This window comes from Lytechinus pictus, chromosome 3 (assembly GCF_037042905.1).
Source record: "Lytechinus pictus isolate F3 Inbred chromosome 3, Lp3.0, whole genome shotgun sequence".
NCBI classification, from domain to species: domain Eukaryota; kingdom Metazoa; phylum Echinodermata; class Echinoidea; order Temnopleuroida; family Toxopneustidae; genus Lytechinus; species Lytechinus pictus.
In genome coordinates, this window is record NC_087247.1 from 53460510 (window position 1) to 53748867 (window position 288358).

The window sequence follows — 288358 nt, forward strand, 5'->3', positions numbered from 1 at the left end:
TATGGAGGTTAAGGTACGTTTTTTTTTTCTAGGATTTAACCCTGTAAGAGAAACTGAATTCTCTGAGAATTCTCACACTCATGGTTAGGATCTAAATGTCAGATTCTTTACTACAAAATATTTTACATTTAAAAACTTGAAGAGAAATGAGACCTTGGTGTACTTTTGAACAACTCACCTGCTCTTGTCCAGAGCCGAATCAGGTGGTAGACCGAGGCCCAGCACACCGCCATAATTCCACTTTAATTTTCCAACTAGGTATGAGGTGCCCTGTCGTCGGTACATGACCAGGCTCTTAGTACCTTAGACTTTTGGAATGTCCACTTAGGCAGTGCACTTGTTTAAGATCACACACTGTAAAGAATGTCATGCACCCATCTGATGTTAGCCTCTGCAGAAATGACCAAGTTGAAGATTTTGAAGGAACAAGATATGCTACATCACTGGACATCCAGTCTGATGTTCAGTATGTCCTTGGTAAAAGTATGCGGTAGTCTTCCATTTGTTTCTTTAGTTTTTATTAAAAGAAAATCCTGGCAAAAGTGGATGTATTGTAGGAAGAGAAAGCCAAAAATAGATGATATCATATGGTGTTTGTTCAGGATAGCATGGGTGAGTAGCAAATGAGCTCTGGTGAAAACCCACTCGGTGATTCACTCCCTCGTTGAAGCTTTACTTCAGCCAGAGAAGCTTGAGTTCCCGAGTTCACACGTCTGTGTACACTCAGGAGCAGGGGGATGGCTCCTCGATGCCTGCTACTCAATACGTCTTTCTTCGATGGACAGCTTTTCATTGTCACGTTGTCTTGTGTGATGATGTAATGGCTGTACCTTCCTTTCCCCCAACAACATGGAATGATTTTGGCGTTGCTGTGAAGTGCAGGGGAAGTCCACCATTTATTTTCCTGGCAAGTAGCTGAGAGAACAGTATGGTAAGGTTTGAGTCTTGCAGGGTCCTCTGTGGTCACACCCCCTCCATTACAGTTCTTGTTGCCATGGAGATGCTTTGACATGGTGTAGGACTATCAAGCAAGTTTATGGTGGGATATTAATTTGTCGCTTCATGTATATCACCTGCGTGCTAAGCAAATGATTGTACCAACAGCTGCATGACCTTTCATATTGGGGGCTAGTCAAGTACAATTTAGGTGAACAACTTCCATGAGATGATTTAAGAAGGATTTATCATCGGTAGTCAAATGACTTTTCTGCAGCGTACGTTTTCAAAGTCCCAAATACCTTAGCAGAAAGGAAAAGATTATTCATGAAATGGATTTCATCCAAATAATCCTATATATTCATAGTAATAAAAGACTATTCAGAGAAGCAGCAATCGATGGATGTAAACTTGGTTAAGATAGTAATTTCTTCAAACCATACTTAAAATGGTATGATGTTGCCTGATTTCATTGTATGATTTTCAAACATTTTACATTCCCTTGACTTTCCTGAGTGATTTTTTATCAATCTATGATTCTAATGAAAAAAAAAGAATATTTGACCAAAAAATGAGTGAAAAATGTGAAAACCTTACTTCTCAAATCTTCACCTTGACTAGTCTTAATGACTAGAAAATCTGTCAGGTGATATATTGTTTGGATCATAGCTATATTTAGATCACATAAAAGGAAATCACTGTGCAATGTTTAAGATATAAGTAAGTAGAAGTAATAGTAGAAGTAATAATACTAATAAATAACAAGTTCTTCATGTTTCTCCAACAATACCACAAGGGTAACACAGCTACTGTTGCATGTTGCCTGCCTATGAAAAAAACATAGGCAGACCCGGGGGGGGGGGGGGGGGGCACTTTCATTGACGAGTGGATACCATGCGTGACCATGGGGTCTCGAAACGCACCCTAAACACGTATTTTCCATATTCTGAAAATACACCCCTTAACAAGTATTGGCGTGTGAAACCCTACCCTTAACAAGTATTGGTAACAAAACGATACCCTTGGCAAGTATTCTCTGAATCGAACTCCTAAACAAGTACATGTACAGTGATATTCTAATTGTTATATTTCTTGATATATGACTTCAGTCGTTGGTTTTACCTTAAATTTACCTACATCATTGGGTTTAGTACGGCCCCACCTCCCACACCTCGCGCAAATCGGACTCTTAACATGTAATGTAGTGTTGACTGTTTGGCAAAAAGTACATCCTTTATAAAACATTTTAGTCTTTTTTATACCCTCGCAAATTTGACCCTAAACACATAGCTTTCTTAGTGAAATGGATATCCTTTTTTCATTATTTTAGTGATTTTGAGACCCTTATTACGTTATGTATGTAACATGCCCTATCTTGATAAAGACATCCTTTTTGCGTGCTTTTGGGTTGCGCATGGTATCCACTCATCAATGGAAGTGCCCCCCGGGGGTCTGCCTATGATTTTTTTTCATAGGCAGGCATCATGCAACAGTAGCTGTGTTACCATTGTGGTATTGTTGGAGAAACATGAAAAACTTATTATTCATCTTTATCACCCAACAAATGAATCCTTTGATTTAATAATACTAATGATAATAATAATGATATAAAGTATACAGTGTTAAATATCAGCTATCATTGTTTCACTCTTCTGAATCAAACAGTGGATTTGCTTCCCAAGCAATGATGTCTTTTCAAATCAGCATACTAAGCTACTTTTCATGAAATTTACTTTTTTTACATTTTCACATTTGTAAGTCCTCAGCCTCTGCAACATGATAGATTGAGTGAATTGTAGCACAGCATGGAGGAGGCATGTAGATCTTCAGGACAAAATGGTTACATTTGCCCAGAACTAGAACCAAGCATACATGTATGTCTGAAAGGAGACTTACAATTAGGACTCACTGTAAATTAAATCAGGGATGATCAGCAAATGTAAATATATACAGATAATTTCAAACTATTGAATGATTTGAATCTATTGGTTTCTTATTACGACGATTCCCAAATAGCTGTTATACTTTCCTTGCTACCAAGATTGTTTGTTCTGTAGACAGTGATAATAACAGGTAAGAAAGGCCAATGACTTTATTGGCAGTTTGCCACTCTGCGAAAAAGAAAACTCATGGCTCCACCCATGTTTGGGGGAGTAAATATTGCCTGTAGCATGGACTGTTGACTTCCTGTGTCCAGTCGGTCAAACCCATTTTTCAAGCAGCTGATCGATAAAAGTCAATGAGAGTTTCATCAAACTTGTAGAATGGATTAACCCTATGTTGGCTTTGATTAAGCATTCAAGTTCATTTGAAAGCAATTATAACAAGTAAAATGCACTATTCGGCAATAGCCTTATACATGTTGTTCAATTGGCTATCAATTGATTTCTATCTCTCTCTCTCTCTCTCAATTTTCTTTCAAGTAAATATACACAACTTCTTTCTTTTCACCAACTCCACCTGGGTGAAGAGTAGCAAGTGGTTAAATGATATCTTCTTGAATTATTGTACAGGTTATTAAAAGAGTTCAAAAATTTTAAAGAAGGTCAGATATTAAATATTCTATATACATTGATTATTAATGCTTTGAGAGATTGATCAGACATCTTAAACTGAAGTAATAACAAAAACATTAGCAATATGCTATTTGGATATTAATAAATATTTGAAGGCAAAATTGAAAGTAAGATTTTGAGATTTTATTTCTAAGACTGAAATACAATGTATGAAGATTTCTTTCTTAAAGATCTTTCAAGATTTAAATAATTTCCAATACTTTCATTCATTTCTTTCAAGAAACAGAGAATTACAAAGGAGTAATAGTTTATTTTTAATGTTTTCTTTCCCCAAAACGACAGTAGATTGAATTTTGATGTCATAAGGATAAAAATGTTATAAAAATAGAGAGGTCAATTACTAAAATACTGCATACATGTTATAAAAAAATTATTTTCTTTTCATAATGAAGAAATTATGAAAATTATGTTTTTCATAGCAAATATATGATTAATACAAGTATTTGCACTGATTAGCTTTACTTAAGGGAAATTAACCCAACATTTTTATTCTTGAGTACAAATGTAGCTCTTATTTTATCCACATAAGAATCAACACCTCAAATAACAATCGTTATGTCAGAAATTAAAAGTAAACTCATTACTAGGAGCTAGAAAGAAGTAATAATTTCATATGTACTTGAATGATGCCAAGTAGGGTACATATCAACCCAAATGATTGACTAATTTGCCTCATCAACTATACTTAATATCATGATTAATTGGAACATTAATTAGGTTAACAGACAATATGGCAGATGGGTTCCTATTATATTTGATAATGGGGTTTGAATTTGACACAGTGGCCCGTATTCTGAAGTCAAGTTTAACTGAGACCATGGTCTAACTCTGCTAAAATTATGGGAAGCCAAAAGTGTCAAAAATCTTATTATTCTATTATTTTTATTGTATTATTCCTATGTTTACTGTGCTCTTTCCTGATTCTTCAATGGTGAAGACAATCATCTATTTATACTTCCTAGACAATTATGAACGATTTGAGAGCCAAATGAGATGAAATATAATATCTCTACTGTTAGTGATTTATGTAACTATTGGCTATCCACACTTAAACCACAACTTTAAACCTGAGTTTAAGTTAAACCCGACTTCAGAATACGGGCCACTGTGTTTCTGATGTGGTTTGATATCCTGTGAATATTGATATTAAAGTATCTGAAAAAACCCCAAATACTTTCACATATGTATACACACATAATGCATTAGCACCCTCTCATAGCAAGTCAATCAGTCAAAAACATGGAAGAGATAAAGAGAGGGGGGGGGGGCTGGTTGGGTAAGAAACATACCTACACCAGACTATATACTCTACTTAAGTAGCATAATATTAGATTAATATTATTGATATATATATAAGACAAATTCCACAAATTTTGTGCATGTTTTTATGCTCTTGCATATATACCATAAAGCATCCCTTTATTCTTACCACAAGTTTCTTCAAACTGGGCCCTCATGGCAGCCGCAGTTCCTGCTCTTGGAAATGTTGCAGATTTTCTTCCCCGCTCTATGTTTTTCTTAAAGGCTTCCATGACAGAATTCCAGATTTATCCAGGGGAAAAAATATTCCAAGCAATCTGGTGAAAAATAAGTTTGTCAAGTAGAAATGTTTGTTGGGTGCAGAGATGTGATCGGTGAGAAAAGTTTAATAGTCCACAGTATAGTTCCAGTAAAGTATTCCTTACACAGGAGATATGTTAGTGTCCTCAGGCACACCTGCACCAAACCTTCCTGACTGCCTCAGATACTCAACAATACCAGACAACTCCTCAAAAACACAGAGGAAGGTGACTTGGCAATGTTTACCGACAAAGTGCCAGAAATGTGTGCTTAATTCATTTCATAATAGCTGATTCGAAGTCAAAGGATAATTACAGAGGAAGCAAATGATGATGTGCGGATAATACAAACAAGTGTTGAAAGAAAGTGACAATGCATGCATTACTATGCCTCCTTTAGTTGAGAAATCCCAGATATGGATCTATACTGCAGAGAATTTAGCTCTCTATCACTTGTTTTTGCAAAGGTTTTAATATCTAACTTGTCAAGCGTTGCTAGACATACTAGTTGTGTTCACACACAGAGCCTGGTATAGGAAGGGAGTCAGGAAATGATCATCTCACTTGTTTACCTTTGAATTGGTAATGGGCCGTTCAGTATTAACGCAGCCACCTATGTGCTAAAAACCAAGGTTTTTGTACAGACTTTAATAAAGCAATAAAAAGTCATAAAAGGTTCATGTTGAGTAGACCGATTAGTATTAAGCTAACTTTTCAGTACATGGTGTGGTGTTTTTCAATCAATACAAAAGAATGTTTATTCCATGATTGTGTTACTCTTTTGTTCATGGATAGAAATTAATTAAATTTCAATGGTGAATTACAAAGATCTTAAATAGCATATGATTACTGTAAGCAGCACCTATATTTTATCCATAAACTTATTATGCTGATTATCACAAAAACTATTTATTTATTTTAAAAAACATTGTTTTGTTTTTTTATTTTCTAATTTCAAAACGCTCTGTTATTTTTCATGCTTTAGCAATTATTTATGATTGTAAGGAATATGGAATACTGCAAAACAATTCAATTTTTGTAATAATATTTATTTTATTTGTAATTAAGACAACAGTGGTAGATTAAATAGAATATAATCATAAACCTTTGTTTGAAAAAAGACTGCCAAAGTATACAGAATTTCGAGTATTTTAGAATGGTGTTATTGATACAAAATAACCCCCAAACCAAACCAAAATATTTGAACATCAATTTCAATAGTACAGTTGAATAAGTCCATAAGCAAATGGCTATCTAATATTATGTTGGTGAAATGGAAACATAGATATCTTTATGAGTTTTGAACAAGTAATAAGCTAATTCTGACTTGTAACTTGTAATGCATGTACGTCTGCATTAATAATAGTTATTATTTGACACATTATTGATATAATTATTCTATTCAAAGATCACTATCGATAAGTACCCTAAAATAAGTGGATCCTTAATATTTGTTGTACGGCTTAAAAAATAAGGCTGAACATACTCTAACAAAAAAAGGCATTTGCATAATCAGTTAACAAATAACCCTACTTAAATTCAGATTTGAAATTTGAGTTCACCTCAAAACATGAATAAAAAAGAACAGAATGTGAACAGTGCCATAAAGTGAGTTTTATATTCAGGAAGGAGGAAGTACAGGATTGGAGAGCTTTGTTTAGTTTTTGGCCTTTATCCTCCAACAAACCTAATGAACTATCTCTTCTCTCTATCAACTTTACTAAAACCAAATCTCATTTTCTGTCTCATTTGATTTGTGTATAACTGTATGAGTATATAGGCTTATCATTGCAACCATCTTTCTTCTGCTTTTTTCTATTGTACTATCTTGCTATGTATTCATTCTTTCTCCAATATTTATTTGTATTAATCTCATATCAGTGAATGTGCTAAGCAGTATATGTAAAGTAATAACTGCAACACCTGATTTTCAAAAGTGCATTCACCTGGATGTTTGATAGTGATAATTTTTCAACCCCAAGGTCAATTCGGTTTACTGCAGAATGAATGTAAAAAGGTTTTTTCATACTGTTTATTGCATTGGTAGCAATAAATCTTAGAGAATATAAACTTGGGAGTGAATTCTCATCTCAGTGAATACTATTCTTTTTTCCATGCCAAAAACTTTTGATATTTTGAGCTGGAGTTTAATTTTCAAAATTTATGCCATGTTTTGTTTGATACTTTTACATTATAACTTCAGTACTTTCAGTTTGGTGTGTAAGCCAATTGTGAGCCTACTGATAATGATGCAACACCACATCAATGTAAAATTATATAAAATTAAGCTACCAAATATCTAATAATGATATGATCCTGCACAGTTAAAACTTAAACTATAAATTAACTTAACACATACAAGGTGGTTTCAAACCGCCTTGATCACAAAAATCCCCGTTAAATTACGAGAACATTTTTAGGCTAAAAAATACCCATTAATTATTCCTGCATTCACACCGCCCCGAAACATACCCTTCGGGATAAATTCCTGAAGTTAGGAGCATGCGCAGTATGGTCTAATAAGCAGGCAAGGCGCGAGATTCAAAACCACTAGCCCAGCAGCCACCCACGGCGCCCGCGCCCAACTACACACTGGGTGATTTCAAGTTCGGTGTTCGGTGTTGGTGTTGGTGTTGAGAGCGTAAAAAGGCCGCTGAACCGAGCTCCAACACCGAGCTGGGTTCAGAGGAATGATACCGATTGCGTTATCGATAGCACATGACATCACGCCTCTGTGCTGCGCTGCTAAATCATCTCAACTTTACGCGAGAAGTCTCGACGACGGAAATGAAATCGGAGAGAAATGCATTAAATTCTCATCGTACAGAATACCAATGTTTTAATTAATTCAAGAATTTGAAAGAGTGAACATTATTCTTCATCAAAATATATACAGCTCAAATGAATTGTACTCATCTTAACTGTAAAAGCTAATTTTACGGGGATGTTTCACCGTGTTCGCCTCCTGTTCACGAGCTTGAGATTGCCAACACCAACACCGAACTTGAAATCATGATTTTCTTAATCCCTGGGGGTTGGTGTTGGTGAATGGGGAAATTGCACGTAGATCGTCAACACCAGCCGCAGTGCGGGGTTCAGCAGACGACATTCAACACCAGCATTCAACACGAACTGCCGGAAATACGTCATATTTTCCGAGGTCAATCCCAACACCAGCCTGATTTCAAGTACGGTGTTGTGGCTGGTGTTGGTGTTGTCACAACACCAACACCAGATTTCAACACCGTACTTGAAATCACCCACTGGGCTAAAAGTTCCCGTAAATTGCTTTCACATTGCCAAAATACCTGCAACCTTGGAAAAATCCCCGCGAAATTTCTCGTAATTTCGCCAAGTACCTACTATTTAGCGGGTATTTTCTTTCGGGGAAATTACGCGTAGTTTGCTTTCACATTACCAAAATACCTGGTATTTTCTGATCGGGGTATATTTCCCGATCAGAGAATACCTGGAACTGACGAACTTCGAGGCGGTCTGAAACCACCTACAGTGGTGCTCCTAAGTTAGTGCACCCCACCAGGTCATGAACATATTTAAAGTGTTCAAGTTCTGCCATGTTTTAGATATTTGATTGTAAGTCAGGTGATGAAATATTACATTCAATAAAGTTTGTTTCTCTGGGCTTGTCAGACATTGTAGAGTTGTTGTATGAATTAAACACTCAGTGTGAATGATTGCATTTTGTGGTGGGGTTCACTAACTTTTGAGCACAACTGTTTATAGGGCATCTGTTTTTGAGAACTTGCAATCAGAATCATTGTACCATATATATGATCATTCCTACAATTAACTTTGTAATCATTAAAAAATTCTCTTTTGTGTCTGTCTTTTACTTGTAGAGGTCAAGCCTTTCTACAAAAACATGTCCCAGCTGTGGGCAACCTACAGATGAAAGATGCCAGTGGGGCTACTAGCCAAGGGAGACGTTGGTACAGGGCTGCACAATGCACGGAGCTGGGCAAGCCACTAACCATAGCAACACTACCCTCGGTTGAAAAGGTTGGCCCAGGAGAGGTACGCTTTTGTCTCTGTATCCTTGTAGTCCTAGGATTGGATTTTTAGCTTTCATTGTTAGAGGGGGTATTATGTCTCAAAATTCACACATGAATTTGTCTTTGTAAATCTATCCCCCATAGTGTTACATCTTCAAAACAATACCATGTCTTAAATTACAACCTGGTGAAACAGATCAAACAGCTATAGTGAAATTATGAGAAGAGAAGATAATATAAATAATATGAATTGACGTAGCCTTTGTTGCGGGGCATCATCGACTTGCAATATATTACAGGCCTTGCATGCCCCCTTGATGGTTTTAATCCCTCTGTCATTGGCTATAAATAATTTTTGTGTCCTTTCTAATTGTTTCAATTTGTCCTTTGGTGCAGGAATATGCTTGAAAGACCAGTGGCCTCAGCAAATAAAAAAATCACAGTTTAAGGAATTTAAAGATGAGACCCCTTTGCAGGATGTTGCATATATCTGTAGAGACCTCATGGCCGAAAAGACATTTTTCTGTTCAAAATTTATAGTGATGAGAGACTACTTTGAATGATTCTGAATGATGTGCAGAATCTTATTAAACTGCTTGATCTAGCCTAACCTTCATTTGAGTAGCATTACAAATTATATCAGTTAGAAATTAAAATATGCTTACTTTTATCTCCATGTATATCTTTGAAAACAACTTGCCATGTATTTAGGTCAAGGTCGCAGTCCATAGTGTTGGGGTCAACTTTGCTGACCTTTTGATGGTGATTGGTCAATATCAAGAGAAGCCACCCCTACCATTCTCACCAGGGGCAGAGAGTGCTGGTGTTGTCATGGAAGTAGGAGAGGGTGTTGAATCGGTTAAAAAGGTTTGTAACTTCTCTCCTATTACTACTAGTACTCTAATATTGAACCAGCATCCTGCAAGCCTTATTATTTCACGGCAAGCCACATTACACTTTTACATGTCAATTACTTTAGTGGAGTGAGTTTTACAAGAGCAAATCTTTCTCCAAGTTTATATTTGTATTTAACTCGACAACCAAAGCTGTAACAAATGACTTGGTAAAGGACACAGATATGGTTTGTTGAATTTCTTAGTTTCTTGACCGAGAAAAACAGTAAGAATGACCTTAAAGGTTGGCCTCTGAAACAAGTTATACTTTGGAATTACATACCTATACATGAGAGGAGGGAGTTCACTATGGTCTTCACTGCACCGCTGTCAAACATATAGAACAGAGCTCCATGATTCATCTTGGTCACTTGATGGGCAGATGACTTGTCCACACTAGATTCTCTTCTGTGACTTGTAGCTTCTGAGTTCCATGTCAGATATCTTGTGTTTTCTCATGGAACTTTTCTCACATTAACACTTTTACAATGAAAGTTTGTTCACTGCAAGTGTATGAAAATAACAGAGTTCAGTTGTCCATGGGGTAGTGAATATCTGAATGAAAAATAGATAGCTACCCCTTAGCTACAAAACTTGTGCTTTAGGGTTGCAAGATCAACATGAGAGGTGGGATATGGTCAGCTGAATTTGAATATTTGCTTCTTACACACAACAGAATCCCCTTATACAGATATCAGGGTAAAATACCTTTCCATCATCATATTCATCATGTTCGCTACCATTATCCATCAGCTCATCATTGAGTAAGATCCATGGAGATTGAGTTAGCACAAAATATAAAATATATTGTAGATTAGATCAGTTGATGGTGCCTACATGTATTTCAAATATTTTGATATGGTCAGATGGTGTTCACCTTTCATTTGATAAGATGTTAAAAACACTTGGCAATATACCAGATGATCTACTTAGAATCAATGCAGAAGTTGAAGTAGAAATAGAAGATCTGTGTTGTTTCCAAATCTTATAAAGAACTTTTCTGTAAGGTAAAAAAGTTTGAATAGCTATCAACAAGTGACTCATAGCTGTCAAGAAACATTTCCAGGATTGAACAAAGTTGCAATACCTAGAAACCAATCAAGTATTCAAGATGTCCAGGATCGATCCTCAAAGAAAAAAGTAAGGTGCTTTAAAAAGAGATGACTTAGATCCAAGTGCAGTTAGTCAGGACAAATTTTATCGATGTCATAATAAAATGATGTAATCAAATGCATCAGGATGAAATTGAATAGTAGTCTGTTTTCTCTCATGCTACTGGTTTTGATGGTCCATTTCATTTGCTATAAAAATGCTCCTGAAATAGCATCTACAGATGGTTGAATTGTGAAATGATTTGTCAAGAGGCCCAGAAGGAATGAAGTGATCAGTGCTTGATATGTGTTTCACCAACATATTGCAATTTGGGGGTGCATAGAGCTCAAGAGATCAAACATGGGTGTCACACTTTCTACTTCAAAGAGAGGATTATACAACGAAGCTTAGCTGGATTTTTAGCGTAGGAAGGTTCAACTCAGTCATTAAATCTGGGCAAACTTTCAAATATTCTGGTATGTGTCCAATGAATCAGCTGGAGTTTGGATGTAATCTGATCCTTGGGTATCTGTAAAAAATTGGATAATGGGGGGATAAATGGAATTTAGGCTATCATCTTGCCTGAGAGAGGAGTTTTACCTGTTCAAGGATTTTTTTTTTTTACATTTTCACAAAATTTTTCTTTAAACATCTTTGGAGAATATTTTCTCATTTTAAATAAGGGTGGTATCTTTTGCTGGTTGTGGTTGCAATGAATTCAAATGGTTCTCACTGAACTTATCCTTTTAAATATTTAGTTGATTGATTTGATTTTGGGATGGATGAATAGAATGTTTTATTATGCACAGTCAATTCTCTGTGAAGCAGAGTATTCTTCATATCACAAAGGAAATGTTTGCATTATAATACAATGGTCACACACATAAAGTGAGTGCACACATAACATTGAGATAATTTGAAAGTGTGATTAATAACTTTAATAAATTAATTTCTTTCAAAAAGGAGGCCCTGTTATACAGAATTATACAAACAGCCAATTTGCTTTGTTGTATTACTTTCCTGCAAAGTTTTCCTGAAAATCATTTAGTCCATATGTCCTTGTTTTCTGTTATTTAAAACAGGGTCGTCAACAGCAACTCTGATGAATAGTCACTCCTGTAATTCTATTTATAGAATCCTTCTTAGACCCTGTAGTGTGTTAACATAGTGTTGCGTGGTCGTCCATGCCCCTGCTAGGTCAGTGATGTGGGTGCAAGGTATCAGGGGCTCAACGATGATGTCATCAAGTAAATCCTCTTTAATCTAAACAAGGACTAGGGCCAGAGAACTTTATTTCAACCTCATGGCCAAGTTCTAGTTTCCTTGCAAATTTTGTTATGAGCTGAAAACTGTCTTTTGATAAGAAGATAGTTTCTGAGAGTCAGAAGGAATTTAACATTTGTGATGATTGGGGAAAGAAGCAAGATCTTTTTGTTGGTTTGCTTGACTTTTGATGAGCATGAGTGCCCATTATTAAGAATCAGGGGACCAATGACTAATTCCTCTCCTAAGGACCTGGAAATGAGGATTATTTTTAACCTCATAAATAAATGGCACTAGTGCCTTGATTTTGTTTCAGCCTTTGCTTACCCAACTAGGTTATTGTTTTTCAGCAATTCTTATTGACCCCTGCCTATCTTGTTCTGGACAAGTTGTACCCAATACTATCTTCCAGTATTCAGAGCTTCATATTATCTTTTCAGAAAATGGGTTACACTTTCCCCCTTTTTACTCTGTCCTTAGTATTTGGTACGTATGAGCTGCATGTTTAGAGATATCTGTTCATTTCAAGGGTGAGGGGGGGGGGGCTGATGTCTTTGTGGGATCACTGCCCATGGAGCCGATCATGGATTTAGATATTTCTTAACAAGTTAATATTGTACAATGCCCACAATACTACTTGGTTTTGTTTTGTATTTTTCCTTAATTAAATTCCTCTGTTTTTGTCTCAGGGTGATCATGTGGTAGCGATGTCTTCAAGAGGTGGAGCAATGGCTGAAGAACTTATTACACATGAAGGAGTAGGTATCCTAGCTTAACTCTTTCTCCTGGGTACCCATGGCTGATATATTATATTTAATGATGTTGTACGCAACCTTAAATAATGGCTATTTACTGTCAAAATTGAATGAAAGCTGGTTTAAAATTCAATCAGGCTCAGTCTGTGTTTGAAGAATACATGGTTTAGGATTGGATTGTCAATTGCAAACATTCCAATGAAAAAGTCATTATGAGGAGTCAGAATCGAGCCAGTGTTTATGGTCAATAGGTAAAGGAATTCAAATTACAGAATAACCCAACCCCCCCCCCCAAAAAAAAGAAGATAAATAAGAATAAGCAGAAACAATTCCCAAACAGAAAATATCTTCACAATGAATAACAAACTGATCCTACTGATTTGTGTTTGCTCAGTTTGCAACATCAGTGTAAAAACATCGTTAGCACTACATTTTTGCATATTGCATCCAAACATGGAAGACTCACAAAATCTGATAAAAAGTTTTTTTTATGTAACAATTAAAAAATGAAAACCAATAGCTCTTTGTGCATTCTGATCTCTTGTCCATGTTCTATTTCTAAGTCCCAACATGGGACTGTGTCCCCTGGGGGGGGGGGGGGGCACTTTCATTGACGAGTGGATACCATGCGCGACCAAAAAAACATGTAAAAATATGTTTTTTTTCAAGATAGGGCACGTTACGTACGTAACGTAATAAGGGTGTCAAAAACCCTAAAATAATGAAAAAAGGGTATCTATTTCGCTAGGAAATCTACGTGTTTAGGGTCAAATTTGCGAGAGTATAAAAAAGACTAAAATATTTTATAAAGTATGTACTTTTTGCCCCAGTCAACACTACGTGTTTAGAGTCCGATTTGCGCGAGGTGTGGGAGGTGGGGCTGTACTAAACCCAATGATGTAACTAAGTAAAAGTAAAACAGAATTAAAATATCGCTGTACTTGTTTAGGGGTTCAATTCAGGGAATACTTGTCATGGGTATCATTTTGTTTCCAATTCTTGTTAAGGGTAGGGTTTCACACGCCAATACTTGTTAAGGGGTGCATTTTCAGAATATGGAAAATACTTGTTTAGGGTGCTTTTCGAGACCCCATGGTCGCGCATGGTATCCACTCGTCAATGGAAGTGGCCCCCCCCCCCCCCCCGGGTGTGTCACCCTTTACGATCCCATCAAGGTCACATGTCTTTTGTTCATGCAGACATTACTATCATATATATTGGCATGGTTCCCTCTTTCTGATGAGGTTCAATGTGAATATCTAATAAAAAAATCTAGCTAAGATAATGAACAGGTTTCTTTAAAGTATGATTATGCACAATTTTCCAAGGCAGATAAGGCGTTTTAAAACAGCCCAACTAAAAATGAGTTCCTGATCAATTGTCCAGGCTTTAAAAAAAATTTGTTGGCTTGTAATGATGTCAGGTAATGGGTATGAGGATAAGATGTGTAATACATAAAATTGCAAAGCACTGGAGAGTTTAGAATGCATTCATTGCTTAATATTTGTAAGTAGTGAGTGCACACTTTACTGGAACTTGCGATGGCATGTAAACATTTTTCAGGTGATGCAGATTAAAGCATTCCTTTAATTAAAACTTATTACTGTCTTCTGTATATTTTAGTTATTTAGTAATCTGTTTATTTATTCATTTATTTATCTGTTTATCTAATGATTTTTTTGAATTATTTATTTCATATTTACTTATTGTGGCTGTATTAAGTATGCTATTTTTACTACCATGTCTGAATCAATACTCTCTCTCTCTATCACCTTTTTTTCCTATTCCCTCTCCTCTTTCCTTTTCTCTTCATTTTCCTTTTTTCCCCTTCTTTCTTCTTTTTCAATTACTGTTGTTCTCTCTGTTTCCATCCTCTTTCTCCCTCTTTCTTTCTCCCTCTTTCTTTCTCACTCTTCTTTCTTTTTTCTCTCTTGAACCATGTATCTCACATGCAGGAAGTATGGCGTATTCCCAGCAGCCTAGATTTCAATGATGCAGCAGCTATTCCTTGCTGCTTTGGCACAGCTTGGCTGGCTCTCACCCGGAAAGCCAACCTTCAGCCGGGGTGAGTGAGAGCAGTTGCCAGTATTGTCACAAACAAAAATAAAAGTTTCCGCAATCCCCTCTAATTAATGTTCATCTCCCTGCCGACTCAATCAATTTTCTGTTCTTAGCTCAGAATTGCAAGGGTTTGGAATGGACAAGGTGATCCCTCAATATCCCTGGTTATTTACCTTATCAGTCAGAAAGCATTATTTTAGAGGTACACGCAAGTGTTTGTAAACATGTATGAAATGCTTTGACGAGTCAAGGTTTATGTGCATCACCAATTGTTCATAATGTGCTGGTAAAAGGTTCAAACTCGAAAACTATCAAGATTTACGTTCAGAATAGGGGAATAAATTTTCAAAGTGTCATTGACATAGTATCAGGAGGTCCATGCTAAGCAGTTTGTTTGATTGTTGCATGGATACTAGAATACCACACCTTTTACTTGTAGATGGGGGAAAGGTATTATTAAATATTAATTTTTATTTCAGTTTTAAAAGAGATAAGGCCATTATTGGTTAATTTTAGGATTAATTCCCTCATTTGACATCGATCATTTTTATCTTGCTATAAATTTGATTGGAGAATAGCCAGAAAGGATGATCAAGGCCTCCTTTGTGGTGTATTCTTAGACAACATCTTTGGATATCAGTAGTTTTATTCTAGAAACATGTTTTGTAGATGTTAATTGGAGTAGGGGGTAATCGTTTCATTTGTAATTATTGGATTTTGGTGAAAGATATTGAGTAGGTTTAGAATCATTTTAAATAGATTATAATAAAATCAGATTGATGTATTTTAAGTCCACCAATCTGGGTGCAAACCTTTTCTGTCTAAAAGTGATTGATGTTATACCATTCAAGATGGTATGTTCTAACTTTTCAGTGTGTTTTCTAAACCAGAGAGATGCCCTAAAAAGTAAAAATAAAACCACAGATATGACATATGATACTAAATAAGAGAGAGAGGGGACCAAAAAATGTGAGGAGGGGAATGTTTGATCACTAGAGCAGGTATAGAATGATTAATGAGAGTATTAGTTATACAATATCTGTCCAGGTGTTTTGAATATTTGGATAAGTCTCATGACTGTGTACAATGTGGTCCGGAATTTAAATCCTGCTGCCACGCTAATGTCCTATTGAAGGATGAATACTGATATAATTTAAAAGTAAAGAGAAAGGGAGGTAATCCCTAAATCTTTTACAACAAGCTGAAGGGATTGTATTCATGTTTGATCTGGGAATGAAAAAAAAAAGAGAGGGGTGGAGGGAAGAATGGTAGCTCATGCTGGCTCATGAAAGGTAACGAATGAGAGGGGGGGAAGAAAGGCACAGAGAAAGAGACAGTCATAGAGATGAAGAGGCAAAGAAAAATGAAGAGAGGAGGTACAAAGACAGAGAGAGGGAGAGAGAGAGAGAGAGAGAGAGAAAGGAGATGGAAGAGAAAGATAAAAGAGATGTGGATTACTGTCTGTGGGCAGTACTTGATCAGGGAGGAAGTTATTTATTAGCCATACTCTGATATGTGATGACAGTGTGTTTTCAGATCTGTCTGTCTCTTTTCAACTACACACGCAAACTTGATACAACTGTTGCCAAGAAAGAGTACCCCCCTACTTGTTTGCTTTCCGAAGTAATTAGTCACCTTTTTTTGTCTTGGAAGGAAACAATCTGTGTTGCAATATCCACCTCCTTACCCCCATGAATTCATTCCACTTACCTTCTATTTGAATTCATTCCACTTACCTTCTATTTATTAGATGGTGTTAGTTGCTAGGTAGTTGATTTATTCAGTGTCACTGTGGTTTTCTATTTCTTTCATTTAGCTTTTTTTTCTGAGAACTGAATAATCTATTTTTAACCTCAAGATCTCTTCATCCTTGCCCTTTGATAAGAAGTTTGCTTAATTGTTAGTTTGGCCGGTAGAGGGGGTTTAATATTATAAAGTGATCTGATGAGTTCAAAGGCATTGCACAGATTTAACACAAATTAAAAAAAAAAAATCCTCATTCTTAAAAAAAAGAGAAAATCTCTCTCTTTCTTTTAAATTTGATTCAAATTTTCCTTAACCCACAGTCTACCAGTCACATTAGAAGATAATATGTGTAATTCCAAAGAGTATGAAATGGCTGCCAGATAGTGAAACTGTTATATATAGGTCTGTACTTCAGGAACATGATGGAAAGTAAAACAATAACTCTGAAAAATCATACAGAACCAAGCTTCTACTTGGGTTCTGTGCAATCCCATGTATTGACGGGCATGTACACTAAAATTAATCATTTAGATTTTTTAAAGTTTCCATGAATGAGAATTGCACTAAAATTGTGGTATGGATCCATGTCTTCATTTATTTTTGTGAAATGTCTTCATAAAGATTCATAGTTCAATCATAATCAAATTATCATGGTACAAAATATGAATAATTTGCGAACAATAATATTTGAATGGTTTTAAATTGAAAACATCCATGAAATTATATAAATTGAATGTTGAAAATGGAGGGGCATTTTTGAAAGGTTCGACTTTTTTTTTTTACATTCCCTTTGTATCAATAGATTATAAAGTAATTTTCTAGTTATGATGCAGTATGTTGACTGGAAGAGTCATCTTAGAAACAGGGTAAGCTAAGTACAAATTTGATCTTGATTTACACCATTTTTTAGCAACCATGTCAATTATGAACTGGAATATCATAAGACTTTCAAGAAATAAATATTAGAACATTTTTCTTGGATTATTTCAGAGAAACCCTATTAGTAACAGCTGCTGCTGGAGGTGTTGGCTTAGCTGCTGTGGAGTTAGGTGTCAATGCTCTTGGTGCTAAGGTAAGGGTTGTATAAGGAAATGTATAGTCCAAGTTTGCAGACATCCTACAGATGCTTATATCAGTTTTCAGGTTTGTATGGGTCGTTAAAGGGTCACACGACATATGCTCCTGCGACGCTTAGAGTTTGGATTGTAAGAGAGTTTTGGGTTCAGAATAAGCATTGGGGTTTATTTAGTTTTGGAGGTAAGATTTTTATGTTCGGTTTAAAGTGTAGTTTTTCATCGGAGCAATTGTTTCCGGAGCAAATGTCATGAAACTCATTAAAGAACATAAACTTGTGACGGATTAACGAAACAAGACCTAAGTTATTTGAGATTGCATAGGATTAAAGGTAAAATGAAGATGAAGCTGTATATTAATTTGTTTCTTTCTCTTCATTATTGTAGGTTAATAATTTGATATGTCCAGTAATTTTTCAATTTCAATTTCAATTTATTCACCATCTTTAAAAATCAGTGTACATAAAAATATGACATAAAATACCGATACATAGTTTAAAAATGGAGGGATACCCTTAATAAGCACAGTGCTTGTAAGCAGGGTCCCAACATAAACATTTAGGGTAAACATTATAATACAGATTATACATTATAACATAATACAAATTATACATTAAAAATACATATATAACAATAAAACACACACACATATGCATACACATAAATTAGAGAGAGAGAAACAGAAAGAGAGGGGAGACAGAGAAGGTGGAAGAGGTAGAAAGGAAAGAGTCATGATAAAAACCATTCACAATAAAAGAAAAGAGAATGAGAATTTAACATCATATAGATAATACATTGTAACTCAGTATGAATTCATTTTAGTAAAGTACAGTCTTTTAAAGAGAGTTTGAATTTGGAAAGTGTTGAACTTTGTTGAGTAGAGTGGTCAAGGCTATTCCACAATTTGATATATTGCACACGGAATGAATTTAAGACCATGGAAGAGGAGACCTTGGGTTGATAAAATAATTTACATTGACGCGTGTTATAATCATATACTGTTGAGTTAAGAGTAAACATATTATCAAAATATCTTTGGCAAAATTCCAGATTTGTATTTATACATGAAAATAAGGGAATCCATAGAAATGAGATCAGATAAAGATAAAATATTCATTTTGATGAACAATGGCATACTTGGACAGTTATATGGAGATGATGAAATAAGTCTTATTGAAATATTAGTCAGATTTGAATTTTTTTACTGGAAATAGTAAAAATTGCAATTTTCACCATTTGCAGTAAAAGATTAAAAACTGACTAATATTACTGTAGGTATTAAATACTGCCAAGCTCAAAACTTGCTGAAAACTTAATTTGTCCAAGCTAAAAATTTAAGATCATATAAACTATAAATGGTATAGGCTGTTAAATTGATTCAGCGACAATAATTTCAGTGAGTATTTTATGTAATAGGGAAATTGTAGAAGCTGAATGTTCACTCAGTTACGGTTTACTTACTGTGCAAGATCTACTCAAGCTCTCAGAGTTAGAGAAAACTTTCTTTAAAATGCTTGCAACCCAATTTTGTTGAATTTCAGCATTCATAATTAGGTAGAAGACAGTCACTTTACAGGTTTTCTAGATTGTGATTGCTGTATGCCTTGGGGGGGGGGGGCTACTTAGCATAAATGTATGATACATATGTGCTGTGGTCGAGACCCCCATTTTCAGCATAAATTTCCATAAATCACCAATTTAGAAAGCCGAAGAAATTCCTATTTTTCCCCATTCCAGAGACCTCAAATTTGTGGTTTCTCGTTCCAGTGTGCGCCCATCATGAACTACTAACTCGTCCTGTCGGGATGGCGAGCTCAATCAAGGAGTCATATGAGTTCCAGAGACCCCAATTTGTGATGTGGTCAGTTTCAGAGCAATGCATTTTTAGCAATCTTTGATTCAAGGGCCGTTCTGGAGACACCCCCATTTTAAAGACCAATATTTAGTTCCAGAGCCCCCTATTTTTGACTGTGGTGTGGCACATACGTATCATGTTATAATTCGAGTAGCTCCCCTCCCCCCCCCCCCCCCCCCCCCCGGGCTGTATGCTGATTTGGTCAATTACAGAAAATCTTGTCACCTGACTTATTGTGATTTTTCCCTTCAGAAAATATGTATTTTCTGGAAATATTTCAGGATCAGTCAATTGGCATATTAGATTGTATCCTGTTCTTCACTGTTTTTTATTGAACATAAGCCTTTTTTAACAGACATACAATTATATTTTACTGAATTCATTACCAATGTCAGAGTTTAGAACATGGATCCCATTCATCCTCACCTTCCTTCATTTCAAAGGTTATAGGAGCAGCAGGTGGTCCTGAAAAGTGTGACGTGGTCCGATCCAAGGGAGCCATTGACTGTATTGACTACAAGACAGAAAACATTAGGGATAGGACTAAGGAGTTGACTGGTGGGGATGGAGTCAATGTAGTGATGGATGCTGTTGGAGGGGATGTCTGGACACAGTGCTTGCGCAGGTGAGTCATGAAATTATAATTAGAGGAAAGATATGAGTGATTGCAGACTTACTTTATTTTGGTTGCATAATCTTCATGGCAATATCATTTTTGACCAGCATAAAAGACTACAATAACTTGCAAGGTGAGATAGTGATTAATTGTCCTTAACGGATCTTTGAAATGAAGAGATAGTGATTAATTTGTCTTTATGATATCAAAATTTAGAGAAACTTGTCTGAAAGATTAACTCTTACAATTCATCTTTACTATAATATGGCTTAAAATTGTGTGTGATCTCTTTCTTCATGTCAGGCCAATAAATCACAGTGAAATTTAGGTTATTTCCAGTTTTTATACCAATTTTGTGTTACTATGTATAATATCGTCGCCTGAGAAGCATAGTGACGTTAACTGATTTCACGCGCGCAAAAACGATTTCAAGAAAATCGCATTTAAAGTTTGTACACAATGTTTGAAGATGGATTTCGCAATGTTATCTTTAATTATTTCCTTTAATATTTCACACAAGAAAACTTAAAGATGTCTTCAAACTCATATCGAGGAATTACGAGAAAATATAAGCAATTCCAGATAATACAGTCGATTGAAAAGTTAGCGCCCTTATGCTTCTTGAATCTCTGTGGATCGGTGGGCGCGCGTCGGGGCATAAACTACTTAGCGCCCTTATGCTTTTCAGTGATTATTCGCTTCATGAGAAATTTTAGGGCGGAAACCCCCACAGCGCATGCGCATTTTGAATCGAGTGGTGTATACCACATGATTATGATTGTTCCGTTCTCCCTTTTTAATTTTTTAGAACCTTTACACATGTCAGTTGTATTTTTCTGCTTTCTGTCTTGTCTTCATCTCCCTCTTTTTATCTTTCTTTCTTTCTTGTTTCTATTCTTCATTTTATTTCTAACATGTTCGTCTTCTCTTCTTCTCATTAGTGGTAAACTTTTTTCTACTTGTATTCTTCTCTTCATTTTGTGGCTTCGCCATATTCCCATTTATATTATTTCCCTCTCATCTTTTTTGCTTTGTTTTTCATTCTCTGATTTATGACCTTATTTTCTATTTGTATGCTTGTTATTACTCTGTTTCATTTTCTTCCTATCTTTTCGCTCTCCTTCATACTTAATATTTTTTCTTTATCAAGTCAGTTTCTTTCTCTTCTCACATTCCTTTTGATGTAATGTTCTTTTTTTTCTTGATTTCAATATCGTTTCTCTTACATTTCCCCTCTTTCTGAAACATTTCTTCAAAATAATCTGAAAGACTGATTATTCTCATTGTAATTGATAACATCTCTTAATATAATGCACATATTTCGTAAATTTTTTTTGTGTGTTCTTTCATAAAATACATTCAATAAATGAAAATAAGCTAGCTGAAATAAATACATAATTTCAGCTATTTTAAAGACAAAGTCCAGGCTATCCAAAACTAGGCGTCCTGTAAACTCTAGTGTCATGTATACCTGCACATAGTATTCAGAAATGTGAAAGGGCACCAATCAACTAGTGTATATACATGTAATGTCTTGTTATTTATTCCTGAAATACAAATTTTTCAAATTTTTCTTGCTATTTGATAAATTCTTATTCTTAATCCCACTGTTTTCTTGTTCTCATACATATCAATTTTACAATGATATATATAATTTTTTTTTTAATATCAAGTTTATGTATAAAATTTGATTATGTTTTTATTCTTGTGAATGTTGCCTTACAAGTCAAGGTCAGGGGTGAAATCCCGGGGGCTATAGTAATTTAATCAAATTTTCTATCCACAGATAACTTGGACTTGTACTAAAAAAGATCCCCAGGTTTATTTTGAAAACAAACCATAAATGAATGGAACTGAGTATTTTTTGTTAGAAAAGTGATATTTGAAAGACCTTTTTTATTTGTATTGTGTGTTGGCTGTTACATGAACTCACCACAGACAGGTTGGGTGCAGAGAGCTTGTGAGTAGCCTAAGTTGGGCCTTAAACTTTAGGCCTAACTGTATTTGGCAATTAATTAAATGTTAAAACAATGATCTAAATGACTAGACATACTAGATAATTTTATTATATCTTCTCTTTGACTTTAGAATGAAATAGACTAAGTTAGATCAATTTAGATCCTAACTTAGATCTAGATATATTCTTGCACACCCGACATTAAGAATTGGCTAAAATCTGTTCAAATTATTGTCGTATGCATTAACTACCACAAATTTTTACAGGGTAATTCTTGACTGATTAATTATGATCATAGATAAATCGACAATACGTACCAATTTATAGTTTTTTTTTTTTTTTGTAAGTATGTGTGCATTATGATAATAATAATAGCAGGGTAATAATAATAGCAGGGTCCGCTGGGAGTGGCTTCCCTGTGTAAATATACCTATATTATTATTATTATATTTAAATTTTGCACAGTTTCTTTAGCTGCGGACTATTTCATATATTATGCAAAAATTGATATGGGTTGATGAGCTTGATTTTTTGCTATTGAGCTTTTATTTCTACCCAGTTGAAACTTCTCAATAAATTTTTTTACTGCGCATTCAAATGAATTTGGCATTTTATCAAATGTGAAGAAATATTCCAAACCACTCCACCATTTATTCGAATACGAGTTCATAATCGTCATGCTATACAGCACTTAAGATCAGAGTAAAGTATTCAGAAATTGTATTTAAAAGCATTGGTCTGTGGATTATTTTCAGCTAATTAACTAGAACGGATCTGCAGTTAGATTGCAAAACATGTGAAAAATCAGCTGATACCTAGCAATAGCTGATTACTAGTAATCGCGTGTTCATCCATTATGACGTCAGTGTGAATAGCGTAGCATTGTTTGTGACGTCAGTGCGCGTAGCGTAAAATATGCGCACAAACATAATACGAGTTAACGTCAGTATGCTTGTCAGGAATTGTGCGAAAAAGAGTTAACGTCAATATGTTTTTGAGATATCTTTAAAAATATTTGAATTCGTGATTTCTCGATTTGACCAAACAAAAGAGAATGAAAAACTCTAAAAAGATGATATGTAAAACAAAAAATCAACCTGGGGACAAAATTTTTGAGTTAACGTCACTATGCTTGTCAGGCGACGATATGCAAAAAGTATATATACACATACTCCATCATGTTATGTATCTCTCCACTGCCACAAATAAATCATGCGCAATTCATTTGTTACTTGTCAAAAGCAACATGCAGCCAGATCATAAAATATAGCAGGATCTAGGCACTGAATATCTTAATTTGGGAGCAATGATGAAAATGGTATGGACAATATTGAATCCACATATTGCTCCACTTTTGACAGAAGAGAGATATGTAATGATGTTTTAACTTATTTTGTTTTCCAGCTTGGCGTGGGAGGGTCGAGCTGTCGTGATCGGATTTACGAGTGGAGAGATCCCCAAAATACCTGCCAACCATCTCTTGTTGAAGAGTATAACCACCACTGGGTTATACTGGGGCCGCTATGGTCTCATGAACCATACTGTCTTCAAGAAATCTGTTAGTGATTGCTTCGATCTCTATACTGAGGGAAAGATCAAGCCTCATGTCTGTCAAACATTCCCACTTGAAAAGGTAAATTGAGTTCACAATAGTGTTCATTTTTACCTTAACTATCTTGTATATCAACAGATGTGGAAAATCTATTTATTTTGTATTAAAGTGATGTTTAGATAATTAATTTCACTTATAAAGGCACCTTTAAACTTGTTTTACATGTACATAATAAAATTTGTGAATTACAATGCATTCAATCAGTTTATTGCACCAACAAGATGGCTATTCTCCAGCCCTCTCTGTTGATAATCTCCTGTGCTTAACAAGTCATTTCTTAAAAAAAAAGTTATTTGAAATGATAAGGTGCCAGATTAGAAAGGGAGTTGAATATTGTATTTTTACAATTTGTTTCCAATTCATATTGAATTTTGCTTTATTTCTTCCTCTTTCTCCAGGTAAATGAAGCTTTCATGTTCTTGAAGAACAGAAAATCAACTGGCAAGATCATCATCAAGATTCGATGAGAATTCCAAAATCTTGATTTTTTTAGAAAGTTTCTTCATCAGAATATATCATATCTACTGAGATATATGAATACATCATTTCAAGTATATAAATGCATCTGTAGCAAATGCTAGTAATTTGCTGATTTACCATTCAATATGTAAGATTGGTATAAAAACAGCGGAAGCTATTTTTTAAAGAAATTATAATCAGAGATCATGGTTTGAATTTGTGGCTCTAAATATGCCCTTAAAAGTTTGGCATATGTAAAAGCTGATTTTCATCAGGAACTTATTTTTGGATGCACAGAGAATGGTGAAAGATTAAGAACAAATTACATTTTGATATGATTTTTGTTATATGTCATTCATAGAAAAGATGATAAAGAGATATGTATGTGGATGTATATTTTCATTAATCACCTCCACTCTGCTTTTCTTAGAGGAATTGACATGAAAAAAAAAACACAATTCTATTAAAATATAATTGATTCAAAGAAAATGAGTTGTGGTCTTCACCATGATTATGTACCCTACAACTCTAAGTAACCAATGAGATGTAATAAAGTCTTAATGATGATCATCATCATGATAAAGTTTTAAATGTTGATGAGTATGATGACAACAATGGTGGTTTTAGGTAAATTATGACGACGATGTTGACAATGATTATGATGATGGTGATAGTACTGATGTTGGTGATGGATTTTGATGATGACAATATAAGGTTTAACAACAAAAATAACCCTCTCCTTCCCTCATCCAAAAGAAAAATCCTTGACAATTCATTGAAATATATTGGTTTACTCTACTATGTGTTAGTTATGCCACAGAGCTCCCTACAATGCATTGGAAGAATTTAAAAACAAACTTTGGTAATACATGAACTACTAGTTCTTGAAACAGTCAAGTTCTCAATAAAACTGTTACAATGCCAACAGATGGCGCTTTTAACGTTTTCAGTAGCAGTTCACTTTGATTATTTAGAGCAGCAAATCTTTATGTTTTTCCAGGTTTTGCTCACCGAACTATGACACATGTGTCTTATAGTTAAGTGGTTTTACCTCCTGTAATAGTTTTAGAAGCAGCTTGCCTTATGAACTTTGCTGATTATATGTTAGACATTCTTTTTTAAAGATAAACCACCATTCATGTTTGCCAAATGTGTATCTTGAAAGAAATTTGAAAGGTCAGAACATCAATCGATCAATTTTGTGTACACCCCTAAGTGGTCAAATTAAGAATATTCAGAGATGATAGAGGAGGAGTGATACACAGGGTTATCTTTATTACTCAGGTTTTTGTGAAATATAAGAAATTATGAAAATTGTCTCTTTCAACCATATTATGTGATTTTTGTTTGTCAAACAAACTCACATATTACCCTGATTCTAAATTTGCTGCACTGTCTTCCTATCAAGGATCGGATAACTTTCAAGATTTTGTTGCTTGCCTTTCATTGCATTCATGGATCTGCTCCCCAATACAATCTTTCTTTTATTCTTCAAAATCTTGTTTGCTTGTGGTTTCAAAAGTTTCAAAAACTTGTGGGGAAAGATCCTTTGCTCATGCGTGCCCCATACTATGGAACAGACTTCCTGAAGACATCAAAAAATTGTATCTCTGTTGAGTCTTTTAATATGTTCTTAAAACCTCCCTTTTTACTTCGTAATTTTTTATGTGCCTTCAGCACTCTACAGAGTGGATCCAACATCTTGTAATTCATTGTAATATGTATTTTCATAATATTTATTGAGATATCTTAAATGTCTTTTTTTTTCATAGAGAAATTTAATTGAAATTAAAAGATTTATTTTGAATAAAATGAGTCATATGCTACCATTCATAATTTTTAGGTTTGGATTCTGCGTTTATTTTATTTTTTACTTAAAATGTTAAAGGTCATGTCCTTCGAAAAAAAACAAGCTTATTTGAACTAAAAGAGAAAGATCAAGAAAGATTTCAGACGTAAAATAAGAAATTTATGGTAATTTTTAATTTCACTCATTTTCACAGAACAGTTATATTTACATTCTGATCAATATTGAAAATATAGTATTTGATTATGTCTTAGTATTTGTAACTTATTACACGATATATTACAATTGTATTTTTTATATAGATTTGATGATAAAGACAATCGCAACCAAATCATAATAAGCCTAGCATTTTCCATTAGGAATTGAACCCAGTTTTACTTTATAAGAGGAAATATTTAAACATTTCACAAGTGCATTTAATACGATATATAAATGTAACTTTTATAAAATACGAAGGAAATAGTTAGTGTTTGACATCAGCAGTTCTCTCATTTGCATGAGGTCTGTGATGTGCATAATCTGCCACAAGCAAAATTTCCTGTCTTGCATCTGATTTTAATGAAATTGTCAGTTTTCTGTTTGATTGATTTGTGTTCATTCAAATATATTTAAGAGGGTGGACTTGATCTGTAAGAGAGGGGAATATAGTTGTAAAAAAAAAGGATAGAGGAAAAAATAGGGTTTGATAGTACTGATATAAGAAGTTTGGTTAAAAGAAACAGTTTGTGCTTAAAAGGAAAGTGAAGAGTTAGGGGGTTACAAGGGAAATGAAGAAGTAGTGGGAGAAAGAGAGAGAGGGGATAGAGACAGACAGACACGGGTGTCGATACTGACATTTTTTTCAATGAGAGTGATTTTTAGGGAGATGGAGGAGGGGGCGATTCTGTGGCTTGACAAGTCTAAAGATCTGAGGGGCCGTAAATGGCAAGTTATCATAAAATGCTGCAAATGAGCGAGTGAGAGAGCCAACAACACATGACCTGAAAGTTTTCCTTAATTCGAGCGCAAAGCACGAGCTGAAATTTTTGAAAAAAAATACCTGAAAATTAGCAATTTTGAGGACTCTTGACAGGGGCGGATCTAGCATTTTTTCCAAGGGCGGGGTAGACCGGGAGAAGATCACCCGCAAAGCAGCGAGCCGATTTTCTGTCCTATTTTGAACCCATTTCAGTGGTGTTTTTCTGGCACCTACTAACGCAATGGAGACCATAAAAGGCAGTTCATGATAACGTCTTTTTCAAATCAAGGGACAGTTTTATACACAGTTGTATCCAGAGCTATCATGCGTTGGTTATTAACTTAATAAATTAATATATATATATTATTATTTTATTTTACTTGGCACCCCCCTTAACCCCCTCCCCGTAGATCATTCACTGCTTGATAGTTTTAATGTTTATTTTCCTTATACAATATTTCATTTCATTTTTCTTTCGTATGTTCTCTACTTATTTTTCATCCTAAACTGAACAGAATACTATACCAAAAATGAAACGATACTCAAAAGGGTGGTGATTAAACAGGGTTCACCCCATGCGCTATACAGGTTGTCATGTCATGTATAACGACACAACATGAACACGTTATTCTATTTCTAACTTTATCACGAATTATCCCCGTTGGCTACATATAACAATACCTGCTATAAACTGACCTAGGAATGAGAACACGGTAGGCATACATTAATCAGGCTTATTCTCAGTAAGTTATTTTTCTATAGCGCAAATTGGTATTTACAAATATAATATGATACCAGAGTATGGTACACCAACGTATTATCAACTTTCTGTCATCGATTTTGTATTTATGATTCATTCATTTTCTTTATTTATTATCAAAGCATCATTATACAGGATGACATGTTCAGATACATCTTTTTCAACATGGTCCTGTTAACATAACAGACCGATAACATAAAACAATTTTCAAATGCAATAATGAAAGCAAAAAACTAATCAAGTGTGTATCATTGGACATTTAAAAAATATTGTAAAAATTTTTCATAATTGAAATATAATTTAATAATATAAAATAATTGGAGATATATATTGGAGAATTAAACTGCAGTAGAGTAGAAAACAAGTAATGAGCATCATTGAGTGGAGAAAAATTGAATAACTATATTATGAAATAAGGAACACAAAGAAAATTGAGATATTAAATGATTTATAAAATGGACCCAACATTTGTTGAAGTTGAGATTCCTTCAGAATTCCGTGATTTGAACGCCGGGAAAATAGATCTGCTGTTTTGCACCATATACAGTGCACCCTCCCAATACCCTTCTAACAAAGAAACTGATTTTCAGATATAAAGATCATTATCGGGTTCAAATTTGGCACTGATAGAATGAGAGGAACACCCCCACCCCCTTCGATTGGAGATCAAATACACTTGTATATACTTTTGTTATTGGAATGTGGAAAAAAAAGAAAAAAAAATTGTCGGTCACTTATGGCAGATTAAATCCAAAAAATAAATAAGAATTGACAAATGATACTCAGAAATTCGCGTCTGCATCTGCATTTTTAAAAATCACCCGAAAATCCATCTGTCTTCACTCAGTCGCTGTGCTCACTCGCGTTAGCCCTTCCAACGGACTGTTTTATGGGATCTAGTGTGCTCATCACCATATTTGCGTCTTTGAATATCGTGACGTCATATTCCTACACCCTTGGATATGATACATGTATAAGGATTGCTGTTTTCACATTTCATGACAGCCCATATGCCCGGGGGGGGGGGGCACTTCCAATGACGAGTGGATACCATGCGCGACCAGGGGGTCTCGAAAAGCACCCTAAACAAGTATTTTCCATATTCTAGAAATGCACCCCTTATACCTTGGTCACATTTGCACTACGGCGCCCGTACGGCGAGTCGAAAATAGCCTTTTTATTGATTTTAAGTCAAACCACCTATATATAGTTGGACAAAAAAAATGTTAAAACGGCTGTTCTCGACTCGCCGTACGGCCGCCGTAGAACAAATGCTACCAAGGTATAAACAAGTATTCGCGTGTGAAACCCTACCCTTAATAAGTATTGGAAACAAATTATACCCTTGGGAAGTATTCGATGAATTCAACGCCTAAACAAGTACAGCGATATTCTAATTGTTATGTCACGGACGTCGGTCGTAGGTTTTACCTTTACCTTCATCATTTTTAGGTTTAGTACGACCCCACCTCCCACACTTCGCGCAAATCGTACTCTAAACACGTAGTGTTGACTGTTGGGACAAAAAGTACATCCTTTATAAACCATTTTAGTCTTAATTTTTCAAACCCTCGCAAATTTGACCCTGTTTGTTTGTTTGTATTTATTTCCATAAAAAGATAAAATATATACATGCTCAATTTAACATAACATACAGATCATATGGAGGATGGCCCATTTCAGCGGTATTAATAAAATACCGCTGTTCTTCCATGGGGTCCTTTAAAACATAAATACATGCATATAAAGCAAATATACAAAAATATACACAAAACTTCAAAACTTAATTTAGTGCATGAAAAGAAAGAAACTTCACTACAAAGAAAGCAACAGGCAAAATGATTATGGAAAACCGAGATACAATTGAAGATTTGATTTAAAGGACTGAATCGTTGAACTAGACGATAAATTAATTGGTAATTTGTTATAAAGTGTAGCCCCCCTATACAAAAAAGTCCGTTTACAGCTGTTTGACTTTGGTTTTGGGAGACTGAGATGATTTTCAGTACGCAGAGAGTAAGGGTATGTTTTACGAGAAAATTGTGTTTTCATATAATCAGGTGCAAAATTATTCAAAACTTTAAACATCATTACGTACATATGTTCCTTTTGCCGGGTATTTAAAGTCTTCCATTTCAAGATATCATGGATGTATGAGGATGAAGTATGCAAATATGGATCGATTTTTAGAATAATTCTTCCTGCACGATTTTGTAGCTTTTGCAATAAATCCAAATACTTTTTCGATGCAGATTGCCAAACAATATCAGCATAATCAAAGTGTGGAAGGATAACCGAAGAATATATTAAATTTAAACTAGATTCATTAACAAATCGCCTAAGTCTGCCAAGGAAACCAATCATTTTACCGATTTTTGAACACATGTGATCAAAATGAACATTCCATTTAAGTTCCCTATCTATAAAAACTCCAAGATATTTAACACTTTCTACCATTTGAATATCTGTTTCGCGAATGCGTAAGTGAAGATTTTTATGTTTTGCCAACATATGCCGAGTACCTAAAAACATACTTACGGTTTTATTACAGTTAAGTTTTAATCGATTTTTGCTCATCCAATTTGCAACATTTTTCAGTTCATTATTAAGTGTTCTTTCAACTACAAATGGATTTTTGTCCGAGAAATATAAAACAGAGTCATCGGCATATAAATGAAAAGAACATTTATGAAGAGAGCATGACAAATCATTTATGAATATGACAAAAAGAAGCGGACCCAATATAGACCCCTGGGGTACACCATTTGAAATTACATATTCATAAGAAAAGACATTATTCAAACAAGTTTTAATTTTGCGATCGGAAAGATAGCTTAAGAACCAATCGAGTGATTTACCAGTAACTCCAAGAAGAGAGAGTTTAGATAAAAGAATTTGGTGATTGACTAGGTCAAAGGCTTTTTGTAAGTCTAAAAAGACGGCTCCCGTATAATCCCCATTATCCATGGCAAGAAGCCATTCATCAGTAACCTTTGATAGTGCTGTCGTAGTTGAGTGTTTAGGTCTGAATCCTGATTGTTCAGAAATGAGGATTTGGTTTTTATTCAGATAATGCAATAGCTGTTTTTGAATGACCCTTTCAAGTAACTTAGAAACACATGGGAGTAATGAAATTGGTCTAAAATTATCAGGATTCGATTTGTCCCCCTTTTTGTGTAAAGGTATTATCTTGGCAACTTTCCATTTACCTGGTACTTTTCCTTCTACAATAGATTTATTTATTAAATAGGTTATTGAGGGGACTAATTCATTTGCACAAGTCTTTAGAATAAATGTAGATATACCATCAACTCCAACAGACTTTTTGTTTTTAAGTGTATTGATTTCTTTCAAAATATCACTTTCTTGTATCTTGTTTAAAGTAAATATATCATCAATATCAAGTACTTGAGGAAAATCTGTTAAACCTTGCGTTTCATCAATAGATACGTTGTTAGCAACACTTGCAAAATGTAGATTAAATTTGTTAGCAGTATCGAAAGCGTCACCAGTGCATGAATGGTTAGCAGATGATACATTACGATTTGATATAAATGATTTTAATACTTTCCAAGACTCATTTCTAGTTTGATTTTGACATAATTTTTCATAATAATATTTTTTTTTTTCTTTTTTAATTTCATAGGTGACTTTATTTCTTAAGCGCCTATACTCTACCCATAACCTTTCCTCTTGTTTAGATTTAGCTTTACGTTTAATTCGATCTCTCTGTTTCATTAAGTTGAAGAGATGTTCATTAAGCCAGGGAGAGTGTTTATTCTTTACACGTTTAGTTTTAAATGGCATATGTTTATCCACAACCTCTAGCAAAAGTTCTTCCCACCTTTTTACCGCATCATTTATATCATCAAAATTTTCTATCTCATTCCAATTTTGGTTTTTAACATCAGACTTAAAACGATTGATATCAATATTTCTACACTTCCTGAAGGTAATATATTTTTCATGGGTACCTATTGAATGGGATTTCCAAATGAGAAAACTCATAGCATGATCACTAAGCCCATTATCGATTACACCAAAAGACCTCACTTTATTTATAGAATTTGTAAGCATATGATCAATTAGTGTTGCGGAACCGCCCACTATTCGTGTATATTTAGAAGTATTAATTTGTTCTAGCGAATAAATACTATTGATTTGATTGTATTTCAAAGTCTGTGAATTACTCGGGCGTTTTAGATCAAAATTTGCATCTCCCATTATTATTATTGAATAGTTAAATCCACTAACAAAAGATAACATTTGTTCATAGTAATCGAGAACCGCACTATGGGAATTAGGAGGTCTGTACCAATTAACAAATATAATAGGTTGAGTGTTTTTTAAATGAGTAACAATCGCTATTGCTTCTATCGAGGACAAAGAATCATGCTCTAATAGCGTAAATTTCAAAGTTTCGTGGATGTAAATTGCAACTCCACCTCCTACTCTATTTCTATCTTTACGGATTATTTCATAATTTGGTATAAGTACCTCACCATCATTGATGCTATCATCTAATCTCGTTTCATTAAGTGCAAATATAAACACGTATAGCTTTCCTAACGAAATATAAATTTTTTTTCATTATTTTAGTGTTTTTTGACACCCTTATTATGTTACGTACGTAACGTGCCCTATCTTGAAAAAGACATCCCTTTTACTTGGTTTTTTTTTTGGTCGCGCATGGTATCCACTCGGCAATGTAAGTGCCCCCCCCCCGGGCCCATATGGTTAGTTTCCTTCAAGTTTCGTTCAGATAATGTAGAGAGAGTTTGGGCTTCTCATTATATAGGAATGACAAAAAGCAAGACAGCTCACGGAGAAAAGGTACTCTACAATCTAATACAATCGGATCGCCTATTTTGTCCGGAAATCTAGTAACAATATATTCTTTAACTTGTTAGCGATGAATAAACTACAATACTTGGAATTCAACGTGCAAATATTTCTTGTTGCTGTGTCTGGCAAGCTTTCGCGTTGTTAAGAACATAAAAAGTACGCATAAAATTTGAATATCTAGGTAAAAATGTCTATCCATTCTGCTTATATTGCCTGTAATTGTAATGCTTGACAAACTCCGAACAAGCTTTAAGATTGCCAGGAATTCAAAATGTTCAGTGAGTATGCAAAACATTTGAATATTTTGTGCGGAGTTTCGTTTACGCGCAGCATTTGCGGGATCTTTTATAATTATTCTCGAAATAGATCTTCAAGGAAATAATCGTATTCAAATGCATAGCAAGGAGAGGACTTTGTATGGTCGTCTTGGGTGAAATCTATAACCGAGCTCCTACACGATGAAAACCATGGCTGGTAAGTAAAACGTGTTGCAATTATATATCATTAAAATTTTACGGAATAATATATATTTAAGAAGTTTCCAATATATTATGGAAAAGATTTCAAGAACAATTAGAATATACGATTGTTAATGGGCAAGGCAGTGACCAGAGTTGTGGCCCTTCATATGACTAGTATATAACTAGTACGTCTATATCACATTGCTAATATATAATATCTTCAAATAAGTGCGAACGGTTTGCTTTCAAAATGAAAGGCCCCAATTTATTAAATTTGTTGAAAAACACAAATTTTTCATTTAGACTGAATGGAATTTGTGCAGTATACCTTTGTGAAGTTTGATCAATTTCTTTTAGAACCCAGTTTAAATTATTTACGCCTCGATGAACTCCCATTTCGAAAATGTAAAGCTCGTTTTCATTTTATAAATTTAGTACGCCTAGGCCCACTCATTTATTTACACCACTTCTCAAACAGAATTAGTAAATTACAGAAGCCCAATCTAAGTGAGAAGCCAAGATAAATATGAAAGATCTAGGATTAAAATCCATAAACTTTTGATTTAAGATTGCAGAAAGAACAAGATTGTGGTTATCGTCATCGCTCTGCTGATGTTGCAGTGGACGGGTAAAGGAGTTGAGGCAGTGTCACAATTCTTGAACGATGCCGCATTCAGCATCGTTGACCCCGAATTGTCTGTGGTGTCGAGACTGATTTCTTCGTCGTCGAGTTATCTGTTTCCTTCGTCGTCATTTGGACTCTTTTCTCAGCCGTCCATGGGTTCTGTTCCAGCGATGACCCCGGTACCAACGATGACCTATACTCTACAGACCCCAGGCCCACCCAATACTCAGAATGTTGTCTCGTCCACCCAGCTGCTCTTTCCAACTCCTACACCTTCCCCGACGCCAGTGAGCACTTCTCCCGCTCCTCCACAGGTAAAATTTGATTCTTTTCTTTCTTTTTTCCTTCCTTCCTTCCTTCCTTCCTTCCTTCCTTCCCTCCCTCCCTCCCTCCCTCCCTCCTTTCCTTCCTTCCTTCCTTCCTTCCTTCCTTCTCCCGTCCGTCCTTAATTCTTTTCTCTCTTTTTTCTTCTCTTTCTCTTCTTTTTTTGTCTTTTTCTTTCTCTTTCTCTTTTTCTTTACTCTTTCTCCTTTTTTTTTCCCTTCTCGTCCTTTTTTCCAGACGGCAGCGCTGTGATTTACCGACGATATCCAAAATTTGGAGGGGGATATGTCGCACCCTCCAACCCCCCCCCCCTTAGCGACGGCCCTGTTTGCTTCACAGATTTTCGACAAAGGACAAAGGCTGTTTTGTCATTGAAAGACTTTTGACAAAAGATTCTTTGCGTTATAGAAAGCATCTGCGTAGTGATTCCGCAAATTCTGTGACGTGTGATCAGCAATCTTTTGAATAAGAAACGTATCGACATTATTTTGCGATATATCGGCCTTCTTTTTTTGAACAAGGATAACGTCTTAAGTAGGACTGCGTACATAACAGAGTTTAGACATTTAGAACAATCGCAATCAAATACTTGCCCTGACATGCTGGAAATGTTCATTTTTAGAATTTCTTTGAACTCGGCTGAATTACAACTAATTGGCAGTCAGTAAATGAGCGACTCTTAAAAAGAATTATTATTTTAGAAAATACAATTGTTTGGTTTTGGGGGCAACTTTTGCATATTGTTTATGTGACCCATAAAAACGGCATCATTATGGTTAATGATTATCGAAAGGTTAATTAGCGACGTCGGTGACAAGTTTTATGATATACTAATGTAAATGAATCCGTTGATAAATATTCCTATCCATCACAATTCCATTCCCTCCTCTTCTGTATGGCAATGTCCGAGAATTTGTTTGAATGACATGCATCATTTCTATTCAAATACTGAATGAATCATATGTTTGTCTTTTTTTCAGAACTTCAATGCTATATCTGGATTTATTAGCCCCGTGTTGCTCCGTGATGACAATTCATTCGATACATCCACAGGGATATTCACAGTCGATGATGACGGCGTTTACGTTTTCGTTATCCACCGACCAGGTGTACTCTTCCTCAATCCCGATCTTACTTTGACCGTGATCCCTAGTGCCAATCCGACATCGAACCAAACTCTCGTCACCCTCGATGACACTGGCGATGGAAGCGTCACCACGACACACGTCGTCGCAGATCTGCGACGCGGTGATCGTGTATTCATCGACAATCCAGGACAAGCTGACGTCTTTGGCACCGCAGATAATCCATTTATCTATAATGGTTTCCTACTTTATCGTAAGTAATCCTCCCGAGGGTGAAGGAAGGGATCATTTCTACTTAAAATAATTTTTCGCCAGGCGACACGCAATATGATTATCATTAATTCTGTGCGAATTTTACAAGATAATGTTTCATTTTACTTTGCAGATTTGGATGCGTGTAAATCAAGTCATGGGTATTCAATAAAGCTTGAAATGTATTTTGTTAATTTAAAACTAATTTAAGTTGACTGATATTGAACTAAGTAATGTGTTATGATTATTAAAAAATAATATTAAATATGTTCTTTTCTCAGATACACCCATCTCACCAGCACCAAAAGTTCGTCAGAGTGCATTCTCGGTCTCCCTTGCCGGAAACCTAAGCAGAGAAGAAGGTTCTATTTTCAGCAATTACAATCCACCAGCCTTGAATATCAATGATGACTTCGACGTCGAGAGGGGCACCTTCCTTACTTCCCTAAAGGGCCTTTACATCTTTCATCTCTCGGCAACTTTCACGACTACGGTGTCTGACGCTAGACCAGCGATTACCGTTAATGTTAATAACGTTGAAAGAGCGAGGGGGTCTGTGAAAGTAAACCCGATACAAATAAGCAACAGCGTCGGTGTAACAATTGCACTGCCAATGGTTCGAGGCGATATCGTTGAGCTCTTCAATGTCTTAGACGACTCAAACATAGATTTCTTTCTCACATTTTCTGGATATCTCCTAGCTTAAACTTTCACACGATAAATGTATTGGTATTTAAACCACGTGACACTATACAATCAACTATAGTCCCTGGCTAATCATTGATTACTAAAGCTTATTTGCCAACCTGATGACGAGATAAAAAACGAGACGGCGAGTTAAATGACGAAAAATCGAGTTGTTGGAATTTGGCAAGTCGATTAGTTTGGGACGAGAAGACAAGATGACGAGTAGGTGGAACCTGGCAAGATGACTTGTTTGGGACGAGAAGACAAGATGACGAGTTGGTGGAACCCCGCAAGTCGACTTGTTTGCGCCAAGAAGGCAACATGACAGGTTCTTGGTAGTCGGCAAGTTGACTTGTTTGGGATCAGAAGATAAGATGACGAGCAAGAAAATCCAACAAATCGTTGTCTTGTCCGAAACAACTTGCCAAGATCCAAAAACGCGCAATCTTTTGTTGTCCCAAACAAGCCGACTTTTCAAGTTCCAACAACTTGCCTTCAGGCTTCTCATCATTTCCGCCTTTTCGTCTTCTAATCTCGTCATCTGGTTAGCACTTATAAGCTTCCGTATCTTTGAAACAAGGAGACAAGATAGCGAGTTGTCGGAACTCGTAAACGAGACTTGTTTGAAACAAGGAGACGAGATTAACGAAATGTTGGAACTCATATCGACTTATTTTTTACATATTCTATTCCCAAATAAGTCGATATGTCCAACAAATGGTCATCTTTTTTTACTTGTCCCGAACAAGTCGACAAGCCAAGTTTAAAAGATTTGCGGCCATCTTGCCTTTTAGTCCTACACAAATCAACTTGTCATGTTTTAACAACTCGTCATCTTTTCTTATCCCAAAAAAGTCCACTTGACGAATTTCAACAACTCGGTCGTCTTCAAGTCATTTAACCCGCCTTACTATTGTTTTATCGTTCTCCTCTCAAATCAAATTCACAAATTAACAATTACAAAAATAATTCGAACCTATTGCTTAAACCAATTATTCAAATCATGCAATATTATTCAAAGAAACCGTATCGTACAAAATGGAATATTACAATTTAATTAATTACAAAATAAGAGAGAAACCAGATAAATAGAACAAACGCTGTTATACCTGCCTCCTCCTTACCTAATTAGTTGAAAGTACGATCGAGTGTATATTATCCTTTTGAATGCCAGTGTATTTGTCGCTACTTGGTCAGTCAGCGGAAGATCATTACTCAAACAACTCTGACTACTAAGGTGTGTAACTGACATATCATATCATGAAAACATCGAGAGACTGTTTCACTTCTGGTAGCCGACATGAAAGCTATTTTCCCCCTATAAAATACATTATATAAAGGATGTCTTTGATGCTTTAATTGTTCATGTTTCACAAGTTAGATTAATGATAGGGTTTCTTTATTTTGTCAAGGATCTGAACAATGTTTTATATCTTTATATAAAATAGGAAAGATAATTATTCGGAATTTTATAAGGGATTAGATCTTTCAGATAAAAATGAGTTTGCGACATATACAGCCAGTATTGTACATTATGAAAAGAGGCATATAATGCTAAAACACATTTGTTGTATGCAATTTCTTATTTTTAAGATAATTTATTTTGATATTTTACTACATTAAGTTTTCTTTATTTTTATCACCCGACGACTCCTTTTAGAGGAATGAATGATTTTATATAGAGTAAAAATACTAAAATTTAAGGAATTTATTAATTACCCATGTTATCCATGCATGTTAAATATTAAGTAGGGTTCATTGATAAACGTGAAACATTGGTATCATTTTAACCCTGCTTCACCAGGTTCTATCATAATGATTATGATCTCTGACAAAATGTAATTCAACCCAAGCTATGATGTTTCTATGTAATTCTTCATTCAAAAGTTTACAAAATCGACGTTCATTCAGTATCATTTTATCGGTGGTTTATAAGAATACTTATTATTGTATATCCACTTATAGTTCAGTTATGATTAAATGGATTTGTAAATTGAAACCATGTGAATTGTAAATTTTCTTATACATTTTGTATCGTATATTTATTTGTTAGCCACCTATCAAATTCCATTCTGGAGTGCAGTGGCGTATCGGTGGGGGGTGGAGAAATGACGAAGGAAAAATGCACAGAAAGGAAACAGGTAAGGAAAAGGAACGGGTAAAAAAATCAACTAAAATAGAAATCAATCTGCCTAAATGTCTTGTAAACTTAGATTCAATTTGCACTTTGAATTCAGTCCTCCAAAGTCTGCTACTTGCAAAACTTAATTTTGCAAGAAATATGTTTTTATTCATTGTATGCTGCTGCAAACTACTTGCCTTAAAAACTATTCGTTCTCAAGAGGTCGCTTACTTTAATGCGTAATTTATTGCACAAATCAAAATTTCAGCTCCCGCTTCGCGCTCGCATTAATTGTTTTAGTGAGATTACAAAGAAAGCTCAAAATGTCAAGTATAAAATACGAGCGCTCTTCGCGCTCGTATTTTATGATTTAGATATTCTCGTCGCCTATTATCTATATGGGGATTAAAATTCCGTGATTTGTCCACATATTTTAGTGGTTTTTCACCTTAGCCGTATGCCAAATGACAATATGGGGGCACATCGCTGCCAAAGAAAATATTGGAAATAGGGCCTATCGGTGGTGATACACATCCGCCGAAAGTGGACTGACGATCGGAGTCGGCTCGACTCCTTTTTTGTTTACACTTTTTTTTGACAGCCGGACTGATGCAGGCTCGGACTGGACCCTCCTTTGAATGTGGATTGAAGGCGGCGTCAGTTCTGCAATTGGTATGTGTATCATCTCCAAGTGGTTTCAGGCTAGCTGGTGCTACCAAAATTTCATAACACGAGCAAATTATGATTTTAACGATTTTGAGTAACCTATTCGGAAAACAAATCCACCTTTTTCTCTTCTATATGAAACCTTATTCGTAAAATATAAATGACGCATCGTCGATAAAAAGTTGCATGAAACAAGCCTCATTTCATACCCAGTCGACGATCCGCCGAAAAGTCATTAATTTCGTTTTTCCAACAAAGCAGCAGACAATAGACGAACGATGGATGCTGTTCGGGCCGCGGGGAAGGAAAGTCCTTTATTGTTGCGGACTGGGAACATGTTTCCATGGTAAATAGGCCTAATGATTTTGATATTTTTTTACCTCAAACTTTTCTTAGTCGTTTCGTTCGTTGCTATGTGCCACAAGGGCTGCGGAACATGTTTAAAGGGGAGGGTGAAGCAGAAAAGGGATTCATCACTTTTTTACAAGTGTATAGACTAGAAAGCCATTTTGGCTGAGAAAGTTGCTTATTTTTTTAGTGGGTCATAATTTCAAGCAATTTTACAAATAAGAAAGAATTCAAACATATCATTAATTTCAAGCCAACCACAAAATCACACCGCGCATTCACCGGTTGCCCATTATCTGCCGTTTGCAGGTAGAAATCAAGCAGTTTTAACGCTATTTCTTCTCGACCATGCATACTTCAATCATAATCACGCACAAGATCGCATATAAAAGAGGAAAAGGTGGATGTTCAATTAGTTATGAACTTTGTTTTTCGAATAGATAGCAGTAAAAGCCATAAAAACTCACTTAAATTCGTGATTTTCTCTTAAAAATTGATATTTGGTAGCACCAATTTCCATTGTTCTCCCATGCATGCATTATGAACGTTGAGATTGGCTCAGGTGCACGAAAGTGACGAAAGAGTGGAATCATAGGCTTATATCTTTTCATCTCATAAAGCAAATTTAATTATGATGGCACAAACTAACACCGTAATACGGTTCCCTTTTCCTGGGACACACTGTACAGGCCTATATAGGCAATTTTGTTTTCTATTTGTCGGAGAAATCTGCATTTAAATGACATCCCGGCACAACATATGGGGACCTCTTGCTTGTATGCTGTCACAAATCTAAAATTGAAAAATCAAAATATAACTTGGTTATTCTTTGATGAATTTCACCAAATCTGCACAATATATATTAGTCTGCTTCTGTTTAGAGATAATAGATATCGACTTCGGACAACGTCCCCCTCGACAATTACCCCGGACAACCACCCCGGAGGAAAAAAATCCCTGGATGACTAACCCTCGGACAACTACCCCCAGGAGAATTACCTTCCAGGATCACCTCTAGGACAACTACTCGATCTCTATTCATCCCATCATAGGACAACTACCATCCAGGACAACTACCCCAGGGCAATCACCACTAGAGGACAACTATTCCCAGGAAAATCACCCCTATATACCCTCCAGTACAACTGCACCTGGACAATATTACCCTTTACAACTATCTCCAGGACAATCGCCTCTATAGAACTAAGGTCGAGTACATCCAAGGACGATGACCCCGTCACTCGAGGTAAATTTATAAACACAACATCAAAAGTAAGTTCTCTATTTATTCAAATCAACATTTGTCTGGGGTTGTCTAGGGCATGATCACTTAGTGCAATGGAAGTGCTGTGCTTGGTGTAAAAGACTGTATGTTGGTCAATAATTTTATTGGTTGTATAGGCCTACAATTCATTGCTGCACATTATTGTTATGAATGTGTGTTTAATTATCCATATAATATTAGGAATGACTCCTAATTGTAATGTCCCATGAATGGAATCCTGACTAAGCATGACTTTGAATGTGAAAAGATGGCACATGGTGCAACCTTGGCATGCTTTTATTAAACTGCTTTCCACTTCATGATTGATCACATTAAAAATGAACTGAAATGAATTTAGATCACTCTTGCGAATTTGAAAATTACTGTCTTTAATTTGTGATTCTTAAGCCGCGAAAGCAAGCATTACTGCAATTTTCACAAAACAAATCATTTAAACGCAGATTTGCTGTTTTTGAAAAGTGTCATTTATTATTATGTTGTGCTCATTCAGCTGTTAAGTCACTGATGTCGCTTATTTTCGAAAAAACACTTCCTAACAACCCTAGCTATATCCCATGCTTGGTTTCAACTTGAATTATTTTGTTATGTACTGGACGATTTGATGGGGTTCTTAGGGGGGAACTTACTTTTGATGTTGTGTTTAGTTCATTATAAGAGGAAGAAGGAGATGATCGATGCCAAGGAAAGAAAGAATTAACGAAATAATAAATAAAGTGAAAGAAAAGAAAGAAAATAAAGAACGAAAAAAAAAAAACCGAAAGTAATTGATGAACGAAAGATGTACAGAACTGATACTGTTATCTATTGTGAATAACTATAATTATTTATAACATTATATAGATAAAAGAAAGATTATGAATATTGACGGTTATATTAATACGGTTACAGGGGCGGATCCAGCTCCCGCCAATCTGGGGGGCCCGAATTTTTTCACCCATATACTCCCCGATCGGCCGCTCAAAGTTGATTTTTGTTTGTTTCTTTGAATGGGTTGTCCCAGTGGCGTATAATGAGCCAAAATTTTTGAAGGGGCTCGATACGGCGTATCGTGTAAAATTAATAGCTAGAAGTTGCGAGCGAGTGAGCAAAGATTTTGAAATTTTACCACAAAAATCAAAGTTTGTGATAGATTTTGGCATAACATTTGGAAAATAATAGGCCTATATTTCACCCCTATCCCTGTCCTTTTTTCTCTTTTATCTGGGGGGGGGGGGGGCAAAACGCTGATATCCTAACAGTCATTTCTAAGCTTTATTCTTATAAAACAACATAAAAAAGTGATATAATCTCATAAGCCCTATTTTAACAGTGCGACCGCGAAGTGCGAGCTGAAATTTTTTGGAATTTAATGTATTTTGCCATTTTATCTTGAAAAATTGAATATTCTGGGCAATGTTTGTGTACCTCAACAAGATGCAGATGTAACTAGATAATTACTGCGAGCGCGGAGCGCGAGCAGAAATTGTTAAAGGTCAAGTCCACCCCAGAAAAATATTGATTTGAATAAACAGAGAAAAATCAAACTAGCATAACTTCATCAAAATCGGATGGAAAATAAGAAAATTATGGAATTTTACAGTTTCGCTTATTTTTCACTAAACAGTGACATGCAAAAACTAGGTGAGTCAGTCGATGATATCCGTCACTCACTATTTATTTTGTTTTTTATTGTTTGAATTATACAATTTTTCATTTTTTACAGATTTGACAATAAGGACCAACTTGACTGAACGATATAGTATAAAACAATGCTATCTACACAAGTCATGTTCAGGGAGGAATTAATCATTGTTTCACTTGACAATGAGGAGAAAATTAGAATATTTCATATTTCATATAATAACATACAAAAGAAATAGTGAGTGGATGACGTCATCAGTCTCCTCATTTGCATACCGACCAGGATGTGAATAGAACTGTTTTGTGAAATTAAGCGAAACTTTAAAATTTCATAACTTTTTTATTTTACATCCGATTTTATTGATGCATTTTCAGTGTTATGCTTTTTGGATTTTTCTCTTTTTATTCAAATAAAATTTTTGTTGGGGTGGACTTGTCCTTTAATATGGGTTCTGGCTTGATCGGAAAGGGACCTGTTAAGGACGTTTTGCAGTTAGCCATTAAGACGATACATATTTCAACTATGAAATAATGCGAGCGCGAAGCTCGCATTATTTAATAGGGGTACGTAGTTTATCATGTTCATGGCCAGCTGGAAAGCGAGGGTGCTGTTTAAAGCACCCCCACGATTTTCTGCAGGTGATACAAATAGCACCCCCTCGATTGATATCCGGTACAGAGACCGCGAACGGCCCCTGTATACCAGGTGGTTTTGGAAGTGTGTGGGGGAGGGGGGGGGGGGGTGTACATGCAAAAATTATAATTATTTTTGTACTCTTTTTTTGAAAAAATGTGAAGCCCCCTTAGCCCCTCCTCCCGTTTCCGCGGCCCATGTGGTACATTGGTGTGCTGAAATGTAGATATTTGACCAAATCCATCTGGTAAATTAATTCAAATTTGGCTTATTTTTTTTCCCCAAACCATTTAGCTGCCCCCCCCTGGCCCCTTCAGACATCATTCCCCCATATCCATGCCGGCCCCTCCTGGGCCTGGGTGCAGTGGCGTAGCTAGGATTTTTTTCCTAGGGGGGGGGGGCACTGGGGGGTCCTTGCTTTTTCAGGGGGGGGGGCACATTTTTTAATGTATGTGTGTGTATGTGTCACAAGGGCGGATCCGACTTTCGCCAATAGGGGATGGGGCCCAAAATTATCTTCACCTATATTTTCCCTGATCAGTCGCTTCTTAGCTTTATTCTTATAAAACAACATAAATATGAAATAATCTCATAAGCCCAATATAAAAAAGTGCGAGCGCGAAGCGCGAGCGATTTTTTTTAAAATCTTTCATGTATTTTGTCCTGAAAATTTAACATTCTGGGCAATGTTTGTGACCCTGAACAAGATGCGTATGTAACTTGATAATTACTGCGAACGCCAAGCGCTATATAGCAGAAATTTTTAATAAATGTTCTAGCATGATCGGAAAGGGACTTGTTAAAGGTCAAGTCCACCCCAGAAAAATGCTGACTTGAATAAATAGAGAAAAATTAAACTAGCATAGTGCTGAAAATTTCATCAAAATCGGATGTAAAATAAGAAAGTTATGACATTTTAAAATTTCGCTTATTTTTCACAAAACAGTGATATGCACAACTAGGTGACTCAGTCGATGATGTCCATCACTCACTATTTCTTTTGTTTTTTATTGTTTGAATTATACAATATTTCATTTTTTATAGATTTGACAATAAAGACCAACTTGACTGAACCATATAGTATTAAATAATGCTAATTCCACATGTTCAGGGAGTAATCAATCGTTGTATCACTTGACAATGGGGAGAAAATGAGAATATTTCATATTTCAAATAATAAAATACAAAAGAAATAGTGAGTGGATGACATCATCAGTCTCCTCATTTGCATACCAGCCAGGATGTGCATATAACTGTTTTGCGAAATTAAGCGAAACTTTAAAATGTCATAACTTTCTTATTTTACATCCGATTTTGATGACATTTTCAGTGTTATGCTTGTTGGATTTTTCTCTTTTTATTCAAATGAACTTTTTGTTGGGGTGGACTTGTCCTTTAAGGACTGTTTACAGCTACCCACAAATACGGTACATATTTCAATAATGGGAGCGCGAAGCTCGAAACTAAAACTTTTTGTCATTCCAACCAAAAAAAGGACATTCTAAGCACTTTCTGTAATCATAAATTGGATAGGTATGCAATTAAACAATTAATGCGAGCGCCTGAAGAAAATTGAGATACTATAGTAGACCTAAAAGCGGGACATATTTTGTAAGATATGGTTAATTGGGTATCATTAATAATGCGAGCGTGAAGCGCGAGCTGACAATTATTGATATTCTGATCTGCAACTGGATAATTTAAGCATATTTTAAATAAAGAACATGCAGGCTGTCTCAATAAACATGCGTGCGCGCGTTTTATTTCTAGATTTAGACCTAGAATCTGGGCATTCTGAATACATCTTTTTAATCATGAAGATCAATAATGCAAGAGGAGCTGAAAACATTTGATATTACAATCTGAAAAAGGTTAATTTAAACACTATTTCAAGTACTGTGTAGGAAAATTGAGAAGTGGATGCGGATCACACATTCACACTTAATGAATGATGCGAGCGCGAAGCGCAAGCTGATATTTTTGTTATTGTTTTAACAAAGGACCGGGACATTCTAAGGAGATTTTGTCATATGAAAATGATGACTATCTTCCTATTATTCCTAAGCTTGTCGATATTCCATTCTGAAAAGACCCAAATTAGTTAATAGGAATTTCATGAAAATGATATTTTCTTATTTGTTAATCTATAATATGCGTATGACAGTGTGGAAGTTGTTGGTTTTAAGGCTTGAAAACTAGAAATTTTAAGCATTTTAAAATTATGATTACGCATTACAATGGTTAATACATTTTTGTATTGCGAGCGCAAATCGCGAGCTGATTTTTTTAAAAATAAAATGTAATGAAAAGGCCTGGGGGTTTTGTTTGCTTATATAGAATTGATATAGAGTACTCACCAATCAAAATGCGAGCGCGCAGCGCTAAATAGGCATAAGTTTTGACAGTCACATCTGAAAATTGATATTTTGAAAACTTTATGGAATACACAAAGACAATAGGAACTTGGCAAATCAAATAATGCGACCACGCATGCAGCGTGAGCTAAAAATGTTGATATGTAGACCATATTAACATACTTTTTACAGAGTGCATTAAATTTGTAAATGAAAAAAATGCTGAAAGCTCGATGTCTGAGCTGAAATATGTTTTGTACATTGACTTCAAAACTTGATATTTTTTAAGCTCCATATCAGCCTATTGAGCAAAATATGAATCATATCGAGCGCGAAGCGTGAGAGAAAATTTTATTTAGTAACATGAAAGATTTTTTTTACAAGTCTTCCCCAAAAATTATTTTATTCACTCGTCTTCCTCTTATTTCTTTTTCTTTTCTTCTTTCTCCCTTTTTTTGGCCCGCCAATTTTTTTCAGGGGGGGCACACCAAATCTCAGGGGGGGGGCACGTGCCCCCCCCCCCCCCGTAGCTACGCCACTGCCTGGGTGTTTTCTTGGAGGGTAGTTGTCTAACGTTAGGCCTTAGGGGGGGGGTACACTGGACTATCAACGAGTACGAGTACGACTGTGATCCCCCACCGTACCCGGGCTCCGGCGCGCGCTCCGGCGCGCCGGCACGCGACCCGGGTGGGGGATCAGGGATCACAGTCGTGCTCGGCGCGGCGCGCGCCCAGGGGCCGATTGCACGAAAGGGTCTTTCCAAGGACCGTCTTTCGTGTCGCCCATGTTTTATGATGCGCTATAAGCGGGGTGTTTCTGAAATTTATGATAAACAAATAAAATTCGTAAGCTTGCTTTTAAATCAAATTTTATACAATTTCATGAAATATCACATCATTTTATAAACAAATATTATGTTTATTTTAACGGAAAAATAAAATATATTTGCAGATAATTTATTTGAAATGCGTTTCACATGGCGTATCATAAAAGATGGGCGACACGAAAGACGGTCCTTGCAAAGACCCTTTCGTGCAATCGACCCCAGTAGTTTGCTGCAGCAGTGTTAGCTGGCGTGCACCTTGGACTGTCAACAATGTCGGATTGTTTAGAGAACACAGACGGCTCAAGTTTAAATGTCACTAAGATGAACCGTCTTCAAGCTTTCCAAAGTAATTTGGATCGCATTTGGATCTCGTGTATAGTATATCCGAATGAGGATGAAGAGGGAGGAAGAAGTCCAAACAGCATATTTTGCGACTTGATATCCGAGGTGAGCTGAGCTGAGAAGGGGCTGAGAAGCGGTCGTCGATCGTGGGTTTGAAATGCGTGCTATGTGATGTGGCCATAATGGCACATTCCGATTACCAGCGCATTCAATTCTTGTATACATATATTCAATGGGGCTATCACATTTTTGTGATAAATGTATTTAAATTACATACAAGCTAAATCCCCGTATGTAATTATAACACTTCATAAGTCTTGTGTCATGTGCTAGAGCCTAGGCCTAGGATTAGGAATAATTATGAATATGATTATGATTGTGAATGTGAGTAGTGATTGTGAACGTAAACTAAGTAAGAAGTGTGACTGTGGCATTCAAACTAAGAAAGTCAAACGTGCCCACTTAATACTGACTTAGTCTTAGATCCCGGGTTGGGGGAGGGGGGCACTCAGTATATAATGATATTGATAATGAGTGGTGGGTATGTGCCGTGGAGAGGACCCCCATTTTTACACTCAAATTTCCGTTCCAAGGCAAAGCATTTTTATCTTATTGAGAAAAAGAACGAAACTAAAGCTGCTCCAATTCCAAGGCATAGCATTTTCTTATCGAGAAAAAAAGAAGAAAGAAATTTGTTCCGAAGCTTCGCATATTTTTCGTTACGCCGTTCTAGCTGTATTGATCCACTAAATTGAGCTGCATTTGTGGTGAAAAGCGGCCGCAGAGCGCTGTACGACCATCGCCTCTGAGCTGCGTGAGCGCACCCGGCGCCCGTGCCGCCGGTCTAGCTGCATGCACGTATGCCTGTTCCACAATGTCAAACGACATTTAAAAACATACCTTTTTGTAAGTTTACGATCGGCGTTCTGAAACGTTTAAATGAAAGTAAGCATGGATACATCCATGTTTTGGACTAATCATGTATGAAAACACTGATTCTGGCCTGAAAAGTGTAAGCATAGACATGCCTTATGGGTACCAATGAGTGGGGATGATTTTTCAGAGCATTTTAAAGTTGCAATTGACTGTGGGTCATGATGAAGACAAAGAAAAATCACACTATTAAATTGAGCTCCTTTTTAGAATCTCAGGAGAGCGATTTATTGAGCTCCACAAAATTATTAATGTGAAGGACTTCTCAACTTTCCCCAGAGCACTCATCCTACGAACGAGGTTATATAGAGGGTGGCTCAACTTAACCCATGGGTGGGGCAAGTTGAGCCATTTGCAGGGTTGGGCTCAATTACAAAGTAAATGATCAAGTACATAATTAATTACATTTTTTTTTTTGCATAATTGTAATTGTAATTGAAAAAATGTAATTGACTTCAATTGCTGTCAATTACTTTTACTTTACAATAAACTTGAAGGACAAGTTCACCCCAACAAAAGTTGATTTGAATAAAAAAAGAAAAATCCAAGCATAACACTGAAAATTTCATCAAAATCGGATGTGAAATAAGAAAGTTATGACATTTTAAAGTTTCACATAATTTCACAAAATAGTTATATTGACATCCGGGTCAGTATGCAAATGAGGAGACTGATGACATCATCCACTCACTATTTCTTTTGTATTTTATTATATGAAATATTCTAATTTTCTCCTCATTGTCAAGTGAAACAACAGGTATTTCCTCCATGAACATGTGGAATTAGCATTGTTTAAAACTATATGGTTTAGTCAAGTTGGTCCTTATTGTCAAATCTGTAAAAAAGGAAATATTGTATAATTCAAACAATAGAAAACAAAAAAATAGTGAGTGAGGGACATCATTGACCGTCTCATTTGCATGTCACCGAGTTGTGTTTTGTGAAAATAAGCGAAACTTTGAAATGTCATAACTTATTTTACATACGATTTTGATGAAATTTTCAGCATTATTCTAGTTTGATTTTTCTCTATTCAAATCAACATTTTACTGGGGTGGACTTAACCTTTAACTAATTCATGATTTAATTTCATGACCCTTTTCATGTCAACTGCTTCAGCATCAAAGAGAGTTAAGGCAGAATCTGCGTTCTTTAACCCAAACCTTCATCTCATCAGCTTCTCTGTAACTTAGAATTATGTGGAAATAGGTGGTACTATGTACATTGTACAAAATAAAAATTGGTTTCATTTATGACTTTTCTAGAAAGTAATTGAAATTGTAATTGTACATGTACATGTAAATGACAAAAGTAATTGGTCATTATAATTGAGAAAAATGTAATTTGATTGAAAAGTAATTGTAATTGAACATTTGTTCAATTACGTAATTTTAATTGTAATCAAAGAAAGTAATTGAGCCCAACCCTGGCCATTTGACATCTTTTTTTTTTCGAAGGTGACAGTGACGTTCAGTGTGGGGATAGAATGTTATATATAGGTAAAAATGTTTATAAAGAATTGAATTTTAAGACTAGTTAGTTATTTCTACAAGATTATGAATCATAAAAGTTTTAACATCAAAAAAGCAAAAAATGGCTCAACTTACGCTGCCTTCCCCTACAATGTGTACCATCCTGTACCTGCACTTTTGCTCATGATTTTATTCATTGCATGCCCAGCCAATGCATAATGTATTTTTTTTGTGATATGCTACATGATTATTAATGGCATGCATAATCTTAAATTAACTTTGTGTTCAGTTGTTGAAAATCAGAGTTGCATGGCTCTAAAAACTTCATTTCAAAATGTAGCCAAATGCTATTCTCTCCATTGTGTTTTGTGCTAAAATTGTGGAAGTATACTAGGCCTGTTTTGAAAGTCCATTTTTGATGCACGTGTACACGGCCTGTTTTGCGGTCGTGTACACGTAAACACTGAGAGCCAGTTATGTTACATAATATAACTTGCGTTAGGCCTAAGCCATATCGATTATTTTGTAAACAGCTTTCATTCGATGCATCAACATTTGAAGGCGGGAAAATCAAATCATTTTTTTTGCTCCGTCATGACCGCGCTGAAATGCGCTGAGGGCCGGGTTAAGCGTTGCACAAGCGGACGGATGCAGAGCAATAAAGATCGTCTGTTTTTTCCATGATCACAAAACAACAACTGAAAAAAAAGGTATCCAAGCAGAATTCTTCCCCATATATCTAAAACAATGATATTTGCAGATGACGACACATAGGCCTTACGTTTGAAACAAAATAATATGAAAGGCAGAATCATGGACCTATTACAAATGGACATTCAACGAATCCCCTTCTTTCGGCCGAAGACCGTCACAGCTAATTCTTTGATAAATAGAGCGCTGGCAGCTGACGCCCATCAAGCAGGTCGTAAAACACGTCACTGATGGACAGCGGAAATCAATTGTGCGCTGCTCCTACACATTGTGATGTTGCTCGTTCACTTTATCAAAAGCAACATACAGCAGCGAACGTTAGCGCTGTGAAAATGATTGCAGAAACAAGAAAACAGGCGTGCATAAACATATTTTTTACGTACATCGCGAACAACCACTCGCAAAATGCATTGACATCACCGTGCAGATCAGTATATCTACAGCAAAAAGCAGTTAAATTCAACGGAGAAATGGGCGATAAACGTTTAAAATCATCTTTTTCGGACAGTCTTGATGTCGATAGTCGCGCTCACCTTCCGTCAGAAGTTGATTTTCATTTGGGCGTAAAATTCCAGAGGATTGGCGAAATTTAATAGGATTTTTTAATGATGATCAGACGACATTTGGACAGTATTGACAGCGTGAAATAATGTATTGAAAACCGGAAATAAATTGCGCATTTCATTATAGGTAATGCAGGGACTTTCCCTGATGGCAGCAATCGAGCTTACATGACCGCATCTGGTCGAAAGAGGGCCAGAGATCGAGCGGTGACTGTCATCGTCCGAGAAGGGATTGAGTAAACAATCGCCCCGGGCACTCGTAAAAAAAGCGCAAAGAGAAAGTTAACTGTGTGACAGCAATTTTGACAGCTGGAAACAGGTGGTGGCCATAGAATGCTCTCGTTGAATGTCCATTTGTAATAGGTCCATGGCAGAATCAAGTCGATCCGAACAATTCTCGGTCAACTCAAAGTCACACTCCAGACTCACAGTCACACTCCAGACTCGCACACACACTACAGCCGCGCCCCTATACTACACTCACTCTCCCACCCGAAACGACAGGCGTATGTGCTTGCCGCCCAACAAGTTAGCCTAGCGGAGACCAACTTGGCCGAGATGTATTTGGATCCAAAATGAGGTTTAAATTGATATTAATAAATATCATACGTAATTGTATTCTATGGTAATATTACGATCGTGAGAAAAGTTTCTGCAATGACGATGTTTGAAAATCAATCCTGTCATGATATAATTTTTTAGACAAGTGCACCCATCACTCGTTACGGAATTCGTGATGTCCGTCATTAAAAATGGAAATAAAATACAAATTAAATTGAATTGAATAACGTCAAGTTCTAAATCCATATTAATGATTATCATTTGCAATGATTGTTAAAATATAACGATTAAATAATGTTCTTTGGTCATAATAAGAAATATTGTTAATGAAAGCAAGATTTATTTTACGCTGATCGCGTCATGATTTTCCTTTCAGATCAATTTCTATCTGGTTTGATGAAATTACAATGCGCATGCGCGATCGATGACGATAAATTCCGTTCATGAATTCATCGTGCATAAATTATCTCAGCACGAACAGGCGAGTGAGACTCGAATTAGGATAAAAATAAACTTTAAATTAATGGCGAATGTGCATAATTACACATGGTTTCATTTTGGGGAAATAGAAATCAAGTAATTAGTAGTTATTACGGTGCGGCAAAAATCTCCTAGCTAGTTTTATCAATCATAACTTCACTGCATCGTATGTAAACTTCATGAACGCTGCCCGTGCCCCAGGCTGGCCCAAGACAGATTACATTCATTAAAAAATGTGAGTGAGCGCCGTGGCTTCTTGCGCAAATATGGAACTTCAAGGGTGGGTATGAAAGTGGAATTTTAGTGATTAAAACTCGTGCAGTGTCTGAGAACTTAGAATTAATGTGAGGCTGTGAGCATGGTAATAGAATTGTTTTCAATTAAATAATTGTTCACTTGTTAAAAACTCCGACGCAAGTTTTATATAGATGCTACCGTGTACACGGTCATGGAATTCAGTACACATGCACTGACTTGACCGGGCGTGTACACGTGTACCCGAAACGGGCCTAAAGTATACCACCTAAAATACAAAATTCAAGAATACAAGTACCTGGACATTGAGTGCATTACATTCTTTATATTTTTCCTTGCTGGTTTGATCAATCGGAATATAATTAACTTGATGCTGGCCTGCTCAACCATAGTATTACCTAGTGTTTGTAACTGAAATTTATTGTCAGGACTTTATAACACCGACCGCATGTTTATTATAAAAGAAACATCGTTGCAAGAGCATTTTACAAAGAAAAATACTGAAACGGAAAATCCTTTTTTTTTTTACCTAAATTTTTTTTTCAAGCTGAAAATTACTTTTTTTTAAAGTGACAGGTTGGCAGCTCTGCAAGAGACAAGTTTTTAGCTCTTGACTCAAGGTTAAACTACATGTAGCTCTCAAGGTTGAATTTGCTTTCAAGGTTGATTTGACTTGTATGGTTAATTTTGTTAAAATCTCTCTAAGGCCGTGTTTATGCTTCCACTTTTCAGGCCAGAATCAGCGTTTCCAAACGTGATTAGTCCAAAACACGGTTGCGTCCATGCTTACTTTCATTTAAACGTTGTTTCAAAACGCTGATCGTAAACTCACTAAAAGGTGCGTTTGTAAACGTCGTTTGACCAGAATCAGGCTTTCTGGGGAAGTATAAACAGAACCACGATCGTAAACGTGTTTAAATGACGTCATTTGGAACATGCTTCCGGTAAGATGAAAATCCGCGGGCAAATACAGTCGCATTGCTCCATGGTCGCATGTTACCTCCACGGAATTACCTCTCATCTCCTTTGTTTTGCATGTGTAGTACTATTACTAGTATTACTCTTCCAATTTGTCATCACGATGAACGTTGAGGGATTTACACACAAAAAAACCCAGAACATGAGTTATAATGAGGAGACATTGCCAGATGCCCCAGTAGCATAAACAAATTGATATTTTATTATTTTGTATACTTAATATTCTTTATTTTTTCTTACTATTATCACCAGAAATGCTTATTGATGATGTTCTTTTTTTGTTGATAGTTATCGATATTGGTTAGATATTTTTAGCGAGATATCAACAGAGAATTTTCTTACCGATAATACCACTAGTTTTATGTAGATGATTGCAATGCACAAAAAGGGAAAAAAAACTTGGGGCATCCAGAGCTGCCAACCATTACGTTTTTGCCGTAATCATTACGTTTTTTCATTAAAATTACGGCATTACGGTTTTTCTTTTCAAATTACGTTTTTTGATAATTTTGATAACGTGTGTACATAATTGTATCTATCGTAGTGCGTGTTGAGCCCATTTGAGCCCGAGATGAGCCTGGTACTTTCGTGTGCGTAGTCGCCCGCGCCGGCCGGTTTTCCAACGCACTTTAATAATTTAATAGCGCGCGCGTTCATATACGTTAGTTGAATATGCGGGCGGCATGCATGGCACGAATCGTGGTATATAGCGACTGGTAAATACGTCTGTAAGGATGATGACGTCATCCAAGACGGCAACTTACGATGACCCACGAAAGGATTGAGGATGATTATGTTTTGATCATCATTTGAAAGGAAATAGCAGTAACTGCGGTCTAAGGTACGATATTTCTGAATTTCATATATTTTATCTTAAATTTGCATGTGATTTCTTTCCCATAAAGTGATGTTTTATGTACAAAAAACGATCTGAAAATCGGATTTCCGCCGAATGTTAGATCTATCGTTACTGCTAATACGTAGTCTTTACGCTAGGGCCAACGCTCTTCAGGTGAGTGGAGCCAACGTTCGTTCTGCAGCGCAGAGCGAGGAGTACGATGAATTGGGTAGGGTAATTCCCCAAATGTAGTAAGAGAAGAGTCCATTTATAATGGAGGGGGATTTGGAGGTTTGAGGGAAATTATTATTCTATTTGCAAAATTTTACAAAAATACTCATCATATATTATTAAAGATGGAATCTTCAAAAGATATTTTCATATACTTTAAAATTAATTGTGGTGATAAAGAAATAAAATTTGGAGGCTATTTTCTTGAATTTATATATATGAATTCCCTTCGGATAATGGTACTGTCTGGTTAATTTTCATCAACTCGTATCAAACAAATACGATGAATTCGGCTTTGAAAAGACAGGGAAAGCTCTTCCTTGTCCCCTGAAGTAATAATTCTGGGTGATATTTAACATTTATTGATAGTTTCACATGATTTATACTAGAGAGATGTCCTACTGCTTTTGGAATTCATTAAAAAAGTTGGCACTGTAGCATTCAGTTTAGCAGGAATGGGAAGATTTGTTCCCCGGTTCTGGCGGCCTAGATGTCTGCTCTATAGTGCTGTCACTGCTGGTGATGATTGAGTGTGCGTGCAGTGTGATTGAAGCTGAGCTGTGCACATCGTGAAGTGATCTACGATGGGACTTTTGTGGAATGATTTCAACTTCTTATCTATAGATCTATTTGAATTTTAGATTTTATTGATTTATGAATCATTTTTTGTATATTTTTGGAATGTTACATGTACTTCCATTTTATGACACTTTAATTTTAAAGCGTACTGTTTGGCAAAAACAATGTTACTTGGGAAGAGAAGTCTGAATTGATGTGAACTTTTTTTTATTTCTCTAGTCTACAATTTGGTAGTTTTGTCAGGAAACTCAACATAATTAAATGAATTATTTTAGAAGTGGAAAGGAAGCCCCAGAAAAATTGAGCCCTAAAAATGTTCACCAGAACTGATTTTGGTGCCTCTGAAAGAATTTTTCTCGACAGATCTTCTTTCTGATAAGGAAGTGCCGAAGTAGGTTGCACTACAAAATTAAAGGCCTACTTGTCATTTTTAGAAAAATTTGCCTTGGTGCCCTTTTGACTAGAATAAAAGTGGCCTTCATGCCCTTTAGAATGGCCTTGATACCCCTTGAAATATTTGGGCATCCAAGGCCACTTTGCCGGTTGCCCCAAGCTGAAAGTGCCCTTTTAAAAATGGCCTTGCCCCTCTCAATTCATAATTCAAGCCCTGCTACTGACTGAATTAAAGTTGGTAGATTAAATCAAATAGGCCCAAGACTAAGGGTCCAATTTGTAACACTCAGTTATTTAGCCCAGACTAGGCCTAGAGATTATTTTTTTTAGTTCACTGCATACATACTTTTTGCATTGGATGTTTGTCGCATGTGGTTTTAAGGTTCGTTTTAACACATTCGTTTTTTTTTGTTGGAAATTCCTTTTTTTTGCCATAATGATTCCTTTTTTTGCTTGCACAAGGTTGGCAGCTCTGGGCATCAAGTACAAGTAATATAGAGAGAGTGCTTCCAATAAATGATAGCATTAATTGTTTTATTTTTCCTATTTCAAATGAGTGGAGAAGAGCAAAATCTTCTTTGTCTGAGGTATCCATTTTGATGGTGCCAAAAGTACCGGTATATGAAGGTATAGAACACGTGTGCTACCTCATGTGACCCGCCATGCCCGTATAGTGAATAGCGAATACTGTATACTCCTTTGTGAACTCGGCCTTAGCCGTGTAAAATGGTGTTAGTATACAGTTTACTGTGCTTCCTGCTCAAAGCATCTCATGAAACTTCAGATATTTCTATTTGAATATGCAGCTTAAAATCAAGAAGCAAAAACTGAATTTGAAAAAAAAGGGTTAACTTTTCGAAGAATGGCCCTTTACCATCATATCTATGAAAAAGATCTGAGACATAGAGAGGTGCCTCTAAGCAACTAAGATAGAAGAAATTGATGAGAATAAGCTACTAGTATCAATTAATTCTGTATTTTTTGTCTTCCATCAGGCAGTAGATGAATTCTTCAGCGGTCGTTTCAGCCACCCTCCACATGAAGTACTAACAGGTTTGCACAGTGCCCTGAGGATTATTGCTACTTCTTCTCACAGCTTCTATGAGGAAGATGAGCAACTCACTAGTGTCTGTAAGAAGATATATATGTAAGTACTGTATGTAGGGTCAAAGCACTGAGCCACCTTGAATTTCTTTCCTTTTAACACATTGGTTTATTTTCAATTGCTCTAATGCCAGTTCGTCCAAACACCAACTCATCTACTATCAATTGCTCTCCCATCAGTTAATCCACTATCCACATGGTCTAATTGCCATTTCGTCCACTCACCATTTCATCTAATAACCAGTTCCAATAGCCATTTAGTCCATATACCATTTGGTTTAATTGGACTAAGTGTTAATTGTGCCGAAAATGAAATGGATATTAGACCAACTTGTTATGAGACGAAATGGTCAGCGATGAACTGGTGATTAGACAAAGTGATGATTGGACCAAATGGTTGTTAGACGAAATGTTGATGGACAGAATGGCATTAGACTAAATGAAGGTAGACCGTGTGATGAGTGGATGAGTTGGCAGTAGATGAATTGGCATTTTACCAACACATTGAGCTCTATGCCTGAAAAACTTTGGGACAAGGGTGTATAGAAATATTTGCATAATTCAAAGTTTATTTGATGTCAACAAATTTTGTATTTTTTTAAATTGTCATTTTAATGTTTTTTCCTCTCATTTTATTAAGAAATTGTTCATCTTACATTTAGTTTCTCTAAGTCAGCAATGCTGTATTGTATTCCGTAATATATATGCAAGACTGTAGAGGTGTTCCACTTGTCAGAGAATTTCAGTTGTAGTTTATAAACAGAGATTCATGTAAAATGTATCCATGGTTGATGGAATTTTGACTAATTAAATGTATTTTTATACAATAATTTGAAGACACATTGTGGGAAAGTTAATGTACTTTCTTTGGAACCATTGATTTAACTGTATTCATTGTGTGATTACATTGAATATTTGCAGCTACTGTGTAGAGATACTTCTTGACAAATCTTGGATGAGTGTGCAAGATGAAAGCAGAGCATCAGCAACCAAAGACTTTTATAAATTCTTCTGCTGTCTTTGGAACTGGTCTCAAGATCGATTCCTGGTTTTGGCCATTCTTAGCCAGAAGCCATGGGGCCATGAGATAATGAATCAGGTGCTTGCAGGAGAGGAAAATACAGACAAGCCAGAAGGTATTTTTATTATTATTATTAAGTCCTGTTTTGAGATGATAAATACGAAAGCCAATATAGGTTTGCCTTTTTTTTAGGCAAAGCCGCAAAGGTTTTTTTTTCAGCTTTACACTTGATCAGGTACATTTATTCCCAGCTAAGAAATATTTTTGCAAATCACAGTTCCAGTTATTTTAGGTATGTCAATTTTTTTTTAAAGTTACCTTTATATTTCAAGTCAATCTACTCCCATTCATATCTTTATAGACTTGTCAAGGTAGGTTTAAATGTTGTCAAATGCATGAAACCATTTCATGCATTATTATGCAGGGAATAATTTTCCTGGTATTGCATTGCAATTTTCTCTAGTTCACGAGAATTGGACATAAGAGTAATCAAGTATCACTAAACATCCTGTGCAAGTTTCAGGTCACATGACCAAGATCAAAGGTCACTTTTAGGGCCAATAAACTTTGGCTATGTTGGGGGTATTTGTTGAATTGCCATCATAACTTTGAAAGTATAAGGATCCAGTTTATGAAACACGGACAAGGTAATCAAGTACATGTATCACTGATCATCTTGCACAAGTCTTACGCCACATGATCGAGATCAAATGTCATTTATAGTCAATGAACATAGTATTTTATTATCATATGCATGGTGTTGATTGTGAATAATTATTCAATGATTTCAAAGTCAGCACTACTGCTGCTACATGTATATTGAATCGCGTAATGCAGGTGAGATTGCCAGAGGCGTTTCACTTGTTTATGTCCTTGCCCACTGTAGGTAGATTCCGGAGGTATAATGATTTCACTCTTGCAACATCTAAAGAATTGCTTGACAGATTAATTTCAAACTTGGTCAAAGTATACATTTAGGAGTAACAGAGATCTGATTAAATTTGTGGTAAAAAAGACAGGGGTCAAATGCAGAGTTGCCAACCTTAAATAATATTAATGAGATGTATTCTGATGTAATTCAGTGTTTACTTCCCGATTGAATGATTGAGTGAAAAACCATTGTTAACATATTTTTTCTCATAAGAAAAGATTTGGTTCAGCCGTTTGGTAATTCACATTGTAATTTCTCATCTGATAAATATTTAGTAAGTGTTGGCATCTCTGCAAATGTTGCAGAGGTCATCTTATTCTGACAATGATAATATAAATGTTTGAGGGATCATTTTCATTCTGTGTTCATGTATGCATATTAGAAGGATGATAATTTGATTAGATTTGGAGGTCATGAGATAAATGTGAAAAGGTCACAATCCTTGCATAGCTGAAAATGTATCTTTGAGGAGTCAAATTCAAACTTGGATCATGTATGCATATGTGAGATGAATTGATTAGATTTTGGGGTCAAAAGGTCAGAAGTCATTATTTGAAAATTTTAGAAGTTGGCTATATACTGAATTTTTGATATGGCAATGACAGAGGCATGAATATGAACTATCTGCATTAGAGAATCTACATGTATCTAGTTTTGTTTTCATTCTACCTATTTATGGAAAAAAATGTATTGAATGTAATTATGAACCATTGTATATAAAAGTTGGTGATTGATTTGTATGGAATGTATCTGATTTAGTTGATAGATACCTGACCTTAGAAGGAAAGTACCTCCTTGAACATCGTCTGCAAGTCTTGATCCAGGAAGGCAACCCCCTGCATGCCTTGAACTTAGCCAGAGCCTGCACTGATCACCCTGTTCTCGGACAAGAACCTATCTTCCTAGAGACTCTCTTTCTACTCTACTTCAATCTTGGTCTGACCCAAGAACTTGAGTCACAGGTAGGGTCAATCTACATGTATCTCTAATCAGTTAGGAAATATTCCTAGTCATGTGATATGTGATCTAATTCATTAATTTTACATATTTATTGAAGCTTTGTAAGTAAAGCAAATATTTAACAAGTGTGTGTATATGTTTTCACCTGAAAATAACATCAAGCTTCAGGCCTTTGAATTTCAAATTTCAAATTTTTATGGCAAGGCCTCTATGCCGTAGGGCCTATTTCTTGATTCAAGCACAAAGAGGGGATATTAAAAAGGGCACCAAAAATGTCAAAAGCCTTGACCTTGAGGGGATATGAAATATGTTCCCCAAAACAGAATTAAATAGTTTTGAGTCAGAGTGGTTAAATGAGGGCAATATGGTTCTTTTTAATTGTTACTGTGTACAAGCATACAGAATCGTGGGCTTGGATGAAATCAGTTGGGAATACAGATACGGATATTATGGAGAAATGATTTTGCACGAGCACAAAAAGAAAATAGCAAGTTTTGCAGAGGAAGGGGTCTGAATATTATAGTCACTAGCCATACAACTGAGACGTAGCTGAGCCATTGTGACTTATTTTGTGTGGAGTAATCAACAGATTAATTACATGTTTATTTATATCTTGTCTCCAGAATACATTTTTCAGATAGTAATTATATAATATTGACTGGCCTGAGGGGAACATCAAATACATTGCCTGCACTAGAATCATATTGGCCAGAGTCTTTAGATGAGGGCAATAGGGTGCTTTTAAGGGCAGTATATTTTATGTTCCCAAAAGAAATGCCAGTCAATATTTTTATTTTTATCAAAATGAGACATCTAGAGCAAAAATTGTGAAAATTTAGATATGTTACCCTTTAAGAATGGGAATCTATTTAGTCATGTTGAGCAGACAAGGCCTCTGAACTTTACCATTGTGACATAATTGAAATGATGCGTTCCTTGCCTGGGGACGCAGTATCCAGCGTTGTCTCATCTTGATTAACATTATGACGTATGGCACTGCGCGGTTCAATAGGACGCGTATGCGGATGCGTAGAATACACGGATATAAGCTCTGCCTTTTGCCAGCTACATTTCCACAAATTTTCTCATAGATTTTCCTGAGTGGGCAAGTAAGCAGGCAATAATGTATTTAAGTTGCCCTGCTCAGATGTCTGATGCGGTTAATAATATAGATATATGGACTGCTTTGAGAGGCATGGTTGTTTCTAGAGGCTCAAGGGGACCGCAACGCGACTATGCACGAGGGCTTTGCCCGAGGGCATGGTCTGGCCGATGCGGTACCCGCGAGCCGAATTGAAACAACCATGTCTCGAATATAAAAGCAGTCCATATATGTTTTATGAACCGAATTATTAAACATTTGATCTAACGTTAGGGGCTAGTCTATAAAGTCTAGATCTAAAAGCCCTGGCCCCAAGCTAACGTTAGGACTTAGGTCTAGGCCCTTACTTAGCCCTGACCCTGAAGTTAGGTCTCAAAGTCGAATATCATAAGCAGTTCCCGAGCAGTTCATACCGATAGGCCCTAGATCTAGATATTTTTAGGAACCAAATTACTAATTAGGTTCTGATTCTGAATAGGGTCTAGGCTAGATCTAACGTTCAGAAATAAATCCCTATTAGAGTGTAATCTAACGTTAGATCTATAGTCGACTAAACCTACGTCCTAACGTTAGATCTAACGTTAGATCTAATAACTTCTAAGCTAACTAACGACAATTAACATTAGATCTACCCGTCATAACGTTGTCGTTTGTCATACCTAAGGCTAAGTAACGAGTAACGTTATGTTAACCTTAGAAAGTACAGTGACCGTCTAACTTTAATCTTTTCACCCGACTCACCTTTTGCGACTGCGAGCATGCATTTGAGCGGTCTGCGACAAGACTTGATGATTGATACATCCGTTATGTCCTTAATAAGTTAGTTTTCTTTTTAATAAATGCCATATATTTTTAACTGGAATTAACAAGCAAAAGTCAAAGATCGGCATCGTTCCATCGATATGTCATATCCGTTGCGCGCACTTGCGCAATAAGCGCGTAAATGTGCGAATTGTCTAAAACTTTCGATCAAATCGCGCGGATATTTATGGTATCCGCAATCACCGCAGAAAGCAACATTTTGCATGCAATCAAATGAGGATCTCAGCCAAATTTTGCTATGCCCGTCGTTAAGGGGCGGGTCAGGGGGCAACGGGCAGAAATCTTGTTAACTATGCCCGTTGCCCTTGGTTACCACCTTAGTTTGTTGTTTTGAAGGCATGGTCGTTTACATGACCTCAGTTTTGACCAATCAGAGGAACGGATTATTCGACATTCTTAACGAGAGGTTTATAATAATAAATATTATTATTATTCATTTCAGGTTGAAGATCATCCAACACTGGAAGATGTCATGAAAGTAGCAGAAAGAATGAGCAGTTACTGTCCAGGAAATGCATCACATATATTCAGATTAATCATAAAACAGCTTTGGGATGAAGATAATCATAGCAGTCTTCTGATAAGAGTGTCTGTAGGTTTGTGGCTTGATGCAGAGTTGAAGGTTTGCTCACCCCGATCTGATAAGTTTGCTGAAGACCTAGAAGGCCTCTCAGATCTGACAAATGATCCCCTCCATTTATACAACCTTGCTGACATAGTGTACAAGAAGGTAAGCGGTCAATATAATTTCAGTTCTTTATGGCTAAAAATGACATATTGGATAAAAGGCATCATTTACTTAGAATTTTTAATGAGGATTACACAATCACAGTTGACTGTGTGTCATTTTGATTCTGTAAAAAATGAATAGAATACCAAATAGAATAAGGCATGAGCATAAATTAAAGTAGCCTTTAAAAAAATCAGGACCAGTTCTGTTTTCTAGGCTATATTTTCGTTTTAGCAGAGCGAGACTATAGGCGCCGCTTTTGGCGCCACTTTTCCGGCGGCGGCATCGTCAACTTGAAATCTAAACCTAAGGTTAAGTTTTGAAATGTCATCATTACTTAAGAAGTATGTGGGCCTAATTCATGAAACTTCTACATAAGTGTAATCAAGTATTACTGAACATCCTGCCCGAGTTTCAAGTCACATGAACAAGGTCAAAGATCATTTAGAGTCAATGAACTTAGATTGTGTGGGGGGATCAGAACAAAATCTTAACTGAGGTTATTTTTTTTTAAATGTCAACACTTTGAAGGCATAAGGATTTAGTTCATGAAATTTGGATATAAGTGTAATTAAGTATCAGTGAATATCCTGCATGAGTTTATGTCACATGACCAAGGAAAAAGGTCTATTAAGGTCAATTAACTTTGGCCATCATAATTTGAAAGTTTATGGATCTAGGTCATGAAACTTGGATATGAGAGTAATGAATTATCATTGCACATCATGTGCATGTTTTAGGTCACATGATCAAGGTCAGTTGTCATTTAGCATCAATGAACATAGTATTTTATTATCATATGAATGGTGTTTTTTGTGATTAATTATTCAATAGTGGCTTTTAAAGTCAGCACTGCTGCTATATTGAATCATGTAATGCAGGCGAGACTGCCAGAGGCGCTCCACTTGTTGCTCTTATTTATGCCTACTGTGATATTGTTATATTTTTATAGTGTTGTATTTCTAAGACAATTGAGTGAGGGGAGGTTTCTCACTAGGAATAACTGATTTTTTCTACATGGCCAATATCTGACCCCCCCATGATTAAGACATTAAAATAAAAAGGAAATTTCCATCTCTTTTTAATTTAGATAGTTTAGATACACTTTTGTTACTTGGAACATAACTTTAAGACAATACTTTTCACAATGTAACAGAATTTATCAACTGCATCAGATATGTAGCTTACAAATTGATGAAAGATGTGTTATAGGATTCTTTTTGGTGTTTGTTTTTATATGTAGTAGACAATTATAATATATGTTTTAAATTATTTTTCTAAACCATAGAAGGGATTGATTGAGTTATACTTATTTGCATTTATTCTTTCTTTAGGTTGGTGAACCTGCTATTCCACCCCTGGTTTCCCTTTGTCTCAAGGCTTTGCTGGTACCAAGTGTCTCTGTTTCTGAGGATATCATCCAAGCAGCACAGATAGATTATGGAAATGCAGCTGTCTGTCTGCTGTTGTCTGAGATTTTGAAAAATGATGAGAGGATACAGCGGATGTGCCTCCTTGCTGCGTTTTTCATTGCTCCTTCACTCGATAGACTATCTGCTCTTCAGGACAGTTACCAAGACTCAAAGGAATCAAATTTTCCAAAGCTAACCTCCTATCAACAGCATGATCTTATCAGGTGCATGGACTTCTTCATACCTGTGCACGTATCGTTATCTGAAGATTGGTCATCAGTTTCAAGCACCTTAACAGGATATCTTCGGAAGAGCAAGGTAATGTGCATCTCATTGAGCAAACCATTTGGTGATGTAAGAATGCTGAAGTTTTATGATAAATCTTGGCATCCTGTTCATCAAGACTTCAAGCCATTGGGGGTGGTTAGGGTAAAGGAGGCATTCCATTCTTCAGTAAGATGCCATGAAAACATAGTGCTCTTGTCCTGCAAGCATGAACGCCAAATTGAACCCAAATCAAAGAAGAAGCGTCTTGTTGAAACAAGGAGTCTACAAGAATGTTCAGAACCTCCAAATGCTATTCCTGTGTTGGATGCTCAAACTGATCAGAAATGGTTACCCTGCTATGTGTTGGATCTCTCCCAAGAAACATTAACAGAACAGGAATTCATTGATGATGCCAGTGATGAACCAGTGGAAGATGGGGCTTTTAGCAGAGAATCACCTGCCTCGCATAGTCCCCAACCAGTGCTAGAAATGCCATCAGTATTACCACCGGGAGGAACATCAGATATGTGTGCTCATACTGAAGAAAGGACAGATCTGCAAGAAAAGTCACAAGAATTGTTGGAAAATAATGACACAGTGTGTGTTTCAATTAACAAACAGTCCAGATCATCTGATCAAGAATCAACACTTCTAATGCATTCAAGTGTCAATGAAAGAGAAAGAAAATTGATGTTTATAAATGAGGAGGAACAATTCAACCCCCAACAGGGAGTAGAATATGGGAGATTGCATTTGAACAGAAATGACCTTGAAAATGTTGATGATGGTATGACATTGCTTAATGATGAACTTCATGTAGATAGCCCCATACCTGTTGATAGAAGTGATAGCAGTGAGGCAGAGACTTTGAATTATGCAGATGAACCAAAGTACATTTCTAATAGCAATGAGACTGTGAGTTTTGTTGATGAACAGGATTGTAGTTCTAATAATTTAGATGAGGAAGATGTATCATGCTATGATGAGGAGGAGGATGAAGGTCCCCTTGATCTGAGGAAAGTAAAAACAGTTTGTATGTTGAATGGAAAAGTGGAAGAAATCAAAGATCCAAACATAATTTCTGATGAATTTGAGAACCAAGACTCATTGAATTTAAATGCCAATGATGTACATCCATGTTGTACACAGACAGAACCATTGGACCTTACCAAATCTGTAGTTCAAAGTGCTCTTACTGATAAAGCTAAGGTTGTTCTTGTGAAAGATAAGAAAGCTGAAGAACTGTTGTTAAGGAGACATTCACAGGATTTCAATGAAGAGCATGATGATTCTTATTACTTAAGACCACCAAAAGAAAGGGACAAGAATGATGAATTTCAAATGTGTAGTTTGTCATCAGATCAAGGGTTTGACCTCAGACAAAGAAAATCACATATGAAGACTTCTGTGTGTAGTGTAAAGCTGACATGTTTCATGAAACAAAGAGCCAAGAATCAGAATCCACATAATCTACAGTTATGGAAATTCGTGGTTAAAGAGAGAGCCAAGGTTCAAGGAGATGAGAGCTATCCACATGAAGTAGATATTGATGTAAAGTCACCAGAAGAAAGTCTGACTGGTTTCTCAGGTGAAAGAGTGCTCCATATTGAAAAGTCCTCATCTGCAATGCAGGATGAACAAGATGATGTGGAGGACATACAGATTCTTCATTCAGAAACAAATAGAGAATCAGGAGAAAACTGGACAGATGTGTTCAGTGAGAACAGCATCCCATGGATAGATGGACAGTTAGAACAAGATGAAGGAGAAAAAGAGCCAGAAAGTCCAGCCTGGACTGCAATAACAAGTGTCAATCTAGACAAATCTCCAGAGGATGTTTCATGTGAAGACATGACTAATATCAGAGAGCATGTTACAGAAGAAATACCTATGCTGGATTATGAACCTCAACCTTATCCTTTGAATAGGTTAAGAAATTCAGAGTTGCCAATCTTGACCCCAGAACATGGACTTGATTTAACAGTGTTACCTTCAACAGAGGGCTCTTTGCAGACCTGTGAAAATGCAGGCATTCCTCTACTTCTTGATTGCTATGAGGAAAATCCCCATGTAAATGTGACCACTTACCAGTATGTTGACAATGAGCAAGAAGAATATCAAGATATTGAATACCCTCAAGGTATAAATGATCTTCCTGGGAGTGCCTTTTGTGAGATTGATGATCAAAGTTCTGCAGATCACATAGAAACAATAGAAGAAGCAGCATTTAGCAATGAGATAGAAACTTTGGTTTATATACCAGTTGAACCGCTCAATTTCCATCAGGAAGGGCTGCCTGATAGGGAATCTGTTCATTGCACGTGTCTTCAAGGGAAAATGGAGAAGATGGCTTCCAAAGAAGATGAACATTTTAATGCCAAAGAATGGCATTGCATACAACAGAGAAAAAATGAAGATATTACAGGGAGTATTACCAATGGTATAGACATTGGCCTTGATATGCGGGACAAATCATTAGATCACATAGCACACGGTGAAGTCTGTTTCAAGGATACCCTTGAAGGTCACTTAGATAGTCAGGATGACCATGTCGTCTTAGTGAGTACAGGAAACAAGATAGGAGATGATGAAAGAGAACATGTTGGTGCATTGTTAGACTATTCATTTGCTTCAGAAGAGCGGATAGAGATGAATAGACAGACAGAGAGTGAATCAAGCCCAGTTAATGAGATTAACTTGAGATCATTGGCTGCTTCATCAAATCTAGGAGAAAATTTAGTTGTAGATGCCAACTTGTCACTTCCTGATTTAAAAGGGATGTCCATGGAGAGACATCGCTATGACAGGCAAGATCCTAATTTGGTAGGGATAACTCGTCTTGAGGAAGGTAAACGTGTAGGGATTGTGACTAACAATGCATTGTCAGAATCAACAGAGTACAAGACCATTGCTAATCCTTCACATCAAATTGCAGCACAACCGTTTCCTGTGGTTGAAGCTAAAGAAGTTAAATCGCCATTGCTGATACTTGAAACTAAAGCCAAAAATGATTCGTCGTCATCAAAGAAAAGAAAAGCTAGTCAAAGTAGAAATGTCTGGTCTGCATTTTCTGCTACACAGGAGTCTCCAAAGATAATGGATAATTCAAACGCTCTTAATACATCAGATCCTCTAGACCTCAGAGATGAAAAAACACAAAATGGTAATGACTGCATATTCATCGCAGATGACTTTGAGCTTAAGAAGAAGTCCATCATTGCTGGAATCAAACTTAGGATTATGAGTCAGAAGGATAAACCTTCGGTGCCAGAAAGTGATTCAAGTACAAAAATGGAATATTTGGTTTCTTCCTCAAAGGAAGATGTCTCTTGTCAACACAGAAAGGCTCAATTTAAGAGGTCAGTCTGTTGTGTCAACATTCCATGTAGAATGGATAGGAAAAATGTCAAAGATAATCCATTTGCTCAATCTGAACAATGGAACTGCATATCAAAGACTTCGGAAAGCAAAGTGGATTCAGTGGATCACATGCAAAATACAGACCTTGAGCCTAATTCTCTTGATGAAACTAATACATCATTACATGAGAGATTATCAGACCCAAGTGCAACTGAAGGACTATCAGAAAGTACGTTTCCTAATGGATGCAGTGAATTTAGAATCCCATGGGTAGATGGACAAGTTTCTCATGAAAATCAACCAGAATTAGACAGTCAAGCTTTACTTCCTTTGGAAAATGAAACAATACCAGATCATGAGAATATCATCACAGAAGCATATGATGTTTCATCAGATATTACAGGAGATCCTGATGTAAATGTAACCCAGCCATGTTTGGAAACGCAAGAGATATCTATGGATTATCCAGGCACAAAGGGTGTAGATTCAAGCATGCAAGGGATTACAAGTTTTCATCTGGATCAATATGGGTGTGTTCCCTTTGATGACATGAGAGAAGTAGAAAATCAAACAGAACACATAATGGTACAGAATTCCTTACAACTCAATGAAGTACAATCCAACTATATGGATGAAGATGCAGTAGTCCAGGTTTTGAATGAGGAACAAGCTGCAGGAGCAGAAAATTGTTATACACCTCTGAGCATGGTGATCAGTGACAAGTCATTTAGTAACTCTTCATGCAGAGATAAAGACACCCCTCAACCAGTGGATTCTTGTGAAAAAGAGTTTTGTAGTGATGAAATAACTTGTCAGGAGGTAAGATGTGAGCATCCTAGGAGTAAAGACGTGATCTGTTACAAAGATGATATGGATTATTCAATGGAAACCACTGATTTCAGCATTGAAAATTCATGCTCTGAAGAGAGGGAAACAGTCCTAGAAGGTAAGATGGGAAATGTGGAAGACAGTCACCTATCAAGAAAGAGACACTTCAAGCAGTCTGTTTCCTGTATCAGTATCCCATGTAACATAGATAGAAATAATGCCACAGTGAGTCCTCGAGCTGAAGCATGGTTCAGAAATATAGAAAGCAGAGATTCAAAGAAGTGTGAATACATTGCAGAAGACATCATTCCTGTTGTAGAAGTTAATGCAGCTGATTGCGTCAATGTATCAACAAGTGATACATTTTCAACTGAAGCCAATGGAAGTGCTTCAACCCACCAGGTGAAAGGGCTATATCTTGAAGCACCTGAGTTATCAATTCAACATCTCTGTTCCACAACAGATAGTCTTTTGTTGCCAGGAGAAGATGTAACCAGCATAGCAAGAAATGTTATGAAAAATGTGACAGCTGAATCTCAGGAGGAAGATTGCGACACTGAAAGCCACTCTGTTGAAAACAAGGAGTCAAAGTTTCAAACTCAGATCAAAGAAGCTGAAGCAGAAGCCAGTACAATGTTAGAGTTAATAGCGATTGGAGAAAGTAGTGATAATGCAGGAAATATCGCTCAAGGTATTGACAACTTCTGTTATTCCGATAAATTCTATAATGGTGTAGGGGAAAAGGAGTTGACCGTTCACAACAACAAAGCCTTTGAAATTACAGAGAAGAGAAACAAGGAAACAAAAGTTAGCAATTCAATTACAGGAATTGTTGATCAGAATAATGAAGATCAAATTAAGAAACTTTCAGGATCAAAAGAGAACATCATCTGTGATCAGGGGTCCCAAGTTTGTTCCGAAGCAGAAGTTCTTTATCAATCTGAAGGAAATGTGTGTGCGAAAAATGACCAAGTTGTTGAGCAGTATAATGTTGCCTGTAACAAGGATGCTGTGTGCATAATGGGGAATGACCAGAATGACCAGTTGGATGTTGACTCTGAGAGTAGTGTATGTGATGGAAATGTTGATAAACATCTACAAAAATGCACAAATGACTTACATGTATCCACTGAGGAATGCTCTGCTCTTAAAGAGATTGCATCTGGTAGTGACATAGGGCAACTGGATGAAATTAAGACTGAGAAACAGTGCCAAAGAGAGAAAGGTGAATATTCAGTTAGTGAAATTGCCAAGTCACATGATGATGAAGATACAGTTCCAGGTACAGGTGGACAATCCTCTCAGTTTCAAGATGAAGTGAATCCATATAATGTGCATCCAGGTGCCAACCAGACAAGTGAGACACTTCTGAAACAAGAATTAGAAGACATTGATTTTTGCCGAATAAATGCAGAACAGTCAGGTGTGAAGGAGCAGAATGGAGAAAATAGTGGAGCTCTTGAAGTTGTGGAAAAACCAAGTTTCAAAACATCAGTCCACAACTCTGACCATCACATAGGGAGGGATCTGAAAAGTGAATTGAATGTGTTTGAACCAGTAAGAAGAAAGACAGAGGTAATGAGCAATGAACAAGAACCTATTGGGAAGGTAGAAAAATGTAAGAGACCTTGCAAAACATTTATCTCAGGAAACCGTAAAAATGAGTTATCAAATAACTCACCATTGTTTAAGAAGAGAGATGCCATGTATGGTTTGACATATAGTAAGACAAAATCGTCTGCTGGCCAGACTAGAAGTCAGTCACCATCCATACAATATTTCAATTCCAAGAAAACAGGAAAGGAATCCTCAAAAGTGGACATTCAGGTGTGTCCTAACACCTCCAATAAATTCATCTCAAAGAAATCAATGAAACCATCTAGTAGACAACAACCTTGTGATAAAGACAAAATAATAAACAAACTACTTCCTATCAGACGCTTTGCATCTAGGAAAGCTGGCACAGAAACTCCACCTCATAGAGAGTCATCAAGTAAATGTCCTGTACAGGTTTCCAACAAATTCATCTCAAAGAAACCATGTGAAGCTGCTTCAAAGCCGGTGATGTGTGACAGGGTTACTCGGAATACAGTTAAAACCTCAAATGCACCAGTACGTCAAACTGTGAAACAGACAAGCTCAGATTCACATGCATGCAACAAACTATCTCACCTACCTCTTCCATTAAGATCAACAGCAAACGAGGGAAGATCCTCTTCTTTGAGAATGTCTGTAAAGTCTTCCTCCTGTAAACCCCAGAAACGTTCATGTTCTGAAACTTCTCCCCCACCGAAAGTCATGAAACTCTCTTCCACTTGTCCTTCACTTGTAACTTCAACCAAAAATCCTACACAAAAGCATTTATCCACTTCTAGGAAGTCAGTAAGGCAGGGGTCAAAAAAGGCCTGCTTAGCATCATGTGGTGTGACTACCAGAAAACGGATGAAAATGGAGGGCAACAAACGGAGGAAATGATATTGTGACAATCACTAATCTATTTTTTTCTCTTTTCTTTTGCTAGAATTTGTACGTTTTGATATGGGTTTTTATGCAATATATTTATGTGTCAAAGTTTTCCTTACATAAGAACCAAGTAGATATGTGCATCCCTTTCAGCTTGCATTAAGAGTAAAAAGAATACTGAGAGAACATGCTAAATGCAAGTTATCACTGTTTATTATCATCATCAACCAACATCATCATCATCCAACATAATCATCATCATCCAACATCATCATCATCGTCGTCGTAAGTTCTTTATGTATTTGAAGTCATGTCAGAGGTATTTTTTTCAGTACTTTTCCAATATTCATACTGAATATTCCTTATTTATTTTCTACAGGCTGACAGACAAGTCAATGAAACAAACTATTATAGTTTTTTTTTCAGAGAGGCTGAGTGATGTATTGTGAATTGTAATAACAGTAATACTAAAACTATATTTATGCCAACTCATTAATTGAAAACTCATGTTTATTTAAGGTTATGTAATGTGTTAATTTATCCTCCATAAAGAGTGCAAAAAATCCTTTTATTACCTCAAAGTTATAACCAGTTGAAAGCTCAACTCAGTCTTTTAAGATTTTGGCATGTGCAGGTATTTACTATTCCTTCAAACAGAATTCAGGAACAACTCCCAGTTATGATTCAGAAACAACTCCTTTATTGGGGTGTATCATATCTCTGATTATTCAAAGTAGCCCATTATGCATCACAAATTGTCATTTTTTTAAATTTTAAATGTGCATTGATATTTGAATAATCTTTTTACTACATTTTTCTTTCCTTTTTTGTGTTCAGATTTCATGATACTCTAACTTTGCCTGAATATTTATAATTTCAAAGACAATTGGTAATTTTGGTTTATGATTTAGTGGTATAGTAATATCACAAACTTAAGTTTGGAGTTGACAGTTATAATCCATAATTCTATGGAGTGTTTGGTTTCTGCCATTTTTTCAATATTCATGAAAAAGTGTAATGTGATATACCAAAGAATCACATTCCTTTTTTCTAATTCATACCAGTAATTCAATAATTTGGGAAACATCGATCACTGCAGAAATAAATCTGTACTTTGTGAATTGATTGGCAACAGGCAATTTTATAAAAAGTTTGGTCAGTTTACCTAGGGTTAAATCAATGATAGCAGTTTTAGCCCAATATGCAAAAATTTGGTACCTACATGTAAGAAATATGCTTTGGTTATCCTTGTAGTTGCCTCAGCTGTGATGTTACCTTTCTCTTATTTCCTATTCATACATTGATTTTATTCATATTTTTGTACATTTGATATTTGGCATATTCATTGTTTGTTTTTATAATGCTGACAAAAAAATTATTGATCAAATTTATATTCATTGCTGAAATTGTTTGCTCATTGATCTTAGCAACATGAGAGGGACTATATGAAAACAAGATGTACATGTATGTAAAATGGGCTATTTGACATGTGTGTTAATGGGATACTTCTAGGAGAAAAACAGTGATGACATCTACAGACACAGTAGATGTGCAATTTATACATGAAGATAAATTGAAAGGCCAAAGGGGGGATCTTTATCTTTGTGTACTCTTTCCCGGGGGGGGGGGGGGGGGGCCACTTGCATTGACGAGTGGATACTATGCGCCACCCCAAAATAAGGATTTTTTTTTCAAGACGGCACGTTACGTATGTAACGTAATAAGGGTGTTAAAAACAAACACTAAAATAATGAAAAAAGGTATCTCTTTCGATCGGAAAGCTACGTTTTCAGGGTCAAATTTGCGAGAGTATAAAAAAGACTAACATGTTTTATAAAGGATGTACTTTTTGCCCCAACAGTCAACACTACGTGTTTAGAGTCCGATTTGCGCGAGGTGGGGCCGTACTAAACCCAATGATGTAGGTAAAGGTAAAACCGACGACCAAAGTCTGTGACATATAACAATTAAAATATCACTGTTCTTGTTTAGGGGTTCAATTCAGAGAATACTTGCCAAGGGTATCGTTTTGCTGCAATACTTGTTAAGGGTAGGGTTTCACATGCCAATACTTGTTAAGGGGTGCATTTTCAATTTGAGACCCCATGGTCGCGCATGGTATCCACTCGTCAATGGAAGTGGCCCCCCGGGACTCTTTTGCATTTATAATGAGCTCATGACTGTTTAAAGTGATGTTCAAGCTCTAGATATACATAAGCATGTAAAAAAACTTGCAATCAAATGATAAAAGTATGGAGATTATACAATGTTGAAGTATGAAAAAAAGTTCAGGATATAACCCTGCTGTTAGTTTTTGTATGGTCCTTTATGGTTGAAATAAGTAGAAAAAATTGACAATATTTAGAGCGGTTTCAAAAGTGTTGACTCTCATTTTCATTGGGCATAGAAGCATCAGTTTTAAGTGGAGTGTAGGTTTAGAGGATTAGTTAGTATCATTGTAATTGAAAAAAGGTGTGCTCTTTGGGCTAAACAGAGTATGGACAATTTTATCTCTAGCCTCTTTTCAAGTGGGGTCTGTGTTTAGTGTTTGAATTTCCCTAATGTCAACATCAGCTTTTGACTCCGAACTTGAAGTCACCCAATGTGCTGATTTTTTTTGAAAATATAATATCACTTGCATTAAGACAATGGAAATCTAAAGTTTTAAGTCAGCATTTCCAAATGATAAATTAAAGGCGAATGAAACCTTTGGAACAAGTAGGCTTGTGTCAAAACAGAAAAATCAAAGAATAAGAACAAAGAAAGTTTGAGAAAAATCGGACAAATAATGAGAAAGTAATATGAGCATTTGAATATTGCAATCATTAATGCCATGGAGATCCTCCCATTGGCAATGCAACAAGGATGTGTGATGTCACATGTGAACAACTTTCCCTTTGATGGACTATGAAATACCCTCAAAATGTCTCTTTTTGCTTTTTCTTATGGTGATACAAACTCTTTATCCATGATGTATTCTTTAAAATATGTATTACAAGCCTTCCTATAGAAAGAACACTTGATCTACTGTTAGATGTGATAAAAGAGGCATTTTAAGTGAAATATATACTAAAGTAATGGGGAGAGTTGTTCACAAGTTACATCACACATCTTTGTCGCATTGCCAATGTGAGGATCTCCATTGCGTTAGTGATCACAATATTCAAATGCTCATAACTTTCTCATTATTTGTCCGATTTTTCTCAAACTTTCATTGATCTGTTTCTTTGATTTTTCTGTTTTCACACAAGCCTACTTGTTCCAAAGGTTTCATTCTCCTTTAAGTTTGATTCCTGTTTATTAACAGATTTAGTGTTTGATTTATCAATTTCAATTTTGAGCAGATTCATGAAAATCGCATTTTAATTACAGTAAGAATATATATAATCACAAATAGTTAAGTAAATGCCATGAATAAAATCGTAGATTTTAAAAGGAGCGTACCTCTAAAAAATGAGAGGTTTATTCACACTCTTCATCAGTGCCCATGATGTGACCCCAAAAAAGAGAATTAAACAGTCGTGAAAAACATGTCTGTTCATGGACGAAGAGTGTGACTTAACCTTTTATTTTTGAGAGCTACCCTCTTAAAATCTATGATTTTATTTCTATGGCATTTATAAACCATTTTTGATTATTTTATTCCATAATGTAGAGCATGTCCAAGAGGGATTTTTTTAATGAGGAGTTTACAGATTTCTTAGATAATTGTACCTTTTTATATGCAAGTTGCTGTAAGGTACGCCTGTACTGAAATTTCCGTTCCTCTTCAATTTTCTTGTAAGATCTTAATTTCTTTGTCTGGTAATTTGATACTTAAAACAATGCCAAAGAAGTCAAAGCATTTGGAAGATAAATTCAAATTACAATTATATTACCTTGGTATGATGAATATTTATTTGACTGTTATTTTTCCATTATTTCTTTTCTTCAAATGTTCTACCAGTTCTACCAACTGAACTCTGAAACCTGTTAAGGTGTTCCTACCTTAAGTGATAAACATTGGTGATTGTATTCATGTGACTTGATTTTGTAATTTGTATAAACTTTGAAATGTAACGTACATATAGTTCCTTGCCAGTGCATTCCAGGTTTTTGGAAAAGATTTTCTTGCAATAAATTCATGTACAAAACGCACCGTAACTGTAAATGATACCTCTCATTCATGTCTCACCTGAACAAAGTTCAGTAGAGACCTAGTGATCACATTTCCTGTAACTGATCTGTTGGTTTCATGGGAGGGGTTACTTATATAAATGTATGATACATATGTGCCACGGTCGAGACCTCCCATTTTCAGCCTAAATTTCCCTTCCACAGCATATCCAATTTAGAAAGCCACAGAAATTCCTATCTTTTCCCCGTTCCGGAGACCCACAAATTTGTGACTTCTCATTCCAGTGACCGCTCAGACTGGATGAAGTACAATGGCAAATTGCCATTGACTGCGTGACCTAGCTCAGCACAGCGATTTGAAGACCGCTGATTGGTTCATCGCGCAGAAACGTCATTAGTCCGGGTTATAATTGAGCAAGGTGCCACAAGAAAAAGGAGAAATTTTCATATAGTGCTTCTAGACCAGTTTTTTACGCTGAATATGAATATATGAGGTAACCAGGCTGTATCCTGAAAATTAACCCGTGAGGGCGCTTTTTTCAAAATGGCCGCCAAATTTTCAGAACATTTGAATTTTCGTACATAGATTTTGACATAAATATTCCATTGCCACAAAATTAGTGTCATATGAAAGACAAATAAATTTTCTACAATTTGGTACTATTTATAGAGGATAAGTAGGTCATTTGGCTGAGATTTTAAGTAGAAAACTGCATTTTTTGTCATTTTTTCCCAAAAATTGAAAATTTAGCAAATACATGATTTTACATAATTCTGAGAAAAATGAATGAATTACCTTGAAATGTTCCAGAAAACTTTATTGACATACTATTATCATGTGGATGAAATTCCAACTCTGTATCATTCTTCTTAGCAAATTTATAAGGTATCAAACTTGAATACTTCAATTTCAGAAATGTCGCTTTTTGTATGCATTTCCATAGACTAATACGTATAACATGTACATGTATAATATGTATAATGTATAGTTTAATAAAATTTAAAGGCAATTATCTCCGCTTTTTAACCACTTGGAGAGTTAAGAGTAGGCTTTTCTCTATCAGCTACATAAAACAAAATGTTGGCACATCGAGGCCTAACACTCTCGTGGGGTGGGGGTGTCGAAGCCCCCCCCCCCCCCCACCCCCTTTGGCTATATCATGTTGTTGTATATTGCCTATTGGAAAATCACTATTTTTTTAAGCACCCATTGAGGCAAAAGGCATTTCTGCTATACAGTACATGCAGCCACTTTAATTACTTTGAAACCACTTGGAGAGGAAAAGAGTAAGCTTTGTCATGTTTGTTCTACCAGCTATATCAAAAGAAGTGGCACGTACATCGAAGCCAACCCCTCTCGGGGGGGAGGGCGCTGGGGAAGTCACCCCTCCCCCTTTTGCTTATTGGCAATGTATTTGGAAATTCACCATTTTGGACCCAACATTGAGGCAAAAAAGCGTTTGTGCTTTATAATATTTTATCAATTTGAGAGAGTAGAGTTTGTTCTACCAGCTACATAAATAAGCGCTAGCACATCGAACCCTAGCCCTCTCAGGGGCTGTCTAAGTCACCCCCTCCTCTATATCATGTATGTTGCCTATTTATTGGAAATTTCACCATTTTGGATCACCCATTGAGGCATAAGGGCGTTTCTATATCATACAGCCAATTTTATTTTCTTGCAATTACTTTGAGAGAAAAGCGTAGGCTTTGCTCTATCAGCTACAAATTATTAAGAAGCGCTGGCACATCGAAAAATATCCCTCTCAGGCGCTGTCTAAGTCAACCCCTCCCCCTCTATATCATGTATATTGCCTATTTATTGGAAATTACACCATTTTGAATCACCCGTTGAGGCAAAAGTGCGTTTCTACTATATAGCCAATTTCATTTTCTTGCAATGACTTGTAGAGGAAAGAGTAGGCTTTGCTCTATCAGCTGCATATAAACAAGTGCTGGCAAAGAAAAGCCTACTCCTTCCGGGATGCTGTTGAAATCACCCCATCCCTTTTGCATTATAGCATATTTATTGAAAAATTCACCATTTTGGAGCCCCCATTTAGGCAAAAAGGCGTTTCTGATATAGTTCTGCCACTTTTACTGCCTTGAAACCACTTAGGGAGGAAAGAATAGGATTTGCTTTATCAGAGCCACATATAAAGAAGTGCTGGCAAATAAAAACCTACCCCCTCCGGGAGGCTGTTGAAATCACCCCACCCCTTTTGCATTATTGCCTATTTATTGGAAAATTCACCATTTTGGAGCCCCCATTTAGGCAAAAAGGCATTTCTGATATAGTTCTGCCACTATTACTGCCTTGAAACCACTTAGGGAGTAAAGAATAGGTTTTGCTTTATCAGCTACATAAAAAGATGTGCTGGCAAATAAAAGCCTACTCCCTTTAGGGGACTGTCGAAATTACCCCCCCCCCCCTTGAAATTCACCATTTTGGAGCCTCCATTGAGGAAAAAAGGCGTTTATGATATATAGTTCTGCCACTTTTAAATCCTTGAAACCACTTAGGGAGGAAAGAATAAGTTTTGCTTTATCAGCCACATATAAAAAAAGTGCAGGCAAACAGCAGGAGGCTGTCGAAATCACCCATCCCTTTTGCATTATTGCCTATTTATTGAAAAAATCACCACTTTGGAGCCCCCATTGGGGCAGAAAGTCATTTCTGATTATGTTTCTGCCTTGTTTCACCCTTGAAAACTCTTGGAGAGAAAAAATAGGCTTTGCTTTAACAGCTACATATAAAGACATGCTCGCAAATAAAAGCCTATCCCCATCAGAGGGCTGTTGAAATCACCCCACCCTTTTTCATTATTGCTTATTTATTGGAAAATTCACCATTTTGGAGCCCCCATTGAGGCAAAAAGGCGGTTCTGATATATAGTTCTACCACTATTACCGCCTTGAAACTACTTGGAGAGGAAAGAGTAGGCTTTCCTCTAACAGCTACATATAAAGAATTGGCTCTACTATATACCAGAAACACTTTTTTGCCTCAATGGGGCTCCAAAATGGCGAGTTTTCCAATGAATTGGAAAAAATCGTAAAAAAGGTGGGGTAACATCTATATAGTCCCCTGAAGTGGGTCAGGCTTCGATATGGCAGCAATTCGTTATATATAGCTGAAAGATGGGAACCTACTCTTTCCTCTCCAAGTGGTTTCAAGAAAATGAAATTGGGTGTTTTATACAGCAGAAGTGCATATCGCCTCAATGGGGGCTCAAAAATTGTGAATTTTCAAATAATTAGGCAATAATGCAAGAGGGGTGGGGTGATTTGACAGCCGCCAAGATAGGTAAGCTTCAATGTGCCAGCACTTCTTTGTAGAGCAAAGCATATTCTTTCCTCCTTAATTGGTTTCAAGGCAATAAAAGTGGCAGAACTTTATATCAGAGATGTCTTTTTACCTCAATGGGGGCTCCAAAATGGTGACTTTTCAACAAATAGCCCAAAACCGAAAATTAGTGGGGTAACTTCTACAGCCGCTTGAAGGAGATACGCTTTGATTTGCCAACACTTCTTTATATGTAGCTGATAGAGCAAAGCCTACTCTTTCCTCTCCAAGTCATTGCTAGAAAAGAAATTTGCTGTACTATATAGTAGAAACGCCCTTTGCCTCAATGGGTGATGCAAATTGTGACTGTCCAATAGATAGTCAATTACCGAAAATTGGTGGGGTAAATTCTACAGCCCCCTGAACATTCTGAAGGGGATAGGCTTTGATTTGCCAACACTTCTTGATATGTAGCTGATAGAGCAAAGCCTAATCTTTCCTCTCCAAGTCATTGCAAGAAAATAAAATTGGCTGTACTATATAGTAGGAACGCGCTTTTGCCTGAATGGGTGATCCAAAATGGTGAAATATCCAATAAATCGGCAATATACATGATATAGAGGGGGAGGGGGTGACTTAGACAGCCCATGAGAGGGCTAGGGTTCAATGTGCCAGTGCTTATTTATATGTAGCTGGTAGAACAAACTCTACTCTTTCCTCTCTAAGTGGTTTCAAATCAATAAAATGGGGTGTACAACAAAGCACAAACGATTTTTGGCCTCAATGTTGGGTCCAAAATTGTGAATTTTCAAATAAATTGGCAATATTAAGCAACCCCCCCCCCCCCGAGAGGGGTAGGCTTCGATGTGCCACTTTGTATGTAGCTGGTAGAACAAAGCCTATATACTCTTTCCTCTCCAAGTGGTTTCAAAGCAATCAAAGTGACTGTACTGTATAGCAGAAATGCCTGTTTTTGCTTCAATGGGTGCTCCAAAAAAACAGAGATTTTTCCAACAAATAGGCAATATACAACAACATGATATAGCCAAGGGCAAGGGGGGGGGGGGGGGTGACTTCGACACCCCCACCCCATGAGAGGGTCAGGCCTTGATGTGCCAACATTTTGTTTTATGTAGCTGATAGAGAAAAGCCTACTCTTAACTCTCCAAGTGGTTAAAAAGCGGAGATAATTGCATTTAAATTTTATTAAACTATACATTATACATATTATACATGTACAGTACATGTTATACGTATTAGTCTATGGAAATGCATACAAAAAGCGACATTTCTGAAATTGAAGTATTCAAGTTTGATACCTTATAAATTTGCTAAGAAGAATGATACAGAGTTGGAATTTCATCCACATGATAATAGTATGTCAATAAAGTTTTCTGGAACATTTCAAGGTAATTCATTCATTTTTCTCAGAATTATGTAAAATCATGTATTTGCTAAATTTTCAATTTTTGGGAAAAAATGACAAAAAATGCAGTTTTCTACTTAAAATCTCAGCCAAATGACCTACTTATCCTCTATAAATAGTACCAAATTGTAGAAAATTTATTTGTCTTTCATATGACACTAATTTTGTGGCAATGGAATATTTATGTCAAAATCTATGTACGAAAATTCAAATGTTCTGAAAATTTGGCGGCCATTTTGAAAAAAGCGCCCTCACGGGTTAATTTTCAGGATACAGCCTGGTTACCTCATATATTCATATTCAGCGTAAAAAACTGGTCTAGAAGCACTATATGAAAATTTCTCCTTTTTCTTGTGGCACCTTGCTCAATTATAACCCGGACTACATGACAAATTTCATGCAACGCTCCGAAACATATAACTTATCCCGATGCAGCACATAGGTATCATTTTATAATTCGAGTACCCCCCCACATGCGTGTAGATGAGGATGATGTTGTTGATCTAGGGGTCAAAAGGTCGAATGATATGAGGTCATCATAAGATGCAGCTTTGAATTTTATTGAAGGCTTGGTCCCACTGCACCTACTGATGCAGAGAGGATGTTAAACGAAAAAAATCTTGCCATCCGTCGTGTACTCGTTGCATACATGTTTCATACGCTTTATATCCATCGAGCATCCGTCCACTGTGATTTCATTGTTCGTCCACTTTGTCCATTGTCTGGAGTAAATGGAGCCATCCCCAAAATTTTGCTTGTCTGCTGTATCCGTTATGAATACGCTTTGTGGCTGTTGGCCAGTGGGACCAGGCCTTAAGGTACCTTACAAAGGAGTGTAAGTGATCAAAACGATATCAACTATGCAGAAATATGTATATTCATATTTAGAGGACATGATTTGAAAGGGCATATGGATTTTCAATGACAGTGCTGTTGCTTTCTATGCTTATACAGCCTATTTCTTGTAGGCTCATGATGAAAAATCTTGGTACATTTGCCCCAGCCCCCCCAAAAAAACAAATGAGTTTTTAGAGCATATCATATGTCATTTCCAGTACAATTGCATCATAGTTTCCTTCTGCAAAATAATGGGGAAGTTTGTTTGGAGTCGAGAGATAACACTTTATCACCAGCAAATTCGGGACAAATACAAGATTCATTTATTGACTTTCAGAGGCATGATAATGATAGTATGTAATAAATGTATAAAAAACAACCAAGAAAAATGAAGCAAACTTCAAGAATTTGACTATTTCTGAATTAAATACATGTATGTCATTTCAACATTTACATAACTTATGTGTACATAGGTTTTATAACAGCTTTATGTGGCATAATTCCACTTAAATATAATGCCTATTACTTTGCTTAAGTAAATCAGAAGTGTGCAACAATCTTTTCTTAAAGCACGATATCAGAAAGCAATTCAAAATATTCAATTCATGTGTTACATAATACATGCACCACCATAATCATAACGATGAGGCCTGTGGGTTGGCCAAATATTTTAGGCTAAGGGCACAGATATCTGAATGGTGAGTCTCAAGCGCAGGAATAATAGTGATAATAGTAAACCTAAGTGTTAAGCACTTACAAAGAGTGACACAAGTATTATGAAATGCACAGATTGTTTGTAAAAACAACTTTATTTCAATTACATAAATAATAGCGGATAGTTAGGCCTTTTCTACTAAAAAGTTACGACATCTGTAGGAAAGAATACCTATTTACAGTTAAATATGCTTTCCATGAAGTTTGCCCATATTCTTTAAAGAGAAAATGCCATTAATGATTTAAGTATTGTTAAATTGAATGGATATTTATAGACTAAGATTCACAACTACTGATGTAAAATCACTACATTGACCCAATACTTGAAAGCTTTGATGATCTAAGAGAAAAAAAACAACTCTGTTGGTACAGCTAGGAAGCTTAAATGCCAATGATGTGCATCTGTTTTTCAACTTTTCAAGCAATACAGAATAAATGTGACCCAAACAATTATACAAAAGTATTTTAATATTTCAGATATTCCTGCAAAATTTCTCAGAAACATGTACTTGCAATCCACCTTTTATGAATACCACTTGCACACCATGGAAAGAGGTGGTCAATCAAATATATTTCTACTTGAATAGTTGCTGCTGCAAAATGTTTTAAAACAATTTCATTAACATTCAGTGACATCAATTTCTTGAGAAATTAAAACTTCGTGAAATACACCTGTATATCCATACAGACATGACAGTGTCCACTTTCATTTGTTTTATTAATTTAATCAAATGTGAATTCTAGACCTTGTCTACCTTATGGAGATTGATTGATTCCATTAAATCTCAACTATGGAATTTCACTAATGCAATTCAGCTTCTTGAAGGTGTACACATTGGCTTAAAAAAAATAAAGACCCCCCCCCCCCAGAGAAAATGATGAAAACACAAGTATGTCATCTCTTAAAGATCATTTTGCTATTAGATTTATAGCCAAACCTGGAGAGCTGCAATGAGTAATCATTTTTGAGAGAAAATTTTGAAATGAAGGCAACTTGTTTATTCTGGTGAAATAAAAATTATCACTGATACTGTATAACAAGTAAACAAGGGCATATTAAATATTTGAAAAATTCCTGTCTAATAACAGTGTCTTGCATCTTCTGCCATTTCTGAGTAATTGCTCATTTCTATCAGAATCATTTGGCACATGTTTACTAACACATTCTGGTAAATTTCTTGAATTAGTCAGTTCTGTGAATACCTCAAATGGAATTTATCTTTAAAATATAAAAAATTCATGCAGACTAATCGAGCTCACTGAAATGACGCAAAGAGCAAGAAAAATAAGTATCAAAATGCACATGTATTCTTTTAGAAAGGCAAGTCTTGGGGTGTTTTTTTTTCAATTTACAGAATTTCTCAATTTTCTTTCAAAATGCAAGGTCTCTTTGTGAACTTGATGTGTATTGAGCCTAACAAAATGTACCTCGATAAAACAATCCTGATAATTTTGTTGTAATTGTACAAAGATTTGCCCCCAAAACCTGCCATTTTGGCATCAAAAGTAAACTGACACTTTGAAACTTCCACAATTCCTTTTTAATTTGATTTCGATAATCGATATTGCTCCTCTTCCCCTTCACCAAAAATTGATTTAATGTACCTTTTTTGATTTTTTTAAATGTTAATGGCATTACATAGTTGAGATTATAAATCAAACCAACTCCTTTTAAAGGCAGGGAGGATGGTGAAATCTACAAATGCATCTGAATAACTGTGCATTGTTGTAGTGCAAAAAAACTTGTAAAAGCATGAAAGAAATACTTTTGTTGTATTGAATTCCTTGTTGCCAAAAGTGGAAGATACTTATCAGTTCTTGGTCCAAAGGAAATATATTGCAAGAAATATAAATAAAATGATACACAACATACTCCTTTCCACTGATATTTTCTTATCAATGCAGATCCGAAGTAATTAAATACATATCATACTCAATTTCATCATTAAATAACACCTCTCAGAATATATGTAGCATTAACATTGAATTTATGAAATGGAGAAATGTGTTATTACTATAAGCAATACATAAGAGGATAGGGTATTTGACAATCTCAGAAAAAATGCAATTGATTTAAAACCAATTTTCAACTAATTCTAATATTTCTACTTTCATGAAAGTATACCGAGAGGTGAAATGGATATATTTCAAATTGACTATGTGATAACACTGCTGATGCACAATATTTCATAGGTTTTCTTGATAAATTAGCATCATACTCTTGATGCCATCTTAATAAAATTATAGACTGATAATAAGAATGATTGGTAATGTGATGTAAAGATCTTGTATCATAGATTACAGGGAAATCACTTGTTTTATTCAAAGGCCACGCCCACCCTAACCAAAGTTTTTTTAATGATATAGAGTGAAATCAAACGATCATAGTTGGTGCTATAATTTCAATCTAAAATGGATATAAAAATGAAATCACTGTTTTTCCTATTTGCCAATCATGGGCAGTATTAAACTGATGGCATCTCTATTTCTCTTGTATACATGTGTATCTTAATTTACTGCCAATAATGTAAAACTCTGTTTCATCTCTAAAGAATTGAAAATCATTGTAATAAATTCATTACTGTGATGTGATGAGCATCCTCTGTATTATCAAACCAGTAAACATTTATAATTTTTGAGATGTCATATAATAGAATAAAAGTAAATTCAGAGTATGTGATATCATTGTTTCCCAAGATGTTTATAACAGTTTTGTGAAAATGAATAAAACTTTAAAATGCCCTAACTGTCTTATTGTACAGTGACTTCAATCAATAATTGTTCAGTGTTGGGCTTGTTTTTCACTATTTATTCAGATCAACATTGACCTATAAAGTGATGCCCTCACCAAATCATTTTTTTTATCTTGAAGAAGAAAAAAGGTAACAACCCAGAAGCCACTTACACAGTATTAAAGGGAAGACCTTTCTAATAAATAGTGATATGGTGGCCAAGTTTTTATTCTTTACTTTGCAGAACACTTATAGTATTAAACAATGCTAATTCCACATGTTCAGGGAGGAATCAATAATTGTTTCACTTGACAATGAGAAAAATAGAATATTTCATATAGTGAAATACAATAGATATAGTGAGTGAGTGATGTCATCATCCTCCTCATTTGCATACCGAACAGGATGTACATATAACTGTTTGTAAAGTTAAGCGAAATTTTAAAATGTCATAACTTTCTTATTTTACATCCGATGTTGATGAAATTTTCAGTGTTACACTTGATGGATTTTCCTCTTTTTATTAAAATCAACTTTTGGTTGGGGTGGACTTGTCCTTTGAATAAATAAAGGTTAGGACTATATGCGACTATTTAGAAAAATACATGGTTAGAAAGACCAAGACAATTGCTTGACATTGGTATCTTTATTTTTACACAAAAACAATAATCAGAGAAGACATCGCAAAAGAGCTGCATGCTTGTAATTTTAGTTTGAGCGGTTTAGATTTTCCCTGTCCAAAAACGTCTTAGGGGAAAAAACCAACCCTGACCACGATTTCAATGCATGTGATCAAGCAAAACGTCTCGCTCTTTCACGTGCAAAGTCGATGCAGTGCAGATACAACGGTTTGGCTGACTGCGCATTTGCATATTAAGTGCCCACAACTGTTGTTTGCTTTGCTACAGTACCTGTTAACAATGGGATTTGTGTATTTTATCAAAAGTTAGTATGGCATTGCAGAGAAAATCCCTACATATCTCAGAAACTAAAATAAATTGCTGCCTAGAAATTTAATGTATAGGACTTGCACTTTTATTTTCTGCAAAAATCTCAAAATCAAGTTTTTGACCAAAATTGACTGATACGATATGCAAGTATAATTTAAGTGAACATTAACAATTTTTTTTTAATTGATAACTGAGTGTTAATCATATGGATTTGAAGAAAAAAAAGAGGAATATTCTGAAATAATGTAAAAAAACCTAAAATCATATGAAATAAAAGGATTAATTAGCACTATAAGCACATTGATCCAAAGACAGCTCATTGGTCTTCTTTATCAATACTTTAAACAATATAATCTGATAAATTTTATCATAACAAAAAAAAAGATAAAAGGTTATCACCTGTACCGAGTCAACAGAGCACCTGTTGTAATAAACACAACTAGTATACAAATATAACAAGGATACAGAAATTTCTTCATATTGACATAATGTGGAAGAAAACTTCAAGAATTGGTCGTTAGTGGCAACAGAATTTGAAAATTGCCAAAGGCAAATTTGTTGGTCTCAAATCAATGCAATAATTCTAATATAAAATCCTTTTTAAGTAAATATAAAGACAAGATAAGAATAAATATGACTTTGACTCCTTGAATAATTACAATTTTCTATTCTAAATAAGATTTGGTAAACCCTTATTTTTGATGTATCAAGAACTCTATATGTATACAACAAAACAAATCAATTGTATTCTGGACATTTCTATCCAATGTGAATAAAAAAAAAAAGTTTTTAGCTTACCCAAAGCAAACAAGTAAACAGGGCAGGTATTCTGTGAATAATATATTGATTATCAATCTTGAAATTAGAATAGCAATTCTAAATAGATGGTGTGCAAATGCTGGCATCATATTAATTTGCACATTGCATGCTGTTCCATAAGATATATTTTTTTCATTTCTATGTGAAAATTACAGATACAACAATCAAAATCAGAATAGAATTTCCCGAATATTAGCCTTGGCTTCTGAGTGGCATTTTTTCAGACAAACATTGCAGGCAATTTCTTATAATATGATATTCTTACCTTGGTTATTGACATTCTGCTTCCTAGTAAAGTGGTTATTAATAAATGATTTTTATATTTCAACAGTTACTTATTGAATGATTAGGTTTGACCTCAATGTCAGCAGTGCACATAAAATATGTGCCAAGTTTAGTAGTTAAAATTCAGCCAACTTTTTTTCAACATTTATAACCCTCCCAAATGTTTTTTTTTTTTTTCATTTGTAGGTTTTACCTGAACTTCAATTTGAAACACTTATTTGCATGGATGATCTTCATTCCAAAGGAATATAATCTTTTAAAACTATTTTTGCCAGACACAAGACTTGATACCGCATACAATAGTACCCTGTGATTGTATGAACCAAAATAGACCTGACATAGCAACAAATTCAACTAGACAAACACCACACACTAACACATGAGGCACATTGACTTTCACATTGTCATCTCAGATGAGAGCCAATAAAACACTTGAGGCAGGAAAGACATTTAGTCGCCAACAATCTTTTTACTGGTAACTTGAATGATCAGCAAACAGTTCAGTTTACACAGGCAGTCATTGAGCACTTCTTACATGAAATTTATCAACATAAACCACTGACAAAGGTGGGTTGAATATACAATGTTTGCGATTTGTAAATTTGAATGAAAATTGCAATCATATTGCAAATATTACATTTACATTGACAAATATTTTATACTTTGAAAATTGAAATAAAATATTCTGAATATTAATGTAAACATCTGATTATTTGCTTTGAGAAAAGCTGTTTCTATAGAGATATGTGAAATCTTATTCAAAGCAAAAGAGAGATGCTATTAACTGCACACACTTGCTATTTCCTTGTGGAACATGTTAAATTCATTATAAAAGCACTAAAATGAATAAAGTGACAATGCAAAAGTTAAATATTAAGATTGCTATTCTGGTTATTTTTGCAGTGTTATATATTTCCACCAATCTATTTATGTATTCATTTTCCAAGATATTGCAAGACTACCACATGTAGCTCTAGTCTTAGAGGAAAAAAATAATGATTTAAATTGAAAAGAAATAATGTAAGAACTATAGAAAAGGAAATGAAAAAAGCATGGAGAGGGGATGTAAGAAAGAATCTGTGAAAGAGAAAGGGGGAGATAAAGAAGTAAAGAGAATAAGGGGAAGGATATAAATAAACTTTTTAAATTGTCAAAAATATAATTCATGACATCTTGGCTTCCAGACATGGCTTATATTTTGTTTTGTTTTAAATTAACCCACCTCACCCACATTGCACGGCCATCAGGTGACTTCAAGTACGGTGTTTGTTCTTGGTGTTAAGAGCATGAAAAGGCTGCTGACAAGCTCAAATACAGAGCAGGATTAAGAAGAATGATACAGATCATGTTATTGATAGCTGATGACATCATGCTTCTGCGGTACTTGTGCTCCTGATCATCTCAACTTTGCACGAGAAATCTTGATGACGAAAGTGAAATCTGGGAGATTTTGCAGTAAAATCTCCTCATAGAGAAGGCAAAGTCTAAAGTCACTTCACTTCAAGAATTTCATAGAATAAATATTATTTCTCATTAAAACAAAGCTTTACTGATTTGCACTCATTTTCTGTAAAAGTTGCCTGTTGGTGAGCTTCAGATCACCAACTGAGTCAATAAAACACCAGCATCATTTCATGTACGGTGAGGTGGCTGGTGTTGTCACATCACCAACATTGCCGTATTTCAAATCATCCATTGTATTGTTAGCAAGCTAATTGGAAAAATCCATTCACAATTTTTATAATGCCTGCTTGGTCTTATCTCAAATATCTAATCCAATTTAAACTTCTACCAGATTGTCTAAAAGACTAAATGGTCATGAATTCAAACATAGGAAATTTAGATAAAGTGCCGAAAAGACTTTAAATGAATATTAGTACACCAGGGATCAATGGACTATTAATTGGCATTAGACCAAAGTAACTGAAGATCTAATGGCCCAATTTCACATGTGGTTTTGAATTCATAATCTAAAACATACTTTGTCATGCATTAATTACACACATTGCAGCGTGTATTAAAAAAAGCCAACAAAAGTGTGCGTTTGTTAAAACATGCTTAATTTACGCTTGTTCCTAAGGTTACAGCATTAATAAGCCCACTGTTGATGTTAATCAACTTATGTGAATAGTTGGCTCGATAACGCACAACCTTAATAATAAACAAGACAAAAAGCACATTCATAATTGGATAGCCATATGCCGAGTAATCAATGCATGAAATCTGCATAAAATGGTTTCAGACCATGGATTCAAAGTCACATTTATGAATTGGCTTCAAAGGGTTTAGTTACATAGACAATTAGACAAAGTGGTAGTAAGCCAGATGACATCCTTCAAACCTTGTGATAGCACAAAGTACAGAGTGTTTCTCAAGTGTCTTGTTAGTGAAAATTCACTAATATCCTTTCGGTTCAATCAGATGTAATGATTTCAGTAGCCTATAACGGTCCTAAGTAAAAATCACTGATGAATTACTTCATAAAATGCTCTCCTTGTATCCGACAGCACTTGTAGATCAAGCTTTACATTCAATAAGGTCAGGTTATCCAAAGCTATCCCCTTACCATCTTTTAAGACTCCCGGACAGACTTATCACAACTCCGACTTTTACATTGTCTGAAGATGTCGCTTGTTGACTCAAAAAGCTATCAGCCATGAAAACAAATATTCTGCAGTATGAATGGTGGATGGTGCTCAACAGTATCTAAATGAATTCAGTCTTTAGATGGACTGGCTCATGCTAGAACAATCCCTATGCTTCCTAGAACATGTTTTTCTGCGTCGTTAACATGGGCAGCAAAGTCTCGATGACACTCATGCTTGGAGAACTCTACCAAGAAGTCTGTTAAGAATGTCTGGAAGGGAAAAATCAAGGATAAAGATAATCCATTATTGCAATACAAATTAAGAGTTGATCAGATTGAGAAGAAATAAGAACAAAGGACTAGCTTTTTAATTCAGGTTGACATTGGTATGTGATTAAAGGTTATCACATGCAACAAGGAACTAAAATACAGGGTTTTTTTTAAATTGAAAATGATGGCCACTATTTTCTGTTTATTATCACTCGGAAAGTTTTTAACTGCAACATAGCATATATACCCCATTTGCATCAATATACTTTCTGCTATCCACATGATGATATTCAAATCTTTCAGATCTTACCTGTAAATCTACTTGATTAAGAGGATCTTGTAATGCATCAGGATCATCCTCATCATCTGGATCATCATCATCAAAACAATCATAACCTAACAAAGAGAAGGATAAATCATAGAATTTTCAGAGCATTAATCTATGGCCCTATTGCATAAAAGTTTGTGTTTAAATGTAACCTGGTGAAACTCAAAGACAACTTGATTTTCAGCCAAACAGAAGCACACATAAAGGACTTGAGCAGACTTTTTAATTTTTTTTTCAAATGCCAAATTTATGCAAAAGTCTCAAGAAAGGACTGCCCAATTACTTTTGAAAACGAGGTTACCTGTTATCCTATAACTTATTTAAAGTTGGCAAAGATATTCTTGAAAATTCTCTTTGTAAAAGAGGAACAGATTGTGTTAAGCATACAAGCAATAAGATCAAAGTTGCAGGTAATATACAGTATAATGAATGGCTCTTCTATAGAGTGCATATTGAAAATGTTAATCCAGATAAAGAAAGTTTGAAGTTAAATCCTTGGCATATTAAGCAATCAATGTTAGTGAGAGTTACCTGGGTAGGCATCAGCAAACTCTGAAAGCTGTCCAGCTAGACCATGTTCATTGATCATCACATCATCATCCTCTTCATCATCTTCTTCATCTTCCCAACCATCATCCTTGTCAAAAAGAGAAAGTAATTTGATGCTTTATTACAATCAATGATTACATCCTAACATCTGAACTAAGTTTTAATTTCAAGGAGCTAAGAATTCCTCAACATCTGGCATGAACCAAAGATAATGATTGCATCTGGCATGAACCAAAGATAATGATTGCACCTATACACAGATTGGCAACATTACTCTGCCCTCAAATCACATGACTTGATGAAATGTCCAGGATAAGACATGAACCATTCTTCTTTGGATCAATACAAAGTTCTTCCATGAGAGTGTATAATTAACATTTGTTGTCTGATGAGTTTTTAGATCTTGACTAATTCCTAGATTTTGATTGGCTGAGTAACCCAGGTGTCTGATTGTTACTATAGTAACTGTCATTTAAAACAGACATTGTCAGATAAAATATATCACATGTCCTTGCACAACATGGTTCCCAGATGTCAAAATTAGTTTTTAAGCATAAAAACTTATATATTCAATTTAATATCAAGTTTAATTTACTGATAAATTAAAATAAATAAAGTAATTTATTTGCAAGATAAGTCTTATCTCTAAAGCTACATGTGATGTTACTGAAGAATGACATTTGAATGGTTGGGAGTAGAACTGTCAAAAAGACTAAATATTTGAAGATTTTATAAAACAGAGCCCAGAAAATGTCAATTTCAAGACAATCTCATATAACAAGGGAAAAATCGTAGAAAAGTATCTGTGTTGGTCATATGATAACCAAAGTACTAATAGTATCAGTTGACTGCTTACATTTCAGCTGGTGATAAAGCTTACAATGACATATATAAACATCTGTGCTTAAAACTGTTTACCAAGCAATTACTAGCCAAATTCTTCATCTTTATTTGCAAATCTAAGAAAATTTAATGTGGAACAGTCTCACAACCAATTATCATGTAAAACTTATTAAGTATATTGAAATACGATAGAAAAATAAATTACCTCTAGATCCTCTCCTCCTGCCGATGCTTGTCTGGATGTTGTTGTTTCCATGGCATTAGATAACTCATTGATCAACAGCTTGTAGATTTTGACATGGATTGGTATAGAAGTCCACTGCTCAGGCACTAAAAGCAATTACCAATCAAATGTGTGATCTATATCTTAAACCTCTGGCAATATATTATTGATATAATTTACAATATGTATTTTGTTGGTATATTGGTATTTCACAAAAGGTGCCATTTTAATCATTGAACAATTAAAAATACATCTTGGTTGACAGTGAATGGTTTCTCTTAGCATTGATTAAATTAACATTACTTGACTAAGACTGCACTTATACCAAGTGCCCAACTGCCAGTTGTCAACTCGTTCATCAAGTAACAAAACTGTTCTAAATGCTGCTTTGATGATTTGCTCAAGATTGTGAAATCATATGAATAAACAAGATGAAACATAGAATTCCATAAAAGAATGGACTAAAATACCTGATAAGTCTGAAGAATACCTGGATTATTATTATTGAATTCATAAAGCTTTGGTAAATCAGATGAGGAAATTCTGGCATTCTCATCCAATAGAAAAAAAAAAACTTTGAAATAAACTACCTTCAAATTATGTTGAATGTCAACAGAATATTACACTTATATCTCATATCTTTTTTCAAATTATATTTTATCCTCTTTTTACGTCTAATAATTCCCTCTTAGATGTTTGTTTGTTGCCCATTCTTTTCTTTAAGCAACATTACAGGAACTGTGCCTTACTATGCCTTATACTAGTAGCTACTTCTTTTACAAAAAAGAAGAAATGATTGCTTACTCTGAGCAGCTTTTGATCTAGTCCTGATACCCTCGCCAGGTGTGAAGACTTGATCACCTCGAACCATGATACCATGTAGTCTTGAATCATTAGTATTAATTGCATGGTCTAAGAGCTTAGCTAATGCCATTATACTGAAAGAAAAGACAATTATCATTTTAGATCCTTTGATTCATTGCGTTATGGACCATATGGATCACAATTCGAAGATAATTTCTGTCCATGATGCAAAAGATAGTAAGCAATTGAACCTTGTCAATCTTATTAAAGAAAATAGAGTTCAAACATTGAAGAATAGGTGTATTACATATAAACATCGTAGTTTGCAGGGAATCTGGATACCATTGTCATTTCATAAGCTTGGCAGAAAAATACTACAAAATGGAGAATACAGGAACATGTAGCATCCCTGCATCAAACATAATTTAAAAATATAAAAATCTCTAAAAAAGCAAAAATCTGTTATTACATTGGTACTTCATGCCTTTTTTTAATGTAAGAGGAGATTACCTGATTTTGCTATCATAGGCCCCATAGAACATGTTCTGCCTGGCAACCCAATCTGTTAGTACATAATGTAGTGCTGGTTTGCCCGTTGGTCCAGGAACTGTGAATAAGAATTCTAGAACATCATGTAGTCTGGTATGCATCAAGTGGGCAAAGACCATGATCAATGACTGAGGATGGAAGATGGAAAGAGATGGGAAAACAATGTGAATGTAATTAACAATTCTAGAACATCACATAGTATGGACAAAGACCATGAATAAAGACACAGAGTCAAGTAAATAATAGGCAGAAAACAAACACAACAACAGTGGGAAGATGAGGCCTTTGGTACAAAAGGACAGAAAAAACCGAGAGAGGAAATGGAAATAAAAGAAAGATGGAAATAATGGTGGCAAACGGGAGAGCATAGAATGCTATGATTATTACAGCTAGTATATAGGCCTACTTTTGGTTAAGGTATACATCCCCAAATGTCATTGAATCTACAGTCACATTACAATTTGGCTGACTGGTACGTCAAATTTTTTATTGTCAATTATCATTTTGAAAATTTTAATATAACAATTTGATGTACAGGTGTCCACTGCTTAAGTATTTAAGAGTCTAAATCCCTTCAAAATGAAAAGTGGACAGAATATGTGTTATGAAAGAAAGCTTGGTAGTCAATGACTAAATAATATGGTAACATGAAAAGAGTATCTAGCCATACCTGCATAACACTTAATGTCTCTGTAACCTGCATCTTGCTAAGGACAGCTCTAAGTATCAAATCTTGGTCGTTCCCTAACGTGTTCCCTGCTTTTGATATCAACATGGCTACCAGACGACCTACATACGAGGCTGTGTACTCCGACGTCTGAGGACTAAGCAATCTAGAAATGACCTCACAGACATAGTAGGTTCCGCTATTACCACCTTCATCATGCCAAGCTTGAACCTGCTCCAACGATACAGAGATGTACCCCCTCATGCACTCACCACCACTCTGCGAATAAGGAAAAAATATTAAATAATAACATATTTACCTTATCAAGATTTCAAGTTTGATGTTGAAACTGGTAGCTCATTCTTGCTCCAACACCAAATGTCGGACCGATCACATAATAACTAGATAAAAAGAAAAAAAATTACCAGGGTAAAGCATTCATTCACAGAACTAGTTGAATTAAATATAACATATATTTTAATACCTGCATGACAGCACTATCATCTGATCTGCGTGTACAATGAGCAACAGCTGGGAAACCTTGATTCATCAAAAGGTCTGATAGAGGAACAGGAGAGCTCCGAACTATTGTACATAAGATATCCATAGCAGCCTACAAAGCAATAACAAATATGACAAGATATTTAGAAAATTTGGTACTACAAAATATAAAACAATGCTCAAAAGTTTTTTTTTTACTAGTAACAAAATATATATTCAATCTCATTGAACATTTCATTTTATCTTCAAATATAATATTCGTTGGAATGTTTTTTTAATGAATTAACCTTTAAATTAATGAGATTTCTTTTCGAATACTCCTTGTCTTGATATCAACATTCATCTGCTCACATGCCTAAGAAGACCTATGGTTTTATATGGAATATCTTTCTACCTCCTTCTACAAAACCAATATTTTTGCCTTGCGAGTATGGTTTCGTGTCTATGCACCAGCAAATATAATTGTCTAGGAATTGCAAATTATAATCAAATTTTTAACATCCATCATGGATCAAAATCCACAACACACATTCTATACATTACTTAATATGTAGGTCTATTTCTACTCTAACCCCTAACATTTGATAATGTATATGCGCTGCTGAATAAAACCTGCATTTCAATGCCCAGGAGCAACTCTGCTCAAAATATGAGACCCAATTAGAATTATTAATTGAAAATTGAAACTAGTAAAATATTATCATCACATCCTACACATTGATTTTACATAGGAGAGGAAAAGATAACCTACTGACTGAATACCCATTGGAACTTTGTCAGAGGCGGCATTGAAGATACTTATGAGCGTTGGTATTAAGCGTTCTTGAAGCTGCTGCGAACATGCTGGATTGCGACACAACTCTTTGTAGATGTCTTGCACTAAGGATATTAATAAGGGGTCTGAAATCCAAAACAAAATAAAAACACTAAATCAGCAAAGGCTCTATTCATAAAATATTGAAGTTTTGTTATATTACATGCTAGAAATGAAGGCTACAAATTAACAGCAAATTAGAACTTGCACTCGTAGAAAACATTTCAATAGCATTGAGCATATCTGCATGGTCTATTAATATATCAGTTGTTCTGTAGGAAAATTCTAATACACTTAATCTTTTATAATATATATTTTTTCTTCAGTGGTAGTTTAAAGAATTACTTACCTTGACTATATTTAAGGAAGACTGCATTTGCTAGAGGAGTGACCCGACTCTCACACTGTGCTGTGAAATTGTCATCTATCTGTAATGAAATACATCGGAATTGAATGATTGTTAGTACTGCATTTATAAATATTATCATTATCATGATCAATGTGAATATAATTTTATCATGATTTAGCTAATAGCTCTTTGCACTGAAAGAATATCCAGTCAACAACTCCCAAATTTCCTAAATCAAATTGGTTTTGACCATTTACTTAAACTTTTAAAATATTTGAAATACAACCTAACTTGTATGAAAAAGACCCTGTTGGACTCTATTGGTGACAAATCAAACAGGATTTAATAGACAGTGATCAATATTGGCAGGGACTTAGAGGGCTAGTGGCTCATTTCTGGTGGATTCAGTATTTGTATCTCTTCTGCCATCTTCATGGGTAGTAATATTATTTAGACTCTATGATTACTTCCTATTTTCCTCTTATCTCATTAACATTTTTCCAAAATATCCTAGGACACAAGAAAGACCTTCATTCATCTTCATTTTTCAATGCTCCTAATCTCAGACTGCTCCCCATATAAGAAAGTAATATAAAAAAAAAGGAAACGGTTATAAACATAACTTCTATCAAGTACTCACGGTAAGTACAATGCTAACTGTCTCCAAGACTAGAGAGAGGATATCTGAGCCGAACTGGGCGCATGTGGCAAGCTGAACTAAACCTTCCATGATGGGTAATAAGAATGGGGTCAGGATAGTAGTACTATTGGCACCCTTCAGGTGCTCACAGAAGCCATAGATGGCACGCACGGCAGATATCCGAACAGAAGGAGGGTGGGGTTCGTGGAGACCCGTCACAGTGAATTGTAAAAAACTAGGCGAAAAGAAACAAAACATTTATATTATAACGTTCTTGTACTTTGTTTCGCATGAACTGATTCGATGTGATCAGGCATGGCAAAACCCCAAAAAAGTCAAACAAACCCAAAAGGCTGTTTCAACAGTTTTTAATTAGACTAATAATTTGTAATTTTGGATTATGTTGCAATTTGTTCATCTACCTGAAAACCAAAGTATTCCCCCTATTTTCAACTCCTATAAACTTGATAAACTCTCGTATTAACATTTCTCTGAAATCATGAACAGGGTGTGCCTAATTAAATGGTGTAACAACTTTAGAGTTAATAAGATGGACCCTTTTGCCAAAGTCTGAATGAATTCTAATACGGCACTTTGACAGAGAAGGGGAGATCGGGGTTAGTTGGAACGCCGGGTAAGTTGAAACATTGTAATTTTCTTTAATGCCTGTAAAATAAATTTATACAATACTGCCCTCAATTTATTGCTATTAATAATACAACAGTGTTGTCTTATTAATAGCAATAACTTGAGGGCAGTATTGCATAAATTTATTTTACAGGCGTTAAAGAAAATTATAATGTTTCAACTTACCCGTTCTCCCCTATATAAGGCCTGCTTTTACAACTTTGCTCATTCTCCTGAAAACGACAAGAACACACTTGTCTAAACATCGAGTTTGGGTGGTCCTTTTCAGGACCAACACTTGCCCAAGAGAGATACGTGGTGTATCGTGAAACCTACTACACTATTCTTCTTTGCCATGGAAACCTCCAGAAATTACATAATTCTAATCCTCTTTTGTCATCTTTGCACAATAGTGTGAGGGTAATTGTGCTCGAAGACTTGTCAACTTTAATTCCTCTGTTTTTCTCAATGGTAAAGTTCTATGATAGTGAACATTCTTCTCTTTGCAAGGAGGGCTCAGATCATCAAATAGTAAGCTACGTATGATCTTAAAGCTGAGAATCTCCTCTTTCAGTGGGGAGGTTAAACTGAAATTATTTTCTGGCAAGTCTTGGTGGATTTTACCATGCCTGGTCACATATTTACATGATTCTATATATGTATGTAGAGATCTTTTTTTCATTGAGTTGCTTGGTCACTTTTAAAATCAGTTCAATAAATTTTGATACCCATGTCTCGCCTTCACCTCCAGTGGGTGAGACAGAAATGGGAAATAGGAAAAGCTGGTTGTCTTCCTTCATTCTTTATCAAAATTGTTCATTGTTTACAATGTCTCCCATAAAAGGAGGGGCATTATTAAGCACCATTTGTATCGAAAATGGCGCTTTGAAATCTCAAGGTTTGAAAAAAAATATGCATGGGCGATCACCATAGACATCACAAACATAAATGAATTTGGAATTTTTTTTTTTTTTAAATGACAAGATAATCTTCTAATATCACTAGTATAACGTTTGAATTTGTATTTCAATTAGGGCAGAGTAATGTCGAAAATGTTCCTTTTTGGATTTTGACGGTGTTGTACTGGTCTGAAACAAGTTATCCAATAGATGGATAACAGAAATCTGAACACAGCATTTGAAATGATTAAAATTCATTTTCAATATACATGTATAGAAAAAGGTGTCCCAAAAAGCCTCAAAGGCTTGAAAAAAGGGAAACCAAGAGTAAAATATAAGAATGATTATAGAAAATGATTCACAAATTGAGCAGAGTACCGGAATGTGTCGCCGCAACAGTAACATTAACCACCATGATTTTACGAACTATATACTAGGCCTAAGAAGGATAAGCATGCCATGCCTTCTTACTTTCCTAACAGTAACTTTCATTTCATGACAGGTATATTGTTGTTTTAAGGGGGAAAAAATGAGTTGTTGCAAGGTAGATTTACTTTACTCTTACAGAAATACCCTGATGAATTCATGCCTGAAATATCTTATTTCATCTATCAATTTGTCCCTCAATAGTTTTGATCTGATATGTGCAACTCTTGCCATATTCCAATAAAATATACAATACATTTATATTTTTACAACTAGTAGAAACTCACCTTTCTACTAACTCTGGTGTCATTGCTTGTGAATATCTACTTGCCATCCATAATGCTCTGCCTAATAAAAATGGTGATACTACAGGAGGGGGATACAAGAAAAAGAAAGGGAAAATGCATTAAAATTATTTATACCATATATTTCAAATTCTGTTGTTTTTTGTTTTTATAACAGGCATATATTTCAAATTCTGTTTTTTATGACAGGCATATATTTCAAATCCTGTGTTTTTTTAATGACAGTTACAAAAGATTTAACAGGAAATTGGAGTAAATGTGTTTAACTTGCCCTTATTTCATACTCCTTTCTTCCCATATTTCGACGCTAATTAAAAACAAAATTAGTATGATATTGTTTGAGAGTATTGTCAGAGCTGGTACCCAGGTAAGTATGAAAATGGCAAATAAATTCAAATACTAGACTTCTTACCAGTTTGTTGAAGATCTTCTAGAACTGTTGTTGTAAGGAATCCTGATAAGTTGAATGTCAGCTTTCCTTTACCTACTTTGTCAATAATGAGTGATTTGATAGAACCTAACCCTAATAAACAAGATTCATGCACCTTCCACCTTCAATAAAAAGAGAGAGAAATGAGAATAAATATTAATGAAAATGAAAACAAAAACTGAAAAGTCATCTAACTAAATAAACAAGATTGGTCTTAAGATCAGGTTAAGTTTGATTATTGAGATTCAAATTTGTAACAAGTTATATGTAGCACTCACAATAGTAGAATGATGTCATGTAACAATATTTGGAGAGGGTATTTCATTAAGCTATTTTTTTTTAAATATTTGAACTTTTTGTAAGTTTAAAATATAAAACCAAAATTGGTTTCTCAATTACCTATAGCCATCTTAACAGAACATTCAATAAATAACAAATGATATTGGATTGATCACTGCATCTTTTTTTCAATACCATTATCAATTTTCTTTCTCAAGGCCAAATTCTACAGATAACAATTTCAATGTCAAATTTATTTTTCTTTAGAGGAATTGACTACAGATTATGCAGCTATGCCTTTAAAATTTTTGAATTATTCTAGCAAGAATGGTTTGATGATCAAACGCTTGGCTTACCAATGATTATGTCCTTGAGTTTTAGCATGTTGAGCCTCTTGTAGATGTCTGTCTAAGGCTGCCATTAAACCATGTGATGTCTCCTGGGGAAACTCACTACCTAATGACTATATTAAGATAAACATAGAGGTAAGCCAATGGTGACAATCTCTTTTGCTTTATCTTCACATTTATTGGACTTATATTGGTTGTTGCACATAGAATTTAATAGGTGATCTTGACTTGTTGATGCAACAGTAGCATGATGCCTTATATACCACACCGATCGGGGGTTAAATGCAATTTCAGACTTTCCATTTGGTCAGATATCCACTGAAGAACTTCATACTGATAATCATTTATAACAAGCAGTTCAGTTATACATGAACATATAATAACTATGGTTCATAAAGATATTTCCCATTGAAGTCCAGGGGCTGTTTAAAAAAGCTGTTAGTTACCTATAACTTTACTCATGACCCATGGCTGTGCACTATCCTGCACTCTGACATCACACTTAATGTACTATCCTGCACTCTGACGTCATACCAAATGCACTCTCCTGCAATCTGACGTCGCGTACATAATGATCAGCTCGGCAGTGCGGACGATCGAAAGTCGAAGTTCACGCCAACGAATTCGCAACAGAAATTCCAGTTGCACTGCGTGTACATTGTAGACCAATACACAGGCAATAAAGCATGTCATACGCGCTTGTGATTTCAGTCAGCTACTCGTACGTCAACGTAGCGCAATCACGACTTTTGTTGAATAGCACCTAAGAACATGTTCCGGTCATAACTGGTGACCCTTCCTTGTGCTAAATGATCCGTATGTAGCTGACTTAGCACCTAAGAGTAAGTTCTGGTCATAACTGGTAACCCTTCCTTGTGCTAAATGATCCCTATGTAGCTGAATTAGCACCTAAGAATAAGTTCCGGTCATAACTGGTAACCCTTCCTTGTGCTAAATGATCCCTATGTAGCTGACTTAGCACCTAAGAATAAGTTCCGGTCATAACTGGTAACCCTTCCTTGTGCTTAATGATCTCTATGCAGCTGACTTAGCACCTAAGAATAAGTTCCGGTCATAACTGGTAACCCTTCCTTGTGCTAAATGATCCCTATGTAGCTGACTTAGCACCTAAGAACATCTTCTGGTCATAACTGGTAACCCTTCCTTGTGCTAAATGATCCCTATGTAGCTGACTTAGCACCTAAGAATAAGTTCCGGTCATACGGGTAACCCTTCCTTGTGCTTAATGATCCCTATGTAGCTGACTTAGCACCTAAGAACATGTTCCAGTCGTATGTAGAATCATGTGTAACTTAATGTACAGCTTTATGAAACACCACCCAGGAATTGCTTGATGTTTCAAACTCACCAATAGTAGATCTTGGGCTGAGATCCGTACACTGTATGAGAAAGTATCATCATCTTCATCTTCAACAAACTGATTTGGATCAGCAGTCCACTGGTAAACCTAAATATCATTATTAAAGCAAAATGTGTTCATACAAATAACATGCAAACACACACTTTATAGAGTAGAAAGGAAAATGCTACTCTGTTTTATACAAAGGAGATAATTAAAGTGACAGGTAAAACTATTGGGAAAAATTAACTAATTACAATCCCTCCAAATTCTTGAAATACTTGAAATATCTGGGAAAATTGGTATAAAAATAGGATATCATCTACTTAAGTGTCCTTAGTGGATACAAAGACTTTAAAAAAAAAATCATATCTTTCATGATCATATAAAAATCATGGATAAGAGTTTTTTAGCACACTTATAATTAAAAGCAGGTCAGCTATTATATCAGAATAAAAGAACAATATTGTATTGTCTTATTTTGTTGATAAACTATGCTTGACTAATGTTGTATTCTTTTGATGAGAACCTCAAATTGTTCATATTTAGTGAAATGGGAGTGAATTACCTATAACCCTTATCAACTTTGACAAATTATACAAATTGCATTCAGATATTCAGATGCTTGTTGATACAAAATTTTAATCTACAAAAATTGGATTCTAACTATAGCTGATGGGAGTTTAAGTAATTGGCACCTGTAAATTGTGCATAACTTACAAAGAGATTTATGAAACAGTGCCCCATATAACTTCTAATTATTCAATAGTCTTATCCCATCCCCTCATACCTGCTCTTCTGTGATCTGCATGTAAAGAATCACATAGTATAGAAGATCATCACACAATTTGCGTACAGTTCCTCTGAACTTGGGTGAATCTATCATAGCTGATACAAAGTCAAATATACTGAATACAAGGTTCTCAAAGCCCAACACTTCACCTGCAAATGAATAGATAAAAAAATGCATGAATAAAAAGAAACAGATGGAAAATGAATTTAAAGTGGGGCATAAGGTAAAGTAAATCCATTATAAAATGAATAAAAACAAATAAATGTTTGCATAACTACAAAAAATGAATATTATCAAATCTCTTCATGTCGGAGGAAGAATGCCTGTAACACCACACTTTCGCATCGCATGCGCGCAAATTCGCCCTTTGCAGCATACATAAGAGCATTGCATAAGGGCCCTTCTGCACCAATGCAGTGTAAAAAAATGTTTTGCTGAGGTGTTCTTGCACCGATATGACAATCTTTTTCAATCAAACCTGAATTTCCAACAACATACTTTTTAATAAAAAAATATAAACAACCTGACAACTTGACATAGACAACAGCCGATAGTTAGTGAGTAGATGAAACAGAAATGGGACAACTTTCTTCTGCAACAGTTCTTAATGTTTAGGCATATACTTGCAACAGAATACAAGTGTAATGATTATGAGGTGAAATATTGTATCATGTGTAGAAAAATTACAATTATGGGGGGAAAAAATACAAACTCTTTAAGTACAATAAGCTTGACAAATTTTTACCATCTGAATCAACTGGATCATCAGCTTCTTCAGTATCATTGATGACAGTCCTGACATAGATGTCTGCACTGTCTGTGAGAGTCTTCCATGTAGCCTGAAGTACAGCTGGCATGGACTTGGTAATTTGACCAGGGAAACACTTCACTATCACTGTCAGTGCCTGAACAGCAAATGAATCATTTATTAAAAAAAAAAAGTGTCATATATGAGAGGTATGCATATGATTGACGAAACCAATTTCAATGTATTCCTGAGAACTTACATAAATGACGAGATGAAAAACTGTAAAACAAAAGAAGAGGATTTGAATTGATTGAGTGGATAATTGCAGGTACCTGTATGAAGAGAAGTTCTAACCATAACAACCATTCCATTACTTGTATATTTGTCTATTTCTTGCAAAAATGAATTAGCTGAGATTTAGCTCCTATCTAGAATTACTTACAAAAAAGGGAGGTGTGGAAACAAAGTAAACAATGATAGTGTCATTGTACCTTACTTTCTCCTTTCGTATGTTATGTCACTATCATCTTATTTTATCCTATCTTATCTTATTCTATTTCCTTCCCTTTTTTTGTTGCTAACTTGGTATTTATCCTCCACTTTAATTTCTTAAATTACTCATTTACCAGGGGTTGTTTCATGAAGCTGTTTGGAAGTTAAACACAACTTAATAAATGACTTGAACATTTTCTTGGACAACTGTTCAGATTCTAAATCGTTTGTACTCCTATCGGCTAAAGTTAAAATCTGATCTCTTTAGATTAACCCTTATTAAACTGGGGGGGGGGGGGGGGGGTCAATTTGGCCCCCCCTCAACAAATTTCGTCACTATGCCGTCACACAAAATTCTTTGACCAGGCCGCTCACAGACTTTTTACCTTCAAGTCTTGCGCATCTTTTGAGATCAAAATTGCGATGCCCGGGTACACGGTTCCAAAATTACGCAACATTTTGTAAGTCAGACCCAAAATTGATCAAAAACGTGATTCTGTGAACAAAGACAATGCAAATTGTGTTTTTCAACCAAAAATCATAAATGTATGATTATTTTTACTTTTGTTGGTTTAAATAGATTCATTTTATGCTATTGATGATCGCAAAATGGTCCCCGACAAAGTTCATTGGAAAAAACAATAAAAAACCAAGGTTAAAAAAAAAAGATATATATAAGAATTTAAAAAACAATAAATACATAAGAAATTAATAATATTTTTTTTGGATGTTTGTTAGAAATGTAATAATTGATACTCCCACCAAAAATTAGCATTCTACTAGCTATATAAATTGAGTTAAAGGCAAAAACATACAAAAAAAACAAATTTAGGGCAAATTTCATACGCTTATTTGCATAATTAATTAATTAAAATATAAACACTAAATTTTTTGAAAATTTTACCCTACAGTCTTGTAGTTTACATCCGACTCTATGCGTGTGCAAATTTTCGCGGCGATCGCATGATCAGCAGCCGAGATCTTAGGGGTCAATTTGACCCCCCCCCCAGTATACACTGGTCTGAAATAGCCCAGTTAAGATAGGGTTAAAATTATTTTTGACAAGCATCTGAATGCAAAAGTTATTATTGATCAAATCTGATTAGGGTTATAGGAAATTTTGTCACATTTACTGAAACATCAGTGAATTTCAGAAAAAACATAGTGTTTGTATCTTTAAATGTCTGTATACATTTGCATATTTTCAATGAAATCATTGAATGATAAACCTCAACCAAAATTTAAATTTTATTTCATCTTACCTTTATGATTTCTTTCTTGAGACCACTATCCGACACTGAGCTATCAGTGATAGTCAAAGCCTTGACAAATTCCTCCATAAATCCATTCAGTACTGGATACAATAACTTCTTGGCTGCTCCCTATCAACATGAAAGAAATGCCATTATGCAATGAATTACCTGAGGAAAAGAGAGGACTCTCATTCATAAACAGCAGTGTCTTACAAACAGCTGTGATAGATTCAAATTAAATTTGATTGATATCAAATTGTGTAATTAGACATAGTAATTCAAATCAATCTCAATTTGACCAACTATCAGAAAGATTATGTACTTTCTCAAGGAATTTTGAATACATTTAAAATGGAAGAAAAAATCCCCAGATGTTAGTCTTGCTAAAATTAATCAGAAGCACAAAATTACATTCCAAGCCTCTATGAGGATTTCGAGGCATCCATCCAATAGAGACGAGTTCCTCAATCTTGTATGGTTGTACTCTCACACCAAATTGTCCTTTTTTTTGCCTTGGCTTTGTCATCTCTTCACCATTGATAATTAACTAAAGTCTTTAAGATCAGTCATATTACCTTAGCAATGGAGGCAATGTTATAGATGAGAGTTGCACAAGTATTAAAGATTTCTACAGCCCTGGCTCTGGTTCTTATCGTATATGTGCCACTTTGAACAAAGATGCGATGCATTTCAGGTAATATGACAGGTGCTACATGCTCCATCTGGGTGTCAGACACTTCTCTTGTGAATTCTAGAGAGAAAAGTGTCAAAGGAATTACAGATGTATCCCTTAATGGAAGGAAATAATGTAATTTTGGTAGAACAATTTAGATCTTTCGTTATTGAAGACCATTCTATTATCCATGAGTATATCACCATCACTTTATCCACTAATCAATTTGGAATGGGTGAAGGGTGACTACAGAGTAAAGTAACAAGGAATCACATCAAGGTCAATTGACTATTCATAAGTCATCTGGGGGTGATTCACAAACATTTAATTGTGACTTACAGTTGCACTTAGTTGCATGCGGTGCATCACTGCATTGGTCAAATCAGGCTAAGAGGACGTGTTACATATCACATGCACATCGGCATTTAAGCATGACTCTATCAAGTCATAGTTAACCCTTTGTGAAACACTCCCATGGTCTCTGATAAGAGACATCATCTTTCCCAGTCCATTAATTTTCCATTTTATAATAATAACAATGCTTTATTGTTATGTGTTTTATTGCTATTCAAATTTTAAAAGTCCAAATTCAAGTTGAAATTGAAATTTATTCATTCCAAGACATACCTGTAAGAACTCTCATGGCTCCATGGACTTCATTACTATCTCCTTTGGTAATCATCATCATTAGAAGACCGAAGAGGTCCGGCCAGGCATCAGGCCAATCCCAGTGAGCAATAGCTGAGATGGCGTAAGCAACACTGGAACGTACCTTACTGATGGACTCTCCCAGCCCTGCAGGAAGGCGGTTGCGGATGTGTGCCTTTGCCTGACAACAAATGGATGAGAATAATAATAATAATAAGAATAATAATAATAATAATAAGAATAATAATAATATGCAACATTACTACACATTTTTTTCTAAGCACTAGATACATGAAAAAAAATATATGGTAAAGAGTTGCTGAAGAAGACTGCTGTGGGAATGGTGAGAAATAAGGAATGAGAATTACAAAATACAAAACAACATGAACGTAAGCCTACAGAAAGTAACTAAAACAAGATTATGTGCAAGATGGAACTCTACCAAGAAATGAATGAAACTGTTTGGAGGAATATTCTAGCAAATTACAGAAGTAATAATCAAGCAAGGTAAAGTTGGACAACTTGACCTTCAAGAAGACAAGAGGAAGAAAACGAAGATAGATGGAACACAAGAATGACCCTAAAATCACAATAAGCAATCCACTATTTCATTAATTTTATCCAGTCTGATTGATTTCATTTAGGATAGCGATTGTATGAAAATAAAGGTGAAAATTATCATTTTTCACTGCTTTGATATTTGATTTGCCAAGGTAATATTTTGATTGAAAAATGGTTGGTCTCAGGATGATCGTGATGATTATGCAACAAAGGAGAAGACAATTTCATTTGTGGTGTTTGAGACTATTTCAATACCGGTATTCGGCAAACATCTGCTCAAGTCCCTTTTCTGATATCCCCAGTAGTCTGATAACATGATGACATTATTTGGATACAAAATACCCTTTGATTGCAATTTAGATTTAAAATTTAATGACATTTGAAGTTATACGAAAATAGGACTGAATAGCAGGCCAGATACAATCATTTTGTAACACTATAACAAACCAAGATCCCTGATCATATGAGAGATAATCAAGTTCATGAAGTCCATGAGAGAGGGGAAAAAGATCACCGATGCTGCATAGAATTAGGAAACTCACCGCATCTGTAGCCACCGGTGGTCTAAATTTCTCAGAATGCTGAGACCAGTGTGCCTCAACATATTGTTTCAGGATGAGTGAGGACAACTGCATTTTAAATACAAAAATAAATTACACAAACAGTTAGAATTATGTTCTAGGATTACATCTCTATACACATTCAGAGACTGCTTGTATCTGCAGGTTTCTTCAGATACATGTAGGTGCTGATATGGTTGACATACAACTGCTTACATTACCCATTCTATTTTACTCAAGTAATACTTTTTTTATCTATTGGAAAAATATTTCTGTTCATAATTAGAGGGGTTTGAAAGCAAGAATAAAGAAAACATCTAATAAAAGATGTCTCCTTTGCTAATGTATCACATTTTATTTACCTGACGAATGGCAAGAGCCCCATTCTTATCCAAGGTTAGTTCAGCGAGGAATACACCAAATTCTGTAAAAAAAAAACAATAAAAAATAATATAGCAAAGACCAGCTTATTTATAACTCAAATAATATATTAAGTGAAATGCATCAGATAGCATTTCCCATACTGAAGAGTCTTCAATATTGGCTAATAAACATGCCAATGCAATGGTGGAGTGTCAACTGGCTTCCTGAGTGGAAATAAGGCGGCATACGTTGCTTATGTTCCATGTTACTTTAAGGTACAGGGTGGGACTGATCTGAGACCAGTGCCGCTTCCAGTCTATTTTTTCAGTAGGAACGCGCGAAGTAAAAGAGTATGACTTACCAATTCTTGTGTTGACCCAAACGTAGATTTTGGTTCTACTTAAGGACGTTCCACAGTTAAAGTGAAATCCATGTCATTTTCGCCAAACCTTACACATAGATACTTTAGAACCTTAATATTCGAAATATGCAAAAATTAACATAGGTCCATGTGCTTGATTTTTTGCTATAGAGCTTCAAAGTTCACCCAAATTGATGTTGTTAAGAATTGCGCATTCAAAAGAATTTGGCATTTTTAGACCTCGCAAGATTACTACAATGAGTTTAAACCTCTATTACTCAGTCAAAATACATGAAAAAGTCATCAAATTTCGCAAGAGAGTTAATACTTGTATCGTTAGAATGGAGAATCTATTTATAGTGCTATTTGTTTGGAGTTTTAAGTCTAACAGCACTGTCAGTTCTTAAAATGGCGTAAAAGATAACAAAAACCCAATCTAAACAAATGTGAAATTTCAATAACATGCTACAAAAGTACAATAAATGCTGCACTTTATTCAAAATCCATGTCATTTTCACCAAAATTTGCAAAGTTGTAGAGGAAGGTATACCTAAGAGGTACAAACATTAAAAAATGGGGGTTCATGTGCTTGTTTTTAAACTATCAGCATTTTTATTAGAGCAAATGTGCTTTTTAAAACACAAAAAATGTGCCGAATGCTTTGTATCTATGTGAAGAAAAAATCAAAACCACTCTACCATTTATTCAAACTCGGGGACTTATTCGTGATTCTTGGCAGCACTGCAGAGTAAAGTATTTTGAAATTGTAGAGATGTTTTTTTAAATGGTCCATGGAATAATTCAATTTTTTAGCTTCATAAGATAATGCATCGGATCTGCAGTTAGAGTGCAGATGATGAGAAAAATCAGCTCATATCCAGAGCTAATTAATCACCCGTTCATCCATTGTGACGTCAGCGCGCAGAGTGTAAACTATGCGCAGATCATAATGCGCACAAACATAACTGTGGAACGTCCTTAAACAGGATTCCAATGTCCAATGAGTGAAATATCGTCCTTGATTGTAAGATTGATTTAAAAATCATGTAAAATCATCCCAAATTTTTCATTATTCTCGTCTGGCCCATAGTCTCCTACGTAAGTACGTCAACACGCCCTCTTGTGCTGAATAAAAGAAAGCTACCCACTGAACAGATATTAGGAAGCTCCGTAATATGATCCAGCAACACGATTGTAGTCTTCGTCTTTTTCTCACCTGACACTCAATATTTTGTTCACTATCTTTTTTTACACTAGAATCATTGTTGTCACAGGCAGCGGAGGGGCGGGGGGACACATACAATACCCCTTAAATTTCAGGAGGAGGGGAGAGAGTTCCCCCTAAAGAAATAAATAAAAGAAATAAAGAACAAAGACTGAGAAAAAAGGAAGAAATAAAAAAATCAAAAGAAACTCAATTATGCCAAGAAGAAAAAAGAAAGAGAAAGGGTAAGGGAAGAGGAAAGCAGACAAATGATGCATACTAGAAATATAGATAAGCAAAAAAAAATAGCCAGTTGGACTTTTTTATTCTTTAAACACGTTTATCTAGACGAAACAAAATTGCCAATCTGTCGAGGCTATCGAGACATGTAATACCAGAATGCATCACGAGTAGTGTTCCGTCCATCCGGGTGGATGAACCTCTATGGCAGCCATTCTCAATTAATTTTGTTGAAGCTCCAAATTTCTTGTTGAGAATCTGGACTGCTCCACTATCCAACACGCGAACGAGCGAAATATTGTGGTGTGTGGGGGGGATGCATGACCCCCTGAAGAGCTTAAGTAGGAAGCCTTTTAAATGGCCGAGAGGGGTTCTAAATCAACAGAAGATATAAAAATACCTACATTCTACACAATTTATTTAAAAAAAATGATAAGTGACTTGCTCAAATTAATGTTTATTATTATGTTTCTGTATCAAACTTTGTTCTTGATGAGGTTCATGTTTGAAAAGCAAACCAGGTATGGTGATCAGTGGTAGAGCGTCAGTCTCATGAATGGGATGCCGTGGGTTCGATCCCCAACAGAGTCATAAAATATATATACAGTGCGTATCAAAAAAAAGTTTACACTTAAAAAAAAACCTTTAAAATTATACATTTGTAATATCCTGAAGATTTTTCCACATTTTAACATCGGTACAGATCCAATTAAGCAAATGACGATATAACTGTCGAAAAATATTTCCGCTTGAGTGAGCACCTCTTACTTTTGAAAAGTTCATGAAAAATGATTTGCGCAGAACTTTGAAATAGTTATGCGAATAAAAGTAGACCTTAATCATGAAGAACACGTGGAATTTAGCTAATAAAATTGATTTGAAGATATCTTTTACCCTTTTTAAGAGTGCATTGCGCCCCACCCCACTCCCCCACACAGCGAGGCCATCTTGACAATATTTGCTTTACACTGAGCTGTCATTTACATGAAATTGCTTAGGCTTAATTTTCATTTTGTTAATCATTGTCAAGCTTGGAAAAAGTGTGGAGAAACAAGAATTAAAGGAAAAATGAAATGTAAACCCACTTTAAATGATAAAAACTTAGTGAAAACAATGCTGGAGATGTCTGATATAAACTTTTATTCAGATTTAGTTATGTCCTCAGATCCAGCTGGAACAAAAAGGGTAAAGGTTGTGCTTACTAAGTGTTGAAATTTCAATTTGGGTGGCAAAATTGTTGCAAAATGCTTGAATGTATCCATTTTAATTCTGTTGACTAAAAGTGCAAGGGAAATGTATGAGAAATTTTTCGCAGGGTAAGTTTGATTTCGCCCTTTCCCCTTGACACAGCGTGAAAACGAGCATCTCTGCGCAAACAGATTTCTGCGAGTTTTACAAAAATTGACAGTGCTCACTCAAGTGTAACATTCTGTTAAAACTTTTACTTTTATTGGATAGATGAGACCCAATCCCAACATAATATGTGAAAAAATTACCCACATCTTGTATATTTTTTAATTCCCAGGGTTTTTTCAAAGTGTAAACTTTTTTTTGATACGCACTGTATAGGAATGGAACCTTCTGCCTCAGCATTTAGATTGGAGAAGGGTAGTAATAACATACATGGAAATGCAGGGCCCACTGCAGTTCCCTAACCGAAATGGCTACCCTAAATAAATAAAACGTAATTATGATTATTATTATTATTAAAAGCACTGTTCACAAATCTATGTTCACATACAAGTCTTTTTACCAATCGTTTATGAATACATCAAGAATAGAATAAATAGGGGTTATCGATTGCTAGATTACACAAAATCAGAGAAAATCAATAGGCATTTAGATTTAAAAAAGAGCTGAGTTTTTATTTTTCCTTTGTAATATAATGATCTAACCTCAATTTCAGATTAATAGTAGATCAAACTTTTATTTTTTGATGTTTTATTCTTTTTCCATACGGGCTCCCACGCGCCACTCCGCGCAAGGCTCAGTGCGCCACAAGTGGCACGCACGCCACCATTTGAGAATCCCTGGTCTATGTCTTCGTGATATTTTTTTTTTGATTTGTCACGATCAAACACCATTGAATGAACCAAAGGAGTGACAGTCACCGGAGGTGGAAAAATCGATGAGTTTTTATTCATTTTTCATATGATTTTCAGCACTTATTTTATCTTTCTAATATAAATTTATGTTAAGCAGTAGAGGCGCATAGCCAATATGGGAGACTGTCTCCCATGAGAGAGATTATCTCCAATATCAGAGACTTTTGTAAAGAATTTGGGTATCCAATTTCAGAGACAGTCTCCAGTTTGGGAGACCAATTTCCTTTGTTTACGTTTGCTGCAAAAGGATTACCTTGGCGGCAAATAAAAATGTGATAAGCAGATTCCTCATGAAAAATTACCCCTTTTCACCGTCTACTTTAAAAATTCCCCGTCTACTTTTGTTTTGATAAGGATTTTTATTGTCATCAACACACAAAACAAATGGGCTTCTGACTAGCCAGGCGGCTTCTTGAGAGTAAAAATCATTTACTAACATAGGCTTACTCTAAATGAAGCCAGGGAGTCCTTCCTATTCACCTACACGAAGGACCCCAAAACCTGAAACTTTTGCCCCCGAGATTTCTATTTTCCTTCTAAAACATCTAGCCATAAATCATGTATATGGGATAAAACTTCATTTCCGACATTTCTACGCTCTCGTTGTTATTTTTAAACAAGAATTCATCAAAAAAATTAGAAAAATATTGTGAAAAGACGGAAGAGACTTGCCCGATGTTTACGCCGCCATCTTGTTTCTTATTGTACTTTTCTAACGTTACGGACGGACAAAATACGCTTTTGTTGGTGCTGTTTCTTTTATTCTTTTGTAAAGCAAGTATCCAATATGGGAGATTGTCTCACTTATTGGATAGAGTCTCCCATATTGGCCGTGCGCCTCTACTGTTAAGTATCACACTTGATCTAGTTCGATAAGGTCATGATATTTGAGGGCAAGGGATGGGGACGAAAATAGACGATGTTTTTTTTTGTCCATGCTACGGTATAATGCCCAGAACGAGGTTATATTGGCTATATAACCTCGTTCGTAGGATGAGTGTGCCATATAACTGGGCATTGTGGCGTGCGCCTGTAGGGTGTAATCCAAGCTTTAGTTTAGCCTAGGCCCTAGCCTAGGCTTAGACTAGCCTTAGTTTGGGGTACTCTAGGCAACACCGCAATACTTACCCGTGTTAATAAACTGGGACTCCACTCACGCGCATTTGGGCCGCCCTAGCTTAGAACTAAAGTTTATTATCTAGAAATTGTTAAACTATACTGATAAAATATATTTCATTAAATAGCTTGATACTGTTTGATCGGTACTCACCGGTTCTTTTGTTGCATTTTCAGCCCAATTCTCACAATTCTTGGGAAATATTCGCGACAAATCTTGTCGCCATAGACAGCTACATGTCCATCTTTATTTATAAATGGAGCGCCCTTTACGATAGTTGTTAATGCCGCGGAGAAATTGTTAGGCATTTTGGCCTGTGTTCAAGGCGTAGCTGTTCTATTTTTTTTTATAGGTATGAGATCGAAATCACAGTATTTACACTCTTCCATAATGATTCCGAAAGGGAGGCGCAACACCCCCCACCCACATGGGCGCAAATTCCAGGGGGACATGTCCCCCTCACCTAGAATAGTAGGGGGGCACATTATGAAATGTCATCCCCGGCCCTACTATTTTTGGTCTTTTCATTCAAAATCGAAATAAAATATGTATTTTGGTCAAGATGACCTTCTTTTTGGGGTGATAAACCTTCTTTTTTGTTTTTGTTAGTTTGTTTTTTTCTAGTCAAATTTTCCAGCCCCTGGTCCCGGCTACCTTTGGGGAGAGATTTCCGCCCTTGCCTAACAGTACACTTGATATTGTTTGCGAATCTGCGTGGGCGTCGGGGGCTGGGGGATGAGGAAAAGCGGTGAGACGAGAAAAAAAAATAGAAGGAAAAAGAGGACAGAAAAAAAGTGAACGAAAGAAAAATTAATGGAAAATAAAAGGGAGGAGAAGATAGTGAGAAAAGTGATGGGTAGGTCGAGATTTTATGTGTCCGTGCAAAAAGAAATGAGCAGAGGTTGAGATGTTGTCTGTTTGGGCAAATGTCTGTCTGTTTGTTGGACTGGCGCCTGTTGCAAAAATTATTAAGCTGATGGAATCAGAAAGTTCCAACTGCTTCATGTCATACCGACAGTGACAGGATTAAGCGGTTGTAGGTATAAATCACGCTCTAAAACTGTGTTCTTTATTAAAAAGTTGTCCTTCATATTCATTTTCGCAAAAGAATATCAAGTTTTCAATTAATTGTCTATAGTTATCCTGTTTATGATAAAAATACTTAGAAATTGGGTTAGGTTAGGGTTATCAAATTATTGGGGCAGAAAATATATTTTTTCAGTTCGCGCGTCGAGCTGGCATTAGTGATCAGTGAGATTATGTTTTTAATGACATTCATTCTATTCACAGCAATATATTATTAAACATAGCCGCATGAATTATAGATAGGTCTATAGTTATCAGGTGAATAATTTACCGCTACACACTGATCATGCGAATACTGTTTTGTAAAGGGGAATTTCACCTTGATAAAAAGATTGTGAAAATATAGGCCAAAGAAAAATTATTTCAAAACATCGGTGAAGGTGTTATTTAAAAAAAATGGAGTTAGTAGAATTTCGAATGCTTGATTTGTGACGTCATAAACGAGCAGTTGCTCAATATTCTATGTAATATAAAATGCCAAAATTTCCCATTTTTAATGGTCCGTAATGACCCACTTCTTTCTTTTTGGAGAAAGTATGAAGTTATCTATTGATATACTGAATGTACAATAAAAGTCATTATCACGTATTTCTTGACATTTCATTTACTTTTTACCATAATTATATCCGATATAGCTGCTCGCAAAGGCCTACGCCGTCACAAATAATTATTTTAAAAATCTCACCTTTAATCTTTTTTTGGTGGGGGATGGATTTTTTCTGAACGCATGCCAATTTTTCAAATTATTTTTTCTGCTATTTTCATAATTAACTTTAAATAAATTCACCTATGCACTACTTAATTTTTTCAAAGACAAAATAACAAAATTACATCTAGTCTTCATCATCACCATCATCACCAACTTCATTCTCATCATCATCACCACTACCACCATCATTATCATCATCATCATCATCATCATCATCATCATCATCATCATCATCACTGCCACCATCACCACCACCATCATCATCACCAAGATAATTTTCATCATCATCGTCTTTCTTTTTTTTTCTTCTTTTTTCCCCTTCCCTTCTTCTTTTTTTCCTTCCTATTTTCCTCCCTTTTTAGAGGGGCATACCACCAAATCAATATGTTTGTTGTTGTTGTATATAAGTTGGCGGATGCCTCATGAAATGAAATAAAAGAGAAAATAAGGAAATGGAAAAAGTAAGAAGAAGGATAAGAAGAAAAAAAGAAAGCCAAACAAACAAGACAAAATAATATCAAAATTTCGTAATAAAGTCAGTAAGTTTAATAATTAAGTTTTCAATGAAATGAGACATAAAAGAATTGAAACAAGTGAAAAGGGCTACATCATAGTTAAAAGAAATAGAGGGAAGCTCCGAGACAATAAAAAGTGTAAAAAAAATCAGAAAAGACTTTGAAACACTCTGAACACGAGTATAATACAAAAACAAGTGGAATGCCTCTGGCCGTCTCACCTGCATCACGCGATTCAATATAGCAGCAGTGCTGATTTTGAAAACTACTATAACTCGCACAAGATGTTCAGTGATACTTGGTTACTCTTATTTCCACGTTTTATGAACTAGACCAATACACTTATAGAGATATGATGGCAATTCAACAAATACCCCCAACGTGGCCAAAGTTCTTTGACCTTACATGACCTTTGACCTTGATCATGTGACCTGAAACTCGCACAGGATGTTCAGTGATACTTGATTACTATTATGTCCAAGTTTTATGAACTAGACCAACACACTTTCAAATTTATGGCTGTAATTCAACAAATACCCCAATTTGGCCAAAGTTCATTGACCCTAAATGACCTTTGACCTTGATCATGTGACCTGAAACTTGCACAGGATGTTCAGTAATACTTGATTACTATTATGTCCAAGTTTCATGAATCAGATCCATAAACTTTCAAAGTTATGATGGTAATTCAACAGATACCCCCAATTCGGCCAAAGTTCATTGACCCTAAATGACCTTTGACCTTGGTCATGTGACGTGAAACTCATGCAGGACAGTCAGTCCGCAAGCCCTGAAAAAGTAGCTTCTTTTATCCAAGTGATATTCATGACTAGAGGGTTTTTGCATAGTTAATGAGCTTGGTGCGAACCAAAACACCTCTTTTTATTCGGCCATTGCTGCTCTAAATATTGACCAAATTTCATGTTTTTGGTATCTTTGTAAAGAAGAAGAATCATTCTTTCAGGTCATGTGTTTGGAATTTTAAAAGAATGTTGTAATATAGGAAAAACTTTTGATCTAAAACATGAAACAAAATATTTTTTTCATGCAACAAAGGTTGTTGTTTTCACACTTAATTTTTGTTTGGGCACAAATGATATTTAAATCATGATAAAGCTGAAGATCTAAGCTTTAATATGATATAATTTTTATAAGAAGATGTATTTTAGATGGGTCAGCAGCCAGCTTTTCATAGGCCAAGTACATTTTGCAGCTAAAAAACAAGAATACTGCGCTCTGATTGGTCATAGAGACCACGCACCCACGCAAATTCCAATGTTCCCCACACTGGGCCTCTGCAAGGTCACACTCACCATGTGGTAATCTCTTCAAATTACCCGCGCCTGTTTGTTTTGAAAACAGTATTCAGCCAATCAGAACTCTGGATTTTATGTTACTCAGAAATTTCAGAAATCTCGTCTTGCATCTTGATGGACAAAGCTGGCTGCTGACCCATCTAAAAGATGCCACATATCAAGAGTGACATTGTAAGAAAGTATAGAGTTTGAGCTTTCTGATGATATAAATAATGTTGGTGCCTAAAACGCAAAATGTTGCACAATTTGCAAATGAAAACAGAGGAAGAAAATTCTGTTTGATGCATCTTTTCAGGTTAAAAATTCACTTATTTATCAAAATATTTCATTCAAAAGAAATGACCAATATAAAAGAGTAACATTTACTCTTGCCCATGGTACAAAAATAATCAATATTACTCAAGGAAAAAGTGGTTAAATTCTTTGAGAAAGAAAGTCTCACAATTCACGAGATTTTGCAGGGACATGCATTCAGCCACGAGAGGACTTGGATAAATCTTGCTCATTTGCTCATTAACACAGGGGCTTGCGGACTGACTATGGATGTTCAGTGATACTTGATTAACCTTATGTATAAGTTTCATGAACTAGGTCCATATATTTTCTAAGTTATGATGACATTTCAAAAACTTAACCTTAGGTTAAGATTTTGATGTTGATTCCCCCAACATGGTCTAAGTTCATTGACCCTAAATGACCTTTGACCTTGGTCATGTGACATGAAACTCAGGCAGGATGTTCAGTAATACTTGATTAACCTTATGGCCAAGTTTCATGAACTAGGTCCATATACTTTCTAAGTTATGCTGTCATTTCAAAAACTTAACCTCAGGTTAAGATTTGGTGTTGACGCCGCCGCCGCCGTCGCCGTCGGAAAAGCGGCGCCTATAGTCTCACTCTGCTATGCAGGTGAGACAAAAATTGGGAATAAGCGAGGACAAGTAGCTGAGGGACCCCCCCCCCTCTATCTCTAGTTATTTACTATAACTCGCATATACAAGAGAAGAAATTCTTACTAATCAAAATATTGCGAGCAAAAAGCATGAGCTGACATTTTTTTTAATATTCAAAACTGATAGAGAGACACATTTTGAACAATTCATGAAACATAATAATCTTTCATTATAGCTACCAATCGGATTGCGACAAGATCTGAGAATTAGAAATTCATTAAAAGCATAAAATTGTATAACATTAAAATAAGACGGGCGCAACGCATGAGCTAAAGCTTTATATACCAACTAAAAATTTGGACATATTTAGCGCTTTCGGTAGTCATGAAAAAGATTCATATTTCATGAAAGCTCAAATCCCGAGGAGGAATATTTTTTATAAATTGACTTAAAAAAGGCTGTTCTAATTAAGCCCCATTTAATATTTCATTACAAGTCTCGTTAAACAGTAAAAGAGGAAAAAATAGAGCATATTGTGTTCCTCAATTCTCTTTCTCTTTAACCCTATTTTTTTTTTTTTTTTTTTTTTTGGGGGGGGGGGGAGGTATTTTGGTTAAAAAAAAGGAGAAAAAACGATATTTGCTGGCTAGTGGGTGTATAGTGGTAGGGACACCCCGCCCCACCCCCCCCCCCCCCCCCCCGTAGTTACGCAAACATGGGACCAAATGATCCTACTTGTTCCAAGGCGAAACTTGTGCAATCAATTAAATGTTATTTTTGAGAAAATTAAAGCTTGCGCTGTTTAAATTCAATCTCTTTCACCTACATTTGCGATGAATGCTAGCATTATGAAATATATAATTATCAACGTCTGGCGAAACGAATAACCAACCGATCAGCTGACGAGAACGCGTATCACGTGATCTGCATATCAGCTTCGATCACGAGTCAGAAGTGAAGAGCAACTGGCAATAAAATCTGGAAAAAGTCGTCAAAATGTAAGTTCCCCTTCATTTCTTTCAATTTTTTTTTATTGCTAACAATGCTTTAACTTTCTTAAACAAAAATTTAATGAATAGACAGTACGATAGCTCGTACTTGTGTTATAATACACAAATAATCATCTTCACAAAGATTTCTGACACAAAATACTACAGATGTCGCCTATGAGGTCCATACATGTAATGTTTGGACCTCATTGGTACTAGGACTTTAGTACTAGGCACTCTAGGCGACACCCCAATACTTACCCGTGCTAATAAACTGGGACTCCACTCACGCGCATTTGGGCCGCCCTAGCTTAGAACTAAGCAATATTATCTAGAAATTGTTAAACTCTAGTCATGAAATATGTTCTATTAAATAAATTGATAATGTTTAATCGGTACTCACCGGTTCTTTTGTTGCATTTTCAGACCATTTCTCACAATTCTTCGTAAATATTTGCGGCAAATTTTGTCGCCATAGACAGCTATACATCCATCTTTATTAATAAATGGAGCGCCCTTTACGATAGTTGTTAATGCCGCGGAGAAATCGTTAGGCATTTTGGCATGTGTTCAAGGCGTTCTTTCTGTTTTATTTTTTATATTGAAGATTGTGCATTTGTTGAATAGCGCCGTCTACGTCAGGTATGAGATCGAGTGTATAAATACACTCTTCCAAAATAATTATGATTCCGACCTGGCGCTGTTTAACTTCAATCTCTTTCACCTAAATTAGCGATGAATGCTAGCATTATAAAATATATATTATTAACGTCTGACGAAAAGAATAACCAACCGATCAGCTGACGAGAACGCGAATCACGTGATCTTCATATCAGCTTCGATTGCGAGTCAGAAGTGAAGAGCAACTGCCCAGAAAATCAGGAAAAAGCCGTGAAAATGTAAGTTCCCCTTCATTTCTTTCATTTTTTTGTTGTTGCTAACGATGCATTTACACTATAAAATTATAATTTAAATAAGAGAAAGGAATATAGCTTGTACTTGTGATATAATATATAGGCCTAAATATCCTGTTCTCAGAGATTTCTAACCAAAAATACTACTGATGTCGCCTATGAGGTCCATACATGTAATGTTTGGACCTCATGATTGGTACTAGGAGTGGTACTAGGCAGGGGCCGCGGAACGGTTTTCAAAGTGGGGGGGCTGACCATGCTAAAAATCACAATCATATGGTCAATTTTACGTTTTTGTACACGGTTTTGGAAAAAAGTGGGGGGGCTGAAGCCCCCCCCCCCCCCGGTTCCGCGGCCCCTACTAACGTTAGGAGTGAGTTTGGGGAAGTTACAAATACAAATTCAATTGATGCAGAGCCGCATCTGGCAGAGCCAGAGGTTCGAGCCCAGCCCCTGGTCACGTCTTTCGGATGGTGACGTTAAAGTTCGGTCCCAGACGTAAATAATCATATCTGATTGATACACGTCTGACAAAACTCAAATCCACACACACAGTGTGCCATATGACAAGTTTTAAAACAATTCCCAGTTCACACTCACACGTTCACACCGCACGGACATGAAACTGAGCATTTGGGACTACACAAACACAATCACAAGTAAGAACGTTGAACATAAATGATAACCAAACGTGTCGATAAGAGACTACTAACCCTCTGTTACTTCTAGGAGCTTAAGCTGTTCCTCTCCTTGCTGTCTAACATCTTGTTGAGGAGAAAGGATTGCTGTAAGGCTCTCAATTAAAGCATTCCTGACAGTATTGCTCGCTTCAACTTCACTGACAGCCATGATGACTTCTTTCACTTTTCCTCACGATCACGATCACAAGTGCGCGCCGTGTGTGTCAATTTTTTATTTGCGCGCGCTAGCGCTACGAGTTTTATCCAGTGCTAGTAGTACATGCAGTGACAAATAGAGATCAGAGATAAAGTCAGAATAGAAGAGGACTCAGAAGCAGAGTCAAAAGAAGAGTAAGAGTAAGAAGAAGAAATGAAGAAGAAGAAGAAAAAGAGTAAGTAAGAAGAAGAAGAAGAGGAAGAAGACGAAGAAGAAAAGGAAAAAGAAGAAGAAGGGAGGAAGAAGAAGAAGAACTAAGAAGAAGAAGAAGGGTCAGAAAAAGATCAGAGTCAGTGAATGGGAAGAACAAACGGAACAACTTAAAGGACGAGTCCACCCCGGAGTCCAACCCAACAAAAAAGTTGATTTCAGTAAAAAGAGAAAAATCCAACAAGCATAACTGAAAATTTCATCAAAATCGGATGTAAAATAAGAAAGTTATGACATTTTAAAGTTTCACTTAATTTCACAAACCAGTAGGTCTATAATAGATCTATGCACATCCTTGTCGGTATGCAATATGAGGAGTGGTGGTATGTCATCCACTCACTGTTTCTTTTGTATCTTATTATATGAAATATGGAATTCTAATTTTCTCCTCATTGTCAAGTGAAACAGGGGTTATTTTTCTCTGAACATGTAGAATTATAATGGTACAGTCAAGTTGGTACCTATTGTTAAATCTGTAATAAAAGTGAAATATTATATAATTCAAACAATAAAAAAACAAAATAAATAGTGAATGAGGGAACATCATCGACTCTCATTATTTTGCATCACTGTTTTGTGAAAAAGTGAAACTTTAAAGTGTCATAACTTTCCTATTTTAAATCCGATTTTGATGAAATTTTCAGCATTAGGCTAGTTTGATTTTTCTCTCATTTATTCGAATCAACATTTTTGTAGGGTGGACTTTTTTTTTTTTAAAGAAGAAGAATGAGGGGGAGGAGAAAATAGAGAAATAGAGATCCGCAAGATCTCGGGAGTCGAAGAAGTATAGAGAGTCAGAAGAAGAGTAAGAAAGTCAGCTGAGTCGAGAACAACAACATCAACAACAACAATGAAGAATGAGGAGGAGAACTTTAAGAGATGGGGAAGTGGGCCGATGAATTTGCAGCACTATACAGTGCGTCCCATAAAAAACGAAACCGAGATTTATCGATGATTTATCATAACTTAATCACAAATACAATAGACAAATGACCTACCATTGTAAAGCTTAGAATCTCTTCTTTCATCTGAAATTATACTTAGATTATTTCTCATTCAAGCATGAGTGAGCAAAAACAATTTGAAGAGGGGATACCAAAATGTCATTTGGCGGGCTGTATCTGAGTTTCAAAAAGAAAACCACATTTCTAAAAAATTCAATATCTGTTCTTTAATTTGATACCTCAATTACAGAAAATGGTCAAGAAATAAGAAAGTTCTGGTTATTTGAAATAAGGCTTGAATTTCAATAATTTCATAAAATGAAGAGGTTTTACAGGCTAGCGTTCAAACTCACTCGACACTCCGTTTTGTTGACGCTCAGCCATGCTTGAAGTCTTTTGTTAACCATGCGATAGCTTCTGTGGGAAACCGGTGAAAACACGTTTATTTAATGAAATTATGGAAATACAAGCATTGTTTCGAGGGAACGTAACTTTTTTACTTCTTGACCATTTTTTGTGATTAAGGTATCAAATAAAAGAGCAGATATTGAACTTTTTAGGCATGTGATTTTCTTTTTAAAATTCAGATACCCCCCGCCAAATGAGTTTTTGGTATCCTCTCTTCAAATTATTTTTGCTCACTCATGCGTGAATGAGGAATAATCTAAGTAATATCAGATGAAAGAGGAGATTCTAAGCTTTACATTGGTAGGTCATTTGTCTACTGTATTTGTGATTAAGTTATGATAAATCATCGCTAAATTTCGGTTTCGTTTTTTCTGGGACGCACTGTATACTTTTTGCTAGCCATTGGACGTACAGACCGGGGGAGGAGATGGGCGGCTTTCTTTTCTTCTGCGTCATGCTGTTGCACATATTTTTAGATTAAGACCTAAAAATGTGACATTCTATAAACTTTTTTGTAAACATGAAAATGATGGGTATATGGGGCCTATCTACTTTAGTAAATGATAAGAGTGCAAAGGGCGAGCTCTGAATGTCTTCTATTCCAATCTGGCATATAGTTTTCAAATAAAGAACGAGCTGTGCATGATTTTAAACAATCCATGAGCGGCGCAATGTGTGAGCTGAAATTTCTTATACTGATATTTTTGTTTTTTAGTAATATTTATTAATCATTCAGTTCAAAGTCAAAGTGATTGTACATTACAATATAGCCTATACTGATCCGATATATGGAACCACTTATTCTTTAACATAGGAAAATTGTGAAGAAGATAGATGATTCAAGCACAAGCTTATTATGATATTACCGTTTTGCAGTGCTTATTGTGATGTCTCTCCTCTGACTGTAAAATGGAGAAGAAAAAAAAAATGTGTCAGGAGTGGGATTCGAACCCACGCCTCCATTCGGAGACCAGAACACCCATTTGTCTCATGTGCGAGAGAAAGAATTATTCTTGAGTCTGGCGCCTTAGACCGCTCGGCCACCCTGACAACACGGCCTTCTTTGGGAGTCATATAAATATATATATTTTTTACCGTAATTTCATTTTCTTTTACTGAGTCTGAGATCGGACGAAACTTCTTTAGATTTTAATGATTTAGTTCCATTATTTGTCTGCTCGTCAATACTTATATCATATATTTAAGATTCGAAATCAATTAGTCATTAACATTGAAAAAAAAAATGGAATAGTTGATTTTTTTAATGGGTAAAAAATATACATTCCAGTGAACAACACAATCTCGATAAATCCTGGCTTGTTAAGCCTGAGGCTAAGGACACTTCCGTACGGTACTAGTTTCTTTTTGATATTATAGAATTAAATTTAAAATATATGAAATGGTAAAATTTCAATGTAAAATTCGTAGTATAATATCCAGGAAAAATACATAATGATAATTATCCCTTATGGAATAATGTAGTTGGCAAATTTAACGTAAACACACCATTACCGAAGAGCGCACGTGTGTGCTCCATGCAATTCGCAAGTTGCAACGAAGGGTCCTAGACTGCACTGCACTAGCACTGTGACTGTGAAGTGAGAGCCCACTTTATAGCGGAGCGGAGGCAAGTAATTTTGACAAGACTCAAGAGGATTGAACTTTTATTCTGTTATTTCGAGGTATTGTGGAAAATTCGACAAGAGTTCTAACGTTATGAAAGTTGATAGGATTTCTAAGTTCGTATCATCAACACCATTGACATTTTTCTTGTTCTATTACTTTAGTATAGGCCTAGTATATTACTATAAAATAGTGTCACTCATGGCTCATGCCATGGTAGTCATGCTAGTAGCCCCATACACTCAATATGGTGTAGGCCCCCCCTAACTGTAAGTTAAGTGACTTTTAATGTTACACTTACTCTATATTTATCCTACCTCAAAGCACTAGCTGATAGCTCACTGCAACCATCCTGCCTGTGGGGAATCTACAGGTAGGACTCACTCACATGTATTGCGAGGTTAGTTAGTATACTAACACTAACAGTACTCAGTAGGGTGTCTGGAGAAAAAAATTATTTTTCTTATTTCAAGAAAATATCACATTTTCTTTGTCAAGTTTGTGAATTTGAAGAGAAATGACCTTCAGACTGACAGAAATGTAAAATTTTTGAAAAAAGTCCAATTATTGGCTGCAAAAAAGAAGAATGAAATTAGGTCAATTTTCAGCATTTCTCTGCCATAGACTGTGTAGGCTCTAGTTAAGAAATGGACATACACAAATCCAAATTTTTAGCTTCCGAGAGCTGTTAATAAATTTATTATTAATGCCAAAAACTTGTCCATAAAGAGTCCAATAGGATTTTTTATGCTCTATCTGATGGTATGATTTTTATAAAGATTTGGAAACCAGATCACAATGAAAAATTGCGACAAAGTGAAAAAAATTGTGCAAAACAGAAATTTCATTTTCCCATAGAAAACGCATGGAGAAATGGCAATCTCAACACACACAAAAATAAGGGTTTGCAATTTATCTCTAAATCCTTATTTAAAATGATCATATAAACTTGTCCTTACTGTCAAAAGAAGCCCCTGAATTTTCTCTTTCCATACATGCCAAACATAAGTTAATAATCAATTCAGATCACATTTTTCTAGTAGCCTGAACTTCCCCGAAAAAATGTGCCATATTTTCCCCTAAATCAGCCTGTTTTATGCTGACACTTTTCAGTGTGGCTTCAGACACCCTACTAACAGTAGAGGCGCACGGCCAATATTGGAGACTGTCTCCAATGTGGGAGATTATCTCCAATATCAGAGACTTTTGTAAAGAATTTGGGTATCCAATTTCAGAGACAGTCTCCAGTTTTGGTGACCAATTTCCTTTGTTTACATTTGCTGCAAAAGGATTACCTTGGCGGCAAATAAAAATGTGATAAGCAGATTCCTCATGAAAAATTACCCCTTTTCACCGTCTACTTTAAAAATTCACCGTCTACTTTTGTTTTGATAAGGATTTTTGTTGTCAATCACACACAAAACAAATGGGCTTCTGACCTCGGGCTCAGTGAAACAAAATTTTGGGTGGAAAAAATCATGCTTTTGTTGGTGTTGTTTCTTTTGTCCTTTTGCAAAGCAAGTCTCCAATGTGGGAGATTGTCTCCCCTATTGGAGAGAGTTTCCCATATTGGCCGTGCGCCTCTACTGACTAACCTCGCACCACGAACCGCGTTTGGCAGTGCCAGTGGATTTCTAACTAGTGGGTCGCGCGTGCTGGGATCTCACTTCTTGGGTCCACAACACACGACTTCTATGGCTTGATTTTTATGTGCGTGGCGGCATGTAATGAACCCTTGGGTGGGTAGGACTATGGTATGCCAATGCTGTACAGAGCACACACTTTAAAAAAATAATTAAAATATCACTTATGTCTTTATGAAGTTTTGTGACCAAAATTACAAATTTCTTTACAGTTACTTAAGCTTAGCTGCTTAGTCTGACTCTTAGTTACACTTACAGTTGCAATTTATTTTTCATTAGTAACTTGGCCTTGGGAATAATCTTTGTATTCACCAGAGCGCTCAAAAACTTGGAATTTTGGGCATATTTTTGTGTACGCCCTCTATTGGTGGAAAGTAATATGGCAAGAAAATTTTCATTTTTCAATCTCTATTTTAAATTAAGAAGAAAATAATTGAAAGAATCAAATTTACGTAAGCAGCAAGTTGTATGATGAATAGGTGTAATGGAAACTGTCAGTGTAAAAAAATCAAGCATTTGTCCCAAAGAAAAAGAGAAAATAAGCCAAACATTGCCACCCTTATTTTGCCACACATGGAGATACAACAGAGAACAAGGTTATATTATCATAACCTTGTTCATTGAATGGGTGCCTCAAAGTGATGTTCGTGCAGGCTCCACTTCATTACTGCTACACTACGCTCCACCTACCCGAACATCAAGGTCCAAAACTCGCTCTGATACTCTTGAGTGGTAAAGGTGGAAAAAATGCATATATATTGTTACCTCAAGTGATGTTCGTGCAGGCTCCACTTCACTACCGCTACACTAAGCTCCACCAACCCGAGCATCAAGACAGTGAGTGAACTCGTTCGGATACTCCGAGTGGCTAAGGTGGGAAAAAATGCACATTGTAAAAAATATATTAAAAAAAAGACATCAACGATAAATAAAAGCTTAATTTCTTACTCTTCACCCTTATTTCACCCCGTGTCCATCCTCCGGTCGTCCTCAAAATTGGTGATTTTTGGCCAGTATCTAATTCCTCACACAATTCCTCACACGTATTATTTACGTCCGATTTCAAAACATCGCACGCGAGGGTCCCAGCCTCAAACAGCATGAATATTTATATTGGATGGCTCAGAATGGAATACCAGAAATATTCCAAGAGTTTCAAAAAATTTTCCATTGATCTTGGAATATATATTATCCTATGTATCTCGATGTGCATTTTCTATCCTTTCTCTGAATCTCACTTGCATCTTCTTCCACCCCTATGTATTTTTTTTATGAAGAAAGCACTGTCATGCTCAAGAAGAAAATATAGAAAATATTCTTGCCATTTCATAAGCGCCTGCATGTTTTGTCAATAAATGAGTAAAGATTACATTTTTTTGAGATATGTTACTGTCGTAATATGATAAGCAGTATTCCTAAGAGCTTTTTGTATAGCTAAATACGAAAAGCATTCAGTTGGTCATCCTGACGAAATACACTAATCTTACTTTTATTCAGGGCGTTGGCTATTTGTCCCCTGCTCTTTTCATAAGGAATTTGAATGTCCGCCATGACTTTCTATTGTTTGGCATGTTTGGGGAGTGCCGGGATCAAGAACTACATGGACGTTTTCATTTTGAAAAGAACAGAGGATAAACGACATTCTAAATTGCTTTATTTTCTGTTTATTTCCTTTGAAATAAAACACAAAAATAATTGCAAAGAGATGAGAGAACGAGGGAAAGCGGGGGGGGGGGGGGGGGGGTTTGGGGTCAAAAGTGCACCAGGGCCCGTTTCATATAAAACTTGTTTATAATTACAAATTTTCAATAACACAAAGCTTTTTTTTTCTATATATGGATTCTTTTCTACCACGCTATTCGCCTGTAAAAAAAAGAAGAAGAAGAAATTGGCAAAAAAGTAGGAAAATCAATAAAAATTGGGTCAGTATCAAAATTTTTTTTCGGGGGGAGTAGGTCACACATGAATAAAAGTTTGTAGGATTGAGAGGGTTCTGTCGGGACACGCCAGACAAACATGTTTTTTTAGGGGTTGCCTTAACGTAATTTCTCATCCTATATCATTCTATTTCCTCCATTTCGGGCGAGGAAACTTATAGTTCATTATTGGTTTTATAATTTGAAGTGATTATGTTTCCGTCAACTTTTCAATGCAAAAGTTTTCATCTGGGAGAAAAAAGGAGAATGAGACGAAGAGCTTCTAAAACCTAACCTATTACAAAGTCATTCTGTAAAATGACACAAAGTAAAGAAATGTGATTTTTTTTTTAGCCGATTCACCCCCGTCCCACAGCTCAACCCCTCCACTATAAAAAAAACATTGATGTCCCTGATAATGTAAATCTTTTGTTCAAATATTTTGGTTTGGATGCTTACCATGGTAAGCGCCCCAAATGCTTTTTTTTTTTTCGTAACGGGGGAAAAAACTGGCCAGGTCGGTATTTATTTTTATCTTTTCTACCGCGTTATTCGCAATTAAAAAAGTTAATCGGAGAAAGTAACAAACAAGCAATATTAGAGTAGGTCAGAACATTTCCATGGGGGGGGGGGGTGGGGGTGGGGGGCTAGGTCAAACAAGAATAGTAAGAAAAAGTCATCAGTTTGACAATCTAACCTAACCAAAAAATCTAATCTAACCAAAAAATAAAGTCATGTTATTCTTTTAAGTAGATATTCATGGAATTTTTGCAAAAGCGCACTTGTTTATTCCCCCTTTTATCTCTGTCTCTCTCATTATCTCTGCCTTTCTCTCGTTCTCTGTGACATCTGAACATTTTTTTTCTATAATTTCCCCAAATGATTCTTCTTTCAACCCTAAATGCATCATCACCCAGGGAAAGCGCTTTTATGCAATATGAATCACTGACAGTAAAAATTCATACGATGTCATAAGCACCTGTGTTGTCGCTTAATGAGACAAAGTTTATTAATTTTTATTAGATACGGTATTTTGGTCGAAATAAAAAGAAAAAAAGTTTCATAAAAGCTTTTTGTATTGCGAAGTACGAAAAACATTCAATAGGTCATCCTGCCGATAAACACTAATCTTCCTTTTGTTCGGGGCGTTGACCATCTGTATCCTGCTCTTTTCGGAAGGAATTTGTTTGAGTGGCCGCCCTTACATTCTTTTGTTCGGATCGTGCCGATATTAAGAACTATATCAAAGTTTCCCTTTTAAAAAGAGCATAAGAGTATATTTTTTCTCATTCTGTTATCGAAATAGGTTTATAAAGGAAATAGTGGCAGAGGTTTTAGTACATAACAATTACGAAAAAAGCTGAAAAACTTCATCGAATTAAACCAAAAAAATCTTGGCTTCTGTAGAAGCCCGTCGTGCTAATTGAACGACTCGCTGGGCTTCTGTGGAAGCCCGCCGCACCCAAAGGGTTAAGCTAGTTTCGGTGTAGAATTTTTACAATAAATATGCATTTTTTCCCACCTTTGCCACTCGGAGTCAGAGCTAGTTTTGGACCTTGAGGTTTAGGTAGGTGGAGCTTAGTGTAGTGGTAGTGAAGTGGAGTGGAGCCTGCACATACATCACTTGAGGTACACTCATCCAGACTGTTCCTAACTCCTACCAGTCTTGCCTGGCCTGGCCCTAGAGAGCTGGCATCCGTCTGTTTCGAGGAGTTTTTAAACATTTTTATCTTTTTTAAAATTCTCATAAACAGACGGCTTGCAATTGTGCAGCTGCCATTAGGGGGTTAACAATGCAAAATCCCCCGACTGGGCTCATCAATTTTTGCTTTATTTCATGAAAATATATAAAAAGAACTGGACCAAAATAACGATTATTATTACGTCTTGGCCTGAAATGCACCTAAACGGAAAAATAACTTAAAGGAGAATGAAACCCTTGAAACCAGCTGAATCCATCTCAAAGAGAAAAATCAAAGAAACATATTGTTGAAAGTTTGAGGAAGATTGAATGAATAATAAGAGAGTTATGAGCATTTGAATATTGGGATCACTAATGCCATGTAGATCCTCCCATTGGCAATGTGACCAAGATCTGTGATGTCACACATGTACAACTCCCTCATTACTTTAGTACTTATTTCACTTATATTCTCACTTTTATAGAGTCTATCATAAGGTGAGGTGTTCTCTTTATGAGAGGACAAGTACAGAGGTTTCACAACATTATATCATTGATGAATCGTTTGTCATATGATTATAATGAGCAAAAAGAGATGTTTTGGGGTATATTTTCAGTGTCCAAAAGGGGAGAGTTGTTCATCTGTGACATCATAGATCTTGGTCGCATTGCCAGTGGGAGGATCTCCATAGCATTAATGATCTCGACATTCAAATGCTCATAACTCTTCTATTGCTAGTCCTAATTTACTCAAACTTTTGTTGATCTTATTCTTTGATTTGTCTGCTTTCACAAAAGCTAACTTGCTCCAAGAGTTTCATTCTCCTTTAAAAAGGAAAAAAAAGTGACTTACTTCGGCTGTCGCGCAACTCCCACTTCCCTGGTTTATCTGAACTTAACACAGAAAAATATGGCCACCATTGAGTCCCTGTACAGATCGAGTTAGAACTTTGTTCTCTGTAATTGGTGAGTGGAGCCAACGGAGTTCACCGAAACAACCAACATAGCAGAGACCGAAGCTTTTGGTCTAGCCTGGCCCAAGCCAAGGCACCCGCCCCGGCTGCGAAATTATTTTTCCCTCATGAGCTCCCGACTAGCCAGGATATTCCTAAGAGTTAGAGAATAAAAACCATTCACTAACGTGTGCTTACTCTCTGCAGAGCCAGGGATTGCAACCCATTCATGTGCGTGTAGTGAAGGATCTACCTTTACTACAAAAAAAACTGAAATTTTCGCCTCCAAGATTCAAACTTTTCTTCTAAAAATATCTAACGTTAGGCCTAAGTAATGTACATTAGCCCTAAATCATGTAAAAGGGATACAACTTCATTTCTGACATTTATACGATATTGATTTCATTTTTGTCTCACCTGCATAGCAGAGTGAGACTATAGGCGCCGCTTTTCCGACGGCGGCGGCGTCAACACCAAATCTTAACCGAAGGTAAAGTTTTTGAAATGACAGCATAACTTAGAAAGTATATGGACCTAGTTCATGAAACTTGGCCATAAGGTTAATCAAGTATGACTGAAGGTCACATGACCAAGGTCAAAGGTCATTTAGGGTCAATGAACTTTGGCCAAATTGGGGGTATCTGTTGAATTACCATCATAACTTTGAAAGTTTATGGATCTGAATTATGAAACTTAGACATAAGAGTAATCAAGTATCACTGAACATCCTGTGCAAGTTTCAGATCAGGTCACATGATTAAGGTCAAAGGTCATTTCGAGTCAATGAACTTTGGCCAAATTGGGAGTATTTGTTGAATTACCATCATAATTTTGAAAGTTTATGCAGGGCTCCACACTAACCCTTTTTTTCTACTGGTCCAACCTATTCATGTCAGACCAGTAGATACCCAGTTTTTCAATTTTTTACTGGTCCGAACCTAAAATCTACTGGTCCCAAAAAATAAAGAAAACATAAAAAAAAGGCGTGAGTTTATTTTGCTGTCCTTTCTTGTTACCCCCCCCCCCAAAAAAAAAAAATGAAGGAATGAATGAATGAAAGACAAAAAGAAAGAAAGGAAGAAAGAATAAAAGAAAGGAAGGAAGGAAGAAAAAAAGCAAAGGTAAAGAAAGGATAGATGTGAAGGAAGGAAAAAAGAAAGAACTAAAGAAAGAAAGAAGGAAAGGAAGGAAAGAAAGAACAAAAATACGAAAGAAAGAACGAAATAAAAAAAGGAAGGAAAGAAAGAAAGAAAGAAAGAAAGAAGAAAAAAAAGAAGGAAAGAAATGATGCAAGCAATAAAGAAAGAAAAAACAAAAGACAGAAAGTAATGAAAAAAGAAAAAGAAAGAAGGAAAGAAGCAATAAAACAAGAAAGAAAGGGTAAAAGGAGAGATGGAAAGAAGGAAAAAAGAAAGAATAAAAGAAACGAAGGAAGAAAAAAGTAAAGAAAAAATGTGAAGGAAGGAAAAAAAAAACCAAAGAAGGAAAGGAAGGAAAGAAAGAACAAAAGAAAAAAAGAATGAAGGAAAGAAGGAAAGAAATGAAGCAAGCAATATAGAAAGAAAGAACAAAAGACAAAGTAATGAAAGAAAGAAGGAAAGAAGGAATAAAAAAAGAAAGAAAGGGTAAAAGGAGAGATGGAAAGAAGGAAAACAGAAAGAAAGGATTGAAAGAAGGAAGAAATCAAGAAAAGGGAAAATGATAGAAGGAAAAAGGAATGTTGGGAAGGAATAAAGAAGGAAGGAAGCAAGCAAGCAATATAAGAAAAAGAAAGAAAATGTAAAAGAATAAATGAAAGGAAGAACAAAAAAGAAAGACCAAACTTCAAAGAAAGAAAGGAAAGGAAGCAAGCAGTAAATAAAAGGAAGAAAGAAAAGGTAAAAGGATAGATGGAACAAAGGGGAAAAAGAAAGAACAAAAGACAAAGAAGAAAGGAAGGAATGAAAGAGAGAAAGGACTGAAAGAAGGAATAAAAACAAGAAAGGGTAAAGAAAGGATGGATGGAATGAGGAAAGAAAGAAAGTAACAAAGAATGAAGGAAAGAAAGGGGAAAAGAAGGAAGGAAATGAAGAAAGAAAGAAGAGATAAATATAGGATGGATGGACTCAAGAATTAAAGAAAGAAAGAAGGAAATCAAAAAAGAAAGAAAAAGAAAGAGCATTAGAAATAGAGAAAAATATTAACAGGACAGAAAGAATGAAAGAACAAAAGACAAAGAAAAAGGGAAAATTAAAAAAGAAAGACAGTAAAAGAAGAGAGGGAAGAAACAAAGAAAGATTGAAAAGAAAGAAGGAAAGAAAGATTGAAAGAAAACAAAGGAAGAAAGTTTAAACTATCATCATAAATAAATTATCAGTTTCTTTTTGGCTCAATTAAAATATACTAGTACTAGCTACGAAAGAAACCAAGTGTATCAACACACACACAAATGCATATGTGGGGCTATCATGTATTCAGACGATATCACTCGAAACCCGATCTCTTTGAACTGAAACGGAAGTGAAAATTTCTCCTTTTACTGCTTACAAATGACAGAGTTACCCCAATTTTGGCAAATTTTTAGGAAATATGGACATTATAAGAGCTTTTCATTAGTGTGAAATGTGAATTTTGACAGTTCTGTGAGAGATTTCTGCCAGAGGTTAGCCAAGCTTCGTTCGTGCAGCCAGTAGGAAATTTACCATGTGGGCTGTGTGGCTGGCTAGCCACGTGTACACTGTATGTTACCCTATCAAAAATTGCATGTGATTCATTCTGTGTGTGTTCTGTGTGTGAATGCCAGAATTTAACGGGAGGAAAATGGTTCGCAATTTGAGTCATGGAATATTTTTCATGTTTATGTTGGACGAGCGAATTTGACCATTTCTGAAAAAGTTACTGGCCCAACAATAGTTTTTATTACTGTTTATGTCGGACCCATAAATCTTGCTATTTTTGGAAAAATTACTGGCCCGACAATGATATTTTTTACTGGTCATGTCGGACCAGTAAATCTTGCTATTTCTGAAAATCTACTGGTCCGATAGTGATTTTTACCGGTCTGGGACCGTCGGACCGGCGCTAGTGTCGAGCCCTGGTTTATGGATCTGATTCATAAAACTTGGACATGAGAGTAATAAAGTATCACTGAACATCCTGTGCGCATTTCAGGTCACATGACCAAGGTCAAAGGTCAATGAACTTTGGCCATAATGGGGGTATTTGTTGAATTACCATCATAACTTTGAAAGTTGATTGGTCTACTTCATAAAACTTGGACATAAGAGTAATCAAGATCCTGTCAAAGTTTCAGGTCACATGACCAATGTCAAAGGTCATTTAAGTTCATTGAACTTTGGCCATTTTAAAGGTAATCATTAGATTGCTGTCATAACTTTCAAAGTATATAGATATAGTGTATAAAATGTGGATATAGGGGTAATCAAGTATCACTGACAAGTTTTAGGTCGCATGATCAAGGTCAAATGTCAATGAACGTAGTATTGTATCATTATATGAATGGTGTTTTTTGTGAATAATCATTTTATAGTAGTTTTCAAAGTCAGCACTGCTACTATATTGAATCGCGTGATGCAGGTGAGACCGCCAAAGGCATTCCACTTGTTAAACAAAAATTAATTAAAAAACAAGAACAAATATTTTGAGAAGACGGGGAAAAAACTTGCCGATGTATATGTCTCCTCCTCCACTTTCTTGCTTTACAGGTGGGCATATTAATAATAATAATAATAGCTTGATTTATAAAGCGCTTTTTGCCAGAGGATACAAAGTGCTGCTATTATTACCCCGGCTTTAGCTCGAGCTACCATCACCGGTGCTCAGTGCATGCAAGGAAATAATCCTGTGCTTGCCCCATTGACACTCTTGTTTTGTCTATTTTCCTCAGCACATAGAGATGCCTATGGGCAGTGATATGCGCTATACAAGCACTGTATTATTATTATATTTTCTTAAAGGTCAAGTCCACCCCAGAGAAATGTTGATTAGAATAAATAGAGAAAAATCAAATTAGTATAACGCTGAAAATTTCATCAAAATCGGATGTAAAATAAGAAAGATATGACATTTTAAAGTTTCACTTATTTTTCACAAAACAGTGATATGCACAACTCAGTGACATGCAAATGAGACAGTCGATGATGTCCCTCACTCACTATTTCTTTTGTTTTTTTATTGTTTGAATTATACAATATTTCAACTTGACTGAACATTATAGTATTAAACAATGCTAATTCCAGATGTTTAGGGAGAAATTAATCGTAGTTTCACTTGACAATGAGGAAAAAATTAGAATATTTCATATAATAAAATACAAAAGAAATAGTGAGTGGATGACGTCATCAGTCTCCTTATTTGCATACCGACCAGGGTGTGCATAGGACTGTTGTGTGAAATTAAGCGTAACTTTAAAATGTCATAACTTTCTTATTATACATCCGATTTTGATGAAATTTTCAGTGTTATGCTTCGTGGATTTTTCTCTTTTTATTCAAATCAATTTCTGGTTGGGGTGGACTTGTCCTTTAATGCTCATGGATGGATGTATGATATGCATACAAGCTTAAGACTCCCCTAGTGGAATATAAAGAGAAACAAAATTAATCAAGTTATATTTCATATATCATCGTTTCCAGTGAACATGGTTTTCAATTTTCTTTCTTTCAAAAGATGGCAGATTCCACTACTGGTAAACGGGATTGGTATATTGCAAAACTTGAAGAGGAACCTGAAGAAATAGAGACCTTAGCCTCAAAGAAGAAACCTAGGTCAGATGATCATGTGAGCAGCAGTTGCATTGATTCTGTTTCAGGGCTTGTTATGCCAAGGCCAGACTGTGAAGTTACTTGTAAGGTCGCATCCTCTTCATCCCAGTCGGTTACATCTGTAAGCATTTTACAGCATGAAGCATCATCCAGTTCCTTACCCTCTTTAGGTTTGAAGCCTGAAGGTTGCCTTGCAACAGTGACTCTTCACACTGAAGAGGTAGGTAAAAGTGAGAGCTTGCAAGAAGCTGTTTGCCGAGAAGGAAAAGAAGAAGGAGTTGTAAAATTACCTTGTGAAGACCAAACTGAAGATGCAGGAGACAGACAGGACGTATCAAGTGAAAGGTCACAGAAGACACAAGTTCTTGTCGGACTGAAAGAGACTGATGTAGGCATTGTAGAGTATATGTCTGATCATGAAGGTGTCCCTGGAATTCTGAAGCAGAGGTGAGCTATGAAAGCAGGTGTATTCAGCTTTACTACTTTTGTCACATTAGCTTAGTGTATATTTAAGATTTTATTTAAGAAATTGAGCCATGATTCTTCTTTGTTGTTTAAATCTCAACTGCTTGTGTTTTAAACAGCATTTAGTTTACTGTTTGTTAAGAACCTCTGAATAAGTAATATAAAGCTATCAGTTGATTTTTGGTTTTACAAATGTAAGTCCTTTGTGAGAGACGTGGTAACGAGAAATGCCTTGGTGATTGCTAGACCATCGCTTTATCAGCTCAGCAATTATTATCATGGTATTTCCATAAACATATTTTTGTCTTACAGGTACCGGGACTTCCTTGTAAATGAGATCGATGAGCAGGGTCAGGTTATTCGACTTACTGATATGAAATGCCCAGAGAAAAAATCAATTGTAAGTTGGGCATTAGTCATCTCCATTTTCTCCACTTCCTTTCTTCTAAAACTAATATTTTTTTATTTCTTCACTTGATACTTATTTATCTTAATGTTATTTCATTTGTCATTTTATCAATTTTTGTTGCATAGCAGAAGGAGACTAAAGGTGCCAGTTTTCAACTGGGGCATCATCATTATTAAAATTGTAATCAAGATTTAGTTTTTGAAATGTCATCATAACATTAATTAATGAAATTTAGACATAAAGGTTGACAAGTATTAATTACTAATATCTTGCCTTATTAATTTCAGGTCACATGGTCAAGTTCAGAGGTCATATAAGGGCAGTGAACTTTGACAATGTTAGGGTATCAACATCAAAATCTTAACCTAGGTGAAGTTTTTTGAAATGTCATAACTTTAAAAGTATACAGACCTATTTCATGAAACTTGGAGGGTATTCAAGTATCACTGACAATCTGATATGAGTTGCAGGTCACAGATTTAAGGTCAACTGTCAACTGCTGCTTATATTGTGGAATCCAGACTAGACTGGCAGGGACATTCAACCTGTGTTTATATGCATGTTAATAAAAATGTTTTGTTTAACTTCTTATATTGTTTCAATGTTTAATTCGTCAGTCTTATTTCTTGTCATGGCAAATTTAACACATTGATACTGTAGATGTTTACAAAGCATATTAATCTGATTGTTTGTCATCTAATACTTTTGCATTAAAAAAATAACACAAACCTCAGAGAGTCCTTTCAAGTCGTATATGATTAAAGTACTTGTAAAACAATTTAATTTTTAAAACTATTTTTTTATTACCGGTATGTGTATTTTCCATTTCTGTTTAGCTCCCATTTGACCATAATGAAGTGTTGAGCAAAGAAGACCAAGAGAAACTGTCTGCACTGAATGTAGATCAAGACAAGAAAGCTGAATATGCTTTCCAGGTGAGGCGATCATTAAAGGGAATCCAACTCAAATAAAAATCTGATTTTAGAGGAAAAAGAAAAATAAGACAAGTTGATTGTTGAAAGTTTGAACAATATCGGACAAACACTAATAAAGTTATGAATTTTTAAAAAGTTGTAAACATTGGTAATCACTAGAGGGTATTCATTTGTCTCGCAATCTACTATGGTCAACAAGGAAATTCGTGATCACTCTCGCAAAAAGTGTTCACTGGCTTTCTAGGAAATTCGTGATCACTCTCGCAAAAAGTGTTCACTAGCTTACAAGTTCACGAGCTTTCGAGTGCCGCTGCAACTCTTTATCAAGTGACGAAAATTATCTGAAAACGTACTCTATTTATACTAATCTCCATACGTGGCGCCTTGTACAGCAACGGCTACCCACGCCGTTTTATCAAGAACACTTTCAAGAAAAAACAACCACCAAGGGATCAGAAGGTTTTCAAGACTTGCACAGTCTTGCCATACATAGATGGCCTCTCACAACAACTTAAACGCCGATTAGAAGGTCACGGTATCCGAACGGTTTTCCGCTCGGACACCACCTTACACAAACAGCTTGTACACCCCAAAGACCCTATCCCTGATCACAGACGTGATGGCGTAGTATACAACATTCCTTGCCAGGGATGTGACGGGTCTTACATCGGAGAAACAGCCCGACCGATAGTTGAACGCATTTCTGAACACAAGCGCGATGTTCGGTTACAGCGAACCGACACATCCGCGGTGGCAGAACATGCTTGGGAGAAGCAACACCACCCAGATTGGGAGGGTGTACATTGCATTGCCAAAGAGAGACATTGGTATACACGCAGGATTAAGGAGGCTATTAGTATACGTCTTTGTCCTAACAACTTCAACAGAGACAGCGGGATCGACATCCCCGACTTCTGGATGCGAACCATCCGACAGCACAATACCCCCTTACCTGGCAGTGCACGCCGACCCGATCGTTCCCGGCCCCGAACGAGGGACCGCTCAGCTAGTCAGCCGCCGCCCACGGGAAACTAGCCCGCCAATTTTGTCTAATTTGCATATTGCCGACCCACGGCGTATTTGCATATACCCCCGGCTTATTTGCATATACGGATTACCGGCCGCACCGCATACCGACGCAACGGATCAATGCCCACCTATTGTTCTCGCGTTCGTGCGTACGGTCCTGGAGATTAGTATAAATAGAGTACGTTTTCAGATAATTTTCGTCACTTGATAAAGAGTTGCAGCGGCACTCGAAAGCTCGTGAACTTGTAAGCTAGTGAACACTTTTTGCGAGAGTGATCACGAATTTCCTAGAAAGCCAGTGAACACTTTTTGCGAGAGTGATCACGAATTTCCTTGTTGACCATAGTAGATTGCGAGACAAATGAATACCCTCTAGCGATTATTTCAATCCGCAATAATGAACCTATTTAGTATTGGTAATCACTATACCAATGAAGACTCAAATTGGCTGCATTTGTGATGTCATAGTGGTGCAAGGCAAGGACTAAAGTTCCACTTACTCCTATTGCTAAAATTGCTAAAAAAATCTTTTTTTTAATTAAAAAGTTTTACTTCAAATGAGAATTTTCTTTCATGAGCACGTAAACCAATATGCTACCTGGGTTATATTTTGATTACTACCTCAGGGGAATAGGTACTTAAGAGAAAACCACAAAATCCTGATAATTAAATACATGGCCTGGGGGAAAGTTGTCCTTGTCATAATTTACTTACCCAGTTGCCAACTTGAAATTTACATAGTCCTAGGGAAAACAATTTTAAAGCAGCCATAACTTATTGCTTGTCTGATATCTTTCAAACCTTCACCATTCTGTTTTTCTTATTTTCCTCTATTCCAACACAACATTTTAGTTTCAAGGTTGGACTCCCCTTTAATATTTATCTCTTGATGTGTAAGGCCTGCCCAGTGAAGATGCCCTAAAAGTTAGATAATATTCTAGACAAAGTGATTTTGAATTAAATATACACTGTATTCATCAAAATAATCATGGATGATCAAGGTCTTTTTCTAACTCAGGAAGGATGCTGTCCCTTTATCTCTGTTGAGACTAACCTTTGCTCTTTTACAGTGTTACATGTATCTCTGCTTCGTGCCTCAAATATTCCTGGTTGCATAAAAAGTAATGGTTTGCTTTGCAAGCAATGTAGACGTGAGACATAGGGACTAGTATTTTAATAGTGTTGACCAAGCTGAAGTAAATTTCAACATAATTGAAAATACATTTTATTAATTTTCTTAAGGCCAGGTTGAATTCAATCAAAGGTTTTTCTAATAATAAATAATAAATGTGATTTGTTATGCACCAAATCCACTCTGCAGAGTGCCCAAGGCGCAGTGAAAGAAAGAGAGAGAGAACTGTATAAAAACAAAGATAGATTAAGGAACCATTAAGAATAGGAGGCATTGAACAGACGTGTCTTAAGGTAGCGTTTAAATGTGTCAATGGAAGTGCAGTCATGGATAACCAGGGGAAGGTCATTCCAGTGAACAGGGCCAGCATGAGCAAAAGCCCGTTCCCACCATGTCTTGGCAGATTTGGGAACAACTAAGGAACCAGAGTTGGATGAACGAAGGGACCTGACAGGAGTGTATTTGTTAATTAAATTAGTTTTGTATTGTGGAGCAGAAACGTTAATTGCATGGAATACAAGGAGAAGGATTTTGAAGATGATGCGATCGTAGACCTTCAACCAATGAAGAGATTTCAGAATGGGTGTGATATGAATATGTTTTTTGGAAAGGTTGACTATGGAGCTTTTGGAGTTTAGACAACTGGGTATTGGGTACATTGTAAACCAAGGCATTCCCGAAATCAAGTCGTGAAGAAATCAGTGCATGAACTAATTTTTCAGTTGCAGATTTGACAAGTATTTCCTGATGAACCCAATATTGCAGAGCTGATACCTGACAGATCTACAGATGTTGGTTTCTGATTTGACATAGACATTTCACAATCTAACATGACCCCTAGGTAATGACATGTCTGGGACACATTTACGGTACATCCCGAAAAAGAGACGGATGACAATTTGACCTTTCTTAGTTAAGCCCGTGAACCAAATAGAAGGAACTCAGTTTTGGAGGGATTCAATTTTAATGAATGATGATCCAACCAGGAATGAATGTCAGATAGACAATTCTCCAGAAGGGTGCTTGCATTTATTGCATCAGCCTGGTTTGGTTTAAAGGAGAGATAGAGTTGGATGTCATAGATGTGATAATTGATATTATGGCGTCGTAAGATATGTCCCAAACTAAACAAGTAAATCGAAAATAAAGCGGGCTCTCCCACGGAACCCTGCGGTACACCGTGAGTGAGTGGCATATTGGTAGATTTGCAGTCATTAGTACAGACAATCTGTGAGTGACAGGAAAGATAAGACTGAAACCATTCATATGCCTAACCCCTAACACCAAAGGAACTGAGTGTATTAGTCCAGGATAGAAGGGGTCGAACCTTGTTTTTTTATATATACAATGTTTTTTTATGGTTTCTTGTCAATTCGAGGGTGCTGATTCCGAATCTGAATGATGCCACTCGTGTAACCTTGAGCATTTTCTGCAAATTGGCAAAATCCAATATGGCCGCCAAAATATTCAAATTACCCATGAAAATCATAAAATTGTCCACACATTGGCTATAAAGTACATGCAATTGTGCTGCCGGAGTGAAATAATATCTGAAAAAATGATTTTTGTCAAAATATTTATTTTCCTGATATCAAAATGGCCGCCATCATAGATTTTTACAAAATTGAGCACTGAAATGCAAGTAATTATGATCTATGAGTGAAGCAATGTCTGAAACATGATTGCTAACGATATATATCATTTTTTATGTCAGTTATGTGATAAATCCTGTATTTTGATACTCAAAATGGCCTCCAAAAGCCCTAAAACTATTATGTACAATGTGAATGGTGACACAAAAAAATCACAAGAGTGAGCACTAAAATACAATTTGTGAAGATAAACGAGTGGAATACTGACTAAAAACATTATTGTTAACGAAATTTATTATTTAACATGCCATGTATATGATAAACCCTGTATTTTGATATTTAATATGGCCGCCAAAGGCCCTAAAATTATGATCTACGATGTGAGAGAGGACAAAAACAATCACAAGGTGAGCACTAAAACATATTTTTTGTGGTAAATTAGTGGAATACTGTCTTCAAATATAATTTGCAACGAAATATATTATTCGGGTTTCATATTTGTGTTAAATATTGTATTTTGACTTTCAAAATGGCCGCCAAAAGACATTGACTGTATTATGTACAATCGATCTGGGAAACCAATTTTCACAGAAGTCGGCACCATAACATGCATATAATTGTGATTTAAGAGTAAAATATTGTCTGAAAACATAATTTCTAACAAGATATATCATTCATTCTGCCAGGTAGGTGATAAATAATGTATTTTGAAAGTCAAAATGGCCGCTACAGGCCCTAGCGGTAGGCCTATTATGTACTTTGTGAATGGGAACATATAATTTTAACAGAATTTGGCTTTGCTTGACTAAATGGTGTTGCATGTATGAGTGAAATATCGTCTGAAAATATGATTTCTAACCAAATAGATAATTTCTTATGTTATTTAGGTGATAAATGCTATATTTAAATTTCAAAATGGCTGCAATATGTTTCTTTATGGAAATTATCTTTCCCCATTCAAATTTTATTACATATTAAGATAAGGGACTATGGCGGCCATTTTTCATTTTTAAAAGGCTGCATTCATCACCTTTATGACACAAGCTATGATATATTTCTAGAAATCATTGGGTTTAGACAATACTTAACACTTACATTAAAATTAAGCCATTTTCATAGTAAAAATTTTGTCAAAATTATCTGTCCCCAGTTACAATGTACATACTACTTTGGGCTATGGCAGCAATTTTGAATTTCAAAGTAAGGCCTTTATTACCTTCTCAACCATTATGTATTTAGTCAGAAATCATGTTCAAGACCAAATTTTACCTATACATCACATACATGTAGTTACGTGCGTTTTTGGTTCTCATTCTGGTGATGATTAGTTTCCCTATACGCATGTTACAGAATTTGTAGGGGCTTGTGCAGCCGCTTTGAAGGTCAAAATACAGTATTTATCACCTACATGGGAGAGGAAATGTTATATTTCATTAAAAAAAATCACGTTTTCAAACAATATTTTCCTTATACAACAGAATTATATGGATTTCATAGTCAGGCAAATCCTAATCCAAAAATATCTATCCCCATTTACATTGTAGATAATACTGTAAGGGCCCATATGGGCCATTTTGAATTTTACAATACAGCATTTATCTCATGCATGAAAAAGGAAATGATATGCTTCGCCAGAAAACATGTTTTAGACAATATTTCACTCGTAGATTACAATTACATTCATTTTATTGTTTTTACTCTTGTGAAAATTAGTTTCTTCATTCGCTTTGTTCATAATACAGATAGGGCCTATGGCAGCCATTTTGAATGTCAACATGCAGCATAATTACCGAAATTGCAAGGGAAATGATATGTTTCGTTAGAAATCCTTGTTGTCAGACAGTGTTACACCAATATTTCGCAGTTATTGGCATTTTAAAGTCAAACAAATTCAAAGGTTGTGAAAATTATTTGTCCCCTTTTATATATTGTACACAGTATAAGGGGTCTATGACAGCCATTTTGAATATCATAAGACAGCATTTATCACATAAGATAGTATAAAAATGGCATAGTTTTGTTAATAGTAATGTTTTCAGACAGTAGTCCACTCGCAGGTCACAATCACATGCAATAATAGTGCTCTTGTTGAAAAAATATTTTTCCCCATTCATATTCTACATAATAAAGTATACAGGGGTTATGGCGGCCATTTTGAATATCAATAAAATATATATTTTGTCAAATATCGCTTTTCCAATTGGTATTTCACTTCTGCACAACAACTACATGCATTTTATAGCTAATGTGTGGGCAATTTTATGATTTTCATGGGTAGTTTGCATATTTTGGCGGCCATATTGGATTTTGCCAATTTGCGGAAAATGCTCAAGGTTACAAGAGTGGCATCATTCAGATTCGGAATCAGCACCCTCGAATTGACAAGAAACCATAAAAAAACATTGTATATCTAAATAAACAAGGTTCGACCCCTTGTCTATGGGGCCTATCCTGGACTATATAGAGACAATCAAACAATTTTAATGCTTAAAATAATTGAAAACAGATGTTGACATTTTCGCTTGATTTAAAAAAACACCCAAATATCTGCACAATGACAGAACTGATGGCATCACCCACTGACTATTTCTTTTGTATTTTATTGTATGAAATAATTCAAGTTTTCCTTATTATACTGCAAAACACATTTTGATTCCCCAAAGAACATGTGGAATTGCCATTGTTGTAATCTATTGTGACCCAATACAAAATGCCATTTGAAATTAACAACATTAAGCAAAGTAGCACCTGTTTATATATATATTTTTTTTTTCATCTGATTACTTCATGATTGCAGGAATAGTAAAATATCTTTTTTTTATTATCGCAAACAGCGTATGGAATACTTTCAATGCTTTTTAATAATAATATAGGGTATTTATATTGCGCACATATCCACCATGTTAGGTGCTCAAGGCGCTCCTATATTACCCGGCTAAGCTAGGCGTTCATAGCGCACACAGCTTTTTAAGGTTTAACAAGGTGAAGGTTTGCATGACAGATTTAATAATTCTTAAATTGAATGTTACATAATTTTTCCAGGTCACAGATGATAAAGAGCAGCGCACTAAAGTTCACCAGGCCATCAGACATCTATTCCCAAAGCTTGATAGCAGTACAGTGGAAGAAGGAGGCAAGAAGATGGTTAAGGTTGTCAAGGGTAGTGGAGGTAAGTTATTTTATCATATTCAGGATTTCAATACTTGGCTAACCTTTTACCAGGGCATCAGACATTTGTTCTCAAAGCTTGATAGCATTATGGTAAAAGTAAATGGCAGGAAGATGGTTAAGGTTTTCCAAGTGTAGTGGAGGTAAGTTCAATCTGTTCACATTTAGTCTGGTAATACTTGCTCATCATGGGGCCGTTTCATAAAGCTGCTTGTAATTTAAGAACAACTTTAAGAACAAATGGTGATTCTTTCTTGTGGTAAATGATATTAACCATTCAGTGTTCATTGGTGAATATTATGCACGTAAAGAAAGGTTCACCAGTCGTTCTTAAAGTCGCGCTTAACTTACAAACAGCTTTATGAAAAACCCACCAGATATTTGACATGAGGAAAGTTGAAGATCAGGGCTGGAAAGGAAACTTTTGCCTAAGTAATTTTCCTGACAAAGAAATTTACTTTAGTCTTATTTGATTCAATATTTCACTTGTCCAAATTCATGCCAAACTTCTCCATGAGTGCCATTGCGATGTCACATTATCATTCTAAAAGTGCATCTATTGCATCTAATAAAAATTGCTATATACATGTATATATCTTTTGTCTATAATATATATATTTACAGAATGCAGCTCCATTTTATGGTCAACAGATGTATGATAAATTCAGTATAGTTCAAAAAAGAGTAGGCTGCTTCAGGATTGCTGTCCTAGTGCCCTCTTAAATATACATTTTTATTTTCACATTGTAGGCAAAATATCCATACCGGTAGATAATATTTCACGATTTTAGATATATTTGTAAGGTGAATGGAACAAATATTTATACTGAGCCCAAGAATGCACAACATATTTTAGAACAGCAATCACACTATTGTGATCCAGTCCATAAGGAGCTTGCGTATACATGAATGTGTATAAGGTGGAGGATCCCCGAGGGGCGGGGCTTATTGTTATTAAATATTACTGTTATTACAAGGTGAACACCATGCTCGTACATGGACTTTCAAAATGAGATTTTGATCACAGAGTACACTAAAGAAGTTTTCTCTACCCTAATTAATGTCTGAAATATTCTTATTTTATGATACGCACTGGACTGATTCTGGCAATTTGATACATCGCCAGATCGCAAAAACAACAATTTTTATGGGCTTTTGCTTTTGTAAACGAGCATGTCTGCCTCAATAGCATCACCCCTCGTTGTAACTGGACTCACAAATTAATAAGTGACAATTACATTGCTCTTACTTATAGCACCTATTAATGTGTGAGCAACAATACACACAGTTATGCAAACAAGAAACAAGCTCTAGCGTGGTAACTCCAAACACAGCCATACATCTTCAATAAAGAGGCAATTTCACCCTGGTGTTATTGTGGTAGTTTTAACAATATTAAGAATTTGAGAGCGAGTAGAACAGGCCTATTACTAAGTATTTAGCATGTTTTTACTTTGTTTTAACAGATAGACCTGCATCCAAGCAGGTATGTTTGTGTTTAAGCAATGACACAACAGATATAGTACACAAGCGAAACATGTAAAAATGTTCATTGTCCCATAATACATGATCAAGGTTACATTGGAAGTTATTTCAGTACTATATTCATGCACTCTAATGGCATTTAAATTTTACTTTTTTCTGTTTTTACAAATTAAAAAGAAATATGTTTAGTTTTTCATTATATGCGTTAATTGAATGAAGGCAGACAATAATCTATGCAGTTTTATTTAGAGTATGGTATTAACTTATGTAGTTATGTTAATCCTGAATATTTCATCAAGCTTATGAGTTATGGTATTGACTTTTATTGTCAAATGAGTTTTATTTGGTCAACTAATTGTTGGTCATTTTCAAGGGTTGGCTTTTAATCTGATTCTTATCAAGTTTCTGAATCCGTATGGAAGTGTCATGAATTGTAGACGGGCTGTTGCTTCCCGTTGTTCTCCTGCTCCAGCCAGGAGAGCCTGATTCATATGATTTAGTCTGCTTTGAGCAACAGCATCTCTTCACTAAGTTCTTAAAGCCATCCCTGAAAGCCTGGTGTGAAATGCTGTAAATGACACAGTTGAGGAAGCTGTTACTGATTCCAAGATACAAAGTTCCATTGTAGAGATCTTGAGGGATATTGGCAAGGTCAAGGTAGCGGATAAAGCTAGATGCTACATAGGGCAACCACGTGATGTAGAAGGCACTCATGATGGCAAGGCCAATTTTTGCCATGAGTTTCTCATGTTGCTTCTGGCAAGCGTTCTGCTGTTGAGGGCCATTGAATGTACTTCCAGTGGTTTGCAGCCACCGTTGCCTAGCAACCAAGGTATGAATGATGCGGATGTAGCAGATAATGGATATAAGGAGGTTTGGAATGATGAGGATGGAGATGAGGAAAAATCCAAAAGAGATGTTGTATCGCCAGAAGAGAGGGCAACTTCCATGGATATCGACATCCATGCCCCAGTTGAAGAATGCTGGCAAAAAGACAAGTCCACATAGCACCCAGATTAGGATGACACAGATGCGAGCCCGTTTGTAGGTAACGACGGAACGATAGTTGATCGGATTTTGAATGGCTGTGTAGCGTTCAATGCCGATGCAAGTGAGGGTTGTGATGCTTACCAAGACTACCACTAGAAGTAAATATCCAATCAGCTTACAGGTCCAAAGTCCATATGGCCATCCTCTTGCAAAAGTTACTCCGATATTGAGTGCACAGTTGACCCCCACCCAGAGGTCAGCATAAGCCAGAGACTTGATGAATACACTGATTGGTACATGGAGTGCTGGGGTCAAATGATGCACCAGTAGAACAGTAAGGTTGCATGCAATGATAACTATTGCCATGACAACAAGAAAAGATACTTGAGAGGTTGAGATGAAGTGAGATTGGTGTCCTCCATGACTGGTGCACAATGATAGGCAGATTATCTGTTGAAAAAAAAGGGGAATATAATATTAGTCATGAAATTATTGTATAGAAGGAGAAATGGAGTCTGAAAATCAGAATATTAAAGTTTGAGAGATGTCAGACAAGGAAAAAAGACAAAGAAAAAAAATAGATCGCATAGACTATGTAAATCTGAAATTGGCAATTTAAGAGATATTTTGGTGAGTGTTAAGGACAACTTTCATTTTTGTTGTTGCATTTTTAGGTATTTAAATATCTGGACTGTTTGATTTTCTTCTTTTTTGTGTGCCTTATTAATTGTAATTGTAATATAACATAGAGGGTACAGTATGTCTCTATATTAAGAAAAGTTAAAAGTACCACTTTAAGTTTAAGCAATTCTTTTTTTTAAGTTGACATATTAATATTTTTGTATTGTAGAGAAATTGCAGGAGATTACCCATGTACATGTATGTGGACAATTCGAACTCACAATAGATATTACAGGTGTAAGTTTTTACATCTTTTGAAAATTCATAACTTTCTTAAAATTTCTCTGAATTTGTTCAAGCTTTCACCTACATGTACATGCTTCTCTGATCTTTCTTTTTTTCTTTCAACACAATTTCCTTTTATGATAGTATTTGTCTTTCAACATTTCGTAAATTGAAGATGACTTTGTTAAAAGGTATAATTACTCGCCCAATCATAAAAAGTGTCAATATGAATAAAAAGAAAATTCAGACAAGCATAATTGGGGAAAATTTATTAAAATTAAATGTAAAATCAGAAAGATATGGCTTTTTGAAATTATGCTTATTTTCAACAAAATGGTTATATGCACAACACATTTATACAAATGAGAGTGTCGATGAGGTCATATCACTATATCTTGTCTATTTTATTTTACAAATTATACATTACTGGGTATTGAAAGTTTTGCAGATTTTATAATAAGGATGCTCTTCATTGAATCACTTTGGGTTACAACAGGGAGAAGTCCACATTGTTAGGGAGAAATCAAACTCAGTTTCACATGACAATGAGGAGAAAACTAAAATATTCCATATTGCATAATAAAATACAATAAATAGTGAGGGTGTTCCCCCATTTGCATATCACTGTGTTGTGGGTATAACTATTTTGTGATAAGTAAGTGAAATTTTAAAATGTCACCGTTTTATTTTACATCCAACTTTAATGACATTTTCTGTGGTCAGCCTAAGATTGATTTTCTTTTTATTCAAATAAACTTTTTATTGGGATGGACTTGTCCTTTAAGATTGAGTTTTTACACATTTATTTGTACTTCATCTTTTAAAATTTACCCCACTTCAATTCAACAAACACATTGCTGATCTTATGAAAAGTTAGCTTCAGAAATTGAGTTTGGATTGCTAATTATTTCCACATCTAACATGCATATTTCATAGGTAAAGTGTGTTTTAAGGAACTTCCCCAAAACATGAAAATGTCACTGATAAACAGTAAAAGCAGGAGATATTGTTGATTATATAGTATGAAGTAATCACTCATGTATTTTGTTGTAGAAGTGTTGTCATATTTGATACCAGCGTTACAACACTTCCGTTTTCATGATTCCAGTAAGAATGAACAACATGAGTTGATTTAATGTACATGGCTTGACAAGAGGTATCAACATCTGTAAACAACACAGCTACTATATCATATCAGATGTGAGATTCTTAACATGAACTTGTTCTTCTTATGCAGAAGTATATATCAGGTTTGGTCTTTTGTATAGCAGGGTTCCCATGGTCATGGAAAATCCTGGAAAAATTTGTGGTCCTGGAAAGTCAGGGAATTTGGAAAATTTGTGAAAAGTCATGGAATTGCATTTACCTCATGGCTATGGCAGCTTTCTGTTTTGTCGTGTCTCGCAAAGTTCTCTCATACTTAATTATCATACTCTGCTATTATGATTGGTGGTCATAATTTCCATTTTTCCCAGTTTTGTGACATCCCAAATTCTACAAAACTCCTGGGACATAGCTTCCAGTGGAAAGCTGAAAGGGTGTGGTGTCCCTTGCCTCCAGAGCTTTTCAATGTTATGTGGTCTACAGTCATGTAGTCTGCATACATTCTGTTTTGTAGGTAGTGGTTTTGGGTCTTGTGGTGAGCAGGCATGCTGGTGCGTAGGGGTGCTGTTACATGGGTGGTGGCTAGCATCATAATATGGTACATGCACAGGGGTGGTAGCTAGCATTATGTAGAGTTTCTCTCACTCACAGTATACTGATACACCATACTTCTCAATACTGTATGCCAGATGCTCAAAATGACCAAATTTTGTTTAAATTATGTCAGTTTGAGCATCATGGAGAGATTTCTTTCAGGTATCATCATTATCCAGTCATGTCAAAGAAGTGTTATTTCCGGCATCTTTGGCTGGATGATCCAGAGTATGCATCATGGCTGCAAGAAGTTAAAGATGGCAAGTGCAAGGCCTTTGCATGGCATGCAGAAAAAACTTTGACATCTCCAACATGGGTGCGTGGGCCCTGAAGAGCCATATGAAGAGCAAGACACATGAGGATGAAATGAAGCGTAAACCTGCTACAGTTCAGCAATCCATCACAGACTTTCTTCACGCCTCATCTACAGCTACCGGTGGTGCTTCTGCAGACGCAGTTCCTGCAGTGGAAGATGGTCGGACCTCTAGAGTTTGCCACGGGCTTACAACCTCTAAGTGTGCAACTGCAGATGGTGTCCTCAAGGCCGAAGTAATGTGGGCACTCAAGGTTGTAATGAACTACTTGTCATTCAACAGTTGCAAGAATGTCAAGGACCTCTTTGCAACAATGTTCCCAGATAGTCCTACTGCAAAGGCCTTCAACTGTGGGCCGACCAAATGTGCATATCTAGTGGTCTTTGGACTTGCTCCATATTTCCATGAGAGACTCATAGAAGAGGCTTGCTCCATGCTACACAGTATCATTTGATGAATGCATGAATGAGGTGTTGCAAAATGAACAGATGGACTTGGTCATCAGGTTCTGGAACAATGCAAGTGACCAAGTCGCAGTCCACTACATGGGATCACAATTTATTGGACATGCAAAAGCCACCGATCTCAAACATTTCAAAGAAGGAACTGACAAGCTGGATCCTAAACGTCTGCTGCAAGTCTCAATGGATGGGCCAAATGTCAATGTGAAATTTCACAAAGATCTTGTAAAAGAGAGGGCAGCAGAAGAACTACCAGACCTTCTGAACATTGGCAGCTGTGGGCTTCATACAGTTCATGGGAGTCTGCAAACTGGAGCAAACAAGACTGGATGGAACCTGGGAAATCTGCTCAGGGCCATATGGCAGATATTCCACAACAGTCCAGCACGAAGAGAGGATTTCACAAAAATCACGGGAAGTAGCCTCTATCCTCTAAAATTCTGTGCCCACAGATGGGTAGAAGATGTGAAAGTTGCAGAGCGTGCACTCTTCATATGGCCTGCTGTGGAGAAATTTGTTGGGTCCTTTAAAGGCAAGGAAGCGCCGAGTACAGTGTCATTTACAACCGTCAAGGCAACCTGTGGGGATCCATTAACATTGGCAAAACTCCAGTTCTTCATCTCGGTCGCCAAGCAATTGATGGGCTTCCTCACAAAGTTCCAGACAGATCCTCCCATGGTACCATTTCTAGGCCCAGAGCTTAAGGATCTCCTGGTTACCCTCATGAGCCGATTTATGAAAAAGGAGCTTCTAGACGAAGCTGATACCTACCAGAAGATAGCAGCTTTGGACCCCAATGACCAGAAGAATCTGCTGCCGCTAAAAAAAGTTGACATAGGGTTTGCAGCCCGCCAAACCCTGATAAATGTTACAGAGAAGAAGCTCAAGAGTGAACTGAGAGTGCTTGCATTCAGAAATGAATGCATCACTTTGCTTCAGTGCATGGTAACAAAGTTGCTTGAGCGGTGCCCTCTCAAGTACCCCATGGTCAGGTGTCTGTCTTCACTGATACCAAAGAAACTGGTCTCGGGATCTAGTGACTCGGCAGCAAAGTTTGACAAGATTCTGCAGACACTCATGAATGCCAAGAGGAGAACAAGTGAGCAGTGTGATGAGCTGTTGTCTCAGTACAAGGGCTTCTGTGCTGACATGAGGCAACAACATTTGGATGAGTTCAAAGCCTTCACTCCCGACCCTGACCCAAACACCAACAGCAGGCTAGATACATTCCTGTGCAAGTACATGAAGGGCACCAAGTATGATAAACTGTGGGAAGTAGTCAAGATTCTCCTCACCCTCTCACATGGACAAGCCTCCATTGAGAGGGGCTACTCGGTGAACAAGGATCTCCTGGTTGAAAACATGAAGGAGAAAACAATCGTAGCCCTGCGTACCATCTATGACAGTGTCCAGGCCCCAACCCCATCCTTCACTAGCATACCCCTCACACGGGATATGAAAAGACATGTGCGGGCTGTCAGAATGAGGTATGATCAGTACCTGGAGGAGGTAAAGAAGAGCAACTTGAATGCACAGAGAGCAAAGAAGAGAGCAGGAATACAAGAGGACATTACTACAGCTGAAAAGAAGATGAAGCTTGTGGATGACACAATACAGACTCTCCGAAAGGAAGCTGACCAGCTAGCCAAGGATGCTGAGAAGAAGCAGGACTTTACACTGCTGTCAAAATCAAATGCCTTTCGGAAGAAGGCAACTGAGAAACAAGAGGAACAAAAATCCCTGGAAAAGAAAATCCAGCAGCTGCTGGACAAGCTTAAGGAGTAGGAGTGCTAGTAGAAACAAAGTAGAACAATAAACTGTGTCTGTGGGTACATGCATGGACTTTGTCATATAGAACAGTGTTACATATATATGTACATTCCACTTCATTTTGCATTTTTGGCTTTTGCTATCAGAAACGTGTTGGTTGCATATAGCATCATTTAGGTTCCTGGTTGTACTGTTTTGTAGTACACTGTAATGACCCCAATCCAGACTTTCACTGTAATTTCCACTTTCACTGTAATTCCAGTGTTACTTAATTGCCAGTACTACTGCTAAATGATTTGTTCCCTGGGGTACTTAGTGTTAGGGCTAGCAAGGTTGACATAACATTTAATAAAAATGGTTTTGTGAATACATGTATGACACAGCCACAATCCTCATTCCTCACTCGAAATACTCATGGCCATAAATAAATTGATTGCTCCTGACATTAAATTCGGACAACCAGACTACAGAAAATTTCATCTTATTAGCAATGATATAAGATGCCAATCAGTCAATGTATTTTTGATATGTCATATTTTGTAACCAGTTTTGCGTTCTTTGTTGTTTTTAGAGAATTTAAATTTCAAGTTTTGTACAATTTTACTCAACATTCATGGCAATTAGTTGACATATCAAGTCACAACTAATCAAGCTATACCAGCATGGCTATCAGAACACAATACATTAAAAAAGTTCTGAATCTCTTAGTTAAACAAGATGTTTCAATTGCTATTTTAGCATCAAATAATGTGTCCTCTCTGGAAAAGTTACTTGAAAATGAAGTTTAATGAAATACCAAAATAGGCATCATATGTCCAATTTTCAAGATATCCTCATTATTTTTGGAGCATATAGAGAAATACACTTGTTAATTTAGCTGGTGTCCTCAAGTTGTATCACAAATGGCCTCATTTTTTGTAATGTAGAGTGAAATGCAGCACTATGTTGAGAATTTTAGGATGAGGATGTCTTTGTTAGCCTTTTTTTCATGTCACCTTATTGTAAAACTTAAATGTCACTCTTTTGTAATAATTGGCTCATGTGTGACATATGTAAAGTGTTTCATCTTCATATAATTCAGGGTTCCCCCAGAAATTTGAAAACAGAATTCCATGACTTTTATGTGGAAGTTTTGTAGTAAAGGTGAATTGAGGATCCTAATTTCAATATGCCTGGAAAATTTGACATTTACATCTATTGTATAGTTCACTTTTGTGACAAGATCTGCATGCTATACTCTGAAAATTTGGAAATAGTTCATGGAAATCTGTCAGTTCAAGAAATTACATGAGTTTGTGTTCAAGACAATTTTGAATCTTGATGTTGGTGAAACGAAAATGGTACTGTACCCTAGTCAGAAACAAACCATATACCAATGGTAATACATGTAGATGTACATGTCATGAGTAAGGAAGTGGGTGGAATGGATGGCTGTGAGGGGAGGTTATGGAGGCCATCATAATGTGTCTGATTTTGGAAACCGTGACAGAAAGCAAGTCATGGAAAGCAGCAATTTAGTCATGGAAAAGTCATGGAATTCTGTTTTCAAATTTCTGTGGGAACCCTGTTTAGGGAAATATGAAAAGTGGACACTCAGAAAAGCCTCATGGCAAGGAAGTTATTTTTTTATTTCTGCTATCAATGCATGGTTTTTCATGCTTAGATAAGAGCCATAATTGCAATTAACTTATCTATTTGAGATGCAAATGTTGGTTTTGTTCTATTTTCATAAATTACATTTTTTTGTATTTTTTTAAACATTAAAAATGTTGATAATTAATATGGTTAGTCATAATAGAGTAAATCATAAATTATACAATAGAGCAAGACAGACAGGACATGAGAGGACACACCAAGATTTTTTTCCCCAGCATGATGAGCAATGAAAAGGATTCACAATTGAGCTAATAGCCTTTTAGCCACATGTAGCTATTACACATGCAGTTCTTTGAAAGTAATCTATGTCTAATTGTAGATGTATGTGTATAATTAACGTCATGTGTTTAGGTAGCATCATTCAGGTCTAGGGAATGATGATTACTGGCCAGTATTTGTCTGAGATAATTGCTGAAGTGGCAATTAGCAGTTAGCTATGTAGGTATTCTGTCTTTCCATGAAATTCTCTCTACTACTGTATATTGTTAGTGATTCAAATCACTAACCTGTTACCTACTGGAACCATTTTTTCTGCCATGTTTGAATATGTGCTTCTTCCACTTAGACTGAAGTTTGCATTTATTTTTTAAAACATTTTTGCCACTGTTATACACATCAAAAGTTATTTTGTGTGTGTGTGTGTGTGTGTGTGTGTGATGCCTATCCCTAAAAGTAAAGTAGTTGATACCTCAATGACACTATGACCAGATACCAGAATAGATGAAATCTAACCTAAAGTCCCTTTGTTTATCTTGTGATTCACCAGAGTTCTGCACTACAAAGGATAATCAATGCTATATCAATATGAAAAATACAGTATGTACTGATTTCAAGGGTGTTGTTTTAGAATAACCCAGGGGAAAATATTTAGAATGGGTCATCTGTAGGCTACTCAACAATGATTTTTATCAGCTCTTTAATACCACAGACAATTAAAAAATGAAGAAATGTTAATATGATGGCCCATATTCTAAAGTGTGGTTTAATTTGAACTCTTGTTTGGGTTTGATTTTGTGGGTAGCCAATTGTGTAAAGGAATAGGTTCAGTTTATCAGCTCATTTGACACTGAAGTGAAATCATACATAATTATTTGTGAATAATTACTAAAATATTTTTCTTGACCATTGAAGCATGACAGAATAATGACAAAATACTGTAAATATTAGAAACATGTATAAAATGATAATTTTGTTGGCATTTTCAGCTTTCCATAATTTTAGGATCTATCTAAGATGATTTCTGAATGTATGAGAATTTTATTTTGATTCTGTTCTTGCTTCATGATGTGTCTGGAACACCTCAGGTAATAAAAAAATATTTCTTTCCATAAAGTTAATAACTGAAGGTATGGGATTGTATATCTCTTTAAAATGCTGACATGTACCTGCTTCTTCTTTTTTTGTGTGTAGTCCTTAGTAAAACAGAGCAAATGTAAAATATGCAAACTTAGATTTTGAATGTAGAGATTATTCATTTAGGTACATGTGTGATACAGTCTCAGAATTCTTGAAAAGGTAATAGTATGTTCCTGTTTTATAAATGACACACATTTTTTTTTATCATTATTTCTAATTTTGCCAAGAAATATGAATTAAAATAAAAATTAATTTTGAAAGCAGAGGCAGTGGAAGTGGGTTTTAAGCAATAACACTGGATGTGGCTTTTTGTTTGACTTGAAGAGGGTGTGTCGCCACATTCATTTTCTGAGCTTGATATATTGTTGCCTCTGTTTATAAATAAGTGCTTGCACATAAAGTATGATTTTTGAATATGTTCATGCAAATCATTTTAATTGAATTGATTTTATTTCATTCTTCATAGAAACACATATACAAGTCAATACATACAAGTGAAAAATGGTGAACATATACATGGTTGCAGAAAATAGCATTAAAGGTAATAACATAAAAGAACGACAAAGTAAACAATTTATGTTGAATGAGGGGTCAACAAAAAAGAGCAATTTGCCTTGTTACGCATTGACCCCAAAATAAATACATGATATTAAGGGGGGGGGTGACAAAGTTAAACTTGTGATGAACTCTTAAACATATAATAGTAAGTTACTGAGTACAGGTTTAATAAAAAAATAATCAAAAGGAACGTTTAAAGTTGATTCTTAAGATGGTTTGGAATAGTACTCCAAAGATGAGGACCTCTATAAATTGTAGTATTCTTTGAAAAATTAGTTCTGACTTTGGGGAGATGGTATTCTGCAGCGTTGCATGTATTATACCTATATACATTACAATTAAGGACAAATTTACATGTAGATGCTATCAGAGTAGGTAAAAGGCCGACATAAACATAAATATGGCAACATTCAATTTATTAATGTCATATATATTTAACAGGTTCAGCTTTAAAAAGATTGGCAAGGAATGGGCATTATATGGTGAATTAGATAAAACTTATAAAAACAAATTTGCAAAACTAATTGTTTAGTAATAAAATAATCATGACTATGTGACCAACCAATGTTACAGTAATTTGTATGGGAGTGAATCAAAGCATGATATAACAAATGTGTCTTGGAAAGTGTCTCAAATGGTAAATAACACCCACAGCCTTGGCAACACGATTACATATGACATCAGCATGTTCATGCCATGTTAAATATCAATATGAACACCTAAAAAATTTACACATGAAGTGTGTTTTATTTGCTGACTATTAAAATAAATTACAAAGTTGTCTTCAAAGTGACGTTTAGTGAATAAAATATATATTGGTTGTAGTGATGTTCAAAATTTTAACTTATTCTTAATTAACCAATCACTAAACTTATTTAATTTACAATTGAATAACTCAATGTACAGAGATTATAATGAGACATAAACACACTGGTGCATCAGCAAACAATTTAAATTGGAGTAGATCAGATGAACTTATAATATCATTAATATAAATAAGAAAGAATAAAGGGCCAAGGATTGAACCCTGGGGCACTCCACATCAATTGGTCAAATATGAAGATTGTTGATTTTGAATACGAACAAATTGCTTACAATTTGAAAAATCCTGTGTATACTAAAAGTTTAAACAAGCCCCAATCAAACCTTTTTTCTTCTTTGGTACCCATCTTGCAATATGATGATAGAAAATTGAAATAAATTTATTTTTTCCTGAACAATTTTTAATTATTTCTTCAATTATATGATTGCGTACTTTTGTGCTGTACTAAAAATGACTACTCTTGGAAGTAGAGTTGACCAAGTTTGAAATTAAAGGGGATAAAGATGTTGCATTCTGGGTAAAAACCACAATAACAAAATATTTTACCATTCTGTCCTACATTTTGGTACTGAATCTTGTAATATCAAGGTTGAATTGATAAATCATGTTTTAAGAATACCTTGGAATGACGTTTCATATGAATCAGATTAAAAGAAAATTATTTGCTGTTTTGAAAGATAAAGAGTATAATATCTTTCAGAATGACTATTCTAAAGGTGTAACTTCTTTTATCATATCTAATGATTAACAATTGAAGATTAAAGAAATAAAGAAAATCTCTTAACAAAAAAAAGGTTGAATGCAAATTGATCGTGGAATTAGATATTTTTTAATCAGATTTTTATCAAGAGGAGGTAATTAATAGTAAATATAAGATAAATGAAAATAATACTTACAGAACAAATATGTGAATGCTTTCCCAAAATCAGAAATGAACAGATGAATCTATCTGACTTAGCAGTCACAAATCAAAGAATTAAACAAATTCTTTGCTTTTTGTTGAAGAGGGAGAAGGTGGTGCCTGCTCTTGTCATTATAGAAATGAACAAGTGTCAGTACTTCCTCTCCTTTTATTCAACCATTCCCTAATGAGGATCCGGCAGGGTCATTTTACTCATTTAACCAGATACTCCACTATCACCGATGCTACATGAAGGGCGAGGGTGATTATGTTTTATGAGTATGACGCATCCTATTTTTCCCTATTTCGTTTCATAGACGGAACTGGTTGCTTGTTTAAAAGGAATGGACATGGGGTGAATTTGGTAAATTGCTAAGAAACTCCCCTATGCCAGAGCAGAAATCTTTACTCCCTCCCCCCCCCCAAAAAAAAAGGAAAAAAAAACCTCAATAACAATGCTGGCATATCTAGCTAAATAAGGTGTCCCCCAAATGGCATGGTTCCCTGATTTATTCATGCATATTTATTTCCTCTACTCGTTGTGTCATGTATGTAGTTCAATTATGTGTAAGATTTGGTGAGTTCCACAAGGATTTCCCTTCATATTTTTTGTCTATATCGACCACAAATATTTTATTTTGCCCCCCCCCAAAAAAAAAAAATCCAGATTTCATATCTCTAACCTTCCATGATTTTTTTCCAACTTAAATTTGTCAACTTTATGCTTACAGCAATCAATCATTTATTCTTTATCTGCAATGAAGCACTTGGCAAGAAACCGCACTAAGTAAAAAAAAAAAAAAATTGAACAAAAAACAAAACAAGGTGAAAAACAGCAGCCAGCAACAATGGACAAGCGTGGTCATTTCCAGTTGATATTTACACTTTATATTAGCCTAATTAATAGGTAGCTAGGATCCTGTCTTATCCTATTACACTTATCTGTCTTATTTGATACCAGTTTCTTTTCATCAAGTAGTGTTTGATTTCACATCCAAGTGGCTTTCAAGTGATTTTGCCTAGTACTTATTTGATGGTCTTATTGGGGAAAATATGACTTAACCATGCTAGTAATATATTAAATTACTGGTAGTTGGGAAAGGAATTTTATTGTATTATTGATTGTCATTATCTACGATAAAGAAAAATCCCCTTTTCATAAGCATATGTCATAGATAAATATATATCTGGCATCTCTAATGACCAGTGTACACCTGACAATTGATCTGTGACCTGATTTTGAAATATAAAATCACAAAACTTGATGTTAACATTGAAACATGAATCTAAAATGTGTGAATTTATGGCAAAATTGTATTCCTCTTCGAAGGTGTAAACGCAAATTCAGGTTGTAATCAAAGTGATATATCAATGTTAGGATCTGCTATGATTTGAAGCTATTTCGGCCTTCACACCAATATGTCATGTCTTTATAGAACTAGTTACCGGTACTTAATGAGAAGATATATGCAAAATAATGTTTTATCCAAAATAGGATTGTTGACCAGTAACCTCATGTGATGACCTAAGTATATCAAACAAATTTGATAAATTGGCAATATCCTGAAATATGTTAAACTGACTATAAACATCCTGAAATACATGTACATGTATATAAAACAGAGAGCAGGGGTGATCACTTGGATTTACTGAATTTAAGTCCTGGTGTATTTTTATAGTGCATTTCAAGCACCAAAAGTGCTACATTACAGCTTAGGATTATTCATACAAACCTATACCTGCTATTTTGCTTATAGAATGATTAAAAAATATTTCAATAATGCTTAGTCTCCTAGAGACCTGCCTAATTTTAAGTAAAATACTTCATTAATTTCATAAATTTAGTTAAAATATTGGTGAAGTATTGTATGAATGTAACATCTAATTTAAATATTTGCTATTTTTATTTAATTTTTATTTGAAAATATGCTCTAGAATATTTCTTTTCAGGCCTTATGAACATTTAGGTGTGCAGCAAGTAGGACATCCCTAGAAAATGAAGGAAATCTTAACTGTACCAGTGTCAATTGTGATAAAGTCTGAAAGTCCATATAATGTAAAGTTTTGATTTAGTAAAATTAATAAAAATGATTGCTTACAGTAAGTCTTGTAGCAAAAGTCACTGATTTTTTTAATGTGAAATGTGAAGTGTTTCCAGAAATGTGATTATTTTTCCTATAAATGACCTGTATGAAAATTCTAAATAAATCAGAGTTTGGTAATGTGAATTGGTCACAATTTCACTCTTGCAGTTAAGGTGATGGATGTAAATAGAAATTTTTGCATTAAAGTCTGAAAATTTCTAAAGAATAGCATTTTATGAGCAATGAACCAACACCCAAATTATCAATAGTGCATGAATATTGATAATGTATTTAAAAATATTAAACCAATAGAGGTAATGCCTAGTGTTACAGATTAGTATTTTTTCCTTGAAAGTAGAATATCATCATCTCGTAGATTAATATGAGAGTGGTCTGTTGATACAAGGGATGCCCCTTAGTAAACAAATCATATCCTGATTTCAGGCGAGATGGGTGATATAAACCGGACTGTAAATCATGAAACACTTGATTGAATTAGCTGCTTATTTAGTAGATGATAAAACAAGGAAGATAGATAGAGTGAAAAGTAAGAATGATATCAAATGGAATTGAATAAAATAAAAGGGAAAGAAAAGCAATATGAGAAGAAGGGCAGAAGATGGGATAGAGGGAGCGAAGAAGGGAGGGGATGAGAGATGGGGGGAGTGAAGGAGGGAGGGAAGATAAAGAGCATAAAGATTTGCATTCAGTTTCAAATGTTAAGCTCAGTGGATGGGAGAGAAGGGGGCATGTGGGTGGTAATAAATTTTAATATGGTGTAGATGAGGAGTGCTTGGAATGTTTGTGAATGAAGAAGAGGGAATAATCTAACCTTATACAGTTAGGAAAGTTAAGTACTGACCTTTATCCATTGACCTGCACTTTTACTCTTGTTTCTAGTGAAACCAAAAGTCAAGCAGATTTTTTTTTCAAATGGTAAAGCTGGATTTTTTAAATACTTTGTTCATGAAAGCAAAAGACAGCTATATAACAATCTTTGTTGTTCATTGTATTTATAAACAATACAAGATTTGGGGGTTTTAAAGATATATATATTTTTTGCATAGAAATTCTACGTAAGGCAAATGCTAATTTTTTTAAGATTTACCAACTTTAAAAAAATCATTATTGGTAGTCAAAACTCTTTGGATTGTAGGAGCTTCACAGTAGGCCTACCCTTTGTACTTCTTTTTTTTTAATTCTCCATCTGTTTATATATTCACATTAAGGACGTTCCACAGTTATGCATTCTAACTGCAGATCTGATGTGTTATTTTATAAAGCTAATAGCTGAAAATAATCCATTGACCTATGTTTTTTAAATACTGCTACAATTTCTGAATACTTAACTCTGAAGTGCTGCAAAGTATCACAAATATGACCTAAATTTCGAATAAATGGTAGAGTGGTCTGGAATTTTTCTTCACAAAGCCTCTGGTACTTTTTTGTGTTTTAAACACTTGCAACAACAAAAGTGCTGATAGTCTGAAAAGAAGCACATGAACCCCTATTTTTTAATGTTTACACTGCTCAAGTACACCTTTCTCTAAAATTGGTTGATAACCTTGGGTTATTCACTGATGTACATTATTATAGATTTGTTCTCTTGATATTTGAAACTTATAGTTAATTTTGCTTTTTTGGTGAGCCTCACAAGTTGCCACCATTTCAACCTGATAACAAACCTACAGTGGATTTTGCTCACTTTTTTTAAACTCTAAACAGGGAAACGAGGAAGATGGCCGAAAGAGACACCCAAATATTGTCGCTTTGTGCTGTACAAGGAGAACATGGACCTCAATGAGTCGCTCAATATACTTGCCAAGTACCTCCAGTAAGTAAGATTGTGTGACGTTGCTTCAACAGAATAAATTACATTGCCAAAAAGAAAAGTGGATGAAGTGATGATGATATTCTGATTATAAGATATCAAGACTGTGCGAGCTTGGTTTAGCATTCTGATTCATTTTTAATCATGGTAGTCCACACCTAACATACGCACATTCTCATATATCTGAGGAAAATAATAGTGAGAGGATGAAAAATATATAATTATCTAAAATACTGATTTATGAATGGATGAAAATTATATAATTACACTTTCACATGACTTTAAAAAAGTCAGCTGAATTTTGGTATGTCAGATGATTTGATCTGTACTAGATGATATTTTCAAAGTTGGAAGCAAATCTCTTTCTCTTTTGTGTGTGTGAAGATCTGGTTGCATAAATTAATCATAAGCACTCATGCCACTCAATAGAATCAGTTGTATGTAATTTATATTATGAACATTGCCATGAAATTGGATCTTTATTTTCCAAAGATTGATGAATGTCAAAGTTTCAGCACATTTTAGCACAATCAGTTCAGGGAATATGATAATAGATCTAAATCATCTTACAAATTCTTAGAGCTGTGATAAATTCATTTTGTTGAATTTCAGCATTGGACCTCATCACTTCCAATATGCAGGGTCAAAGGATAAAAGAGGAGTCACAGTTCAAGAAGTAACTGCTCACAGGTCAGTGAAATTGGCACATTGAATATGGGGAAAGGACAATGTCTGTACAGACTCTATGAGGAGTTGCAGAATCTGGTAATGAACAATTTAAGGACGTTCCACAGTTACGTGTATGTGCATTATGATCTGCGCATATTTTCTGATATGCGCATTGACGTCAAAATGGATCAACAAGTGATTAATCAGCTGATTTTTCACATGTGCATCCAATGTGTTATTTTATAAAGCTTATTAGCTGAAAATAATCCATGGTCCAATGGTTTTTTTTACATACCACTACACTTTACTTTATTCTTAAGTGCTGGAAAGTATGACAAATATGTCCTCAAGTTAGAATAAATGGTAGGAGAGGTTTAGAAATTTACTTCACATAGATACTTAGCCTTTGGCACATTTTTTGTGTTTTAAAGGACAAGTCCACCCAAACAAAAAGCTGATTTGAATTGAAAGAGAAAATTCAAACAAGCATGACACTGAAAATTTCATCAAAATCGGATGTAAAATAAGAAAGTTATAATATTTCAAAGTTTCGCTTAATTTCACAAAACAGTTATATGCACATCTTGTTTGGTATGCAAATGATGGGACCGATGACATCACTCATACACTATTTCTTTTGTGTTTTATTATATGAAATATGAAATATTTTGATTTTAACGTCATTGTTATGTGAAACAAAGTTTCATTCCTCCCTGAACACTTGGAATCCCATTATTTTACAATTTTATGGTTCAGGCAAGGAGGTCCTAATTGTCAAATTCGTAAAATTGAAATATTGTTTAATTCAAACAATAAAAAACAAAAGAAATAGTGAGTTAGTGACATCATCGTCTCTCTCATTTGCATATCACTGAGTTGAGCATAGAACTGTTTTGTGAAAAATAAGCGAAACTTTAAAATGCAATAATTTTCTTATTTTACATCCGATTTTGATGAAGTTTTCAACATTATTCATGTTTGATTTTTCTCTATTTATATAAATCAACTTTTTTCTGGGGTGGGCTTGACCTTTAAATAGCACACTTGCTCCAACGAAAGTGCTGATAGTCAGAAAACAAGCAATGAACCTCTATTTTTTAATGTTGACACCATTTAAGTACACCTTCCTCTACAAGATTGCAAATTTTTTGTGAAAATGACATGGATTTTGAATGAAGTGCAGCATTTATTGTACTTCTCAGATTTGTTATAGAAATTTTAACTTTTTGACATTATGTTTTTGTTATCTTTTACACCATTTGAATGAAATGGGCAAACGAATAGCAGTATGAATGAATTCTCCATCTTTAATGTACAATTCTGAACTCTACTGTAACATTTGATAGATTTTGACTTAAGAATAGAGGTTTAAACTCAACGTAGTGATCTTGTGGGGTCTAAAAATGCCAAATTCTTTTGAATGCGCAATTCTTGAGAACTTCCAATTTGATGAACTTCAAAGTTCATTAGCAAAAATTCAAGCACTTGAACCCATGTTATTTTTTGCATATATTCAGGTGCTTAAGTAACTGCAAAATTTTGTGAAAATGACATGGATTTGATTTTAAGTGTGAAACATCCATAATGTGATATGAATACAAACAAGACTTTGATCATTATATATTCTTTAAGAAGAAAAGCAATGGTAAAAATATCTGATTATTGCTTATAAATACAGTGATTCTTTATTTTAACAGATCTGAATACTTTCTTACCATCTTCATGACTTCATTGGTCTGTTAAAAATGTCATTAAGTTATTTCTATCTAGGTTCTTTATATTAACTTGATTCTGTCCAAGTGTAAGTATCCACCTTTCTTTGTATCCATGTGATGCAATGATATGTATTGTTCTTCACTTTCCTACAGTGCCGGCCACGGGAAACGTCACAGTGCCCCCTAGGGCGAACGCGGTAGCCCGTAGCGGACATTTGAGGGGAGCGGACGAGGGAAGACGCCCGCGTCCGCTCCCCTAGGACATGAGTGCCCTAGGGGAGCGCCCGAGGATAGTGCCCGCGTCTATCCTAGGGTGTTTCCCTAGTATGTTCGGCCGGGCATTCTTGGTCGAAAGAGGAGGTCCGATTTGACACATTCGTTCAAGACTGCATGTGATTTTTATCTCATATCAAGCATAAGTTTTCGATAATTTATCGTGGATAAAATCTGTTATGAAAATTACAAAGTTTTGGGTTGATAACTGGGATTTTAGGCTTTTCACCGAATTACTTATTGTGTTCGATTACACACTGGCACCAGTGTAAAGGGTCCTTTCCTATACATGTATATGAATATTCTCCCGTGGTGTCCGTTATTTCATTCACTGACATGGTTAGTCGTGATCGTAAATGAGTTTCTGACAAAGGAGCAGGTATTTGTCGATGTTGACCCTACATTCCAGAGGTCATCCTAGAACCATCTACTCTATTCTTTCCCTACATGGTCATCCTTTTTTATATACCCTGACATGCCTTTCAGGTGCGGATCTACGAGATGCAGATAAAAGGGAGAAGAAGAAAGCAAAAATGAAAGAAAAGGCGAAAATGAAGGGATGGATTGAAGACGAGAAGGAAAAAGAAAAAGTGAGAGAAGGGGAAAGTGCAGAAAGAGAAAAAAAAGGGGGGGGGGCGAAGAGGAGAAAGAGGGAGAGGGGGTAAAGAAAAGAAATAAGGAAAAGGTGAAATGGAGAAGAAAACAGAGGGGATAAAAAAAGGGAAGGTGAGGCAGAAAGAAAAGAGGGAAAAGGAGAAAAGGAAAATAGATTGAAAATCGAAGGGAAGAAGAAGAGACAAAGGAAGAAAAGGAAGGACAGAATGAGAAAGAGAGAATGATAAGGAGGGGGAAATTAAATAAAATGAAGAAGGGAGACATAATAAAATGGAGTAAAAAAGCGAAAAGGGGAAGAGAAGGAAGGGCGCAGGAAAAGGTAAGAAGTACAGGGGACAATAGAAGTGGGACTTAAGAAAAAGTAGAGGAAAAGAGAGAAAGTGGGAAGAAAAATTTGGGAATTTGTCCAGATTTTCATGTCAGAAAATACGTTAGTAACTCGCATCTGCCCATTTTTACGCTGATGACAAGTATTGAACATTCTTGCGCTCAATCTTGTAATTATTTTCTCTCACCATGCTCACAATTTCCTGCTCTCGTTGCATCAATTAAAAACTTGTCCCGAATTAACATCCGCTCCTTCAAGAAAGAAGAAAGAAAAAGGCAAATAGGAAGGGATGGAGGGAAAATGAGAAGGAAATAGAAAAAGTGAGAGAAGCAGAAGGGAGCGAAGAAACGAAGGGGAAAGGGGAGAAAGAGAAAATAGAGGGGGCTTATTGTTTCATGGTAATATGTATACCATATAGTTCTGCAGTACTTAGTTATGAAACTTGTTTTACTCAGTAATGCTCACGCGTGATGATTAAAGGGATTTTCGACTATATAAAGGTGAACCGGGACGGGGCTTTCATTCTTTAACTTGGCTTGACTGACTCCTTTGTTCCCCCAAAAGAATTGTTAGGTTTGATAGTTAGCGTTTGCGTGAGCACTCACCAAAACTCTTAACAAAAGAATAGAATGGTCTGTATAGCTGCTCCATTCTTGCTTTGTCGGAAAGTGATAATTAACTCGTTAAGTACCCATTCCACACACTACGTCATAGTAGCTTTCGAAAACATACTTTTACTAGGGTATGTGTTTAAACATTGAAGCTAAATGCGCTAGAATTTTTTTAAATAGTTACATTATGTAAATAGCTTTTGTTGCTTTGCTCTGAAGCGCATTGAGCATCCAATCAAGATGGAAAGTGCGCTTTACAAATGTCATGTATTATTATTTTTAGCTGCCATATAACACTGAATTCTGTATTATACCAAGTTGTGACTTGGTTTTATCATTTCCAATTCATATAACAAAGTATATTTCTTCCTTCTTCTCATTTATTATTTCCACCACTTTCATCTCTTCCCAATTCGAATATCTACCAATGTAACTTAAAAACCGCAATAGAGTGCAGGTAATGTAATCAGATGTTTTAGCAAAAAGATAAATCTGTTCCATCTGTTACATTTAGGTAAATTTATACTTTTTATAGGGTGAGGGTTTTAGAGACCCGATTTGAACCGAAATGAACAGAACATCCTCATTTATTGTTGTTAACGCATCAACAAATTAATCCCCCCCCCCCCATTTCTATGAACATCCTGTCATAAATTGGGAAGCGGATGTGATCAAAGGAGATCAAAGGTGTGGGCGGGGAGCAAGACTCTACCAGACTGTTGACAATAACAAAAGAACCAAATAACAAATCGATGAGCACAACCAGTTTTGCTGGTGTTCGCTTTTTGCACGTCTACTTTGTAAGATCTTGGTTATACTAGTATTCGTTTTCACGTACCTTTCATTCCCTTTATTAGGGTTTTATCAACCATGTCAACGAATTGACGATCCCAATATTGACCGCACGTTTGTTTTAACATGATGATAATTCGCAAATGCCCTTGATATTCATAATTCTGTTTTATTTTAAGTTTGTCATTAATGTTTGTTAACATTCACTCTGTTAATAACTTGTCAATTTTGATTTACAAAAAAAATCAAGTCTGCTTATTAATGTCTTTTGTCTATTTTAACTATTTTTTGTTGTTGATATGCCTTTCTTTCTTCTTTCCTGATTCCACCCTGTGCACCCCGTTAAAACTCAAGGAAGAATGTTTCAAATGTTTTCTAGTTCTTACACTGTTCATAATAAGGAGATGGGATTAGGTGTAAAGTTCACGCTGAAGGGAGAGGAATGGGTACGTATGGAGAAAGGAAAAAAAACTTATCACAAAAGATAAAGAATTGATCTCCATGACATTAAATCACAATTGTGTCCAATTTTTTTAAACAAGTTTGTATGATACATGTATGCCTCCCACGTAAGGCGTAAGGAAAAAAAGTTTACCTAATGCATCACATTAGATTAATTGATTAGATTTATTGCGGTAAATGAAAAACAATAAATTCGATGTTCCAGCAAGGGTTACCAGATTTCACAAAATTAAATACGGGACAATCGACAAAGCACTATGTACCATCGGATCGACCGAGCCAGGCCAAACAATCAACAAAAAGGCTACACAATGTTAGACTTGTTAACAAAATATATTAAGAAAGGGGGAGGGAGGGTGAGCGGAAGAAACAAAAGAGAACAAAAAATGAGGAAAAAAGAAATGAATTGAGAGGAAAGAAAAAAATAAGGAAAAATTAAAAGGAAAAAAGTTTGAATAAAAGGATGAAAGAAAGAATAAAAGACAGATAACAGTTTCCGTCATTACTTGAAATGAATAAAGAAAGAAAGAATTAAAATAAAGGAAGGGAAGATGAATAAATGTGTGAAAGAAAAAACATAAGGAGAGAAAAGAGAACAGTAAGAAAAATGGAGGAAAAGAGAAAGAAAGAAAGAAAGAAAGAAAAAGAATTCCTTCATTATTTGAAAGAAACAAAGACAGAAGAAAACATGAAGGAAGGAAGAAAGGAAAGAGGGAATAAGGGAAAATAATTAAAAGGGAAAACAGAAATGAAAAAATGAAAGAAAACAAAACAAACAACATCTAAAAAAAAAAAAATCTAGAATAGATTCTGATCACGCTAGTTTAAAAATATAATGGTCTATCACAACATAACCAAAGTACATGCACATGTAAACATAATGCAATGTACGTACCCTAGGGTACCCGAGGATAAGTGCGGGCACGGCCAATATTATATAGCACGCAGGAAACTGCGGGCGCGGCTAAACACCCTAGGGGGCTCCCCTTGAATACCCTCGGTTAGACGCAAAAGCCCCCTAGGGTGTTTGCGTGCTCGGGCGTGACGTTTCCTGCGGCCGGCACTGTACATCATTCATACAACACTGAGGTGCCATTTTACCTGCTTTGAACCTCTTCTCGAGTCTCATGTGCCCCATTATATCTCCAGTATCATTGGTCCTTGAAACTTACAATTTTCTGTATAAATCAAGAGTTGTTCTTTCATCTTTAAAAAAAAATATTTTTATTTTGAATCAAAATTTTAAAAATGATTCCCATTCTTACTAAATCCATGTCTTATTAATGAACCTATGATGTTTCTTTAAAAAGATACATCTTAATTTACATAGAAATCCTTCTGAAAACAATAATTGCAAGAATTGCAAGAAGCTGCAAAGATGAAAAATTTTGGAGAATAAATTATTATAGTTGGTATTTAGAGATATTTAACTATTCAAAACAGAATCTTACTCAGGTAGTACCAGGCATAACCATACAACTTTTTCCAACAATTTTTTTCCCCCCCCTGTTGATGAATGATACTAAGACTTTATGAGCAGAATTAATTTGATATGCTCTGCTGCCCTCTATCCTACTAATACCGAACTGGGCATTACATGGCATGTGCCTGCAATCCAGCTACATGTGGAAGTTACAAGCAGATTCAGAAGTTTGAGGTTTCAAGCACTAGGTCATGTCTAGTGATGAGTCATAACAATGTTCTTTTTTACCAGTGACCGCTGGTGATTTTTTTATGGAAAATGGTGTCTTGGTGAAATAACGAAAAATGATTTGAAATTCTATATCACCAAAGATTAACCATGTTAAGACCTATATTTCCTTAAACTCTAGATCTGTAATATCAAAATGGTCACTTGATATTGTACAACGCCTATTTAGCTTGTTGTACGCGAGCAAATGGGAGGCTGAATGTCAAACATTCGTACTGTTGCACACAAGTCGTGCCATCCAAAATGTACCGTTGAACGGCTTTAGGAGGTGACGTCACAATACGATTTTATTCATTGCGCTCAGTAAAAATGAAGGTGCAATACGCGTATAAGCCTGCTGGCTAAATGCGCAAAGCTGCCCAAGGTCATGTGCGCTTGTGGGATTTTGCTTTTCGCTTTCAGTATTTTTGCTTCCTTTTCATAGATTACTATAGGGAAAAACTCTTTGTTTTTTTTCATATTTTTGCTAAATTCTGAGGTGTTGTTCAACACAAATAGCGAATATTCTTATTCGTGCAATGGTGCCTATTCGCTATTTGTACACTATATTTCAGACCTTTAATCAACCAAGTAAAACTATAGAAATAGGAGTACCAAGCAGGTTTTTCTAAATTTTATTGTTGAACTCATTCGCTTTATGTAATCTCTTTGCATGAGGGCAACCATTTTGTTTTGTTTGCAACTCTGAGTTATTCCGCTGCAGAACTTAACAGAATTCTAACAGTTAAGTGTTTACGCTTCGTTGTCAACTCTGCTTTTATATCTTTTAAAAGTATTCTCAAACTTAAACATTTTTTTTGCAGTTTCTTTTTTATTTATTTCTGGATCCTAAAACCTTTCCACCCAAAGAAAATCAGTTATAATGTCTACAGAGACATTGCAGGGCTCAGAGGAAATAAGAATGGATCATGACTAATGCGAGTCTGTGGTAAGCAAGTTTGATGTTGAGATTAATAGCGATTAGCTGATCTGTGGGACTTAATCTTCTGGTGGATTAGGGCAGGGGGAAATCTGTCTTATATCTATGACAGATTCTCTTTCACCTGTTATGTCAAACTAACTCCTGGTATTAACACAAGTTACTCTTAAAGGCTTGTGAAGTAAAGTACTTGTGAACCAATTGTAATTTTATTTTATTTATTATTTATTTGCTTGTTTATCTATCTATCTATAGAGCTATCTATTTATTCATTTATTTATGTATTTTTTGAGGGGGTAGTGATACAGACATTTTATTAAGCTGATTCTTGATAGTGAACTAAAGAAAGTGTGGGACTTATTTCAGATTAAATGAATGGTTTTACTGTGGTTTAATATCATTTAATGCCTTTGAAGTAAAAAAAAACAACAGAGAGAAGTTATTTTGAGTGATGCTGTAAAAAGAAAATGTTAAATATCTTAAGATGATTCTCATGTTGTGAAAATCTCAAATTTGTCCATATCACTTTTACTGCTATGCTACCCTTTAAATCTTTGTTCAGTATAGATATCATGTTAAGAAGATGTGCTATTTCCAGGGCCTTAAATTTAATAAATTTTGCTATCATTAATAACAAATGTTATAATGTCATGACTAACTTACATTCAGCCAATCAAATCCTGAATAGTATTTCAGTAGCTTGTAACATTAACTTCTTATACGCTCTTTGATTTTATGGATTTGAGGTATTTTGGATTGGGGTAAAAATAAGGAAAAAATTGAAGTGTAACTAAATTAGGGCTGTTTTAGGAAGGAACTAGAATTGATGGAATGTCTGATAAGAGAAACTGATCATGGGGCTAAAAGGAAGTGTCTAAATTTGATTTAATTTAATGATGAATCCATACAATTCAGCTTTTGCTGTATATCAGGGTGACATGTAAAATTACTTGAACATATAGGGGAAGGCGGGTAAGTTGTGACACTTTTTGCATTTTGCATGTTAGAATTGATATGACTAATAATATTGTAAAAAATAAGTACCTTGCCTTTTAATTTGACTCTTGGGAAATATTTTTCACCTATATATAACTTTCTTCCCCCACACTGAAAGTCACTGTGACCTTTGAAAAAAACGATGTCATATGGCTCAACTTGCCCCATCTGTGGGGTAAGTTGTGCCACATTCTGGGGTAAGTTGAGCCACAAAAACTATGTACAAAATGTATGCGGGAACAACTGGCATGTCAATTTTTCATTTAAAGCCTTTTCACTTGATAATTCTCTGTAAATAATAACATCCTCTAAAAGAAAAAGAACTGTCATGTGAATTTACTCCTTTCTGGCTGCATATCAATGGCTTTTAAAGTTTTTTAATCATTATACATTACCATAAGAATCACCATGGCTCAACTTGCCCCATGTTGGCTGGCTCAAAACACCCCAGTCCGAACTTAATGCGATATTTTCACATCCACACATTTCTTATGCATCCATCATGTTTAAAGACTATGACAAGAATGAGAATCCATACTTGGACTAACAATAATGTTCTTATTTCTTTATTATATTTAAAGACGTGTGTGGGTAAAAAGCACTGATCTATTTCACACCCTTTTTTACTTTTTTGGCTGAAATTTGTATTTTTCCCTCTAAAAAAGTACTTTTTGATTCAAAGTTGAAAACAATGTGGTGGGGTTAAGGGTTATGTAATGGGTTATCAATACATGACACCACCACAATGTCTGACTCATTCATTATTGGCCTGGGGGTGGTGGCTCAACTTGCCCCTATGCTCAACTTACCCCGCCTTCCCCTACTGTGCCTAAAATTCATGTGTGAGGTCCATGAGATCACATGAAAAAAAAATCCATGAGAATTATGTTTGCAAAATTTGAACCATGGAGCTATTATACACAGAAGGAAATCCTTCTTCCAATTCCTCTGTTAATCCTTTGTTATCGCTTCCCTCTGGCGAAGGAACGATATCTAATATTAATCGGCGAGCCGCCAGGCGAAAGTAAGAGCCCGCTTACGTTTAACGCGATAAGCCCGCTCGTAAAATCTGTGGTCAGTGATTATTTTAAGTTCCCTGCGATGCACCGCCGTAAACAACGTTCTTCCACATAACTTCCCTTTGAGCTCTGGTGTTTTTCAAAATCGAAACTCGACTTGCTGTTATTCCAACATCCATATCTCTTCGTACGGATCCGTCATGTACGTCTTTGATGTATGGTATAACTTCTTAGCTGATCCCCTTTGCATACATACCAAATACGTTACAATGACTCAACCCAGCCACAGTACGTACGGAGAAAGTTGGATATTAGTCATTTATGTATGTCTGTCTCTCTTGCTTTATTTAAACCTATTCCTGTGCGCTCCTGTCTTAAACATTACAATGAGGGGAAAAAGCATACATCAAACTTGATTTCAATGGTAAGTTTATTTGTTCGGTCGTGTTCACCTTGAAAATATAACGACGAATCTACGGGGCATTTCTACGGCGATTGTTGCATCGTCAAGTATCCTCCGGTGCCCCACGTACTCCTTTTTGTGTAAGTTGAAGGTGAGTGTGATGCCGGAGCTCCGAGCGCGTGCGCTCAGCTCATTCACACAGTACAGGCCTCAGCTCTGGACCGTTTCGGAAAAATATTAGAATTTACGCATTTGAAGAGATAGATCTAGACCTAACTTTTATGATATTTCGTTGATTATGATCTGTAAATTATATTCATGTTAATATTTCCCCTTGGGTCCGAATGACGGCATTTTAAATTGCATTCGATTAACTTTCCCTATATGATTTAGGTCTGATTCACGGGCGGCCTGCGCCTGTAAGTGTGAAAGTGCCGTGATGGACCACCCTGCTGTGAGGGAATTAACGGTGCCGCGCATGGGGCAAAGCGTTCGATAGAGCCAGTCCACCTTCTGTAATAGCTCCATGTTTGAACCCTGATAGTATAATCCCTTTCCATACATCAGAATGGAGCCAGATATATCCAAGCAAACAAAGTGATTGCCCCTTTTTTTCAAACTTAATTTAGAAGCATCAAGGTCTGATGCTTCTGACTGTTGCCTTTAAAACAGAATTTTGTTGGCTCAAATCTTGGGCATGGAGCTTAATAGCAAGAAACGTATTCACATTCACTCAACCCAGGTAAGGTAAATCAGTTGGGTTATTCCTTAAATGAATTAAGCACAGAAACAACAGCTCAAGCTAAATAATACTCATTTCTCTACCTCTGAATAGGAAACTAGATAAGATTTACTTTGTAATAAATATCAAGATATTAAGTGTTTTGGGGGTAAGTGTATTTCAATTCCTGTGATTACATCACTGCAATATTTTTTGTGTCCATGCTTGTATATTGATTATGAATTTCATATATCTTTTCTATACTCATTGGTGTTTTTAAATCAATTATCTGAAAAGATATTAAAAATATAATATGGTAGAATTACATGAAAAGTCTAGTCAATGATTTTCTGCCAATGAGATACAGGTAATCTAGTAACTTGTGATATTTATTTTAAGAGAGTAATTTGCAAATCACACCATGCAAGACTCCTCTGATTTTTCAGCTATAAGTACATGTACATCTTAATTCTAGTTGAAAGACATTGTGCACCCTCCTCCATTACCTAAATTCTGGGTCGAAAACATGTTAAAACATAAAAAATAAAATAAACAAAATTAATAATATGGATTGGTGTTTTTAGATACAATCTGTATTTAATCAAAATATGCCAGCATGAAGAAAATGGCAGTAAACAATGCCATATATAGATTACATATTCACTTGTAACATACATTGAGAGAGTAGCATTATGCATACATTACAATATTTACATACAGAAACGTGAACAGCATATCACCTTATTATTTCAAGGTATATGTTGTAACCATGTACATTGTGCTTTTAGGTACAAAAATATTTAATACATGAGCAAAGATTGAACACCTTGATCATATAAAATGTGTAATAAGATGCTTGCCTAATATCAGATCATACATGTATTATATGCATTAATGTATTTTCATCATGTTGTAGCCATGTATACACGCTTCATTATTTACAAGCTGAATCATGTAAAAAAGTCATATCAACCAAAGTAATAAAAAAGAGCCATCTCATGAAATATACATATTCAGAAATTCTAGAGGTTTGTTTAGCTTCTTTTTTTTTTTGGGGGGGGGGGTGGTATAACGAAATTGCTGTCTCAGTTCACCAAAACTTTGTTTGAAAAGTATTGATGAAATGGGGTGATGTTGGGAGAGGGTACTTTCTTGTATCCTTTTATTTGGGAGCCTTCACTCATTGATGTCCAGAGAAGAACAGAAGACTTTATTTTCCAATGCCCTTCAAAGGACATGTAGGACTCTGTCAAAAATTGGCGAACTGAGAGAACAGTTATGTCCCTTATTCAAGGCAAAGAGCATGCTTGATATTTTGCATCCTCCCTGAATCTATGATTAAATAGTTGTCCCAGTTTACAAATTTTTGACAAGACTTCTTTGGCATCTTATTTGATAATAAATTATTCTGGTTTGAACCTTCCATATGTTGCTGAGCAAAAATGGGCCATTAAAAGCAATTCTGGAGCAAATTTCCATTTTCCCAATTAGTTTTCGTAGCTTAAAGCAAATAATAACGAGTGATAAATGCACTGATCACTTCTTATCCAGAGATGAAATTTACTTAATAAGAAAAAAAACACACAAGAAAATGACTGTTATACCTTGGTCACATTTGCTCTACGGCGGCCGTACGGCGAGTCGACAACAGCCGTTTTATTAATTTTAATTCAAACCACCTATAATTATCTAGTTGGTACAAAAAATGTTGAAACGGCTGTTTTCGACTCGGCGTACGGCCGCCGTAGAGCAAATGTGACCATGGTATTAGAAAACAATTTATGAAATTTTATAGTTTAAAAAGCAATCAGTATGTTTTTAAATCTTTAAGATTTTTTTTAGTTTGAAAGCAATTAATAGGTTTTTAAATCATTGCCCTTTCCCACACACCATATAACTATCCCCTTAATCAAGTCCAATGTCAAGACGGACTAAGGTTTTAAAAATATCTTCAAGGAAATTTCTTGTTGGCAGTCTGGCTTATGGGCCTCATATGTTGAATTCCACTCTTAAAGGTTTGATGAGGATCTGCAATTTGTGCCTTTTGTGTGTAATTCTTGAATTTAACAATGAAGTGAAAGGAAGCTTTATCACATGATATAGGTCTTAAATTGTAGGCTTTTTTCGTTAAAACAATTTCATACAAAATGTTCGCCTTAGAACATTGTATGATATATCATTGTTATAACTATAAATCTTTTGGAGGGATTCACTTTCCTAATTTTAATAATAATATTAACTTAGTCTTATATAGTATTTTTCATGAGATCTAAACTCCAAAGAGATTAATTACTCCTAGCTATTTCAAGATGATTCATTTTTTTAAATCTATATTTAATTTCAGTATTCACCTGAAAAAAGAGACAGTTCTAAATCATTTATATCTGTATGAAAATTTTGATAATTGATGTAATATTCCTTTATGAAGAAAATAGTAATTTACCATCATATAAACATACATGGACATTTCAGAAGCTCTCATTTTTAAAAATAATGGACAAAATCACCCTCTTGCTGATTCTGGTACCATGTATATGAAAAATCTATGTATCCTTGAATTTGTCCATTGATCGACTCTTAAGCCCTTCTTGAAAAATTCTTGAAGTTCCTACACATCCTGTTCACTGTTTCCAGACATGTCATCTCTTGATTAACGCAGTCTAAATATACATGATGTTCCTTACATGGCATGTGACACATAGTCATTCTCCCATTCTCTCTCTTTTGTTTAAGAATAATGGAAATTAAAGAAAATATTCAGAATATAGAATCCTCATTGAGGCACTTTGCCAAATCAAACAGTTGTTCAAGGTTTAGCTTTGAAATAATTGTGTTTGTTTAACATTTGTAAATGACACAGACATGTATCATCACTCTTTTTTTTACTTACAGCAGCTAGTCTCTGCTCCCTTCTTTTTTCCCGAATAAAGATAATGAAAAACTTGCACGTTATATGTGTTGCTCTTTTTCTAACACAAGTGCCTTCTTTTCCTGGTATGGCTGTTGCAGTTATAGCTCATTTCTTCAGATGGATCGCACTTTATATGAGCCATTTTGCATTATTCCAAAGTATAACACTTATTCAAAGATACTTTGCTTGCTATGCACACTAACACCCCATTGAGCAATTTGCTGGTCAATGCTTGCTTTGCACCTGGCCTGCCCAAAATCACAAAATTTTTAATAACTGAAAGTGTAGGGGCAAAAAAAGATATCAATGCTCATTTGATGCTGTTTTTACAAGCACCAGGTGGAGCCTGGAAAATTACTGAATGGGAACAGTGCTATCAAAATCCAGTCCAAAATTCTTTGCATGGCCAAATAGCATGCATGCATAACTGAACTTAGCTAGTGCTTTCCGTTGGCCAGATGTAGGCATTTACTTTTACCATGACAGTTCGCTCCCTCTTGGGTTGATTTTTTTGAAAGGGTCTGTGTAAAACATAAGTGCTGTCTGCTATGAATGGCTGAAAGCAAATTTAACTGTTATATACAGACTATTTTAGCACGTACAAGAAACAAAGAATCACTGAAAGGGGACACAGTCAACTTTATATGGAATATATAAACATGTAGGGTTCCATTCATAAATAGAAATTCATGAGTTGCTTTTTAGTCAAATTGAACTCCTTGGAGAGTGAAAGAATTCCTATCCCATTATTAATCATATTGATCAAGGAACATCTTGATAAGGAAGTTCATAGAATATCATTAGAATAGACTTGATTTCCATACCCAAGATCTGTTATATCTATCAAATGAATGAAACATTATCAGAGGATTAATTTGATGCAGCTTGAGATGAAGACTCTCGGTCGCCTATGATTTTGTATTGTCTTTTAGATTGATATATGTAGAGGAAGTCGAGTATTTCTGTTTAAAAAATTTCTTTGATCAGATAAAATACGAGAGAGTTTGTTTGAATTTCAAAATATGATGGGGATTTTCAGGACACTTTGTGTCTGCAGGAAGCACTTCAGCATTTAAAGGTTGATTAAGCAAAAACTGCATTATTTAATTATTGATAAGCAGATAATGTAAACTAGATATTTTCAAGTTTGTCAGAGACACTTCAAATTTTTTTTTTAAGTCTTGCAAAGTCGATGCCTGTCGAAAACGTGGGAAATGCCACCAGTAGTAGTTTTATTAGTATTAGTAGTATTAGTAGTAAAAGTAGTAGTAAAAGTAGCAGAAGTAGTAGTAGAGGAAGAAGAAGTATAATATTATTATTAGTAGTAGTAGTAGTAGTCGAAGTAGTAGTATAAGTAGTAGTAGTAGTACATGTAGTAGTAGTAGTAGTAGTAGTGGTAGTAGAAGTAGTAGTAGCAGCAGCAGCAGCAGTAGTAGTAGTAGTAGTAGTAGTGATAGTAGTAGTATTAGCATCAGCAATTTGCTTGATAGGTTTTGCCTATCTTTGAACTGGTGGGTTCTGAATAATAGAAGATGGATAAAAGTGTATATAGATAATGCTAATAATGAGCATCATAAGAAAAAGGAGGAGAATGCAAAGGAAAAATAATAAGGAAGAAGAGAAGAAGCTATTAGCTGAAATCAATTCTACAGTTTTCTTTTCCTAAACCTGTTTTATTCCATTGTTCTTTTTCCTTTGATAAGTTAACCTCCCTTCTGATTTGATTTCTTTCCTGAGAGGAAAGCAAGGGAGCATTTGTAGGGCCCAGGTAATTCTGTTGTGATCCATTTATACACAGGAAGAAGAGATGAGGGAAACCCTGAGAGAGATGTGGTTTCAGGGGAGTCTTCACTCACCTCTCAGCAGGATGTGCACCCCAGCCAAATGTTGAGTCAGGGAAGTTATTTTTAAGGCATCTGTGTTTTGGCATGGCTGCAATCATGTTCAAAACTCGTTATACTTGACATTATACATCAATTTTATTCCCTTGGTCTTTTATCGTGCATTTGGTATATCTTGTCAATACCTTGGACTAACACTATTTGATCTGCTAGGGCCTTGTTTCATAAACTTGATACCATTATCAACCACTTACACAAATCTTGACAAATCTTCTTACAGCCAATCATCTGCAATGATTTTAAAAATCTTTTTATGATGGGCTAAATGAAATATTGCCCCTGACACTTTTTTAATTTATTTTTGATCCTTGTAACACTAATGATAACAATAAACCATTACACATTTTAGCACTATACTTTGTTTTAGCAGACATATTGTAGCAATATTGTCAACAGTATTGAGAACAGTGGAAAGGTGTATGGAAGTAATTGTTTTGTTAAATAGTAGTATGTGTCTATCAAGTTTTAAAAAAGATAACATGCTCACTTCAATGTCTCTCAAAATTAAAGGTAAACTCTGGTGCTGGTAACGGTAACAACAGACAATAAAATGTTCACAGAATTGAACAAAATTTACACAGAATTATATATGAAATAAATAAATGATATCTGCGAAATGATAATAGATAATTTCAGAATGACGAGCAAAATGAAGATCAAACAAATTATTGAAAAATGCCCGTTAGTTTATAGTGTTGTCCCACATGTTGTTTCCCGTGTTAGCAACACCAAGAAAACCATGTAGTGAATTGAATATAATTTCAAACAAGCCTGAGTTGTTTTAATGAGATTTTATTGTTCTAAAGAATTTTGGCTTATGATGACCTCTGAAGGATTGATTATAATCATTTCCTTTCGAAATAAGATTTTTATACCAGCAGTCGAACTTAGCTTTAAACAGTGTCTGTACAAACAATGATAGTACAAACTGGATTCCAGTGTACTTTGTACTTAACTTCTGTGAATGAATTGATAGTGAATATAAGAATTATACACTATTAATCATAAATTTACTTCTCACAATTAATATGTTAGATCATCTGACAAGTAATTCACAGACACAAACATCAATGCATGAATACATAAAACAAGTTAAGTTGTTCTTTTTTGAGAAAAAAGGCTCATAGGACTGTAAATCTGTCTGCTTATCATAAGACAGTATCCTCTTGAATGCGAAGAGTTCGTCTTTGATTCGGTTTTGTAAAAATTTTCGGAGCACTTTGACTCTGTGTTGGTCTTCTGGACTCCATGTCATGAAGCATTGCAGAATGCCGTGCATCAAATGGATTCATGTACATTTGCCTGTTTGTTTGTTGATTCATGTCTATGAGCATTAAGTCATCCATATTGGAATAGTATGAACCCATTGGCCTCCTAAGGCTTCTTCTAAACACTTCTGCAGCTGCTGATGCTGGCCTCGGTGCTGGTCTTTGCACAACCACTGCTTCTTCAAAGCTGTCTCGCTTTTTCTTTGTCCGCAGATAACAATAAGCACTAAACAAAGCTACAGCAAACAGCGAGACAATCCCAGCTGCAATAGCAATGAACTGAGTGCTAAATATTGGACTAGTGCTCCTGTTTTGTGTAACTGTTTCTGCCCAAATGCAATTTTCCTCTCCAATAGAGCTTTCACCCCCTTTGTTGAATGCTATCACACAGATGCGATATGTGGAATCCTTTTTGAGCTTGTTCATAGAGAAGAGGTTAACATCTGGATGAATCGGAATACTCTTTACTACTGTGCGATCCCCAACGAGGCTGTAGAATACCCTGTAACCAGCAACTTCACCCTTGACAGCTTGTGACCAACTGAGAGTAATCACATCATTGGTAGATTCCACAACGGCTACTTTGGTAGGGTTACCCGGCTTAAGGATTTGGCATAAGGGCCCTCCATACTTTTTCAGACATGAGCAGCGGATTTGTCTGCTTGGAGCTAATGCTTTTTTCATTGCATTTTCTGCAGATCTAGGCTTTCTTGATCGGAATGCATCATTGAAGACAGCAAACAATGACTTTTCAGAGCTCAAGTTTTCACTTTCTGACTCAATACTTTCATTTGGTACCATATTGCATGTACCTCCATTTTGACAGGGATTTGGGAAACATTTCAAGTTTGGGACAATCGTTCCTAAAGGTGTATCTGTGGACCCTTCAAACAGTGGAGGCATTGCAGTTCCCCATGGGACTTTTTGTCCTGGACTTCTTGTTGTCCAAGATGCAAAGGTTGGGACCAATGTTCTGTCAGCCATTTTAGGCTCTCCTGTTTTTGAATTGACAGTCAGTGGGTGCAGGGTTGTTTTTTGAGCTCCTTGACCTGGACCCATTGCCTTAACAGTTGCCCCAAATGGAGGATGAACATTTGCAGTATCATTTCTTTGAGAGGTAATTGTTGGTTGAACTGGTCCAATATGGGTTCTCCTAGTAGGTGGCATGCCACGAGTGGGTTGTTGTGGCTTTGGAATTGAGAATGTTGTATTTCCTTGTGCTGTAGATTCTACAGGAGGAATCTTTGGGAGAATACCGGGTGCTGTTGGAGCATTTGGTGCAAGAACGGCGACAGCGTAAGTAATATTGTCAGAGCCCATAGAATTCCTGGTGTTGCAGTGATACAACCCACTGTCTTCAGCACTTGCATTGTATACCACTAGAGAGCCATCACCATTGACTTTCAAATGACCAATAGGATCATAAGTGGCCTCCTGTCGGTAAGATGGAACTGAGATACCTGGACGATTTGGGAGTTGCCACCTTGTCCTTGCAGCTGCCTGGGCAGTTAATTTACATGGGAGAGTGAATGTAGCTCCAGTTGACACTGCTTTATGTTGTGTCTTGGGCAATGTGGTAATAGCTGGATATGCACACCGAAATGGATTTCGAGGATTTGAGATGAGATTCAATAGAGGTCTGTTCCTGAATCCAGATGGTGTTCCACAAACAAGCTCACTAGTTGTATCAATTGTGTTTTGATTCCTCTGCATCCATTTAGCAAATTCTGACATGTGACAATCACAGATTAATCTTCTGCTATCCATGGTCATATGAGCTAGATTGGGGAGTCTTGAAAACATTGCACCATCAACACGCTCCAATGGGTTATCAGCTAACTGCAGTGTCTTGAGTGCAGCATTCTCAGGCATTGCATCAGCGCGCAACTCTCTTAAAATGTTAACATCAAGCCTCAGGGTCTGCAGCTGTGTCATACTACTGAATGCTCCACGCGAGACAGAAGTGATCAGGTTATCCTGTAAGAATAGTTCTCTAATAGAGTACATGGCACCAAATGTTGTTTCATTTAGGGATGTAAGTGCATTTAGTGACAGATCTAAACTTCTTAGACTTGTTAGTCCATTTAGCGTACCTGATGGAATAATTCCTATGCCATTATCTCGAAGAATAAGAGTCTGTAAATTTGGCAAGTTTTGAAATATTTGATATGGCAGGACGGGTATATCGCTTTCTGTAATTTCTAAAATGGTGAGTTGCGGTACAGACCTGAACATTGCTGTTGGAATATTCTGCACCAGGTGGAGTTCGACACTTTGGAGAGATTGAAGACCATATAATAGACTTACAGGTAAGGGTTCAAGGAGATCATTGCCAGTGAATTCAATTGAACGGAGATTTACAAGGCCTCTGAAAAGGGTTGGAGGAACTCTTAAAATATTGTTTCCATTAAGGTCAATCTCCTGCAGTGCTGCCATTCCTTGAAAAAGAGTGGATGGAAGATGAGTTAGCTTGTTGTTATGAAGGTCAATATGTCTCACAGATCTTAATCCATAGAAGATGTATGGAGGAATCTGCTCAAGGTCATTCATACCGAGTGAAATGTCAGCCAAGTTGTTCAAGTTTCTGAACACATTGGCAGGCAAGACCTTCAATTTGTTTGCTGTCAGATGAAGATTGACTAGTGATCTTAAGTCATTAAAAGTGAGTGGAGCAACAGTTTCTAGTTGGTTGCTTCGAAGATTTAAGAATTGCAATTGTCCGAGACCTGCAAATGAATTCTGATTTACTGTCACAATCTGGTTGCGAGAAAGCTCCAATAATACTAAAGATATTAAATTCTGTATAGCATTTGGAACATCAACAAGCTGGTTAGATGACAGCAAAAGTCTAGAGAGGGCGCTTAATCCATCAAATGCACTGTTAGCTATCACAACAATCTGGTTCCATCCAAGATTTAACATCTTTAAATCTGCATTGAATTTGAAAGTCTCTGGTGCAATATCTGTGATGTAATTGTGGGACAGGTCCAGCTTTTTCAGGTGGGGAACCTGCTCCAACTCAAGGGGAGTAATCACATTTATAAAATTGTTGGAGAGAAGTAACACTTGAGTATCTGGTGGAAGGTTTGGGGGTATATTGAATAGGTTTCCATAGCGACAGTCGACCTGCTTGTAAGCTCCTGGTCCAAGGCTATAAGTCTGTTGAGGGCTACGATCTAATGAACAGCGACATGGCTTTGGACAAGCTGGTCTCCAGCCCTGGCAGAGGACACAGCTCAGAAGACTAGTGATGATACCAGCTGCAAGCAGAATATTCAAACTGATCCTATTCATGGTGTATTCACATAGATCATAACTGATAAGTCCTCATATGCTGTACTGATCTCACATCCACTCTCTATATATGTGAAGTTGTGCTGTCAATGACGGTTTTCATTCTTCATGGCTTGATGACTATTTCTCTTCACTAGCCAAGTTTCTGTAAACAAATAAAGAAAAATAAAAATAATGAATGAAAATGAATCATTTCTGCTTTATCTAATATAAAAATGGGTATTATTTGTTTTGTGGTACTAATTTTGGGGGTTTTATTCAATATTTCATTTTTGCTTAAGAACTTGAAAATATGCTTTTCTGCAGTGTGCATGAGAATAAATTTGATTTCAACATAATGTATTTCATCACATTTAGATTATATTAGTGGCCAAAAATATTGCTGCAACATTTCTTAAACTTTTTGTTGCCCATGAATTGTATCTTGAACTGGACTCTCCTTTATGGAAATTATCATTTATCAAATTCTAGAAATATGCATTAAAATTTACTCTTGGCCAATCAAATTACATAGTTTTATCAAATTATAGCAGTACTTTATATTAAGAATTGTATCACCTGCTGTGGCTAAGGGCCCATCACTATAAGTTAAATAGTCATAGTTCCTGATGTGAGGGATACTGCATTATGACTCACTACATTTACTGACACTCAAAGTCAAACCATATAAGAAATTAAAAAAACTTAAGTTAGAGGCCTATAGAGACATTCATAAGCAGGATGTGGAGGCCAAGATTTGCCGTTCTCGTCCTTAAAGCCATGGAGCTGAAATCATTATCTCACTAAAATCCAGTTTATTCTGATTGATACTTATCCAGCGTCATTTCATTTCATCTTAAAAGTTAGTAAAGTTCATATTGTTTATTGAATCAACTGTTACTTCATTATAATATTTTATAGTTTTAATTCATTTGTCAAACATGTTTGCATGTCTTTGTTGCATGTTTGATGTCTTTTTTTTGTTTGCAGGATGGCCACTCCTTAGCAGTCTGCGTCAAATTTGAAATCCAGTATGAATGCATATTATATTATGCACCTTGACTGAACATTTGATTTTATGGCAATTGCTCCTTTCTTAAAGGTCAAGTCCACTCCATCATAAAGTTGATGTGAATAAATAGAAGTGAAATTAAATAGAAATAACACTGAAAGTTTCATGAAACCAGATGTAAATAAGAAAGATAGTTGCACGTCAGGGTTCGGTTTAAAACAACTGGGAAATAATGATTAGGAATAGTATTGTGTTTTATTTTTGACATTATATACAGAATTTCTATATGAGCAATTGTTGGCACACAAAATATGGATTCATTCTTAGCAGAAAACTTGAAATATCCCCATAAGTATGTCAATGACAAGGCAGCTGAGCATTCAGAGCCTTGAGACAACATTGCCAAATAAGAAGTACATTTGGAAGGCTAAATTAAGACCAAGTATAAGTGCTTTTTTTCCTGACCGGAAAGAAAAGGAGAGCGTGAAGAGAATTGGAATGACCTTTCCTGAGGCTATTTGTCAGCTGATAAGCACTCACAATCATCCAGAAAAAATAGAATATAAACTCTATAGAAACGAGATGGAAAATCATGTTGATGTGTTGTCACAAAACCATGAAGAATCGGAGAAATTAGACGCCTCTAAGTTGAGCGTTACATAATTATGTCACTTTTAAAAAAATTTCATGAAAAATAAGGGATGAAATTTAGACCCAAAGTTGATTTTGTATGCATTTCAAACATATTATTGTTTAAATGCATAAAATCCAAGTTTGAGACTAATCTTATAGCTAATACCATACCTCGGTGTGTTTCACAAAGAGTTAAGTATGACTTAGAGTCGTACTTAAACTCTCAGATGTTGCAGCATGGACCTACATGCTTGCAGCATAAAAAACATCACTGCATTGGCCAAATCATGCTAAGAGGATGCGGGCTACTGCATATTAATCAATAGGATTGTGTGTTATTACATATCATGTACCCTTTGGCATTTAAGCATAACTAAGTCACACTTAACTATTTGTGAAAGACCCCTATGGATTTTCACCTGTTCACCAAGCTTTTAAGATAAGACGAAACTTGAGTACTCATGATCAAAATCATATTTTCATTTCATACCAGTAATTATAATTTTTTGTTTGTGAAAACAGCTATTGGGAAAGGAAAGTACTTCATCTTACATTCTATGTGCGCATGCGCTACTATCTTGCGCAATTCGCCAATTGAAAAAAAAAAACACTAACAGTGGCTAAAATTTCACATTTTGCACTTTCAAATCCATGAAATGGCCATCTATTTTCCATATTACCTTGAAATTGTTTTGATTTAGTTGGAAAGTACCAAAAAATTAAGAATATTCAGCTCTTTCTCAACTCTGATTTAAGATGATGTTACACTCGGTAAATGTTTTTTATTATTGTAGTCCCACATGTAGACTTCCATGGTGTTGCCCAAGTGTAAAACGATCAACAATCGTTGTCAGTGAGTGTTGCAACACCATGAAAGTCTACATGTGGGACTACAATGAAAAAATATTGACCGAGTGTAACATCGTAAAACGATGAAGAAAAGACGAGAGAGGTAAATATTCTTAATAGTTTCCAACTAAATCAAAACAAATATGGAAAATAAATTGCCATTTCATGGATTTAAAGATGCAAAATGTGAAATTTTAGCCACTCCACTTTTGGTGAAGCCTTGATGCTTAATTTAGTTTACCCTTCACTGAAGGTTTTTTTTTGTTGTTTTGATTTTTTTTTTTTTAACATCATAAAATGATCTTTTTCAGAGTCAAGAAAGAGCTGAATATTCTTCATTTTCTTGATAGTTTCCAAATAAATCAAAACAATTCCAACGAAATATGGGTTACAAATGACAATTTCATGGATTTAAAGATGCAGAATATGAAATTTTCACAACTTTCGGTGAAGGTTTTTTTTAACCTTAAACACCCATTTATAAATTGCAAAAAAAAAATCAAAATAAACGTAATGACTTGGGCCTACTTTGCTGAAAATAAACTTTTTAAGGACGTTCCGCAGTTAAAGTGAAATCCATGTCATTTTCACCAAACTTTGCGCATACTTTATAACCTTAATATTCGAAATATGCAAAAATTAACATAGGTCCATGTGCTTGATTTTTTGTTATAGAGCTTCAAAGTTCACCCAAATCGATGTTCTTAAGAATTGCGCATTCAAAAGAATTTGGCATTTTTAGACCGCCCAAGATTACTACAATGAGTTTTAACCTCTATTACTCAGTCAAAATACATGAAAAAGTCATCAAATTTCGCAAGAGAGTTAATAATTGTATCGTTAGAATGGAGAATCTATTTATATTGCTATTTGTTTGCAATTTTAAGTTTAACAGCACTGTCAGTTCTTACAAATGGCGTAAAAGATAACAAAATCCCAATCTAAAAAATGTAAAAATTTCAGTAACAAACTACAAACGTACAATAAATGCTGCACTTTATTCAAAATCCATGTCATTTTCACTAAAATTTGCAGAGTTGTAGAGAAAGGTATACCCAAGAGGTACAAACATTAAAAAATAGGGGTTCATGTGCTTGTTTTTAAACTATTAGCATTTTTATTAGAGCAAATGTGCTTTTTAAAACACCAAAAATGCGCCGAATGCTTAGTATCTATGTGAAGAAAAAATCAAAACCACTCTACCATTTATTCAAACTCGGGGTAATATTCGTGATTCTTGGCAGCACTGCAAAGTAAAGTATTTTGAAATTGTAGACAATTTTTTTTTAATGGTCCATAGAATAATTAAATTTTTTAGCTTCATGAAATAACGCATCGGTTCTGCAGTTAAAGTGTAGAAGATGAGAAAAATCAGCTCATACCCGCAGCTAATCAATCACCTGTTCATCCATTGTGACGTCAGCGCGCAGAGTGTAAACTATGCGCAGACCATAATGCGCACAAACATAACTGTGGAACGTCCTTAATGGGTGTTCTTTACTGTACAGGATTCTCAATTGTTATTTTGTATGACCTTTAGAAATAAGAGTAGTAATGTCATTAAAAAAATAATGAAAAAACAAAGAAAATAATAAAACAAATTGGCCAAGCAGTATTTTCTATCGGCAAAGCAAATTTTTTCATCACTGATGAAAAAAAATGTAGAGGCCTGGATATATTTTTCTTTATATAATTGTAATATCTAAACCTTTATTTCCACTTCAATATCAATATCTATATGAGACATAAAATTTGGAGAAAAATTTATAGGAAAAAGAGTTATGATTGGCAAATATGAACACTGAAGGCGTATTTAAATGTATTCCTAATTATGCACCTGCAGTTTATCTCCCAGAGTTAATGTAATCAGTCATTTATTTAATTAAGGTTTTTCCATTCTTACTCTTAATTATACAATGATAATTGACTAAATTGACTAGTTCATTCCCATTCCTTGTTAATAAGATAATTAGGATTGTTGACCTGATTGCTCCTATCTCCCTCTGACTACATTGATGGAATTGATATAGTAATTCTCAGGAAATCCTATGCTTTTCCTTCTTAAAGATATTGAACTAGAAACAAACTTTAACAAACAAGATTGATTACTATTTTCAGTATTTCATTTGGCATAAACCCAAAACATAGAAAATAGAAATATAAACAATATGATAAGGATAGTCAAGAGATGAAAATCATTTGTTATCATCATTTCATTTCGTCATTGTAGTATTCATTGACAACATCTAAAATAAGTGGACAAGGATTGTATTTTTTCTGAATTTATATTGTGCTTTATGATGAAAAAAAAAACATTCCGAGTGATTCTCTGAAATAATATTTTACTTTTTATGTAGACTTTACAAGAATTTTGTCATTACTACTCTGTAGTTCAGTAGCTGGATCATTGAAAAAAAAGAATACATTCAAAATAGAAGAGATAAGATTTATTTTAAAGATTAGTTTTTTTTCTGTCCCTTTTCTGCAATGTTTCATGCTATCTTATTGTTTTGTCAATTACTTCATGTGCTTCTTACAGTCAACCATTATCTGTCACACTGTTAGTGAAAGACATTTTTTCTGGCATGATGTGTGCATATTGAATTGGATGTGTGTAGCGTTGCAATACGTTAGCATTTGTGCAACCACATATTGACAGAGATGAGTGGAAGTTCACTGAAAATGATTTAATTCTCCTTTAAAGCCTCTCTAATTCTTGCCACATTGTGGTATAAAGTGATCATTGTGGTGAGCATAACACATTGGAATTATGTAGTAACAAGGGTGATCACTCATCAAGTATAATCGAATTACAAGTGCTGTGTTATCTGATTTTTTTTCATCCACACTCTCCACAATGTGCAAAAAATTATGTTTTGCATGTGTCATTTCAAAGGCATCCTAATCTTTTATTATGAATAAACTGTAATTGTTTTGTTCTTTTCTCTTTTCTTAATTTTTATTATTGAAGTTTATTTATTTATTTATTTATGAAGGGGGAATGTGTATCTTGGAGTTATTTAGAATGAATTCATCATCAGTTAAATACGTCTAGGCTACAACACATACTATAAGAAAAAAATTAAAGATGTGATCAACATATATTTGTTTATCAGAAAAAATAAGGATAAATTGTATTTTAACATCAATTTAAGACACTAGCAACTGTAATATTACAACTCATTAATCCATGATGTAACCAGTGCCTGTATCTTAATTTATTTTCTCCAATAGGTCATTTAATGTTTATAGTAGCATGGTGCACAGTCACATTTATTGCAGGTTAATATAAATGAAACATGAATATGGTGATGCCTTCTTATTGAAAAGTTTATTGAGATGCATTCATGCAAAGTAGAATTGCTTGTACCATATAAGTAAAAAAAAAAAAAAAACTTACAAATCTCATGCCTATAATTTTGTTCTGAATTCCCTTTTTTTTATTGGTATGGGTGACCTTGAAAACTTGACATGACTTCCAATGTATGGGGCTGTATTGTTGCTCTGAATTCTATATGAAGGTGATAATTGAAAGCGGCATCCCAAATCCATGAAGAGGAAATACCTCAAATTGCTTTATTAAAAAAGGGATAAACTCTTAAGTCAGATTGAACTGATAGGTTTTAGCATGGAATTAAAACAAATTATCATTTAAGGCAATGCGTTTGATTGAGGTACAGAGATAGTAGAGTAATTTCTCCTGGTACAGTTAGTAGATATTCACGTTGACCTGTTACCATGGAAATTATTTCAGGTGTCATGATGTCATGTTTCATTGGTCATGGGTGGAAGGGGCAGGGGGGATGTATCAGTATTGTAATACATGCACAGTATATGGACATTGAGAAGATTGAATAGTTCAGTTATTGAAATATTTGAAAGATTTTTGTTGTCGTGAATAGTTGGATTTCTCAACATTTCACATGATAATCTGTAATCTCAACGTACAATTTCTAAAATGCTGAGATTTGCACTGATAATAACATTCTCATTGCAGCTGGAAAAGAGTGAATTAATGCCCATATTAGAGTATCTCCTAAAACATTACAAAATTATGTTAACAACCCTCCCCCCCCAAAAAAAAAAAATCATTAGTGACATGAAGACACATTTACATTTTGAGATCTTTACATTTTTATCTTACAGTAAATATAGTAAATTGAGAGTTTGCTGGGTAATGATGAGCAGAGAGAGGGGAAAGAAAGAGGTAGAGGTACATGTATGAAGGAAGATAGAGGGATGGAGAGAGAGAGCGAGAAGGGGCGGTGGAGATGAATACAGAGATTTTGTTTCCATACAAGTGTCTCCACTTTGACAAGGATAAATGAGATGCTTTATGGCTTTCATTCCTTTCTATTATCGGTGTGTGAACTTGAGAGCTTGTGGGTGTTGAACAAGTGCAACCAGCACCAAGCAATGACCTTTAGAAGGGAAGAATACAAAAGTCATTGCTGGGGAAGTATCTGTTAAGGGGATCCGAGATTCTTAATGGGGTAAGACAAATTCATCCAGACAGGATTTCAGGATAGATCTTGCAAGGATGGGAGGAGATTGCGGTGTCTGGATAGTAGTTTAGAAGATATCTACAATACAGACAAAATTCAAGCAGAGAATGAAATTAAATAAATTATTATCGGAGGAATAAATTTGTAAAAACAGAGACAGGATGTATCTAGATTGCCTAATCGTCAGTTTCAGTTTTCAACATGTACAATTCTAAAAAATTATTGAATATTTGATTTTACATCAGAAAATATCCTTATTTCATTTTGTCCGACTGTCTGATCAATCAAGTTACAAGCATCTTGATAGAAAAGGCTAGACATCTTTAAAAAAATATTGAACTTGAGTGGAAACAAATAATTGGTTAGTCATATTAAATTTCTGTCAGGTAGAGAGTTGCAAAATTGAATAGAGATAGGCCCTATTTATTTTTGTTTAAGTTTGAATTCAGAATGCATTAAAAAATATAATGCCCTTTTCTCAAGTTTTAAAAGGGAAATGAAGAAATTATATATTCATCCTGGATAAAACAGTGAAACTGCTTTGAGATTCTTTATCCATGACAACTATTCAAGTGACATGTGTGCCTGTCTTTTCACATTTTCAACATTTTCTATTGTTCATTTGCAATAAGTTTTGCTGTGATACCTATTTCTAGTTCAGTAGTCAAGCGACCTTTTAGGTGTATTCAGTCTCGTCCGGCAATCAAAAATATGTGAGCATATACACATGCGTCAAGCCACCTACAGGGTAGCCTCAATCCTCCTTTCGACGTATGTGTATCTTGGGCCTACGTTCTCTTGTCTTATATAAAAGATTTTAAGATCAAAAGCGTTGTGAGCAATCATGATATAAAGAAAATATACTGAAAATGTACTAGAAAGCAAGCATTTAGATGTAGAATAACCATCAGTTCCGATAATAGTAACTACTTTTTAGCACATGATATTCTTGTCACTGCTTACACAACTGTTACCAGAAATCGTAATCATTTTTTCCATTAAGTAACTACAAGGATTTATTTTTGGGGTGTACATGATTCCCACTTTCTGGAGATTGTCCTGTCTGACACTTCGCATCACTTGAAGTACACAAAGAGCAGGAAGGAAATTCCATTCAAACTTGTGACTTGTTCTATGTATAGACCTATGTATACACCATTACAAGGACATGATTGTAATTTTGATTGTGGTAATTGGGAGCCAATGAGGATGAGTCTAAATTGCTAGTTGAAAGATCTCATTCTAGACAGAGGACGGTCCAGGATCGGGTGACTACCAGACATGTCATCATGCAGTCACATTTTATTTACCCAGTAGAGTGACTTGTATATGGTGCATGTGCACTTAATACTGCACTTTCCTGTTCTGTTTGTCCTCATTTTGATAGAGGATATTAACATAAGTATTTTTTTACTGTTAATTTATTAACTAGTTTACAGTAAAGGATCAGATTCCGGTTGATGGGCTAATAGGTTTAGAGAGAAACCCATGAAACTAGAACTATCTAGACTGTTGGAGATGGCTTGAAAAGTTGAATTTGATGGATTCGGTTGTCTGTGCTTTTTTCTGAAATGTAGGCCTATTTATCAAGGTATAGACAGGTGCTACGTTCTTAAATTTTGTGTAGGTGTATATGCATCAGGCAGGTCAGTCTGGTTAACCTTCCTCTCCCAGCTCTTCAAAAGCTGACAGTAAATCAGATTGGACTCTCTTACTCCTTCTTAATAGTTATCCAGTTTTGAGACTTTTATATCATTTGCGGCAGGTAGTAAATCAAATTTTGAGTGGGTGAATATATGCCACTTTTTTAAAGGAGGGCACGCCCTAAACATGTGATTGGGTATATCCTATCCTAGTCCAATGTAAAATATTGACAAGCCCAGCTAGGTCCTCTGTGTATGTACTGCAAGTCATGATCAGGATTTTAGCTTGGTTCAATGTGTGGATTAAATATACTAAGTTGGTTGAAAACAAACCACAGAATTTCCTCTACAGTTGTAGTTTTTGTTGGTAACAATCCAGGTCCTTTCGCTTGGTGTATATGTTTGCTAGTTTCCTCAAACTGATATTCTTGACGAGTCTTGGCAAACCTGTGTAATGTAATTTGTTGTAGTCTGTCAGTTGTTTCTTCTGGAAGTGTCTCAGTCTGAATTTGTTTACTCATAGGGTTCTAGAGAAAAAAATTATGAATGTAGAAAAACACTATCTTTGGTTTGATTGGGGCAAAATGCCGTTTTAAATTGATCTTTGTAACCCAGTGTAAAGGTTCTTTCTGTGTTTGTTAGCAACTTAATTAGATGAACAGTTCAATAAGCTTATTCAAGCAAATATTGTTTAAATGATTTTATCAATCTATATGGATTTTTAGCATTGCTTTGTATGCTGCAGATGGAACAAACATACAAAAGTATTGACCTGTCTGAAAAAAATACATCAGATTAGAAATCTATTTCTATTTTTGTATGGAAAATAGAAAAGAAGTACAGGCTTTGATCAAACTGTGCCATATACTGTACATGAAGATAAAAGAGAAGAATAGTTGTTCCAAGATTAGTTCATCTGACTTCATCAGATATCTATAATGAAAGGGAATTTCTGGTTTAGGGGCTCAATTCAAGTAATTCATCAAGTTCTCATTTGGCATCCCATGGGTCACTCTATATCCTTTGACGTCATACCATAAACTTTTGGTTTCTGTTCTATCGGTTTAAAGCTAGCAGAGCTGTTCAAGGGATGCTGGAGAAGGGAATATATGGCCATAAACAGATTTTTCAAGAGACTAAGACACCGTTCTCATACTTTCTAAATCTGGTTTACTGGAAACCGGTTCATGAAACCAGTTTGGAAGATCGCTTTGCTAGCGTTCCCATTTGATCACCTGAAAGTGGTTTTCAAAACCACTTCACGTAAAGGGGTCTTGTTGCTATGTGAACACTCTCAGTGGGGTGACATGTTCTGCGCGAAATTTGAAAACGCAGCGTAGGCTTTCCACATACAGTGTGTGGCGTAGCACGCTCAAAATGTGCGAAGATCGCTTCCTGAAAAACAGTTCTGTCCTCATGCTAAAACCAGTTTAACGAGGCAAAGCGATCTTCAAAACTACATCGCGAGGTGGTTTTCTGAACTGGTTTGGGAGTTTGCTTCCAAGACCTCATTGACCATTCTCATTACACGTTAAACTAGTTTCTACTAAACTAGTTTTCAGTAAACTAGTTTTAGGACAGTAGTGAGAACAAAATCTTATCACAACCTAGATTTTTGTAGTAGATCCATTACAATTTGAATCACAGGCATAGGTCTGACAGTACATGTATCTGATTCAAGATGGATGAATACTATTGAAATAATTCTGATATTGTGTTTGATACATCATTGATATCTGCAAGAACTTTTATGATATGAATAATGATACATTATTACACCCATCATCAGACAATGTACTCATTAATAAGTATTTTAACACGACCCATTGGGCTTTCAGCCTAATGTAGTTGGCTTGGCAGTGTAAGAATTTAAGCCGCTTTCAGTTCCAAGCCAACTGAATCACCTTTGTCTCCTACTGGGTACCAAGAATGTGAAACACAGTCTGAGGTGCAGTTTTTAGCACAGCAATTTTATTTCAATTTCTGACTTTGAACATGTTGACCCATACTGTAGTATGACTCAATGGGAGAAAATACCTTGTCTGTCATCGAGATGTCAGTCCATCCCTTACAGTAGGTCACTTTAAGCCTTCCACTTTAAGGGAAACATCCTAAACCTATCCACTTCCAATAAACTCTCCATGCCTGGGTAAAGATCTTGCTGTCCAGATCTGTTAATCTCTGTCTTAGGCCGATAACAAAATTTGCCAACACATGTCGCTGATAAAACAGTTTGTATGCTTTGGCTCTCGAGCGAATACTTTACCCTGTATCCTTAGGCAGCGATTGATGGGTTTCCGTTTGACTTTAAGACAGATTTTATAAAAAATCTCACCCTAAGCTTGAAGCTGTACTTTTGATTGAGTTTCATATTGCATGGAGATCCATTGTACTTAAAGTGTAATGACAAGGTGACATCCAACATCTATAAACTACAGTAAACATTTGATTGTATTTAAAGATCAATAGTAATTTTGGAGAGACAGAAGAGTAATGATATTAATTGAGAGTTTAGTTGGCTGAGGTAAGCTGCATGAAGCTCCCTTTGAAAATAAAGATATCAATTTGTTTCGTTTTCATAATTTTTTTTGTGTAAAATCATAGGAATTTAGATATACATATTTAGCTTGAATGAAATATTACCACAGGAATATTCTTCAATGAAGTAGATATTCAAATCTTATTTAGTAGTTTAATGTGAAATTATGGGTAACAATTATTGAGAATGTAGTAATTTGAAATGGGGGAAATTTCTTTGCTCATTGCACTTCTGACTTTCCTTTTACAGTTCAAACAAATAACACAAATAACAAGTACTACTTCAAAATTTGACCTGTATGTAACATTGACAAGACTGAAGGAAAATAAGTATACCTGCCCTGACTCATTAAAGAGTCACACTACAATTCAAACTTTGAATCAGAAATTCAGGATATTAAAAGTGGCCTCTCTCCACTATATAAAGAAAAATCTTGTAAATGACTATCAATTAGTGATGCACTGATTGGAACAACTGCTTGAACCATCTTCATGACTCTCCCTTTATGTGGTGTAAGTAACCTGATTTAGATTTGATTAATTAAGTTATATAGAAAGATGACGGAGAGAAAAACAGTTACTACAAGATAACAGTTGTTGAAGAAGTGGCTAGATTCACTCACCTTTGTTCAAGGCCATGTATTGATGTCCTAGCAAATCAGGGTACAACTGTAAAAGTATTCTCATACTATACTAAGTAAGATGTGATTTATATCTATTGCAATATATTTATCAACTTCTTTATCAAATAGATCTTATTTTTTCCCTGTTGATTACTAAATTGAATAGGTTGGTATTTTGCATTTGTCATCAGGAGGTAGACTGTGACAAAATGTGTGGAATAAAATTCCTTCCTGCTGGGGACAGAGACACAAGTCATGATAGTGATTGATATAAGACAACTTTTTCATTCATAAACATCTATCATATGATATGAATATCATGGAATAAGGTTTGACAGTCATTTTCCTGTTATCGTATCAAATGGTGAATGAAATAACATTTTAGGTATGAATTATGTAGACAGCCTCCTCTGTTTAGCAATTCAAGAAAGGCATTAAATACCATCTATTTTACTGAAGAGGACAATGAATTGCATGGAGTAAGCTAACCATTCTGAGGTGTTTAATTTTGTTATGTTTTTAGTGGCCCAAACATGGAGTAGTGTGTGCGCAGTGCCTTGTAACAGAAAGGAAAAGGCACTCTATCAAAAGACATTTGGATTGCAATTGATTGGATTATGTATCTATCAATATCAAACTGCAATTCTGACTGAATACTGATGATTAATACCTGACCATTAGGTGTCTTGATTTGTATCTGTTGTCAGTTGGTGATTTTCAATCTGATCACATTTTATTGAGTGTTTTAGCTGTTACTTGAATATCCTTAACTTAAGTGAGGCGAGATCCCCCCCCCCCAACAAAAAAAAAGACCCATATTTTTTAAGGAGACAAGAATAATATGGAAAAGTGCACACGACTACAGATATAGTATTATAATTCAATATTTGATCATAAATTTGGCTACTGTAAGTGCAGTCTTGAGCGGGAAACCAACTGCAAATCCTATTGTTGGTCTAGGCTGTCTGTGCTGCCAAATTTTAGTTGTGACCTTTAAGGTTTGTTGGCAAATGGCAAGTTACAAGATGAATACTGAAATATAATTATGTGGGCAATTTTTAGAGGGAAATGAGATAAAAGTTAATGGACAGCGATATCTACATTTAGATAACCCATTTTTTCCCAATTGAAATATAAATGAAAGACTAATATGGTGCCTCATTAAAAATATATGATGAAAATGATTTAAATATGACCAAAACAGTTAGCTGGAGGATGAGAAGATCAAATGTAAAAGAACTCAAATTAATTCCAATTTTATTGAATTCAAAACAGGCTCTTGTTTTTAAAAAGTAGACAGCTATTGACTTCATCAAAGTGATTAGGAAGATGTGTTTTACCTAGCACACCTAGTTGTCTCTTCCTTCACAGATCCCCTGATCTGAAATCAATTTGGTGTTTTACAATGTACGGTAGGTTAACTAGCTTTCAACCAATAAGGAAGGGTAGGAATAACCATATCCCAATGAGCTAAAAAAAAGAAAGATATTTTCAATGCCAGTCAGGATAAAATGGAGTGTAAGACATAAGGATTGCGAGAAGATAGAAAATGCTTAGGTTATAAATGTGAGTAACTGGTTGGAAAATAGTTTATTTCCTCTTCATATTAAAATCATCAAAGTTTGAAGTGGCTGCTGTAATCTAAATTTTGAATTAAATTAACAAGAAAGTTGAAATCAATCTGAAAGAATCGATTTTGTTACTCAAATTTAGGTTCTATATATATCTAATAAAGGAAATTTAAAGTGTGCTTACTCATTTTTCTTTCATCTTTCCTAATTTAAAGTGTTATTTTTCTTCAACAATAATACTATTTAATTAAAGTTAGCTTGTTGAAATTGTTTTACCTAGGCCATTTTTGTGTAATAGGGGTGTGGTGTGGTATAGTCAAAGTAGATTTTTTTTTTCATTGAATACTTCCTCTTGAACCACTGTTATTATATTGTCTAGACAGGTTATAGTGTTTACAATGCATTTAATTAGCAGTAATTATTTGAAAGGTTCTGTTTTCTTGCTAACTATTAAAGACATGTGACTGATGAGCTTTGGCAGGCCTAGGATTGAATTGAATTTGGAAGAGGCTACTGGATGTTGTGATGTCAATTAAAGAGTGTGATGTCTCTTTTACAATGATATAGCCATTTTTACAAATTTGTGCTGAAATAATGGGAATGATGATAATGATAATCATCATAAAAGTGCTACTACAACTACAGAAACATGAACAACAATGACAACTACTTCTTCTTCTTCTTCTTCTACTACTACTACTACTACTACTACTTCGACTACTACTACTGCTGCTGCTGCTGCTGCTGCTGCTGCTGCTGCTGCTGCTGCTACTACTACTTCTACGCACTACTATACATTTTAATTAATCAAGATATTTATAATAGTGATATTAATGATGATGATGAAATAATGATATTGATAATGATGATGCAAATTATTATTCAAATAAAAGCAAATAATCATGTGACTTAAAAGTGCTACTTTGTATCACTTTGTGTAGACTGCTCTACAGTGCGTCCCAAAAAAAACTATACACTTTTGAAATGGCTGCCAAATAAAAAATATAGCATTTTGGGGGAAATAACTTACATATATGGAAAGCCAATAAAGTCAACTTTCAAATGACACCAAAAAGTTGGAAAACTGTTCATGCTTGAGCGAGCACTGCCCACTGAAACAAAGGGTATGAAAATTAGGGTGGGCTGGAATTAGCCTTCCAATTTATGTCAGTTTTAAAGAAGCAAATCCTTTCGAACTTGCAAAGTTAAGGGCGTTGTGATAAATTAATGATCAACCGTGACCAGTTTTGGTTGCTTATGCAAATTTTATAAATTATTAAATTGAACTTTAATGCATGAGTGAACACAAATTACACTTTTTGGGCAGCATTTCAACTTTATCATGTGGATCTCAGCAATGTGTTCATGGGAGTCGGGAGAATAGGGGGTGAGATAGGACTTAAGTGGGAGAAGTAGGTTGATGGAATAAGGGTCAACAGAATATTCAGCCCCCTCCCTCTTTCCTCGCCCTCCCCTCCTGTTGAGAGACTGATGGCTATTGTCATGTACGCGTGAAGTCCAGAGCGGAATGTTGATTTAATGATTAATTCTGAATTGGGGCATCAACTTTTTCCTATCAATCATTTCATCAACAATTTATCAGTAAATCAACTCATTCAATGTGCAATGTGATCAAACGTTCAGTTTTTTTTCAATAAATTATTTCATTAATCATCATAATCATTGCATTTCTTGGTAATAATTCAATAAAAAAGTGATCATCAGCCACCGGTCACTTGGCAGCTAAGTTTTGAATAGGCTACAATCCAGGAAGTGAGACAGAGAGGGGGGCTGGGAAATGGGGGTGGAGAGGGGAGGGTACATATGATTTTTAATTTGTAAAAGGACAAAAAGAAGAGGAATGCCCTTTTAACCAAGTCTTAGCATATCTCGCCCTCTTGCTTGTAACAGGTACCATCACATTACTCTGACTCTCACGAACACACTTCTGAGGTCCACAAGATGAATATGCTACACTAAAATTTCAATTCCTGTTCACTCATGCATTAAATTTCAATTTAGTAACTCATGAAATTAGCCTAAGAAACCAAAACTTATCTCACTCATTAATTTAGCTTAGCAAGTTCCAAAGGACTAACCACTCAAAAAAACTGTAAGGCTAATTCCTGCCCAGCCTAGCCGAGCTTAGTGTCTGAGGAGGAGAGAAGCGGGGGGGGGGGGGGGGGGGGGGGGAGGGGTTGAGATGGAGGGAGGGGTTGCTAAATGTTCTGTTGACCTTTATCCCATCAACGTACTTCACCTACTTAAGTCATATTACCCCCTCTTCTCCTGACTTTCATAAACACATTGTTGAGATCCACATGATAAAGACAAAATGCTGCACTAAAAATTGCAATTCACGATCACTCATGCATTAAATTTCAATGTAATAAAATCAATTTAATAACGCATTAAATTTTCACAAACAACAAACTGATCATTTTGATCTTTAATTCACCAAATAACCCTCAACTTTGCAAGTACGAAACAAAAAACCTGAAAGAAATTGGAAGGCTAATTCCGGCCCACCCTAATTTTCATACCCTTTGTTTCAGTGGGCAGTGCTCGCTCAAGCATGAATAGTTTTCCAACTTTTTGGTGTCACTTGAAAGTTGACTTTATTGGCTTTCCATATCTATAAGTTATTTCCCCCAAAGTGCTTTATTTTTTATTTGGCAGCCATTTCAAAAGTGTATAGTTTTTTTTGGGACGCACTGTATATGTATACTTGTCTAGTAAGCTAATCTGTGTGATAAACTTCATTTTGTGTTGAGACCAAAAGTTTCAACTTTATGTTAACTTCATAAGGATGTAAGATGTTGTTTTTAAGTGCTCACAGAGGTAGGCCTACAGTTCTATATGTCATCAGGAAGACTAATGAATGCCACTTATGATTGAATATAATATATTTTCATTTTTATTACAATTTCAAATTCATTTTTCACTGATTTATTTAAGTACACAGTGAATATCAAATAAATATTAAATAAAATTGCAAGAACCAAACAGAAGCCAGGGCTTGTAAAAATTGACCCTTTTGGATAAACACAGTTAAAATAGTTGAATAGATCAATGCTGTGACTTTCAATACTTTTTAAACCTATTCTTTAACATGAACTGTTAGAATCTAAATCTATCAATTCATAACCTACAGGTGGCTATATTACTAATTCAATTAACAATAACAATTCTAACCAGAATTCTTCGCATAGTCACCCTTCCTTCATAATGGACAAATATAGGTGAGTTAGGTCCCAAGGAGGTTTCCGTTGCACAAGCATCACGATTCATTTCCAGGATTATTCCCAAATGGTTGTCATAGTGTCGTTAAAGGAAGCTTTACTCATTTTCCCCTTCACAAATTAATATTTTAATGATGGTATGATATAAGATGAAAATCTTTATATTTCAGTCGCCTTTAAGGCCAAGTAAAAAAAGAAAGTAGTTGATCGTCCTCGCGCGCATCTATTTTGGCCGCCGCATGAACATTTTTACTATTTACTATTTTCAAAAATTGGCTTAAAAAAAAAAAAACTCATGTGCTCTCTCGCAACTTCAAAAACAATTGCAAAGTCCGATATCGCCGTAACTGCAAGAAAGAAAAAAATTCTGATTTGGTTTTTTTATTGGAATTTTGAAGATACCATCATAAACTAGCAAGAAAATAAAGTTTGCAAACTCGGAGAAGATCACGGATTTCTTCATTTTTAGTGCATTTTCGGGGACCCCGCTTCATGAATCTGAACTAATCTGTCGCGTGCTTTGGAAATATGGCGCAGATAAATCAATTTTAATGACGTAATTTGTATTTTAGCGGGTATTTTGGTGAGTGATAGCGCCTGTACTTCGATGTGTGTTACGATGATTGACTGTGCTTGTGTTGGGTGAATGCATGTGTGCTGGGCATGGGATGATGTGATTGACTGTGCTGGCGCGACATGTGAATTTGTGAAATGAATTGAATTTTCTGGCGAGTTTTCTAACGTCAGCAGGCAATGCATTGAATATTCAAAAAATTATTTCAAGATTGAAAATCATTAATGGGATTCCAGTAAGTGCCAACTCTGTTCAAATTTGATAAACTTCATTCTTCCTTGGGCTATTCGATTTGATGGACAATTGTAAAAATTAGTTATAGATCTAACATTAACAGTTACAAATATTCAAATAATAAACATTATGTGAATAATTAACAATTAATTCAATAATCATTTAACATTTGATATCAATTAAAATAATGAATACAAATTGAACAGTATTAAACATTATGTAAACGAACATACATGCAGCTGGAAACTGCATGCAACGCGAAACCATGCCCAGAGCTAAAAAAGAGATTGACTCTGGAAAACTGAACATGGCTCCATGGTAATGAAAATGACCCCCCCCCCATGCATTTTTTACCCTTACATATATATTAATATGGAATAACGTTTAAATCATTCACTTGACATGAGCATTTTGTTTTACAACAATACAGTACCGGTATACATCAGTAATACATCAATAGATTTTTCTTGCAATATACATTTTCCATAGATTTCCAATCAATTGTATATTATTATGCATATATATATATATATATATCTATATATATATATTTCTACTCATAAATTATTAATATTGAGCATGCATCGATCACATAATTCGAGCTTGACATGGCCTGACAATCATTTGAATAAAAAATAGCAAAAAAAATAGTAAATAGTAAGGACCTCCCTCATCACTGATGTCAAAAAACAGGCCGAGAAAATGCCCCCTTGTTTTTAAAAAAAATAGTAAGATAGCAAATAGTAAGGACCTCCCTCATCACTGCTTTCAAAAAACCCGGACGATCAACTACTATCTTTTTTTACTTGGCCTAATATGTAAAGATGTAGGTGTACTTGAACATATCATTAAAGCTTGTTACAAATGGCTGAAGATAAATATTGAAGGAAAGCTGTCACTCTCAAACTATATTGAAGAGAAAATAATTATTTTTTATTAAAATGAATGAATAAATTCCATTTAAATGACCACAAACTTCTAATAAACTGTTTTGAGAGGGTTGATATAAAGTATGTTAAGACCTGTGTTCCAGAGCTTGGGTTACACATATCTCCTCGAACTAGGAACTAGGAATATCCTTTAGCAGTTTAACCCTGAGTCTAGAGTTAGACTAAACTGTCTTAAGATCAAGCTGCCAAATTGTGATTTTTCCTTTAATGGTCAAAATGGCATGACTGATTCATTGGAAGCACTGATCATGATTCACAGGGATTTTACTAAACCCACATGGCCATTCAAGGTTGCACAGGGTGAGAAATATTGCTATAACAATAGGCGGTTTCAAACCGCCTCGATCACAAGAATCCCCGTTAAATTACGAGAACATTTTTAGGCTAAAAAATACCCATTAATTATTCCTGCATTCACACCGCCCCGAAACATACCCTTCGGGATAAATTCCTGAAGTTAGGAGCATGCGCAGTATGGTCTAATAAGCAGGCAAGGCGCGAGATTCAAAACCACTAGCCCAGCAGCCACCCACGGCGCCCGCGCCCAACGACACGCTGGGCTAAAGTTCCCGTAAATTGCTTTCACATTGCCAAAATACCTGCGACCTTGGAAAAATCCCCGCGAAAGTTCTCGTAATTTCGCCAAGTACCTACTATTTAGCGGGTATTTTCTTTCGGGGAAATTATGCGTAGTTTGCTTTCACATTACCAAAATACCTGGTATTTTCTGATCGGGGTAAATTTCTCGATCAGAGAATACCTGGAACTGACGAACTTCGAGGCGGTCTGAAACCACCTTTTGATTTTTGGTGCTACTATTACTTAGTGGGGTCTTCCCCCAAGGGTCCACAAGGCCAAGGGTCCACGAGTCCGAGCGTCCACGAGGCTGAGGGTCCACGAGGCTGAGGGTCCACGATGCTGGTTTTCTTAAATCGTATTTTCTTTTTTCAGAATGTATGTCTTCATCAAAGTTAGTCAACTAAGTCGCAGCTAGTAACATAGGCAAAGTTGTTGGCATGCTATGGAGATTTTGAGTTAAAATTTCATCAGTTATTAGTGACAATTCCAGATCAAAACATTTGGATTGTATTTAAATCTTTTAGATTTCTTTCTAAAATCAAATAATTTACATTCAAATCTTGAAATTATAATCTAAATCCAGAATTTGGCAGTTCAATTGTCATTTTTATATTAAGCTCCTGATCTTTCTTCAAAATTGGTATATTTGACTTTGTCAACTTTTATTGTCTATATCCTGCTGTTGTGAAATGGAATAAAATCTACATTCCAAGAAAAGCCATTGAGAATAATTGAGAAATGATAACAATAAGAAATAAAACAAAAGTTTCAATCTTTTACAAAGAATAAATGGCTGAAAAGATATTCAACTGCACATTGAGAAAAATAAGCCTCGTGGGAAAATAATCAGCCTCGCGGACCTTCAGTCTTGTGGATAATCAGCCTCGTGGACCCGCCCCTACTTAGCATGCTTCAAACCAGCATTGAATCATTCAAAGCTGATTTCAGATCAATACAAGGGAGGGGTCCTTAAAGTTTGTATATATTTCAAATTTTACATTAACTCCATCTCAGATACATTCATTCAAGTAAGTTAGTATTCCTTTTACGAAGTCAAGTATTTCTTTCAAATATAGATATCATTCTTACAGAGAATGTTTTTCAGGTACAGCAACTCAGCTTTTTGGTGAGTAACAAAGATGGGGTTGGGTGAAGAAGTTTTACAACAATGGGGTAATGTATTTTAATGACTAAAAATTTTTGGGTCATCCTTGAGAATATGAAAGTATCACCTTCCATAGCTCCTTAGCATTAACAACATGAACCTCTATGTATCATTTATCAATAAGACGTTGATGTTCAGATTGTTGTGTGAAAATGTTACAATGCAAATGTAAACCCCCCTAAAAAAAAATGGTCTCATATATTTTATGAGACATAGAAGTTAATTACGCCTAGCTGCAATGGCTTCATCAATTAATTATCCTGCATTTGATAGTGTATTGTTTATTCTACAATGAAAATGAAACTTCTTCAGAAGTTTTTAAATTATTGTGATGATTGTGATAGTTTATCATTGGTTAATAATTTAAGAAAGTACTTTTTTGTAATAATGCTTTGGTTTTTATGGCAATCATGGAAATGCAATTCATTGGCTGATATGATCTATAGTAGATATAGACTTACTTAAGAAATAGACCAATCATATACATTACAATTTACAGATAATAATTTGCTAGATGATAGAAAAAGCTTATAAGAGGGGTAGATTAGGTTTGTTGAAATACAAAGTCACAACAATAATTTATAAAGGAAAGTGAGAAATATTCGCAGGTCCTATAATTGATTTTGAGTTATTTACTTGATAAAAAGTGAATTATTCAAGATTTACTGTACAAGCTGTTATTTTCGCTTACAGAAATTTTCGCGGATCGCGGGGGTCCCGACATTTTCCGCAGGTTGTTAAATTCGCGATTGGAAGATGTACGTTACACTTCCACAACATTTCTAAGAAGCAAAATTAGTGCAAAACTATGTTTCTCTCAGACCCTATGCTGATGTGTGCTTTATACATAATTATAAACCGCGGGGGTCCCGACATTTTCCGCGGGTTGTTAAATTCGCGATTGGAAGATGTACGTTACACTTCCACAACATTTCTAAGAAGCAAAATTAGTGCAAAACTATGTTTTTCTCAGACCCTATGCTGATGTGTGCTTTATACATAATTATAAACCTCTCTTTAAGAATGTCGAATAATCCGTTCCTCTGATTGGTCAAAACTGAGGTCATGTAAACGACCATGCCTTCAAAACAGCAAACTAAGGTGGTAACCAAGGGCAACGGGCATAGTAAACAAGATTTCTGCCCGTTGCCCCCTGATCCGCCCCTTAACGACGGGCATAGCAAAATTTGGCTAAAATCCCCATTTGATTGCATGCAAAATGTTGCTTCCTGCGGTGATTACGGATACCATAAATATCCGCGCGATTTGATCGAAAGTTTTAGACAATTCGTGCATTTACGCGCTTATTGCGCAAGTGCGCGCAACGGATATGACATATCGATGGAACGATGCCGATCTTTGACTTTACTTGTTAATTCCTGTTAAAATATATGGCATTTATTGAAAATAAAACTAGCTTATTAAGGACATAACGGATGTATATCAATCATCAAGTCTTGGGGAAGTTCGCTCAAATGCATGCTCGCAAAAGGTGAGTCAGGTGAAAAGATTAGACGGTCACTGCACTTTCTAACAATAAGCGTTTAACTCGTTCATGTCGTTACTTAACCTTAGCCTGGGACAGTTAGGTATTGACAAACGACAACGTTAGGACGGGTAGATCTAATGTTAATTGTCGTTAGCTTAGAAGTTTAGAAGCTTAGAAGAGTAGACTCTAGATCTAACGTTAGGACGTAGGTTTAGTCGACTAGATCTAACGTTAGATTATACTCTAGTCTAAATTTTAAGACTGAACTTTAGATCTAGCTACACTGTATGCCCTAGACCCTATTCAGAATCAGACCCTAATTTGGTTCCTAAAAATATCTAGCCTAGGCCTAGTAGGGCCTATCGGTATGAACTGCTCGGGAACTGCTTTGATATTCGATTTTGAGACCTAACTTCAGGGCAGGGCTAAGTAAGGGCCTAGACCTTACGTTAGCTTTTGGCCTAGGCCAGGGGCAGGCTTTTTTGTTTTAGTTTTACTAGATCTAAACCTAGACCAGGGCCCTAACGTTTATGTTTAATAATTTGGTTCATAAAATATGTATGGACTGCTTTTATATTCGAGACATGGTTGTTTCAATTCGGCTCGCGGGTACCGCATCGGCCAGACCATGCCCTCGGGCATAGTCGTGTTGCGGTCCCCTTGAGCCTCTAGATATAACCATGCCTTTCAAAGCAGTCCATATATCTATAATATGTCCCGGTAAAAACAGTTACAAACTCTAACAAAGTGTGGAAAAAAGTGTCTTGAATTGAATTTTGTACCTTTAGATCTGAAAATTTATCATGTCACGGTTTGATCTGTAAGAGTAATCTTTTAAAGTTGTGTTTTGTTAGATTCACTTTATAAAAAGTTGGTTTCAGTGCAAAAATGTTGAATTTTGTGAACAGAATCTTACACCAATAAAAGCTCTGGTCATGTGACTTATGAATATTTATGATTATGCAAATAGCTGCCAATACGTGTTTATATAGTCAGATGACTAAAAAATCAAATTATTTCATGGAAAATACATTGTAATATTACAGTGAGTGAATAAATATCAATAGAATTATGTTAGAAAATAGTTTAGGCTCTGATTTTGTTTGAGAAATAAAAAAAAGTGAAATTCTAGCTAACTTTTTGATTCACTAACTGTACTTTCTAAACCTTATTTTTTTGTACATATAGAGGTGCATACCTCAATTTCGCACTTCACAGGATGTTTTCAAAAGCAAAACTTTGCTGTTGGGGATATTGGCACTAACTAATAAATGTGTCAATTTTTTCGCGTTGTTAACTTCGCGGCCGACAATTCGCGAAATCCGCGAAAATGAAACCACCGCGAAAATAACAGCTTATACAGTATTCAATCTAAATTTAAAGTCAACCTGCATAAGTTGACTTCATTTTTTGTTATCGACAAGAAGTTTTGCATCATTGTATTTAAAATTTGAAGCTGTTTCATAATTCCAGTATATTCAACTTGCAAAGTGTATTACTTTACACTACATGTAAATTGCCTTTTCAGGCAATATGTTTCCTTCTCTTTTTTGTCCTCTGATCTATTATTGATCTTTCACATGCTTATTAATTTCATTCGAAAGATTTTTTCGCAGAGAACAGGATCCTACTAATAACCTAATCCAAAGAATACTCTCATCACTGCTAATATTCACTCTGAGCATATCTGATGCATGATTAGCCACATGTGTACAGCTCTCTTGAAAAACATCACTTTTTGTGTAATCCCACCCATATCCTGTCAAGATATATTTGGTACCTAGTCAAAGGAAGACATTTACAATGGGGGTTTACCCTTCCAACGAGGAGAATATGATTTGTAAAATTTGGCTGAAGAATACCGATGTGAAATTAAGAACTTCCTTTGATTATTCAAGCACCTTTATCTGTGGCTTATCCAGTGCAGGCAATGACATGTATGCCCGAGAATGTGCTTGTCAGTAAAGAATTGATTTATGTCTTTCTGCCCAGATGGATGAACTTTGGAAAGCTTACTGAAGAGTAAACAAATCCTCTGTAATAATCATTTGGCTACAAACAGCCTATATGTAATTGAAGAATGCTTATCTTTTGTAGATCATCTTTAAAAAATCAACTTATGTAATTACATGATTTTCTGTTAAAATCTTTTATAGAATTGAATGAAATCATAACTTCATAGAAAATACAATGATCTTTTATTTCTGGGTTAGCTTTCATACTATACTGAATCAAATATGTTAATATGCAAATAGCGAATAGGCATGAGTGCGATGGCGTTAGCCGAGTTGAATGGAGCGTCTCTTTCTTTCACCGAAAGCGAAATCTCGCATCATTGCACGAATAAGAATACTCGCTATTTGTGATGTTCAACACCTCGGAATTTAGCGAAAATATTTAAAAAAAACAAGAGTTTTTCCCTGCAGTAATCTACGAAAAGGGAGCAAAAATATTGAAAGCGAAAAGCAAAATCCCACAAGCGCACATGACCTTGGGCAGCATTGCGCATTTAGCCAGCAGGCTATATGCATATTTCACCTTCATTTTTACTGAGCGCAATGAATTAAATCGTATTGTGACGTCACCTCCTAAAGCCGTGCAACGGTACATTTTGGATGGTACGTCTTGTGTGCAACGGTACGAATGTTTGACATTCAGCCTCCCATTTGCTCGCGTACAACAAGCTAAGTAGGCGTTGTACAAGAACGGATGGTGTACAAGTAGCTTTGAACATAATATGAATTCTAGTCAACTTTAGAACATAATCTCCTTACCTTGTTTTAGTAAGATTTCCAAAGCAAATGAAATTGTTTTATCCACGGTAAAGTATATTCTCACTGGCTTCAAATTCACAAAATAAACAGGTATATGAATGCCAATAAACAGTATATGAATGCCAAAGCAATTAACACACCAAACCAGTCCAAAGACCACGGAAATGGTTGCAAAGAAGCCTGTTCGTTTGGTCAGACCTTCGGCAAGGGCTTTATACTATAGAGGTTTAGACCAAAGCAAGAAGGCTTAGAGCAAGTTGATCGCTTGTTGGCAAGTCTCGCGAAGAGTGATACTCGCTACTCAGTGCTCTTGGAGCTTGTGCGCTCTGGATAGAGAGAAGGGATTCGATGACTCGAAGTCATGCCAGGAGCTTCCTGCTCACACTCTCTTGCGCCGTGTAGCTTGTGAACCCTGGGTTGTGGAATAAAAGTATGACACATGCTTTATGCAAATGCTGTTTAAGGGAGAGATAGTATTCAGAGGTTTGGCTGTACTTTAGGGGTAGGTGGAAGGAAGATAGTCATCTGCATTAAGCATCCCAATGACTCCTAAATTGTACCTTTTTTGACCTTGCTCATTGAAAATAAATGAGGTTGCAGGAACATGCAAGTTCCCTTCACCTTATGATATGCTGTTAATGTTCCTTATAGAATCTATCTACATAAAGATTGATGATCAGATTTCTAAGAAGAACTACTCCACCCCCTAGTTAAAGAACTTGGTGGGTTTATAATAAAGATGATTTTAAGTTACAAGCGACTTTAAGGATGACTGGTGATCCTTGTGGTGATATTGGTTTGGTACCTTTGTAAAGTTGCTTGTAACTATTGAACAGCTCTAAGAAACACCTACCTGGCCTTATCAACTGCTATCACAGACTTAATGATTTTCTCATCCGCATATAAAACTCATCTATACACCATCCCTACTGCCACAAGTGCAAGGAGAATGACAAAACAATCTATCATCCCAGATCCATTTTTACTCACTTGGATAATAGGAATGAACTTTTTAATACTTTCGAGCTCCCTGTCATTGCATTGTGCCCTGTCGACTCATAATGAGTAAATACAAGTATAAATACCATTTGTCTTACTCAATTTGGTGGAATAGGTTAGATGTAATTTAAACAAGAAGTTTATAATCTTAGTCATTATAAGTCATCATTTTAGACTATATGGTTTGTCTAATAATGATACCAACATACTTACTTAGCGCATGTCACTGCCAATGCATCCCTATGCGCTTGTTTTGATATTATTATCCAGGCTTTAGCGCCGCAGCCTATTTAAGGGCGGTAGCATTTCAAGGAATACATTCTAGCCAGGTATCCAATTACCTCACCTGGGTTGAGTGCAGCACAATCTGGATAGATTTCTTGCTGAAGGAAATTATGCCATGGCTGGGATTCAAACCCACAACCCCGGGGGCCACTTCCATTCACGAGTGGATACCACGCGTGACCATGGGGTCTCGAAAAGCACCCTAAACAAGTATTTTCCATGTTCTGAAAATGCACCCCTAAACAAGTATTGGCGTGTGAAACCCTACCCTTAACAATTATTGGAAACTAAACGATACTCTTAGCAAGTATTCCCTGAATTGAACCCCTAAACAAGTACAGCGATATTTCAATTGTTATGTCACAGAGGTCGGTCACCGGTTTTACCTTTACCTACATCATTGGGTTTAGTACGGCCCCAAGTTGGTGTATATGGGAACCCAACTAGCATAATCCACATTGTAGACCCTCTATGCTTCAAGCTAAACTCCAAAGTAAAACTAAGTGGGAAATAGTGGGAAATATGAAGATAAATTTATTATGGGTGCCAGCACTAAGGTCATGACAGTGATTTCCAAAGCTATTTTGAAGTACCAGGAGATGCCTCATGGAATGATTTGCATCATATTTTTTACTTATGAGTTATGATGAAATAGATGATTTTTTGTAACAATTTCATAGCATTTTTATCAAAATGTATAATTTCTTCCCTTCTGTAAAACTATACATAAATATTCAGAATGATGAAGTGAGCTGAGAGAAATTAGATGAATCCTTTTCCTCTGATCCAGTGCTGGGGTTTATATTCACCCAGATATTTCTAAAATGTAAATTGATAACTGAATCATAATTCTCAAGGGACATAAAACCAACATTACTCCAATATCCTGCCAGCTCTATCTCACTTTCTGTAGTGTTTTAAGTCCATTGGATCAAGAGTAAATGCTTTTCATTCTTAAAACAACTTTATAAAGACAAGTGAGGTTTCTATCTCATAACACCCTATACCAGATTGTTCAGATAAAGCGAAATGGTTTACATCATAAAGTTGATGCCATAGGCATTTTGTACTTAAAAGAATGACCCCAAACTCATTGTATTTGGTGCATTATTTTAAATTATTCTATTTTCAAATTTTACATACGGTACATGTGTTTGCAACCAATTTGTGAAAAATGACTTTTCACATGACCTGTAGGTAAAGCCATCCTAATGATAATATAGCGCATAATAGTCAAAAGACTCTCAATGCGCTTTACAAAATATATTTAATTACTAAATTATACATTAAACGTTATATGAGTTATACAATAAACCTAAACCTTAATCCTAAAATACTTAATACAAATTAGAACAAATTAAATCAATACATAAAAGTTACATTACAAATTAAATGAAAACTTACAATATTTAACAACATAATATATTGAACATTATAAATATTATTTTGAAATAAGTGAGTTTTGAGCATTGATTTAAATATGGGGAAGGATGGTGCAGTTCTTATATTTTACGGTAGAGAATTCCAGAGTACAGGGGCAGATAAAGAAAGGGCTCTTTGACCATATGTATTTGTATTTGTGGAGGGAACAGTGAGAACATGTTGTGAGGATGATCGAAGGTTACGTCTAGGTTTATATGGTTCTATGAGTTCTGATATGTACTGTGGGGAGAGGCAATTCTGGGCTTTATAACAGAGGATGAGTATCTTAAAGATTATACGTTTTTCAACGGGCAACCAGTGGAGCTTAACCAGTACAGGAGAAATTGAGTCACGTGCGTGAGCGCCTGTTATGAGCCTTGCCGCTGTATTCTGGATTCTTTATAGACGGTTCAACTGAGTTTGGGGTAGGCCATATAAAAGAGAATTACAATTATCAACATGAGATATAATTATTGAGTGAACAAGTAGTGCAATTGATTTCTGATTAAGAAAATGCCTTATCTGACCAATTTTACAAATAGCAATGATAGCTGACTGACAAGCCTTGGTGATGTGATCTACCATTGATAGATGCTTGTCCATGATAACACTAAGGTTACAGGCTTTTGGGATAGCAGGTAGATTTAGAGGCTGTTCTCACTCAGTTCCTTAAACTAGTTTAGTGGAAACTAGTTTAGTGGAAACTAGTTTAACGCTAAGTGAGAACGGTCGAAGCGCTTGGAAGCGCTCTTCCAAACCAGTTTGGAAGACCACCTCGCGATGTAGTTTTCAAAATCGCTTCGCATCGGAAAAGTGGTTTTAGCGTAAGTGAGGACACAACCGTTCTTCGGGAAGCGATCTTCGCACATTTTGAGCGCGCTACTCCACACGACAGGTGTAGAATGCCTATGCTGCGGTTTTGAATTTCGCGCGAAACGTGTCTCCCCACTGAGAGCGTTTCCATAGCAACAAGAGCGCTATACGTGAAGTGATTTTGAAAACCACTTTCGTGTGATCAAGTGAGAACGCTAGCAAAGCGATCTTCCAAACTGGCTTTCTGAACCGGTTCCCAGTAAACTAGTTTTAGGAACGTAGTGAGAACAGCCTCTAACTCCATCCACAATGACATTTAGAGCAGGTAGTGTATTGGAGACAAATCTTGAATTAAAATGTAATACTTCAGTCTTAGAAGAATTGACAAGTAGCATGTTCTTGGATGACCACAATATTATGTCCTTAATACAAGCATTCATACTACAAATGGCATTGCCCCTTCCATTCGAAGGAAAAGAAAGATAAACCTGAATATCATCCGCATATATCATGCAGTTGAGATCATGAGCCTTGATGATGTCATAGATTGGAGCACTATACAATGTGAACAGAATGGGCCCCATTACCGAACCCTGAGGCACACCAGAGTCATCTCCTACTTCATGGGAGTAGTCATTTCCAATCTTTACTACATGTGATCTTCCCATCAGGTACGATGACAACCATGTGTAGACGGAACCCCTGAATCCATAACGTTTACTTAATCTGTCCAGCATTATTGAATGATCAATGGTATCGAAAGCAGAAGTGAAATCTAACAACACCAAGAGTGTTTCCTTCCGCTGATCTAGGGAAGGCGCGATATCATTCTGCACCTTGACAAGAGCAGTCTCAACACTATGATGCTTTTTGTAGGCTGACTGAGCAGGAACAAGCAAATCGTTTTCCGTTAGATAGTCCACAATCTGAGTTGTTGCAACTTTTTCCGCCACATAGGCTCACCTAAAACAATCTTACAGTCTATCTAAAGGCCCATTCCTGAGACAAATCTTTTCTCATCATTTGCCCAAGTTTTCAGAATTTGAAGAGGACTGGCACTTGTAAGAAACAGGCATAGGATCAAAATTACTTCACCAATAAAAATCTTCTGAGTAGATGCTTTAAAAAAGGATTTTATACATTTAAAAGCGAAACTTTTTGAAGATACAATAATTTGATCCAAAATTCTGCTTTTTCTTGCGTACGGTATAGTCCTTATTAAAGATGTAATCTGTGAATGAAAACAAAGACCCAGAAAAGAAATTTAGTTGGTAAAAATGTGAAGTTTTATTGAGGATCCCAGGGGGGGGGGGGGGGGCACTCGACCAAAAAAGTGGTAGGGGTGTGCCGCGGGCGAGACAAAAAACGGGGGCCTTGGAGCGGGCTAATTGTAAAAAGGAGGGTCCTCGGGACGGGCTTCGGAACTACAAATGTTTGTGAAAACGGGGGTCCTTGGAACGGGTCGCCTGCGTGTGCATCCCAATGGAACGAGCATACGTGCATGCAGCTAGCACGGCGCACGGGCGCCGGCTGCGCCAGCGCAGAGGCGATGGTCTGAGAGCGCTCTGCGGCCGCTTTTCACCAAAATTGCGGCTCATCGTAGCAGATCAATAGAACCGGAACGGCGTAACGGAAAATATGCGAAGCTTTGGAGCGGGTATCTTTCTTCTTTTTTTCTCGATAAGAAGAAAATGCTATGCCTTGGAGCGGCTTTCTTTGTTCTTTTTCTCAATAAGACAAAAATGCTATGCCTTGGAACGGAAATTTGAGTGTAAAAATGGGGGTCCCCTCCGCAGCACATACCCACTATGCATTATATACTGAGTGCCCCCCCCCCCCCCGGGTTGAGGACTTACTACCTGAGTATCACTTGCAGTAATTCTGAATCTCAACTTAGAGGCTGTTCTCACTACGTTCCTAAAACTAGTTTACTGGAAACTAGTTTAGTTGAAACTAATTTAACGCGTAGTGAGAACGGTTGAAGCGGTCTTGGAAGCGATCTTCCAAACCAGTTTGGAAAACCACCTCGCGATGTAGTTTTCAAGATCGCTTTGCCTCGTTAAACTGGTTTTAGCGTAAGTGAGGACACAACCGTTCTTCGGGAAGCGATCTTCGCACATTTTGAGCGCGCTACTCCACACGACAGGTGTAGAATGCCCATGCTGCGGTTTCGAATTTCGCGCGAAACGTGTCACCCCACTGAGAGCGTTTCCATAGCAACAAGAGCACTTTACGTGAAGTGATTTTGAAAACCACTTTCGTTTGATCAAGTGGGAACGCTAGCAAAGCGATCTTCCAAAGTGGTTTCCTGAATCGGTTTCCAGTAAACTAGTTTTAGAAAGCGTAATGAGAACGGCCTCTCAGTAGTAAGTTGTAACAGTTGAAATGATGTTCTTTTCTGTGTATGCTGGTAATGCTTCCCTTGTAATGATTTTATAAATCTTTACAAGTGAATAAAAACAAAATGGCTGTTAAAAAGTGTCCTGAATGGAAATCATGTCATTCATCTGAATATGGTAAAGAGGAACGAGTGAAATGGGGGCCGAGTTTCCGTAACCAACATCCTAGCTCCTCCAGTGTATATACAGCTGCCCCATAAGAGGAAGTCTAATGTCAGGGGAACATGGCTTATTTATAGCCTCATTTTTGCTTTATAAATCAATCAGTACCCTCTGTTCTTCTTCATCCCTTCTTGTCATTAAATCTTTGAGAATAAGTAGGGATATATTTAAGACAGTTTTTTGAGGCACTTATAGAAGCAAGACTCAAATTCTTAGTGTCATCTCTCTGCTTCAAAGTATTATATAGGTTTGTTTGTAGCTCAAGATAATGAAGATATTTGTGTCATTGACTTGATCACTTTCTAAAAATAAACTGACAAGGGTATCATTTTTATCGTGTTTTAGTACAACAAATTATACTTTTATAGGCTAATACCCCTTTCATAAACCCAATAAAACCCAATTATGCGGCTAATAGCAGCATAATTTGGTCGTAAAATCAGAGGAGGACAAGAGTTATCCGCATTATTCTGATGCTGCTATTATCCGCATAATAGCGGCATCGGGACAAGATTTTGAGTTTATGAACGTATTTCCAAATAATGCGGATAATTGCCATGGTGCGGTCACAAGGTCATCCTTTTCCAACACAACCGCATCGGAGGGGGCGTGTCCAGTTGTCATGACGATTATCCGCCTTTTTCAGGACAGGCGCTTGTAAAAATAATGCGGATAATTTTCGGAGTTTGTGAACGCAATTTTTATTGAATTATCCGCATTACTCTTAGGCGGCTAATTGGAGGATAGGTTTTATTGGGTTTATGAAAGGGGTATAACTGTCACTCAAAGTTCACCAATAGTATGCTTCATGGAATTCTCATTCTTCACTTCTCAATTCTCCTCAATTTATATTCCAAAGCATATTTATAAATTGATTTCTTTACATTGATAATATGATAAACTATTTTTGTTAACAGTTGAAAATAATCTTTAATATTTGTATTTATTATTGATTGTTCTGGAGTAATGTAATGTTTTTATGTAATCTTTAAACATATTTAAGATATTGAATACTTTTTGTAGATTTGAATCCCAATAGAATTTTTTCATATAAAAGCTTTGATATACAAATTAATGTTTATTATCATTATTGGAAATTTTTCTAAGAATGAAAGATTATTAATGTTCTTAGGCCGTGTTTATGCTTCAACTTTTCAGGCCAGAATCAGCGTTTCCAAACGTGATTAGTCCAAAACACGGTTGCGTCCATACTTACTTTCATTTAAACGCTGTTTCAAAACGCCGATCGTAAACTCACAAAAAGGTGCGTTTGTAAACGTCGTTTGACCAGAATCAGGCTTTCTGGGGAAGTATAAACATAACCACGATCGTAAACGTGTTTAAATGACGTCATTTGGTGCATGCTTCCGGTGAGATGAAAATCCGCGGGCAAATACAGTCGCATTGCTCCATGGTCGCATGTTACCTCCACGGAATTACCTCTCATCTCCTTTGTTACATTTGCATGTGTGATTATTGATTTAAGTACTATCACTAGTATTACTCTTCCAATTTGTCATCATGATGAATGTTGAGGGATTTACAAAAAAAAACTAGAACATGAGTTGTAATGAGGAGACATCGCCAGATGCCCATAAACATATAGATGTTTTATTATTATATTATGTATACTTTAATATTCTTTATTTTTTCTCACTATTATCCTCACCATGGTGGAAAATATATGGCTATGTCAAGCAGCTCCATGCAATGACTGAAATATTAATATCCGAAATTGTTCGATGTTTAAATGATAGTCAACGTACCTTCCCCATAACAACTCTCGGAGAAAAGAACTTTCGAAAAAGGGCGCGCCCAATTTGACCTCGCTTTCCTGCTAAACGAAAATTACGATGCGAAGCCAGCTGGAGTTCGTGATTTCGCCTCTGAAAAGTGAAGCATAAACAGCACTCCCAGAACCACGTTTACGATTGGCGTTTTGAATCGACGTTTGAAAACGCTGATTGTGTCCTCGCAATGGAAGCATAAACACACCCTTAATTACCCCTGGATTCGTCAGTAATTTTACAAACTGGCACAAAACCTAAGTTTTGGTCAAAGTTTTTAAATTTAGTTTTTGCATATTCTGAAAGCCTGTCAATAATTATAGAATTACAAAATTTCAGATCAAAATTCCAATCATTTAAAGAATAAGAGCATATTTTTATATGCTCTTATTTTTTAAATACTCTTAAGCAGCACATCCTCCTCCTTTGATTTTAACAAAGGGCATAAACCCTTCTGTCTGTACTATAACATTCTCTGAATGGCGTGCAGCGGTAATAACCTAACCTAGATTTTGCACGTATACAACGCGTATGCATTGAATTATTTTACAAACTGGTACAAACCTTGGTTTTTTAGTTGCTAAAAACTTGGTAAAAAGCCATGCGCATGATACGGGTGATATTAGAAAGTGGCACAAACCTCAGATTTTCGTAAAAATAAACAGTTTCTGAAATGCATACCTGAGCTTCATTTCAAATTTTAAAGAATAAAATTGAATTGTGAACAAAATTTTGCATATAATACGAGGATAAAATGTATGCTTCAAATTGGTATAAATAATTGCTTTGTATTATTTCAAAGCGCGAAGTTATGAGCATATGAAAAACATCCAAACTTTGAACGCGATTATCTCAAAATTGTGTTTTAGAGACCAGCCGAGGTTTGTGCTGGTACGTAAAATGACTGACAAGTTTTCAATGTTATTATGTTTCATTTTGGTCATGGGAAACAAAAAAATTGTAATATAGATGAGTGCACACAATAGCTGTCTAGGGAGGATGCTCCTCCATGCAATATTCTCAAAATGACAAAATATGGGTGAAGGTCGTGACTTGTCCCTAATGTTTCTTTGGCTGCAAAGACTTGTGTTGTATTTGTCTAGTATTTGTCCTTCATGGCCTAGATGTTGGACTTAAAATATCTACAATTAGTCATGAACTAAGTGATTTGATCTTCAAAAGTAATATGAATAATATAAAACCAATGAGAATGAGTTAGGTATTATTGTGGGTGTATGTGTGAGTAGGGCAGATATTGAGATATTTGAAATACCTCTCTTTGATATATGTATTTTTGTTTAATTTCATATTTGATGTGAATTGCATTGTAAGACATCGATCTCTACACCAATGTGTAATGTTAATACACATTTTTAATTTTAGTTAGAATTATATGCTTAGTATAATGAAATAGTATTGAGTTTGAAAATTGTCAATTGCCAAAATTTCATGTCAGAAAATTACAATTGGTTTTTAAAACACCACAGCCCTGCATTCCTAAGTCAAGTCCTATGACTGTAAAACAGGCAAGACTTCAGTAGAATGAAGGAATAATCATATAATAATGACCATAATTAGAAATAATAATGGATTAGTGAACAATTTTCCATTATGCAAGAACAATGAAGAGTCAAATGCATCTTGGCTGTTTGCCATTAGAGGTCCTCTCAAAATGAATGTGACTTGCATATATATGTACAGTATACATCCATGTCTTTTTGCTTGGAGCAAGTATTAAAGTCAAAATAACTAACTCTGTCAGGACAAGTTTTTCAAATTATCCTGGTCAGATTGATTTTGAGAATATTTGTGATGAAGATGCAATTAGTGGGCTTTTAGTTGGATTTCATCTTAAGACAATCCCAATTTGATTTATTTTTGCAAAATAGCTTGCTACTATATTTTGACGATCACCCAGGTAATTTGTAGGTGAAGACACGTATGTTTTGGCTCTGGATTATTTATCTGTTATACTGTATACAAACCAGCACTTGCCTAAATCATAAAGTCAGTGCAAAGTATTTGTTGAGGATTTGCTATGTGGCCCTTGATGTATTCCAGGTTGAATTAGTGTGAACTAGGTCCATGGTGTGAATAGTCTAAATTTGGCTTGTGGAACATGGGTTTGTTGTATCTCTGGCTTTCAATCTAGAATCTCAAGATTAAGAACCTTCATACTGGTGTATGATGCTGATATGCAATTACCACTATCCTCTCCTTGGTCCAAATAGGAACAGGGGGGTGTTTCACAAAGATTGAAGTATGACTCAAGTCGCACTTAAAAGCCTAGTTGTATAGAAAGCATCACCGCATTGGTCAGATCATGGCAAGTGGACGCTCACTACTGCATATTGATCAATAAGATTCCGCATTGCATATCATGTACACGTCAGCATTTAAGTGCGACTTAAGTCATACTTAAATCTTTGTGAAACACCCCCTGGGCTTGTGATTTGGATGATTGACCAAGTGGTCATGATCATTGCACCATGAATTCCATGAACATATTTTAGAATTTAATGATGATGATGAATGGTAATCATAAAGATAAAGATGACAATGATAATGGTTATGATGCTGATGGTGTTGATGATTATAATGATGGTATGGTGGTGATGGTGGTGGTGGTGATGATGATGGTGATGTTGATGATGATGATGATGTTGAAGATGATGATGATGATGATGTTGAAGATGATGATGATGATGGTGATGATAATGATGATGTTAATGGTGATGATTGTAACATGTAGGAGGAGGTTGGTAATAGGGGATTTGATGATGATGTACATTATGTGTAATTCTACTTATTCACCAAGGGAGATACTCAAGTCAAGATACTCCAATTTACCCCCCCCCCCATATGTGCAAGGCTACTAATGTAAAATCCTGAAGAAAGTGGCAAATCTGCGTTGACATCATGTCAAAGGATGTGGATGCTAAAGCTGGACTTCATTGCGATTCGTAATAATAAACATTCATTATAATCATTATGTATATAATGCATCATATTAGCCCTATAGCACCTACAGATTATATGCATAATGGCAATCTCTCACTAGAGGAAACAGTAAAACTGGTAATTCGTAGGCATTGTTCCAAACAAATTGAAACAGTTTTTTATCAATTTACTTTTGTTCATTACAAGTTATATTTATTTTGTAGCATAGGACCTGTTGAATAGAATGGTACATGGCAAAGTTCAATCAGATGTACGAATATTGACCTTTGACAATCGTTTGCAGAGCGAGAAGAAAAAAAACAAAAGTTCAGGTTTCAGCCGCCCCAGTCCCAAGCCTTCAAAAAAATGTAATGTGTCACTGACAGAATACTAAAGTTTTCGCCAAATCTGGGATAAAATATGTCAAAAATTAATTCCAACACTCATCTGAATGTCACTCTGTGATATCCAACGTTTTGAACGTATAGCAACGCCCAAGCTTTTTCGGCAGAGTAAGTGGTTTTCCGAGACATGGACGCAGCCATCTTTGCTGAGATCGACTGCGCAACAGTCTGGAACTTGCTACACAACGATGCGTGTCAATCAGTTTTTCTCTATTATACTCAATATGAGCATACACTTTTCTATGCAGATCTATATAGCAGCCAACCTATACAGTATGCGCACGCAATACTATAGCGCAAATAAAACGTACGGGCGGTTAAGGGCGGTTCAGTGTGTAACAGGAAGGGCGGTCTCGGGCGTTTCAGGGGCTATTTGGTTAAAGGGAAGGCTTTTATATTTGTTACTTGACATTCATGAGAAGTTTTCTTCATGCCGTTACATAGTTTGTTTCATGGACTGGTGATTTCACCACCATCTGTTAACCATTGGAGGCTTAGACTTTGCTTGTTTCTATAGGCGGTGCTGCACCATCCCGAGTTTGCTCAATCTAGAGATTTTATCCCGATCGGCCCTCTTCGCTATTAATCTCGAGATTCAAGAAACCCAGTCTCCACCATCGCAAGAAGAGCGATTCCTGCTGGAGCGAAGCATCGATGTATTATGGTCTGATGCCGTGAATAAATAATCCGGAGTGCGTCTGCACCTACGAAATAGCGCGATAATTCATAAAATAGCGTGCCATTTTGCAAATAATCCCAAGTTGACTTGGGATTGCAATCTCGAGATTAATCCTACCAACTAACGTGATAATTGCGTCTCCATTGCAAATAATCTCGAGATTGTTCAGATCGGGATAATTTGCCGGATCAGAAATAGCACGCTAATTTGAAAACTCGGGATGGTGCAGACGGCCCTTATACAGTAGAGCATGATTTTAACTCATTAATTACTTAAACAAGGTTAAAAGTATTAAGAATACGTATGAACATAAATTCATATAGGATTGGCTAGTACTAGAGATATGAGCTTCACTCACTGCCCAGTCGATTTCTCAAGATTCATGAGATCAGTCTGACACTGTCAAGTTTTCAAGTTCTGGCCAATTTAGACCTATGAACCTTATGAACTCTTTTATCTCAAGTGCAATCTGAAACCTACATATTCCTACCTTATAAACACATCTCTCAGGATCTTTATACATTGGCTCACCAGCCCTAAAATAGATCAGACCTCTTCCTCTGGAAACCTTGCTTCCAATTGCTCCCTAATTCTTGATAAATCTGTTCCTCATCAGAGACATACATCTCATGTAAGATGTATCAGCACATAGTCATCATTGAAATGATGAACTTTCCCCAATATCATTCGGGATGGTGTTTTTTTTTCCTTTATTTGATCGTTGATTAATAAGTATCATAACAAGATGTATGTAATTTGAGCAGGATGATGATGTCACATTCCTTTATTTGTAACAGTGTTTCATGTCTGTTTGATATCCTTCATAATTTGTTGTGATAAATGTGAAGAAAAATCGAATGTAGTTTTCAGTTGAAGAATGTTGGTAGGCCTATAGTATGTTTCCTAGGTTTTGTTTGCTATGGATATTATAACAGAAATATGTGTTAGAGCAATTTTGATAAGTTAATAATTCTTTTATTCCTTCTGTCTTGGGCAATAGTGTTCCACCAGACAAATGAGTAAAATAGAGGTTATATTGCTTGAATTTCCCTGAGGTGATATGTAAATCCTTTTGTTTTGTTCATAGCTTAAGAAAATTGATTTTTTAATTGCACAAGTTTATTGTAACATTAAATTTTCCTCTTTTTCTTATTTTTTTCTCCAGAATTGATGGGGAGAGACTGGCACAGCTCAACAAAGTCTTAAGATGCATTCGATTAGGCAATTTCAGGTGATAATATTGAATATTTCTTGAAATATATTATGATACAATCATACAATATAGGTAGTTGTACAACTTTGAGGCAAACTATATATTTTACATTTTGAAATTTTTGGAATAAGGTCTATTGCAATCACAGAAATTCCTTGGTATACACTATGATCTGTTGTATGTTTATATTTAGTATGTGTATTCAAGGTATATTGGATTGAGAACTCAATTTTTACAAGATTTTCTGTAAATAAGTTAAGCAATGAGCTAACCATCAACAGGTGTTTGGCCACTGCCGATCCCTTCACTCTTAATTTGATTTCCCCCTTTTCTCACTTTGTACAAGTACATGTGTAGGTACTCGGGTTCCATTATGCATGGGAGTCTAAACATAAATCTTAAGCTTACAAGTAGTTATGAAGGTCATTATATTTATGAATCATTTGAATTTTTTTTAGTATTTAAAAAGAAAATATTGATTTTTTTTAGTGTACTTGACTTTTGCGGTATTTTAACAGATGTGTAGACTGAGACAAATCATTCAATAAGAATTGCTGGTACATAAGTTGTGACTTGACTTGATTTCAATGACAACACTTGGTCCTTTTGTAATGGTTTTCTTCAATTATTTTTAATGATTTTTTTCCTTTTAGATATGCCCATAAGCCACTCAACCTAGGAGAATTGTCTGGCAATCATTTCATTATCATATTAAGGTAAGTTTTTATGGAAACTGGGGGAAAAAATAATTCCTTAGATGATGAGACTCCTTAATGTTGATATGAGGCTTTGGACAGTCATTTAATTCTTGAGAGCTCTCTGGTGATAATAATTTGCTTGGAATGTATTTTGCTGATTATTTGAAAATCAGCAAATTTACCAAAAGTTTTTATCCGAATATATTAAAAGCTCTAGAGTTTATGTTCTGACGGCAGCATCTTTTCTCATAAATGTAGAAGTGCTGTGGTTTAGTGGACAAACCTAGTATAGGGTTTAAATCCTACTATGTACCTTTGGTAAGACAACCTACATTTGCATGTATACTCTACCAAGGTGGGGTAAATTGGTATAAGGGGGATTTCATTGTGAAAAATGCTCGAGTGCCTCATTGGTAGCAGTGTAAGTACCAGGGAGCTGTTTCATAAAGCTGTTCTTAAAATTATGCATGATTTTATAAACAACTGGAATATAAAGTGCTAAAATGTGAGCCTTATGGTTATTACAATGCATATAAGCTCTGCCTAATTTTCAAATAATTTCCTTTTTATATTGAAAATGGGAATGTAAATGTTAATCAACATTGCACATAATTCAATTTCACCTATTCCAAATTAGATACACATGCGGCTTGCTTTATTCCAGACTTTTGTAAGTTCATGCATAACTTAGCAAACAACATTTTAATGAATGCGAATCATTAAATATTGAGTTCACATCAAAATTGACTTGGGGTGACAACAAGGGGGGGGGGTAGGGGTGGGGGCTATTAGAGTGTTGTATGCAGTACAATATACATCATTGTAGTGTATGTATGAACTATGATGACAGCAAACGAGGATGATAGAGACCCCCCCCCCCCCATGCGTACAGGGAGACTAGGTATTTCCTGTGTCCGGCAAGATGTGACTTCCTGAATTCATTTCTAGGACAGTTGATTGTCAGTATATTTCTGGTATTTAATAAATGTGACTATATATCCGCTTTCATCATCACTGGCTCGAGATCTGTGTAATGGGAAAGATGAAATGATCAAGACATCCCTTCAACATAGCTTTCATTGCATTTGTCAATATGACTGCACGTAAGAAATTCACATTTTCGGAAGTTAGACATAACATGAACGAATAAATGAATAATTGATACATTATGATGAAGTATACCAATTAGAGAAGTTAAACAATCAAATGAAACAAATGAGACGAATTATGGTTACATATGTTGTTGAATAGAGAAATCAAAAAGCAGACAAATGTATGAATGACCATATAATTCAAAGAATGAATGAATAAATCAATTGAGAATTGAATATTTGACTAATTTGTAAACAAATCAATAAATAAGTATCAATATTCTTTCTCTTTGTCAACTGAAACACATACTTTTTAAGCCAGAAGAAAACATGAAATGATATAAAATATGAAAATACATTGTAAGGATCACGCGTTTCTTTCTTTCCTCGGCCCCCCCCCCCCCTTCACTCTGCACCTGCACTCTTATACATTAAGATGGTATTGTTTTCCCGGGTTGCCACAAAGTCAAGCTAAGCTTAAAGTGGCAACCCCTGCAACCTTTTTTAAATCTTTGTTATAGAAAATACGACCTTGTTCACATTTTTATTATTGTTAAATATTTTGTTATGTATGTTATGTATTTTCTTTGTTACTTTTTATATATGTGAACAAGTTGCAGAAACAATAAATGAAATGAAAATAATGAATTATCAGATAAATATAATAATATAGAAATGACATTTACGTTTTAAAATCTAAGGATTTTTTTCTTGGCATGAAATATAACTATGGGTGATCTTAATGATACCCTTCAAGAACAATACATATTGTATAATTTCATATTTACAAAGATGACAAAACATCTACATACATCTGTTTGGAAGTCAAATTGTAAAAGTGAATCATGATGAATTCTTGTTGCTGAAAGTCAGTCTTCTTGATGACTGTTGCTTGCTGTTGATTCCTATATTGATTCTGCTTCATCAGTCATTATTAGTGAAGCATTTAAAAGACAATGCCTCTATTAAAAGCCAGACTGGGGCTCTCCTATTTTTAGCAGAGAATAGAACATGCTCGTCAATCAAATTATTCTCTATTTCTAATTGGCAGAAAGTTTGGAGGGAAGTAGTGATTTGCCTGTTGTAATTCATGTTGAAATACATAAAGGGAAAGGGGAAATAGGAAGACATGTATAAGAATGATCAAAGAAACAATTATTGCACTTAAGGACGTTCCACAGTTATATTTGTACGCATCATGATCTGCGCATATTTTACAATCTGCGCGCTGACGTCACAATGGATGAACTGGTGATTTAATCAGCTGTAGGTAATGTGAGCTGATTTTTCTCCTTAACTGCAGATCTGATGTGTTATTTTATGAAGCTAATAAACTGGAATTATTCCATGGACCATTTTTTTTATTCCTGTAAGATTTCAAAATAGTTTCTCTGTAGTGCTGCAAAGTATGATGAATGTGACGTACCCCGAGTTTGAATAAATGGAAAAGTGGTTCGGAAATTTTCCTCACATAGATACTGCCTTTGGCGCGTTTTCGGTGTTTTAAGAAGCAAATTTGCTCTAATAAGAGTGCTGATAGTTTGAAAACAAGCACATGAACCCATATTTTTTAGTGTTTGCACCTCTTAGGTATACCTTCCTCTACAACTTTGCAAAGTTTGGTGAGAATGACATGGGTTTTGAATAAAGTGCAGCATTTCTTTAACTTCTCAAGTTTGTTATTGAAATTTGACATATTTGAGGTTGAGTATCTTTTCCGCAAATTCTAAGAACTGAGAGTGTTGTTAGACTTAAATGAGCAAACAATTGACAGCAATATAGATAGATTATCCATCTTATGGATAAAATTATTAATCATATTGCAAAATTTGATGAAATTTTCATGGATTTTGATTGAGTAATAGGGCTTTAAACTCATTGTTGTGATCTCGTGAGGTCTTGAAATGCCAAATTCTATTGGATGCGAAATTCTTAAGAACATCCATTTGGGTTAACTTTGAAGCTCTATAGCAAAAAATCAAGCACATGGACCCATACTAATATTTGCATATTTGGAATATTCAGGTGCTAAAGTGTCTATGTGCAAAGTATGATGAAAATGACATGGATTTTCAATGTTTGGGAGCAAGACTACGGAACCATTCGCAGACCTGCCAACCAGTACGTTTTAGGCGTATTTAGTACGTTTTTGCAACCAAAATACGGCAGTACGTTTTTATTTTATTTTATTTTTTATTTTTTTACAAAATCGTAATTTATTTAGAAAAATCATCTCTATATGTCTCTATTTCATAAAACATACACAAATATGGTTATTAGATCAATGTAATTTCAGGTTACTTTTTTTTTTCAATCATTTTGTTAAAACCAGGGTGAATTATACACATGTTTCAATGTTTTATTTTTCATCTGCAAGAGCAGTGCGCATTTTAGCTTGCATGCAGCTTGAGCGCGGTGATGAGCGAGTGCGCCAAGCATTTTATTATGAAATACACTTTTTTGGGGGAAAAATACAGTTTTTCATTCCCAGAGGTTGGCAGGTCTGCATTCGCATTTTAGACCGTATTAACAGACTTTTGCATGTTTTCGGCACATTTTTGGCTGTTTCAAGCCAACTCGCAATACTTTGAACACTGATAATTTGAAAACGAGCACATGAACCCCATAGTTTAAATGTCTTCTGTCTTCTTCAGAATATATTCCTCTACAAATCTAGAGAGTATGATGAAAATGACATGGATTTTGAATGTTAGGGTGCAAAACTGAGGAACCATTTGCATTTTAGACGGTATAATTAGACTTTTGCACGTTTTCGGCGCATTTTAGGTGGATTTCAATATTTTCAAGCCAACTCGCAACAGTTTGGACACTGATAGTTTAAAAATTAGCACATGGACCCCATATTTTCAACATTTTAATGCCTTTAGAATATATTCCTCTACAAATCTACAGAGTATGATGAAAATGACATGGATTTTGAATATTTTGGAGCGAAATATGGACCATTTGCATTTTAGAGGGTATTAAGAGAATTTTGCATGTTTTCGGCGCTTTTAGGCGATTTTCAACCCAACTTGGAACAATTGGGACACCAATAGTTTAAAAACGAACACATGGACCCCATATTTTTAATATTTTAATGTCTTCAGAATATATTTTTCTACAAATCTGGAGAGTATGATGAACATGACATGGATTTTGAATGTTTTGGGTAAAAACTACGTAACCATTCGCATTTGAGACGGCATTATTAGACTTTTGCACGTTTTCGGCGCATTTTGGCGATTTTCATGCCAACTCGCATCACTTTTGACACTCATAGTTAAAAAAAGAGCACATGGACCCCATACTTTTAACTTCCCTACACATTCGATATGCATTCCTCTACAATTTAGCCGAATTTGATGAAAATGACATGGATTTGAAAAAAATTGCAGCTTACAAAATACTTTTTTAATTTTTGAGTAGATTCACGCCTTTGAAGATTTGTTTTTGAACCATTCTTGCCAAATGAGGGCGCTGCTGACTCCAAATGGATATAGTTTTTGTCTCACCTGCATAGCAGAGTGAGACTATAGGCGCCGCTTTTCCGGCGGCGGCGTCAACACCAAATCTTAACCTGAGGTTAAGTTTTTGAAATGACAGCATAACTTAGAAAGTATATGGACCTAGTTCATGAAACTTGGCCATAAGGTTAATCAAGTATTACTGAACATCCTGCCTGAGTTTCATGTCACATGACCAAGGTCAAAGGTCATTTAGGGTCAATGAACTTAGACCATGTTGGGGGAATCAACATCAAAATCTTAACCTAAGGTTAAGTTTTTGAAATGTCATCATAACTTAGAAAATATATGGACCTAGTTCATGAAACTTATACATAAGGTTAATCAAGTATCACTGAACATCCTGCATGAGTTTCACGTCACATGACCAAGGTCAAAGGTCATTTAGGGTCAATGAACTTTGGCCGAATTGGGGGTATCTGTTGAATTACCATCATAACTTTGAAAGTTTATGGATCTGATTCATGAAACCTGGACATAATAGTAATAAAGTATTACTGAACATCCTGTGCAAGTTTCAGGTCACATGATCAAGGTCAAAGGTCATTTAGGGTCAATGAACTTTGGCCAAATTGGGGTATTTGTTGAATTACAGCCATAAATTTGAAAGTGTGTTGGTCTAGTTCATAAAACTTGGACATAATAGTAATCAAGTATCACTGAACATCCTGTGCGAGTTTCAGGTCACATGATCAAGGTCAAAGGTCATGTAAGGTCAAAGAACTTTGGCCACGTTGGGGATATTTGTTGAATTGCCATCATATCTCTATAAGTGTATTGGTCTAGTTCATAAAACGTGGAAATAAGAGTAACCAAGTATCACTGAACATCTTGTGCGAGTTATAGTAGTTTTCAAAATCAGCACTGCTGCTATATTGAATCGCGTGATGCAGGTGAGACGGCCAGAGGCATTCCACTTGTTTCAATTAAAAGACTTTCTTACTTTGGTATACACTTTCTTATATATCTTGAGAATTTGATGAAGTTTGATGCAGTATCTACGGAGTAAAGATGATTTAAACTCACTTGGTGAATTCGTGAGGTCTAAGACAGGCATAATTCTCTTGATTGCGCAAGATTGCATATCATTCAAATACGGCGACTTTGAAGACCCGTAGAAAAAAAATAAGCACATGAACCTATATTATTTTTTGCATTTTCATAATGCATAGATACCAAAGTAACTCTCTGCAAAATAAAATGTAAGATTTTTTTCTGATATATTTATGATGATCATAGGTAAGGATACTGTTCTTTTTAAATAATAAGTTTAAATCGATTAAGGCAGTAATTTTTTTGAAGAGTGTATAGGCCTATTACAGAAAAGAAGATATATTTTGGGGGCATTATTCAAATAATTATCGAAGAGATAGAAATCAACACTGGCAATTAATTAGTTTCTTAAAATGATAATTGTTGGGGTTTTTTACCTAAAGTTTTCTTTAGTAAATAATAAGGCTAAAAGATCATGTTATATGATTACGGAAACTGAGGGAATAACAACTTGTTCCATATATACAGTATACATAATTTTGATGAATCAAAGAATCATAAGTCGAATGAAACAGAAGGATGAAGGCCAAGGTGTTGACAAGCTTGCAGGTTCTCATGAATATTTTGAGTTTGCATGAATAATTGTAAACTGATAACCCATATTTTTCTGCTAAATGATTGCTTTTAATTGAAGCTCTCTTTTTTTTTGGAAAACATTTGTTTGTCTCTTATCATTTCAAATAGATCTTTCTCAGAGAAATCATTTTTTTAGAGTGAAGCTATAGTGAAAGAATGTCTAAATAGATGAATTATGATAAAAATGATTAGTTTCTTTGGTTGTACAGTTTACCTTTCATTGAATAGTTCATTGAATTCACCGTTTTACCATTATTTCTCTGTCATACTAGACAGGGATGGTATTTATTCTGCTCTTAAAGTGCAGACAGAACATTCTCATGAGCTTTATTAATGATACCTTTTTAGCTCATGCTTGAAAGATATGAGATATGCTCTCATAATCATGCAATATTAGAGGCTTTATTTAGTTGAAATATGACACCGTAGGTTATGCCTCCTTTTGCTTTTCAATGACTCACACCATCAAAGAAGCTGTTTGGTATTCAAAAATAACATTTGGAGAATAAATTGGGTATTTATGGTATGAGGGAACGCCTTAGTCACTGTCTTAAAATCATTGTTGACTAATGTGGGGTTATTTTATTTTTTCTTGAAATTACAATCCGGCTTGTCTGTCTACAACCATTGTCATTCAGGTAAAAGTAGCATCAATTTGAAAGAAATAGGAGAATTGGAGATCTATTTCAAAGTGCCTTGAACTTCCTGCTCCAAGGTGTCATGCCAAAGAAGGAGAGAAAATGGAAAATGCTTGAACTGTAAGTCAGTTTGATAGGAACGGGACATGTGACTTCTCGTAATGAATAAAGCTGTTATCATTTTGTTTTCAGATTGAGATATAGATGCCATGAAGACTTGTAGCCTATATGAATAGAGTTTTCATCAGCAGATTCAAGGCAAAGTTAAATTTCAAAGGTCTTTTTATAAAATAATTCTAGTCATTATCACCTGAACAGGCATATTTTACCATTTCACATGAATACGTATACCATTCATCCTTTTATGTATTAGAGAAACTATGAAATCTATCAAATCCAAATACTGTACAAAAACTTATATTAAGAAAAATCTTTCATTTACAAATACATTTAAACAAAACAAATTGTAAAACAGAGATATAGTTTATTACCAAGGTGATAGTAGTGATGTACAGTACTGAGTAGGCATGGGAGGTGTTATACATGTATGATGATTGAAGGGATAAATCCTAAAATAAAAACCACACAGGATGATTCACTCATCCAAAGTTCCTTCCTATCTGTCAAATATAACTATTAAACTAGACATGACAAAAAGTGTACAGGGCAGAAAGAGAGAGGGAAGGGCAGTAGGAGGAGGAGGGGGGGGGGGAACTAATGAAATAAAACAATTAAAATCGTGAATGATAGAGAGATAAAGGAGATAAAAAACATGGGCAGTTCCAAAGGATAAGGACAGCAGTGAAACATGGGCAGTTCCATAGGGGTAGGGACAGGAAGGAAACATGGGCAGTTCCATAGGGGTAGGGACAGGAGGGAAACATGGGCAGTTCCTAGGGGTAGGGACAGCAGGGAAACATGGGCAGTTCCATAGGGGTAGGGACAGGAGGCCAGAATTGGCAGTTCCATAGGGGTAGGGACAGCAGGGAAACAAGGGCAGGTCCATAGGGGTAGGTACAGGAGGCCAGAATTGGCAGTTCCATAGGGATAGGGACAGGAGGGAAACATGGGCAGTTCCATAGGGGTAGGGACAGGAGGGAAACATGGGCAGGTCCATAGGGGTAGGGACAGGAGGGAAACATGGGCAGTTCCATAGGGGTAGGGACAGGAGTGAAACATGGGCAGTTCCATAGGGGTAGGGACAGGAGGGAAACATGGGCAGGTCCATAGGGGTAGGGACAGGAAGGAAACATGGGCAGGTCCATAGGGGTAGGGACAGGAGGGAAACATGGGCAGTTCCATAGGGGTAGGGACAGGAGGCCAGAATTGGCAGTTCCATAGGGGTAGGGACAGCAGGGAAACAAGGGCAGTTCCATAGGGGTAGGGACAGGAGTGAAACATGGGCAGTTCCATAGGGGTAGGGACAGGAGGGAAACATGGGCAGGTCCATAGGGGTAGGGACAGGAGGGAAACATGGGCAGTTCCATAGGGGTAGGGACAGGAGGGAAATATGGGCAGTTCCATAGGGGTAGGGACAGGAGGCCAGAATTGGCAGTTCCATAGGGGTAGGGACAGGAGGGAAACATGGGCAGGTCCATAGGAGTAGGGACAGGAGGCCAGAATTGGCAGTTCCATAGGGGTAGGGACAGGAGGGAAACAAGGGCAGGTCCATAGGGGTAGGGACAGGAGGCCAGAATTGGCAGTTCCATAGGGGTAGGGACAGGAGGGAAACAGTGGCAGTTTCATAGGGGTAGGGACAGGAGTGAAACATGGGCAGTTCCATAGGGGTAGGGACAGGAGTGAAACATGGGCAGTTCCATAGGGGTAGGGACAGGAGTGAAACATGGGCAGTTCCATAGGGGTAGGGACAGGAGGGAAATATGGGCAGGTTCATAGGGGTAGGGACATGAAGGAAACATGGGCAGTTCCATATGGGTAGGGACAGGAGGGAAACATGGGCAGTTCCATAGGGGTAGGGACAGGAGGGAAACATGGGCAGTTCCGTTAGGGTAGGGACAGGAGTGAAACTGCCCCTATGATTTTTCAAGAAGTAAAATTAAGTGTCTTGTGACAAAAGCATACATTAATTATTAGACTCTTTCTCAATATATGCATCAAATTAAGTGAAATCATTGAATGAGAATCCTCCCAAACCATGGTTTCAAACCACAGAATCAAAACCATCTCTTGTGAATTTGGACCTTTCTGTGTTTGTAACCCTTACCCTATCCTGTACTGCAAATTAGCTAGCAACTGGCATCTATCATAAACATTGAAGAAAACAATAACTTGTGAATTATATTGTTTTTTTTTTCAGAATGATGAAGGGGAGTAGAGAGCAGATCAATAGGGCAATGACATCCCTGAGTGATGTTGGTTTCATCAATTACTTTGGTATGCAGCGATTTGGTAATTCACTCATCTCTACATACCATGTAGGAAGGTAAACTCATAGCCATCTCTTTTACAGTTTCTTTCACTTCGCTTACTTTCACATGTATATACATGTCTTATTAACTGTATTGATTTCAATTGATATCAAGTATGGAAAGCCACTGGTGTCATTGTTCATCATGTAACAGAATTTTACCTGGTCATTTGTAAAAGAAAAATCAAAATGATCAAGGCATGACCATATGGTATCCCCTGCGATCACTATTGAAGCTAGATGATGATATTATAGAAACGCTTGCTTTTCATAGATGAGATTGATTAATAAATGATAATGATAATCCACTTTTATATAGCGCTTTATACATCGGAACGACGTCTCTATAAGGCACTGTACGGATATATGATTACCCCGGTCATGGGATCCTGGCATGCCCGCATACAATGTATGCACTTTCTCCGCTCCCTGGGGAGCATTCCAACAAGAGTTCAAAGACTCCATTGCTAGGCATACTACATAGGCTTTTTCATCCTACCGTGTTCCCATTTAACACCTGGGTGTGGATGGATGCCTTGCCAAAGGATGCTAGGCAATGGTGGGATTCATAATACCATCAGTGAGTATAAGGAACAGCAGCATTCCTCTGGTCACAATTGCAGACTTTGGCATGTATTCTGACCTCTGGTTAAACTGGAACCATGGTCTGAACATGAGGTTTAAATATTGGAAGCCACTTCCAACATAAATCTCTGCTTCTAGATATCTAGTCAGTCAGTGCATCTGGCACTCAAACCATTCAGAACTCTCTGAAATGATGAATATTTTCTTCTCCATTATCGCAAGAGAAAACATAAATACATTTTAAATAAATTCTATCTTCTTTGCTGTTCATGATTTTAGCATAGACTTATACCCTAGCTGAAGTGGAATCATATTATAGGATACAGGCAAGAAGGTTTATTTATTGATTCAATCAGGATGGTTCCAAGAAGCAAGCCGAAAAAATAGTTGGTACAATATTAAGCTTGGCTTGAATACTTTGCTTTCCTTCAAAAGGCAATATTGGTAACCCTTGAAACTCCTTTGACCCCACCTCATTCAAACTAGCCCTTATCAGCTTGTAATGGCCAGCTTCCATATCTTATAAATGCTCAATCGATTTTGCCTGATGTCTCAAAATATAGGCCTTGCAGGTATTAAGAACCTGAAAATGCATAGCTTTACTATGCACTGTGCATATTGACTTCCTTTTACTTTGTATAACTAGGATGTAGGTGGAGTTATAAATGCTAACATGTAAAAATCATGGCTTAATACCAGCTGGAAATTTTGGTGATAATGTTATTTGATGTGACACAAACTGTTTTCATAAAAATAAATGTGAATTTACATTTTGACTTTCCTACCTCAACAGAATCAGTCAAGAAAAGATCTTTCAGTCAGAATGAAGATTATGCATAATTGGATCAGAGATTGTAAAAACATAACCAAAGAAAGGGTTTATCCGATATAGGTATGAATATCATACTAATATGAATGTAACTGAGAATCTTTAAGCCAATCATTGAATAATTCAAAAACTTCATGCAATATAGGTATAAACATAATCTTTTTACAAGCCAGTCATTAAATAATTTTAAAAAGTTCAGCTAGATGATCCATGTGCAACTATGTGTATGAGTAACAAGGTGTTTGAGCTGTAACCGGAGATCTTGCCTTCGGGGGAATGGGTGTGGAAGAAATGATTAATACCAGAGAGATTTCAAGTGGCATTGTCAAGGAAACATACAGAAAAAAGTTATGAAACAAAATGTTCTATTTCCATATGAAAAGAGATAATGTTCCTTGTAAGTATAATTAGGGGGGTATTAGGCTATAGCATATTGCATACATGTGCAATTATTTCATTTTTTCATACCATTTGCTACCACTTTCCTTTTCGGCTGAAAAAAAAGACCTGGTACGGTACACAGATATTAAATTTAATGATTATCCCTGAAAGAATTGCTCTGATATTCACTGAAAAATAAAATTTTCCTTATCTCTGTGTATTTTAATTTTAAATTACCATTTTTTCTGACCCATAGGCTGAATGGGGGTTAATCACTGAAGGCTATAATTTATAACAAGTAACGAAATAACTCTTAATCTGTGTATTAAACCTGAAAGCAATATAAATTTCAGGAACTGATTCACTAAAGGTTTTTGGGATCAATATGAACATTGGAATCACTGTGAAAGATAAAAGTGATCTGAACCAATTCCAACTTGTCACAAATGTTCACTGCACCTCATTTCCACCAGGACACAGCCCACAGCTGAGCCCACAGCTGAGGCTATGTCTGAATGCGTATACCAAGCTGGCCCTGTGTGAGCAATGAGAGTAAAACTCAAACACGATGAAAGTTTGATTTTACTACAAATGTGGTAATTATACCAGTCGACTGACTCTGACAGAAATTCAGATATTAGGTGTTACTTTTCCTGTATTCAGTGAAATTTCAATTTTATAACACTAACATATAACCTACAAAAAAATACAACCAAAATATCTGAAATATGAAGTCATGGTCAAAATTTGAGTCTATTGATTTTAGTGTGCTTATGAATATTTAGTGTTATAGTAAATCAATCCCTGCCAAAAGCAATTTAATGGACCAGTGTGTTGGGATTTAAATTAGGTTGGGATGAATATTGAGCCCAGAAAATTCTTTTAGGAATGATATCACAGTAAATCACTCCCATGGTTTAATCATTGGTAAATTTTTAGAAGACTCAACATGTAATATTCAAAACAAAGTGGGATATAAGATTTTGTTTTGGAGGGGTCGGGGGTTTGTATAGACTAACATTTAATAGGAACTGAACTTTTAATTAAATACATCACAACCAATGCTGATGATTTCCACAGAATTTGACCAGACAAGAGGCAAGTACGATAGAAATTGGGACAGCCCATGTAATTTTAAGATTCTCCTGACCTGTTTGTCTATCTCTGTGGAGTAAGAAATTGGACTTGCATCTGTTGAGACTGGCAAGAGATCGAGGTTAGAAGATTAAGCTTGGATTAGCAGATGGATTTATCGCTGCAACGCCAGGACATTTTTAGGTTGATCCATTCACACAGAGTGGATCAAACTTGGGATATTGTCATTTCTTCAGCTTCCTTCACTTAATCCGCCCACTTGAATCTTCGACCAGTCCTGTCCAGTTTTAAATATGACTTGATCTCTCCTGATGAAATGTTTGATTCCAAGGATGCTGCAAGATTTTATTGAAATTATGTTTCTGTGTTAGTATTTTTTATTGAAGATTGATTGGAGAATTTTAGAAAAGACTTAAAGCATATAGTAGTAAATTTGCAAATATTCACGAGGTTTGTTTTAATGTGATTTATTTGTAGAAACGAGAAAGCCAAATATAAGAAAATGTTCCAAATATTTAAAGGTGTTTGGTCTCATGCTCAAATTTTCATGTAAATTATTGTGTTCATCATTCCTAGATATGAAGGGCCTTTTGAAACGGAAAGTGGCATTTCAAACGGAAAATCACGGAAAACGTATTTTCCCTCAAAAGACACAGAATAGCAACAGAAATTACTCCGAAATCACAACAAAATGAGAATATTAAATGGCCACAAAACCCTAGAAAACACGATCTCACTTCGCTACTATCATGACAATTCACACATCGTGACTGCACTCGACATCAGCACACTCGATTGTACCCCGCACCGTACCCGTATACCCGGCCGGCCGGGTTGGGCTTCACATGCACACATATCATTCAACTACACGGTCGTGTGTTGCTGCCCTCTACGTTTGAACATGTAACAGCATGATATCGTGGTCTTAAAATCCAAGATGGCGGATTGGCAAAAGCTGTTGACTAATCATAACGATGTCCAAAAAAACCCAAAATTATCGATGAAATATCATTTCACCGTGAAATAATGCTAATAATGTGAAAGGTGAGGATGTATGCATGCTAAATGGGTTTGTAAAAATATTTTATGCACCCACATAGATCCGATTAGAACGGATTCTATTGTGTTGTTGGTACAGTAGCAGATACAAATTTTGACCAGTGCGAGTGTTTGTACGTGTTGTGATTTTGCTATTCAATGTGTAAACGGAATTGTCACTTTTCCGTGTGTACAAAGTCTATGGGGAAACAGAATTTCCGTTTTCTGACATGCTGAAAAGGAATTTGAGATTTTCTGAAACGGAAAAGGCAATTTTTTGAAACGGAAAATCACTGTCCCTAGATATGGTAATGCTATAAAATGAGCAAATAAGAACAGAGCATTGTATTGCATAGGGATAAAAACAATTCATTAATTAGGATTATACATCTATTATTTTGCGTGATAAATTCATTTTTCCATAAAGGAAAAATCAGTAAACTTCAAGAAAAAGCAGCTTCTTTAATCAAATTTCTACAAAGTCAAAGAAAAAATATCAATCTAATTGTTTTCTGATAAATTTAGTAGTTTGAAACAGATTTTTAGAGATATCGAAATTCTTTTTTTTAATATCATCCATTTAACGTCTTGTTTTCATATTTACAAAATGAAGATATGTGATTTAGAACCAAGTTTTGATCTCAAAGTCGAAATCAAGAGGGATTTTGATCTTAGAATATTTTTGTAAAGAAAAAAAAAACTATTTGATAAATTTTATAATTCAGAGGGTTTGTCTGTATAAACTGTTTTAATTTTATGCTTTAGGCATCATTTGTATTTTTTTCCCCATTTCATTAAACTGTAGGATTTGATAGTTATAAGCGTGTGGGTTTTTTTTTTCAGAGCAAATCTCGTCAGGTCTGTGAGTGCTGTCCTTTACATGCTCTTTTGATATTTAACTGCAGCTGTTTTATTCCCACCCTTTAGCCCCTTTGGTACTCTAACAAGGTAATTACTGTATGATCTGCATGTAATAACTTCATTAAATGTCAATCTGTTGTGTGACATTTACCAGGACTGGCCCAATACCAGGAGATCCCCTTGAAATAAGGGGATATACATGTATTATGTGAAAGAATATTTGTTCAAGATGTGTAATATTTCAGTCATATTCATGTTCAGAAGACATTCCTCCTCACTGTTACTTTTGTATTTCAAAACATATTCTGATGATCACTTATTTTTTTAATAGAAGAATATGTTTTCCATTGGCTAGGCCTCTCACGCCCCCCCCCCTCCTTTGTCTCTAATAAGTGTAGTGGCTTAGATGTGTTGATCAAAATGCTTTAGTCTCATTTTATTATAGAGCTTGAACTACATCATTATCAACATATAAGTCAATCAACAAAACAACTCCACTTAAACAAATACATATAAAATTAGTAGTATCTTTCATGGGATTGGGAAATCTTTGAAAAAATATCTTCTTCTTGGCATATTTCAAATTTTTCAAAAAGTTTTGCCTGAATGCATATTTTTTTAATGTATCGAAAGCTACAAACTACGAAGCCCAAAACCGGACATTTTTTACAACGAAAACAAAAAAATGTATTACGTACGTACGTAGTATTATTACGTACGTGCGTAGTATCTATTACGTACGTAATATTATTACGTACGTACGTAGTATTTATTACGTACGTACGTAGTACTATTACGTACGTACGTAGTATTTATTACGTACGTATATGTAACAAGCACCGCATCGAACCTGTCTGGGAACCTGTATAGTCGGATTATAAGTGTTTGGATATACAATATATGGATGTCAATTTTTTTCATTCATTTATTTTGATTTCCACGCTTTTATGACTCCGGGTTGTGACTACATATTCACATTACAGCACATTTTAATGATCGCGTGATTTGCTGGACAATATATGTGGGGGGCCGGGTAACCTCTCCCATAATGTTTTACACTGTACGTAACGTGTGATCGAGCTTTAAAGTCAGTTTGTGGCGTGACAAGAATATCAAAATTAACTATATTGTACGGTTAAAGAAACATTGTCATTATTAAAGAAATTGATATTTTAAAAATCCAGGGGCCAGCATATAGGCGGATCCAGAAGGTAAAGAGGCCACCCCCCCCCCATTGGCGGCGCGAAAAAAAAGGGGAAAGAAAAAAAAAAAAAAAAAAAAGGAAGGGAAGGAAAGAAAATGATTTAAAAAAAAGAGGCAAATAAGAATAGGGAATGAAATAAGTTATTTTGTGTGATTTACAAATTGATTTTTTTTAAGTGCTCTGTAATTTTTTTTTGATGGTCTGATCAATCTCAAAATATCTCAGCTCGAGCTTCGCCCTCGCGCATTATTCATGTGGGAAACTAACCATTCTTTTCATTAAAATATGAATAGAGTAGGCCTATCCTGTTTTGAGATCTAAATCTCAAACTTTTTCCTTGCGCCCGCATCAATAAATAATTGTTTAGTTACATACCTATCTGCCTATCATGTGCATAAAAAGTGCTTATATAATGTCCAGTTTTTAGGTCCTGATTTTTTGCAGCTCGCGCTTCGGGCACTTTAATCTTTAAAAAGATCTAACAACGGAATACTCTTTTTGTAATTATGAAAAGGATGGTTATCTTCCTTCATGAATAATGCGAACGCGAAGGTATACAGATTGTATAACTAAACAATAAAACTAAATAAATAAATACTTACGTACATAATAAGCACCGTCGTCGAACCTGTATTCTTGACAGAATGACAGTCGGACCAGAGTTTGTGGATGTCAATCTTTCGATTTCCACGCCTTTTGTGACTACATTAGATCTGCTGGACACTAGTTAAGGGGGGGGGGGTCACCCCTCCCATAATAGTGTTGGCATTATAATATTTATACATTATGTGATCGAGCTTAGTCTGTTTGTGGAGTAGCAAGAATAACAAAATTAGCATAATGTACGTTCAAAGAAGCATTGTTATTATCAACCACATCCTAATTTTTTTTTTTTTTAAGTGCAGGGGTCAGCATAGGCGGATCCAGGAAAAAGGGCAGCGCCCCCCCTTCCCCCTATTGGCGGCGCGAAAAAAATACTTCGGGGGAAAGAAAGAAAAAAAAAACGAAAGGTATTAAAGGAGAGGGTAAAAAGAAGGAAAAATAAGAATATGAAGACGGGTCACGAGTGAATAAAATGACGGGGGGAGGGGGGTCGAATACTTTGAAAAAAAATCTTTCATGTCAATTAATAAAAGTTGATATGGAGCTTTAAAATATTCAATTTTAAGTCAATACACAAAACATATTCCATTTCAGACATAGATCAGTTTTCATTATTTTGTCTGATGCGCACTCGCATTATTCGAAACATAGGCCTACGTGAAGTAGGTCCTTCTTCGATCGTGTATTCCATAAAGTTCTCAAGATGTCCCATTTGTTTAGGTCTGATTGTAAAAAAATATCAGCTAGCACTGCGCGCTCGCATTTAGGTGAGTGAGAATACTTCTGTATGAATTCCAAAATTTCGCGTTCTCATTTGGCCTATTATTAAATGAAAAATTTCCTTTTTATGAATTCATAATCCTTATTGTCCCTTTTTTCAGATTGGAATATCAACAATATTTTCAGCTCGCGCTTAGGTAGAGGAACTAAAAATAGTTATTCTTTTCATATGACAAAATGTGCTTAGAATTTCCCGTTCCTATAGGTAAAAAAAAAAAAAAATATATATATATATATATATATATATATATATGTATATATATACAGCGCGTCCCAAAAAAAATGTCCCTCTGACATACGGCTGAATTAATTCCAAAATATAGTATCATATTCAATTAAATGAACAGAACTAGAAAGCTCATTTCATAACCTAACTTCTATAAAAATTTCATCTGTCTCGCTTCAGCGGTTTTGAATACACATTCTGTTATGTAACAGTGGTATATTTCAGCCCATTCCAAGTTTGCAGCAATGCAGTATTTATGCACTGCCTCTAGCATGTTAACCCCCATTTAACATCCAGTATCTGAGCAGGGACAATTCCCTGATCTGACTAGGCTGATCAAATCACAAACATGAGCATGTTCAGAAGGGAATGAAATATCCATCATGAAGATTTTTTTATGATTGATATGGGGAATAGATGTATCAACCTGAAAAAAATGGATGAGTACAATAAGCTAAACAATGATGGACAAATCACAAGTGTAACTTTGCAAATTTGAACATTACCAGTGGAAATTGACTTTTTTAATCAAATAGGTAAATTAACTTGACCTCAGTAACTTAATAACAAATTATTAATGCAACAAGAATGCAGTACATGTAGTTGAAATGAGTGAAACATTGAACAAGGCCTGAAACAGGCATGACCTATTGTCTCCACCAGTGTTGCATTTAACATTATCAAACTTGCAATGGACTGTCCAGCATTGGTGTAACATTTCTTGACCTACTAAACATGCTCAAGGTTGCGATTTGATGAGCTAGGTTTGATCATGGGGTTCATGGGGACTTCCCTGGTCAGATTAGGGAATTCCCTTGTCAGATTTTTGGAGGATCAAAGGGAGTTGATATGCTAGACAGTGCAGAACATACAGCATTGCTGCATGCAAACTTGGAATGGGCTGAAAAGCACCACTGTTACATAATATATTGTGTATTCAAAACCGCTGAAGCGAAACCAATGAAATTTTTACAGAAGTTAGAATATGAAATGAACTTTCTAGTTCTGCACATTTAATTCAGAATAATACGTAATTTTAGAATTAATTCAGCCATTTGTCAGAGGGACATTTTTTTGGGACGCGCTGTATATATATATATATACATACATACATATTATGTTTTACAAAACTGACATCAGCCCACCTAATGAATATTCATTAAGACATGCCTAGAACTGTTTCAACAAAACAATGCAATTCTTTAAAATTCAATAACTTTGTTATTTGTCATCCGATTTTAATCAAATTTTCAGCATTTTGCTATGTGAATTTTACTATATTTAGAAATATCTCCAGCCTAGCTGGACCATCCCTTTAAGTCTTTTGTTAACCATGCGATAACTTCTGTGGGAAACCGGTGAAAACACGTACGTTTATTTAATGAAATTATGGAAATACAAGCATTGTTTCGAGGGAAAAGAACTTTTTTAATTCTGACCGTTTTCTGTGATTAAAAGAGCAGACATTGAAGTTTTTAGGCATGTGATTTTCTTTTTGAAATTCAGATACCCCCGCCAAATGAGTTTTTGGTATCCTTTCTTCAAATTATTTTTGCTCACTCATGCGTGAATGAGGAATAATCTAAGTAATTTCAGATGAAAGATGAGATTCTAAGCTTTACAATGGTAGGTAATTTGTCTATTGTATTTGTGATTAAGTTATGATAGATTATCGCTAAAATCTTGGTTTCGTGTTTTGTATAGTCCGACTGTACAGGTTCCCCGACAGGTTCGACGTGGTGCTTATTACGTACGTACGTAATAAATACTACGTACGTACGTAATAATACTACGTACGTACGTAATAATACTACGTACGTACGTAATAAATACTACGTATGTACGTGATAATACTACGTACGTACGTAATAATATTACGTACGTACGTAATAATTTTTTTTTTTCGTTGTAAAAAATGTCCGGTTTGGGGCTTCGTAACAAACACTTCATCCTTTCATTATATTGATAATTTTAAATTCTCCTTTGTATTTTCACTGTGTAGTTTTTCTGAACAGTTGAAAGAGAATCATCATATGTTTTTATATAAATAAATTTGCATGAACCGAAGACATTATTACAGTTGAAGGTGAGAGAACAATGTACAGGATGGGGATTATGCTGGGGAGAAAGGTGAAGACATTTGAGTTCCAGAGTCATGTTTCATATGACTTAATATTGATAACAATTGCTACAATTCTATTGCAGGTTTGATTTCAGCCAATGAAATGGCTTGGCTTTGGTATCTTAAATAGTAGCTTGTAACCAGAGATTAATTACAACTTTCTTGAAACAGGGTTTAGATCCAGCTGATATTATCATCAAGAGACTGTCAACTCCTTATTTCCTCCACCTTTCCTCCCTCTTTATGCTAGAGGGTTTAGCCTTGTGCATGGAGGGATACCTGAAACTCGGCTACATTAGTCTTGAAAGGTACCTTTTCAAATGTCTGTACAGCATATTTTAGCATAATTCCAGTACAATAATGCATCTTTCAATAACTGCTTTTCCTGCATTCTCTCTTTTCTTTTCTCTTTGGTGAAATGTAAGGATTGGTAATGAAATAATGTTGGTAATGAATAACTTTTTACTTGGTGCCTAATTTAAGTTAATATGACAGGTCATCTTAAAAGAATGAACAATTTCTTAGAATACATAATATACAGTAATCATGAACCTCCATAATAACGTTTGAGTTAGTGTTTACCAGTGTGAAGATAGTAAAGTAAAACTTGAAAATCAACTGAATTTAGAACAATTTTTGGTTTGATCGTTTCTGTTAATGTCAATATTAAACCTACGGCTACAGGAACTGTCTGTATTACTATTACTGTTACAGTGTTCAATGGGTCAACAAATCTTTAGAAATAAAGAAAATGTATGAAGTCATCTATATAGGTGCCCCATAGTAAAGTTTTTGTGAACAATTTGTTTGGAAAGTAAAGTTTGGGTACTGTTTTTGTAGCATAGAAGCTTTAATCAACTTTTAACACTTTTCAACCCATTCCTTTATCCGTCTGATTTTTAGCTATGTTTTCTCAAACTTTTATTTTATATTCTAATATCAAGAGATGTATGAAGTCATTATGTAGATTATAAAGTTAAGGGTTGTCTTTGCCCCAGTTAGTCAGAACAACCTGGCACTCTCCACCCTTTCCCCAGTTTGGCGAAATTGCAATAAAACTATTATCAATTAGATCATAGTTTTATGGCTATCAATTCAGGGTCAACCTCTCTATATTATGAGGAGAAACTTGGCATTTACCTCATGTCTTTTTTCATTTGTTCATCATCAGATACACATTGCAAGCCATTATTGTGATTTTATAGGACAAGCTGTATTTCCCTGTCGCATGATTCATCAGGTGAATCATCAGTAGAGCCCCCTGGAGGTCCAAGATGAGAGGAAGAGGGTTAGGGGTGCCCCTATCTATCCAGGGAAGAATAAAAGTGCCATGGTAACAAGTATGAAATCAATCTGACAAAGTATTCGCCTTGGACATACCTCACCAAGTAGGAGAATGATCAGTAGAATGATAGTTCCATAATTATTCCTTTTATTCATCTACATGTATTTTTTGTCTAATGTGCCTTCCTCTCTTTATTTAACTCAATAAGACCTCTAATCAATAAGTAGGGATTGTGTAGGAATATCCAGCCATTAAGTGCACCTGGATCTTGTCACATTGTAATTTTGTAATTGATTATAAATAGTAAATTTTGTGAAATCTGGATTTTGGTAGGGTGTTGAGTAATATTACCACATTAATTACCAGTAGTTTTAGGTCTTCCATTAATAAAATCAGTTATTAAATGTCATGCAACATACAAATAGGGTACAGTGTTCTAGGATTGCATTCACAGAACCAATTAAATATAGGTCTAACCATGTATAAAATTTTTTATATATTTGTTCAATTTATCACTAAAAACATTTTATTATATTTATAGTAGTCTGACTGACACCTTCTTTTACTTCTCTGTGAAGGGGTTAGACCAGCCATTCTCAGTTACTTTTGTGAAAACTCCGTATTTCTTGTTGGGAATCTACTGCTCCACTAGCACGAACGAGCGAAATATTGCTAAGGAGGCCCCTGGCTAGCTCGAGGGGTCGGAGCCCCTTGAAGTTTTGGATTATGATGCCTTTTAAATGGCCAAGAGGGGCTCTAATCAATATCAACAGATGCAATACAGATGCTAGTCAGGTCCAGATTTTCAAAAATGTGCTCAGAAAAAGTGCTTTAGGCATTTTGTGTTAATGCTGATTTATCGATTGTTTTAAGGTAAATTCAGGGGTGCTAAATCCAAAAAAAAAACGGGGGGGAGGGTTCGGGAGGGGGGTGTCCTCCCTCCCGCGTAAAGCGCGGTAGCTATCGAAAATATCAATATCGACGAGCTTAGATTGCTGCTAAATGCACCACATTTTATGTCTATTTAATGCTTCTCCGGCCACACAGCCGTAACGGTTGCGCGAATTGCGATTGAAGCAGAAAGGCAATTACTGATAACTTAAAAATTGAAGTTAATCTCATTTTATACCTACAGTTATAGATTATTTACATCGATAAATTAACTCCATACTTTCCAATGTTCAGATCGATATCGCTACATCCTTAGAAAGTGCGATTAATTTTGTGAATGCGTGTTGTTTCTTATGACAATGCCCGACTTCATCTACGGACCGAATGCGTAGCCCTTTGAGCTTGCGCTGCGTCACGCCCTTACTAAATCCAAAGATTGTTTCGACTTTTTTACCTCGGTCACATGTCTACGGCGGCCGTACGGCGAGTCGAAAACAGCCGTTTTAACATTTTTTGTACCAGCTGAATATAGGTGGTTTGAATGAAAATTAATAAAACGGCTGTTTTCGACTCGCTGTAGAGCAAATGTGACCGAGGTATTATTATTTGGAAGCCTCGGAAGTTTTCTTCCGAGGCTTCCAAATAATGGGCATCGGTATTCATGAGACGGGGTCCCCAACTTATATCATTTGCATGGGTTTTTGTTTGGTTTATTCGAAACTCACTGAAACTATAACTCTCATAAGACTTCTGTTGATGATGTTTATACTAATAATTTCCAATCGAGATTCTTTTATCACTGTCAATTATTGCTGTGTTCATTTGTATTGTTCGTTACTCACCTATAAAATAATGAATGTGCTGTGCTTCATCACGAGCGTGAGAAATATTTTTAGTCATTCATAATACTCTAATATTACGAATTTGTTGTTCTTAACTGCGATTTAAAATGTTTTGAAAGTATAGGTTAATTGACAGGAAATAAGATTTCTATTTTTACATAATACATTATGTAGGCCTACAAATACAGCGTTTGTGAAGGAGAGGAAGAGGGGTGGGGTTGTAGGATGGTCGAAGGGAGACAGCGATAGGGGAGGGGTCGTGGCGTGGACAATGACAAGGGGATGTTGAGATCGTGTGTGTGGGATTGGTGAAGAAGTCAATATTCGAAGCGAATACATTTTTATAGACGTGTCTATACTTCTACCGATGATGACGGCCGAATAATCTTTCTTTACATGTATCTTTTGGTGAATTTAAGAAATATTTACTTCCACCATGAGTGGGATGATCGAGGTACGTGATTCAATAAATTGCATCACAATATCACTATAGGTGTAGTTTGAAAATCACGAACAGTTTATTAAAAATGAATAAAAGAGAAAGATCTTCTTAATTTTATAGCCCCCATCCAGCGTAAACACCAAGAAGAGTTTTTGAGGTCACGAAATCAGCTGATTCGCACTCAAACAACAGGTTAACAGGTCACACATGTGGGACACATTCCAAGGGCGGGAATTCGGGGAAACCCGTTTTCAAGCACAATGATTGGCTCAACCCAGAAACTTTCAAAGTGAATACTAATTAGATCACGTGCCATCGGCTTTGGGGCGTCTCGTTCACATTCCAACTCACTTCATAAATATTATCCACTCGCAGTATAATTAGGCTAACGACGTTGTCAAGATATAACTCATATATTTAAAGCACAATTCCGATATAAAACATAAAGACATAAGTGAACTTGAAAAATTCATCCAACGATATGCAAATTATACTAGCAACTCATTGTGGGCGTGAAAAAACGATATACATATCCGATATCCTCTAAAATGTTCACACATATCAACTTCAATAATTCGTACTTGAAACGAATATCTGTGAATGAATTGCCAATTCCACTTTGTTGATTGTGTACTTCTATCGAAATCTATTGAATCACGTACCCCTCCCGACCCAAGGTGGATTTTCCAATCGCCATAAAGATTATGAAGCCACAATCACAGTAGACACATCCATAAAGGAATATCAATTTCATTCGCTACGAACAATCCCTCCCCACAAAGTCACAAACATCCCATCATTTTCATCTACATTGCCCACGGCCACCCCCCATTATTCTCTATTTTTCCTTTACACAAATTAATTTCAAATGATATTTTATTTTATATCGTAGTTAAGCAATTGTACAACAAATACATAAAGCATTCACTGTGATGATTAAAAACATTTCTCAGGCCCGTGACAGGTGCGCTCATTATTTAATTGGCAGGCAAAGAGTAATAAAGAACAATACAAATGAAAATACACTGTACGTATAACTCACATTAAAAAATGAGTCGTAATGATAAAAAATGTGAATAATATTAATAAATATTATTAATAATGAAAATTACAACAGATTGAATGAATATATGAAAAAAATTAAATTAGTTTTGGATCCCATCAAATTTTGGAAGACTATCGGATCCCCGGATCAAGGACTTTGATGCCTTGTGCGATTTGTATTATGAATGTGACCGTTGCGAGTGCAAGTGCAGTGCTAGTGGCACAGAACTTGGTAGACATGCCGTCGCGAAATTAACCAATAGTTTCAAAAGATCAATTTAGAGATCAAGACTTTGGAAATAACGGCGTAAAAATCGGAATTTAAATGTGAATAAATCATTTTGATGTAAGTAAATGAGTTGGACATTATATCAATCCATTCCATTGGCTTTGTCATTATTAATGTGATCTTTGAATAGTTTTCTCAATTCGCTCTACGGCAGTGTCATCAGAAATGCATTCAATGAATTCATGTAGATGTAGCTATAAAGGCTGGGGCCTGGGACGAGATGAAACTATATTTCGATTGAATTTTGATAGTAATTTTGACACACTTTATTTTTGACATAATAAGTGACAATATCAACTGAAATTTGTAATAATCTAAATTACATTGCCCAAGCCAGTAACCCACGATACCCCTCTCCCCTCACTTGTTTTTGAGCGTATTTACTACCATTTTAAAGACGTAAATAATGTGAGCAATGCGATACGCAAATGCGAAGTAAACATCTTCGCGCTTCCCACATAAGAGATTGGGCCTCGAGTCGAGGTCGTATCGTCGTATATAGCGCACTAGTAGTAGTGAGTGAGTCAAAGAAATCCCGGGAAGAAATCGTGGACGAAATAATCGACAAGTTTATTATAGGATCTGAAAAGCAGATTATTTTTTAAATATATTATTCAGTTTTTGTGTAGATCTAGGCCTGCTTTACAGTTGTCGGCCACGGTTGTCGGGGAAGTTCACGGTTGGCGGATTTGCCCTGAAAATTTTCAGGGTTGGCGGCGCCCGCCAACCGTGACGCGTGGTAGCGAGAACGTTGGCTGCCAGGATTCACAGCTGCTGATTGATAAATAATATGGCCAAATATTTGATTTTTGGGCGATGCTGGCATAATCATGTTGTTATATTTTTATTGAGTCCATTTTTTTCCTCGCCTGCATTGCAGAAGCATGACATGGACGTCGCTTTTCCGATGATGGCGGCAAGGTCAACATCAAATCTTTAATAACCGAGGTTAAGTTTTTGAAACTAAGATGTCTACAGATGTCTATTTCATGAAACTTAGTGTGAAACAAAATCTATTTAGACAGGTTATAGTTACGAAAGTTCGTCAAGGGTACCTGGAAATCCAACATAGCGTCCAAAACGGCAGTCGTTGTACCATCAACTCCAAAAATAAAATAAATCATCAAAATCTTCAAGAAGCTTTCAAGGCAAATATGAATCAGGTCATGTTTACAAGATAGTCAGTGAGTGTGTCAGAGAATCCAAGATGACCTTCCAAAATGGCATCTATAATGAACGTTGTAACTTTGAAATGGTCCGAATTGATATAATATCCACCTGGTAGAAGTAACTTTGGGGTCTACCGAGAAAAAAATAAAACATAAAAAATCATGGTTCAAAGGGGGAAAATTACATTGGAAAATTTTCAAGGTTTATCAGTGGTGCTGTTTTGTAAAATCATGATGGCAATAAAAAATGGTTGCTTTTTCTTTAAAAATTGCTGCAGGTTATAGTTACGAAAGTTCGTCAAGGGTACCTGGAAATCCAACATAGCGTCCAAAACGGCAGTCGTTGTACCATCAACTCCAAAAATAAAATAAATCATCAAAATCTTCAAGAAGCTTTCAAGGCAAATATGAATCAGGTCATGTTTACAAGATAGTCAGTGAGTGTGTCAGAGAATCCAAGATGACCTTCCAAAATGGCGTCTATAATGAACGTTGTAACTTTGAAATGGTCCGAATTGATATAATATCCACCTGGTAGAAGTAACTTTGGGGTCTACCGAGAAAAAAATAAAACATAAAAAATCATGGTTCAAAGGGGGAAAATTACATTGGAAAATTTTCAAGGTTTATCAGTGGTGCTGTTTTGTAAAATCATGATGGCAATAAAAAATGGTTGCTTTTTCTTTAAAAATTGCTGCATAGTGCATATACTATAAACCTAGATACATTTTTGTGTCTTTCTCGTGATTTCAAGGGTCAAATAATATAGGTGAAGACGAATTACAGGGATACGCTGTTGTCCATTTTGTCAAAAATTGAAGAACGCTCCAAAAATTGCATTCGAATTGGCCAACATTGATTTAAAAAAATGGCAATACTTCATATTCCATCTAGCGCCACTATTTTGGTGCCTCTGCTATGTTTTTAAGACTCATAAAAATAAAAATATGTTTTACAAGCGTTAGTGACATAATTAGATGGTGGTGCAACAATAAGTAAACATCCGAAAAAAAAAGCTTTAAGAAATAAGGTACACTTTCTCCTAAAATGTACCATAATTCACTGATAAGTATTTAAAGACACGTCATTTTAGTGCTTAGGACTATCCTGTGGTTTCATGATTGGGGGACAGCGGTCATTTTTACGCAATTTTAGAAGTCGCTTTGGACTTTTTACGACGAAAAGAACATTACTGAGCATATATTATTTGTCCCGATTTATTATTTCAGCCTTGCAAGCCACAATAGTGTCGATTTTTTCACCTAATCATAATGTTTAAGTGATGGAAGTCTTTTTAGACTCATTTTAAAAGCCATCTTTGAATAATAGGCAAAATGGACAGCTTCATAGCATTGTAACTAATCCAAAAGTATTATTTAACCCTTGAAACTAGTGTAGACACCAAAATCATATCTCCCAGATGGATTCTAAAAGTATCAGCAGCAATTTTAGGCTCCTTTATTGGAAGTCATCTTGGATTTTTGGACATACAGGACCATTGGTTGCCCTTGTAACTTATCCTAATGTATTACTTGACCCTTTAAACCAAGGGTTAGACAACATAATCATATACCCCAGGCAGATTTAAACAAACTATGTCAGTTTTAAGGTAACAATAGCCATTTTAGACTCAATTTTGGAAGCTTTTTTTTATTTCTGGACATGCTGGACCTCTGACTGTCCTTGTATCCTGTCACAATTTATTATTTGACCCTTTAAGCCATGGGTTAAATACCAAAATCATATACCCAAGGCTGATTTTAAACAAACTATGGCAGTTTTTCGGTAAGAACGGCCATTATAGACTCCATTTTTGGAAGTCATTTTGGATTTTTGGACATGCTGGAACCACTAACTGTCCTTGTAACTTGTCCCAATGTAATACTTTACCCTTTAAACCATGGGTTATACTAAAAAATCATATTGTCCGGGCGGTTATTAAACAGACTGTGTCAGTCTGTAATTAACAACAGACATTTTACACTCCATTTTTGCAAACCATCTTGGATTTTTGGACATGGAGGACCACAGACTGCCTTTATTCCAACATATTTTTGAACCATTAAACCATGGGTTAGGCACCAACATGACCAACATCATATTCCCTATGCAGATATCAACAAACTATGTCAGGTTTTAGGGTTTTTAGATAACAACAGCTATTTTTTACTTCAATTTTGAAAGCCATCTTGGATTTTTAGACATAGTGGACCGTTGACTGTCCTTGTAACTTGTCCCAGTTTACTACTTGACCCTTGAAATCACCAATGAAAAAACCCAAATAAAAGGCATTAAAATAGTTAATTGATAGATTGTAAATTGTTAGGCCATGGCAGTCATTTTTACGCAATCTTGGAATTTCAGGTGTCCTGGAGTGCTTATGTTCACTCTTTCCTTTTACCCCCTATACACCATTGAAAACAAGTCTTGTATGCACCGAAAAAAGGTCTAGGTAGATAAAGAGTCAGTTATGTTAATTTTCAGTGAATGGCGGCCATCTTAGACGCCATCTTGAAAATAACCATTTTCCCGGATGCGGATTTTGGTAGATTTTTAGTATGTTATTTCTGAGATCAAATATTACCAAAAAACAGTTGACAAACATTTTTGTTACAGGTTTTGGGGTTCAAAATAGAGCAAAAAAGGGTGTAGAATGGCGGCTATATTGTTTTTGCCAATTTGAGTATTGTAACATAAAAATCAAGGTCGGCAAACAGCATTTTTGGACTCAGCGCCCTCAAATTAGGCTAAAACACTAAATTCAGCATTAACACGATTTGCCTAAGGCAGCCTACTTTTCTAAAATCTGGACCTGACTATGCAAACAAACTGCACAATCTATTTCATTAATAAGTGACTTTTCGTTACATATACCGGTGATACTACTTGTTCAGATATAGTGATTGAAGTGACATGTCCTTCATTTTGCTGCTAGGGCTGTGAGATATCTCACGTATTATTCATTCAGTTCATGTTAAGCGCGACTCCACGAGGGCATCCAGCAGACATACATTGCAGCATTTTGCTTTTACAACCTTTGATTTTGAATAATCGGCTTTGGAAACAAAAAATATGTCTAAAATTCCGTACTTCAATTTAAAATTATTTGATGGTTAAAACTTACCCGACTTACTTATCGTGATGCTATAATAATATGCAAATTAAAAAAAAAAAAATTTATTGTATGCCACATTTTCCGATAAGATGTTCTTTGCCCGGAGTCCAAGTTAATAATCAAAACCAAGGCCTACCATGTATAAGACTTCTGTTAAATCATGGATTTATTTTCTTCATTTCAGGTGCTGCATCTGAGCAATTCCACCAAATTTCAATGTATAATTTGGAAATGCGAAATTACTAGCCGTAGAAATAGTTGAAAACATGATTGATATCTGACGAACAGGGCATCACTTGTGATCATAGAGATAAATTGTGTATCTCATCCTCGTGATGGCATGCATATATTCTTTGTAACAGTCATACGCGCATACACCAAGCATACAACAAATAAAATCGATAAGGACTTAAGTTTCAAATATAATTGAGTTTTTTGTTTTCCCTTTGTAATAAAATTGTCATCAAACATCAATTTCAGGTTACTAGTAGATCAAACTTTCCCGCCATATATTTTTCTTTTTAATTCCTACCGGCTCCCACGCGCCACTCCGCAAGGCTCGGTGCGCCACAAGTGGCGCGCGCGCCACCATTTGAGAATCCCTGGGTTAGAGATTAATGCTGTGTGGAATAGGGTCTGAAAAAGGCTGTTGAGATGACTAACAACATGCTGTGATGAAATTATCCGTTAGTAAAGGTTTAATTTTGCATATTTATTAGATCAAGTTTTACCTGTGTCATTTCTTTTCTGATTGGGGGAAATGGCAGTTTAAGTCGATAAATCATTATACAGACTCTATGCCAAGTTTAGAAGTAAGTTTGAAAGGTTTACTCGCCTCCTTTATTGTTTCTTGGTTGGGATGAATTGACATTCGGTCCAATAATTCTACCCTCACTACCCTCATACAGTACATCCCAGAAAACAAAACCAAGAGTTATTGATGATTTATCATAACTGAACATATATAATAGACAAATGACATTCATTGTAAAGCTTAGCATCTCTTCTATCTGGTATTACGCAACAGATTCTTCATTCATGCATGAGTGAGTAAAAATAATTGAAAGAATTTATATTTATTCATTTCGTACATTTGCAAAGGCAAGGTGAAAACTTATTTGGAGCCTTGGAGCTGATCATCTAATTGGTATATTAGCACAAGAATTTTAAACAATTGACCCACTTTTGTTGAGCTTTTGCTTGTGAGGCTTTCAAGTTTCACCAGACCTTAGTAGTTGATGAAAGCTTACCCCCAAAATGGGTAAAATTTCATGATTGGTAGAAATTTTCTTATGTTTTGCTATTTTTTATCTTTTGTTGCTTTCTTTCTATTATTCCTTAATGCCGAACCTGGCTTTCGACTGTTGCCCACCCGATTACATCATCACCAATGCAATTTATTTCAGACCGGTTGACTGCTTAAATAAGAAAAACAAAAGAAATTCAATGTCACCAAACACTGAGAATATCGACTTCTAGTTACTCCACAGCATTTCTGCAGTGGAGTAGCAAACAAAACATAATGGCTGTACCCATGCAACAGTGATTATAATGTTATAGGCCAATAAATTCAAGCAATGTGCTTTGTACCTTTTTAATTTTTCTTAATTTTTAAAAATGATATTTTTCAAGTAAAGGCTTATAGAAATCTTATCATTTTTAGTATAATTATTATCAAGCAAGAAAGTTTAGAAATCGTGCTTGGTACTATCATTTTCATAGCTCTACTTGGTTGATTTGAGTGTTGGAAATATACTATCGTGTGAAAGTTTTGATATATAGATCTAGATATGTTAAGAAAGGCCTGAAAGTTGTTGATATTCGTAGTCTTTGGTGACGCTTGATTTTTTATGTACGGTATTTGTTTATTTTGGTGGTCTACTGGTCATTGAAAAATCCAGTCAACAGTCCCCGGCAGTCCCCATTAAACAAAAAAAAGATGACTCAGGCCTACTTTATAAATGAAGCCACTGGTTCTTCCAAGCGATACATTTGACTCATGATTTCTTTAAAAGACACTCTCCCACCAACCCTCCCCATTCAAGTCATCATATTTTATACTATTCTGAATGCTGAACTGCATATCTATGGTGTGATGTAATCAAAGCAGATTTTTCAGATGGTTGAAGGCATCTTCAATGCATCATGTTAACATATATTTTCATCTCTAGAGCCTATTTACAGATCATTTTTGTCTCGCCTGCATAGCAGAGCGAGACTATAGGTGCCGCTTTTCCGATGGCGGCGGCATCGCCAACTTCAAATCTTAACCTAAGGTTAAGTTTTGAAATGACATCATAACTTAAAAAGTATATGGACCTAGTTCATGAAACTTGATTCTATAGAGTAATGAAGTATTACTGAACATCCTGCCCGAGTTTCAGGTCACATGATCAAGGTCAAAGGTCATTTAGGGTCAATGAACTTTTGGCATGTTAGGGGTATTTGTTGAATTTCAATCGTAACTTTAAATTTGTATGGAGCTAGTTCATAAAACTTGGATATAGGAGTAATCAAGTATCACTGAACATCCTGTGCGAGTTTCTGGTCACATGAATAAGGTCAAAGGTCATTTAGAGTCAAATAACTTTGGTCATGTTGGGGGTATTTGTTGAATTGGCATCATAACTTAAAAAGTTTATGGATCTAGTTCATGAAACATAGACATGAAGTATAAATAAGAATCAAGTGTAAGTGATTGTTCTGCACACATCGTAGATCACATGATCATGGTCAAAGGTCATTTTGGGTCAATGGACATAATATTTTATTATATTAATGTTTTCTTTTGTGAATAATTATTCAATAGCTGTTTACAAAGTCAGCACTGCTGCTATATCGAATCATGTATTGCAGGCGAGACTGCCAGAGGCATTCCACTTGTTTTCTGAACAGCCTTAAAGTTGCATTTAGTTACATATCCTGTCTTTCATTGTCTTTCATCCTGTCTTTCATTGTTTTCCACTTTCCTCCAAAGAATTACAGTTTTTTTAATTTGTTGATGGAATATCAGGGAGTTCTTAAAGGGTATTTAAATCTTCCAGGAGGGAAAATATCCTTTTGCATTCTGTTGGTCAATCTTTTAAGTCTTATTTTGTGTTGATTTGAGATGATGCAATTTTAATGTCCAGACAATAGTCTACACTTTTGATGTAAATGTTTATATTTAGCCTTTGACTCAATCTGTGATTCCTTTAAGCAATGGGGTTTCATGTACTATGTTCTGATTGATCAAGTATAATCTTCTTTGGGACTCTTTAGTTTGGTTTCCTCCTGAACCAAGGGGGGGGGGGGCACTCAACTATGTAATGATTCTTTTAATATATATGCCTTTGCCAACATGATAAGATGTATTCAAACCAAATAAGGATTAAATTTTAGCACTGATTTGTGATAATCAACGGTGTGACATAAAACTTTTTTTTTAATTGAGAAAAAGAGTTTAAGTTACAAAGGCCAATTGCAATAGCTATAGATTAAAATTTTGTAAGCTAGCTTATGAGATAAATATTACATTTAAAAAAAAATCTTGATTTAAAAAGGCTTTATGTCAATTATTAAAAATGGTAAATAGTTTTTGGTAGCTCTCAGACCGATTATATCATGATGCTGACATGATTTTACTAGTACACTCTTTAAATGAATGTGAATGGGATCTAGAATAAGTGTGATCAGTGAGTGATCCTCTATATTGTTCAATGTCTCTTGCTTTTGATAGTGAGATCATGAGGCTCGTTAATTTACCTTTTCCGCATGGATTATCTCTTGATTTTAATAAGGTGGATTCTCTACCAGAAACTTCTTCTTACTAATCGGACTGTAATTACATGAACCTTCCGCAAAAGTGACCACAATTTAATGAACGAACTAAACACATCAACAGTTGGCTGCCTTGTACATGATCCTTAACCTTATTTTTCAATCATATTTCCACGTATCAGCATAAGTCTGTGCAAATTTGTCTATGTATTAAAATTGTATAAAGTTGTCTGGTTCTTATGATCAGCTTTATGGATCAACCCCCAGGTCATTGAAATTAATCATGTGGGGTTTGACAAAAATTAAAAATACGTTGTAGAATGTTTATTACAACACCCAGAAACTTTGATTCTATAGGCGGTGCTGCACCATCCCGAGTTTGCTCAATCTCGAGATTTTAGCCCGATCGGCCTATTTCGCGATTAATCTCGAGATTCAAGAAACCCCGTCTCCACCATCGCAAGAAGAGCGATTCCTGCTCGAGCGAGGCAACAAGCCCGATATTCCGAGCATGCGCACTTTCGGATCTTGGAGTTTCAACGGCCCGCGCTTTTGAATAACTTCCCGCGATATGCAAGCAATGTACTCCTTTCACTAGCACTTTCGCCGAGTTCGACCGGTGTTATGCAACAATCCTCTCAGCTCAGCGAGTGAAGAAGTGATGTATTCTTCGTTAAATATGATGGCGGAGTAGGAGGCAACGACAGAGAGAGAGAGAGAGGGAGAGAAGGAGGAAAGAAATGCTATTTGCTCACATTTTGCGAAGGAATAAGACGACACTGCTGTCAGTGTTGTTATTGAATATGACCATCGTCGATGAGCGCCTCCCCCTTCGGTCTGGTCTCTCCCAAAATCCATTCACAGGTGGGACACCATCGTTGCTGATTAGGCAATTGATGAACGCTATTCGCGATAATAGCTAGTTGACTTTCGCACGTGTTTATGTTTTGACCAAGGCGGAAGTGGAACGCGAATTGCATTATGGACTGACGTCATGAATAAATTACCCCGAGTCCAATTCTCGAGTGCGTCTGCACCTACGAATTAGTGGGATAATTCGTAAAATAGCGCGCTATTTTGCAAATAAACCCGAGTTGACTTGGGATTGCAATCTCGAGATTAATCCTACGAACTAGCGCGATAATTGCGTCTCCACTGCAAACTATCTCGAGATTTTTCAGATCGGGATAATTTGCCGGATCAGAAATAGCACGCTAATTTGAAAACTCGGGATGGTGCAGACGGCCCTTATGTCCCCCAGGACAGGGATAATCCCTGTTTCATTGTTTTCTAACCAGGTGGTTGATACATGAATAATTAAAAGGTACTGTTTTTTTATCTCTCTGCCCTCAGTCATTTGATCTGGAGGTAAAAATAACTTAAGGTGAGAGTACTTAATGACAAATGATATCAGTCATTTTATTCACTTATATTCATGGCTAATGGATTTTTCTATGTACCTTTCACTTTTTCAATTGCTTCCACTACCTTCTTTAATACCTGATTTCATCCTTCAATAATATTCTAAATTCCTTCTTTGTTTTTCCCTACTGGACTCCCATCCTCTCTCCTCCCATGTAATTTATTCTTCACCCCCCCCCCCTTCTCTCTCTATCTCTCTTTGTCCTGTTTATTGCATTCGCCCCTCACCTTTCATCTCGTTACATCTATCACTACCTCTTTTGATGTTTGTCTACATTTATCTCTCTTTCTTTCCTCTATCCATCTCATTTTCCAATCCTCCTCTCTATATGCCCTTTTGATGTTGTATTTTGGTCTCCTTTTGATATTGTCCTTTTCTTATTGACTCTCTACCTATATAGAGCCCTATTACTGAATCAATGGGAGACAGCAGTAGACCTGATCCTCAAACCAAGAGAAGGAGGTAAGATGATATGAAATTGTCAATTTATTAAATATCGTTCTTAACCTGCATCTTAAAATGTGTATGTTAGTGAAAAAAAATTATTGAATATCGTTCTTAGCCTGCCTCTTAAAAATGTATATGTTAGTAATAAAACAACTAAGAAGGAAAAATTTAATGTGAGCTCAAAATATACTTCAAGTTCTACATGTTGATGAAATATTGCTATAATTGTGTATTAAAACACCCACATTTTCAGGCCTAGTTTCCAATTCCAAATCATTACAACCTGTAAGCCACGGAAATTTTAATGCTAGAATCCTTCCAATTCTTCTGTTTTTGCGACACTTCCCAGTTTTGAGATGAAGAACTTTTGTGACATAGTGTAGTACACAATCATATGACACTTTCCACTCAGTATACATGCACACCCCCCACACACACATATATATAGACCCCCATTTTAAGACCAGGATTTAGTTCCAGAGCCCCTTATTTTCAAAGTCAACACAGCACATAGGCATCATGATACAGTCGGGAGACTTCCCTCCCCTTGGTATTTCATAATGTTGATATCCCTTCACATCATAAAATACGGTGTTAGAATAGCTATACTAACCCATGAACAGCCTAGGTTTGTATGGTAGGGCTAATTGATAGATGCTTTGGCCTGATCATAATAATTGGATTACCCCTTACCGGTAATTGGTAGGGATGGACATTTCAGAGAATTTAATAGCAGGTGTGTTCACTTAACAGCTGAGAGATTAATATTGATCCTTATAGATAATGAATATTAAAATAACGGTCTTATAAATGCTAAATATACATAGAGTTGCAAAACTCATAGTTGTTTTTCATGCAGAACACACACATTAAATTGAGCATTTTGTGTATATCCTTAGCATTTAATTTGGATAGAATTTGATCCATGTGCAGATTTTCGTTGCCATGCTCCAGAATGAAAGTTATTGCCTCTGCAACATTTGATGCCTCATATCCCATTGACTTTGGATGTAAAATTGTTGCTGAGCTTTGTTGTGTCATATATCAATGAATCATTATTTTGAAGAATGCTGCAACATCTCAATTTCATTAGAATCAAATAAATGTGGATTCTTTTCAAGGTTCCTGGCTATCCTTAATCATCTTGACTGAGCTTTATTAATCTAGTTTTAAAGATGATGTGTTGGATTTTAAAAAATGTGAGTTCTCTGAACAAATGGTATGGTTTCAGGAGCTTATAACCATAGAGTGATGCTTATGAAACAGGGCACAGGTTATACCAGTTGATGGCATTTGGTTTCAATTAAGGCACCTCGGGATGGGGAATGTTTGGCAGTCTGCCATCATGATTACTTCATCTACGCACCTCTTGTAACAATGCTCCAATATCCTATACTGGTCAGGAATGATTTGAGACGATGTTAATCACATGATATTGACAAGTGTTTATCATTTTATAATGTTCATCTTTGTTTAATACTCCCCTGGATCTCCAAGAAGTGTGAAAAAATGCCATGTCACAGCTTAAAAGAATAGAAAAAATTTCATGTTTTATTTATTCTCCTAGGATTATGTCTCATGTTTATTGTAAAAAGTTATAGATTATAGATTCAATGAACTTGTAACTAGGTTGAATGTGTATAAAGCCCATGGGAATTACAGATATTAGTAATTGTGTTAAACCATTTTAAGAAAGTTTTTTCGATAGATCATTCCAAGTTTATCAAGTCATTTTTATAATAATTTTCAAATTCTACCTTTTATGTTTAATATGAAATAAATTCAAACTGAATTCTTAATTTATATCTCTGTAGGGAGGTTTGACAATTTAAGCAAATATCACTTGAAATGATAGAGACTGGTTAAAATTTAGTAAAATTGAAAGTCTCTTGAATAAACACAATGTGTGTGCTTGTATTATATCTTGGCATTTAGCTTACAGAAAAGAACTGTCTAATGATAAATGCCTTGCTTATTTTTTGCTTTACTGAGCAATAACCATACTCATTTTGAACCATGATCATTTGCCACATTCTATTTCATTTCATGTTTATAAATGCATGTAATTTGATGCTGCAAGAAAATTACTTTCAAATCAACATGTAGCGAATTGCAGGAATGTTGATTTGCAATTGATTGCAAATCAATTACAAATTTAATATGTTTACTCAAAGGACTTATGCATGATTTTAAATTGAACACAAATCTCTTATATGTTTTTCACACTGCACTTTTTTTCCTTAACCCCCCCCCTTAGCCCCACCAATTTCCCGGGGTTAAGCTTAGCCCACTTCGTTTTCACACTACGTTTAAGCAAAGTGGGCTAGCACGGTAAATAGTACGGTACTATCTGGCCCTGCAAAAAAGCAGGGTTAGCTGAAAGCCAGAATGTCTGCTTTATCTTCTTTTCAATTCAAGATGACAACAGGTGGAGAGAGCATTGGATGAAGACCAGGGATGCTAAGAGTACATTGGAGATGCTTCCTCACCATAAGAAAAGCGCTGTTGAGCAGCAGCTGTTAAGAGGCTTACTCAAGTCAAGGAATGATTACCAGGCATCCTTTTATTCAGTGAGTAAAACTTTTAGAAATATATTTTTACTGATAGCATGCCTGCATTCTCAATTTACCTATGTTTTCACTCAATACAAATGTCAGAATTGTTACTTTTGCAGGAGCATTTGTTGTTTTAATGCAGTCGGATTTGTAGTGTTCAAATAATAGTTTCTCTGTCTGTCTGTCTGTCTCTTCTCCCTCTCAATGTTTTTTTTTTGTGTATACAGATTCCTCGCAATACACGTCTCATCTACCTCCACAGTTATCAGAGTTATATTTGGAATGTCATTGTCACACAAAGGCTACAGAGGGATGGCTTCAAAGCGGCTGTTGGGGATCTAGTCCAAAAAAGCGTTGAAAATGGTTATTATAATTTTTCCTTCTTATTGGCTAATACTTTTCCTTTAAGGCTGGTTAAGGAAATGTTTAAAATATGGTTACATGAATGTGTATACAAAATGTGAATTTTGGCATTGGTTGTGGACATACAGTAGTATTATAAGATCATGTGGGATGAGACCAAACAGAAAGTTATGAAATTTTTATTGTTGATTCTGATTGGCATTGACATAAATTCATGAGGATAGGTGTTATTGTTTAGTCTGACCAATGCATTCAAAGAAATCATATGAATTATGTTCCAACAGGGACTTACTGTTGCATGGAGTAGCAGGAGCTATAATAACCTGTATTTTGTTTATAAGTAAATAGGGTCTTCTTGTCCTTTTTTCTGAAAATTCAGTATAAAGATATTAAGGTCTACTACTTTCTCTCACAAAATTTTCATAAATGCACAAGAATTGATATTGATGTAATACTTCACAAATATTTACAAATGTATGTTGTCCCTAACATGTGAATATCAGATATTGCAGTATGAGAATTGTTTGGACTCCAGTTGGTACCCCCTCTGAAATTTTTGACATGTGATAAGCAAAAAGATTTAAATGCATGTTTGATATTCTTTTCATTTTCAGAAGTTCTTGCTTTACCCAGGGTGGAGTATGTAACAGAAGAGAACGAAAATGATTTCACCATTTATGATGTAGTCTTGCCTCTACCAGGACATGGTGTCAAATACCCTCTACATCAAGGTAAGAGAGAGATAGAGAAAGAGATGGACAAGTACATATGCATTTGGTAAATGCTATCTATAGAAGAGTGTTCACTGTCTGAGATGACAGAGGATAGGTAGACAGATGGATGGATGGATAGATAGATAGGTAGAAAGGTAGGTAATTTTTGTCTCGCCTGCGTAGCGGAGCGAGACATAGGTATCACTATTTCCGGTGTCGGTGGCGTCGTCGTCGTCAACAATTGTGTTGTACACCTAATAACTTTCTATAGCTTCGAGGTGGGATCACCAAATTCATACCAGAGGTCCATCTCCTGAAGGCACAGGTCAAGTTTGAATATGAGTCAAATTTGAATAAGGCCAAAGGTCAAAGGTCAATGAACTTTCCATGACTGGCACTGTGCTGTGTTGTACACATAATAACTTTGTACACCCAATAACTTTCTATAGCTTTGTGGTGGGATCACCAAATTCATACCAGAGGTCCATCTCCTGGAGGCACAGGTCAAGTTCGAATATGAGTCGAATTTGAATAAGGTCAAAGGTCAATGAACTTTCCATGACTGGCACTGTGCTGTGTTGTACACACAATAATTTTCTATAGCTACGAGGTGAGATCGCCAAATTCATAACAGACGTCCATCTCTTGAAGGTACAGGTCAAGTTCGAATATGAGTCGAATTTGAATAAGGTCAAAGGTCAATGAACTTTCCATGATTGGCGCTGTGCTGCACACACAATAACTTTCTATATCTTCGAGTTAGGATTGCCAAATTCATACAAGAGGTCCTTGAAGGTGCAGGTCAAGTTATAATGTGAGTTGAATTTGATTAAGGTCAAAGGTCAATGAACTTTCCATGACTGGCACTGTACTGTGTTGTACACATAATAACTTTTTATATCTTCGAGGTAGGATTGCCAAATTCAAACAAGAGGTCCATCTCTTGAAGGTTCAGGTCAAGTTCGAATGTGAGTTGAATTTGATTAAGGTCAAAGGTCAATGAACTTTCCATGACTGGCACTGCTGTGTTGTACACACAATAACTTTCTATAGCTTCGAGGTGGGATCGCCAAACTCGTAACAGAGGTCCATCTAAGTCATATAGCATACATGTAGTTTTGACATGCAGTCTCTTCATGACTGCAATATGCGGGCGAGACAACGCTTGGCATTTGCCTTGTTAATATTTTTAATGTTTTAAATATGTAATGAGTCACTTGTATGTAAGTCTGTATACATGGCTGCAACTCATTTTGTGGTCATGGAAAGTCAGGGAAAAGTCAGGGAATTTGGAAAATTTGTGAAAAGTCATGGAAAAGTCATGGAATTGCTTTTACCTCTTGGCTATGGCAGTTTTCCAGTTTGTCGTATCTCGCAACTCTCATACTCTGCTATTATAATTGGTGTTCATGATTTCCATTTTTCCCAGTTTTATGACATCCAAAATTCTACATAACTCCCAGGACATCACGGGAAGTCATGGAAAGCAGCAATTTAGTCATGGAAAAGTCATGGAATTCTGTTTTCAAATTTTTGTGGGAACCCTGGGATAGATAAATAGATAGATACATATAGATAGACAATGATTTAAAGATACATAGAGCGAAGTGGGGACTGAGGGCGAGAGTAACCAAACAGAGAAACTGCAAGAGAGAGAGAGAGAGAGAGAGATGGATTATTACAGAAATCAGGAAGAGACAGACACACAGGGAGAGAAAACTTTTTAGAGATAAGAAGGATAAAGATACTGACAGAGAGAATCAAGAGACAATATCAGACATGTAGAGTAGGTTGCAGTACCTGCACTGGACTAGAATACCCCCTCCCAATAACATGCTTCTAGATTTAGACTGTAGATTAAACATCTCTTTCCATGAAGACGGCACGTGGAATGATTGATGAGAACTTGATTGATAATGAAATTCACAAAAATTCTGGAACAATATTTTGACTCAGCTTCAAAAAGTATAAATCAGAAAATACTTTATATTTCAAATACACTCCCCTGAAGAGCAAAAGGAGCTTTAGATTATTTCAGCCATTGTTTATGTTTTCTTCAACATGGTGTAAAATTGTTCAGTAACAAAACTAGACAACATTTTTGTCTCAAAGTCCCTGGGATATGAGGTAGTTAAATGTGTTGCCGAGGCAACAGAAATATGCGGACCAGTCAATTTGCTGTAAAAATATAGCACAAAAAAACAAGCACAAAGTCAGTGCAAAGTAATCTGTCATGAGTGTGTGGATAATCACATGACATCATTCAACATCTCCTGTTAATAACAAAAATAGTATTACATCCAATTTTGGAGTCCGGAAATCATGGTGAAATCATCATGATATTTGTCTTCACAATCTTGGACTATTCTTTGGGCATTTATAAGCATAAGGGATGTAATTTTTCTCACCATAAAAGGACTACGTGAATTGTTGGTGAGAATTGTTGTATCATATCTGAACGAGGCTGTAGTTATCATGACACTGTTATATTTGCATATAAACCCCTCAAAAAAAGTTTGGAAATCTGAGCTTGGCCATTAATTTCTCCCAACTTCCAATTTTACACAATGCATATTTGACATCATTCAAAAGATCATTTAATTCTCTTTAAAATGATACCATGCTTGTTATGATCATGCCATCACGAAAAGAGCAGGATTCAAAAGTGTTGGATGAGGTCTGAATTGAAAAGCTGCAAAACGAGCAGATATACTTGTAGTCATGAAGGGTCAATACAGAACATGATTCTGTTGTCAGTGTCAATAGAGATGAAAATCCATTCAAATCGAGCCCCTGCTTCTTCATTTTTTACGTTTTGTTGTGGTTTATGTATGGTTTGAGTCGTGGTTTGAAATACCCATGCATGTTTGTTTGTTTGTTATGTTTTTGCTTGTGCAGAGGTGTGTTTGATTCCATGTTAATGTTGATGTAAAGGTGCATAAAAACAAAAGTAACCACTGAGAAACTCACTCATCACCACAGAAAAAAGAACTGTGACTTTCAATATTGTGTCATTTTGCAACCTTAAAATTTTGACCTTGCCCCACATTTCAAGGCACTGCACCTCCATGTGAACCATAATCATGTAGGGTATCATTTTAAAGAGAATTAAATGATATATTCATTGATATTAATTACACATTGATATTAACTAGAACCGAGGAGGGATTATCGATCAAATTCAAAAGAAACCGCTGAGAAACTCACTCATCACCACAGAAAAAAGATTAGTGACTTTCAATATTGTGTCATTTTGCAACTTTTGAATTTTGATCTTGCCCCACATTTCAAGGCACTGCACCTTTATGTGAACCATAATCATATCATGTAGGGTATCATTTTAAAGAAAATTAAATAATCTATTCATTGATATTCACATAAAAACCGAGGAGGGATTATCGATCAAAGTCAGATTTCCAAACTTTTTTTGAGGAGTTTAGATGGATGTTTACTGGATGCACACACTATTCATAGAAAAACAATTGATTTGTGATTTCCACCCTTTTTCGTTCTGTTAATTGACATGTTTTTTATTTTTATTCATTTTGATATGACTATATAGCTGGAAAATGGTATACTGAAGAGCTTGCCAAAGATGGTCTGACAGTGGAGATGCTGAAAAATTCCAATAGGTAGGCTAAATCAATGATTAAAATATTAATATGGTCCCTATAGGTGTTTATATCCAGGTTGATGTTTATATTAAAGCTGTTTAAAAGTAATGCATAGGCATGGCCTCTTCGTGTGTGCTAAATAAGATTCTCAATCATTTTGATTCATTTCTGAAAAAATAAGAAATTTGTTCTTTCCTGATTGAAATTTGGAAGAAAAAAAAAAATCAGTTTATAATTATAGGGGTAAGTGTTAACAAACATCTAAATGCAAAGTTTACTGTTTGCAAAAATTTGAGTGTGCTGTGTGAAATTCAGTCCAACTTGTTTGAAATACCAGGAAAAATATTGTAGACCAGGGGAGTGTTTCATCAACATGTTCATTTTCCTTGATTATGATTGGCTAAGAGGTACTGTTACCATAGTAACTGTCTGATAAAACGTCTGACAAGTCCTTTCATGATGAAACGCTCCCCAGATGATGATCTGGTTGTGGACATAGTAGGATAAGACCATGTGGGATGAGACCAAACAGAAAGATGAAATTTTGATTGTTGATTCTGATTAGTTGATAGTGGGTACATTGAACAATGTGAACATGCCATGATGATGATGATCTTATGTCAGCCATCGCCATCTTGTGATTGCTTGCTAACCTTTGCATTCTAGGGCCTTGGTCTGGGGATTAAATGTAAAAGAAAACTGCTGTTCTTCTCATTACCAGACAGTTTCAGAACGGAACATGATAAAAAGTGGTATCACATTCGACTACCCATAGTTACCCCACTTATTTAAACTGTGGTATAAATATTCCATCTTTGTAAGTGTGGGCCAGTAATTTAAGATTGAGGGCATTTCGATTGGAACATATCCTACAGTATAGACAATTTACCAATTAATAATTCAAGCTATAAACTCAGTCTCTTTGAAAGTGTACTACCATCAGTATACTGCTGTTTAGATTCACAGATTGAACTTAGTCATACAATGAGTGAATGATAGATGGGGCTATTGCAATTTAGCAACGTGAGAAAATTTATCAGAAAAAAAGTAATTATAAATAGATAACATAAAAGACGTAGAAAAATACAAGTGAAGTTGACTGACTGACTGACTGAATGAATGAACGAACAAACAAATGAATGAATGAATAAATGAATAAATGACAAAATACTTCAGTAATGTATACGAATAGTGTTTGAAATTATTGATTTATTTCAATTTTTAGATAAGATACAAATAATTCTGAGTAATAAGTACATGAACATGTATCTTGAAATCTAAAGGAGGCAAAAGATAACCATAACTACCAAAGGCAATATTCTTGCAATAAAGATGAATTTGTACTGGGTATGTAATGCTTACCAGCCCCTCCACCCTTGTTCTACTTGAATTGCTCAATCCCTGCTCAAGTTTTTGCAGTAATATTCCTATAGGCATTGATTGTAGTACAATGATTCTTTATCAAATATTCCACATACCGTATGCCTTGATTAGGGCTATTTCATAAAGCTGTTTGTAAATTATGCATGACTGGTGATCATTTCTTGTGCTAGATGACCCACATATTCATTTTCAATGTTGGGATAGAAGTTTCTATAATGATCAAATCTTGACAAATAATTAAATTTGCATTCAAATGTTTGTTGACAACAAAAATTTTTAATTGAAAAAGTTGGGATTTTAATTTAAGCTGATGGAAATACAGATCAGTGAGAATCTCATATAGCACAAGAATTGGTCATTAGTCCAGTTCACAACAATCTATTACACCAACAGATAGTATAGCAGTCGCCGCAGTAGTCGACATACACTTTGCTTTAAGTGAAGTCATCCAGCCACAGTCACAAGCCAATGTATGAATGAAAATATAATAAGCATGCGCAGTGCAAGCCTCCCTGTGCCCATTACAGCCTTCCATCAAAACAAGGCTACAATTTTTATCATCTAAGATTGATATAGAATTTAACTTTTGTTTATTAAACATGACTTATGAGAGGTAGAAAGATAAAATACATTAGTAGACTGTTCAGTATGTGGTTTTTTTTTACATCCTTCTAAAGGACTTCAACTCCTCCATTTAATACCAACATCTCAATAATGTGCTGAATACAAACTGCTTGCATATATCTGAATCATATGCTACATACATCAGGTTATTATTTGTATAAAATGTAACATACTATGATTTTTACTTTATTACCTCTGTTTAGACACATATATACTGCATATATATATATATACATAAGTATCTCTGTTTAGGTGTGAGCACACATCTACTGTAATTTCAGAAAGCAATATTACCGTTTACTCAGAATGGGTCTATATATATACTAGTATTCCATCGCTCACATTGACATTATTTTTCATTACTCAAGTCACATAGTAAAGGCCCTGTTACATTGTTCTGTGCCAGCCTTGCATATGACTTGTGGATGACATTTTTTCTACCCACAGGTTGCCAGCACATACACATACACAAATAACATAATGTTCGTCGCATACACTTTGCTTATTACGTGACGTCATCCAGCCACAATCGCAAGCCAATTTATGAATAAAAATCTAGTAAGCATTCACATTGTAAGCATCCCAGTGTCCAGCACAACATGGCATCAAAACAAGTTTGCAATTCTCCATCACCTTGTACCAAGAATAGAATGTCACTTTTGCTTATTTAAAGGAAAGGCAGTTTTGGATGATCTATTTTTTTATCGATATCGCACATGTAAGCATATGTTGATTACTTCTCGCTTTTCCATCAAAATCATACAGAATAGCGCCAGTGTCGCATCGTATTCGTCAGAGTTTACATAATCTATCGCAACGTGTACAAAGTCGATGGAGTGCATGGTTTCGGAGCGCTGCATGAATATGCACGAAATTGCCAAATCTTGATAATTGTTTATTGATACTTAAACATCTGTTCACGAACCAAGACCATTTTAAGTGTAGAAAATATGGCTGGATATCGTTATCGCTATCGATACTTTTGCATACCTTTCAGCCAAATTATTTTTGTGACCATGTGATCATGACATCATCTGCGCGATGAACCAGTCAGCGGTCTCCAAATCGCTGCCATGAGCTGTGTGGAGCTTGGCTGTCTGTGTCACACAGTCAATGGGCAACATTTCGATGTGGTCAGCATTGACAGATGCATTTGTGACAGGGTCTTGACAGTTTGAGTGTGGGGAAAGCTTTCCAGGCAGCATTTGTATAGCCATAATATTATTGGATACATCTGAAATCTTGCATATAATGTCACATCTGATGTGTTATGCAAATCATTATGTGCAGTCTTAACTTTTTTTAATATTTAATCTGTTTCATATTGATTTTGACCACTCTCACATCAATACTTTCATTGGAAAATAATCTCATAGATTTTATTAAACTCTATCAACCTCCGATCAGGAGTATGAGAGTCTCAACAAGAACATATTTACAATAATGAATATGCGTATAAAAATGAATGTGAATCTGTGTATAAAAATGAACATATTTACAGTGATGAATACAATTGTTTGCATTGTAAAAATATATTTTGCAAAAGGTTAATACTACAACAACAATAAAACCCACTATAAACTAATATTTTGCTGTGTTTAACACAATTATATTGTATAACGCACTGGTTTTTTAACCACCCTGCCACTTCTAGTAGTTACATTCACTCTGGTAACTGTATTATTATCAAAAAGCCTTTCATCAGTACGTGATTTAGAGAAGTACAACATTACTATTCTAATGAATTTTACAAGTTTTTTCAAATGGCACCTTTTATTTACACTAAAAAATCTTCCCATTTGGTAAGCACATGGTCTTCTATCCTTTGGGTATGTACATCTGTCTTTCTAAAGGACACACAAATAAATAATGGAACTCATCTCTAACTTCCTTCAGCGAGCATAATGGACATAAATCATCATTCACTGATTCTCGAGAAAATTGATTGTTATTGACGGGTAACCTATGAGACCTGCATCTGAATTTACACAATGTAGTTGCATCAGTGTCACTTAAAATTAGGAAATATGTCTCAAACCCCAATTCTTTTTTCATCATCTTATAATTCGAACAAACATGATTAGACCATGTTGCTGCATGCCAATCTTGTTTGGACATATCCTTTAAACGCAACTTCAAGGCTTTTAGAAACCAATCAGTCCCAATTCCCTTCCCTTGTGATGAGAATATGTCACCAAAACCTGCTTTCTGTAGTATATCTTCAATGCAAGTCATCCATTTTGACGTGAACTACATAGTTGGATCTTGGTGCATATTAAAAACCAAGCCATAAATCAACAAAGTGTACTTGTCCTCCTCACCTGTCACAATTCTGAACCAAAATCCAATCATTCTACAACTGATATGACTTAATAAAGTGGAGCGCCCAGTTTCTATACATGCCATGGCATCTGGAGTAAACTTATTTACTTGTAAAATTGTTCTCAAGAACTTTCTGTGAAAAATTTCAATTTGAGCAATATCTTCATAGCCCCATACTTAACACCCATATGTCAGTATTGGTAAAATCATTCTATCAAATAATTCACACTGTGTATCAATTGACAGTTGTAATCTTTTTGCTTTTGATAATAAACTGTACAAAGCTTTCCTTGCCTGGGATACCTGCTTTGTGACTGTTAATTTGAACGTACCATTATACTTAAATCTAACTCCAAAATAGATAAAATCATCCACAACCTTCAAAACATCACCACTAAAGTTGAAAATTTGTATTTTTCTCACCTTCCCTCTGGAAAATACAACGATTTTAGTCTTGCTAGTATTTACGGTTAATTGCCACTTCTGGCAATATAATCATTAATTGCATTCAAAGCAGATTGGAGCTGGTCTGGACTTTCAGCTAGAATAATAGTGTTGTCTGCATACAACAAACAATACAAATTAACAAAATTATCCAAAACCTTACTGCTCATCTCATGGGCAAATCCAGTTATTAGATTCTGGAAAGTGTCATAAATATTGTCATTTCTCTGCGAGATGTGACACTGCTATGATTGTCACAATCATGTGTTATGAAAATTGTATTTTTTTTCTCTGTCATTTCTCTGTAAGTTCCTGTCCATCTTTTCACACAAACCAATCAAAATCACCGTTCCAAGTGGGGGCCCTTCTAATCAGCAGGAAGACCCAAGAAACGTAGGATGTATCCTCAATGCAGAACCTCACTTTATGCGACTGCGCGTATATTAAGGCATTTATTTTAAAAGAAGAGACAGAAGGCTGAGAAAAAAGAGGAATTGTTAGTCAGGCATATATTTTTTTAAATAGTCATGGATGATGATTGAAACTTATACAACAATCTAATCTAAGCAATATCGTTAGGTGCGTGACATATGGTCAGCATGGTATCAGGATATTATGGTACTAAGTAAGCCTGAGTCATATCGATTATTTTGAAAACCGGTGTTCGACAGCTTTAATTCGATCGAACATCGATGCATCGAATATTGAAGGCGGGGAAAATTTAGTCTTTTTTTGCTCCGGCCATCGCGTCGATGCGCTATGCATGCACTACGCACTGACGGTATGCGCTGGCATTGGCCGGGTTTGCGTTGCACAAGCAGATGACAGAGCAAAGTTCGTTTGTATTTTCCATGATCACAAAACACAAAAAAGGCCGGGGACCAATGCAGAATTCTTCCCAAAATATCTTCAACAATGATATTTGCAGATGACAACATATAAGTTTAAAATGAAACAATAATAAAGACATGAATCACGCAGAGTCGATCCGAATGATTTTCGGTCAACTAGCATTCGCAGTCCAGACTCGTACTTGCATTCACCAGCCCCGTCCGCAGCCCCGTATACTCACTCTCCCAAAACGACAGGCGTGCTTGTCAGCGCCAGCAAACAAGTGCAACCAACGGAGACCGCTGTAACTTGCCTGAGATTGTGTAATTGGATCCAAAATGAGCTCTAAATAAATTTTGGGGAATAAATAAGTTATTTTCTCTGGATGGTCATTTGAATTGCTATTCAATGCTGATATAACGATTGTGAGGAAAGATTGTGGAATATCATGACGAAAAACCTCCATTTGAGAACACTATACCCCATTTTCCCTTGCAATAAATTCTTTTCTCCAAGTACGACAAACCCTACTGCCCCAAACATGCAATGTAAGTATCAAAACACCTGTTTCTTGACCTCGGTCCGAAGATAACACAACAGCCCGGCATATACAGTCACAGCAGGGGGCCACACACGATGGGATGCATGCCCAGCGCTGAGTGCGGACCCGGTAAGAATGACGTCATTTCTATTCGCTTACTTTCCTTATTTCGAGGTCGATTTTCTTCGTTCGAAATTAAAAATGAACTAACATTGAATTTCTGAATACAATATGCCTTTGAAAACGTGATTAAATATCGAATACAATAATTTCATTCAGAAGGTCCTACTACAGGCAGAGAAGTCTTACGTAATAGCACAGCTGTTGTTTATCATTTCGTCCTTGGCTCAACGCTCATAATCTGGCCTGTGGAGGTGAGACAGCGGGGATTACCTGGCCAAGCGGGGTTGATCAGGCGGGTGTTTCATAAAGCTGTTCGTAAGTTAAGAGCGACTGGTGATCCTGTCTTGCGGTAAATGGTACACACCATTGGCGATAATCACCAGTCGCTCTTTAAGTCGCTCTTAACTTACGAACAGCTTTATGAAATGGCTCCCTGGGCTTGGAAATGATGTTTTAGATTTTCAAATGCAAAATGGGGTGAAATACCGCAGTTTGCAATCTGAACTGCGGTACGTTCTCAAACGGGGGTTTGACGTAATGTGAGTTATGACGATGTTCGAGAAATAATCCTGACAATCCATTTGTTAAGACACAATTGAGCATGCGATCGAAATAAATACAAATGTTTCGAATCAAGCCCTAAATTCATATAAATTACGATTTAACAAGATTTTATGGTAATACTAAGAATATTGACGATGTCAGCAAAGTATGTTATGTTCATATGGAAGAATTAATACTTGCATTATTTCTTTTGTTATTCCATCTCTGGACGTCTCCTCCGAGCTCCGAGAAAAGAAGCACAATGCGCATGCGCGTTCGGTGACGTATGACATATTTTCCATTCATGAAATCAGATCCCAAAGTTGGGCACAAATTAGCTTCAAATTGATGGGAAAAAATATCAAACGCAATTTTCTCTGTTTTGTCATGTAAAATGTTATTATATGGTGATATTACGATCTTGAAAAGAGTTTTTGCATGTAGACAATGTTCGAGAATCAATCCTGACGTGATAATTATTTTTTTAGACAAGTGCACTCACTCGACTCAAGTCGATCGTCATGAGATGTCCGCCATTGAAAATTGAAACGAAATACAAACGTTTTACATCAAGCTCTAAATTCATATTAATGATTATCATATGCAAATTATTGTTAAATATTACGATTAAATAATGTTCTGTGGTCATGATATTAATATTGTTCATGAAAGCAAGATTTATTTTACGTTGATCGCGTCAATTTCCGGCCATTTTCTGGTTTGATTAAAGAACAGTACTGCGCATGCACGATCGATGGCCATGACTTCCATTCATGAATTCATCGTGCATAAATTATCTCGGCACGAGCAGACGAGTAAGACTCGAACTATGATTGAAATAAACTTCAAATTAATGGTGAATAGGCATCATAATTACACAATCGGTTTCATTTTGGGGGCAATAGAAATCAAGTAAGTAGTAGTCAAGTTGGACATTACTGATATTTTGATGATTGATTGTGTGAACCAAACGAATCGGACGGCCGACGTATTTTTAAAAAAAAAATTCGATGCACCGATTTTGCAAAATCTGCACCGGTGTTCGATGACATCGATCGAACACCGATTTTAAAATCGATTCGACTCAGGCTTAGTACTAAGAAAAATGATAGAAATTTATGACCGCTAGACTCTGTCATAAATATTATCATAATTTTGCTTGGAATGGGATTATTTGCGTTTATAAATTTGCATATTATTTTGTGCACTATAGAGAAAAGATACATTTATGACAAGTTTGATGACAAATGTTATGGCATCCACCAGAATACCAATTCTGTTACATCTCTGAGAAAAGATAAAATATTGGAAAAAATATGAAATATTGAGAAAAGACTACATTCAGAATACTGCCCCAGGATTTCATGAAAGAGAGGGAACACGAGGTTATGATTTTCTGACAAGATAAAACAGTAAACCTTATACTCATCAACAAGGTAACCCCAAAAAATAGAAATTAAAATTAAAACATAATTAGATAGAAAAAATAAGATAAACAAAGTCTCCATGCACAATCTAGGGTATAAAAGGGATCATATATCCACCAAACCCCTCCTCATCTAGATCAGCAACAAGCTACAATTGGTACTATATACATAGTTTACAGAATGGTATCAAAACATACATGTAATGTTTTGCAGAAAAGTCATGCTCATTTTGGGTATGATGGAGCAATCCTTACCTTTATGTGTGCTTCTTATTTCTTTGACAATCATTTACTGGAAGTTTTTTTGTTATTGAATACCAACTGGTAATTTTATTACACTGTTTGAAATCCAGTATGAATTAAAGAATACTTATATATTGTGCATTAATACTGTTTTTTTTTCTGTAGACAATGGTTCAATTGGGTAATACATAGAAATTGCTTTTTCTAGCCTTTTGCAAGCTAGCACTTTGCTTGATTGCTCAGGGTTCGACCATGGTTAGGCCAGGGTTAGATGATTTATATGCACTGTTGTTCATACCAGCATGACTACTACAGTTGAATAAAAAATAAAATGCTAGCACAAAGAAAGCAAATGGCAGAAATTTCCCAGAAAGTGCAGAAATTTTCCATTTTGTATGGATAAACATTGGACTTTGCTCATACCGTAAGCAAAGGGCTAGCAGGTGGCTAGAAAAAATGTAATTGCTATATATACATTTGTAATTGGCCCATTTTCTACTGAGATGAATAGCAAGTTTCTGTTTAGAATAGAGTTAAACATCCTTCTTGAAGCCAACTATTTTCAGTTGAAAAAAAATCTTATTCAATCTTGTTAATATATAGCATGTTAAAGGATTAACCACTTCTCAATTCATTTGCTCTTTTATATCTTGAGTTTTCATGGACTCATAATTTCAGCTTTATTGTTGCCAAATACAACGTTCCAGGTTTCACAAATGATACAGCTGACATGAATTATAAATTGACAAAATAAAATCATGACGTTATGCATGCTAAAATACTTTATATACAACTTGAGAACAATTACTTATCTGTGATTGCACGTAATTGTAAAGCAAGAGCTCTTTCTTACGCCTTTGTTTAACAGCAAAAGCCTGCAAGCAATTGCTTATTTTCATGCATTCAGCCTAACATATTCTCTTTGAGAGGTTTATTTCTTTTTCTATCACATCCAGGGATCTGTCTCTATCTGGTGCATACAGGAAATGTGTTGTCAAACCAACTGATGTCAGCTGGTAAGTCAATTCATATCAATCAAGTGTATACCATGTTTAAATGATTTCAGTAGTTGAACTGTAGCCAATGTGACCTCTATGTCTCTTGGGTTTCTGGGCAATTGTCAGGCCAAGCATATAATATCTATTTTATTTGTCATTTTGAGATAAGTTAAATGTTTTGAAGCACCAAAATGCTTATAAATTGAATATTCTAATGGTGGGGATGATTTAATAGGGGCTAAAAGCAATACCAAATATGAGAAATGACTCCTATTAAGCTTACCAGTAATATTCTAAAGAGCAAGTGATCACTTTAGGAACCGATTCACTAAAGTATGTAGGGAACTTAAGTCAGTTTGAAAGACAAGATTGAGCTGTAATTCTGAATTGTTCCCAACTAGTCCCATATTGCCACTGTCTGTATGCAACAGAGATTGTAGTGAAAACTCAATGTTACTATTAACAAAAAAGTCATTATACAACTATCTGATACCTTCCTATAAAAATTGATGCAACACCATTTACTCCCTACATAGGTTTCTAAATTGTCCCATGTTTGCAATGAAAAGTTCTAGGTTACTTTCATCTGATTTCAAAGAACGTTCTACAAAAAGTATTGAAATTTGAATAACATAAATTTGTGATCAGAAATAGGCAAACTAAAATAGCAGAAATAGCAATCAAAGCTCAGGCCAGGTGGCTTATATAATTCTGTTGATTGGGGGGAATTGAGTGCGCTGTGGTATCATTAGATCCAAGCCTAATAAAAGATTGATATTTGACTGGGAAAACTATAAAGCCCCGAAATTGCTTTAAGGAAGAATATTTCTCAAACATTAGGTGGTTTCAGACCGCCTCGAAGTTCGCCAGTTCCAGGTATTCTCTGATCGGGAAATTTACCCCGATCAGAAAATACCAGGTATTTTGGCGGTGTGAAAGCAAACTACGCGTAATATCCCCGAAAGAAAATACCCGATAAATAGTAGGTACTTGGCGAAATTACGAGAACTTTCGCGGGGATTTTTCCAAGGTCGTGGGTATTTTGGCGGTCTGAAAGCAAATTACGGGAACTTTTAGCCCAGCGTGTCGTTGGGTGCGGCGCCGTGCATGGGTTGCTGCTGGGCTAGTGATTTTGAATTTCGCGCCTTGCTGCTTATCAGACCATACTGCGCATGCTCGTAACTTCAGGAACTTATCCCGAAGGGTATGTTTCAGGGCGGTGTGAATGCAGGAATAATTAATGGGTATTTTTCAGCCTAAAAAAGTTCTCGTAATTTAACGGGGATTCTTGTGATCGAGGCGGTTTGAAACCACCTACTATGTCAAACCCTTGTTGCAGAGGCGACTGCACCAGCTCAGGGCTTTGCTTCTGTTGTAAACCCTGATAACAAAATCCTTGTTGGAGGAACCAAGATATTTCAGTCCCAAGCGCTATCAACCCTGAATCACCCGATAATCCCTCTTATGTAACATTTCTCCTCCGCAGACGCAAGCCCAAGGGTTAGACCATAAACAACAGCTGTGATATTACGTAAGAGCAACTTTGCCTGTAGTAGGCCTTTCGGAATTAAATTATTGTATTTGATATTTAATCAAGCTTTCAATGGCATATTGTATTTTGAAATTCAATGTTAATTTGTTTTCAATTTTGAATGAAGAAAATCGGTCTCGAAATAAGGACACTATTAAAGAGAATAAAAATGATTGCATGCACTGGTGGGCCGCAGAGTTTGATTGAATCGTCATGCTGCGTATGCAATTAAGAAAGAAAGAAAGGAAGAAAGAAAGAAAGAGAAAGAATTAAAGAAAGATAGAAGCCGAGGAAGGAAAGAAGAAAGAAAGAATAACATTTAAAGGAACAAAAATAAATGTAAAGAAAGAAAAGTAAGAGGAAACACAGAAACGTGAAAGGAGATATATAGGGAGAGAGGATCCATGATTTCCAAGCGCTATCAACCTTTTATCGCCGATAATCCCTCTTATCAGGCAAGCCTGAGGGTAAGACCATAAACAACTGCTGATATTACATGAGAGCAGCTCTACCTGTAGTAGGCCTTTCAGAATTAAATTATTGCACTTAATATCTAATTAGTTTTCAGAGGCACATTGTATTTTGAAATCCAATGTTCTGTTTTCAGTTTTGAACGAAGAAAATCGTCCCCGAAATAAGGAAACTATTAAAGAGAAATAAAAATTACTGCATGCGATGGCGAGCGAGTTTGCTCGAATTATGACATAAATTCATGCTTTAGCGCCATCATATATTATTTAATGCATGATCTCATCTCTGACTAGTAGTGTGCATCCCTTCAACATGTATTTTACCAATCTGGGAGTGTTTCATAAAAATGTGACCTCTTTTTTCTCTCTTGACTGGTAAACTAGGGCCCCTTCTCTCAAAGAGAAGTGATAGTTTCCAATTAAATTCAAAATGGGATTGATCTGAACTCCTATCTCTTTACTAAGGAATTTCAGATCAATCTAATTCTGAAGTTGACTTGAATCTATTGAAAGTGTTTGTAAGACAGGGCCCAATATACAAATATTGACCGCGCATGAGGATGACTGCGTAAATTATCATTCCCGAGATGCATTTCATACCTGCCCTTTTATCACCCCAAGGCCTTGGCGGAGGGGTTATAGTAGGGCCGGTATGAAAAGCACTGAGGGAGTGATGATTTTCACTGCCATCCGGATACAGAGCATTCCATATTTGTTTTAAATACCTCCCAGGGCCGTCGCTAAAGGGGGTGTGGGGGATGCGACACCCCCCCCCACTACTCTGGATTTTGTCGGTAAATCTGCGTGCCCGTCAGGAAAAAAATGAAAGAAAGGAGAGAGGGAAAAAAGAAGGAAAGGAAAAAAGAGGGAAAAAAGAAGGAAGGGAAAAGGAAGGAAGAAAAAAAGAAAGAGAAAAAGAAAGAAAAAAGGAAAGAGAAAAAGAGAAAGAAGGAAAGAGAAAAAGAAAAGGAAAAGCAGGGGCTGTTCAATCGAAGCCTGATGGAAAATGATAAACTGTCAGGTCACCTATGGCTGTTCCAACGGCTTCATCTACTGACAATGATTAGAATTTACAGAGTTTCGGTCTTAATCGCCTAAAAAGTGAACACGCGCTTTGTAACGACAGTGATTAAAATGGCCCGGTTGTAAATTGCCAAAAACTTTCAGCTCGCGCTTCGCGCTCGCACTATTCATTTAGTGAGGTTGACACCTGTCAGAAAAATGATAAACTGTCTGGTCACGCTGGAATTTTGCAACTGCCTCATGTACCGACAGTGATTAGAATGTAAATGTCAGGTCACCCAGGGCTGTTCTAAAGGCTTCATCTACCGACAGTGATTAGAATGTCCCGATTTTAGGTCTATCAACCAAAAATTTTAGCTCGCGCTTCGCGCTCGCATTATTCATTTAGTGAGATCGACGCCTGTCAGAAAATGATAAACTGTCAGTTCACGCTGGAATTTTCCAACTGCCTCATGTACCGACAGTGATTAGAATGTAAATGTCGGGTTATCCAGGGCTGTTCCCAAGGGCTTCATCTACCGACAGTGATTAGATGTCCCAATGTTATAATGTACATCACCTAAAATGTCACGCACGCTTTTACCGGCAGTGATTGAAATGACCAGGTTGTAGTTCTAAATCATAAAAAAAAATTGGCTCGCACTTCACATCATTCATTTAGTGAGATCCATATCATCTTCACAATATTCTTACGTCTTGGACAGTGCTTAAAAGGTTCCCTAGAGGGTCAGTATGAACATAAGCTCGCGCTATGCACTCACATTATCGAGATACAAAGTTTGTTCTTTGGACCTATTGAAAAATGTTTCACGTCCAGTTTTCATCAAGTCTGAATATCAAAATTTAAGCATGATACCCTTCACTTTCATTATTACAAGAAGTGCAAAAATAGTGTTGCCTTTTTAAAGTCTGTCAGGTCTTAATAAAAAAAAATCAGCTTGCATTGTTTCATTGGATATCCAATATCTTTTATTTGGCTTAGTAATCCATTTTTCATATCAGAAAAAAAAAATCAGCTCACGGTTCATGCTAGCATCATTTAGTAATATATTTTTTGTTAAAATATCCATCCTGTTCAAGGTTATATCGCTTCAAATGTTTTGTTTTTATGTCTAAATCTACATTAAAAGCTAAGCTGGCGCTTCACGCTCGCATAGTGAGATCCATATATCCTCTCCACATTTTTCCTTCATGTTGGACAGTGCTTGAATTCTCCCTCAGAATATCGAAAATTTCCGCTCGCATGAATTGTCTAATTATATACACATTAGTCTTTACGCTCGCATAGTGAGATCCATTTATCCTCTCCACATTTTTCCTTCATGTTGGACAGTGCTTGAATTCTCCCTCAGAATATTGAAAATTTCCGCTCGCATGAATTGTCTAATTATATACACATTAGTCTTTACAAAAAGTGCTTAGAATGTCCAGTTTTCCAGGCGGCCGCGACATGAAAGTGCGGATGAAAATACTTTCGCCCCCACCCCCATTTATGAAAACTGGAACTGCATGCTCATTGGCATGACAAAAGAAAATGTGACTAAAGAGAACAAGATTCATGGTCGCGGGACGTTGGTAATTCGTACTGATATCTGTCGGTAATCAGGGCCTCCACACCCCCCTACTGGAAAAGGCCTAGCGACGCCCCTGCATAACTCTATCCCCAATCGATTGAATTTCAGGACCACTTGTGTTACTTTGATCACAATTTGATTTGCTAAATCATTTATGTTTTAATTTAAACAAGCTGCACTCCTGGGCATGCTCTGCTGCTGACGCCAGGACAACTGATAAAACCAGTTGGCCAGCCAGCTCCAGTGCGCCATCGAGAAAACTAGATGCATGCGTAGAAACACAAACTGTGGTGCCGCCCTCACGGGTTACGAGTACTATCAGAGGGCTTGATAGAAAAAATGGACAGTAAGTCAAACCCCCTGAGACGATGATAGACAAAATAGCACTGCTTCACATGATGCAGTTTTGACAAATCAGAAATAACAATCTTAGTATGAGGTATATAATACTCTCTTAAGCCCATGGAAGTTGAGCATAAAAAAAAATGCTCTTGAACTGTAATTTTATGCTGCAGTCTTGAGCAATATTTTTTGAAGGTGTCAAGGTGGTTTATTGGAAATAGACACAATTGAGTGTTAATTACATGTTTTATGCATAATGATACAGTACGACCTCCTCACCATATAAGATTGTCAGTTATCATATTACATGCTTAACTTTGAATGTCAAATTGATTGAACTAATATAGATAATCTATTACAGAAAATTTAATTTAATTTAATCTTAAAAGTCACACTTATTAAAATCAAGTGTTATTTGCCAAGCAAGCATAGATATTATGTCCTTTCATGTTGTATAATAAAATGATCAGTTAATTTTGTGAAAATAGTTCAGCAACCCTAATCATAGTTGTATCTGTTGGAGTCACTTTTATGACACTATGATGACCACCATGAGATGACACCAGATACAGATTGGTTATCTGCAATTGTTAAACTTGTTAATTTTAATCTGTGTCACAATTAGGTACAGGTGTAGCAGTAGCAGCCATATTTTTAGTGGATGTCATAGTAGTAGTGGCAGTGGCTGTACATGACCTAGGCATCAGAAATTTAGCAAGATCAAACCATCTTGAGGTCGTCTGATACCCACTAAAATCGAATATCTGTTCAATATGAGCCATGTGTGGAGCAATTGCTGTGTTGTCGAGTTTTAGTAGGGCCATGCGTGAGGCTGGCTTAGCCTGGCATGCAATCTCAAAGAGATGCTGGCATTCTCTATGGTCTGAGAAAGACTCTGAATGTATTATGAGGATGTAAGCAGACTTTTTGATGGCTTCTGCTTGAGATTTTAGCCTCATTTTGCCTATTGGTGTATCCCTTTCTTGATAGTAACCTTTCAGAGAGTAGAAATCGCACTCCATACCAGCAAGAAGATTGTATTGTACCCATCGAGTCCATTCACTTGGTGTAATGACGTAGAAGTCACATTCACAGTTTGGATTCTGTGCTTTCTCTGGAGGCACATTATCTGGCAGGGAAGTGGATACAAAGATTGAAGAATGTATCCTGCTGTTATGCTGACTCTCAAGATTTTGCAATCTCTTATAGTTATATCTCTTGAAAGATGTCTTTCTTAAGATGATGAAGCCTGCAGTGATCATTCCACTCACACTAATCACAGTTGGTTGGTTCAATACTATGTACTCCATGACATCTAGGATTTCGTTTTGAAATTTCCTTTGGGCCAACTTACCTAAGTTCTCAAAAATGAGGGTTGCAGATTGTTGTTGTACACAAGCATCAGTAATCCAGAAGGCCAACTCTGCAAGAAGGTTCTTGGGTTTTTGTTCAGCTTTATAGTGGTCTAAGTAATTTGGAAGCAAATACTTAGATACTATTCTCTCTTGATAACTTCTGCTACAGCTGGTACTAATTGCCATTTTGAAAGATTGTACTGCTGACCACCTGTCCCTGTCTAAAAGACATTTACCCTGCTTGAAGTGGGCATCACTTATGTCCATTCCATCTTGGATCTCAAAGGACTCTGTAAAATGTCCAAGGGCTTGCAGTGAAAAGTATTTCTTTTCTTGATCAGTAGAGGAAGATTTGGCCATGTCAAGGGCTATTTCACCTCTTTGAGACTTGGTCCGAGGATTGGGATTAAAACTGTATGCCTTCTGTGAATACTCAGTTGCTAGGCGTTGATACCTTTCTTGCCGGCATTTGTCATCTGTGTTCCTTGCTAATTTTGTGTATGCTTTGGATAAGATGTCATAGGAAAACCATGATGAAGCACTCGGGTCATTTGTAATGGATTCATCAAGTTTCTTGATTGCTGCTGAATACTCGCCTTGCATATATAGCAGATGACCATAGTTTCCCAAAACCCATGCATTACCGGGGTCGAGATCAAGTGCTTTGTCATAACACAGTGAGGGTTTATGCCAATATTTGTTATACTTCTTATCAATAAATCCAGGTATAGAAGTAGGTGTATCAGTCGGATTGTAAGTCAGTGCATTTCCAAGGACACCCCATGCCTCAGCCATGTGCAAGGTGTGCTTTGAGGAAGACATGGATAAGTGCAGATACTGAGCTGCCATATCAATTGAATTTATATATTGTGGAATATTGTTGCTACGTTTGTGTCTGTGAGATAGACGTTCATAGGCTTGCCCAATCGCTAAGCACCAATCCTCTTTCTCATCCTGGCTGATAACACCTCCTGCATACTCCAGAGCTGCCCTTAATTTCTCCACAGTTTGCTCCATTTGCATTATCCCTTTGCTCCATGTTTGTGTATGCAGGTCCCAGCATGCAGCAAAGGCTTGCTCGAATTGGCAACGAGCATTCACTAGCTTTTCCTCATCTGGTTTGCCAGATAGTTTGCTCTGGATATCTTCAAGATGTGTATGCCACTTACTTGATTCATTGTGGTCTCCAAGCTTGGCATATGCAGTACATAGATCTTTTATGGCATTGAGGTTTGTAGGATCCTCTTCAACTGTCTTTTCCCAACATATAATGGCTTTGTCCTTCTCCTGTAGTCTGTAATGCAGCATACCTACATAATTTCTATTTCCGTGACATATTGGACGATCTTTAAGTTCTCTTGTTATCAGAGGGATCCGTCGGTTTAGTTTACGTTTGGCCTGTGCCTCTTGTATGCCAGTCAGGTCTCCTCTGTTGACCGCAAGGGGTAAATCCAGTAGCCCAGGAGTGAGATTGTCTAGATCTGGGATGTATGCAGAAGCATGTGCCATAGTTTATCTCCTACATGAAAAGATACAAATTGAAGGTAACAATCTTTAGAATATTTACCGTAAATTAAAGTTAAACATTTGTTGAAATATTCATTTTGTTACATTTTTTTATTTTAAACAAAGTGCATACAAATTTGTTTTGATTCCAGCAGGGGGGGGGGGGCGTTGTAAGGATATGTAAGGGAAGTGATTTTGGTTAATGAATTTTACGTACAGTTTTATACAGCATGCCATATGTGTTATCCAACAGAAGGGAAATTATTTGTTTCTCTTAAAATGTAACAAGTGAAATGATTCTTTGTAAAAAAGAAATATTTTTGAGAAAAGTGAAATATGTTTTTTTTTTGTGAAATGATGAATTGTTTAATTTTGAAAGAAAACAAATCCTTTCACTTTTGTTGGAAAATCCATTCCTCTCACTACGAAAAACATTTCACTTTTGTTGCAAAATTAATTTCACACAATTGCAAAAAAAATATGTTCCTCTTTTTTCTCGGCCTGTAGGGGGCATGCACAGTTGTTGGCCCACTAATCTCGGAGATCAGTGTGTCGGCCACGTCATTGGTGACAGAGATGGTTGCAAAATTTTTGCTGTGCTGAGGGGAGAAATGATCATGTATAAATGCGGTTGCAACACACAAAATAAGGATTTCTGACAAGTGGGCAAACATCGCTTCATTAGAGAAGTAATGTTTGCCGAAACTTGCTCCAGCTCACCGGGGCTATTCCCGGTGAGTAGTTACATGACTATATATTTTAATTTACAAATTAAAATTCATTAAAAACTAGCAAAATCGCTTACCTCGGCCTGGAAAGTGGTTTCACATGTCTCTTCCACAGAAATAAAAGGAATTTTGATGGTGGCGCTAATAATTATCACAACCTGAATTCAGCTCATTGGTAATTTTATAACTGTCTAAATTCATTGTAAAAGCAATTTATATGATTACTTGTTAAAATATGGTCACCAATAAATGTGATACCTTCGAAAACGTACTTTAAGAATATTTTTGGTGGTGATAAAACTTTTTTGGAAAGCATTTAAAGCAATGACAAATTTCTAAAAAATAGAAAAATAAAAAAACATGCCTTGAACGAAATCAGCAGTACAAGCTTTGTTTGTTTGTCAACAACGGTACACCACAGTCTATACAATGGAAAGACTGGACACTTTGCCGCCTTCATGTAATGCTTCGCATCGATTTGTGTGTAAAATAGTTTCAGTGTCTAGTCTTTCCCTTGTAGTGTCTTGATATGAATATAAATCTTGTGCTCTCTTTAGATGAAAAATTGCTTTTAACGGAGTCGAACAGCAAGAAAAGTAAGCATCGAGCTGTGGAAATCTTGTGATTTAACTTCATTTTATCTCCTAAATTTGGAATGAAAGTCATTATGTATTTGGTAAGTGTCAAATGAAGTCATATGATAAATTCATGTTTTTTACCCCTTTGCAAAGGTCTAAATCAAGTTTTACCACCATCGATGCGAGTGCATTGTGTCTGTGATTTCTATGTACAACTGATATGCAATGCACCCATGGGTGGTTGATTACTAAAGCTTTATATTTTCAACACTGAACAGTGCACCGCTGATTGTGTTTGTGTTCTGTGCATTTGCAATCATGATTTATTATGCTTACGATTATGAAAGTTCATCTGTGTTGGTAAAAGATAATGATTTTGTTGAACTTTGGTTCACAACACAAAAAACAGAAAATAACGAAGAGTTACCTCGAAATTTTCGGCTGCTAACTGCAACCTTCGTCAGCGATGTGACCCGATTTGACCTTAGTGACGTAATGGTCGATGATCGGGTCGTAGACATTCGGAAGCTTGTATCACCCCCCGTCTCTGTTGAGAGAAGGTCTGAACGCCCGGATGTAGATGGCCTCTTTCACACCTCTCTCGAAGTACCGCGGCTCCCTGTCCAGCACTTGTACCTTGTTGATGTCAACACAATGGCCAGGGGATTCGATGTGGATGTGCTGAGATACCTCGGAGGAAGTGGAGCTAGGGCGTCGGTGTTCAAGGAATCTTGTCCTAAGGGAACGTTCTGTTTCTCCTATATAAGATTCCTGACATAGACCCTTAGTCGTCTGTCCTTGACAAGGAATCAAATAAATAGGACCGGTGATATCCTTCTTCTCTGTCTTATCTTTCGGCGCAACCAAGTACTGTCTAAGGGTCCTTGTTGGTTTGTAACACACCCTAATGCCAAATTGACTGAAATTCCTACGAAGGGCTTCCGATAATCCTTTAACGTACGGAAGTACAATCTGTCCTTTGGGTGGCTTGGGGTTGTCCTTTCTAGGCGGAGACTTTCCTTTAGCTGAGTTATCGATCTTGTTGAAGACCCAACTAGGATAGCCGCACTTGGAGAGAGCCCGTTTAACGTGTGCTTTTTCCTCAGAAACGGTGACTGGATCTGTGATAACCGCTTCCGCTCGATGGAAAAGAGTCTTGATCACACCAAGCTTATGTTCAAGTGGGTGATTAGAGGAAAAGTTCAGGTATTGGTCGGTGTGCGTAGGTTTACGGTAAACTTTGATATCCAAGTTGCCGTCTGGTTGAATAACCGTCAAAGTGTCAAGAAATGCCAGCGACCGTCCTTCCTCACCTTCAGTGGTGAATTGAATGTCCGGATCAATCAAGTTCAGATGATCAGTAAATTCCTGCGAGAATTCTTTCTTGAGTTTAGTGTGTGTATCATCAACATATCGAAACCACCATATTGGAGGATGAGGTGCTGACTCAAGAGCTAATTGTTCAAAATGTTCCATGTACAGATTACAAACAATGGGGGAAATTGGCGATCCCATCGCTGCTCCATGGATCTGCTGATAATATATGCCATTGTGAACAAAATAAGTACATCGCAGGCAAACATCCAACAGTTTCACAATGTGGTCCACTGATAAGCGAGTCCTATCTTTCCAAGTGTTCACGCTCTGAAGTTTGGATTGGATAATCTTCAGGGCCTTGTCAATAGGAACTGAAGTGAAAAGAGCTGTCACGTCATATGATCTCAGTTCCTCGTCTTCCTCAACATGCGCATTCTTAATACATTCAGCAAAAGATTGAGAATCAGTTACATGGTGACAAGTCTGACCAACTAAAGGTGACAGAATGTAGGCAAGATGCTTGGCACAGTTATAAGTAATTGATCCAATACTACTTACAATCGGTCGAAGTGGAATGTTCGGTTTATGGATTTTAGGGAGACCATAAAACTTAGGAGGGGTATCTGTAGTTGGGTATAACCTGCGATATTCGTCTCTGTTGATACCACCGTCTCTCTCTATTTCTTGTAGAGCACTAACAAGTTCCTTCTTATACTTGCTTGTAGGATCCTTCGAACCAAGTTTCTTGTAAGTGTTGGTATCATTCAAAAGAGATTCACATTTGCTATTATAATCACAAGTGTTCAGAATAACCACAGTCCTACCTTTGTCTGCTGGTAAAACTCTGATGTTCTTATCTTTCTTCAAATCGTTCAAAGCCTCAGTTTCTTCTTTGTTGAGATTGGGCTCGAGTTTTCTCGGTCGGCTCAGTAATCCAACGACTTTAGATCTCAACTCAGTAGCACTGCGTTCGTTCAACTTACGGCATGCGGTTTCCGTACTAGTGATGATGTCAACAACGGGAACCTCTGTAGGCGCTACGGAGAAATTAAGCCCTTTCACTAACACCGACAATTCAGAATCTCTCAACAGACGATCAGAGCAGTTTTTCACCCATTTACCGATGCAATCTGACGCGATGTTGGTGTTAAAATTCCGAGAATTTTCCGCGTTTTTCTTCTCCAACAACCGAGCGAATTTGTTTTGCTGTCGTGTTTTGGAAGCCTCGTGTTCTTTGACCTGTGACCTCTCCACTCGCGTTTTCACTTCCGATATGACGTCACACGGCAATTCATTCGAAATGGCGGCATTCAAACGTTCCTTTTCACTGTTGAGAAAGTTGATCTTTCCAACTATTTGTCCAACACGTACATTTAATAAAGCTCTCTCTGCTTTGCGTAAGATGTTATCCGCTTTACCCCCCTTGACAGCGCTCGACAGTTGTAGACTCACAGGTGTGACCCTGTTGTGTTTACAATGCAAGCTGAACCGAAGGTGGTTGCGATAACGAGCGATCTTCTGCCCAGTTCTTTCCAAATGTCTAATTCGATACAAGCAATCCTTGCCAAAATCATTACGAATACGATTATGAAAGTTCATCTGTGTTGGTAAAAGATAATGATTTTGTTGAACTTTGGTTCACAACACAAAAAACAGAAAATAACGAAGAGTTACCTCGAAATTTTCGGCTGCTAACTGCAACCTTCGTCAGCGATGTGACCCGATTTGACCTTAGTGACGTAATGGTCGATGATCGGGTCGTAGACATTCGGAAGCGTTCAGACCTTCTCTCAACAGAGACGGGGGGCGATACAAGCTTCCGAATGTCTACGACCCGATCATCGACCATTACGTCACTAAGGTCAAATCGGGTCACATCGCTGACGAAGGTTGCAGTTAGCAGCCGAAAGTTTCGAGGTAACTCTTCGTTATTTTCTGTTTTTTGTGTTGTGAACCAAAGTTCAACAAAATCATGATTTATTATGCTGTTTGAATTTGAATATCGACATTGAACACACCCTATTTGTGTTCACATAATCTGTAATTTATGTGAAAAATGCGATCACCATGATAGACCTGGATAATAGGCCAATATTCTTCTGATGGAAAAATACAACAAACACAAAATGAATCAATATTTTTTTGTAATCCTTTTTTCATGTTTTTATTTTGATGACCCAAACTCACCTGCCAGTGGATAATTTCCTTTAGAGCTTGTTTTCTTTCTCCATCCATGGAACAGTCATCCCATGGCTGATTTGTGGAAGCAGAATTCATTTCCTTTCTCTGAAACTGTTCAATGCCTCAAGTCCATGTTTGTTTTGATATCACACTACTAGACAGGCACGTTCTAGAATGTTTTACGATACCCTGCATGTTTTTTTTAATAAAATGACAGTACCAGTATGTGCATTCACACTGGGGATTCCCAAATTGTAATGCTCCAGACAGCTAGTGGCTGGGAATTCCCAGGCTTTTGGTCAGTAGTGCAACTGGCATGTTTTGTAGTCTAATAATGCAGACTCTATTCTATTTTGTCAATATAAATGCACAATAAATATGATCATAGATCAAAATATTTAGAACTCTTTTCTATATTGATCAGTTATGAACACAATCAATGCAGCATATATATATATATGTAATATATTTATGTGACTCTCAACCGCGTAGCTAGGATTTAATTTTGGAAAGGGCTGTAAGTGTGCTCCTTAGGGGGAAGGGTGCATGGAGGGAGGAGTTTCCTGCTTCCCACGCAAAGCATGAAGTTTTTCGATTTTCTTTTCAAATTCATATCAAAAGAAGACTATCTCTTGCATCTTGAGTACCCTTAACAACATGAATTTGATTGAAATGCTAAGATCTAAAAAGTTGTTTTTGAAAGAAATTATGAGCACCCCAAATATAGGAAAAATTGAGGAATTTGAATTAATTTCTCTTCAAGTGTGATTTTTTTTATATAAAGATTGTGAACAGTAGTGGTGTAAAATGCCTACCTTGGTCAGATCAGATTTGATAGCAAAAGATTTAGCCTCATTACATTTGCAAAACAGAGTAAAAGACAAGTATGCAGGGAGGAAATATATTCCTTCCCGCGAATGGCATTGATGCTCTGAAATTTCGAAATTTTTTAAAACATGAACCTGCTCTAATTTCTTAGATTAAATGATTACGAAAAAAAGGAGCAAAAATGTCAAAGCGATGATGCAGGGTAGAAAAAGGGAGTTTTCCTTTCCCATGCTTATGAAGGATGGAAACAACTGTGATTTATTTTGGGAGAAAAAAATGTGTAATTTCACTCATATAAAGCACTTTAATTCTTTTGTTATGACTAAGAAACTAAAATATTCATGATTTAAAATTAATGACACAAAACAAGACAGAGGAGATGGATGGGAGCAATGTAGAATAAAGTTTCATTGTATATAATTTTGCATATATCACAGTACGAATTTAATACCTGCCCCTTCCCCTGAGCAGATACTTGTTAAAAACTGTTTGCTGAAAAGCAGTAAGAGCATATGCGGATTCGGGGAGTGGTGGTAGAGTTTACCATCTCTGACCAGAAGAGCGGACATTTTTTGTCAAGATACTTTTTTTTTAATTACTTCTTATATTTCAAACTTTATAATTTCTGGCAAGAAATACACAAGTCCCATAGCTGGGGAAAGGAAAAACAGAGCAGAAAGAAGGTGTGGGAAACAAAGGGAAATGCAGTATATGGAGATGATTTTCATGTGTTTTTTTTAATATATATTTAAACTAAGCATATTTTGGATATCATGACATAAGTACCAACTACTTTTAACAGTTTATTTCTAATTAAATTCGTGTATTGCCAATTCGTCCAATTGCCAACTCGTTTACTTTCATTTGGTCTACCATTGGTTCGTCCACTGTCTACATGGTCTAATTGCCAATTCGTCTAATAACCAGTTGGTCCAATAGCCATAACCATTTGGTCTAATTGGACTTAGTGTTCATTGTGCAAAATGAATGAAATTGATATTACACCAGCTGGTTATGAGACGAAATGGTCATAGATGAAATGGTGATTAGACGAAGTGATGATTGGACAAAATGGTTATTGGACTAAATGGGTGTTAGACGAAATCTTGATGGAGGTAATGGCATTAGACTAAATGAAAGTAGCCCATGTGGTGAGTGGAGGAGTTTGCACACCCTTTTAACATCACCTATATCACATGTAGACAAGAACATGCTTAGTTTCAATAATTGACTGTACGTCAGGGGCAGTGGGCCCAAGGGGGGGGGGGAGGTACTGGAGGCCCCTCCCCAATTTTTTTTTCCAAATTAGTACAAAAACGTAAAGTGACCATCTGATTGTGTGGATTTTTGTTTGCATGGTTGCCCCCCCCCCTTCAAAACTGTTCTGTGACCTATGTACATATCATATTTCCTTTTGCAGATAATTTCTTTTAATCAAAATCCTTACCAATACTGGAGTATACTAGTAACTGAAAGACAAAATACATCTTAAAGCATACTGTACATTGTAAGTGAATAGGTTTTATTTATTGAATTGAGCTGTGAAAAAGAAAAACCAGGAAGATAATAGCATAATTTGTTGTTCATTTTACAAAGTGATGCCAGCAATCTCATTTGTTTTAAACACTTCTCAAGTACAATGAGATTTAAGATTTCATCCATTTAGCAACTTTTGATATTTTGATAAGATAATGAAGGTAACCAGTATGTTTAAAGCAGATGAAGACTCTGACCTCCAATAGGAATGATTGAATCATCTCTCTCATCAAAGGGATTTGGTTCTCACGTTTATCAAATGAAAGTCCCTTGCTTGAATGATAAAACTTAAAAAATTAACTATTGATTTCATATATTGGTACATGCCACTTTATGAATACATTGACTAATTACTCTGATTAAAAACATTGCATTTAACCATACAATTTTTTTTAAACACAGTTTATAACCTTATACAGAGCAGTACAAAAGTGCCGTTACAACTTTGACAGGAGCATCTATATCAAAAGCAGTTTATAGAAATGGTATTTACATCAAATTAAACACAAATGAGATACACATTTTCCTTCCAGATAATGAACTAGTAAATGCACATATAGAAAGCAAACCAATGACTGATGAAATATTATTATATAGACATTTTTTTGGCAAAGCCAATTTAGTAAGTATATTGTTTATTAAACACCACCAAGTAATCCAATCATTGAATAAATAGGTTATTAAACACACACTTAAATCCAGATTTTATAACAATATATTCTTCATACTTCTGAATAGTTTGATATTAACCATTACTTCCTTACTACTTGCAGTTATGTACACATTTTGTATTAATTCTTGCATCAAAGTATATGACACATTTATTTGCACAATTCAAGTTAATTCACTGAAATTCATGATAACAGTGGAAAATAAAACCCAAATCATATTGCAATTGTGCCTTAATTACAAGCTTAAATGATGTGCAATCACAAGTTACGTAGGATAAAAATCTCATCATTAAGTCCCTTTCATTAGTCTTATGTCATTTGAAATATCTACTTTAAGATAGTAATTACAATAAAAGAAAATCAAGTCATATTTGAATTGTGCAAATTCAACATCATTTCAATTCAGTTTTATTCCACATCTCTTAAAGTCTGTGCCTGTCTATACATGTAACTTACAAAAGGTTCAATAATATAATTTACATTGAGGTATTATTCTAAAATTACAATATTTGAAAGTTGAAGTGCGACCAGTGACTGTTTTATTTCATTATGTGATTATGTGAATCCAACTTGTTCCATTAATCAGATTAGTTCCACTTCCATGTCTCAGTGATGTTTTCATATTTCAAAATGAAACCCCTTCTGAGGTCTGACATCTATATGTATCTTACAAATATCATAAGGGTCTATTCAAAGCCTGTCTCCTGAACTTTCACTTTTTTCTTTGCCCTAAAAAAGTGGTTTTATCCCAAAGTGAAAAAAAATACATGTTCAATATTTCTAATACTTTGTAGATTCAGGTCTAGACATGTACATTTTGCCTATGAATACCAGATTTTAGGATGCATATTAAACACATGTGTTTGATATGCATTTAATTTTCCAAATTAAAAAAAAAAAAAAAAATCCAAATAAAATACAGGTTTTTGAACCAAATATTAAAACAAATTCTGATCAACATATGGAAAACAAATAGATACACACAGATAATACAAATATTGAATAGAGAGCAATATTGGGGATGTGAAAGAGGAGAAAGGGTCATATACCACACACAATTAGGAACACACACATGTTTGTGAACCACTGTAACTTACTAAGCATGCAATAATAAAAATGTCAAAGTCAATATGAAATATATATAACTACATGCATGTATATGGATAGATGGATTGCATATAACAATCCATGAAACCATCAGGAATTTCAATGAAATCTGATGCATTGGTTATAAATAGTAATATTGTTAAAGTCAAAAGGGCTGATTAAAGGATCTATTATACATGTCATGTATTGTAGTAAAATATATGTATTGACTCCAAATCTCACTTTTGATTTGATTTTATTTGAATTTATTTTTTTCCACTCGTTTTCATTTGCAATCCATAATGATACAAACATCATAAACAAAGAAAAATCATTATTTATATTAACACATACATCATGATAAACAAAGAATAACTGGATTACAATATACAGTTGAAAAAGTGAACATGTATAGAAAATTTAAAAAGTATTCAGTAACCTAGTACATAAGTTGGAGAAGAAGTTTCTGCGAATAAAAAACCCCAAAAGTGGTGGATCCTAAATTAAAAGCAGGGCTTGTATTTCTTAGGTCCCTAAAAATATGAATATGATAATTTGATTGTTTTTCGTAAAGTAAATTACAGAATTAGCCCAATAGGCACACCACTGTTGAAAAATACTTCTCGTGAAAGATAATTATCTTCCAATCACTTAAAGTATACACCCGAAGAATCAAAAGTATTTTATAATGACTTTATGTGGTCATCATTGTAAAGGGGAAGTATTACTAATCAGATATATAACTTCACTTTTCAAAATAGTGATCAGAGTTTGCAGAAATCAGCTCTCAAAAATGATTTATTTTCATGCCATATTTCTGCCTTCCACCGGTCCTCTTGCGAGCTCCAGCTGAGTGACGTCACACAATGAGCAGTGAGCAGCTGAGCTGACAGCAGCCCATTGGAGACGATCTTTCCAATCAGCGTTTTTTGCTCTTAGAATTGTTTATTCCTCTTAAGATTGGTCTTGTTATATAGATAAAAGTTTGAATTTACTGAAAAGTGAAAAAAAAGTGCACATTTAACGTATTTTGGTAACGGACATTTAGCTTAGAATTTTTTTTTTTTCAAGAAATATATGTGAATAAACAAAGCATATTTTCACGTAGAAATCACACTTGTGTCACATTAATATTATAATCAATATAAAGCATAGACATTCTTCTTTATGACTGAACAAATATGAAATTTCATTAAGTAGCAAAGTCAGGAACCACAAAAAAAACACGGCAATATTCATCGCAAAATGACTGAAATTGCAGTTAAAGCGCCGAAGCATTATTAGGCAACAGCGGCGAGCGGACTTTATTTCATATATCTTAAAAATGCCTCTTCGATAGGATAATGGTCTGTGGCCAAATGCGTTGGCCAGTGTTTTGTCATGTGCGAGGACCCTGGTTCGAAACTCTGATTTTTTTTTTCTGGGTATTTTTTTTTTTATTCCTTCCCTGTCCCTACCCATCTTTTTTTCTCTTTTTATTTTCTTGTGAAATTCTATTCAGACCTGTATTTATCAAATCTTGCTTCTTAATTGCTGCTTTTGATTTTCAAGTTCTTGATTAGATTATTTCTACTCTTATTTGGGATGGGAGGGGTAGAGTTAAAAGTCAAGTCCACATCAACTAAAAATTATTTGAATAGAGTAATTTCCCTTGTTTTTACTCAAAACAGTCATATACACAAAACAATGATATGCAAATTAGAGTTGTCACTCACATCACATTCGTTTCTATTCTTTGCAGATTTGACGATAGGAAACTCTTCATCTGATCACAATAGGTTATATTTACGGAACTGTTAAAATAGTAATTATATAAATTTGAATCAAAGTTTTTATGAAATTTCCTGCAATATCTTGTTATTTTTCTTTAAATTCAAATGAATTTTTGATTGCGTGGACTTCTCCTTTACTCTTAATGTAGGGAATGCATAGCAAAATTTATCCAGAAACAAAATTGTCTTAGAATATGCAAATCAGTAATTGGACACATGTTCACTTTTCTTTCATCCAGGCCACTTCCTCACATCCACCAGGCTTTCAGTCTTATAACAAAAATGATGAACCATCACACAACAGCACACAACATTCACAGTGCTTCACAATAAATATTTCACTTCTGTTCATACATGCAATAAATATTGTGGAAAACAAATAAAAGGCGTACCCATATTCAAATACCGTTTAAAAGGACAAATATATTATACCTTTCGAGAAAAATCAGCATGTTAAATATCTGATAACAAAACATAATTATGGGGCACTGCAAGAAACTTATGTTCAATTGCAAATCAAGCGTAAGTCTTAAATTCAAATTCAAGCGTAATAAGGTCGAGTTGCAATCGCAATTCAACTACATGTTTAATCAAAGGACTTACCCTTGATTTGGGACGTGTGATTGAGTATAACATTTCTCGCAAAATGCCCTAGTAACATTAAAATTGTTCTTTCGTTTTAAATTGTGTGTTATTATTTTTGACAAGCTGTATTCCTGTCCAAGTCAAATTTCTTAGTTCTCTCCAAAACTGTGCTCAAAATTGTTTCCAAGATTGATAAAGAAAATTTTTCTTTTGTATCATTATCAGTCCACAACTTGCAAACCGTAGGTCCTGGAAAGAGTGAAGAAAAAAATGGCTATATCCAAATCATAGTAAAAGGACATGATGGAATCTCCCAGATTGAGGTAGCAAGCAGAGACCAGAAGTCACCAGAGTCAGCAAGTGTGCAGATCTGTGTGTAGAAGAGAGAAAAAAAAATAGTTTAAATAATCAAATCAAAGTATGAATTTAATTATCGTGATGATTCATGACGTGCGGTGGCATGTAATTCCCGGTCAACAACAAATGATAGTAGGTTTAGACACCTGAAAAGTTCCACTCAGAACACTGGTGCTCTACCTCAAGTGATGTTTGTGTAGGCCCCACTCCACTTCACTACCGCTACACTACCGTACATGTACGCCACACCTACCCGGGTAGGTGTGTAGCGTAGTGTAGGCTGTAGCAGTAGTGTAGTGGAGACTACACGAACATCACTTGAGGTACGGTGCTCTCTGAGTCTCTGTGTCATTACAAAGATTGCATTTATCTTCATTGTTGAAGGCATTACGCATACATATATGCAGCAACACTCTAATCAGAAAGAAACACCAGACTCTAATTTTGGCCCACCCAAGGGTTCATTACATGCCGCCGCACACAGAAAATTCAAGCCATAGTGGCATAGAAGTCGTGTGTTGTGGACCCAAGAAGTGAGATCCCAGCACACGCGACCCACTAGTTAGAAATCCACTGCCAAACGCGGTTTGTGGTGCGAGGTTTGTATACTAATACTAACCTCGCAATACGTGTGAGTGATTTTGGCCAGGAATCAGGGTAATCACTGCTGAAAATTTGTCTAGCTTCATGACATCGGCATCATGGTGATATAATTCTGTGTATAATAAAAACTTAAACATTCCTCTGAAACAGCAGATTTTCAGCCATGGTCCATACCAGTGCTCCTAAATAATTTAATCGCCTGCCTGAGTCCTGACCAGTTTTAGAAATCTGAAGAAAATATCTGCTGGAATTGTGCAAAAACATTATTTCTAAAATAAAGACTTTTTAATTTTAATAGTAGTTATGCCAAAATGCATGATTCTAAACTTATATCAGATCTGTATCTGTCATCTGACCTGAATGCATCGTCAGAACAAGTACAGTTTCTAAACATGCTTACCTTGACTTTTGACTGGATCAAACAGCGTAACCTGCAACATGCATTGGGAGCAAGTGAATGGGACCGTGCAGCTTGGAGTTTTTCAATAGTTAGTAGAGCAACACAACGAAGACTGTCGAGTGGACAAAATCGATCTTTCCAGTTCACAATTCAATAAAAAACGGGCAAAATAACACAGTTCTGGTTCCCTTATAGTCTGAAGTTGTCGAAAACCGAATTCGGATATCACAATACATGAAGAAAACGGTAAATTTGAAGAAAAATAGAGACCAGGAAGGTGAATCAGCTATCAGTGTACTGCTGGCTTGCACAGAGAGCTGAGTGAGTCGATCATGTGACGTCATTATTCTCGACTGTTTTTGATCGCGTGATTGTCTGTCTGGGGGCGGCTGGGGGGCTGAGAAGGGTCTCTAATAATTTCATTTCTTGCATTTCCACAACATCAATAAGACTTTTTAGTGACATATTTGTGTATAAAAAGACAAGACCTTTCCATTCATATATAATTTGTCTATAATCATCACTTTCGTGAATTTTCTTTGGATGTATACTTTAAGGACATTCCACAGTTAAAATGAAGTCCATGTCATTTTCACCAAATTATGCAGAGAGTTACTTTGGTATGTATGCATTATGAAAATGCAAAAAATGATATAGGTTCATGTGCTTTTTTTTTCTACGGGTCTTCAAAGTTGCCGTATTTGAATGATATACAATCTTGCGCAATCAAGAGAATTATGCCTCTCTTAAACCTCACGAATTCACCAAATGAGTTTAAATCATCTTTACTCAGTAGATACCGCATCAAACTTCATCAAATTTTCAAGATATATAACAAAGTGTATACCAAAGTAAGAGAAAGTCTTTTAATTGGTAAAACTATATCTATTTGGAGTCAGCAGCGCCCTCATTTGGCAAGAATAGTGCAAAAACTTGGAAAAAACAAATCTTTAAAGACGTGAATCTACTCAAAAATTAAAAAAGTATTTTGTAAGCTGCACTTTTTTCAAAATCCATGTCATTTTCATCAAATTCAACTAAATTGTAGAGAAATGCATATCGAAGGTGTAGGGAAGTTGAAAATATGGGGTCCATGTGCTCGTTTTTTAACTATGAGTGTCCAAAGTGATGCGAGTTGGCATGAAAATCGCCGAAATTGTGCCCAAAACGTGCAAAATTCTAATGATGCCGTCTAAAATGCGAATGGTTCGGTAGTTTTGCCCCCAAACATTCAAAAGAAGGAAAGAATTCAAAGGAAAAATTCCGAACTACTTTTCCATTTATTCAAATTCGGGGTCATAATTATTCATCATACTTTGCAGCACTACAGAGAAACTATTTTGAAATTGTAGAGGAATTAAAAAAATGTTCAATGGAATAATTTCAGTTTATTAGCTTCATAAAATAACACATCAGATCTGCAGTTAGTGCAGATAAGGAGAAAAATCAGCTCACATTACCTACAGCTGATTAAATCACCAGGTCATCCATTGTGACGTCAGCGCGCAGAGTGTAAAATATGCGCAGATCATGATGCGCACAAACATAACTGTGGAACGTCCTTAAAGTACTTATGAATACAACTTGAGACATGCAGTTTTTTCCAAACATATTCACCATTTTTAGGTAACACAAGAAATAGTTTAAAGCTAACAAGGAAATTGAAACAACCATCACAAGAACCAGAAATTTGAAAACAGTGATATCTTATCCAAATAATGACCTAGATTTTCCACTCTTCAAACATACTTTTCATAGATATTGCTGTGTGAGATACGAAGCCCCAAACCGGACATTTTTGACAACGAAAAAAAAAAAATTATTACGTACGTACGTGGTATTATTACGTACGTACGTAGTAATTATTACGTACGTACGTAGTAATTATTACGTACGTACGTAGTAATTATTACGTACGTACGTAGTATTATTACGTACGTATTTATACGTAATATTAATAAGCACCTCGCCGAACCTGTCGGGGAACCTGTATATAGAGTTTGGATTAATATATGGATGCCAAATTTGTTCATTCATTTATTTCGATTTCCCCGCCTTTTGAGGGCTTTTGTGACTCCGGGGTGTGATTACATATTCACATTACAGCACATTG

At 35.8% G+C, this 288358-nt stretch overlaps 10 protein-coding genes, 1 long non-coding RNA gene and 1 other non-coding gene across 12 annotated transcripts; 6 read left to right on the forward strand and 6 right to left on the reverse strand.

Annotated features, from left to right (window-relative positions):
* The first annotated feature begins 8935 nt into the window (after positions 1–8935).
* LOC129257008 (quinone oxidoreductase-like protein 2 homolog) lies at positions 8936–26302 on the forward strand. Its single transcript, XM_054895241.2, has 8 exons — positions 8936–9106; positions 9796–9951; positions 13022–13090; positions 15043–15152; positions 17885–17966; positions 20266–20447; positions 23800–24028; positions 24406–26302. Exons 1-8 carry the CDS (start codon positions 8981–8983, stop codon positions 24472–24474), a joined length of 1023 nt encoding a protein of 340 aa, XP_054751216.1. The 5' UTR covers positions 8936–8980; the 3' UTR covers positions 24475–26302.
* Positions 26303–32783: 6481 nt separating this feature from the next.
* On the forward strand, positions 32784–38269 carry LOC129257007 (uncharacterized). The gene is made up of 4 exons (XM_054895240.2): positions 32784–33310; positions 33866–34236; positions 35227–35584; positions 35865–38269. Exons 1-4 carry the CDS (start codon positions 33295–33297, stop codon positions 36287–36289), a joined length of 1170 nt encoding a protein of 389 aa, XP_054751215.2. The 5' UTR covers positions 32784–33294; the 3' UTR covers positions 36290–38269.
* An 8064-nt stretch (positions 38270–46333) lies between these two features.
* LOC129257006 (uncharacterized) lies at positions 46334–73598 on the forward strand. The gene is made up of 6 exons (XM_054895238.2): positions 46334–46572; positions 55457–55608; positions 56487–56701; positions 58277–58479; positions 60844–61131; positions 62466–73598. Exons 1-6 carry the CDS (start codon positions 46396–46398, stop codon positions 69471–69473), a joined length of 8043 nt encoding a protein of 2680 aa, XP_054751213.2. The 5' UTR covers positions 46334–46395; the 3' UTR covers positions 69474–73598.
* An 11477-nt stretch (positions 73599–85075) lies between these two features.
* LOC129255503 (importin-9-like) lies at positions 85076–116815 on the reverse strand. Its single transcript, XM_064096014.1, has 23 exons — positions 116680–116815; positions 104517–104578; positions 104137–104223; positions 103013–103214; positions 102288–102463; positions 101722–101841; positions 99965–100124; positions 99217–99368; positions 98436–98534; positions 97073–97179; positions 96420–96559; positions 95990–96068; positions 93751–93985; positions 93111–93189; positions 92699–92847; positions 91931–92059; positions 91450–91725; positions 90741–90907; positions 90231–90364; positions 89409–89533; positions 88343–88448; positions 87794–87879; positions 85076–87483 (listed from the first exon to the last, which is right to left on the reverse strand). The coding sequence occupies exons 1-23, from the start codon at positions 116813–116815 to the stop codon at positions 87364–87366; spliced, it is 3126 nt and encodes a 1041-aa protein (XP_063952084.1). The 3' UTR covers positions 85076–87363.
* A 2540-nt stretch (positions 116816–119355) lies between these two features.
* TRNAL-CAA (transfer RNA leucine (anticodon CAA)) lies at positions 119356–119475 on the reverse strand. The gene is made up of 2 exons: positions 119438–119475; positions 119356–119401 (listed from the first exon to the last, which is right to left on the reverse strand). It is a non-coding gene; the product is annotated as a tRNA-Leu (tRNA).
* An 11430-nt stretch (positions 119476–130905) lies between these two features.
* LOC129255502 (pseudouridylate synthase 7 homolog) lies at positions 130906–139872 on the forward strand. The gene is made up of 4 exons (XM_054893852.2): positions 130906–131451; positions 131782–131869; positions 132715–132813; positions 139609–139872. Exons 1-4 carry the CDS (start codon positions 130910–130912, stop codon positions 139870–139872), a joined length of 993 nt encoding a protein of 330 aa, XP_054749827.2. The 5' UTR covers positions 130906–130909.
* Positions 139873–141570: 1698 nt separating this feature from the next.
* LOC129257005 (G-protein coupled receptor 52-like) lies at positions 141571–152775 on the reverse strand. The gene is made up of 2 exons (XM_054895237.2): positions 152648–152775; positions 141571–142659 (listed from the first exon to the last, which is right to left on the reverse strand). The coding sequence occupies exon 2, from the start codon at positions 142573–142575 to the stop codon at positions 141571–141573; it is 1005 nt and encodes a 334-aa protein (XP_054751212.2). The 5' UTR covers positions 142576–142659; positions 152648–152775.
* A 15597-nt stretch (positions 152776–168372) lies between these two features.
* LOC129257004 (uncharacterized) lies at positions 168373–183021 on the reverse strand. Its single transcript, XM_064097365.1, has one exon. The coding sequence runs from the start codon at positions 177173–177175 to the stop codon at positions 173762–173764; it is 3414 nt and encodes a 1137-aa protein (XP_063953435.1). The 5' UTR covers positions 177176–183021; the 3' UTR covers positions 168373–173761.
* A 31561-nt stretch (positions 183022–214582) lies between these two features.
* On the forward strand, positions 214583–229263 carry LOC129255501 (uncharacterized). Its single transcript, XR_010293266.1, has 3 exons — positions 214583–214656; positions 215292–215354; positions 224539–229263. It is a non-coding gene; the product is annotated as an uncharacterized LOC129255501 (long non-coding RNA).
* A 19748-nt stretch (positions 229264–249011) lies between these two features.
* LOC129257000 (pseudouridylate synthase 7 homolog) lies at positions 249012–267659 on the forward strand. The gene is made up of 6 exons (XM_054895233.2): positions 249012–249094; positions 251498–251649; positions 251862–251997; positions 252612–252728; positions 256273–256342; positions 265761–267659. The coding sequence occupies exons 2-6, from the start codon at positions 251524–251526 to the stop codon at positions 265822–265824; spliced, it is 513 nt and encodes a 170-aa protein (XP_054751208.2). The 5' UTR covers positions 249012–249094; positions 251498–251523; the 3' UTR covers positions 265825–267659.
* A 2232-nt stretch (positions 267660–269891) lies between these two features.
* LOC129257001 (uncharacterized) lies at positions 269892–278704 on the reverse strand. The gene is made up of 2 exons (XM_054895235.2): positions 278414–278704; positions 269892–273616 (listed from the first exon to the last, which is right to left on the reverse strand). The coding sequence occupies exon 2, from the start codon at positions 273604–273606 to the stop codon at positions 271348–271350; it is 2259 nt and encodes a 752-aa protein (XP_054751210.1). The 5' UTR covers positions 273607–273616; positions 278414–278704; the 3' UTR covers positions 269892–271347.
* Positions 275444–277825, reverse strand: LOC135153442 (uncharacterized). Its single transcript, XM_064096015.1, has one exon. It carries the CDS (start codon positions 277823–277825, stop codon positions 275444–275446), a length of 2382 nt encoding a protein of 793 aa, XP_063952085.1.
* Positions 278705–288358: the final 9654 nt, after the last annotated feature.

Bases quoted from the DNA above. Each gene is read 5' to 3' on its own strand.
- LOC129257007 (XM_054895240.2), top strand. The intron at 34,237-35,226 runs GTAAAATTTGAT...TCTTTTTTTCAG, and splicing joins CTTCTCCCGCTCCTCCACAG to AACTTCAATGCTATATCTGG. The intron at 35,585-35,864 runs GTAAGTAATCCT...TTCTTTTCTCAG, and splicing joins TAATGGTTTCCTACTTTATC to ATACACCCATCTCACCAGCA.
- LOC135153442 (XM_064096015.1), bottom strand. From the start codon at position 277,825: ATGAACTTTCATAATCGTATTCGTAATGATTTTGGCAAGGATTGCTTG.
- LOC129257005 (XM_054895237.2), bottom strand. From the start codon at position 142,575: ATGGCAATAGTTATCATTGCATGCAACCTTACTGTTCTACTGGTGCAT.
- LOC129257006 (XM_054895238.2), top strand. From the start codon at position 46,396: ATGTCGGATTGTTTAGAGAACACAGACGGCTCAAGTTTAAATGTCACT. The intron at 46,573-55,456 runs GTGAGCTGAGCT...GTCTTCCATCAG, and splicing joins TTTGCGACTTGATATCCGAG to GCAGTAGATGAATTCTTCAG. The intron at 56,702-58,276 runs GTATTTTTATTA...TATCTGATTTAG, and splicing joins AAATACAGACAAGCCAGAAG to TTGATAGATACCTGACCTTA.
- LOC129255503 (XM_064096014.1), bottom strand. From the start codon at position 116,815: ATGGCTGTCAGTGAAGTTGAAGCGAGCAATACTGTCAGGAATGCTTTA. The intron at 90,908-91,449 runs GTATGGCTAGAT...TTCCATCCTCAG, and splicing joins AGACATTAAGTGTTATGCAG to TCATTGATCATGGTCTTTGC. The intron at 90,365-90,740 runs GTAATCTCCTCT...CTTTTCTTTCAG, and splicing joins GCCTATGATAGCAAAATCAG to TATAATGGCATTAGCTAAGC.
- LOC129257001 (XM_054895235.2), bottom strand. From the start codon at position 273,606: ATGGCACATGCTTCTGCATACATCCCAGATCTAGACAATCTCACTCCT.
- LOC129255502 (XM_054893852.2), top strand. From the start codon at position 130,910: ATGGCAGATTCCACTACTGGTAAACGGGATTGGTATATTGCAAAACTT. The intron at 131,870-132,714 runs GTAAGTTGGGCA...ATTTCTGTTTAG, and splicing joins GCCCAGAGAAAAAATCAATT to CTCCCATTTGACCATAATGA. The intron at 132,814-139,608 runs GTGAGGCGATCA...TAATTTTTCCAG, and splicing joins AAGCTGAATATGCTTTCCAG to GTCACAGATGATAAAGAGCA.
- LOC129257004 (XM_064097365.1), bottom strand. From the start codon at position 177,175: ATGAATAGGATCAGTTTGAATATTCTGCTTGCAGCTGGTATCATCACT.
- LOC129257008 (XM_054895241.2), top strand. From the start codon at position 8,981: ATGAAAGATGCCAGTGGGGCTACTAGCCAAGGGAGACGTTGGTACAGG. The intron at 9,107-9,795 runs GTACGCTTTTGT...CCATGTATTTAG, and splicing joins AAAAGGTTGGCCCAGGAGAG to GTCAAGGTCGCAGTCCATAG. The intron at 13,091-15,042 runs GTAGGTATCCTA...TCTCACATGCAG, and splicing joins AACTTATTACACATGAAGGA to GAAGTATGGCGTATTCCCAG.
- LOC129257000 (XM_054895233.2), top strand. From the start codon at position 251,524: ATGAAGACCAGGGATGCTAAGAGTACATTGGAGATGCTTCCTCACCAT. The intron at 251,650-251,861 runs GTGAGTAAAACT...TTGTGTATACAG, and splicing joins ACCAGGCATCCTTTTATTCA to ATTCCTCGCAATACACGTCT. The intron at 252,729-256,272 runs GTAAGAGAGAGA...ATGACTATATAG, and splicing joins CAAATACCCTCTACATCAAG to CTGGAAAATGGTATACTGAA.